Source organism: Triturus cristatus, chromosome 1_2 (genome assembly GCF_964204655.1).
Source record: "Triturus cristatus chromosome 1_2, aTriCri1.1, whole genome shotgun sequence".
NCBI classification, from domain to species: Eukaryota; Metazoa; Chordata; class Amphibia; order Caudata; family Salamandridae; genus Triturus; species Triturus cristatus.
Genome location: NC_140580.1, coordinates 1,014,607,378 through 1,014,895,735, shown reverse-complemented (window position 1 = coordinate 1,014,895,735; position 288,358 = coordinate 1,014,607,378). Strand labels below are relative to the sequence as shown.

The window sequence follows — 288,358 nt, the reverse complement described above, 5'->3', positions numbered from 1 at the left end:
CAAAAAATACTGACGAGTCAAAAGTAAACGAAAATACAGTGCTTAAAGGTGAATGCGTGTTGTGTTAAGAGGTAGTGAAGGAGATGAGTGGAAGTGCATTCAGGAGAGATTAAAAAGAGGGTGCTGAAGAGGAAAGAGATGAGGTGTAATATGCAGATTGGTGAGATGTGGCGGGAAAATGAGTGGACATCATGTCTAACAGAGAGGGAATATAATGGGAGCGAGGACCACTAACCCTTCTAGAGGCCTCGAAATGTTTAATTCACAGCCTCAGTTTCAGATTTGAAACATTTTCAATATCAATTATTTACAATAAATCATTGTTTTTATCATTTAAACAGCTAACAATCATTGACAAAGCCAATAGTTCAGACTTGTTTTAGGTGTATGTAAGTTATTGTACTATGTATCTGAAACCTCTGAGAGTAACGACAACAGAGGTCGGCGACACACTGTGGAAATCACAGAATTTTGTTTGTGTTTAAGCCACGCCTAAAATTGCATATGCCACAACCCATTTATAGACCACCCCTACCCTCACTTTTTTCATTCCATTTAAGCCCCTGGTCATGTTATGATGCAAGATGGAACAGTATCTCGGAGAAGACACCACTCTACCTGATCAAAAATGGCCCAGTTTTCCCTCCCACATTTTCCAGGTGCGGGAACACTTTTTTAGACAAAATTTCTGGACAGAAAGTCCAGCTGGAAAATAAAACTGTTAAAATCACAAAAGCACTGGGCAGGTGCTATGGGCGCAAGTGCAGCCTATTACTGCACATATGAGCATGGATGTCTCCCCCTGCCTTGGTCATGCCTCCCCTGCAACAAACACTCCTCACCCCTGCCCACTTGACTCTTACACATAGCATTTTCCACCATATGGTGGCCCCTGACCTAAAGTTGTCTGACTCATTTTCAAGGCCTTACTCCTAGAAATTCAGAAATAAGCCAGGAGTAAGTTGTAGCGGCTCACAATAAGATATTTAGCAATCAGGTCCAAAGGGCTCCTCAGGGATTAAAAGCACTAATCTGAGATCGACATTTGCAATTAAAATAGTTACAATTTTAGCATTAGAGTTTTGCAATATTCTCTCTCATACATGGAGATTTAATGTTGTTCGGATAGAGCTGCCTGTCAGCCTCTATTTGCCAAGGTCAAAGCAGGGTAGCCAGCTTTCATGTTTTGTCATAGAGAACACTATTGTTAGTGGTACTATGACAAAAAGGGGTTGAGGACTTGACCAAAATACACACTGGCACCAAATACAGTGCCTCGTTGCATGGACTAGATTGTGGTTCGGGATATAGTGTGCACACAATGTGTCAAATGGAGGAGGTAACATCACTGCCAAAAGGAGAACGAAGAACTGCTGAGGGAGAGTAGCAGGAAATCAAGAGGGAGGAAAGAGTAAATGGGATCACTTGAAAGACAATAAATGAAATGAAATGAGCCCATCCCAGACGCCGCAGTCCACAACCTCAGACAGTAGATCGACGACTGCGCCAACACCCTCACCCCGCTCAAGAAACCCTCCAACAGCAACGCCAGCAAGAGAGCCACCAGGTTCACCAACGAACTCAAGACGCATGCCGGAAACTGGAGAAGATATGGCTCCACAAGCGCACACCGGACAACCACGAAGCCCACTAGGATGCCATCCGCAGACATCACCACCTCATCAGACTAGCCAAGAGATCCTCCTTCAAAGACCGCCTGGATAACAACGCACATGACAGCAAAGAGCTCTTCAGCATTGTAAAGGAACTCTCCAACCCCAGTGCCAGCATCAACGACATCCCGCCTTCATAAGAAATGTGCAACTCACTAGCCATCTACTTCCAACGCAAGATCACTGACATCCACGACAGCTTCAACACCACGACCGCCCCGACTACGCCAGACTCCACCCCCCCTGCAAACACCACCAGTACCAACCGCCTGACCTCCTGGACCAACGTCAACGACGACAAGACACACACGGTCATGAACTCCATCCACTCAGGATCCCCGTCCGACCCGTGCCCACACCACGTATTCAACAAAGCAGACGCAGCCATTGCACCCCAACTACAGAAGGTCATCAACATCTCCTTCGATACAGCGACATTCCCGGAGGACTGGAAGCACACCGAAATCAACGCCCTCCTCAAGAAGCCCAAGGCGGACCCCATGGACCTCAAGAAATTCCGGCCCATCTCCCTGCTCCCGTTCCTAGCAAAGGTCATCGAGAAAATCGTCAACATGCAACTGGCCCGCCACCTCGAAGACAACAACATCTTGGACCCGTCCCAGTCCGGATTCAGACGAAACCACTGCACCGAGACAGCCCTCATCGCTGCCACAGACGACATCAGGTGCCAACTAGACAAAGGCGAAACATCAGCCCTCATCCTCCTGAACTTTTCAGCCGCCTTCGACACGGTCTGCCACTGCACAGTAAAGAAAAGCCTCCAAGAAGCCGGAATCCAAGAGAAGGCCCTTGACTGGACCACGTCCTTCCTCTCCGGCAGAACCCAGAGCGTCCGCCTCCCACCCTTCCGATCCGAAGCCACCGACATCATCTGCGGCGTTCCCCAGGGCTCATCCCTCAGCCCGACGCTATTCAATGTCTACATGGCCCCCCTCGCACGAGTGGCCCGCCACCACGACCTCAACATCATCCCCTACACCGACAATACCCAGCTCATCCTCTCCCTCACCAAGGACCCACACACCGCCAAAACCAACCTCCACGAGGGGATGAAGGCTGTCGCCGACTGGATGAGGAGCAGCCGGCTGAAGCTGAACTCAGACAAGACGGAGGTCCTCATCCTCGGACCCACCCCCTCAGCCTGGGACGACTCGTGGTGGATGACCACACTGGGAACAAGCACCGACACCCACCGACCACGCACGCAACCTAGGATTCATCCTCGACTCCTCCCTCTCCATGTCCAAACAGGTCAACGCCATCTCCTCCTCCTGCTACAACACCCTCCGCATCCTCCGCAGGATCTACAAGTGGATCCCGACCGAATCAAGAAGAACGGTGACACAGGCCCTCGTCAGCAGCAGACTGGACTACGGCAACACACTCTACGCAGGAATCCCAGACAAACTCCTACGATGACTACAACGCATACAAAATGACTCCGCCCGTCTGAACGTGAACGTCCCCCGCCGCAGCCACATCACTCCCCACCTTAGAAACCTGCACTGGCTCCCAGTCGACAAGAGGATCATCTTCAAGCGTCTCACCCACGCACACAAAGCACTCCACAACGCCGGACCAGCCTACCTGAACAGCAGACTCAGCTTCTACACCCCCACCGCCTGCTCCGCTCTGCCAACCTCGCCCTCGCCGTGGTCCCCCACATCCAACGAACAACCTCCGGCAGCAGATCCTTTCCTACCTCGCCGCCAAGACCTGGAACACCCTCCCTACCCACCTACGGCAGACCCAAGACCTACTCGCCTTCAGAAGACTCCTCAAGACCTGGCTATTCGAGCAGTAGCGGCACTTCCCCCCCCCCTCGCCCTCCCCCCCAGCGCCTTGAGACCCTCACGGGTAAGTAGCGCGCTTTACAAATTCTCTGATTGATTGAATGAGCAAAGCAACAAGTGGACACATATATCATATCCTTGTAATAGCCATCACCAGCTCTCAGTAGCACTCTTGAAGATGCTTGCAGAATGCAGTGATCTTTCCACGTAAACATATCTCAGTCAATAAAGCAGCTGAGTGTCTCAGATCAGCTGCCCAGCCATCACCACAGTGGTTAAAAAATCTGCATCCAAATTACCACCATTCCCTCTTGACGCCTCCTCCCTAAATTCAACACTGGCTCCAGGGGATGGAGGCTTGGGGGTCCTGTTATGGCTCGGGGAGGGAGGCTGCACAACCCCTGTCCCCTAAATTTCAATATGGCCTGGTATGGGTCTCCTAGGCCAAATAAAGACTTGGGGAGAGGGCTGCATGCCTCCATCTCCTAAATAAAAAATGGCCCAGAGAAAGGAGTCCCAGGGGCACCATACAGGCTTGAGGAGGGGGACAGTGCATTTACCTCCCCAAATAAAGAAAGTGCACCCACCCGCCCGGGCCATGCACCACCCTGGAGGCTTATTGTGGAAAGGGCAGGATACCATCCTTTTATGTTTTTTATCTGGGATGTCAGTTCTGGGACCTCCGCACCAGTCCTAGGGATGCAGGGTATCTCTACCTTGCCCCTGATTTGTTTTTTCAAACCTTTTTGTAGGATAGGAAACTGAGTCCCTGAGTCCTAAAAAGGCCTTTCTTATTCTGCTCACTGCCTCGTATACAGCAGGACCTCGTGACTCCCCCTTCTGCGTGTCTCCAGGAACGGCACAGTCCAAGGCCGCAACTCTGCAGTCACAGCCCTCTCATCTTTTTGCTTGATCCGCACGAGTTAGAGAGCTTGGTTTCTCACCCAACCCAAGTTGCGTTCTAGGTTTAAGTACTAGGTTTAAGTGGTGGCTTCGGTGGGCGCATGAGGGCTGTGGAGGTAAGGGGGGAGGTTTTGATGTTTCTTGATGTTCTGCGACTATTGTTGCTGGTGTGTGGTGGGTTTGATGGTTGACTGGACCAGTTTGAATGAAAGATATATAATCACAAAAGACATGGGTATTTGCTTTAGGATCTGCACATCCACAACAATAGTTTGAAGTTCATCGATATGTATATCTTAAATTTCACATATAGAGGTGCTCAACGGTGTCAACAATACCCACCCATCAGGGTATCAACACATTAGGACAAACCCAAATGCTACATATATATACACAGTACACCTTAGCACACCCAAAAAGAGTAACTATAATCCTAAATTTATAAAAAGAACAACACATGCACAGTAAACAATAGTCAGTATTTCAAGTGTCCATAAACACAGTCGTATGACAAGAAACTCTCCAATCAGGTCCGGTTGCAGATTTTTTAATGATCAAGCAACAACGCAGAACAGCAGCAGCCAGACCTGATTGGAGAGTTTCTTGTCATACGAATGAAAGATATAGGCAGACCCTCAACAGCCTTTTAACTTTGGGTCATAAATGTTGTGGGCTGACTGAATTTTGCGATCTCTGGCTCAGTGTGGGCCACTGCTTACAGCTGCTAGTGGGGATGAGCGAAATGAGAGATTTGCATGCATGGATTTTTGAATCAACAAATACAATAATAAGGAAAACCTTCAAATCCCAGAATGCAACGTGTTGCTGTCCAGCAAGTCTTTATCAAATGTATAAGCCACATGCAGTGCATGTTCAAGTCCATTTTGGCTAACATGCCTGAATCCTCATAGGAAGCTAAGCCCTTTACTGCAGAATAGATTTTAGTTGTGATTTTCAAAAAGTGCTTTTCTCTTGCCCGTGCCTGTTTACATTTGCCTCCTTATTTTGCTGCAAACTTGGTATTTTTGAACTGTTGCTTTCTTCTACCCATGTTTATGTGACTTTACCTCTTGTCTATCTGCAAACTTGGTATTTTCAAACTGCTATTTTGTTCTATTCGGGACTCTATGCATTTCCCTCCTCGTTTTTCACAAAGACTGTGTTAAGATTCACCAACTATACTCCTCAGTGGCTAACCAGAGTGTGCTTAGCAGACTGCTTAATCTGCTCTGTGGTTTTAAACTGTGCTCAGAAAGTGTATGGCTCATTGTTTTTTTGCCTTGAAATGTGATTTCTTTGACTGCGTAAAAAGTAGCCTTTCAGTGGCATCAAAAATTTCCCATACCTGACAAGTAGAATCTGGAAGCTAGGAAGTGTGGATTGTGCCTGTCTGTATCCAAGGAGATTCCGAATAGAGGAGCACCTACCTGCCAAAGCAGTCTGGACTTCAGGTCACTTGCGTCTTATATATGTTTTCCATGGGTTGTTGCATCTGTTGCTGTGATTGGTTGCTAGGACTAGTACTTCTATAGGATTAAGGGCCTAGAGTTTGAGTTCTGATTGGCTGTTTGGGCTTGGGTTCTAATTGGCTCTCAGGGCTAAGGTTTCCTATTGGACTTACAGATTAGGAATTTGGCTTTGATTGGATGTTAGGGCTAGGGCTCGGATTGGTTAATAGGGCCAGGTCTCCCATTAGCTCCAGGGTTTAGGGTTAGGCTTCTGACTGGTTAGAGTTAGTGCTAGGGTTCCACTGGCCAATAGGGCAATTTTAAGCATAGGGCTCAGGGTGTTTCAACCTGGGCGTCAAGGCTAAGGGCAGAGGAGACAAGGGAAGCTGCATGTTTGGGCTGGGCAGAGAAGACAAGGGCAGTTGCCTGTTTGGCTTGGCAGAGAGGACAAGAGCAGTTGCCTGTTTGAGCCAGTTCGTTTCGGGCCTAGGGCAGAGATGATGCCCAATTTTCACTTACAAGCTACCACCGTAAGCCCTCCACATCCACCAACATCCAAACATATTATCTGCAAAGGAATTCTACTCATGGACCACAAACAAATCTCATACAGATTTCAATGTGTATTGAACCACTGCAGAACTGCTACGAAACCCAACAAAGCACACTACACACAATTCTATCCAAACTATAACACTACGGCACCTGCATTCTCACACAAAAAACAACTCTGTCCGATACCACTAACACATCCACACATCACCAAATCAACACAAAGCTATATTATACATAACTTTATTACAACTAGACACACACTCCCTGTTCAAACAAAACACCATCTATCCTCTACTTGCTCCTAACAGATCCACTTTTATTATGACAAAACCTATACTCTGCCTTCCATCACACCATCTACCAACACCCACCTCCTCTTTTTCGCAATTGCAACACAACCATGTAATCCTTTCATGCCACTCCACCACACACATTACCTGTTCCAGTGATCAAATCTAACACAAACACTCATAACTCTTGTCCATCCCCTCTTACACACCACATACTCTTCTCTAAAACACACCACAACCCCTGTACTTTTCAAATACCACTCACCAGCAGTACTGCACAAAGAAATCTTTCACAGAAAACCAATACATCATTATCTCCTCTCACTAATCCACAAAAGCAAAACACACAAATCTTAATATATTATATCCTTACCCATATGTTCCCTTGCTACGTAATCGTGTATCTATAGATTCATCATTTTAGTCCTATTATACAAGAAAAATAAATGCTCTATCGAAAGCTTTACGCTGTTCTACCATCACACTACACCTCTATAAATGTATCATCTATCTTCACTCTCTCTCATCCCAAACCCTTTCTACTACTATGATCTCCAAAATAAACCTTCCAAGACTCCTCCCTCCTATACACCTTCTTCTATCCCTCCATTACTCTGTTCAATCCAACTAACAGACTCACATGTCCTCTGTTCAAATTAACTCGTACCCCCTATACTAATGCTAATACTAGACACATAATTCTCTATACTAAACCACCACTAATCCTTTTGGGTTCAGCAGTTGCATGCTACTCGCTGAAAAGCGCTTCAACACCTCGTCAGGGTAGTAAGTGCTATATAAATACAATTACAATCTTTGTTGATGTGGTGGAAGCCAATGAGATCTTATCTTGAGATCTGCTTGTTCCGCAGATGATCTGTGGCGTGATATATACATACATTTTTAACATTAATTTGCTTTCTGGACAAGATTTAGTCTTCTGCAAAACTTGGTGTAATTCCGTTTAGCCGTTTTGGCTCAAACTTATGCACGATCACAGATCACAACTGCTTTCGCAGGAAGTTAAAGACATGGCTGTTCGACAACTAAACAAGCAAGCGTCATGAGACTTTCGAGTGAATTGTACGCTGAATAAATGTCCCTGATTTGATTTGATTTGATAGCTGTGACTAATTTTGCTATGGAACACTGCATGGGAAAATATGCGCTTTGGAACCCTCCCTCCTTTTTCTCTGCCCCCCCCTTGATGGATCTCCCCAAAACTTTCAATGAAGAAGCTGAGGTGATGATGAGATGTTTTTGGGAAAGTCTTGTGAATATTCGTCAAATGGCACGAAAGTCATTAGCAAACCAATCCATTTCCTATGGAAACATGGTCCTAACTATAACTACACAGCTGCAACTGCCACAGGTGTATATGTATGTATATATATATATATATATATATATATATATATATATATGTATAGCTTCCGGATTCAGCCAGGGTTTGCTACGGCACTTTTGCCTTGCACACAGTGTTCAGCAATTGCAGATGGCACCAGCACGAAGGAACTGTGAGTAAATGCAACCATTCTAGAGGAACAGTGACCGTGGTAAATGACATGATTTTTTTTTACTTTTTGCCACAAATGGTATTGAATCCTGTAAAGGCATGAAAAAAGCATTAAGTTATTGAGTGCACCAAACGTCACATAAACGAACAATTAATAACCTTGAGAGGACATGTTTTACATTTTGCACTACAAGGCATTATGGGCAATGTGGTCCTGTGAACCTGGTGAACTAATTACAGTGACTCATAAGCAAGGATGCATGTATAAACAAACATGAACTGACTAAACAGAGCATCAAACTATTTGAAATCAGCACTGTTTTCATCTTAAGTGTGAGAAAAACAATGTTAAACAGGACTTTTGCTTGCAATATCGTAGGTATTAGACCTTATCTGTTGTCTTTCTACACTGTTGTTGTAAGAACATTTAAAAAAACGAATGAGTAACCACCCCTTCATGAGCATATGATTAAGACTCGCCTAGAGTTGAAACGCGTGATGCTACTGCTGTGCCAAATTAAAGAACTTCAAACTGAGCACTGACTGGTGGGCCTGTTTCGTGTCACTGCAAGGTGATGGATGCGTTTGCGTTTGGATATTAAGGGAGTGACGTTCGCCACAGGCCCGACCCGACAGGATGGGCATCTCATTTCGTCACATACAATATATATATATGTATATATATATATATGTATATGTATACATATATATATGTATACATATATATAAATATGCATACATATTATCTACTGGCGGTCGCCAGTAGATAGTTATAGTTACAACCTAGTTTCCATAGGAAATCTCAAAATTCTATTTTGAAGAACTTTGGCGCCGGTTGATGAATCCTCGCGAAATTTTCAAAACTAATGGGACGCTCCGTTCAGCTCCTACCCTGAAAGTCTCGGGGTGATTCGTCAAGCGGGGGCCGAGAAAAAAGGGGGGTCCCAAAACGCGTTTTCCCCATGCATTTTTCCATAGGACCTTTAGACACAGCTACAGCCCGAACGGCTGAACAGAATTACTTGAAATTTGGCAGAGAGGTAGCCATAAGGTCAAGGAAGTGCCTTTTGCAGGTCTGGTGTAAATTTGTTCAGTATTTCCTGAAAAAATAGCATTTAAAAGCATATCAATAACTATACGCGCGCAGAATGCGCGCACCTTGCGCGCACCGTGCGAGCACCCTAACGTGCGCGAGCGTAATTCTGATTGGTGGTTACATGTTAGTCAACGTTCGAATCGGTCGAAATCAGGAAGTGTCGGCTGCCATTTTGTTTGTTTTCAGTGCGAGAGTGAAAAAGGAAGGTGGCGAACGTGAAAAGGGGGCAGGGTAGAGAGTTCCTGACCCCCTAGCCTTTGTCAGGGGGTCCCTGAAGGACCCCGAAGGCAGAAAAAAAAAATCGCGGGGGTGCGAGCACCATGCGCGCACGGTGAAAATAAATAAATACATAATTTTTAATACGTAGTTTATTGGAAAATAAATATATAAAAAAATAATAATACATAAATAAATTAGCATTTAAAAAAACGTACAAATTCACTGAAAAAACCATAGGTTTCAAACACGTTATAGTTAGGAATTAGCATTTAAAAAACCTTGCAAATTCACTTAAAAAACCATAGGTTTCACACATGTTATAGTTAGGTGGATATTTCACTCGTAAAAAACCAATGAAATTCCCCCGTTATAGTTAGTTCAGATAACTATAACTCGCGCGACCGCCCCTCTATCACAAGGATGATGTCATCAGTGATGTCATGAGTGATGCCACTGACCATGTCATGAGTGATGTAATATGTGACGTCATGAGCAGTGGATTGCGGGCGCACGAGTTATAGTTATCTGAACTAACTATAACGGGGGAATTTCATTGGTTTTTTACGAGTGAAATATCCACCTAACTATAACATGTGTGAAACCTATGGTTTTTTAAGTGAATATATATATATATATATATATATATATATATATATATATATATATATATATATATATATATATATATACAATGCTTGTACCTCGGTGCTGAAAACACCGAAAACCGCCTTTTCCCCGCCTCTGTCGATGGCGGTCCGTGGCGAGGAAGCGAACCTCAACAAATGCACCACAGCTGAATATCTTCGGGATACGAAAGTAACAGCAACCACGGACTCTTCAGGCTTTTCAAATGCACAGTTTTATTTAGCAAAAACAGCCCACTCTACGCGTTTCGGGACTTGCTCCCTTGTTCATGAGTGCAGTGGTTACAATAAAGTGTTGTTTAAATAAACAAACATGTGATCGTGTGAAGAATACAACGACATAGACAACAGACTTCATAATCAGGAGTTGCTTCACTCCATAAACAATACAAGTCGGCGAATCCCGCCATCTTTCAAATGGTGTTGATCTATAGGTCGGAAAGCTTATAGAATTGTACCAGTGTGTATTATTAAATGCATGATAAGGAACAAAACGTAACGCGTTTGTAATATCCAGTGAATCAAATAATTAGATGTTGTACACCAATCTATGAAAACATCTCTAACAGTTTTTAACGCAGTATCATTTTACTGCTTCATCACTGATTCATAAAATCATGATGGACAAATTTGCGTTTAACATTAAATTAATGGGTACGTTATACTGACGATATTTTCTGTGTATGGAAGGGGAAAGAGGGAGAGGCAAGCAAGTTTGTGGAGGTACTTAACATAAATGATTTTAATTTACGATTCACAAGTCAGTGGTCCAACAAAACCCTTGAATTCCTTGATCTGACACTCACAGTACAAAACAATAGGTTAGAAAGTTCACTGTTCAGGAAAACCACTGCAGGGAATAGCGTACTCCACGCAAAGAGTTGTCATCCGCATTCCCTCATTGACAGCATACCTCTTGGAGAACTTCTACTTGCCAAACGTAACTGCAGCACGCTGGAAAGTTATGAGAAGGAGGAAATCATGATGACACAAAGATTCCTTGAGAGAGGTTACTCAAGATCAGTAATCAACAAGGCCAGAGCAGAAGTAAGGGACAAAACTAGAGCCTCACTACTGGTAGAAAAAGACAACAGTGAAGAAGATTCGAAAATCAGATTCATCACCACTTTCAGCAGACAGGCGTGTGATGTAAGGAAAAGCCTTACCAAATTCTGGCCAGTGTTACACACTGATAAAGATCTCGTCAGTAATGTTGGGATACTGCCCCAGATTACTTTCAGAAAAGCTAAATCCCTGAAGGACACACTTTGTAAAGCAGTGGAACCAATTGAAATAAGGAATACAGGGGTTTTATCCATGCCGTAACTGTAAGGCGTGTAAAAATAGCACACACAAGAAAGAATGCAAACTCTCACCAGATTGCAAACCTTTTCAGATTACGAAACATACATCATGTAACACTGAATTTGCAGTGTATGCCTTATTCTGCCCGTGCAAAAAAGCATACATCGGCAGTACTATCCATAAGGCAAAGAAAAGGGTATTAGAGCATTTGCGCGCAATAAAAAATGGTGACAAGCAAAACCCCATGGCAAGACATTTTCAAAGTCACCATGGGCAAAACAACGCCCTGTTAAATTTCTGTGTGTTAGACTCGATACGACTCAATGAAAGAGGTGGCAACAGAGTACAAGATCTTAGACGCCTCGAGTCTAAATTAATTATACAGTATAGGACTCTAGTTCCTATTGGACACAATTGTGATGAGGAAATGGAAGTCCTTTGGGTTAAGAGAGTATACTGTTTTGGATATTGTGAGATACTGTCAGTGGCTGCGTATATCCCTATTAGAGGTTGAAAAAGTCTCTTAATTTGAGATTTAGAAGAATAAAAGAAGTAAGTTTGTTGTTTTCCATCCTGTCTTAGTCAAAGAACGATTTTTAATTAAGTATTTATTCAGTTATAAATTTGAGAAGTGTCTTGTTTTGTGGTATAGTGTATTATGTCTTTGTAATTAATGTGTGATTACGTTTATGTTTTTTGTCAGTTTATTACAGAGAACAGAAAAGTCATCATTTGAAAAATGCAAATAAGCCAAAGTATCTGTGGATTGATCCACGAAGGAAGGAAAGAGTAATACTGTTGAATGGTAGGACTGTTCCAGATTAAGGAGTGTGTTTTGAAGAGGTTTTGACCCACTTGGGTTTAATTTAATGTTAAACGCAAATGTGTCCATTATGATTTTATGAATCAGTGATGAAGCAGTAAAATGATACTATGTCATTGTATTCTTCCCACGATCACATGTTTGTTTATTTAAACAACACTTTATTGTAACCACTGCACTCGTGAACAAGGGAGCAAGTCCCGAAACGCGTAGAGTGGGCCGTTTTTGCAAAATAAACCTGTGCATTTGAAAAGCCTGAAGAGTCCGTGGTTGCTGTTACTTTCGTATCCCGAAGATATTCAGCTGTGGTGCATATATATATATATATAACCGCCCGAAACGCGTCAGATTTTGTGCATCTCTGTTAAATAAATAACATCTTGCCTTATTCCTGGGATTCGTGGTGTCTCTGTTCGCCGAGAAGGAGGTACAGCGTCATAGTGAGAGGGGGAGAGAGAGAGAGAGAGACTATACAGGACTGGACACTAGCCAAACAAAAAGTATCTCAACACTATATCATCCAATATCATAAACATAGCCTTCAACAAACACATCACACTTTTTCAGTGTTTTTTTTAATGTGTAACATAACTCAACACTGATGACATATAGTGCACAAAACGCCTACGTCAGCAGCAATTCCTTTATATGGCGAAGTAACAGTTTTGAGCATGGCAGAACTAATTGGATACATTATAGACATATACTTGTAAAACAAATCACTCTAACCATGCATAACACTGGGAGACAGAATATGTATGTTGGGTACTGGGTACTGTGCACATTTTTAGTTATTCAGAACTAATGCAGCAGAAAATATCATACTATCAGATTTGACTGCCTGCAAGATGTTGCAGTATATATCTCATGTTGTTCCACTCCAGGAGTGAGGTTCTCATCCAATCCTTTATGCATTTTGGCTTCAACTGGCACAGCCATTCACAACAAAGATGTTTTACAATGCTGTATGAATAGGGCATCTGAAGCACAGGAGTGCCAAGATGCATTAGCATTTCCATTCGCTTCACACCCTATCATCCTACAAAAGAGCGTTCCAATTGTGTGACATCTGTGAGCCAAATTGTAGTCTGTCTAGCCAGCAGCACAATAGTTCACTTCCATACAGCCTGCTTCTGAAGTGCTGCTCCTCTGTGGAGATAATCACTTCATAAATGCTGGCCTGCCGGAGCACCTTACACGTGGAACTCCAGAATGGCCACCTCCTGAAAACCATGCCATATCTGTTGGCCTGTCCCCAACATGGCTGCCTCTTAAAAGTGATGGCCCTACTGGGGTCAGGCCAAAGGCTAATGCATGAGGAATCATAAGAGATGGCAGTTTGGGGACAGGCTCTGGACTGGCAAAACCCCACCTCACACTTTTCCTTTGCCAGTGCCTCTGTGAGATGGCACTGATGCCTGACGAAGAAGCCTCCTGTGAATGGAACCGGTTGTGTTATCTGACCCTTTCACCAGGGTAGAATCAATGGCATCGGAGGTGGACTCAAGCCTCCATGCCTCCCCCTTACTACAGCTTATAGGGCAAGATCCTTGCCAAGAACTACCCAGCCTGTACCTCTGAGGTCTCAAGGTTCCCACTTCTGTCTGTGACTAGCCCATCAATCCAAGGTGCCTTCTTTCCATTCAGGTTCCTTTGCCTCTGTTCATACCATTAAAACGTAAAGTGCCACATACCAAAATGTAAAGAAAAGACCTGGATCAGATGAACTACTCAGTCAGCGAAGTAGGAGATGTGAGCGCGCACCTTCCTCTTTAGCCACCTCCCTCTGGCCATTTCCGTCACTGATCCCACCTTAGCACTATAGACCTAGACCCCATTCCATTAATTTGAGGAACAATTCATACTACTGTAGTGCACTCCATACATGTTTTCTGGAAAAATAACATTTAAATCAAAGGAGAAGTACAACGGCAGGAGCTTATTGTAGTTTAGAAAGGATGGTGGTGTCAGTCAGTATTCCATAGATTGAAGGGTCCTGGGTGGATTCTTTTTCTGTTCCAGTTAATGTTGGAAATTTCTGAGAGGGTGATGGCAGTACTAAGGGGGCACCATGGCTCCCAGCGTAAGCCTGAAAACCCAGATTAGCATGTTTAAGAAGGTTAAATCCAGCTCCACACTTCAAGTTGTCGTGACTAGAATGTGGCATGGTTGGGTCATGAGGCTTTCCAGCTGTTAAAGAACCCCCTTTCTGTGCAGTCCACTCTGAAAATGCATGAGTGGCAGAATAGCCAGGCTAGCCCTGCTAGGACCAGCAACATTTAGAACATGGAGAAAGAGTCAATTTTGATGCAAACAGTGAATGACATTTGAAGGACAATCTATGACTTTCTGACAATCTGGCTCAGACGCTTTGAAGTGAGTGAGATAACTTAATCTGGCAAAAGTGTGCTCAATAAGCTCATGTCCTCAGAAGCTGCTGGGGTAGCACACAAGCCTAAAGTACATTACCAGGGCACTGGAAGGGTCTCAGTGACCCAAGGCATACACACACCCTCCTGTGATAACAGTGTAAAAGTAGGCAGAAAACAACTCTTATTGACCCTTAAGGCTTCATCTCCTGCCTGTCTGAGCTACATCTCTTTCTCAGACGCCACTATGGGATTCATGCCCCTGATGCCCTGAATGCTCAGTTAACCTCAGTACTGTCATGAAAATCTGGGTACTTACCAGAAGTCTCTGTCCTGTTGGGAGCACCATGCATACACTAGGACTTACTCCAGACCTACACAAAACCAATGTGAATCACAAGTACCTAAGGTAAAAAGTGACTGGGACAACAGATACAAATAGCTGGTGCATGGCTTTTTTCACACCACATAGTTTTCGGTAAACACAACTTCGGAATTTTTAACTACAGAAAAAAATGTAACATCAGTGTTTTAGTTCCTACATATAAAGCTAAATTCTAATATCACTTTGTGGACAGCAAATTAATAGTTGGCTTACCAACATCTCCTTCTCAGCTGTTGTAAACAGAACATCACAGTGGTTACTTATGAGGCAAATAATGAAAATGCATGTCAGAAAAAACTCACCCTACTTCTAAGATTCTCGATAACAATAAACAAAGTGTCACAGTTTCATAGGCGATGGGTTGCTGCACTCACAACCAAGTAAAGTTTTCAAAATTAAATGTTTAGAAAATTCAGTCTTTGATAAGCTTGACTCTAACATAGAATGACTCCTTTCAGCAATGTTCTTTCCACAGGGTACATAGTGTCTGCAGGTAAATCCTTGCAAATAATCATTAAGGTTCAGAAAACAGTCCTGAGTGAATGTACACCCATCTACCAAACTCACAAGACCAGTAGTAGAGACCAAGATAACTGATATCCAAGCAAGTAAGAAGAACAACGTGCGGCTTCAAATTCTCCACAGGTTCTAAGACTTCAGTGATACGTTTGGAAGCGATTCTATTCTCTTCACTTCCTCCATTTGTACTGAAGATTCAAGATGGGCACCACCACGAAATTTCATGAGTTGAGATTTCAAAGTCCCATGATATTTTGTTGCACTTTCACTTTTACTTTAAGGCATTCTCACCACAGTGACCACCAACTTGTATGAGGCATTGCTGCAAACAGACTACTTCAATGGAAGTGTCTTAAAAGATTTGGCAGTTAGATTCTATTTCATTTTATTACAACCTGTGAGCCCACCTCTGTTTCCCTCTTCAATATTATCCAGCCTTATTCAAGATCATGACATGTACATCCTCAAATTATTCTTATCTCAATGTCATCTCCACCTTACCTCAATCTCTTGTCAACTTCATCTCAGCCTCACGTCATCATCACCTTAAATCTAAAATCAATCTTACCCCTGCCTCAACTGAACGTCTGCTCTATTCTCAATACATCTCCAACTTACTTAACTTAGCTCACCTTTACCTCAACTGCACTACACCTCAACCTCACTATAACTTTACCCCAATCTCATCTTTACTTTAAGTTCAGCTCTTTCAACTCAATCCTACCTCAACCTTACTTTATCCTCATCAAAGCCAAAGTCTTTAAATTTAGGATTAGCAAGTGCCATCCACGCCAAGCTGAAACATTACAAAAGCCTTTTACCACACGAGGCACAATATTACAGATTTTGATAAAATACCATCCAAGACAACCAGGAATGAATAAAAGCAACCCCTTACACATGTTTTGCTCTAGTTAGAGCTCTTTAGAGAGGTATAGCTTTGTACAGACACAAGGGAGCATCCAGTACAAGTTAAAATGCCCTCCCAGGCTTAGAGTGCTGCATAAATTATGCAAAAACAGAAGCAGGTAACTCTGGATTTTTATCATGGCGTGTATGGTACTCACTAATCCTGTGCTTAAAGACTTTGCTGTAAACACGGCAAAATGCTTTGTCACTCCCTGGCTTGGTATGGACACACTGTACTAATCCTATGCTTAAAAACGTTCCTAGAGAAACAGAAATTTGAGGTGAGCAGATTGATAGTTTCAGTGATGTTGTAGGGTGCTCCAGTTGCTCTCCACCTAAACTTGGAAACTATGCAGAGTTACCTGCTTCTTTTTTTATTTAGTTATAGACATACTTCAATATATAAATATATGTAAATATTGAAATATATTTGTAGATATTTATGTATATATAAAAAGACCAATCCTGCTCCAAACGAAGAGGCACGTACTCAAAGTGTGCAAAGATAAGACTTCTTTATTGTTGTTCAGGTCTCCCACGACCCACGCATAAAAAGAGACGCGTTTCGCCTGCGCAGCAGGCTTTGTCAATCTAATTAGCGCCATAGAATTTCTGAAATATATAGCCCTCCTCCCTCCATCAGGCATACAATGAACATAGAAAGTGGACTGTGTCATCAAAAATATAGCTAGTAAAACATACTGGTTTTGACATGCAAAGATGCAAAATGCAAATAATTTCATTGTCAAATATGAAAACTGCATACTGCGCAAATGAGCAAGTGATGTCGACTATTGGATTTGATCAAATTCCTGATGTATACATAGCAAATGTATAAATATGTCTCGTTGGCCTGAGGTTAAACAAGTCATATTGACATGCCGAGGTGCTTGTATGATAATTAAAGATATGGCGTAAATGCTCTTAAAACAGTCTGCCAATTAACTGCAGAAATAAAACTGCACTAATAAAAACTGCTTAGAATGCAGAAGTGCTGTAACATGACAATGCGTATTGATTCTCCCCTCATTTCCTCGTGACCAAACAGGGCAAAAACTACCCGGTTAGGTAAATGAAAATATTGCACTAAACGGAACTAAGATTCACTGTGTTTTCAACTGCATACACAAAACACGAACACCAGAAGTGAAAGCATACAGGGCTGGTAACAAATCCATGGAGTTCTGGTTGCTCATGCTGTGCATAATGATGGAAAAATACCGGCCTTTGGGTGGTGACTGCTCTTCTCAGCAGCACTACATAACCCATAATCCCCTTGGGCAGCTTTAGTGTCCGAGAAAAAATAATCGATACCATTCCGAAAGTGCAAATATTTCATGGACTGCCAGTGTCATTAACCGGATGAATGTTACACGGCGGACTGAAAACTCGAATTTCAAATAAATAGACTGGAAGTATCGCAAATGTCAATGTTAGTTAAGCAGCACGAGATGTGTCTTTGTCATCGGCATACATACGGGGTTGGAGGAGACCGATGAAAATAAATAAGATATGTCCAGCACACCTCACCGCTTATGCATCAGCAACTACAGTGCCCAGTCCCCAAAGGGCGTCAGTATTCTGGACAAGGCGCTTCTTGCTGCAGAGAACAGACAACCGTGCTGGCAGTCGGCAAGACCGCCCCGCTCTGCAATCCGAAATCTCCACAGCTGTCGTCCTTGTTCCTCTTCCCGGCGGGCTCTCTGGGGGCTCTACTACAGAGCATTACCATGCTCCTTATGTATATATATCAATGTATGTATATGAATATCTATATCAATGCAAATGAGTTTGTACATACATATAGAATATATGTATACAAATATATTATATATATATCTGTGTGTGTGTGTATATATACATATATATATATATATATATATATAAATTCACTGAAAAAACCATAGGTTTCACACATGTTATAGTTAGCAGGACATTTCACTCGTGAAAAACCAATGAAATTCCCCCGTTATAGTTAGTGCAGGCAACTATAACTCACGCGACCGCAATCCTCTGCTGATGACGTCAGATATTACATCACTGTATTTAGACACTTATTTACCCATGTCTTCTTCCATTAATTTTTAGCTATACATATATTACAAATATTTTTTTTTCAGAAAAACACATATGTCATCAGTGATGTAATATCTGAAACTTTTTTTTTTATGAATTTTTTGCCGTGCGCGTACGGTAAGCTGACGCAACGCGCTCCGTACGTCATAAGTACGGTGCGCTTACGTGATACGTATGTAACGTACGTACGCACGCGTACTTCTTCGGCAACGCGTACACGTATGCACGTTGCGCGGAACCAACGTCGCGGTTACGCGGGTGCGTGTAATGCGCATGCGGGAGTGCGTCATACGTACACGCTCCGTAAGCGCATGTGTACGTCACGTTTGCGCATGCGTACTTGTTTACGAGCGCGTAGCGTAAGCTTACGGAGCGCGTAGCATAAGCTTACGGAGCGTGCACGGTAGGTCATGTGATCCACAAAGAACACTTTTCATTGGTTTAAACTACTTTTAGTTCCAGAAACTTGCAACACCACACCCATTCCCCTCATTACTGCTTGAGATCCCCTAGGAGAAGGAGCTGAATTAACATTGAGATACAATGGCAGAACAGCAGTCCTCTTCTGATAGTGAGCCTAGCAGCACCATCATCATACAGAGAAGGAGGAAACAAAAGGATTCTTTTGTGTGGGAGTATTTTACTTTTCCAGAGGGGCAGAAAAAGGTCAATGCTCCATTGGTCACTTGCACACTTTGTGACCGTGTTTTATCTAGAGGAAATCCAAGGAAGAAGTATTCCTTTGGAAATCACTCTATGATGAGACACCTTAGGGATAAACATCCCAGGACCTTTGCTCGACATACTGGAGAAAACTCTTCAGTAAGTCACCAGAGCCCAACCTCAGAAGCTCAGCCGAGTACATCATCGGCAGCTCAGCTGAGCCCTTCCTCTGAGGTGGGAGCATCACCTTCTTCAGCTCCTCTGGACATTAACCCTCGATTTCGGAGGGTTTCAATGAGGTGTACAACGTGTTGTGGTCTTATTGTTTTTGGGAGACCAGTGTTTCCCTTATTAACAATAAGATAGACCAGCACGTTTGTAGACGTTCATAATATTCCCATTCTTTCTTTCCTCTATCCCTGTATTAACACAACGGCTCTTTTAAGAGCCAACCTTACCTCACAATTTTTTGTATTTTTTATTAACCTCTCCTTTGTGAAAAAAAATGTTTTCCGTGCGCGCACGGTACGCGTAATTGCGGAATTGTTACGCGAAGTTCGCGGAATTTTTCCGTTTACGCCGTACGCGTACGCTACGCGCATTCGGCGATTTTTCGAAAAAAAATTACAATTAATTTTTGCCCTTGGGGGTCCTTCTGGGGCCCCCTGACAAAGGCTGGAGGGTCAGGAACTGTCCACCCTGCCCCCTTTTCACGTTATCCACCTTTATTTTTCACCCCCGCAGAGTGCGAGAGACAAAATGGCGGCCGACACTTCCTGGTTTCGACCGATTCGAATGTTTACTAAGATCTAACAACCAATCAGAATCGTGCTCGCGCACGGCGGCGTGCGCGTATGGTAAGCTTACAGTAAGCTTACGGTACGCGCTCGGAGCGCGCCTATAGATATATATATTGATTTAAATGATATTTTCTCAGGAAATACTGAACAGATTTACACGAGACCTTCAAAAGGCACATCCCTGACCTGAGGGCTACCTCTCTGCCAAATTTCAAGTAATTCTGTTCAGCCGTTCGGGCTGTAGCTCGGACTAAAGGTCCTATGGAAAAATGCATGGGGAAAACGCGTTTTGGGACCCCCCTTTCTCTCAGCCCCCGCTTGACGAATCCCCCCGAGACTTTCAGGGAAGGAGCGGAGCGGAGCGCCCCACCTATTTTGAGAATTTCGCGAGGATTCGTCAATCGGTGCCAAAGTTATTCCAAATAGAATGTTGCGGATTTCCTATGGGAACACGGTCCTAACTATAACTATCTACTGGTGACCGCCAGTAGATAATATATATATATATATATATATATATATATATATATATATTACCTACTGGCGGTCGCCAGTAGGTAGTTATAGTTAGGACCCTGTTTCCATAGGAAATCCGCAACATTCTATTTTGAATAACTTTGGCGCCGGTTGACGAATCCTCGCGAATATTTCAAAATAGGTGGGGCGCTACGCTCCGCTCCTACCCTGAAAGTCTCGGGGGGATTCGTCAAGCGGGGGCTGAGATAAAAGGGGGGTCCCAAAACGCGTTTTTCCCATGCATTTTTCCATAGGACCTTTAGACACAGCTACAGCCCGAACGGCTGAACAGAATTACTAGAAATTTGGCAGAGAGGTAGTCCTCAGGTCAAGGAAGTGCCTTTTGTAGGTTTGGTGTAAATCTGTTCAGTAGATTCTGAGAAAATAGCCTTTAAATCAATATATATATCTGAGCCAGCTTACGGTGCGCTTACGGTGCGCTTACCGTACGCGTACGGTGGCGTGCGCGAGCGCGATTCTGATTGGCTCTTAGATCTTAGTAAACATTCGAATCGGTCGAAACCAGGAAGCGGCGGCCGCCATTTCGTGTGTTTCACTCAGAAAAAAAAGAGTGATATCTTGAAAAGGGGGCAAGGAGGAGAGTTACAGACACCCTAACATTTGTAAGGGGGTCAAAGAAGGACAGAAAAGTACAAAGAAAACATTTATTGATTTTAAAAAAAATCGCGGGGTACGCGTACGGTAAGCTCAACGTACGCGTACGGTAGAAAAAAAAGAAAAAAAAAGAAATTAAATGCAGATTTAAAAGTTTAGATATTAGGGGGCTCTAAAAAGAGCCGTTGTGTTTATGAAGTGATTTTTTAGTGGTACCTACAAGTAAGTACCGATGCAGAGTCTAAGGTTCAAGAGGAAGACTCTGTTCCCTTCATCATTGAAGTGCACACCATCTCCTCTATAAATGTCTTGCATGTCGTAACGCAAGTTGTTGTGGTAAATGGAACCCATACCATAGTCACGGAGGAAAGCAGAAACAGATTTGTTGACGTGCTTTCTTGCTTTGTCAATCTGCGGACAGAAATGATTGGACCAGTTCCATTTTTGCCTTTGGCATATGTTAGAAAACACAAAGGCAGTTTTAGGGAAAAGTGAAAACAGTTGTGCAAAGGTGTCCTTCATAAGCATTTCCAGACCTACCCCAGTCAAAGTGCCTAGGTCATTGCCACCACAGTGCACTATTATGAGGTCAGGGTGTTGGATTTGCATGAAGGATTTCACCAATGGCATCAATTGGTGCCACTTTAACCCTCTCTGACCAATCCATTTAATGTCTACATTTGGCAAAGCAAGGTCTCTCACCATATCTGTTTTCTCTGCATACTTTTCACTCCAGAAGACATAGCTGTGCCCTACAATCCACACTGTGAACATCTTCAAAGGAGAACTGGATGCACTCAGGAGGTGTAATTCAGTAGAATGGTAAAAAGAAATGAAAGACAGTTTGGAAATGGAGGCATACATATTTTTTTCATAAAAAAAAGAACTGATTGGCTGTTTCATACCATTCTAGAATAAAAACTAGGCTGTATGTGTAAATTAATAGAAGCATGTTTTGTATTGGTACAGAAAAATGTGTTACCAAAGAACAGTACTATGGATTTGCTGTTAGGTTTGAAAAGTCAAGCACTCTTGCTCTTTGGAAATGAAACATTGTTTGGTGAACTTCTGACCTAACTCCACACAGCAGTGTTCCATGAGCTGTTGCTATGGTAGCAGGCAGAAGTCAAGTTGGGGGAAGGGTACTAGGCAGAAGTCAAGTTGGGGGAAGGGTACTTTTGGAAAAGGGTTGGTTTTCAACCAATAGAAATGTGTGATTACATTTGAAAAAAAGGGGGAAGCACTGAGATTTGAAATTAACATGTATATGTGTGGAAAAAGAGAGGGAAAGTTTGCCATTATCTGGTTCTGCTGAGAGGAGAGAGGTGTAAAGAACAGAGATCCTGGCTCTGATAATCTGCTGTTTGAGTGCCAAATTTCTTTTACAGCTAACTAATTTTAAAGGTGAGTTTAGAGTTTGAGAGGGGATGTATATGGTAAATTAAGAAATGAATAATAGAAATGGAATTCCTTTTGTTGAAGTTGTGTTTATTATTTTCTGTTTTGGGAGAAATTTAAATGTGAGGAACATGTAAAATAATATGGACTATGTTTTCACGATAAATTAAGGTGTACTGGTAAAAATAAAGAATACTTTAAGGGTTTGAGGTTGGACTCAGTAATGCAAATACATACAGCATCAGTAAGGCTGGTTGCCCTTGCTGGAGTGTAGGCAGTCGCCCAGGTTACACATGGTGCTGGTCTGAAAAAGCAGTTTGGACATGTGCTTTTTTAAGAATCTGAAAAGTGGATTCATAATGTGTCAGTCTGTAAAAGTGTTTATCACTTGCCAAAAAAAAGAGTAGTAAGTGTGCTTTCAAATTGGCAAAGAAATTTCGTTTTGTGACTAATGTGAAAACATGACTCTGTGTGCAAATAGGAATTACAGGCAGAGATTTATTGCGTATTGCTCTGGTGATGTCACAGTTGCATTAGATGGAAAGGGGGAGCCATTTTTTGGTGCAGAAGCAGACTCTTAGCACACACCCAGCTGCTTACCCTGTGGAATCATGCACAGTATTCACAAGCGAGTGGGGTTTGAGGTTTCAGTCAGTAATGCAAATACATTCAGCATCACTAAGGCTGGTTGCCCTTGCTGGAGTGTAGTCAGTCACCCAGGTTACACATGGTGCTGGTCTGAAAAAGCAGTTTGGACATGTGCTTTTTTAAGAATCTGAAAAGTGGATTCAAAATGTGACAGACTGTAAAAGTGTTTATCACTTGCCAAAAAAAAGAGTAGTAAGTGTGCTTTCAAAATGGCAAAGAAATTTCGTTTTGTGACTATTGTGAAAACATGACTCTGTGTGCATATATGAATTACAGGCAGAGATTTATTGTGTATTGCTCTGGTGATTTCACAGTTGCATTAGATGGAAAGGGGGAGCCATTTTTTGGTGCAGAAGCAGACTCTTAGCACACACCCAGCTGCTTACCCTGTGGAATCATGCACAGTATTCACAAGCGAGTGGGGTTTGAGGTTTCAGTCAGTAATGCAAATACATTCATCATCACTAAGGCTGGTTGCCCTTGCTGGAGTGTAGTCAGTCACCCAGGTTACACATGGTGCTGGTCTGAAAAAGCAGTTTGGACATGTGCTTTTTTAAGAATCTGAAAAGTGGATTCAAAATGTGACAGACTGTAAAAGTGTTTATCACTTGCCAAAAAAAAGAGTAGTAAGTGTGCTTTCAAAATGGCAAAGAAATTTCGTTTTGTGACTAATGTGAAAACATGACTCTGTGTGCAAATAGGAATTACAGGCAGAGATTTATTGTGTATTGCTCTGGTGATTTCACAGTTGCATTAGATGGAAAGGGGGAGCCATTTTTTGGTGCAAAAGCAGACTCTTAGCACACACCCAGCTGCTTACCCTGTGGAATCATGCACAGTATTCACAAGTGAGTGGGGTTTGAGGTTTCAGTCAGTAATGCAAATATATTCAGCATCACTAAGGCTGGTTGCCCTTGCTGGAGTGTAGTCAGTCACCCAGGTTACACATGGTGCTGGTCTGAAAAAGCAGTTTGGACATGTGCTTTTTTAAGAATCTGAAAAGTGGATTCAAAATGTGACAGACTGTAAAAGTGTTTATCACTTGCCAAAAAAAAGAGTAGTAAGTGTGCTTTCAAATTGGCAAAGAAATTTCGTTTTGTGACTAATATGAAAACATGACTCTGTGTGCAAATAGGAATTACAGGCAGAGATTTATTGCGTATTGCTCTGGTGATTTTACATTTGCATTAGATGGAAAGGGGGAGCCATTTTTTGGTGCAGAAGCAGACTCTTAGCACACACCCAGCTGCTTACCCTGTGGAATCATGCACAGTATTCACAAGCGAGTGGGGTTTGAGGTTTCAGTCAGTAATGGAAATACATTCAGCATCACTGAGGCTGGTTGCCCTTGCTGGAGTGTAGTCAGTCACCCAGGTTACACATGGTGCTGGTCTGAAAAAGCTGTTTGGACATGTGCTTTTATCAGAATCTGAAAAGTGGATTCATAATGTGTCAGTCTGTAAAAGTACTTTTCACTTGCCTAAAAAGTAGTAGAAAGTATGCTTTGCAATTGGCAAAGAAATTTCGTTTTCTGCCTAATTTCAAAGCATGACTTTGTGTGCACACAGGAATTATTTTTAGAAATTTAATTTGTGAAGGTGTTATTGTGATTTTCATTTATAGGAAAGGGGTTTATAGTATTTTAAGATTTCTAAAGAACATAAAAAATGTAGTAATATATTTAAATAAAATAAAGGAATTTTTTTTTAGTTTTTTTCAGGTATTGCTGAAGAGCAGTGAACAAAATTTAAGATGCCTACAAAATCCAGAGTAAAGAAAGACCACAAAAAAAACCTATATTTGAAGACAACTGGAGGACCTAAGTTAGTTGGAGATGCTCATGTTGGGAAAAAGAAAAAATCTTCTGGTAAGCAAACAAAAGATTTTTTAAAGAACATATTCAAAAAAAGGAAAAATGTACAAAATGTCTGTACTGGAAAGAATGTTTTCAATAGAAAAGGAGAGGAAAAAATTGAGCATTTAGTTAATGCAAATATACCTTCTGCAACTAAAAAGATTAACTTAAACAGAAAAACAGCGTTTAAAGAGATACGTAGAAAAATGTTTCAGAGAAGAGTTATGTCCAATTTGATAAAGGATGTGAAGAAATATAAGCAAAAGGCTAAGTTTTATAAGAGAAAAAAAGAAATTGAAGCCATTGCAGCAAAGGCATTAGAATTAAAAAGGAAACTATTCATTTTAATTTTGAATAGGATGCGTACATTAGATAAAATGGTTAATGTACTGAAATCACAAAGCAAAAGGAAAAGAGTAGTGAACAGAACAAACTTTTGTAAAGTGTTTTTAGGAAAATGGATGCATAGTTCAAGTAGTGAACTTTTTTTTAATGAAGAGAGCTATTTTCAAAGTAATAGTTTGCTGCATGCAGTTGACACCAGAGGTCGTGCTTACGAAGTGAAAAATGGTTGCATAATGGAGAAGGAGATAATGGTTCCAAGAGATGAGGTACAAGTGATGGCGGATGAGGCTATGGGGAGACGTCCTAAAGCCCCAGTGTACACTTGGAATTGTAGTAGTATTTGCACTGTGCGTCAGGAATCTATTGATAAATTTCGTGAGTTTCTAAGAGAATATAGTAAAAAAAGTGTAAAACAGAAGATTAAGGTGCTTCAAAGTCTAGATCCATGCAGAGTGAGAGAGAATACTGGTTTGCAGGGTCATTCTCTGGCTTGTCTATCTAGAAAAGTGTGTATTAGTGTTTTCCATCATTTTAGAATGCTGGCTGTTCATCATACTGAAATGAGAAAGTTTGTGAGACGGTTGTATTTTGCTAAAAGTCCAGCAATAAAGTTAGATGGATTGAATAGGGCTCTGTTCCGTGGGTCAGTATCAGATGTAGAGAAGGTTGTTGATGAAATTCAGTTTTGTTACTTTGGTCCTGAACAAAACAGTGCAGAAAAGGACACAGTAAATGAGGAAGAAGTGGAAGAGAATGTACAACCATTTGTAAGTAAGACATTTAATGATCACATAACAAAATTTGAAAAAATCTCTAATGAAAGACCAAATATTACTTGTATTTGTTGCCGCAGAACTCATTATAGAAAACAAACCAGGTATGTTGATCTCTATAGAAAAAGTGAAAATGAAGATAATTATAAGTGGAAGGATTTTGCCACATATATATTTCTTGAAAATTGTTTTGAATTGGGTGAAGTTCAGCGTATTTGTAAATACTGTTATAATAAGTTAGAAGAAAATAGAATGCCGACCAGAGCTGTACATAATAATTTAGAATTGGATGCTATTCCTGCTGAACTTTCTGAATTAAATACATATGAGTCTATACTCATTCAATGTGTTCATCCGTTCCAGACCATAGTACGTATGGAGCCCAAAACTGGTAAATTACCTCCTTCAGATTTACTGAGAGGTTTAAAAGGTAGAGTGGTGTATTTGCCCTTGGATTTGAAAAAAAATATGGAAACTATTGATGCGGATACTTTGGAAACTGAACCATTAATTATTCTGGTTAATGGTGTACCTACAAAGAATAAGAAGATTTGGCAGGAGCTGGTAGATGTACAGAAAGTACAAAGAGCAAATTTGTATTTGAAAAGGAATAACAAATGGTATGAATCAATTTATATAGAAGAAGAAGAAGAAGAAGATTTACAAGAAGACACAGAAACACCAACTGGACAAATTGAAAAAGTGGACAAGTCAAAGGAAGAAGAAATTTATGAACATTTTAGCATACATCCTCTTCATTCAAAAGAAGTTATGGGAGACAATATTGATCTGTTTCAGATGAAGAAAGCAAAAGGAACTCCTGTGAGTGTATGGGAGGAGAGCTTGGAAGCTCGATGTTTTCCCCAGCTGTTTCCTAAAGGAAAAGGAGTACGATACGATGAACGTCCGGAACAGATTCCAGCTTCTGAGTATCGGACTACAAGACTATATGCTGAAGATCCCAGATTTCGACAAAGTATTCCTTATTTGTTCCATCTTTTATTTGAAAGTGACTTGTCTGCACTGTCTTATGCAGTAAATCACATTTTAAAAAGTGGAGTACATTTACAGAATGTGTCTGCTAAGGATTTTATGGAGAAAGTGCAGCACCGAGATGATCATTTGGAAACACAACTGATCAATCAGATGGCTTGTCAGCGTGGGACAAATGAATATTGGTACAGACGCCATGGTGAATTAAAATGCATGTTACGGAATTTAGGAACACCAACATGGTTCGTTACCCTAAGCTGTGCTGAGTACGCTTGGGATGATTTACTGGATTTTCTACGAGAGGCAAATTCAAACATTAAAAACATTGAATACAAGACAGCAGGAGAACTGTGCTCATTGGATCCGGTTAATGTTTGCAGATATTTCAATCATAGATTTGAGGCTATGATGTCGTTCATCTGCAATAAAAAAAATCCACCTCTAGGAGAAGTAGTGGATTTCTTTTGGAGAAAAGAGTACCAGGCAGAAGGTGCTCCTCATATTCATATGCTGTTGTGGATCAAGGATGCCCCAAAGTTTGGAACAGATGCTGATGAAGCAGTGTTATCTTACATTGAAGAATATGCAACATGTGCTATACCAAAAAACACAGAAGAGAAAAAGTTAAAGGAGCAAGTTTTACGTTTACAAAGTCATCGGTGTGGAAAATACTGTCGACGGAAATACAAGAGCAAAGATAAATACTACACTAAATGTCGATTTGGATTTCCTAGACCTGTTCTTTCAAATGGAAGAGTAAACAGTTTTATGTCATCTGTGAGACATACTATCACAAGAAAATCACCTAAGAATACCTACAACCTTAAAAGAAAAGAAGAATCAAAAAATATAAATGACTACAACCCAGTCATTTTATCCATGTGGAATGCTAACATGGATATACAGTATGTAGCTGACAATTCCATTGCTGTTGCTCGATATGTAACGTCTTACATTACGAAATCAGAAAAAACAGAATTGAAGGAAATGTGGTAAGAGATTTCTCACGAGAAGACTGTCAGTAAGAAGCTGTACAGTTTCAGTTTGAAGATGTTATCGCATCGAGAAATTGGATCCTACGAATGTTCAGATAGGTTATCTTCTGCAAGTCTCTACTCGAAATCAAGAAGAATAATTTGGGCAAGTTTAGGTCTTGCAGCAATGAGAAATCGGGTACTGAAATCTGTTGGAGAAATTGAATATTTGGCCGAGAATGACCCAGAAAGTACAGATATTTTGAAATCAAACATGTTGGACACATATTATCCCAAGAGAAGTCATCATCTGGAGAACATGTGTCTCTATGAAGTGCTGCAGAACTACATTTATTCACGGAAAGCCACAGAAGACATCAACAATGGAAAATATAAAGTCATTGGTGAGGAAGGATGTTTGGTGAAGCAAACAAAAGGAAGTTTGATAAATCACAGGAAGCTGAGTTGCGACACTACTGACAAAAAGGAATTTTACTACTTGGCTCTTTTACAGCTGTTTAAACCATGGCGTACAGAGGATGAACTACTGGGAGAATTTCAAAGCTATGAAGATTCTTTTAATGCTTGCAAAGACAGCATACAATGCAGTACATTCTCAACTTATCTGCAAATGTTAAATGAAGAAATTGAACAGGAAACTACAATTGCAGCAGAAATAGCTAGAGACAGTTCTCAGGACAGCCAAAGTTCAGGAACACTCAGTCAAGATCCCCTAGGACAACCAATTGTTGAAAATGAAGCATCAATAGCCATGAATGAAGTGGAAACGGCTATGAATCAAGCTCAAGAAGAATTTATAGACTTACAAAATTTGGAAAGACAACTGAACGAAGAGCAGCAACAAATTTATGAAGAGATCAGAAACAAAATTGATCACGGATTTTTACATGAAAAAAAAGAGTGCTCATGCACATCATTTCATCCAATCAGGATGTATGTAAGCGGACAAGCTGGAACTGGAAAAAGTTTCCTTATAAAAGTCATCAGAAGCTACCTACAGCAAAAAACGGATTCTACTTTGTCTTGTGTGGTTACTGCTCCAACTGGGTTAGCAGCATATAACATAAAAGGAATCACTTTACATCGTTTGCTAATGTTACCAGTGGAGCATGAGAACAAAATACAATACAACAAGCTAACTGGAGAAGCATGCTTGGAAGTTTCAAGAGTATTGAAGAAGATGCAAGTTCTCATTATTGATGAGGTGAGCATGGTATCAAACTTAATGCTTGCCTTTGTGCATTTAAGAATGCAGCAAATTCTGAAGACAGACTATGACGTGTTATTTGGAGGAAAACACGTCATAGTTTTTGGGGATCTTTTGCAACTTACTCCAGTTAAAGGACAACCAGTGTTTAATACTGTGACACATGAAGACACAAAGAAGTCATTGGGAAGCATCGGTAATGCAAATATTTGGTCCTTCTTTGAGTACAAGGAACTTACTACTAATATGAGGCAAGCAAACGATGAAGAATATGGAAGTATTCTGAAAGATATCAGAATTGGACTACTCACTGAAGCTGGCACGAAAGCATTACAGAGTCGGCTGCTACATAATTTATTTCCAAAGGAAGAAATAGTTGCAGAGAACATATACAAGAACATTGCAGAAAAGAAAAGTGTCATCTGCTTAATGCCAACTCTACGTGAATGCTCAATATTCAATGAGGAGCTTTTGAAATTGGAAAAGGAAGATATCAGGAAATTGGAAGCAGTGGACAAAATTGAGGATGGAAGAATTACTGTCACATTAACAGGCACACTGAAAAATAAATTGGATTCACTAGAGAAGAACATTTCCAAAACAGCTGGATTAGAAAAAAATCTATATGTTTGCATGAACTGTAGAGTATTTTTAAGGAGAAATTTGGATGTTGAAAAAGGTTTAGTTAATGGAGATATGGGAAGAGTTGTGGGTTTTATTAATTATCAGAAAAAAGATGGAATTGAATGTTTAAAAATAAAATTTGATCAGATAGAAGAAGTTAAAGACATTTGTCGTTGTTCAGTTCGTTTCATGCTTGTGAAAGACTTATATGTACGTAGGAAGCAGTTTCCGTTTTCTCTAGCATATGCTGTAACTATTCACAAGTCTCAAGGATTGACTGTAGATTGTGCATTTGTGAACATTGGTTCAACTGTGTTCAAAGAAGGTATGGCATATGTTGCTTTGTCACGAGTGAAAACATTATCAGGTTTATTCATGATAGACTTTGATGACTCAAAAGTTAGTGCTGATGCAAATTGTGTAAAGGAGTATAATAGATTAAGAAGAAGCTATGCTCCTCATTTAGGTCAGTATCCTGTGTTGGAGAAACGTGTAGTTTCTCGTAAAAGGAGAAATGAGAATATCTGTAATGAAGATGTAGAGAGGAGGAAAAAAAAGAGGAGTGATGTAATTGCAAGCAAAAAGAAAAAGGAAAATGAAGAACAGGTTGTAGGATGTCATTTTGAAAATAGCTCTGGTGTCAACTGCTACGCTAATGTAGTGCTGAATGTTGCATTTTATCTGGAAAGTGTGCAGAGCAGATAATAGTAAATCAGGGAAAAAGATTCTGTTCTGAGTTGAGTCTCCTTTTTCAAAAGCTGAGTAATGATAAAACTCAAATAGAAAGTGCTACTGAAATTAGAAAACTTTCAGATGTATGTTCAGGACGAACACAGTTTTCTCAAAATGTACAGCAAGACGCACAGGAATTCTTGATGTTTTTTCTTCAGGTACTGGAAGAAGAAGGGGTTCCCATTGAAAATTTATTTGGTCTCTCTTATAAATGGGAACATAGTTGTGAAAACTGTTATAATATATGTGGCTCTAATGTTGATTCTGAAAGGTTTATTTATTTAACATTGCCAGAAAGTAAAACAGTCACTTTTGCTAAATTAGTTAAAGATGCTAATCATAGCATGGAATGCAGTGAGTGTCAATCTGACATGTTTTCAACGTTAATTTTAAAGGAATACGGACAGTATGTAATTTTAATGATGCAACGCTGTAAAGCTGATGGTTCAAAATTAGATACTTTAATAAAGAAGTTTACAGGACAGCAATTATCAATTTCAGGAAAAACTTTTGTAACAGTTGCAATAATTTTCCTTGATGGACCTACTGTAACTTCTGGTCATTACACAGTTTATCTTAAATGTGAAAAAGGCTGGACACTGTGTAATGATTCCCAATTGATTTTTAAGCAACGTTTGCCTTTTGATTTAGCAAATTCCTATCTAATCTTCCTGAAACCTAAATTTTAGAGAGATTTGGCAACATCTGGACAAAACAATTTTACCATTTTATTGGATTACCATTGGAATTTTCAAAAAAAATTATTTTACAAATTACCATTTGGCCTAATGGAAAGGTAACCAATTGTAATGTGGACTTTTTCAATTTTTAATGAAACTTGGGAAAACCAAAAATTTAGAAAAAAATCGGTAACATCTGCATAATTTAAATTTTGGAATGTTATTGGATTGCCATTGGAAATGTATTCAAAAAAGATTTTTAAAATTACTATTTGGCCATGCGGAAAGGTAAACAATTCTATTGTGGACTTATTTAATTATTAATAAATCTTTCGGAAACCAAAATGTTACAGAGAATCGGTGAGATCTGTACAATTTAAACTTTAGATTTTTATTGGATTACCATTGGAAATTTAATCAAAAAAGAATTTTAAAATTACTATTTGGCCTAAAGGAAATGGAACCAGATGTATTGTGGAGTTATTTGATATATATTTTTGTGATTATACTTCTGAAACAAAAATATCAGACGGTATTTTAAAGAAATAAGTATTGATATTAGATGATATTTTTTAAGAATATTATGCATTTCTATAAAGTTATGTTTATGCAAAAAGAGATTGTGGGCTTTTTGAAAACAATCTTTGAGATTGTTAATTTTTTTTTTGCCCGCTGTTAAATGATGAATGCAATTGCTTTCACAATTTATAGTGAAATGCAATATATTCTGAAAACAGCAAAAAAAAGGCAAAATTTTTTTTTGAAAAATATGTAAATGTGTGTACTGTATTATAAAATGTTTTATTAAATATTAATACTTTTTTCTTTTTTTTCAGATTGAGATAGAAAATTTTCGAAAACTAGAACCATTTTTAAAGCAATTAAAAAAAAATGTAAATGAATAAATATTTTTTTGAGTGGGTATGGTAAGTCAAAAATATCATGGTCCCTTTTTTCCACTTCTCCACAATCACATTTTCAGTTTTTCATTGTAGTCTCTCAAGGACCTTGTAATGTGATAATTGATTTTTAGTGTTTTTTAAAAAAAAAATAATAATTACGCGTACCGTACGCGTACGGTAAAAAAAAAATCAAAAAAAAGTTTTAAAAACATATATAAAAAATAGATGAAAGGTAAGGTTGGCTCTTAAAAGAGCCGTTGTGTTCATGCAGGGACAGAGGAAAGAAAGAATGGGAATATTAGACGGTACGACAAATGTGCTGATCTATTTTATTGTTCACTAGGGAAATACTGGTCTCCCTATAACAAATTAGATCATGACAAGTGGCGCACCGTATTTCAACCCTCAGAAACCGAGGGTTAATTTCCTGAGGAGAAGAAAAAGGAGATGCTCCCACCACAGATGAAGGGCTCACCTGACCTGCAGAAGAAGGACTCGGCCCTGCAGATGATGGTCCAGGCTGAGCTGCTGTGGATGTGCTTGGTTGACTTACTGAAGGGTTACCTTCAGTATGTCGAGCATGTGTCCTTCTGTGTACATCCTTAAGGTGTCTCAACATGGTGTGATTCCCGAAGGAATACTTCTTGTTGGGATTCCCTCTTGAAAGTACACGCTTACACAGCTTACAAGTCACTAAGGGTGCATTTACCTTTTGCTGGCCCTCTGGAAAAGAAAAATACTCCCATATGAAAGAGGTCTTTTGTTTCCTCGTTCTCTGCCTCAAGGTAGTGCTGCTAGCCTCACTCTCAGAAGGGCTCTGCTGTTCTGCCATCGTATCACAAAGACAACCCAGCTCCTTCTCCTAAGGGATCACAAGCAGAAATGAGGGGAATGGGTGTGGTGTAGGAGAGTTCTAGAACTGAAAGTAGTTTCAACCAATCAAAAGTTGTGTTTCATGATCACATGACCCACCGTACGCTTACGGTGCGCTTACGGTACGCTTACGGCAAAAGTACGCATGCGCGTAAAAAAGACACGCGCACGCGCGCATGCGCAAAACAGGCACGCCCCTTCACTTCCGCGTAACGTGCGCGTGCAGCGTACGCGTTACGCGCTGTGCGCGCGTGACGTGCGTCTACGCAAATTGCGTAAATGAACGCAAACAGCATAGAAATCTAACGTAATTAAAGCAAGACGTGCGCTTACCGTACGCGCACGTTAAAAAAAAAAAAATTAAAAAAAAGGAAAAAAAAAAAAAATATGTAATACTAATACATTTTACCTGTTTATTTTAAAAAAATGGTAAAATAAAAACATATTGTAGAATTTTAAAAATTTAACCATAGTCTTTAAAAAAGGATAGAAAATTAAAAGAAAAATATGTAAAAAAAAAACGAAAAAAAAAAAAAATTAGCATTTAAAAAACCTTGCAAATTCACTGAAAAAACCATGGGTTTCACTCACGTTATAGTTAGGAATTAGCATTTAAAAAACCTTGCAAATTCACTGAAAAAACCATGGGTTTCACACACGTTATAGTTAGGAATTAGCATTTAAAAAACCTTAGAAATTCAATGAAAAAACCAAAGGTTTCACACATGTTATAGTTAGCTGGACATTTCACTCGTAAAAAACCATTGAAATTCCCCCGTTCTAGTTAATTCAGCTAACTATAACTCGCGCGCCCGCAATGCACTACTGATGACGTCACATATTACATCACTCATGACATGGTCACTGACATCACTCATGACATCACTGATGACATCTCAAATGACATCACTGATGACATCACTGATGACATCATCCTTGTGATAGAGTGGCAGACCTCCTCTTCCCCTAATATAACCATTGAAACACACATTCAAAAATAGAAACTAAAATGTTCAAAATAATGAACATATCAATATCAGTTACAACAACCTAATCAGTAATTCTAAGAACCACATACACATACAGTCATTCACCAACAGTCCTCTACAGTCACTCATACATGTACTCACTCATCATATGTATTCATACACCTATACATCCTGTTACACAACTCCACTCATTCATAGAGTTACTCACACACATAGTCACTCATGCTAATAAAGAATCAAACATCCATTTACTTGCATATACAGTTATACACACACCACCACACTTACTTCTACAGAAACTTACATATACTTACTCTTTTAAACAATAACTTATAGAAACACATACTTATTCATACAGGAACTCTTCCAATCTCTCACTCTCACATATACTCACTTATATACACCAATAGTCACATATACTAGTTTAAAACATATGTAGTTACTCATAAAGACACTATAGAGACAGTCATTCACTCACTAACACACCCATGCACACACTCATCCACCCATACAGTCCTGCACACATGCTGTATTCAACACATACAAACAGTGAGTCACTCATTCATGCACCTATGCACTAAGTAATACCCCCCACCGAACCATACAGAAACTCAGACACTCATACTGATAAAAAACCAACTAATAACCTATATAGACACTCATGTAGCTACTCACCAACCCATGCAGCCACTTATACACAAAGTAAGAAACTGATACAGATATTTTCATATTTAAAGATTACTCAGTAAGCCATGTATTCACTATGATACACTTAATCAGTCAGTTACACAAAAAAATATTCAAAAAAAAGCATCCATTTAGACACTTATATACCCATTTATTCTTCCATTGACCTTGAGATATACATAAATATAAAACATATTTAATTTTCAGAAAAACACACAATCACTGGATGATGTCATCAGTGATGTCATTTGAGATGTCATCAGTGATGTCATGAGTGATGTCAGTGACCATGTCATGAGTGATGTAATATGTGACGTCATCAGTAGTGCATTGCGGGCGCGCGAGTTATAGTTAGCTGAACTAACTATAACGGGGGAATTTCAATGGTTTTTTACGAGTGAAATGTCCAGCTAACTATAACATGTGTGAAACCTTTGGTTTTTTCATTGAATATATATATATATATATATATATATATATATATATACACATACATATATATATTCACTGAAAAAACCATAGGTTTCAGGGGCGTTATAGTTAGCTGGACATTTCCCTCGTACAAAACCCTAGAAATTCCCCTGTTATAGTTAGTTCAGCTAACTATAACTCGCGCCCCCGCAATGCACTGCTGATGACGTCACATATTACATCACTCATGACATGGTCAGTGACATCACTGATGACATCACTGATGACATCTCAAATGACATCACTGATGACATCACTGATGACGTCATCTGTGTGATAAATTAGTACACCTTCTCACACCCTAATATAACTTTTGATACACCAACTCAAAATTTCAGACGGCCATTTTGAAGACCATAGATACTCCAATACCAATAACTACATACCCACTCATTGACTCTTAGGTCTACATGCACCTCCACTCACTCACCTGTACAGTCACTCATACTTACAGTCACTCTGTACAAGACTATCATATGCATTTATACAGATATATAGACACTCACACACTGCCAATCATCCATTGAGGTACTGACACACCTAGTCAGTTGTGCAAATAATTAAACACAGTTCAATTGACTCACCTATACAGTTAAACACACTCAAGTTCACTTACTCATAAAAATACTAAAACATTTTGACACTCTTATTCAATTACTAGTACAAGCACACACTCATCCATACAGCCAGTCCCGTACACTCAGGCACCCATACAGATACTCAGACAACCAATCACTAACCCATAGAGACACTCATATTGCTATTCACAAAACCATGCAGCCGTTTATACACCAACAGATAGACAGATACAGACATTCACACAGTTTAGCCACTAGTCTGCAGTAAGATACATTTAATGACTCACTTATAGAGTCAGTTACACACCTAGAAAATCATCCATTCACACACTTGTACACCCACTCATTCTTCCACCGGCCTCTACCTATATATATTAAACATATTAAAACTGTTCAGAAACACATACTCAATGGATGACGTCATCAGTGATGTCATCAGTGATGTCATTTGAGATGTCATCAGCGATGTCATCAGTGATGTCACTGACCATGTCATGAGTGATGTAATATGTGACATCATAAGCAGTGCATTGCGGGGGCGCGAGTTATAGTTAGCTGAACTAACTATAACAGGGGAATTTCTAGGGTTTTGACCGAGGGAAATGTCCAGCTAACTATAACGTCCCTGAAACCTATGGTTTTTTCAGTGAATTTCTAAGGTTTGTTAAATGCCAATTCCTAACTATAACACCCCTGAAACCTTGGGTTTTTTCAGGGAATATATATATATATATGTATATATATATATATGTCCCAAATTTCCAAATACAGTAAAGTACGCTCTCAGGAAAAGAGGCACGGCAACCACATATACGGGTCCAAATATTTATTTACACTACACAGTTATGTGTATGCAAAGATATGCAAATGTTTCTCTGACAGTGGTTCCCAAATGCACACAGACTCACAGTGTGATTCTAGACAAGCACCACTATCCCTAGGAGTTTACCAAAACTCATTCACTACTCTGGAAGAGTTAATGGTACTGCACACAATCTACATATTTAAGTATACCACATCAGTGTCAAAGCATGACTCATTTAATCAACGCATAAGCAAAGTCTGTCTTCTAATGCTACTAAAACTTGACCACATGACAGGTTTTAAAACAGTTATCTGTCAGCAAATACACGATGTTACCAAATGCTTCTCTCATAGTGGTTCCCAAATGCACACAGACTCACAGAGTGATTCTAGACAACAACCACTATCCCTAGGAGTTTACCAAAACTCATTCACTACTGTGGTAGTGGTAAGGGAACTGCACACAATCTACATATTTCAGGACTGCACTTTTGTGTCAAAGCCTAACTAATTTAATCAACGCATAAGCAAAGACTGGCTTCTAATGCTACTAAAACTTGATAACATGACAAGTTTTAAAACAGTTTTCTGTCAGCAAATACACGATGTTACCAAACGCTTCTTTCACAGTGGTTCCCAAATGCACAAAGACTCACAGTGTGATTCTAGACAAGCACCAGTATCCCTAGGAGTTTACCAAAACTCATTCACTACAATGGAAGAGGTAAGGGAACTACACACAATCTACATATTTCACGACTACACTTTAATGTCAACGCCTGACTAATTTAATCAACACATAAGCAAAGACTGGCTTCTAATGCTACTAAAACTTGACAACATGACAGGTTTTAAAACAGTTTTCTGGCAGCAAATGCAAGATGTTACCAAACGCTTCTCTGACGGTGGTTCCCAAATGCACACAGACTCACAGTGTGATTCTAGACAAGCACCACTATCCCTAGGAGTTTACCAAAACTCATTCACTACAGAGGAAGAGGTAAGGGAACTGCACACAATCTACATATTTCACGACTGCACTTTAGTGTCAATGCCTGACTCATTTAATCAACACATAAGCAAAGACTGGCTTCTAATGCTACTAAGACTTGACAACATGACAAGTTTTAAAACAGTTTTCTGTCAGCAAATACACAATGTTACCAAACGCTTCTTTCACAGTGGTTCCCAAATGCACAAAGACTCACAGTGTGATTCTAGACAAGCACCAGTATCCCTAGGAGTTTACCAAAACTCATTCACTCCACTGGAAGTGGTAAGGGAACTGCACACAATTTACATATTTCACGGCTACACTTTACTGTCAATAGCTAACTCATTTAATGAAAGCATAAGCCATAACGGACAAACAACACTATCCCTTGCACTATACCAAAACACATTTCTTCATCTACAAGGAGTACTACATTTTACTGCAGAAACATAACTCATTTAACAAATTCATAAACAATAAGGGGTTTCTAAATCTACCAAAATATAAGAACTGCATAGTTATCTGTCTACAAACACATGAAGAAAAACACAAATCCTTATCACAAAATGGTTTCCACATGCACACACACTGTCAATAAGATTGTAGAGAAAAAAAATACTCCCTACACTTTAGCAGAAAAAATACATTAGTCTGATTAAAATAAAAATAGTCTACATACATCCCCTCACAATTAAATAACTCACCTTTCAAGATGTTTTGTAGATTAAGAAGTATATCAGTCACACACCAGATATCAGTCACACACCAGATTTTCTTATACAGAATCTCTGCACTGTCCACCTGTCAGCAGAACCAAAGAATGGCAAAGTTTCCCTCTCATTTTCCACACATATACATGTAAACATCAAATCACATTCCTTCCCACATAAACTCAAAAGCAAACACACATTTCTATTGGTTAAACATTTCAACCCTTTCCAAATGACATAAACTTCAACCCTTCCCCGAATCTGCCTTCTGCCCGTTACCATAGAAACAGGTCATGGAACACTGTACTGAGCACACGGGTCACATGTTCAGCACACACAATGTTGCTAATCAAAACAGCAAGTGTGCTTGACTTCTCAACATATCAGCTTATCATATATAATGTTCCTTTCACGCACTTTTTGTTAACCAATAAGAATCATGCGTTTAAAAAACAGAAATATGCACCCTACCTTTCAGTGTACAAGGTTGTCAAACAACCAATGATTTCTTGTCTTTTTTCAAAATTGCATCTTAGCCACCATTTTAGAAACATCTTACTTTCCAAACTGCCATTTGATTTACAGAGACCATCTGAGTGCATCCAGACCTCCTTACAAGATGCATACAGTGTGGATTGTGGGACACAGCTACATTTTCTGGAGCCAAAGGTATGCAGAAAACAAAGGCATTCACAAAGACCTAGGTTTGCCAAATGTAGACATTAAATGGATTGGACAGAGAGGGTTAAAGTGGCACCAATTGATGCCATTGGTGAAATCCTTCATGCAAATCCAACACCCTGACCTCATAATAGTGCACTGTGGTGGCAATGACCTAGGCACTTTGACTGGGGTAGGTCTGGAAATGCTTATGAAGGATACCTTTGCACAACTGATTTCACTTTTCCCTAAAACTGCCTTTGTGTATTCTAACATATGCCAAAGGCAGAAATGGAACTGGTCCGATCATTTTTGTCCACAGATTGAGAAAGCTAGGAAACATGTGAATAAATCTATTTCTGCTTTTCTCCGAGACTACAGAATGGGGTCCATTTACAATAACAATCTGCGCTTTCATATGCAAGAGATGTATAGGAGAGATGGAGTACACTTTACTGATGAAGGAAACAGAGTCTTCCTCAACAACTTTAGCCTCTGTATAGGTACTTACTTATAAGTACCAAAAACTCTCAATGAACACAACGGCTCTTTTTAGAGCCACTCAAGAACAAAACACTTAAGCTTAATCTTTATCTCCCAACAATTTCATTTTTTTTTTCCTTGGATCCGCGAACCCACCGCGAGAGAATCCGTGCATCCAACGCGATAGAATGTACGCGCATTACGCCGCTTTTTTTTTTTAAAGGGGGGCCACAGGGGGTCCTTCTGGGACCCCCTAAGCAGATCTAGAGGGTCAGAGTATTTCTGCCCCCTTTATATCTTTTACACACTTATTCCCCTTCCATCTTCAGCCTCGCTTCTACCGAGGCAGAAAATGGCCGCCCTGGTTTCGAATGTAGAGAGACGCTCGACAGCCAATTAGGATTCAGCGCGCGATCGGGAGGGTGCGCGCTCCGTTCGGGGAGGGTGCGCTTACGGTGCGGATAGGGTCCGCGGATCCTCCGCGGCCATAGATATCACTAACTTTTTTACCCTAATTTTCTCAGGAACTACTGAACAGATTCACACCAAATATGCAAAAGGCACGAGTCCAAACTGAGGACTACCTCTTTGCCAAATTTGGTGTCATTCCGTTCAGCGGTTCGGGCTGTAGCTGCGACAACAGATCCTATGGGAAATTGCATGGGGAAAATGCGTTTTGGGACCCCCCTATTTTCTCGGCCCCCGCTTCACGGATCACCGCAAAACTTTCAGGGTAGGAGCGGAGCGGAGCTGGCCAAAAGTTTGGAAAATTTCGCGAAGATTCGTCAATCGGCGCCAAAGATATTCCCAATAGAATGTTGCAGATTTCCTATGGAAAATAGGTCCTAACTATAACTATCTACTGGCGACCGCCAGTAGATAATATATATATATATACATACATATACATACACGTTTTGGCCACATGTGGTGTGTTGAACTGGAATGTGAGGACCGGGTGTGTGGCCGGTAAATGCAACCCCCTCACTGTGGAGGAAAGCTGAAGTGAACTTGTCAAGATATGTGGTGTTTGATGCTTTGGGATATGACAAATAAATGGAGTTTACCTAATGCAGCTTCCAGGAATGCAGCATAATTTCTTTCTCTTGGCATGCAATCCATCAGAGTTGTGGTCTTAACCCTAATGCTGGCACCATCAGTCAGAGCGTGCCGCCATTTAGACCATGTGCTTTGCGATATTCACGCCTCCCACTCGAACCCCTGGCGGCAGCGGCGCGCGTTTGGACGTGAGCTCCAAAATAATGTCAAAGTACACTCTTTCCTGGCTCTTGGAAAAGAAACATGCACTCCAATGTTGCTTGCACCACGACCACGAAAAGTTTATTCCATCAGTGATGTATGTTTTAGCAGAAAAACTTTCAAATGATTTTCGGTGATCAAGTGGCCTTAGTCACAATTGGGTAGCTGCCTCTCCCAGATTGGTTAAAATAGAGATTACATGTCATCTAAATAACAACATAAAAGAGGGGTGCATACACAGGAGGACCATTCAGTGCCTGTGGGCCTCCACGACACAGTTCATATAAATTCATTGCAAATATATAGGGAGACATTGGTTTGGCATGAACTGAAAGCACTTAGATATGATAAACCAGTGTAATCAATAAATGTATAGTGCATAGAAAAATAACTCATGTGTTTAACTAACACAATAATATCGTAAAACATAAATTGTATGTGAGTTCTCTCTTTGTCGCTTTCACAGAAATGTTTTTGTGCTAAAACCTACAACACTGATAGAATAAACTTGATGTGGTGCAAGCAACATTTATATATATACATGTATATGTATATGTACATATATATATAAAATATATTATCTACTGGCGGTCGCCAGTAGATAGTTATAGTTAGGACCGAGTTTCCATAGGAAATCTGAAAATTCTATTTTGAATAACTTTGGCGCCGATTGACGAATCCTCGCGAAATTTTCAAAACTAATGGGGCGCTCCGTTCAGCTACTACCCTGAAAGTCTCGGGGTGATTTGTCAAGCGGGGGCCGAGAAAAAAGGGGCGTCCCAAAACGCGTTTTCTCCATGCATTTTTCCATAGGACCTTTACTCGAAGGTACAGCCTGAACGGCTGAACAGAATTACTTGAAATTTGGCAGAGAGGTAGTCCTCAGGTCAGGGAAGTGCCTTTTGCAGGTCTGGTGTCAATCTGTTCAGTAGTTCCTGAGAAAATAGCATTTAAAAGCATATCAATATCTATAAGCGCGCACCGTGCGCGCACCGTGCGAGCACCCTAACGTGCGCGAGCGTAATTCTGATTGGTGGTTACATGTTAGTCAACGTTCGAATCGGTCGAAATCAGGAAGTGTCGGCCGCCATTTTGTTTGTTTTCAGTGCGAGAGTGAAAAAGGAAGGTGGCGAACGTGAAAAGGGGGCAGGGTAGAGAGTTCCTGACCCCCTAGCCTTTGTCAGGGGGTCCCTGAAGGACCCCGAAGGCAGAAAAAAAAAATTAATTTTTTTTTTTTTAAATCGCGGGGGTGCGCGCACGCTGAAAAACAAACAAAAAAAATGTTATTAAGTAGTTTATTGTAAAATAAATATATTAAAAAAATAATAATACATAAATAAATTAGCATTTAAAAAACCGTACAAATTCACTGAAAAAACCATAGGTTTCACACACGTTATAGTTAGGAATTAGCATTTAAAAAACCTTGCAAATTCACTTAAAAAAACCATAGGTTTCTCACATGTTATAGTTAGGTGGATATTTCACTCGTAAAAAACCAATGAAATTCCCCCGTTATAGTTAGTTCAGAGAACTATAACTCGCGCGACCGCCACTCTATCACAAGGATGATGTCATCAGTGATGTCATGAGTGATGCCACTGACCATGTCATGAGTGATGTAATATGTGACGTCATGAGCAGTGGATTGCGGGTGCACGAGTTATAGTTATCTGAACTAACTATAACGGGGGAATTTCATTGGTTTTTTACGAGTGATATATATATATATCCACAGAACCCCTCCGACAGGCAGAAGGAAGAGGCCACACGAGGAATCCAGGGAAAAGCTTTTATTGGAAAGCAGTTAAGGCATAATGCATTTCGACTCTGGTGCCTTCGTCAGATGCCGCTGCTAACGTGGAAACATAACCACGCCTTCGCATTTAAGTAGTCCTGCAGTCCTCCCAATGTTAGGAGCACACACCTCCCCAACCATGTGATCGTCCACCTGCTGCAACACGGTAGGTACTACAGCTCCCAGAATGCATCATAACTGGGCAAGCAGTACGGGGGGGAAAACTCGGTGAAAATTGGTTCCTTGTGGCACTGATGACATGCAGGGCAAGGCGCGTTGTGTCCGGTCACTGTACAGTCCTGAAGCCTCCCTGGGTCCCCGCATACGTTCCAACCTCTGAGGCGCAAGTCCGCCGGTCCGTGTGCTGATTACAGTGAGTCAACACTTCCAGTGTAGTCACGAGCTGCCACTGGCAGCGGTCCTTGCAATACTTGCACTTTGAAGGTGGGCTGGTGTTGTACCAATACCTTGGTCAAAGAAAACGAACTGCAGAAGCAGAAGCCAGTGTAACAACCAGCCAGCTTGTAGAACGGGGCCCCTTCATGCGCCTCTGGCTGACACACAAATATCCACAGAACCCCTCCGACAGGCAGAAGGAAGAGGCCACACGAGGAATCCAGGGAAAAGCTTTTATTGGACAGCAGTTAAGGCATAATGCATTTCGGCTATGGTGCCTTCGTCAGATGCCGCTGCTAACCTGGAAACATAACCACGCCTTCGCATTTAAGTAGTCCTGCAGTCCTCCCAATGTTAGGAGCACACACCTCCCCAACCATGTGATCGTCAACCTGCTGCAACACGGTAGGTACTACAGCTCCCAGAATGCATCATAACTGGGCAGGCAGTACGGGGGGAAACTCGGTGAAAATTGGTTCCTTGTGGCACTGATGACATGCAGGGCAAGGCGCGTTGTGTCCGGTCACTGTACAGTCCTGAAGCCTCCCTGGGTCCCTGCATACGTTCCAACCTCTGAGGCGCAAGTCTGCCGGTCCGTGTGCTGATTACAGTGAGTCAACATTTCCCGTGTAGTCACGAGCTGCCACTGGCAGCGGTCCTTGCAATGCTTGCACTTTGAAGGTGGGCTGGTGTTGTACCAATACCTTGGTCAAAGAAAACGAACTGCAGAAGCAGAAGCCAGTGTAACAACCAGCCAGCTTGTAGAATGGGGCCCCTTCATGCGCCTCTGGCTGACGCACAAATATCCACAGAACCCCTCTGACAGGCAGAAGGAAGAGGCCACACGAGGAATCCAGGGAAAAGCTTTTATTGGACAGCAGTTAAGGCATAATGCATTTTGGCTATGGTGCCTTCGTCAGATGCCGCTGCTAACCCGGAAACATAACCACGCCTTCGCATTTAAGTAGTCCTGCAGTCCTCCCAATGTTAGGAGCACACACCTCCCCAACCATGTGATCGTCCACCTGCTGCAACACGGTAGGTACTACAGCTCCCAGAATGTATATATATATATATATATATATATATATATATATATATTCACTGAAAAAACCATAGGTTTCAGGCACGTTATAGTTATGTTATGTTATGTTAGGAGCACTTCTAGAGCACGCGACTCACCCGGGGGCATCTCGGCGCTATACTTAGTAATTCACTGAGAAGGAAATAGGAAGAAAAGACACAGCCACTAGCACAGGGAGGTCAGGAACAGAAAGGTTTTCAATTTTTTCCTGAAGATTGTGAGAGAGGGACAATTACGAATGGAAATGGGAAGCAAGTTCCAATAACGTGGCGCAATATATGAGAAAGCCCTCGCCCCGGAACGGGTAAGGCGGATTCTGGGGGTCTTCAGGAGTTCCATGGCATTAGACCTTAAGTTGCGGGTGGAGATAATTTTTGTTAGTTTGTTTCCCAGATATTTGGGGCCTTTGCCGTTCAAGGCTTTGTACGTAAGGTAGCAGGTCTTAAAATGCGATCGTTTCGAAATCGGGAGCCAGTGGAGATATAAAAGTAGCGGGGCTGAAGGTGAACCTGCCGGGCGATCAAGGATCATACGGGCCGCGGTATTCTGAATGACCTGTAGCTTCTTTAACAGTGACGGGCCAAGTTCGGCCAACATAACGTTACCGTAATCGAGGCGACAGATCACCATTGCCTGTACTAAAGTTCGTCGGTGTTTAATGGGGAGGTAAGGGAGAATCTTCCGTAAAAGCCGCAGGCTAAAATAACTGGAGCTGGCGATTGTAGCTACATGATCTTTCATCGAGAGGGCCTGGTCAAGTGTAAACCCCAGGTTTTTCACTACTCGTTTGGGAGCTGGTGCAATACCCAGCTCTTGTGGCCACCAGTCCTTGGACCAAGAAAGAGAAGCTTTCCCCACTAACAAAATCTCTGTCTTACTTGGATTCAACTGGAGAAAATTCTCGGTCATCCAATTCGAGATGGTGATCATTCCGGCTGCAAAACGTAGGTGTTCTGACGTTGCATTTGAGTTGATTTTAAAGATAAGCTGGGTGTCGTCCGCGTATGAGATAATCTCAAACCCACATGATTCAGCTATTTTATCTAAAGGGGACATGTACAGATTAAATAAGGTGGGGCTGAGACATGATCCCTGGGGGACACCTTTGTCCAGACAACGTTTGTCTGACCGGAAGGGACCTAGCATGATTGTTTGGTTTCTATCTGCAAGGAAGTTTTGTAGCCACTTCAGAGCTTGGTCTTGTATGCCACAGGAGCGCAATCTCTCCGACAGCTTAGAATGGGCGATAGTATCAAATGCTGCGGAGAGATCCAGGAGAACCAGAATAGCTGATCCTCCAGCGTCCATTTCTAGCCTCAGTGAATCGGTAACTGCCAGAATTGCAGTTTCCGTACTGAAGCCTGGACGAAAACCTGATTGTGACGAGTCAAGGAGATCGTTTGATTCGAGGTAGTGACTCAGCTGTTTATTTATGGCTGATTCAAGTGATTTGCCCAACAAGGGTAATAATGATATGGGCCGATAGTTAGCGAATAGTTAGGAATGAAAATTTAAAAACCCTTAGAAGGAGGAGCCTAGCGCTTGACCAAGATGGCCGCGTGAGCTTTGAGCTCCCGAGACCCTCGTGCCCTCCGTCGACTATCCTGTCTCTAATCCTGTTTGCATGCATGGCATCGTGCAGATGACTAGTCAGGGAGGCGATTGATGCTACCCGCGGTCGGATCGCCCACCGGGAACCGGAGTTATGCATGGCGGAAGATTGAGGCCTATCTCCGAAGGATGCCAGGGGCTGGAGTTGGCAGGATGCCCGGCCTCTAATTGAACAACAGCGGCCAGGCGAGGTGTGAACTACCGGATGGAGGTCTGCATCCTTTCACTTTCACTTTCTCGTCCTTTGTTGGCCCTGCCCAGGGAGTGCCCTCGGCTGCCTTATTATTATTTGGACGCTCTGCACGCTACTCTGGTGGCCCATCGCAGGACTGCGCACTCCTGCCTCCTTTCGCTGAGAGAGGGTTGTCCTGATTGAACCGACCTGCTTGAGCCAACCATGTCGGGCAAAGCAGAGGTGGATCGGCCGAAGCCTAAGGCCACCAGGCGGGGAGCCTATACTCAGGCTAACAATATGGACCGCTACGCCCAGCAGAAGGGGTCACCGGGTGGACCGAGCCAGTCGCCGGATGCACAGAAGGCTGCCTCACCCTTGGCCCCGGAGCTCTCGCTCCAGGATGTCATGGGAGCGCTCGACGGTCTGCAGACTTCGATTGGGAGACAGTTTGATGCCCTGGCGCACAAAGTGGATGCCATCTTGGTGGACGTTAATCTGATCCGTGCGGATTTGGGCAAAACGAATGAACGAGTTAAAACCCTGGACCTCAAGACCACGGGCCTAGCCGCTGATGTCTCGGAACTACAGACCGAGGTCCGTAAGTTGCGGACCGAGAGTGATCTCGCCGCCCGTCGGCTGGAGGACTTTGAGAGCCGGGCCAGGCGCAACAACGTGCGCGTTATAGGGGTCCCGGAGTCCTCGGACGAGACTTCTGTAGACCTCTTAGTGGAGGACTTGGTGCTTAATCATCTGCAGCCTAAGGGTCTTGGAAAGTTTTTCGCAGTTGAGAGGGCACATAGGGTGCCGGGTGGTAGGCCCAAGGTGGGAGCCCCACCGAGGCCGATTGTCGCCCGGCTCTTTCATTTTCGTGATCGGGACGCTATCCTGCAAGCATCGAGGGTGACGGGCCCGGTCCCCTTCCAGAACGCTTCGGTGAATTTCTATCCTGACTTCACCCAGCAGAGGCAGAGGCAGGGCTTCCTGGGGGTGAAGAGGCGGCTTCGGGAGAGGGAACTGAAATATGCCATGCTCTTCCCTGCGAGACTACGTGTGGTGTACGAAGACCGAACATTCTTTTTTGAGTCGCCTGTCATGGCCGAGGAATGGCTGGACGCTCTGCCCCGACGACGGACGGGAGAGGACACTGCCGCAGATGGGGACAGTGGCCGGGATGAACAAGGTTGATGTCTTCGGAACCGGACTGACTCGTTTTGACTCCAGTTAATGACTTGAACAGAATGCAGTAAATACGGAGGGTTGTGGGAGGACGAGGGGAGCTCTTTCCTCCCTTAGGGTACTTTTTGTAGATTTTGGGTTCGGTAGGGCGACAGGCACACTGCAAGTTGGGGGGGCTTTGTAAGCTGCAGCAGGGGTGCAGGGTGGGGGGGATAGTTGGGATTTTGCGTTCGTTGGTGGGGGGTTTGTTTATGCAAGGCGTATTGACTATTTTCAGGGCTGTTCCATGGTGGCTCTTCGGGTGTGGGGTGGGCCTCCTTACGTTCGGGGATGGGGGGTAGGGGTTTAAGTGTTATTAGCTGGAATGTTAATGGTTTGGGGGATCGCATAAAGCGCGGGATTGTTTTGTAATTCTTGAAACGGTCATTACCGGATGTCGCCCTACTGCAGGAGACGCACCTTATAGGTAACATGTGCCATGCTCTTAATAGGAAGGGTTATAAATTCGTAGCACATTCGGGATTTTCCTCTGGGTCCAGGGGTGTGGGCATCCTAGTCAGAGCCTCGCTACCATTTGAGGTGGACTCCACCATTGTTGACGATAGGGGGAGGTTTGTGGCGGTGGCGGGGCGGTGGGAAGGAAGAACTTTGGTTTTAGTTTCGGTTTATGTCCCGCCGGCCTTGCAGGCCTCCACGTTTACAGATCTGGGTAGGGCTTTGCTGGATCTCCCGGGGGGTATGCTTGTGGTGGGGGGTGACTTCAATGCTGTCGGCTCTGGGCTGCTGGATAGATACCCGCCCAGAGACACGGGGGGGCTCAGAAGTGGCTTCCAGACTTTCTTGACACACTTGGCCTGATAGACTGCTGGAGGCTCCTGCACCCCACACAGAGCCAATACACCTTCCACTCCGGAGCGCATGGTAGCCTCTCTAGGATTGATTACCTGCTCACTCTGGCTGCGCACGCCTCAATGGTGTCCGAGGCCAGGCACATGGCGCGTGGTATATCGAACCATTCGCCAGTGTGGGTCAGGCTGGATGTTGGCCGTGAGGGAGGGGGAAGAGTGGCTCCTATTAACCCTTGGTACTTCCGAGACCCCAAGATGCGCAGCGCACTGGTGAAGACAGTTACAAAATTTTTCAAGGATAATCAGGGATCCGTGGACTCGGCAGTGTCGCTGTGGGAAGCGTTCAAGACCGTGCTGCGCGGGGAGGCTTTCTCCCTTGTAGTGGCGGCCAAGCGGCGGAGAGATGGCGAGGTCATGCAGGTTGAGGAGGAGATTGTGGCTTTGGAGGGAGCGCTAGAGGAGGAGGTTACAGAGGCCTCACTGCATGAGCTGAGCTTGAAGCAAACCGAGTATAAGGACCTGGTGACGAATGTCGCTAAGACCCTCAGTAGGGAACAGCAGGGCCGTTTGTATGATGTTGGTGACAAGGCCGGGAAACTCCTAGCTTGGCTGGACAAAAAAGAACGGGTTAATAGAGTAGTGCCGGAGTTGACGGGAGAGGGGGGAGAGGTGATTGTGGAACCTGAGAGGATTGTGCAGTGCTTCATGGACTATTTCCGTATGGTTTATACCTCAGTGTCGGATAGGCCGCCCGAGGACTCGCGTGACCTCTTGCGTGATATTGCTATGCCCTGTCTTTCCGATGTAGATAGGGACGATTTGGACGGAAACATAACGGTCGATGAGGTGGCGGGAGCTATCCGCGCGCTGAACTCGGGCAAGGCCTCGGGCCCGAACGGCTTGCCAATTGACCTGTATAAGCTGTTTCCGGATATGGTTGCCCCTCACCTGCGCGCCATGTTCGTGGAGGCGCGGGGGAGTGGGACACTCCCGTTGGATCAGCGACTGGCGACGATTGTTGTTATACATAAAGATGGTAAACCCCGAGATAAGTGTGCCTCATATAGGCCTATCTCCCTTCTTAACGCCGAGCCGAAGATTCTGGCTAAAGTCCTGGCGGCCAGATTGGTCAGGGTGATTGGAGACTTGGTCCACTCTGATCAATCCGGTTTTATTCCGCATCATAACACCGCGTTAAACCTTCGGCGCCTTCATGGCGTGATCGCCAGGGCGGGCACGCTGCGTGAACCAGCCGTTGTGGCGTCTCTCGATGCCACGATGGCCTTTGATACGGTGGAATGGACATATTTGTGGGCGGTGCTGGCCAAGTTCGGCTTTGGCCATGGCTTTGTGAGCTGGGTGAGGTTGCTGTATGAGGGACCCCTTGCGAGTGTGGTGGTAAATGGCCGGGCGTCGACTCCGTTTCAGCTTGGGAGGGGCACTCGGCAAGGTTGCCCCCTGTCGCCATTGTTGTTCGCCCTCGCCCTTGAGCCATTGGCGGCGTGGATACGCTGGAACCCGGATATACGGGGACTTAGATGGTCGCCCGAACACGAGGACCGCATTTCGCTATATGCTGATGACATCCTGTTGTATCTTGCCTCGCCCAAGAAATCACTGATAGTGGTCTGTGACGTTCTTACATCTTTCGGTAGGAATTCGGGTCTCGTCATCAACTGGAGTAAATCGTATTTATATGTTCTGAGTGGCGAGGTTCCACCGATCCCGCGAACTTGTTCAATCCAGATCGCTCAGCAGGGCTTCGTGTATTTGGGGATCTTTATCTCCACGGACTCCGCTTTGCGGTATGAGAGGAACCTGCTCCCTCCCTTGGCGCGACTGCGGCGGGATGTAGAGGGCTGGCGGAGGCTGCCGCTCTCCCTCGTTGGGCGCGCTGCCTTGTTCAAAATGATGTCTCTTCCCCGGTTCCTCTACGCATTGCAGAATACTTTAGATTGGGTACCGGCCAAATACTTTCGGGAGATCGAAAGCCTCCAACGAACGCTGTTGTGGGACGGGCGGCCTCGAATAGCAATTGCTAAGTTGACGCTGCCATGGTATGATGGGGGTATTGCGCTTCCAGACATCCGACGCTACTATTGGGCCACCCAGCTGAGCGCGATTAATCATGGTCTCTATGGCCCTGCCCTCAGCCCTGGTTATGCCATGGATAGGTGGTTGCTGCGTGGTGGTAACTATCACAGGGCGTTGTACTCGCGGTCTCTGGACTCGTCCCTCACGGGGCCTACTGGGGTGGCGATGCGTGTGTGGAAGATGGCAACTGACTCGCTGGGCTGGAAGGATAGGCTCACCCTCGCTACCCCGTTGTTTGAATCTGAAAGATTGGGCAGGCTTTGGCATACGAAAGGTTTTGACAAATGGGACCTGATCGGCATCTCCAGGGTTGGAGATGTGCTGATTAAGGGGAGGGTGAAGTCCTTTGAAGAGTTGCAGAAGGAGTATGAGCTGGGGCCTTCCGAGTTTTTCCGCTATGTTCAGGTGCGTCATGCCCTCCGGTCAGTCCTCGTGGAGGGTGAGAAGGTGCCTGAGTTTTCTCCTTTGGAGGACCGGATCCTTGATGGCCATATGCCTGAGAGCACGATCTCGCTCATCTACAAGAAATTGATAGACGTCCGGGCGGATGCGCTTCTGGGGCTGCGGGACCAGTGGACTAGGGATGGACTCGAGCTGGATGATGAGGATTGGCAGTCTGCTGTTTCCTCTCCCAAGGAGGTTGCGATCCCGTCGCGTCTGAGGTTGGTGCAGCTCAAAATACTGCATCGAGTGTATGTGACGGGGCCAAGGCTGGTTCATATGGGTTTCTCTGAGGAAGGCCTATGTAGGAGGGGATGCGGTATGGTGGGTACCTTCCTGCATATCATCTGGGAATGTGGTGTCATCGCGGAATTCTGGAGGAGAGTCCATGCAGTGATGGGGGAGGTTACGGGCATTGCTATGCAGCCGGAAGCGCGGTGTTGTCTCCTGAATGTCTGGGGACCCACTGATCACAATGCGGCGCAGACCCAATGGGTGACTCTGGGTAACATGGTCGCTAAGAGAGATATAGCGCGATTGTGGGGCTCCGTGGGGCCCCCCACATTGACCGCGTGGAAAGAAAATATGGATTGGAGTATGCTCAGGGAGAAGACAGTGTATTGCGCTAGAGGCCGCCCTCGGAAGTGGCACGCCATCTGGGGGAGGTGGAATCAATATAGGGGGGGAATATGTCTTGCCCCTGATTTGGATACCCCCGAGGAACAACTTTCTTCTTGATATTCTTTCCAGCTCAGTATATAAGATGTGATGATTAATTGACTGCTTGGGCCTCTGCTGTCCCCCTTCTTTCTCTTATCATAGAACTGTGACTGTTAGATGATTGGGGTCTGACCTCCCCTGGGGGGTTTCACCATGGGCACTCAGTGTTTTTTGCCTTGCTGGGGTTTGTTGTGTGTTTGTGTTTATTTAAAAATGGAATCTTTTCACTGCTCCTTTAATGCAATGTGGACGCTTCTTTGTCCTTCTCTGTCGAAGCTGCCGAACCTCCGGGTTGTCGGCTGAATAGCTGTGTCCAGACTCTTGACGAAATAAAGGTTTTTATAAAAAAAAATAAAAAAAAAAACCTTAGAAATTCACTGAAAAAAACCATAGGTTTCAGGGGCGTTATAGTTAGCTGGACTTTTCACTCGTACAAAACCATTGTAATTCCCCCGTTATAGTTAGTTCAGCTAACTATAACTTGCGCGCCCTCAATGCACTGCTGATGACGTCACATATTACGTCACTCATGACATGGTCAGTGACATCACTCATGACATCACTGATGACATCTCAAATGACATCACTGATGACATCATCCTTGTGATAGAGTGGCAGACCTCCTCTCCCCCTAATATAACCTTTGATACACACATTCAAAAACAGAAACTAAAATTTTCAAAACAATGGACATACCAATACCAGTTACAACAACCTATTCAGTAATTCTAAGATCCACATACACATCCACTCATTCACCAACAGTACTATACAGTCACTCATACATGTACTCACTCATCATATGTACTCATACACCTATACATCCTGTTACACAACGCCACTCATCCATAGAGTTACTCACACACATAGTCACTCATGCTAATAAAGAATCAAACATCCATTTACTTGCTTATACAGTTATACACACACCACCACACTTACTTCTACAGAAACTTACACATACTTAGTATTTTAAACAATCACTTATAGAAACACATACTTATTCATACAGGAACTCTTTCAATCTCTCACTCTCACATATACTCACTTATATACACCAATAGTCACATATACTAGTTTAAAATATATGTAGTTACTCATAAAGACACTATTGAGACAGTCATTCACTCACAACACACCCATGCACACACTCATCCACCCATACGGTCCTGCACACATGCTGTCTTCAACACATACAAACAGTGAGTCACTTATTCATGCACCTATGCACTACGTAATACCCCCCACCAAACCATACAGACACTCAGACACTCTAACTGATACTCAAAAAAACAACTAATAACCTATATAGACACTCATGTAGCTCCTCACCAACCCATGCAGCCACTTATACACAAAGTGAGAGACTGATAGAGATATTTACATATTTAAACATTACTCACTAAGCCATGTATTCACTAAGATACACTTAATCAGTCAGTTATACAATCAATTTTTCAAAAACAAATCATCCATTTAGACACTTATATACCCATTTATTCTTCCATCGACCTTGAGATATACATATATAAAACATATGTAATTTTCAGAAAAACACACATTCACTGGATGATGTCATCAGTGATGTCATCAGTGATGTCATTTGAGATGTCATCAGTGATGTCATGAGTGATGTCACTGACCATGTCATGAGTGATGTAATATGTGACGTCATCAGCAGTGCATTGCGGGCACGCGAGTTATAGTTAGCTGAACTAACTATAACGGGGGAATTTCAATGGTTTTGTACGAGTGAAAAGTCCAGCTAACTATAACGCCCCTGAAACCTATGGTTTTTTCAGTGAATATATATATATATGTGTGTGTGTGTGTGTGTGTATATATATTTTATGGATGTTATGCAACAATAATGTTTGCCATCCCACTGGGGAAACACGTAGTGCACTACCAGTACCATGGGGCCGTGCAAGCGGGTACGCCTACTGGGTCCCTAGGGTCGAATACATGTGCACTTAAGGGCAGTACATTATTGTTTGAACTGAGCCTTGTGATAAAGGGTGATAGCCCAAAACGCATCGGCTTTTGAGAGAGGCTGTCGACACCCTGTATGTTCACGCTGCAGCCTGAATTAAAATATACCAGCATTACCTACCTGTCGTGGGCTCCTTCATTGAGGGCAACTTCTTGGTTTTGGATTTATAATGGCTATGCTCAGCCGTGGAGGAAGCCCCGCTGTGGACAAAACAGATCATGGTGACGCCTAATGGTGAAAGTTAAATATGGGACAGGTGCTGTGAGGAGGGCTATAAAGTCACAGCAGAACATTTCACATTGTAGCAGTAACCCACTGTGGTATTTTATGGATTTTATGCAACAATAATGTTTCCCATCCCACTATATATATATATATATATATATATATATATATATCACAGAAAAAAACATAGGTTTCAGGCACGTCACTGCCCTCAATTTAGTATGATGTACCAGTCCACTCCTCCTGCCCTCCATTGCCCAATTCTATGCCCCATCATTGACCTCCTGCTTAAACTCTGTGCTTAGCTTGCTGCCCCTATTCTCCTTCCCCCTGCCCTCCGATGTCTTTGTGCATGCCCCTGCTCCATCCTTTTTGCCCACCATGTCCCATGGACCTGCTACTCCTATCTACTCTGAGTGTTCTGTTGAGCTGCCACTCCCCTCCCACCTGCCTACCATTGTCAGATGACTGTAACCTGTCCCTGCCACCTCCACCCTGCCTGTCCACATGCCATGCCCCTATCCTCTTCCTCCTGTCCTACATGGTCCATTGTACTGCCACACCCTTCTGCCCTCCCTGGTCTGTTGTGCTGCAACTGCTCCTCCTGCCTGCCCCGTGTGGTCTGTTGTGAGGCCCCTTCCCCTGAACTTTCTTGTCTGTGCACAGGTCCTGACCCTCCCTTCTATCCTCCATCGTCCTTTGTGCATGCCCCTGCACCCTCCTTCTTGCCCATCATAGCCATTGTGCTGCCACTAACCCTCCCACTTTCCATGCATGGTCTTCTGTGCTGCCATGGCCCCTCCCACCTTCCCTGTGTGGTCAGTTAGCTGCCCCTGACCCCCTCCCACCTTCCCTCCATGGTCTGTGTGTATGCCATCACAGTCTCACTGTTGCTCTTCATGGTGTGTCTTGCTTCTAGTGCCCATCCTGCCTGACCTCCATGGCTATCTTGCTGCTCCTGCCCTGCCCCCTTACCCCCAGCCCTCTGTTTACATGTGCAGACCCCTACTCCCTCCCTCCTGGCTTGTCTGTTCCATTGTAATGCCCCTGATCCATCCCTCCTGCCCTTTATGGTCTGTTATGCTGCAGCTTTCTCTCCTGTCTGTCCATTATGGTCAGCTAGCTACCATTGCCTCTTGCCCCTCTGTTCTCTGTTGTCCATGTGCATGGTCCTGTCCCCTCCCTCTTGCTTTCTATGGATTGTTGTGCTGAACTCCCGTCCCGCATGCCCTGTGTGGTGTATTGTGCTGCTGCAAACCCTGATGCCTGCCCTGCAGGGTCAGTTTGGTGCACCTCTCCATGTCCCTCCTGTCCTCTGTTATCCAAGTCCATGTCCCTACCCCATTTCCTTCCATGATCCAATGTACCATACTTGCGAACATTTTGAACTTGGTAAGAGGGAGATTTAGAAAAAAACTGGGGTATTGATTTTCCCCTTTGAGTTACATTGAAAAAGAGGAGATTGTAGACAGGAGACAGATCAAATAAAGCCCATTTGAGCTTAAAAACATTGGACGTTTCCTGGCTGAATCGGGTCTGTTGGCATGTATGGTTGTACTACCATTGCCTCTTCCTTCTGCCCACAATGGTCTATTACATTGCCACAGCATCTCTTGCAAGTCCTGTATTGTTGGTTTGTTGCCCCTGCCCCCCTTTCCACTGCCCTCCATAGTCTGTTGTGCTTCCACGGCCCTTCCTGCCTGCTCAGTGTGGTTAAATTATTGCCTTTGCACCCTCCTACCTGCCTTCAATTTTCAGAGTCCGTGCCCCTGGCCTCTGCCTCTCAACAGTATCCTAATGAACAACTAGATTGCTAACATTCTATATTTATTACAAAAGTGTGGAACGCCTGACATCATCTTGATGTAATCAAAACTGTAATACCTAGAGCATTTCCTTTAGAAATTACATATATGAGAGGGTCTTATTGGCATCAAAATTATGGTTAGTGCTCTAAAAGACTAAAATAAGGACATATTTTCTGAGTTTTCAAATAGCGACAAAGCACTTTTAAATTATTTGTTATCTTTATGTTTTTTTATCCAGTTGACCACTTGATTAAATGTTGCACTTAGGGGAGAGGATGTGGTGTTACTTCCAGAACTGCAGACTTTGCAACTGGGGAACCAGGTTGAAGTTTCTGCTTCAGCTCGACATTCTGTGATTCTGGTCAAATCACTTAGTCTCCCCATGTCTACAACCAAAATGAATTTGTTCTTGTGTGATGTAACCAATGCTCATGTAAAGCACTCCAATACCTGACAAGTCTGCACTATATAACACTGCAAAAACACAAAATAATAAGTGTTTTGCACACTTCTGTCATTGGGCTATATTTGGGCTACATCTGGGTGATTTTGGGCTACATTTGGGCTCTTTTGTCTCCGGTGGCCATCTTGGGAGATTTATTTGTTATGAAGTTTCCTAATTTCCTCATGTACTGCAGTCTCCTCAGTAGGAAATGCTTTCAGTTTTTTACTTTGATTCCATCATGAAGGTATTCAGATATGTCACACATTTGCCATAAATTCTGAATGTTAGCACTCTAGTTGCTCATTAGATCACTGTAGTAAAACTACTGTTCACCATGGAAGTCTGCTCCTGGTATTAAAAGTGCATGTTTCAGTCTGCATGTCAGAATATTTTAATGAAATAGAAGAGGATTTGAGAAGTCACTCAAAATGTGCCCTCATTTTCTTTCTTCAGCATTAATCATAATTTATATGGCAAAATGAACCCCCTCATTGTGTTCCTTTTTAAATTAAATGTTTTAAGTGTTACCAGTTTATTCCAATCAAGATGGCTTCAGGTGTGCCATACTTTTGTCATAATGAAGACAGTAAGCGCTCTAGTTGTTTTTAAGAACATTCTGGGACATTCTGTCATTGGGCTATACTTGGGCTACATCTGGATGATATTTGGGCTACATTTGGGCTCTTTTGTCTCTGGTGGCCATCTTGGGAGACTTATTTGTTATGAAGTTTCCTAATTTCCTCATTTACTGCAGTCTCCTCAGTAGGAAATACTTTCAGTTTTTTACTTTGATTCCATCAAGAAGGCATTTAGATGTGTCACACATTTGCCATAAATTCAGAATGTTAGCACTCTTTTTGCTCATTAGATCACTGTAGTAAAGCTACTGCTCACCAGGGAAAACTGCTGCTGGTATTGAAAGTGCATGTTTCAGTCTGCATGTCAGAATTTTTTAATGAAATAGAAGAGGATTTGAGAAGTCACTCAAAATGTGCCCTAATTTTTCTTTCTGCAGCACTAATCATACTTTTTATGGAAAAATGAACCCCCTCATTTTGTTCCTTTTTAAATTAAATGTTTTAAGAGTTACCACTTTAATCCAAGCAAGATGGCTTCAGGTGTGCCATACGTTTATCATAAGTAGGACTGTTAGCGCTCTCGTAGTTCTTTGGAACACTCTGGGAAGCTGCAGTAGAACACAAAGGAATCAACTGACAGTCTCTGCCCTTGTTGGATGTACATGTTTTACTGAGAATGACAGACTTCATTCTCACATGACTGAGAAAGATAATGTGAATTTACAGAAAATAAGCTCTCAGTTTAGCTTATAGATCACCTTCCAAACCTCTGTGGTAAAAGCATGAGAAAATATTTTTCTCTCAATCATGATATCCCAGCAGAAGGCTTTTTCACATGGTGAAATCACCTTAGAACATACCACAATTCCTAAAATGAGTATGGTACCATCAACAAATGATTTATAATGTAACTAAAGTCTTAAAACCTTCTATTAACTGCAATGCTTTTTAATGAGGTGCTATCATGTATATTGGTCCCAAGATGGCTGCCAACACTTCTTGGATGAAGTGCTGACAGCCAATCAGATCTCAGGATGAGATGTGTGGTTAGGCTCCGCCCACATATATATATGCTTTTAAATGCTATTTTCTCAGGCAATACTGAACAGATTTACACCAGACCTGCAAAAGGCACTTCCTTGACCTTATGGCTACCTCTCTGCCAAATTTCAAGTAATTCTGTTCAGCCGTTCGGGCTGTAGCTGTGTCTAAAGGTCCTATGGAAAAATGCATGGGGAAAACGCGTTTTGGGACCCCCTTTTTTTCTCGGCCCCTGCTTGACGAATCACCCCGAGACTTTCAGGGTAGGAGCTGAACGGAGCGCCCCATTAGTTTTGAAAATTTCGCGAGGATTCGTCAACCGGCGCCAAAGTTATTCAAAATAGAATTTTGAGATTTCCTATGGAAACTAGGTTGTAACTATAACTATCTACTGGCGACCGCCAGTAGATAATATATATATATATATATATATATATATTTTTTTTTTATATTTTTTTTGTTAACTATCCTGTGGCACGCCACTTTAAGGAGTTTCACAAGTCCAATCCGAACCTTTTGAGGTTCTTTTGCCTGGACCATATCCCAAAAGATGAGAGGGGTGGGGACAGAACTAAGAAACTTAGAAGACTCGAATCGAGATACATATTGGAGATGCAAACTAAAAGCCCCTCAGGTTTGAATAACGAGGAAGAGCTCTGGGTACACATTATATAAGTAATCAGAAAGCAGTAAACAATTACGGAATCGGTATCACCCTAATTTCTTCTCTGTGAAAGGTTTGGCAGGGAACTAAGGGGATGGAATAGGGGAGACATCAATTAACAGAGAGAGGTGCTTAGACTACAGTGGTTATAAATAAAGAATATGTAGTAGCCATGATAGTAACCTCTGTTTGCGTATGCCCATTCAGGGCTGAAATCCTAAGTGTATTTAAGATGTATTTCATGAATTACAATGAACATCTAATGTAAATATGTATCATAAACTATGTAAATACATCGAATTCTATATGATTTCATAACACGTTACAAGATGTCTGCCTTCAAAGAGATCTTGTAGAATGAGATTCCCTCCTCTATTTCTATGATATGCAAAAAGTGATCCCCTCTCTCGATGTCGATGAAACTTTATTGTTTTATTTAAAATGACGAAGAAATGTAAACCTTACCGACATTGACAAAGGCGTGTAGCCGAAACGCGTCTGTCGGGTGTTTTGTGTTCTGTTGCCGAATAAACCTTAAAGATATTCCCATGGAGTGCGCCTCATTCATGATCCGAGATAGGATCAACGACCAGGAATATGTATATATATATATATATATATATATATATATATATATATATATATATATATATATATATATATATATATATATATATATATATATATATATATATCACCTCAACAAAGAACCACCATGAGGACCAATACCGGAGACGCAGCATTTTAATCACAGGCACAGCAGCGCTTCAAATCCTCCATGTCCTTATGCGTTTCGTCATCAGTTGCCTTGATCGCAGGTGGAGACAATTACCTGCAAAATGCAAACGTGCATGCTTTTTATCTTAAAAGTCACATGACAGTCTCTTTAAAATACATTCCCCATGATGCATTATACTGTCTGATGTAAACTGATGCATGGAGTCTCAATAAAACCTCATGTCTTTTCTCAATTTTTGAAAATAATTCACAGTATATACATCAGATATCACAGGTGTATTGATGAATCAGTGGGTGTATGAGTGCCTGTATCGATGATTAAGTAGGCGCATGACTGACTGTATAAGTGACTGATTAGGTGTCTCAGTGAATGTATGGTTCACTGACTAGGTTGTCTAAATGTCTCTATCAGTCTGTCAGATGGTGTCTAAGTGGCTGTAAGGGTTGGTGAGTGGGTACACGAGTGGGTGTAAGGGTGATTGATTGGTTGTCTGACTAGCTGTATGGGTGTATGAGTGTCTGTGTTTGTGGGTGTGAGGGTGTGTGAGTGCCTGCATGAATGAGTGAGTGGGTGAGTCAGTGGGTGTATGGGTTAGTGAGTGTGTAAGAGAAGGGCTGTATAAGTGACTGAGTGTGTCTATGACTGTATTGGTGAGTGAATTGATGTGTCAGTGGAATATGGGTGAGTAAGTGGATATGTGAAAGGCAGTGTAGGTGAGTGTTGGAGTATATTAGTGACTTGACTGTATGTGTGAGTGAGAGAATGGGAAAGTGGCTGTATGGGTTACTGAGTGCATGTGTGTGGGGCTGTATGGGTGAGTGAGCATGTGTTAGTATCTGTATGAATAAGTGAGTGGGTATAGGTGAGTAAATGGGAGTGTGATTGATTCTATGCATGACTGACTAGGTGTGTGAGTAACTCCATGGATGAGTGGTGGTGTGTGAGTGTCTGTATATATGAGTGCATATGATAGTGTTGTATAAGTGAGTGAGTGTGTGTATAACTGTATAGGTGAGTAAATGGGTGTCTGATTGACTCTATAGGTGAGTGAGAAGGTGTGTGAGTAGATCTATGAGTGACTGACTGTGTGTGAGTTGCTGTATGGGTGTATATTTGGATATATCAGTGGATGTATTTGTGAGTGAGTTGGTGTATGAGTGGCTGTATGGGTGAGTGGATGTGTATAAGTACTGGTATGGGTGTGTCAATGGTTTTGAGAATGGTAGTGTGGAAGATGGAGTGGTTGTATGAAAGGTTATATTGGGGGTCAGTGGGTGCTGCAGAGATTCTGTGGATGATGTAATCAGTGATGTCATTTGAGATGTCACAGTGATATCATCAGTGATGTCACTGACCATGTCATGAGTAATGTCATATGAGAGATCATAAGCTGTGCATTGTGGGGGCGTGAGTTATAGTTAGCTCAGCTAACTATAATTGCTGAATTTATCTGGTTTTGTATGAGTGACATGTCAGCCATCTATAAAGTCTGTGTAACCTTTGTTTTTTTCAGTGAATTTCTAAGGCTTTTTTAAATTCTATTTCCTAACTATGATGGTCCAGTAACCTTTGTTTTTTTCAGGAAATTTCTAAGGCTTTTTAAATGCTTATTCCTAGCTCTAACATCCATGTAACCTTTGGTTTATTCAGTGAATTCTAAGGTTTTTTTAAATTCTATTTCTTAAATGTAACATCTATTTTTTTTTAAGTGAGCCGCTACGATTTTTGTATTTTCTTTCTATAATTGGATATTATATATTTATAATTAAATGTTATGCCACTCATTTTTGATCTGTTATGTGTTTATAAGAAAGTATATTAATAACTGGTTTTAATTGAAAGAATTTTTTGAGTCGGCACAACATTGTTGCACATACTGTGGAGAATCTGTGATCAGCAAATGTATTTCACATACTAAAAAATATATTTAAAGACATTTTTTAATTAAAGTTTAAGTCTAAATATTTAGTAAGATATTGTTTTAACTTTTCTTTCTGTGATCAATTTCGGAGAAAACCACCTTTACAAAAACAAATTATATTCATGACTGCCGATATCGTCGCAGCGACGTGGGTAGTTGCGAAGAGCACATGGTTTGTACAAAGTGTAAAACATTTATCAATATATTTAACAGTAGAAATGTATTAATGTACTTTTCAAACTCATATTTTTGTAGTGAGTTTCCAGAAAACTCGTCTTCAAAGACTATATTCCGTTTTTGCGGTGAATCCGGGTGTCACAATGACATCGGTACCAGCGATCACCGAGCAGACATCGCGAAAACGAAAAGCAAAACAGGAATTAAATAGCCACCACCACATTCACAAATGATAACTATATAATTTATTCTAACCATCACAGTAGATAAATCACTATCTAAATAACTCTATAAATATATTTATCAGCATCTTAAATATAATAAAATGTGTATTAATGATTCACTGATATATTTTTTTATATTTCCACCAATATTCGCAGTGTCACCGCGATAGTCATGATGTCCCCAGGACAGTACATGGGGGGCAAATAAATGAGAGGAAGGTTGCCCCTAGGTACTTGTAGGTCTAAGAGGAGGGGAAAACGGCAAATAAATAAGGGGAAACCTCTTATCTGACCTGTCTAATTCCTTTAGAAATTAATCTCTAATATATTACACAAACCCCCACTTGTGCACAGCTACTCAAAAAACAATTTTCATTTCTTTATATGTCATTTTATTTACTTTTTTTTATATATAAAAATAGAGACAAAATAATACATAGCATTATATTCACAAATGTCACATAGGTATCTGATTCACATGTACAACATACATTTAGTTTGCTCACAAATTAAACACCGTATTTATACAGAAACATGAAAAACAATTTTTTTAGAGACCCCAATAGGAATAAGAATTTAAGGAAAAACCATCACATACACATTCTCGCTTCTCATTCACTCCTGCATACTAACAGACATTCTCCACAAATCATTTTTCATTAAAAACCAACAACCCTTCTCTAAGGATCCTACTTCAGTAATACTGTAGGCAGAATTAGTCTCTGTCCATGAGATTTAAACATTTATAGATTTGCCCTATAGAATTCGAAGGTCATAAATTTATCAGATCAAATTCTTCTGAGGATCTCTTTGGAGTGAGGTTGTTGTTACTGGTCGGTCGACGTACGTTTCGGAGACTAGCTGTAAGTACCGTGTCTCCTTCTTCAGGACCAAAGTGTTCTTCCAGGACTCACAGAGATACTGTGTGGTAAAGGGTAGGGGTTCTCTCTGTAGAGAAAGAATTTTATGAGTATTAGGCTGCCACTAGGGGGATTAAATTGCATAGGGTTCTGTAACTAAGTAGTTGCTCTAGTTTAGTTAGAGTCAAACACAGCTGAAAAATAATAATTATAGAAAGCATCACTATAACGTTTCAAGCAGTTTTTTAAGTAAAAATAGGGAAGGGATAGTGCCCAAGTTATGAGTAACCCTTTAGTGCTTAAAAATGCAAGGAAAATCTTTTGTGACATAGAGAATTTAAGAAACACCATGAGCTGGGTAAAGAGGAAGGAAAGAAATCTAAAAAGAGGGCATTTAACGTGATATTCTCCTACATGTATCGGTCGAATTTGTTCTGTTCTTCCAACGCCTGTGCCAGGCTTTTACTGTTCAAAAGGGGACTGTAGTGTTCCCACGGTCTAAAAGATGCAAGAGTAGTAAAGTTATGCTATCTGGTATTGAACTCGAATTCACTGCAAGGTAATATAACACATGTTTATGGTTGTCTCACCCTTAACGGCTATGTTACGTCTGTCTAGGTACGTGGGGCTATTGCTTAGCATTCAAGAATACAGCTACAGCGATTAATTCCACCGCGTATAGTGGATTGTTACAGCTTCATCTAGGAGAGAGAAAAGTAAAGGTATATGTATCTCAAGCGTGCCAGCTCACCAGGTTCAGCTTCCGAGGGTTCGGGTATTCGATACTGCTTACCCAAAATTATTGCACTGCCTTAAAACTGGTGTGCTGTATGTCAGACCTGTTTCCGTGTATAGTTTGGCTCGTGGGTATCCATTATACGATCTAAAAAGTAAGTAAAGAAAGAACCCATAGTGTCGCTGACACAATCATTTCGGTCGTTCGGTGCACTAGAAACAAGGTAGTATCTATGAATATCACGGATACTCGGACTGAATGTGCGTCAGTTGCGGACTACTCGGTTTGTCGTACCAGATTATGGTACTGAAATGCCTACTAGGCATATGACTGGTTCTAAGTATGTTTGCTAGTGTTTATACTGAGAATAGCTGACATCATATGCTGGGCTAGGCTAGAAACCACATAAAAGGGTGGTAATAGTATATCACGCATGCGGGCAAATCATATACTTTGAGACAATAATGAAAATGCTACCGTCGTCTATTTATACACGCATGCCGCTTGACTCTAAGCTGATATTAATACTGTTCCTACTTCCAAGTCATATCCAAAGGGATTGATTATTGCCAAAAGAAGCAATTTAAAATATACAGTCACATCTTAGCAAAAACCGCATAAGCTGGTAACAGAGTATATACTGTCCAGAGAGCTTTAGGACATGACTCACGGCATTAAAATATTTGCTTTTTCTAGCTTCTAAGGATAAAAATGGGGGATCTAATCCTGTCCTTACCTCCCAACTGGCATCGCTTTTCGTGTGCTGCATCCCCGAGTTTGTAGAATCGTAATATGATGACATCCGTGTATTTATTTAGTGAGCCAAGCGGTCACGTGTCGACAACGTGAAATTAAAGTGGCGTGCACGTTCATTAATTGTAAGCCGCCCGAATATTTGCATCGGCGCCATCTTTGAGTGGTATTTGAAGTAATACGAGAGGGAGTTATATGTCATTTTGGCTAAGTAATTGCCAAATTTAATATGTTTTAAATGTTTATATATCAATAAGTGGTTTATCGTTTGATGACGCTGCGTGTACCGCCAAACACATACTCGTGTAGAGGCGTGTACCGCCAGACAACTACCCATGTGGAACATATTTTACTTTGTGCTAAAGCTGGATGGAGGGAGCTGCACAAGGAATTTTAAGTCTGAAAGAACGGGACAATCAATTGGTGCCCCGACATTATAGTGGAACTGCCTCTAATTTACAACATGATCATAACCAAGAGGTCATTTTCCGGGAGCTACTCTGAGCGCCATCTTGGACTGGTTTCAAAGAAATGCAGGGTAGATACTCACAAAGCAGTATGCCATTTTTCAAGAGCTAGTGTAAGAGCCAACTTGCAAAAAGTTTATGAAGATCTGAGTTAAAAGGGCAAGTCCTCACAGTGCGATGTGCTGATGTTACAATTGTTGTATTAATGGTGCCAAAAAACAAATTAGCAGACATATTTCAGAAATCTGAGTATTTTAGTCGGTATCTCAATTATTCAGTAACTAACCATATTATCTCTTCATTCAGACCTTTACGTACAGTGTCCAAATGAAAAGTCCAGAATGTTTCACGCTGTTTTCTGTGTTTTGCTGGGTCCTTTCCTGGTTTTGTCTTAACCTTTTCTATGATGGTCCATGTGATATCTGTTTCCTTATGGTTGTAATCCAGGTAGTGTTTGACCAAGGGGGCTTGTAGCTTTTTAGTTCTTATTGCTGATTTGTGTTCTGAGAGCCTCAACCGAAACTCTCTCGATGTTTCCCCTATATAGCCAAGCCCGCATGGGCATAGTATCAGGTAAATGACATTTGAGCTCCTACAGTTGGTCATTTGTTGTAAATTACCCGATTTTTCGCCATATGTCCAGGTTTGTGAAACTATGGCGTGTTCACATGCATGGCAATTGCCACAACGGTGGTTGCCTGCCGGTAAAGGTTTGCCGTCCATGGTGGTTTGTCTTGTCTTGTTATATGGTTGGAACCTGCTGTGGACCAATTTATCTTTGAGATTAGCATTCCTCCTAAAAGCTACTATGGGTTTGTGTATAGTGTTAGTATCTTCGTTGGTATTCAAGATTTTCCAGTTTTTGTCCAAGATCTGTTTGATTTTGTAGTTGATATTTGAATGATCTACCACGCATACTAGTTTGTCTATTTTCTCTTTGGGTTCATTGCTGATGAGGGCATCTCTGTTGTAATATTTCGCCCGCTTAAGTGACTGACGTATCAGTCTTCTCGGGTAGCCTCTAAGCAGCAGGCGTTCTTGAAGAGATTTAGCATGCAGCATGAATTCTGTGATGTTGGTACAGTTTCTCCTGATTCTAAGAAACTCTCCAAAAGGGATAGAATCTTTCTGACATGGTGGATGGTAGCTAGTGTGTTCAAGGATTGTATTTTTGGCTGTAGGTTTCCTGTATAGGCTAACTTCCAAGTGCCCTTGGTTGCCTATAATCCAAATATCAAGAAATTCAACTCTGTCTGCGGAAAATTTGCCAGTGAATTTCAAGTTGTGATCATTTAAATTTAGCCAAGATATGAAGTCCAAAAGGTCAGATTCTATGCCTGTCCAAATAAAAAAGATATCATCTATAAAGCGGTGCCACTGTGTAATATTTTCAAAAAAAGGTGCAATCTCATTGAAAATATGTTTGCGCTCAAATTCACCCATAAAGATATTGGCTACACTTGGGGCACAGGAAGCCCCCATACTGGTACCTTTAATTTGTTGGTAGAGATCTTGTCTAAACTCAAAATAATTGTGTTGTAACACAATTTTGAGACATTCCAGAATAAAGACATCGGGTCTGTCCCCAGGTGTCCTGGCCAAGAGGGCTGCCACCGCCTCTATAGCCAGGTCCTGGGGAATGTTGGTGTATAAAGACTCGATGTCTAAGGTGACAAGTAGTTGTGTCTTACAATTGAAAGGTTTGTGTTCCAGTGTGGCGATCATATGTCCTGTATCTTTAATATACGAAGTATACTGGGTGGTAAGGGGGCAAAGAAAGGTGTCTACGTATTTAGACAGTGGTTCCGTACAAGAGTTTATAGAGGAAATGATGGGTCTTAGTGGTGGGTCCAGGGTGTCTTTATGTGTTTTCGGGACTCCATAGATTGCTGGTGTCACAGTATTGGGTCTATTAAGATATGCTAATTCCTTCTGGCAAATATAACCATCTGCAAATGCTTTAGTTGTAACAGTATTTATCAGAGTCTTGAGTTGATCTAGAGACCTCATGCTGGATCGTATGTAGTGTTCCGGTTTTCCTAGCATGTTATTGATTTTATCAACATACTTTGTTGTGTCCAATACTACAATGCCTCCTGCTTTATCACACGGTTTTATTGTGATATTTGAGTTATTCTGCAGGTTCTTTAGAGCCTCCCTTTCGTTAGCAGTCAAATTAGGAATTGGTTTCGGAATGAATTTAGTTATCTTCTGCAGTTCTTTGATAACAGTTTTCTCGAAGATATTAACTTCAGGTCCTACCATGTCCAAGGTCGGTGTAAAGGTAGATGGCAATTTACAACCAGAATAATTAAGTTCTGGTTCCATTGTGGTGGTAGAGGCAAAAAACTTCGCTAGTCTTATCTTGCGAAAGAAAGAGAACATGTCATGATTGAGTCTGAACCGATTGAGGTGCGTACTAGGAACAAAGGAGAGTCCCCTGCTTAGAAGTTTGATTTCATCTTGGGACAATATATGTTCCGATAGGTTGAAGATAGGTATCTGTTCGTTGTTTTTAGGTAGTAATTCTATGATCTCCAGTACTGTTGATTTCTCGTGCGTAAGTACGGCTGTGGATGTTGAGGCTCCATCGGTTGATAAAAATTCCGATCTGGCCTCGAATATCTCATCCTGGCTCTCCCTCTGCCCCTGGATAAAAAAGGGGAGTTCGACTGGGACCTTGGGTACTGGTTGGGAAATCGTCCTCGTTGGTTCCTATCGTCATAATTGTATCCATCTCCTGATCCTTGTGTTTCAGGGTCTGAGTCAGATGAAGTTGTATCTGAGAAAGTTACTCTTTTACCTCGTCTTGCTGGTAGTGGGTTGTATTGGTCTTGTTCTAACGGTCCTTCTTGGTAATAATTACTGGCTAAATAGGGGTATATTTTTTCCTGCGAAAACCACCTGATATCTTTCTTGAGCTTGTCTGTTTTCTTCTTTATTAGGTATTCTTCAAACTCCTGTATTTCCTGATTTATATTCAGCAACTTAGCCTTAGCATCATCTAACGCTGTGCTTGTTTTTAGTTTGTTTTCTAAGTCAGTAATTTCCTGATTGAGAATTATAATCATTTCTCGTACCGTCTCCACAATAAGTAACATCCAATCTCTGGAACATCGATTAGCGATGTGAGACCAACGCTCCAGAAATTTGCGTACTTCTACAAAGAGTGCTGGTACATTTCTCACTCTAAGACCTGATGGTATCGTTCCTGCCTTGAGATATTCCAACATAAAAAAGGCATGGGACTCCATCCTTTTGGCCTTCTTTCTCAGATTCAGTAATTTGGTCCATTCACCATTACTGTTGTCAAAGGTATTTATATTTGTGCTACTACTACCTGATATTTGTCCGATCATGGTGGCAAAATCATCGTCAGAGAAACCAAACGTTTTTAGGCCCTCCATGTTGTTTCAATTATGAGAAGAGGAAAGGAGTGAGAAGAATTGAGAAAGTACTGCAGAGACAATTTTTTAATTAATTAACTAGAAAGATCTAGAAACGGGTAGTGATGCTCAGCTGCACGACAAAAAATATTTATAAGAAAAACCTACGGTGAAGACCGTAAGACGAACAAATGAGAGGAAGGTTGCCCCTAGGTACTTGTAGGTCTAAGAGGAGGGGAAAACGGCAAATAAATAAGGGGAAACCTCTTATCTGACCTGTCTAATTCCTTTAGAAATTAATCTCTAATATATTACACAAACCCCCACTTGTGCACAGCTACTCAAAAAACAATTTTCATTTCTTTATATGTCATTTTATTTACTTTTTTTTATATATAAAAATAGAGACAAAATAATACATAGCATTATATTCACAAATGTCACATAGGTATCTGATTCACATGTACAACATACATTTAGTTTGCTCACAAATTAAACACCGTATTTATACAGAAACATGAAAAACAATTTTTTTAGAGACCCCAATAGGAATAAGAATTTAAGGAAAAACCATCACATACACATTCTCGCTTCTCATTCACTCCTGCATACTAACAGACATTCTCCACAAATCATTTTTCATTAAAAACCAACAACCCTTCTCTAAGGATCCTACTTCAGTAATACTGTAGGCAGAATTAGTCTCTGTCCATGAGATTTAAACATTTATAGATTTGCCCTATAGAATTCGAAGGTCATAAATTTATCAGATCAAATTCTTCTGAGGATCTCTTTGGAGTGAGGTTGTTGTTACTGGTCGGTCGACGTACGTTTCGGAGATTAGCTGTAAGTACCGTGTCTCCTTCTTCAGGACCAAAGTGTTCTTCCAGGACTCACAGAGATACTGTGTGGTAAAGGGTAGGGGTTCTCTCTGTAGAGAAAGAATTTTATGAGTATTAGGCTGCCACTAGGGGGATTAAATTGCATAGGGTTCTGTAACTAAGTAGTTGCTCTAGTTTAGTTAGAGTCAAACACAGCTGAAAAATAATAATTATAGAAAGCATCACTATAACGTTTCAAGCAGTTTTTTAAGTAAAAATAGGGAAGGGATAGTGCCCAAGTTATGAGTAACCCTTTAGTGCTTAAAAATGCAAGGAAAATCTTTTGTGACATAGAGAATTTAAGAAACACCATGAGCTGGGTAAAGAGGAAGGAAAGAAATCTAAAAAGAGGGCATTTAACGTGATATTCTCCTACATGTATCGGTCGAATTTGTTCTGTTCTTCCAACGCCTGTGCCAGGCTTTTACTGTTCAAAAGGGGACTGTAGTGTTCCCACGGTCTAAAAGATGCAAGAGTAGTAAAGTTATGCTATCTGGTATTGAACTCGAATTCACTGCAAGGTAATATAACACATGTTTATGGTTGTCTCACCCTTAACGGCTATGTTACGTCTGTCTAGGTACGTGGGGCTATTGCTTAGCATTCAAGAATACAGCTACAGCGATTAATTCCACCGCGTATAGTGGATTGTTACAGCTTCATCTAGGAGAGAGAAAAGTAAAGGTATATGTATCTCAAGCGTGCCAGCTCACCAGGTTCAGCTTCCGAGGGTTCGGGTATTCGATACTGCTTACCCAAAATTATTGCACTGCCTTAAAACTGGTGTGCTGTATGTCAGACCTGTTTCCGTGTATAGTTTGGCTCGTGGGTATCCATTATACGATCTAAAAAGTAAGTAAAGAAAGAACCCATAGTGTCGCTGACACAATCATTTCGGTCGTTCGGTGCACTAGAAACAAGGTAGTATCTATGAATATCACGGATACTCGGACTGAATGTGCGTCAGTTGCGGACTACTCGGTTTGTCGTACCAGATTATGGTACTGAAATGCCTACTAGGCATATGACTGGTTCTAAGTATGTTTGCTAGTGTTTATACTGAGAATAGCTGACATCATATGCTGGGCTAGGCTAGAAACCACATAAAAGGGTGGTAATAGTATATCACGCATGCGGGCAAATCATATACTTTGAGACAATAATGAAAATGCTACCGTCGTCTATTTATACACGCATGCCGCTTGACTCTAAGCTGATATTAATACTGTTCCTACTTCCAAGTCATATCCAAAGGGATTGATTATTGCCAAAAGAAGCAATTTAAAATATACAGTCACATCTTAGCAAAAACCGCATAAGCTGGTAACAGAGTATATACTGTCCAGAGAGCTTTAGGACATGACTCACGGCATTAAAATATTTGCTTTTTCTAGCTTCTAAGGATAAAAATGGGGGATCTAATCCTGTCCTTACCTCCCAACTGGCATCGCTTTTCGTGTGCTGCATCCCCGAGTTTGTAGAATCGTAATATGATGACATCCGTGTATTTATTTAGTGAGCCAAGCGGTCACGTGTCGACAACGTGAAATTAAAGTGGCGTGCACGTTCATCAATTGTAAGCCGCCCGAATATTTGCATCGGCGCCATCTTTGAGTGGTATTTGAAGTAATACGAGAGGGAGTTATATGTCATTTTGGCTAAGTAATTGCCAAATTTAATATGTTTTAAATGTTTATATATCAATAAGTGGTTTACCGTTTGATGACGCTGCGTGTACCGCCAAACACATACTCGTGTAGAGGCGTGTACCGCCAGACAACTACCCATGTGGAACATATTTTACTTTGTGCTAAAGCTGGATGGAGGGAGCTGCACAAGGAATTTTAAGTCTGAAAGAACGGGACAATCAATTGGTGCCCCGACATTATAGTGGAACTGCCTCTAATTTACAACATGATCATAACCAAGAGGTCATTTTCCGGGAGCTACTCTGAGCGCCATCTTGGACTGGTTTCAAAGAAATGCAGGGTAGATACTCACAAAGCAGTATGCCATTTTTCAAGAGCTAGTGTAAGAGCCAACTTGCAAAAAGTTTATGAAGATCTGAGTTAAAAGGGCAAGTCCTCACAGTGCGATGTGCTGATGTTACAATTGTTGTATTAATGGTGCCAAAAAACAAATTAGCAGACATATTTCAGAAATCTGAGTATTTTAGTCGGTATCTCAATTATTCAGTAACTAACCATATTATCTCTTCATTCAGACCTTTACGTACAGTGTCCAAATGAAAAGTCCAGAATGTTTCACGCTGTTTTCTGTGTTTTGCTGGGTCCTTTCCTGGTTTTGTCTTAACCTTTTCTATGATGGTCCATGTGATATCTGTTTCCTTATGGTTGTAATCCAGGTAGTGTTTGACCAAGGGGGCTTGTAGCTTTTTAGTTCTTATTGCTGATTTGTGTTCTGAGAGCCTCAACCGAAACTCTCTCGATGTTTCCCCTATATAGCCAAGCCCGCATGGGCATAGTATCAGGTAAATGACATTTGAGCTCCTACAGTTGGTCATTTGTTGTAAATTACCCGATTTTTCGCCATATGTCCAGGTTTGTGAAACTATGGCGTGTTCACATGCATGGCAATTGCCACAACGGTGGTTGCCTGCCGGTAAAGGTTTGCCGTCCATGGTGGTTTGTCTTGTCTTGTTATATGGTTGGAACCTGCTGTGGACCAATTTATCTTTGAGATTAGCATTCCTCCTAAAAGCTACTATGGGTTTGTGTATAGTGTTAGTATCTTCGTTGGTATTCAAGATTTTCCAGTTTTTGTCCAAGATCTGTTTGATTTTGTAGTTGATATTTGAATGATCTACCACGCATACTAGTTTGTCTATTTTCTCTTTGGGTTCATTGCTGATGAGGGCATCTCTGTTGTAATATTTCGCCCGCTTAAGTGACTGACGTATCAGTCTTCTCGGGTAGCCTCTAAGCAGCAGGCGTTCTTGAAGAGATTTAGCATGCAGCATGAATTCTGTGATGTTGGTACAGTTTCTCCTGATTCTAAGAAACTCTCCAAAAGGGATAGAATCTTTCTGACATGGTGGATGGTAGCTAGTGTGTTCAAGGATTGTATTTTTGGCTGTAGGTTTCCTGTATAGGCTAACTTCCAAGTGCCCTTGGTTGCCTATAATCCAAATATCAAGAAATTCAACTCTGTCTGCGGAAAATTTGCCAGTGAATTTCACATGGGGGGCTGCATTGGCGGTCAGGCCCTCATTGCGAAAATCGTGTGCAATGAAAAAAATCAATTTTGGACACATAACTGGTGTCACTACACACCCATTTCTCAAACATGGGGTCTGAGTATCTCCACCCTGACACCTGAGGTTAGCGTACACACAAATGTTCTGCCCCGGGAACCATTCACAAATGATAAAATGCCGGCGCAACTTTCTGCTCAGGTTGCGTCCAGCCAATCACAGCATTCCCAATGGCATTCAAATCTGCGAATAATTGTGAAACCACTGTAAAATATCTGCGGCTAGAGATATATCTATAATTTTCAGCTTACATTGCTCAAAAACTACTGGACAGATTTGCACCAAATAACAAAAAGCACAATCTGTGCAACAACATCTACCTTTCTGCCAAACTTAGTGCAATTCCATCCAGCGGTTCAGGCTGTAGGTTCGACAACGCGTTCCTATGGGAATTAACATTACAACTGCACCCTTTTTTCACACACCCATTTCTCGGTCCTCTCTACATTGTTCAGCCCCAAACTTTCCATGACACACAACACCTACTTTGACACTTTGTTGGGAAAATGTAATGAAGATTGGTCAAAAAATGCTTTTCTATGGAAACTAGGTCTTAACTATAACTACCCACTGTAGACCGCCAGTAGGTAATTATAGTTAGGACCTAGTTTCCATAGGAAAAGCGTGTGTATATATATATATATATATATATATATATATATATATATATATATATCTACAAGCTCCAAGATACCCAACATACAAGGAGCACTCGAACGGCAACATGCACATGAAGAGCCTTTATGATATACAATCCGCCGGCACAAAAATGACTTTAAGCAGTTCAATTTGCCATGGATGCCTAACGAGTTTTGAAGTGTCCTCACTTCTCTTCAGAGGCTTTGGCAATTGAAGGCATTCGCAATTTGCAAGTACCAAATAGTTACTCGCAAATTGCGAATGCAATTTCAAGGGTGATAGGGGGCCAAAAGGGCACCCTGATGCACTCCAAAATAGGTAAGTGTGCACATGCGGCGCACATGCATGCCCTAAGGGCATGTGTCTGCGCCACATGGCGCTTGGAAAAATCAAAAAAGTAAATTTTTCTAAGGATTTGCAATTCACCACCAACTTAAAGTTGGTGGTAAATTGCAATTCCTTAATGCAAGCTGGAATTTTTTTATGCTTCCTGCATTGCATTTAGAGAATTGCAAAACTCCAAACAACTATAATTGCTTATTCAGTACCCTAGACCTGCATTTTTTCCTGCCTCCCTTTACCTCTACACATCCCTGAGTTCAAAAGGGTCCCTTGCCTCCCCTACCCAGAAAATAGCATGAGTGCTAGGCAATATTAGTCAATTTCTCAATTTTATACAAAATCAACACGTCAGTCATATTACTGATTGTGAACTACCAATAGTAAATAGTTCTGTAGGGTTGACTAGGTTTCTTTTTTTATAGATGACAAGATGTACAGACTTCCAAATTTAAGAAGCACTGCCTGAAAACGAGCTCGTCTTGGTAGAACTTTTTATGTAGTTCAGAATTGTATGCCCTCATTTAAAGTACCGATGGACTACGGACACAGTGACAATGTGACATTGTACCCAGAATTTTCAATATCACATCATGATACATTTCTTTCTAATTGTCTCTTATGGAATGGGAAATTTTCATAGGATTTTGGGTTTCTGCACTGATTGCGTTTGTGATTGCCACATTCTGGATTGTTTTTGGGACATATTCCACCAAGTTTACATTATGAAAATGTCCTTGGAAAGCTCTGAGATAACCTTACTAGTTCATGTGGAATCACTACACCTCTCAGAATCCTGGTTCGGCTAGTACCATTTGTTACTTGCTAAATTGGGAATTCCGAGAACTCGTCTTGAAGGCTATAGTGAACATTTATCTATTCCCACAGAGATGGTACGTTTGTGTGCCAGGTATACATTGGTGTACCTATAAAATGCAGGAGGTCTAGCAAATGGCTCATGCCTCAAAGTGCAGCTAATTTAATGAGACCAGGTCAGTATTAAAGTGATCACGTTTCTTGGTTTTGGAGATGGGCCTGGCAGTAAAGTGTAGAACTGATTTGATGGGTGAACGTGGGTTCTTGGGATGTTCAGTAAGTAAAAGTGTTACCATATTAAATTCTTGTGATATCCATAGCATGAACTAAGTTGTACAGATAAGATAAAATGCTTGATGTTTTATATGACTGTGAGTTGATAGTTTCCACTTTTCTCTAAGGACTTAATTTGACACGTTTTGAATCTAGTATGATGCCCTGGTATTTTGCTGGGATAATAGTTGGATGTTATGACAAAATTAAACTAATCACTACAATTAGTTAAAATTTCGCAACTTTGTTCAGAAAAGAGGGTGAAGCAATTATATTTTGGGGAGTTAAGCTTCAATTTCTTGGGAACGTATCCATTTGCAAATCAGAGATACAAGTGATAAGCGTTTGACGGCTCTGGGCCCAAATAGCAAAGGGATTTTCAGCCATAAACATACATTTGAAGGTGAAAATGGCTTGAGTTCTATCTGATCAGAATTCGCTAAAGAGTATCTAACAGGAATCGGTCACTGAACTCTACAACTGCATACAATTACATCGTGACTCCAAAGCAAAGAGCAAGAAGCGGGCGTAATCAAACGAGTATATATTTGTGAGTTTGTAAGTGGCCAAAACACTTCTGTTTGTGAACATTCACAGACTGCTTTCTGACCATTTCCACCACTGAATATAGTTTAAGATTTGTTCCTGAAAGACAGCGGGACTAAATATATCCAGGCTTCTAAGAGACAGGGAACGCTCCTAATCTTCATGGGGCTTCAGTAGCAGGAGTCGCTTTGCGGGGAAATATTCCCCTGTGGTAAAAATAAGAAACAATTGTGTAATTCCACATGGCGCTGGTTTTTCCCATTGTGTGATTGTACTGTGCACACAATTCGGGTTTGTGGGAATAAGAATGTCTGAATAGGTCATATGTTTGCTCACTATCAGGAGTGCTACTTGGGGAAAATAATATAGGCTGGACTGCATTCCGGAGTGATTTATAAAAAATACCGAAGCTCACAGTGTCATAGAAATCAAGCTGCACCTCAAAGAAGAGGCCCAAAAATGCTGAGCATGGGTTCCCCTAGAACAGGGTATGGACTGGCAATTCAGAATGAACTGTTCCCATTGGAGCAGATCCAACACGGATCTTTTCGGAGTGGCACCTTGTGCAAAAAGTACTGGAATTAGACCCAGTATAAATGCCAATGCCTTAAATTAATTAAAGTTAATTCTACGCTTTGGGTATTTTGTTTTGAATCTTTAAGTGCAGTAAACCAGCAGAAAGCAACAAGCAGAACCTCTTGTTCCAAAGAAGGACCATTAAAGATGGGAACATGTCTTCCTGCTTATATTTCATGGTGAGAGCAATACTAGAAATATTTTTTTCAAAACGTAGTGGGTAAGAAAGCCAAGAGGAGTCTGTGGAGAGTTTATCTCCAGGGAGCTTGTTTCATGGGTTACTTGTTCGGGGTGTGGCAATCCTTTGCTGTGATGCAGATGGGACTGATCAGGTCCTTATGTATGCGTGAAGACAGATCAATAAATTTGTATTCAAAATTTATAAACCAGTCAAGGCACTGTTATCTGGCAAGTGGCTGTTTTCCTCTCCCAGTACTGTTTCTACATTCATCAGAAAACCTTAAGTACAGCCTTGGATTCTGCAAGAATAACCCCTGGAGATTTGTAAACATTTTTGAACAAGAAATGCATATCTTTAAACCCCTAATTTCTGACTATAACAACTGTCAACCCAAGAAGGAGTTATTTTACTAGACTACTTGAAAGAGAAATTACAAATTTAATGCAGTAGAAAATCATTGCTACTCCTGTGTTTGAATGCCAGTTAATATAAGCTTCGAGGTTGGGCAAGGCTGTTGCAGCCTTTACTATTTTCACAGCAAATAAAACAAACATGTTCCAGTGAAGGGGGCGTGGGCCCATTTCACCTCTGTCATGCTGCAAATAATGTAGCCACCACTTGGTGGTGGATACCTGGTGTTGTGAGAGGTGCGGTGAGGTTGCACATGGAGATATAAGCGTGGCAAAAAGAGCAGAGAGGTATGAATGAAAGCATATAAAACTGGCATAGCCAAGACTTTCCTAATTTACCAGGAGGTGCCACATATTTTTAAACAATAGCCCCACCAAAGCCTGTGACTGTCCTGTGTGAAACGGGAAAAGTCACACAGGAAACTTAATGGTGAATGAGCGCAGCATGAGCCACTCTTCATCGAAGACACATTTATGTTAATCAATGGATGTACTGTGGACAAACATTAAGTCATGCAACAGTGACCATGTATGTGTGCGTGTGTCTGCTCTGGTATCCTGTCTTTGAGAGATTTGCAGATCACAGACTCAGGATGGTGAAGGCATAGTTCTATGGGGTGCTAGAAAATGTTGTGGCTATGAGACTATCTGTGACATTAAGAGGGATGTATGCGAACTGAGTGCATTCTCCCATTCATCACCTTAGGACATCCTGGATGTCTGGTGCAAGTGTGTGACTGATCATGTGACAGGATAGGCAAAGCATGAAGATTACCTGAGCAAATGCTCAGCACTCTGCAGGATGCAAAGCTGGGGAAAGCCTAGGTCTGGCAAGGGGCCTCCCAGGATGGGACAGGTAATCATGGAGACTCCAAGAGTAAGAGAGGTGGGGACTTGATCTATCCTGAATCAGAATTTCTTGAGCTCTTGGGGCAGACTTGAAATATAACATGACCCAAGGAACTCCGAAAGGAAAACCATAAACTGTCCAGATACCCAGAAGCCCACAACCCTCTGGGTGTGAGTGACACTGGGTCAGTCCACTATCATTTGTCCAAGTCTTCTGTCTTGCTGATCTGCCAATGATGAGCCTAGATTATTTTAGGTAGGTTGTCTTGGGCACCTAATCCCTGGTCATTTACCTTAAAGGACATGGAATCAGTGTGGAGGACCCATAGTTCTGCACTTCTTTTCTATTGACTTTTCAATCGTCCCTAGCAAGGGCCATATCCTTAGGGTAAGGGTGCTTCAAGGGCAAGGTGGCAGCCTAAGGAGCTAAGCGAAAGGAAACCTAGGTAGTTAGGCCATACCTGTTCCTATTCATGATGTGGATTATAGCCACTAGGACTGGATATGAGTACATATTATTTCCTGGAGGAATGTGTGTACTACCCTAGTCTGTAGTCAATGATCTTGTTGGGGCTAATACCACTATGAATGATTCTTTTTCCTTTTGCTCCCAAGAGTGATTGAAGATCTCTTCGATAAAAATTATTGCAGTTATTATGAGTTCTTCATGCATTTCGGTAGTCTTTGGCATATATATTTTAGCATCCATTTTCTGAATATATTGTTGAGGCTCATTGTTCTGTTTTGGGGATATAGTTGGGGAATCTTTGTGCCACGCCTGCTTACTTAAAAGTTCTTGGTCCACATCTGAAAGGCACAACAAGGACATTCTGTGAATCCTCCTCTCGAAGATGTGTATACCCTGTGGTACACATCCACTTGGGTGACCTGAGGTACCAAAGACTTCCCTAAAACCCTAAAACGGAGAATTAAACAAATTAAAATGATCCAGTAAAAGGCCCATCTTTATCAAGGAAACATCCATGTGATATACAGGAAGGTGGGTTGTTTCACAACAGCCCCTCCACTGTAAGTGCATCCGCGAATGCATCATTTGTGCATCTCTAAACTAAAAGGCATTATGCTTTTGTACATGAAATGTGCTGGACTGGTGAACTGAACATTTTGCTTTACAAATCACAGCTGTCCAGCTTGCAATTGCATTGCTTGTGGGTGGGTAAGACCAACTTTATATTATATTTTTTATTTAAGATGGAATCCAAATTCTTACCCAGAAGCAATGATCATTCCCATTGATGGCTTCACAGTCCACTGTGATATGCCTAAACTCCATGGACATCTTCACTAGCTTATCCAACCCTTGGTGGGGGTTGGGCTAAAGCAGCAAACAAATGATTGTATAACTACACAGACCCATGCTTTCCTCTAGTTTGTTTTCTGTTTCTATATCTAGCAGTGCATTATTTCTCTGAGATGAGTCACTGGGCAAGGGATTATCCAGAAAATTAAACTAGCTCCACTTTGAAATAAAGCTCTGATGGCACCAAGAAAGCAAAGCAAGTGAGCCAAGCTATCCCTACAAGAGCTCCCTTGTCTCTTCCATCCAAGCATCTAGCCATTCATTCATTCATCCTTCCACCTGTCCACTGATATCCACTATTTCATGTTTGCATTCCTCTATCCATTCATTTTTTCAGCCATCACTCATTATTTCCCATTCCATCCATCCACTCCACTATCCATTCATTCGCGCTCCCATCCAGCCATTCATCCATCCATTTTGCCATTCACACATCCACTCCACCATCTATCCATCCACTCTGCTATCCATTACATCCGTTTATCCACTATGCCATCCATCCATCTACCCTGCCATCCATCCTTCCATTCACTCTGCCACCCATCCATTCACTCATCCACCCACTCTGCCATCCATTCATTCATCCTTTCACATACTCATCCACCCATTCCAAAATCCCTTTACTCTTCCATCTTTTCACCTGCCCTTCCACTTGTCCATCCCTTTACTCTGCCTCCCTTTCACCTGTGCATTTACCTACCCATCCATTGCTGACTCTGCCATGATTTCATTTGTCCATCCACCTACCCGTTCACTCACTCATCCATCCATCCATTAGTCCCTTTGCTCTGCCATTCTTTCACATGTCCATCCACATATTAATTCACTCATTCAACCATGCAACAACCTCTTTACTCTGCCATCCATTCACCAATCCATCCACCCACCCGGCTATCCCTTTATCCTGCCATCTTTTCACCTCTCCATCTACCTATCCATCCATTCAGTCTGCAACCCTCCCGCCTATCCATCCATCCATCCCTTTACTCGATCATCCTGTCACCTGTCCATTCACCCATCCTTCCGTTTATTTCCTCTGCCGTCCTTTCCCCTAACCATCCAACCAATTATTCTTCCATACTTTCACCTGGCAATCGACCTATCCATTCACCCACTCATCCGTCATGCCTTTACTTTGCCATCCTTGAACCTGTCCATCCACCTATCCATTCACTCATCCTTTCACCCATGCAGCCAATTATCCATCCATCCTTTTTTCCTGCCTTTCGCCCTTAATTCGATTCAATATTGCCTCCTTCTCTATTTACCCATCTTTCGTTCTTGACCCTGTATTGCTTTATTGTGTTAATGATGAGAGCTTGTGTATGCTAAGTTGCAGACAGAAGAGGCCCAAGGAAACCTCACTGGAGCTCTTAAAATCGGGGACGGGGGTTGCTGGGTACTCACAACTACCCTGTTCATGGCCATACATTGAGGGTTATGTTATCGAATTACAGGATATTATGTGCACCAGCAATGTATAGGACACCGATTTCCTTGCAGAGTTCGAAAGTGACCAAGAAAGTTGGGCACGAAATTGCCGTCATGTGGAAGACTGAAATGTGACATTTCATGATAAATCTTTAATGTTTTCATAGGTCCTTGTTATTGCCCCTTCAACTTGCTTTACAAAGCAGAAAGATTAAGAACTGCAAGTTATCAGTAGCGGGGGTGGCCGTGCGGAAAGGGGGTTAACCACAGACCCACTGCATCCCCCAACCCTGTGCAATGCACAGCCGTTCACTCTGCCCTTCTCTGTCATCTTCTTTCTTTCCTTCCTTCTTCCCCCATGCCTCACACCGCTTCTGTCTTTTTATTTTATTTGTATCCATTTGGGAAAGTTGCAAATTCTGTCGGATTTGTGACAGCTACAACAGATCAGTGTCATCTTAAGGATTTTGGGGGGGGGGGGGGGGGTGCAAGGCAAGACATATTTTGGAGGCACCGGTTCAGAACAACTTTGAATTTTATTACTCATTTCCTGCTCTTTTAAGTCGGCCTGATGCCAAAAAATACTGAATATATGTTAACATTTTAAGACAGGCTCACACAAAAAAAGTTGAAACCTGTCTTGTCCGGGGCCCCAAAAATCCTTAAGATGACAGTGGGTAGAGAAAGACCAGAGTCGGAGGCAAAAGCAGGCAGAGATTGGAAACGAGAGTGTGATAGAGAACTAGGAGATAGTGAGACTGAGGTCAAATAGAGAGAAAGTTAACCTTCTCAAGGGTCCCCTTTGAAGGTGGGGCCCTGGGGCATTGCCCACTTTGCCCATGTCTTCAAAGGTCTCTAAAAACTGCCTTTAGGTGATTTCTAAAAAACTAAGGATTAAGAAAAAGTGCAAACTGCCACTATCCAGTAAAGATAGATTAAAAACAAAAACATAGACTGTGCTCCACTAAACAGATATTAAAAGATTAATTAAATCACACAGCATACAAACATACATTTTTACATTAGTCTTAAAGAACACCATCTGTAGCATTCATTCACACCAAATGCTTTCGGACTGTGGTAAAAAGAAATCAATTTCAAAGTGGCTACACATCCTTCATTCCTCATGCCCCATTACAAAGAGTGATTGCAAGCGGCCGGTTGCATGTAGGGAAATGTAATCAATGGCTAATGTCTAATAAAACGCAAAGAAAAAGCAGAGATTGAGAGCCCAGTGGTAAAATAAGTAAGACGAATGTGTGAAACATGGCAAAATTGCTACAACTAAATGTCTCTTCTGCGGTAGAATAATTAACAGTAATGAATACATTGCCAATGAAACTCTTCCCGCCGGACTTTGAGAAGGTTACTTTTCAGCTGGACTAGCCTGGTCCCTGTACCTGACCTGCACTGCATCACGGTCGGCCTGAACGTTTGACTTTCCCTTGGTCTAGTTCCGCCAGATGACCATGAGTGGTGCTTTGTGCTTTAGGAGTTACCCGTACTTAAATATCTTTTATTGAATATTTCCAATTCTACTAATTGAATTTTTTGTCGTTTTATTATTTTATTAATTAAGATTTACTCTAGTTGTCTCAACTGGTTTGGCTTTAATCTGGTGTTGTTTTTTTCACTTTATTACTGATTATGTTCTGCATAAATATTTTACACTTTGCCTCTAAGTTAAGCCTAACTGCTTTGTGCCAAGCTACTAAGAGAGTTAAGCACAGGTTAGTTCAGTGACTTTTGTCGTTCACTCTGACAAAGATTGTGATTGTTGCCTGAGTGGGACTTCCACCCCACGTAAACAATAACACAATTTCTTACACTGGATCTGTGTGGTATTCTCCATCCAGGTGGAAATAACAAGTAATCTCCAGTAATTTACTGGAAGATACCATCCAGAATTGTTACTTCAGTCCCCAGTCTCTCCTTGTGCAGTCAATGAGAAACTTGATGATGAATACATATTCAGGGCAGGAACTGGGGTACCAAGAGAGGAGGGAACCCGATAACTTGGATCTGGGAAATTAATCACATAGTATAACAAGCATTTCCAATTAAATAAGTCTCGCATTTGCCAGAGTTTAAGACATTGGCATTGTAAATGACAATGCCTTTTATTTATCTGTTTTGATAATTAACACATAAATAAAAGGTATTGTCATTTACAATGCCAATAGCTCAAACTCTTGTAAATGCGGGACCTATTGCATTTTAAAGAAGAGGCCGCCATTGTCCCGGGCTGCTTGGAAAGTGAAAGCACACATGGTGTGCTGAATGTTGCAGGAAAGCATGTGGTGCCTGCAGTAGGTAAACTTCATTAAAGAAAATAGTGCTTACAGACTAAATAAGACATAACGTGTAAAAACCAAAGTAAAGGGGCCAGTCCTCATGGGAAGTTACAAATGAACACAGCACAGTACTAAGGAGGGACTAACAAGCCTATTAATGAACCAGAAGCCAGCATTAATGAAGGACAATGAGACAAGCCAATAACAAATATGGGTGGAGAGTGGGAGGAGCTTCAAGTCCATACTCGAATACAGCTTGCCTGCAGTGCAGCGCATGCCTGCCCAAGCTAGACCTAAAAAGCGTGCAGGGAATAAAACATCTTTTCTATCCAGGAATGTTTCAGCTGATGAGGCAGGGATAGAGTAGGTCACACAGACACCCATGACCTGGGGACAGGGAAATACACTAACAATCAAAATGCTGTAAGAGCTGCATAGTACTAGCCAGCACATTGAAATAAGTCTCCTTTATGAAGGGCATAGGAGAAAAATACATTGGATGGCTGAATAAATATGAGGTAGATGTGGAGCTTCTAAATATCAGGATGACAGCTGTAGTCTCCACAGACATCAAGACCTTGAAAACTGTTTACACAACAATTGCAATCCTATAAACCAACATTCAATATTTGGAAAATGAGGTGAAGGCCTTGAAAATCCTTACACCATGGAAGCCCAAGGTTGGCAATGTGAATACCATAAGGCGGTACAACACTTTATCGACACTGAGGTCCTGGAAATAACCTTTTGGAACCAGAGGTACAAGTGAAGGGGCTGTCAAGAAGGACTACAAAGGCTCCTGAGGCAAGACTGGCACCTTGTTATTAATGCTGGGTTACCGAATAAAATGTAAACTGGTGACAAATGTGGTAGTGAACTGGAGTAAATTGTGCTTTAATGGAGTCAAAATCCACCACTTTTGAGACTGGCGAACCCTTCAGACTATAAAGAAAGAGTTGATATCTTTGGCTAAAGGTGTCCCTTAGGTACCAGTGACATTTGCAGGTGCGGGATCAGCCACAGTTTCTTAGTCACGGAAAAGGGACAGATGACAAGGGGAAGAAGGAAAACTAACTTGATTGTTCTCATTTCTTGCTTTAATAGTTAGCACATAGTGGTCACTATTTTGCCTGATGTGGTTTCGTTTTTGAGCCCTGAACCTCTCTACACCCTTTCCCCAAGTTATCCCTTTCCCCTTTTTGCACAAGCCTGTGGATTATGCCGAGTATTTTTTCCTACTTTATAGTTTGAAAACTTTCTTTTTCTGGGACGCGTTAGGAGTAATTATAGGTGATTGGTTTACTCTGGGTAGTATCACTTTATTATTTTTTTATTTTACCAATGCCAGCTCACCAGTTATTTAAAAATAGTGAAGCTAGGAGTGTAGTATATGAGGAGACTGTGGTATTGATACTCTAACAAGTTCTATTAAATATTGGCTCAAATTTCTAGTGTCTCTGATAGCAACAATAGCACTGTCACAAATAAAAAATGCTAAAAATCTAAAGAATAGTGTACATATCACAAAGTAATTCCTTGGAGACAACACGAGTAGTAGAAGCCGATGTGTTGCATCTTCACCTTCTGTGAGATGATGAGAGGGCATCTAGAGCCTTCACCATACTTAAATGACTTTGGGAACAAGGAGGTAAGCAGATAGCGTATTCTAAAAAGTACTGTTATACTATACTACACAATACAAGAGGAGCATGGGCTCTCGAACAATGGACCAGACCAACTTAGTTGTTTATGGATATGGCCGATCCCTTTTGGAAAGTAGCAATACCATTAAAGGCAAACATTTTGAGCGGTACATTAACAACACATTGTGCTACAATACACAGGATGCGTGAAGGTCACCAGGATTATAGGTTCTAAATATATGCGAATTCCCCAGCTGTCGCTGTCAAGCACTGCAATACACACAAACATGTGCACCTTCATGACCAGGTCCACCATGCGGGAATCTCTCACTATATCCGCAAATTCATAGGAAGGGATGAGAGCTAGGCCTTGTGGATATTTGTACACTATTAAATGACAGCAATATAAATATTTTCACGTATGCCAAAGGTGTGTCTGCTACCTGAAAAGGATGTCCTACATTCCACATTAAATGGAAGTGCATGTGCTGAATCTGACAATATGGGGGGGGGGTTCAGATTGATGTTAGAACTGTATGGGGTATGTAGATCGATGGAAATTAAAGTTCTGATGTAGTTGCAGAGAAGTGGAGGTAGATTTAGAGGAATCGTTAATAGTAGCACTGATATACAGTGCCAATAGTCAAATATTTCCAGGAACAGCAGGTTCAAATGAACAAGTTACTTACCTTCGGTAACGCTTTTTCTGGTGGATACAGTATCTGCCTGTGGATTCCTCACCTTGTGAATATCCCCTGCGCCAGCATTCCACGGAACTTTTCTTCCCCAGCATTCCACGTCGACGTGGGCGACGTCATAATACACCGGCTCCGCTCGCGACTCCGATCGACGTCATCGGAGCCATAAGAAGCCCACGTCGGCGTGATGACGTCAGTGCCACCCATTTTTTCCCCGTGCCTTCGAGGCGAACAGGTGGACTAACGACAGACTCAAAGTATACACAGTATACAATACACCAACACATATGCATAGCATACAAAGGAAAAGCAACAAGGAAAATAAACAAGCATTTCCTACAACTGCACAACAAAGCATAAAAGCATATCAACAAGACCTATTCCATGGTATACAAAGGTGGACAACGGGGAGGCGGGTGGGTCAGTGAGGAATCCACAGGCAGATACTGTATCCACCAGAAAAAGCGTTACCGAAGGTAAGTAACTTGTTCTTCTGATGGATACATCTGCCAGTGGATTCCTCACCTTGTGAATAGATTCCACAGCAGTCCCCACTCCCGGAGGAGGGTGTCCACCTTCCTATACCAGAAAGTCCTGTAACACAGAGCGCGCGAAGTGGCCCTCCCTCCTCATCTCAGAGTCCAAGCAATAATGCTTTGCGAAAGTATGGAGGGAGGCCCAAGTCGCGGCTTTACAAATATCTGCCACAGGAACACCCCGGGCCAAAGCAGATGTAGAGGCTTTAGCTCTAGTTGAATGCGCTCTAATGCCATCAGGAGGAGTCTTACCAGCCAGGGCGTAGCAGATCTTGATGGTCAGAATTATCCATCTTGACAGCGTGCGCTTGTGCACCGCCTTCCCCTTAGAACGACCAATGTAGCCAATAAAGAGCTGGTCATCAAGGCGAAAGTCCTTGGTTCTATCCAGATAAAAACTAACAGCCCTCTTCGGGTCCAAACGAAGGAGTCTTTCCTCCTCTTTGGAAGGGTGAGGAGGAGGGTAGAAAACAGGGAGAGTAATGGACTGCCCCAAATGAAACGGAGTGACTACCTTTGGCAGGAAAGCAGCCCTGGTCCTGAGAACCATCCTTTCAGCATGCAGAGTAAGGAACGGAGGTTTGGAACTAAGAGCTTGAAGCTCACTTACCCTCCTTGCCGATGTTATGGCCACAAGAAAAACCACCTTAAATGATAACAGCCTCAAAGGACAAGAATGAAGAGGCTCAAAAGGGGACCCCATTAGAAAGGTTAAAACAAGATTAAGGTCCCACTGAGGCATTACAAATGGGGCGGGAGGAAACATGTTTGTAAGGCCCTTGATGAACCTCAGAACAACCGGGGACTTGAAAAGTGAAGGTTGATCTGGAAGGCACAGAAAAGCCGATAAGGCCGAAAGATAGCCCTTGACCGTGGCCACAGCACAGCCCTGCTGAGCCAAGGAAAGAGCAAACTGGAGAACATCAGAAAGATGGGCTTTTAAAGGGTCAACGGACCTCTCTCCACACCATTTTACAAATTTAGACCACCTGTAGGAGTAAACGGACTTGGTGGAGTGTCGCCTGGCCGATAAAATAACGTCCACCACATCAGGTGGGAGAGAGAAGGAACTCAGGTTGCCCCGTTCAATCTCCAGGCATGAAGGTGTAAGCTCTGGAGGTGGGGGTGTAGAACCTGCCCCTCCGACTGCGAGAGGAGATCTGCCCTCAGAGGGAGACGGAGCGGAGGGCACGAGGAGAGGTGGAGAAGAACTGTGTACCACACCCTTCTTGGCCAATCCGGGGCGACCAATATGACTTGGGCCCGGTCTTGGCGAATCTTCCTCAGAACCCGAGGAATCAAGGGTATGGGAGGAAACGCGTAAAGGAGCTGCGAGCCCCAACTCAACTGAAACGCGTCCCCCAACGCCCCCTGCATCGGATACTGGAGACTGCAGAATGACGGGCAGTGCGCGTTCTCGAAAGTGGCAAACAGATCCACCCGAGGAGTCCCCCACGTCCGAAAGACGTGACGAACTACCTCCGGATGGAGCCTCCACTCGTGGTCGGCGGAGAACCGCCGACTGAGACTGTCCGCACGCACGTTCAGCACCCCGGCCAGATGATTTGCCATCAGACAAATCTGATGGTCCTGAACCCAGGACCATAGACGTAAGGCCTCTCTGCATAGACCAAGAGACCCCACTCCTCCCTGCTTGTTGACATACCACATCGCGGTAGTGTTGTCCGTCAGGACTTGAACAGACCGACCGCGAAGGGAAGGGAGGAAGGCCTTGAGTGCCAAACGAATCGCCCGCAATTCCAGAAGGTTGATGTGAAGCAACCTTTCCTCTGGAGACCACAGACCCTTGATCTCCAGGTCCCCCAGATGCGCACCCCACCCTAAGGTGGATGCATCCGTTATCACTGTGACCACCGATGGAGATAGATGGAAGGGCTTTCCCTACGACAGATTGCCCTCTACACTCCACCAAGACAGATCCGCTGCAGCTTCTCTGGAGATCTTGACTGACTCCCTGAGATCCCCGTTGTGCTGATACCACTGCTTGCGGAGGCACCACTGGAGCGCCCTCATGTGCCAGCGTGCATGGTTGACCAACAGAATGCAGGAAGCGAACAGACCGAGCAGACGAAGGACCATCAGAACTGGAACAACCGCTCCACTGTGGAAAAAAGGGACCATCTCCTGAATGTCGAGAATCCTTTGAGGAGGAGGGAATGCTCGACACACAGTAGTGTCCAGTACTGCCCCTATAAACAGGTTGCGTTGAGAGGGCACCAGGTGAGATTTGGGCACATTGATTGAAAAACCCAAGTCGAACAACAGCTGAGTTGTCACCTGCAGATGACGCTGCACCATCTCTGGGGACTCTGCCTTCAGAAGCCAGTCGTCCAGGTAGGGAAAAACCGGAATCCCCGATCTCCTGAGATGAGCAGCCACCACTGCCATCACCTTTGTGAAGACTCGAGGTGCGGTAGTAAGACCAAACGGGAGGACCGCAAACTGGTAATGTTGCGACCCAACCGTAAAACGGAGATACTTCCTGTGCGACTTCAGGATTGGGACATGGAAGTACGCGTCCTGCAAGGCGAGCGACACCATCCAGTCTCCTTGCTGCAACGCTTGAAGAACCTGCGCAAGGGTCAGCATCTTGAATTTCTCCTGCTTCAGGTAAAAATTCAAGATTCTGAGGTCCAGGATTGGACGCAATCTGCCGTCCTTTTTGGGAATCAGGAAATAACGGGAGTAGCATCCCTGACCCCTTTCCTGCTCTGGAACCACCTCTATCGCACCCTTTTGAAGCAAGGCTAGAACTTCTTTCTGCAAGAGAAGCAGATGGTCTTCCGAGCAATAACCTTGGCAAGGAGGGTAAGGGGGAGGAAACTCCCGAAAGGGAAGGGCGTACCCAGTCTCCACGAGGTTCAAAACCCAAAGGTCTGTTGTAACCGATTTCCAACCCCGTAGAAAGTGGGACACCCGACCCCCCACAGGCCTTACATGATCCAGGATGGGGGATCTAGGGCTGCTTCCCTGAGGCCTCATTGGGAGCAGAGGAGGAGGAAGAAGAGGGGTTGCGTCCAGAACCTCTCCGACCCCTTTGCCTCCCTCTATAGGACTTATAGAGGGGATTCTGCTGCTGCTGCTGCTGCTGGGGCTGCCAGTAAGAGCGAAAAGACGATCGCCCAAAGCCCCTAAATTTTCGAAAGGTCGAACCCTTTGCCGGTACTTGCAGGCCCAAAGATTTTGCAGTCAATCGGCTGTCCTTAAAACGCTGAAGGGCAGAGTCCGCTTTCTCCCCAAACAGCTTCTGACCATCAAATGGAAGATCGACCAGCGTAGCTTGAACATCCGCTGAGAAACCAGAGTTACGGAGCCAAGCCTGCCTTCTCACAGCAACAGAAGACCCCATAATCCTTGCCACGGAGTCCGCAGTATCCAACCCTGACTGGATAACTTGCCTGGCAGCCGCCTGAGTGTCCGCTACAACCTCCATGAAGGATGACTTATCCCCTTCAGGCAACTTAGGAGCCAAGGACTTAATGGAATCCATTAGAGCGTGCACGTAACGCCCCAGCAGGCACGTAGCATTAGTCGATTTTAACGCCATGCTTCCTGTCGAAAAGGTCTTTTTGGCAGCCTGATCAGCCTTTTTAGACTCCCTGTCAGCTGGAGACTGTGGAAAGGCACCGGAGGCATGCTTGGAGCATGAAGCCTGCACAACCAAACTGTCAGGGGACGGATGAGTGGATAAAAAGTCAGGATCCCCTGGTGCAACCTTGTACCTTCTTGCCACCTGCCTACACACTGCAGGAGAAGAAAGGGGCTTCTTCCATACCTCTAATACCAGCTCCAAATGGCCTCATTGAAAGGCAACAAGGGCTCCGATGTCGAAGTCGGAGAATGTAACACTTCTGTGAGCAGGTTGGATTTGTACTCTACAGAACGCAGCTGTAAATCCAGAAGCTCCGCTGCTTTCTTTATCACTACGTGATAGGGAGCCAACTCATGAGGTGGAGAAGACCTGGCAGATGTATGTTCCCACTCTGGGGTCGTATCCAGCCCACTGGCTTCCTCAATGCCCTCGAATTCGTCCGAAGAAGAATCAACCTCACCTTCTTCCACCTCTCGATATCTTCTTTCCTCCAACACCCTCTGGGCTTCCCTCCTCGACCGGATTCGGGGAACCGGCGACGTCGTACGCGGCGTCGCAGGTACCAGAGGAACCGGCGTCGACGGCGCCAGACACGGCGCAGATAGAGTCAGCCTCGACGTCGATGGAGTCTGCTTCGATGTAGTCGGCTTCGGCGTCGATGGAGCCAGTCTCGGCGTCGAAGGAGGCTCCGAAGCCTGTCGAACCTTCCGAGGTCGAATCGGATCCCCAGACGGCGCCGGAAACTGCCAAGAAGGCGCCATCGGCATAAAGGGCATAAAGGGGGCCTGAGCATACTGCTGTGGCACGACCATTGTAAAGGCCATCGGACCCACTGGACCAGCTGGTGCTCCGGATGGGTAGGCCGCCCTATTAAAAATGCCATACATAGCATTCAAGAAATTAGCCGAATCCGTACCTGGGGCCGGGAACTGAGGCAAAGGAACCTCTTGTGGGGCATCCGGCACCGGCTCCGCAATATCCTCCACTGGAGCCCCCGAATCTTCAGGTACTGGAACCGACTCTTCCTGCTCCTCATGCATAGAAGCATCCGACTCCACACGAACCGGAGTCGACGTCTTAGACGGAGCCGAAGACCTCGTCGGAGACTGATTCGGAGTCTGCTTCCTCGAAGGAGAACCTTCTGGAGACCTTGAAGGTGAAGAAGGAGACAAACCTTTGCTCTGACGTCGATGAGACGAAGCCGACCTCGACCTCGACTTCGATTTCTTGGACTTCGAGGATCGACGTCTAGAATGTTTACTTTTTTTATGGTGTTTCTTCGACCTCGACGACCTCGAAGTCGATGACTCTCTCTTCGATCTCTCCTTCTTCCTCCCTCTCTTTTCCTCACCAATCTTCTTCATGAAGAGCTTGGTCTTCCTCTCCTTGAGTGCCTTCGGGTTCATGCTTTTACAGCATCCGCACTCCTCCATATCATGTTCCGAGGAGAGGCACCATAAACAATTCTGGTGAGGATCCGTAATCGACATCAGGCCTCCACACTCCCTACAGGGCTTAAAGCCCGACTTCCTAGTCGAAGACATAGTCGAATAAACAGAGATACACGACCAAACTACAAAGTAGCACTGGAGAAAAACCGTTGCGCGTCGAAGGCGCGGAAAAAAAGGGAACTGACGTCATCACGCCGACGTGGGCTTCTTATGGCTCCGGTGACGTCGATCGGAGTCGCGAGCGGAGCCGGTGTATTATGACGTCGCCCACGTCGACGTGGAATGCTGGGGAAGAAAAGTTCCATGGAATGCTGGCGCAGGGGATATTCACAAGGTGAGGAATCCACTGGCAGATGTATCCATCAGAAAATCCATTACAAATATGTGCACAGAATATAAGTGGCTCTGGATCTTATGCACAAATTACATTTGATAAACTGTGATTTGTGCCCTGCATGTTCAGCTGCAGGGATGCTGCTGCTGCCATCAATATTACAATGCGGAAGTCATAGGATTGTGAAAAATTCAAGCGTCACACAAAGAATAAGTATAGCAAATCAGCCACGCCCATTCAACAGGAGGTGGTAAAAGTATGGCATGTAGCTATTGGTGCATTTTGGAGCATATTGTTGCAAATCTATTACTTCTATAGACAGCACATTCTCCATTTCAATGGCCACACAATTCGAACCGGCAAAACATTTTACTGATAAAATCATTGCCTACAGATAATAATGTGTGAACCTTCGATTTCAGCAAACATTTATCATTTTCATAATGAAAGGTATCTTGATTTGAGCCTATTAAAATCTTTGTTTTCATCACACTTCAGAATTACAAAAAATTAGCTTTATGAACTGCTGGTATATTCTGAAATATTTGTACATGTATTCAAATTTTGTTTTTTTTAGAAGAAAACTGATATCCATCAGAATTGTCAGATTCTACACATTACAAAATCTTCTAATTTTGTAGTTAGAGAAGGAAAAGTAAACCCGTCTCCATGTTAAAAGCATAAGTAGCAATCTGTCAGAAGACATAGCCTGACATTTGACCCCTATCTTTGAAGGCACCAAAATGTATAAACTCATCTTTATGCTTATTCACCTTCTAAACTCCAGCATGTTTATTTCGAGGGTGCTGCAGCAGCCCCAGCACCCCTTCTCCCAACATCTCTGGGTGGACTTGTGAAATGATAAATACATTCTGGTTGTTCGAGTATGGTCAGAGGACAAATTGGAATGTTACCCTTATACCCATTTATGTGGACGGTGCAACCCCAAACATGGAAATGTTTTTAAAAAATTATATTCTTGACACGTCTGGGAATAGTGCTGGCAAAAAGTTGGCGGAGGGATATGTTGAATTCGAATGCGTTGAAAAGCTATCAGCTAAAAGGAAAATATGTATGTCTAAGAGAGAATTCCTCCTTTTTCCCAGTTGCAACAAACAATCACAATCTCAAGCCTGCTTCTGCAAAATGACATTGAATGGAATATTACATGTTTTCACCCTTGAAACTTAGCTCTACTTCAGAGAACGCATTGTCAAATAAAACAAAAGACGTTGTGCCAGCTCTCCTGAATCCCTACATCCTGGGCACCACTTTGAGAACAACAGCTGAATCCTTAGTTCTCTTATTCATAGAAGGAGGACAATTCCTACTCTTTGGTCTCCCTGGCACCACCCTTGACAACAAAGCACTGAAGCACACACTCTGCTGTCCCTGTAGACTCCTTGATAAGAAAGTCAATTAATGAGCGGGCAATTTTCAAATTCTTCCCTTTATTTGCAACAAATTTCTGCACATGGCATGAATAGTTTCTGACACGTATTTTGTCCAAATGACTTTTTCAAGGCTGCAAAACCATAAATTACAATTTCAAATATATGTTATCGAGTCCATATGTGCATAATCCTAAATTCCATAACCAAACAACATAACAATGTGCCACCATAGAAACCAAGGAGGAAATGCAGAACCAAATCATGTTCCAAGAAAGGCTGAATGTGAAACAACAGTTTGCAAAAAAAGCAGACATGAAGCAGTGCAATGAAACACTCACATGTGAGTTATGATCACACATTAAGGCCAGAAACCCCTGTGTTGTTCATACAGACAAAAAAAGGAGAGATGTCTCAAAATGAAACTTTGGAAAACGTGATTAAAAGCATGCTATAAGTAATCCAGATTACCTAGAACAATGTCCAACTACCAAGATAGTGGACTAATATACAAGGAAAAATACGCCATGCTTAGCATGTCCTTCCAACAAGAAGCCGATTTGTGGTGGTTGCTGAGCAGCCGTATCAAACCTCAGAAATGTATTAACGGCCATCTCGGCCCAAATAAACACTGTGAACAAAAAAAGTAATCGCATGTCAAACTGTATAATCATCTACGGTCGAATGTAAACAGTTTTTTATATGGGGCCCGCCTGGTAGTTGCGGACCCTCTGCTATTGAAGTATGAATCATGGACAGTATTCCACTGGTAACCATAACATAGGTGTACCCAATTGGCCTGTGCCACCAAAATCACTGGTATGGATAGACATTGAATTATGTTTAAATTAAGTATCACTGATCACCTTCCTATCTCAGCACTGAGGTATATGGGGAAGGTCTGAATGATTGGCAATATGTCAAGTCTTTGCTTACCATCAGTTATGGGTTGCCAATCGAGTAAATCCGAATCTGACACTTTATTCAAAGCAGGACAAAAGAAAGTCATCTGAAACACAGAGCAAGAAGATGAATGCTGATCAGGCATAAACTTATTTTACAGTGCATAAAGTATCCTTAAAATACAATCTCAGACAGATTGTTGTCCTCAAATTCACCCCAAATCAGTAACTCCCTGAAGATGCTGAAAAGTAATCGTTAAATGGGAATTGTCAATACAACAAAGCCAAATCAGACGCTTTTCCACGCAGGACCATGATTGTATTGTATTGCATTGTAATTGCATTTATATAGCGCTTACTACCACTGAGGAGGCGTCAAAGCACGTTTTCGGCGAGTAGCACGCTACTCCGGAACCCAAGAAGGATTAGTGTTGAATTAGTATAGTGAAATATGCAAGTAATTTGAGTAGTGGATAGGTTAGTCAGTTATTTGGATTCAGAAGGATAGCGGAGGGATAGAAGAGGGACAGAGGTTTGCATATATATATATATATATAGCTTTTCTTACCCCTGATGCAGTGTTGAAGCACTTTTTCGGCGAGAAGCACGCTACTCTGGAACCCATAAAGGAGTAGTGGTGAATTAGTATAGTGACATATGAAAGTAATTTGAGTGGTGCATAGTAGTCAGTTATTTTGATTGAGAAGGATAGCGGAGGGATAGAAGAGGGAAAAAGGGTTGCATTTATATAGTGCTTGCTACCCCTAATGAGATGTTGAAGGGCTTTTTTCAGCAAGTAGCACACTACTCGGAACCCATAAAGGATTAGTGGTAAATTAGTTTAGTGACATATGAAATTTGATAAGTGGGCATATACTTCATGATAAGTCTGTTGCAATTCAATTAATGAAAAATTGGCATGGACGTGCCAGTTTTAAAAACACTGTGAAGTATTCTAAAAAACACTATGTTAGCCCTAAGGTTGCCCACTTACTTACCCAACCGAAGACGGCCAAAATGTTTGTGCAGCCATGACGGGTGAAGTACATATTGAAGTAAGCGTAACTAGAAATTGAGGAAGGACACTGTTTGTTCTCTACGAACCAGCACCATTTTGAAAGAAGGAAAGTGATTGTCAACCACAATAGTGAATGCAATACATATGTCTGGACCACTTGGGTAATGAGGATAAAAAGACAAGGTACCCACAGACTCATAGTTTTAATCAAATATTATCAAAAATTACATATCATAAAAAAATATTTTCTCCTTTTTAGTATCACATGTACATATTCAAAAATTATTGATACGAATAAACAAATACATAAAGATGGGAAAAATACCCATGAACATGATGAAGAACCATACATACTTCACAATGTACAAACACAGAAGAAAGGCGCATTTCTTCTGTGTTTGTACATTGTGACGTATTTTTTCTATTTGTGTATATTGTATGTCATTTTATATGTATGTCTTTTGAAGTCTAGTGTATAATTGCATTGTTTTTGGGTTCACTACTTGTTTGTTTGTTATTATGGGGACATGTACAGCTTATGTATGGTTCTCCATCATGTTCATGGGGCTCTTTCTCATTTAACGTACTATATTTATGAATTTGTTTATTCGTATCAATAATGTTTGAATATGGACATGTGATACTAAAAAGGAAAAAATATTTTTTATGATATATAATTTTTAATAATAAATTATTAAAACTATGAGTCTGTGGGGCATGTTATTCTGGATGATTACCGGAATTTGAAGTGTTAAGTGGGGGAAGTGTTTTTGTTGTGTATTATTGTGTTTTCCCCGGTTTCTTCCCTCTTAAAGTATTATTTTCAGGGACCCTCTCATGCGTTTCTTTGATAAAAAGACAAGGAACATCTCCGGGGCATCAGTACTTACGAAGCAATATCTGCTTAGTACAACTCCCTAAGGGGAAGTATTCCTCTGCATGGTACTGCACAGTTTCATTTTTTAAGAGCAGGCAGTGAGTGGTCCGTGGGACCACTGCCTGCTTTAAAAAATGTTTTGCTGCCAATCACAAAGAGAAAGGGGTTCCCTCGGGACCCCTTTCAATTTGCGCCTGGCTTAGCACCAAATTGAAATTGGTGGTAAATGAGATTATTTTGCGCCCGCATTTGCCGTCGCAAAACAATCTTGCATTCTCCTTCGACTCACCATTAGGAAGGGACGCCCTTGGCATGCCCCTTCCTAATAGCGACTCACAAAACCTCCTTTTGCGAGTCTGTAACAGGTTGGCGACTCGCAAAATAGTTTTGGTTCATACTTCAACTCTTTTTAGCGGTCGCAAACGGGCCGATTTATCATTTGCCACCGCTAAAAACAGTCATAAATCTGGCCTTTGCTTCTTTAGAACCGACCACATTTGTACCTTGGAGCTCCAGCTCTTGTTCACCACTCGGTTTCTCTAAAGCTATGTGTATACTTTATAAATATCTATATAAGAACATGTACTGCAATGAAAAATAGATATTGTTTTATTCATATATAGTTTGATTTTGTTGCATAAAAAATTCAATCTTATTTCCATAAAAAAACACTTTAAATTGTTAATAATTTATAATCTGACATTTAGTGCAAATAAAACGTAGCATAACGGACTTGGCACTCTAAAAATAGCAGATGTGCAAGAGGACACTCAAAGTTCCGAAAATGTTCAGCTATTTTGCATCTATTATTATGGTCTGCTTACTTGAAATGTAAAATACTACATAGTAAGGCACTTACATATAAATACACAATTTGCAATACTACGATGCATGTTTGTTTCCCATTGCAAAGTAAAGCGTCTCCAGGCTGTAATGAGCAAACGTCAGACTAACCCCAATGAAGCTTTCAAACCATTACTAAAATGAGCAGAATAAGAGAGGCACACTTATTACATTAGCTTTGCACGCCTAGATTTGTCTGCTAAACGCGTCATTGTATATATGTGTTAAAAAAATATTTTACTCTGGAAAGTAAACAAAAGTCGCTGATAATGAAATAGTGTCACTTTTTTACATAGATGAGAACAATCATTTGTTGATGGTGAGTTACGTGTTAAAGAGGGCCTGCTAAATGCGTACAGTTGCGTTTCTTCAGGGCCCTATGTATCTACTGCAGTTGAGTTTATTTTTTATGAAGGTTTAATAAATTGAAGAAACAGCTAAACAATGATGTCATAGAATGAAACACATAATTTAACCGTAATCATATAACATGCCACATTATTTCTTTGTTTGTTTAAGTCAACCCTGGTGCATACAATGGCCCTCCATTGCTGCATTGTTCCAGAGGGCCTGGTATGAAGCTGCCTCAGCCATGTATGTTTAGGTCAGTATTGTGATTGACAGAATGCAGCCATGTGACTGTATGAAACCATCTGTCACACACTGACCAATGAGAATTCTGCTCTACCAAAGTTTATAGCATCAATGTGCACACTGAGGCACTGGTGCTGCAGCATGAAAAAACTACAATAAACATTAAAATGTTCTTTTACCGCGATCTGCTACAGAGTGATGTCAAATAAGTCTCAAAACCCACCCAGACAAATAGGGATTATGTAATCCTTATTGTTCGTAATGGGGGATCGCTGTAACATTTCTAGATGTTTATATATCATTAGGAGATCACCTTTAGGAACATGGGGGCATATCATCAAGGGATGGTGACATAATTATTGCCGCTTTTGCTGCCGTTTTTGGCCGAAAAGCGGCGATAATTATATTGCATTATTTGCAAGGACACGCTAGCTCGTGTTTCCTTGTTTCAGCTCCCGTTTTGTTCACGCCTCGCTTTGCATCTCTAATGAGATGCAAAGGAGGCGTGCCTGACAAAACACCATGGGAAAATATCGCTACCCCAGCTTCCTGATATCATCGAGGGGTGGCGATATTTTGAATCCCGTTAACTATGCCTTAACGCAGGAATTTAACGTCTGTTAAATTCCTGACTAAGGCATAGCAAACATGGGAGGTGGATTATGGTGATACGACCACAGGGTCGTATCACCAAGGCTATCTCCGTTTTGGGTGCAACATCGCTGGTTTTTCAGCGCTGTTGGCCCATTTCCCTGGAATATTATCGCCCTGGAGTAACACGTTGTTAATAACGCGTTACCAGGGCGATAAATTCCTGCGATAGACATCGATAAATAAACAAGCACTAAGTGCGCTTTGCCTTTATTTATCGCCGTCCTAGTAAATATGCCCCATAGTTCACTTTCCACTAGAGAATGCTGTGAACATAGTCCTGCATTTCCATGTATGAAGTTAAGAATTTTGCATCTCCCAGGACAAAGTTAGTCAAACCAACCAGCACATGCCACTTGAGCCACAATATCATGTCTTATTGCTGAACTAGTGCTTCCTTCTTTAAGCACTTGACTTATTCATCTGCAGGGTTCACAGAGACTCACATTTTAATAATCCATGGCCAATGATTCAACAGGCAGCCAATGATTCATTTCAATGAGAGATGTCAAGCAGTATCTTTGTTCATTCCGGGTTACCTGATATCGCTGCCTATGATTTTGACTTTAGATCCCTTCAGAAGGAGGATGAGTGACTCTTGATGGTCCCGAGGCCAGTTTAACTGCACCTCCCCCCCCTTTGACTTGGCATGTATGCTGTGCTGGGAAACCACCCAGTAACACATCCAAGAAAATTGTGAAGGAAGATAGTGTGAGATCTCCCAAGGAGACTCACTCTGTAGTGAGCTGAGGTATTCAGATACAGGTGTCTAACAAGTCCTTCTGAAATGGTCTGTAACTTTATGGGTATCACTGTCTGTTTTGCTCGCCATATTTCCATGCCCAAAGTCTGAAATGTCCCCAGCCTTGGTCCCTTGAATAGGGAGTTCCAGATGCTTGACTCTGTTTCGTGCAACATCTTCATCAAATAAGTTGGCAAAAAGTAGGTTCTTACTAGGTATATTTTGGAGTAAGAACAAAGGGTGCTTTTACAAGTTCGAAAATGTGGCCGTCTATCCACCCTACGTGAGATCTGTAAGTCAGGACATAAAACATCATTGCAGAACTGTACTTGTAGACAACCTGGTTTGGAGAAGCCCAAGACTGTGCAAAAAACATTTCATGGCAGCATCTAGTAAGGTTGCAGAGGAGACAGGTAGACTTAGATTTTAAATTTGGTCTCCGAGCATAACCTCCCCTTTTTGCCTAGGAGCCACCCTGTGTTTGTTGAATGCATTGTGTATCGTGTCGCAGGACTAAATGCTTTCCAGTAAATTAAACAAAACCCATTCCTAGTGGCACATCACCCATTAATCTTGGTCTTTAGTCAATTCATGGGTGTAGATTCAAGCAATCTAAAGTAAACACTTAAAAAAGAGTTCTCCCTTTTATAGCTGAAGATTTGTTGCTCCTTCTGCGTCTGGGATTTCTTTAAGTATTTCTATACTTCAGGGCCTTTCTGCTTTCTGCCAGGCCATCTTTGTAGCATATCCTGCATGGGTCGCAGAAGTCCTGTTTGATCGAGGGAGTGTCTCAGTTCACCTGGGCTTGCTCCAGCACTGTTCCCCCTCCAGGGTCCTTGCCTCTATGAATTGGCAGAGGCAAGGTGCATTTCTCTTCTCAGCATGGCGTACCACAGAGACCGCTGGTAGCTGACCAGTGATAAGCAGCCTTACGTAACATGCACTGAAGATGACAAGCAGCTGGTGAGCCATAACCTGTAGATAAAAGTTGAAAACAGCTACAGATTACCAGCAGCAACACCAGAGGAAGCCCCCCACTTGTAACTCCCACTCACTCAAAAGGACTATTCTATGCAGTTATTCAAGTACACTTCACACATCTGTGAACACAGTCACCTGGAGCATTTTTAGACCTTATATATACAATTGTTAGGGTAGCCCTATTCACAGTGGCATACCTGGATGTTTTGCTACCCGTAGCGGCCACTGTGTTTGCCACCCCGCGGCACATGTAGGAGCAGGGGCGTTCTGGCGATTCCTGTGTTTTCCACCCCGCAATGGCTACAGGTAGGAGTGGGGGGAGGCTGCTGCTCCCAAAACTTGTACCACCCTCCCCCCCCCCTGCTACACCACTGCCAATTCAAACATTTATGTTTGGGCGGCCTCAATGGTTTCATTAGCAGTTCTTTGGAAGCCATCAATGTTGAGGGGTGGGGTGGCACTCAGTGGTTCTGTCAATGTGAGGCACTTCCTGAGTGGAATTCAGCCTCAGTGGTTCAGGGTTACCGGGGTGAGGCTCCACCATTGAGTTACTGTGGGGCAGCCCTTTGTGGTTCCGCCTAGGATGGGGCCCTCTATGGTTTAACCTCCGTGGGCGTCGTCTGTGCTCCAGGCTATGGAGGAAGACTCTGTGGTTCCTGCTATGGGGGCGGGGGGGCTGTGAGTGGTTGTGGATATGAGCAGCCCATCGTTCTTTGAATTGTGAGCAGTCCTCTGTGGAACAAGTCATCAGAATCCAGGTTGAGTGTACGTTTTTTTGGGGAGCGATTCAGGCTGCGAGGGGTTCTTGGAAGAACAGGTTTTAATAAGAGCAGAATAATGCTAAGGGTGTATGGGGCAGAGATGGTGCCACTGTGATGCAGGCAGTGCGAATGCCATCTATGACTCACGCTTTAAGAGGTCCTAAGTGAGTGAGGCTGTGGCGGGGGCAGTAGGTCAATCCGTGGAAAGTCTCTGATTCACCCACCTTGCAACAGTGACGGAATGAGCATCTCCAGGGAGACAGGCAGCCATGCAAGCTGTGAGGGGACTCAAGACGGGGGTTGGACACAGTTTAAGTTCTTTGCTCCCACCCCCTTTTCTGGAATTGTCTTTGATTGATCAGGCATACACATCCAGACACAAAAACTTACATCAGGTTCCCCCTCTTGAATAAGAGGGACTATCTCACTGCACATCAAGGGCTTTTTCTGGGAGCCCCGGTCAACAGAGAGAAGAGGCGACTCTTCGGTCTGGCCTCTGGCATCATCTCCTTCTTCCCTCTCGCTCCCATCCGCTCCTGCGTCTGGGTCTACGACCGTTTCCATGACAATACAAAGATGGTCCAGGCACCTGCGTAGAGCCGTCTGAAAGAGAGCAGCGCACACACATTATTGTTCTGCTCCTGTAGTTTCACAAGGATGTACACATCCCCCAGGTAAATCCAGTTGCATGGCGGATGCAAGGCCAGTGATGAGGCTCACATCTCTGAAAGTGGCCACTCTCAAGAAGCCAGCCAGAAATCTTGAAACATGCAGAGTCATTAGGCATAATGTGGGTTATATTCCTTCGGGTGTTTCTGAGGTACTTGAATTACATAAACCTTTCTTGGTGGTGGCTTTGGTCTGCTCTCAGCCTCGGTGACCCTTTCTGAAGGAGACCAGCGATGGGCATGAAATGCTCTCGTGATGAAAGTGCAAGTGATCTAAACCCAATCTTAGAAAGACGCCAAGGAGCATGGGACGTGACGACAAATTAACCCTCTGCATTTAAGTTGAAGGTTTGCTATTCTCTCAACGCTTGCCGAATATATGGATAGCTTTTGCCTATGGACTTTCAAACCACTCTAATTACGCAGAGTGAAACCATATTCTATTTTTAAAACCAAATGGTGTCGAAAAAGGACATTGCATGACGGAACCAATGCAAGCCACGTAACATACAGCAGGGGGCGAGTACAAGCATGTCATCAACCATCTGAACATGAGCAAATTGGGAGATGTTTGGGGAAAATGTTGAAATCTTGATTGTCACAGAATTGCACAGGATATGTTTGGGTGGGAACGCCTTAACAAATTAACAATAGTTTGGAATTATGACTCAACGATTCGGTTCAGCAAATTTGGTTTACCACTATGTGAACAGTTAGCTGTTTGAGGGAAGAGGAGTTATTTTCAACCTCTGGGTAACGCGCCACCTGCAGGCGAGATGAGGGAACAGGTTTCATTGTATTTAATTGAGCGCTGCACTTGCTTGAAGAAGTAAGCAGCGTCATTCCTAGTCTGGCATGTGACCGGCCCGACCTCCTGACCCAGGACTAAATCTGTCATATCAGCCTTTCATAGACATGTGGATGACAAGTGACTGTCTCTATGACAGTTTCTGTGTCATGTCAGAGGCGCCGGCCAGACAAGGAAGCTAATTTGTCCTCTGCGCCACCAGCCTCTCTGAGGCAACCGACTCTTGTAAAATGTCCCCAGTTCTCATTGAGGTAGGTCACCTATGGCCACTAATAAAAAATACATACAATCAGGGCTATAAGTGAAATGAAAAAACTAGGGGGTGACGGGGTCTCTCTAAGGGGCGTGGCCGATGTAATTAAGGGCGTGGCTTAAAAACACATAAACTGAAAATCTGTGCTCAGCATAGTGTCCGGGCAGACTGGTATTTTACTGCTTTTGTCATTGTATCCAGATATATAATACAGCAAGTAACATTACGCCTATAACAAGCCAGAACTATTGACTTTGTCAATGGTTGTTGTTAGACGGCGACCTCAGAGGAGCCCGGAAAGGGGTCCTGACTACCCTGAGACCCACCCTCAAAGTATCGTAGCCGGGCACTGGCGGGAGATTCCCCAGGGGGAGGACTCTCGCAACTAGGATCGTACTTCTGGCACCACACGACACAGAGGGACCACACTGGGTATTCTCAGAACAAGTTTTATCAAACAGGTATCACTGCAAATATGTACAAGGTGAGCACGGGCTCAAGAGTCTCGGAAAGGTAGGGGGTAGCGGGACTGGCTCTGGTAACGGTTCAAAGGAGGGACGTACCCGGCGCACAGCGCACAATCCTCGAGCTGGGGGGTAGGCTGGTTGTCGTGGGGTCCGGCGGGACCGGTGGAGTCTGTGGAAGCCGCGAGTCACTCAGCGGGCTCAGGTACAAGTTCGGAGGTCTTACGATCTTCAGGGAGCCGCGAGTCACTCAGCAGGGCTCAGGTACAAGTTCGGAGGTCTTACGATCTTCAGGGAGCCGCGAGTCACTAAGCAGGGCTCAGGTACAAGTTCGGAGGTCTTACGATCTTCAGGGAGCCGCGAGTCACTCAGCAGGGCTCAGGTACAAGTTCGGAGGTCTTACGATCTTCAGGGAGCCGCGAGTCACTCAGCAGGGCTCAGGTGAGTTCCAGTTCCAGGAGCCGCGACCACGTCAGCAGGCTCTCGTTGTTCCAGCGTCGAATCTGCCGGACAGCCCCAGAGCACCCCTTGTTATAGTTCGACCCCTCTTTGATGTCCGGAGTCTGTGCAGGCAGGGGTCTTGTCACCTGGGGGTCGCTTGTCGGGATTTCCTGCTATAGTCTTTTGATTCTTTCAGGGCCGGGTCGGGAGGAGTCCCAGACACCCAGCAGGCGTGGAGCCAGCCCTCAGGGAGGCCGGAGGGCCGATCGAAACCCATCGTCCCGGGGGAGTTCAGAGGTGCGATAGAAACTGCTCCTCCCTCTCTCATCCCCTGGAAGCGGGATGTCCTCCAGCCGGAGTGGCGCCTCTATGCCCGGGTCGCGCTGGGGCCGGGCGGCCATCTTGGTGCATGAAGTGGGCACGCGGGCCCGGGGTGGCCGAAAGGGGAGAGGCCAGGGACGGGGATGTCCGGGTCGGTGCGTGTGTCCTGGTGGGGAGGTTCGGCGGGGCCGGGGGCTTGGGCTGTATGTACCAGGTTTCGGTGGTGCGGGGGCACGGAGGGCCATTCTACGAGGCCGGGTCCAACACGCGTCCCCCCCAGCTGAAAGCCGGAGAGAACTGCCCATCAGCTTGGGGGGTTCTCTTCGCTGAGGCGGAAGAACCGGGAGAGGCCGTCAGCATTGGCGTGGTCCGTACCAGGGCGGTGTTCCACGGTGAAATCCATCCCCTGGAGGGAGATTGACCACCGCAGTAGCTTGGGGTTTTCTCCTCGCATCTGCATGAGCCAACGTAAGGGCCGATGGTCAGTCTGGACTCTGAAATGGGTGCCAAATAGGTAGGGTCGTAGCTTTTTGAGTGCCCAGACCACGGCAAAGGCTTCGCGCTCTATGGTGCTCCATCTTTGTTCTCGGGGCAACAGCCGCCGACTGAGGAAGGCGACGGGCTGGTCTAGGCCTTGGTCATTTACTTGGGACAGGACGGCCCCAATGCCATGCTCGGAGGCATCGGTTTGGACTATGAACTCCTTGGCGTAGTCGGGAGCCTGGAGGACGGGGGCAGTACACATGGCCCTTTTTAGGGCATTGAAAGCTTCCTGGCAGGCAGCCGTCCACTGCACTTTCTTTGGCTGTTTTTTTAGACGTGAGTTCTGTGAGAGGGCCGACAAGGCTGCCATACCCCCGAATGAATCTTCGGTAGTAGCCCGTGAGTCCCAGAAAGGCTCGGACCTCCGTCTGGGTGATGGGTGGTTCCCAGGCCAGGATGGCGTCGATCTTTGGCTGTAGCGGGGCGACCTGGCCACTCCCGACATGGTGCCCCAAGTAGACCACGGATCCTTGCCCGATCTGGCACTTGCTGGCTTTTACTGTGAGGCCTGCCTGGCGCAGGGCGATTAGCACCCTTCGGAGGTGCTGGAGGTGCTCACTCCACTCTGAACTGAAGACAGCGATGTCGTCCAGGTATGCCGCGCTGAACTGTTCTAGCCCGGCCAGGACTCTATTCACCAGTCGCTGGAAAGTGGCCGGGGCATTTTTCATCCCGAAGGGCATTACGCGGAAGCGGTAGTGCCCATCGGGGGTGGAGAAAGCGGACCGCTCTTTGGCCCCTTCGGTGAGCGCAATCTGCCAGTATCCGCAGGTGAGGTCGAATGTGCTGAGGAACCGGGCTGCCCCTAGTCGGTCAATGAGTTCGTCGGCTCGTGGAATGGGGTGGGCATCGGCTCGGGTAACGTCATTGAGCCCCCGGTAGTCCACGCAGAATCGGAGCTCGGGGGCGACACCGGGGGCCGCTGCCTTCGGGACCAGGACCACGGGGCTGGCCCAGGGACTGTCAGAGGGCTCGATCACCCCCAGGGTCAACATCTTCGAGACTTACGCTTGAATGCAGGACCGGACCCGGTCAGGAACCCGGTAGGCTCGGTGTCTCACCGGCGGGCTGTCCCCGGTGTCCACATCATGAACACACCAGTTGGTGACCCGGGGGGTCAGGGAGAAGAGGTCAGAAAATTGTCTTAGGAGCTGGCGGCAGTCCGCTTGTTGCTGGGCAGTGAGGGCTGGGGAGAGGTTCACTCCTTCCACGGAGCCATCCTGCTCCTTGATACACAGGAGGTCCGGGAGGGGATCCGACTCATCTTCGGCCCCGTCATCGGTGGCCAGCAGGAGGCTCAGTTCTGTCCGCTGGAAGTGAGGCTTGAGGCGGTTCACGTGCAGGACCCGGAGGGGACCCCGAGGCGACTGGACGTCCACCAAGTAGGTGACTTGGCTCTTCTTCTCGACCACTTTGTAGGGCCCAGTCCATCGGTCCTGGAGAGCGCCAGGCTTCACGGGGGCCATGACCCACACCTGCTGGCCCGGCTGGAACTCGACCAGAGTAGCATTCTGGTCGTACCAGCGCTTCATTTCTTCTTGACTCGCCTCCAGGTTGGCCTCGGCCAGTTCTCGGAACCTCCTGGTCTGGTTCCGGAGGGCCAGGACATATTGGAACACATCTCGGGGGGTAGTCTGGGGTGCTGCCTCCCACCCTTCCTTAACTAAACTGAGGGGACCTCGGACGGGGTGCCCATAGAGTAATTCAAACGGGCTGAACCCTAAGGACTTCTGGGGGACCTCCCGGTAAGCGAACAAGAGGCAGGGGAGCAGGACGTCCCACTTACGCCGGAGGGGCTCTTCTAGGCCAGCGATCATCCCTTTCAAAGTCCTATTAAACCTCTCTACTAGGCCGTTCCCTTGGGGATGGTACGGGGTGGTGAACTTATAGGACACCCCACATTGTTGCCACAGGGACGTCATATACCTGGATATAAAATTAGTGCCGCGATCGCTCACGACCTCGCGGGGGAAACCCACCCTGGAGAAGATCCCCATCAGGGCCCGGCCCACCACGGGGGCCGTAATGGTGCGTAGGGGAATAGCCTCTGGGTAGCGGGTGGCGTGGTCCACTAGGACCAAGATGAAACGGTGACCTTGGGAGGTGGGGGGGTCCAGTGGCCCCACGATGTCGATCCCGACTCGTTCGAAGGGGGTACTGACGACCGGGAAGGGTTGGAGGGGAGCCTTGCGCTTCCCCCCACTCTTCCCACTGGCTTGGCACGTGGGGCAGGACTTGCAGTGGGCCTCTACCGCTGCTTTCATCTTAGGCCAATAAAAATGGGTCACGAGACGGCTGTAGGTCTTGTCCTGACCCAGGTGACCGGCGAGGGGGACATCGTGGGCTAAGCCCAGGAGGAAATCCCGGAAGCGGAGAGGTACCACCAGTACCCGTCCGGATCCCAGCTCCACTGATTTCTGCTCACTATACAGGACGTTATTCTCCCAATAGATTCGGTGCGTTCCGGTCTGGTCACCTGCGGCTTGGCCCTCGGCCTGGCGCCGCAGCCCGACCAGGGAAGGACAGGTGGCTTGTTCCTGGCAAAATTCTTCTCGGGTGGGCCCGCCCTCGTGGCGCCAATGGGCCAACTCGGGTAGGTCCCCCAACTCGGGGACCGGGGCGGGGTCGGATGGTGCGGGTTCGTCGCCGGCGACGGACCCTTCCGATGGGGGAACGGGAGGACCCTCGGCGGGGACGGTGCTGGCTACTTCGACCGGGGTGCTCTCGATTTCTCTCCGGGGAGTGAGTCGGGCTGTCATAGATCGGGTGGTGGCACACACCCACTCGGGGAGTCCCATCATTCCTAGGTGGGCCTTGCGCTCTACGTGCTTCCAGGGAGAACTCTCCAGGTCGTTCCCTAAGAGGCAGTCGACCGGCTGGGAGGTTCTTACGGCCACCTTGAGTTTACCTATCACCCCTCCCCACTCAAATGGCACCAGGGCCACCTGACACATACTTTCCCTATTGTCTGAAGATATCACGGGGCAAAAGACATTGGGGAGGATCTGCTCCTCGGGAACTAGGTGCCTGAGGACACCGGTGATACTGGCCCCGGTGTCCCGCAGGGCCTCTACCTGGTGGCCATTGATCTTGACGAGCTGCCCATATTTCTGTGTGTTGGACGGTAGGAGGCTACCAGGGATCATTTCCTTATCTCCCAGGGATACTAGGGCCATCGCGGCTGGTTCCCACTTCTCGGCTTCCTCAACCTCCTCCCCTAGGGCCACGTTGGCTATCTGTCTCGCAGGGGTGACTTGGGTGGCCATGGGGCACTCTGGGTCATTGGCGTAGTGCCCGGGTTTCTGGCAGCGGAAACATGTGACGGTCACCCGGTGTCCCCGTCTCCCAGGGGGCCCTGTTACTGGTGGGGGGGGCGCCGGGAAAGGTGGAGGTGGTGTCTTCGGGGGGCTAGGCTGGGACTCCCTCGGCCCTCCCTGGTTCCCTCCCCCTCTCTGGCGGGGTGGTCCCTGACTGGTTCGGGGGTACTCTCCTACCATGCCCCGGGAGACCCGGGTGTTGGTCCAGCGGTCGGCCTCCACGGCCAGCTTCCGGGGATCTGTGAGTTTGCTATCCAGCAGATGTTGACGTAGCTCTACGAAGCAGTTCGCAGCCAGATGTTCCCATAACATGAGGTCAGTGAGTTCGGCAAGGGTGGTGACTTTGCTGCCCTTGACCCACCCATCGAAGGCCAGACTAAAAAAGTTTACATACTCCACCCAGGTGGTGCCCGGGATCTTCCTGCAGTCCCGGAACCGTTGGCGGTACATTTCTGGGGTGAGGCCATATCTTGTGAGGAGAGCCTCTTTCATGTGGCTGTAGGAGGTCTGCAGGGAGAGGGGTAGGTCGAGCAGGGTGTCCCTTCCTTCGCTCAGAAACCGTCCCCACAACCCCGCCCCCCAGTACTTCTGTGGAATCCGATGGGAGGTCATGGCGACCTCGTAGGCCCGAAACCATTGCTGAATGTCATCGTTTTTATAATATTCTTTGACCACATCCTTGGGGATGTGGACCTTCTGTCCCGCTGGGGGGGCCGTCTCTCGGTTCCCCGAGGGCCTCCCGTCCTCATTTCGGGCCTTGAGCTCGAGTTCCTTTAAGCTCCGTTCGTGCTCCAGTTGGAGCTTTCTTCCTTCGTGCTCCCGTTGGAGCTTCTTTTCTTCCAGTTCGCCTTGTACACGCATTTGCTCTACTGCTAGCTTCTTCTCCGCTAACTTCAATTCGCCCTCGATTTTGAGTTTGGCTAACTCGAGTTCATGACTGCGGCTTCTCTCTCTGTCCGCGAGCTCTTCCGGGGATAGGCCCCCGTCTGGTACGATGCCTCGCACCTGATTGCTACTGCTTTCACTTTGGGGGGGTTCGGCTTCGTTGGGGCGCTCCCCCGTGCCTTCCGGGCGGGAGGCCCCGGTCTCCACCCAAGTTTTCAGTGCTTTCTGCAAGTCTTCCTTAGTGTTGAGGCCAGTGGTAGCGATTTTAAGTTCTTTGCAAAATTGTTTTAGCTCTTTGTGTGTGTATTCTTCCAGATGCTCTACCTGGAACACTCTGTTGGCGTTGGTTTCTGCGGAGCTCGTGGCGCTTCCTTCTGCCATCTTTGTTGGTCGTGCGTCCGTCGTTTACTGTACGATCTCTAGGTGATGGGCCCGAATCCCGTCGCTTGCCACCAATGTTAGACGGCGACCTCAGAGGAGCCCGGAAAGGGGTCCTGACTACCCTGAGACCCACCCTCAAAGTATCGTAGCCGGGCACTGGCGGGAGATTCCCCAGGGGGAGGACTCTCGCAACTAGGATCGTACTTCTGGCACCACACGACACAGAGGGACCACACTGGGTATTCTCAGAACAAGTTTTATCAAACAGGTATCACTGCAAATATGTACAAGGTGAGCACGGGCTCAAGAGTCTCGGAAAGGTAGGGGGTAGCGGGACTGTCTCTGGTAACGGTTCAAAGGAGGGACGTACCCGGCGCACAGCGCACAATCCTCGAGCTGGGGGGTAGGCTGGTTGTCGTGGGGTCCGGCGGGACCGGTGGAGTCTGTGGAAGCCGCGAGTCACTCAGCGGGCTCAGGTACAAGTTCGGAGGTCTTACGATCTTCAGGGAGCCGCGAGTCACTCAGCAGGGCTCAGGTACAAGTTCGGAGGTCTTACGATCTTCAGGGAGCCGCGAGTCACTCAGCAGGGCTCAGGTACAAGTTCGGAGGTCTTACGATCTTCAGGGAGCCGCGAGTCACTCAGCAGGGCTCAGGTACAAGTTCGGAGGTCTTACGATCTTCAGGGAGCCGAGAGTCACTCAGAAGGGCTCAGGTGAGTTCCACTTCCAGGAGCCGCGACCACGTCAGCAGGCTCTCGTTGTTCCAGCGTCGAATCTGCCGGACAGCCCCAGAGCACCCCTTGTTATAGTTCGACCCCTCTTTGATGTCCGGAGTCTGTGCAGGCAGGGGTCTTGTCACCTGGGGGTCGCTTGTCGGGATTTCCTGCTATAGTCTTTTGATTCTTTCAGGGCCGGGTCGGGAGGAGTCCCAGACACCCAGCAGGCGTGGAGCCAGCCCTCAGGGAGGCCGGAGGGCCGATCGAAACCCATCGTCCCGGGGGAGTTCAGAGGTGCGATAGAAACTGCTCCTCCCTCTCTCATCCCCTGGAAGCGGGATGTCCTCCAGCCGGAGTGGCGCCTCTATGCCCGGGTCGCGCTGGGGCCGGGCGGCCATCTTGGTGCATGAAGTGGGCACGCGGGCCCGGGGTGGCCGAAAGGGGAGAGGCCAGGGACGGGGATGTCCGGGTCGGTGCGTGTGTCCTGGTGGGGAGGTTCGGCGGGGCCGGGGGCTTGGGCTGTATGTACCAGGTTTCGGTGGTGCGGGGGCACGGAGGGCCATTCTACGAGGCCGGGTCCAACAGTTGTCAATTGCCTATACATGAGCAACAACTATGCCTTCGTTTTATAGAACACTGAAAATGCTTCAGTTTTGAAATGATGAGAGCGAAAGAACTTTAATAGTCTCTTTGAAGTTACATCAAAGGCAGTGAAGGGTGGCACTGCTGCAGAGTTAAGATTTATTTTCACCCTGAGGGTGAGGGCAAAAATGGAGAGCTCGATAGGAACCTCTCTCAGCACCTGGTTTTTAAAACTGACGGTGCTGAGCACCGGCAGGACCCGGCCCACTCAAAACCCATAATAGGATACCATTTTCTCCAATGGCCCACTCCACGAGAGAGCCCTTAGACTAGATGCTCTTGTGGAAATTCTTGTTGACCACTTACAAAAATCCAGTTTATCCTAGTTGCACATTAGAACGTGCTAATGGTGTCAATTATCTTTTTAAAACAACTAACAAGAGTTCTCTTTCTTTTACAGTAGACGTGCGCAGACCAATAGAGAGCAATATCCCAAAAACCATATCCCACCTCTGATTTCCCTAGAAAACATTTTTGCAGCAGGAAAGCGAAGAAAAGGATGCTGCTTGCTTGTGTAAGGAGGTGTATCTATTCTGGAGAGACTGGCAGGGGGGAGGATGGCAGCTCAGCCCAGTCAACTGTCCCTTCACTGACAGATCCCCAACATTCTGACAGCATCATCACATTAACATTCCACTTGTGGTAGAATAGCATTGGATTAACATTAGCAGGATATAACAATGGGTGAACGAGGTGGTGCGACAGTTTGTACTTCAAAGTCCTGCCATTTCAGCAGACTGAAAGGCATATTAAGATGATAAATGACTCCTGTCTGAATAATCACTAATTGGTCCCGTGTCTTAATTTACACCTTCAGCCAGCCCGGGCTTTTTAGAAAACACTCTTCCTGACGCCTCACACTGTTCTTTCGGTATTGACTTGTACTGCAGCGTGCAGTATCGAGTAAATGCGTTGTAATTATCCTGAAAAGATACATTATCAAAACCACACTCATTGATTTGGGGAGAAAGCAAAACCCTTACAAAGAGAGAGGAAATTGTGTTCATTAATAGTCAAATCACAATTTTCTTAAAGCTAAGTTATTTTTAAACAAAATCAGACTGGGACAGGAGTTATGACTCACCGGGCAATTAGTTTAAATACAATATATCGCTAGTGGATTTTTCAATAGGAAAATATTTGTATTAACGGAAATGTATTTTTATATGCTTGCTTAAAAGACTACGTAAAAGGTTACGTAAATGTATTTCACGGCGAACTGAAGTGAGAGGCCTTTCATTTTGACAGCAGGGAGCAGAGTTGAGGAAGCTAAATACATCATCAGCCACGAGACGTCATCTCTCTGCCTTTCTGCTGAGTACAATGGTGAAGCCGAGACCTTATGGGACCGAATGCCCATGCCCCCTGTTAGTGGGGGTTGGTGGGGCGACTTATAACCCTGCGAAACATCTACGCTGTACCACCCCAAGGCGAAAGTATGTAGGAAATAGGAGAGACTCTCTAATGATTAAAAGTAACGGAGTTACTTGCTCCATTACCATGTACTTCACCTATTCCACGTCCTCTGAATAGATTATATGACAAAGTAAGAGAACAGAATCAAGTGAGAAGGAGAACCCACGAGGCGGCACGTGTTTTATGCAAACAAGTTAAACCCTCTCAGCCAAAGTGCTCATTGACTCATGATGACGCATAGAGAGCACAGCATCTGCAGAATCCATGCTGAGTGACCATAATAGTAGCTCAGAGGATATTCCTGAATTCCACAAACCTGCAGAAGGTCAATGTTGGAAAACCACACTCCCACTCTGAAAGGGTGGTGGTGGTCTACCGGACACACTGTGGTAGCTTGGCTCGAGTGGTCAGGAATCAGGCTCCGTGCTAAGCATACGACATACCCAAACAATAACCATGCGTGCATCCGTTCCAAAAACGACTCTACACCGTAAAAATTATGAAAATATCTTTCTTTATCTTCTTTTTCTCTTAGTTGCTGATTGGATAAAATAAATAACAATCACAATATACAAACTTTTTAGATAGTGCAGGTCAAATAAATACTGGCTTAATGATTCAATAAATAGGGGTGATCATAAATACTGAAGGCATAAATAAAAGTGCAATACATACAGGCAATTAAATATTCTGAGGCAATAAATACTGTAAACCAATAAATATTGTGCATCAATAAATACTGTGGACCAATAAATACAGTGAAGCAATAAATAGGTTAAATACAATAAATACAGTGCCCCTAATAAATACTTAAAAGCTGACAGTGACACTCATAGAATCAGATCACATTTGAATTCCTAAGGGCTGATTTGGCCCAGGCACAGCTTGTGGGGATGTGGAAGGCTTGAGGGTGTCTACTCCCTGGCTTGGACAAGGCTGAGGCCTAAACTGAGGTAGATCAAGGGGGGAATCCCAGAGACCTGGCTCTCTCACTCCACACAACCCCTCTAAATTAGTCTCAGCTCACCCCCTGGCACAGTCAGGTTGGTTCCAGCACCTCCCTAGCCCCTTAGAGCAGTCTCTCAGGTCTCCACAGGGCCTTAGGCGCCCTCTACTCCACTTACTGCCCTTTTTCTGATGCTCCGACGCCGCTGGAGTCGTGTCGACGCCGTGAGGCGGTTCCAGTTCGATGTCGGCGGCCTCGGCACAATGTCAGTTCTTTGACGACGCCGGTAGGCGGCTCCGGTCTCGATGTCAGCGGCCTCGGTTCGATCTCGACCTCCGATTCGATGGCGTCGGGCAGTCTTTACTCGATGTCGACCTCGGGCGGCTCTGGTCCGATGGCGACCTCGGATTCGATGACGTCGGCCGGCCTTGGCTCGATGTCGACTTCCGGCGGCTCCGGAGTGCGATCTCCACCCCCGACCTCCGGTGCTCCTCTCCTTAGGTTTCCGGCGACTCCGGAGTGCGACCTCCACTCCCGACCTCCGGCCCGATTCTCACAGGTTCCGGCGACTCCGGAGTGCGATCCTCACTCCCGACCTCCGGTACACCTCACCTCGGTCTCCGACGACTCCGGAGGGCGGACTTCACTCCTCCGATGACGCCGCTCACTCGACCTCGGGTGACTTCCTCCTCGACCTCTGGTACTCCTCACGACCTCTGACGGCGCCCTCTCTCGACCTCTGGCGGCTCCGGGCACGACGTCCGCTTTCCAGTCGGCGCCGCTTCTCCACCTCGGGCTCCGGGTCTCAGGCTACTCGACGTCGGACTCCAGGGAAACCAGTTTCCAGGTCAGGTACTTGCTTTCTTGACTTCTAAGGCCTGTTCCTGCTGTCCAGGTCCTTAGGATGGTTTTCCTTGCTTCTTCCCACACAGGGCTCCAGGCTGGGCTCAGTCAGTAGGGACTAGTATCACGGGTGGGTTTATGGACCCCACTCCAGGCACAAGTTTCCACCCCTGCTGCCTCACTCCTTCCTCCTTCAGGTTTCTGCTGCTCACTCTTCACCAGTCAGGTGCCAACTGCCAGCTCCAACTGCCAACTCTCTGTCTTAGCTTCCCAACATTCTAAACCGCCTCCAACTGTCACAGGGTTCTGGAATGTTCTGGAAGGTGCTAGCAGGTTCCAGTGGATGCTGGTGATGTCACAGGTGGCCACCATTTTGTGCTTCAGGACCTCAGACAGAAGTTTCAGGGGTAGGTAAAATGGCTCCCTGAATCTGCAGCAACACTAAAAAGTCTGGTGGTTCCCAAAAAGGAAAAATTCAAACAGGGTTTGAGGCAAAAGTGGGACAAAATAAATAATGATGAGGAGGGACCACCCAAAGGGCTGACAGGTCTAACACGCGTCCCCCCCAGCTGAAAGTGGGGAGAGCTACCCAACCCCTTGGGAGTTCTCATCACTAAGGCGGAAATACCTTGAGAGATCGTCTGCATTGGCGTGGTCCACTCCAGGCCGATGTTCCACCTGAAAGTCCATTCCCTGTAGGGCAATAGACCACCTCAACAACTTGGGATTCTCCCCCTTCATTTGCATCAGCCAACGAAGGGGTCTGTGGTCGGTCTGAACCAGGAAGTGCGAGCCAAACAAGTATGGCCGCAACTTCTTCAGAGCCCATACCACTGCAAAGGCTTCACGCTCTATTGCACTCCACTTCTGTTCCCTGGGAAGTAGTCTCCGGGATAGGAAGACCACGGGTTGATCCAGACCCTCTTCGTTGAGTTGCGATAACACTGCCCCAATGCCATGTTCTGATGCATCTGTCTGGACAATGAACTCCTTGGAAAAGTCTGGGGCCCTTAAGACCGGGGCCTCGCACATGGCTTTCTTCAATCTCTCAAAGGCTTGCTGACAAGCCTCCGTCCAGACTACCCGTCGAGGTTGTTTCTTGGACGTGAGCTCCGTGAGGGGGGCTACGATGGTTCCGTACCCCTTCACGAAGCGGCGGTAGTATCCCGTGAGACCCAAAAATGCTCAGACCTCAGTCTGTGTCTTGGGGGGTTCCCAGGCCATGATGGCCTCGATCTTCGCCTGGAGGGGTTGCACCGCTCCCCTACCCACCAAGTGTCCAAGGTACACTACCGACCCCTGCCCGATCTGGCACTTGCTGGCCTTGATCGTCAATCCAGCTTGACTCAGGGCCTGGAGAACAGCTTGCAGGTGACGCAAGTGATCCTCCCAGCTGTTACTGAAGACGGCTATGTCATCCAGATAAGCAGCAGAGAAACTCTCCATTCCGGTGAGGATCTGGTTTACCAGGCGCTGAAACGTGGCAGGTGCGTTCTTGAGCCCAAAGGGCATCACACAGAACTGGTAGTGGCCATTGGGCGTGGAGAAGGCTGACCTTTCCCTTGCTCCATCAGTCAAAGAGATCTGCCAGTACCCTGAAGTAAGGTCAAAGGTACTTAGATATTGGGCAGCTCCCAGCCGGTCAATCAATTCATCCGCCCTAGGGATCGGATGAGCATCAGTTTTGGTCACTGAATTCAGTCCCCGATAGTCCACACAGAACCTCAGTTCTGGTTGGGCACCCGGTGGTGCAGCTTTTGGTACTAACACCACCGGACTGGACCAGGGGCTGCTAGAAGGTTCGATCACTCCTAGCTCCAGCATCTTAGTGACTTCACTATGAATGCTGGCCTTCACCTTGTCTGACATCCGGTAGATCTTGGACTTCACAGGTGGGCTGTCTCCTGTGTCCACGTCATGGACGCACAGGTGAGTCCTACCCGGGACAAGGGAGAACAACGAAGAGTACTGCCCAAGGACCTGGCGACAGTCCTCCTGCTGTTCAGGAGTTAGAGATGGGGAGAGAATCACTCCCTCCACCGACCCATCCTTTTCTTGAGACGCAAACAAATCAGGGAGAGGCTCGCTTTCCACGTCCTCTCCTCCGTCAGTCACCATCATCAAGATGACTTCGGGCCTCTCGTGGTGGGGTTTGAGGCGGTTGGCATGCAGCACCCGCAGGGGCTGACGAGGGGTCTTCAGGTCCACCAAGTAGGTAGCCTTACCCTTCTTCTCCAACACCTCAAAGGGTCCTGACCAGCGATCCTGGAGGGCACTAAGCTCTCCTGGTTCGATCACCCACACCTTCTGGCCAGGCTCCAACTCCACCGGGTGAGCGTTGTGGTCATACCACGCCTTCATTACTGCTTGGCTGGCTTCCAAGTTGTCAGAAGCTTGCTTCCACAACTTAGCCATTTGGCTCCGGAAGGCCAGCATGTAGCTCACCACATCCTGGGGAAGCTTTCTGGGAGTTCTTTCCCATCCGTCTCTCACCAGGTTGAGAGGTCCACGTACAGGGTGCCCATACAGAAGCTCAAAGGGGCTGAAGCCCACTCCCTTCTGTGGCACTTCCCTGTAAGAAAAGAGTAAACAGGGTAGGAGGACGTCCCATTTCCTCCGCAGGCTTTCGGGCAGACTTCTGATCATGCCCTTCAAGGTTTTGTTAAAGCTCTCCACCAGACCATTGGTCTGGGGGTGGTAAGGAGTGGTGAACCGGTATGTCACTCCACACTCCTTCCACATCGCCCGCATGTACGCTGACATGAAGTTGGTCCCCCTGTCGGACACAACTTCCTTGGGAAAACCCACTCGGGTAAAGATTCCCATTAGGGCCCTAGCCACAACAGGTGCTGTTATGGTCCTCAGAGGTATTGCCTCTGGGTACCGTGTGGCATGATCCACCAGAACCAGGATAAACCTGTGACCAGCTGTAGTCGGCGGATCCAATGGACCCACAATGTCGATGCCCACCCTTTCAAAGGGGGTGCTAACGACAGGAAGTGGTTCCAGGGGAGCTTTCAGCTTCACCCCTGTTTTCCCACTGGCTTGGCAAGACACACATGTCCGGCAGTAGGTATCGGACGACACTTTCATCTGAGGCCAATAAAAGTGTGGGACAAGACGGGCGAAGGTCTTGTCTTGCCCCAGGTGTCCTGCCAATGGTATCTCGTGAGCCAACTCCAGAAGGAAGGCTCGATAACGTTGAGGGACTACCAAGGCTCGTGACGATCCGTGTAGGGGTGCCTTGGGATCACTGTAGAGGAGGCCATCCTCCCAGTAAACACTGTAGTTCCCTTCAACGTTCCCTGCTGCCTGGGCTTCGGCCTGTCGCCTCAGCCCCTCAAGGGTAGGGCACTCCCTCTGGCCCTGGCAGAATTCCTCCCTGGACGGGCCTCCCTCCACGTGCCACTCGGCCGGGATGGGTAGGTCCTCCAGGTTGGTAACGTCCCCCACCGCAGACTCCTGGTCCACCACCTCCAGTGGCCTATCCGTCCTACGGGGTGGGGACGCCGAGGCAGGCTTCTCCTGTCCTCGGTTCTTCCCTTGACTGGCAGCTGGCTGGGCCTTTGTTCCAGGCTCCAGCCGAAACGAACTCCCTCTTCGGGTAGTCGCGGACCTTGTGCTAACACAGGCCCAGTCAGGTGTACCCAGCATCTCGGTGTGAGTCCGGTATTCCACCTCCTTCCAAGCATTGTGCTCCATGTCATTCCCCAGCAGACAATCGACTGGCACGGCAGGGCTTACGGCAACTCGAAGTGAACCTGCAACCCCCCCCCATTCAAAGGGAACCTCGGCCACTGGATAGTGGCCTGTTCTGCCGTCAGCCATCGCGGCTGGGTGGAGTACATCGGGAATTACCTGCTCTGGAGACACCAGTTGGCTACGCACCATAGTCATACTGGCTCCTGTGTCTCTCAGAGCCTCCCCTCTTTGGCCGTTGATGGTGACCCACTGCCCATACTTTGCGGTATTTGCGGGCACCTGGATCTTAGGAACCATCTCCCGTTCTCCCAGGGACACTAAAGTGACACCCGCCCACTCCCTTCCCTTAGTTAAGGGCATCTCCTCCCCGAGCACTACACTAGCTACTCCGGGGGTCTTTCCTCCAGTGGGAGGGGGTGGTCGTTTCAAGCACTTCGGATCTCCTTTATAGTGTCCAACGCCACCGCACTCATAGCAATGGACAACCCTTGGCTGCTGACTCTGGCCAGGATTAGGGTTTCTGGGTGGGTTAGCCCTAGGGGTGAATCCCGTTCCCTTCCCTTGGAAGTTATCTTGGGGGCCTTTGGAGAACTCCTTTTTCTTTTCCCCCCCCTCTTTCTTCTGGGGGGCGCCCTGTCCGGCCTTTTGAGTATCCCCTCCAGTCCCCCTTGTGGACACCCGGGTACTAGCCCAAATGTCCGCCTCCTCAGCAAGCTTCCGGGGACTGGTCAGCTTGCTATCCACCAGGTGTTGCCGCAGTTCAGGGAAACATTTCTCGAGCAGGTGTTCCTTCAGTACTAGGTCAAACAACCCCTCGTAGTTCCTCACTTCACTGCCCTGAATCCAACCTTCCAGTGCCTTCTTTGCATAGTCCAGGAAGTCCACCCAATTCTGTGTGCCCAGTTTGTGACTACCCCTGAACTTCTGTCTGTACTTTTCGGGTGTTAGTCCAAACTTCCTTATGAGCGCCAGTTTCATGGTGGGGTAGTGGGTCTGCTCATCCTCTTCGAGGGCCAATAAAGCATCCCTACCAGCTGGAGGCATGTACTTGTACAATCCCCCTCCCCAGTACTTCTCTGGAACCCCATGGGCCCTCAACGAGACCTCATAGGCCGCTAGCCACTTGGCGATATCGTCGCCCACTCCATAGCTAGCTACTATGTCCTTTGGCAGGTATGGTTTAGGTTCCCTGGTGATCTCTTGGGTTTGGCTGCCACCATTAGGAACAGGTTGTGCCCCGATTCTCAGGATCTGAAGATCTATTTCTTTCAGTCGTAATTCATGGGCCATCCTCTGCTCCTCCTTCTCCTTCTCCAGCCTTGCTAAGTCCCATGTGAGCTGTCTTTTCTCCCTCCGGTCTGTTAACTCCACTTCAGACAAGCCACCGCTAGAGGCACTGCTGCCCTTCCTAGAAATGGTTCCGGGCCCCGCTGACAGGTTCCCCACCTCAGGTTGGTACATCTCAGCCCCCTCGGTGTCAGGCTCTCTATCCCTGTCCTCCTCCTCAGCCTTGCTTTCTCGGCGTGCCTCCCCCCAAGCCCTTAAGCTGGTTTGGAGTGCACCCTTCTTTGCTCCTGGGGGACAGTACACCCCCTCCCGCTGGCAAAACTCCCTGAGTTGGGCCACAGTGTACGTTTCTAGATTTTCTAGTACAAATTCCATCTCGCCCACTCAGGTTAGAGGACAGGTTTTGTGCAGTAACTATGCAGGGGGGTACCTTTAATAATACCTCCTCCCACCACCAGAGTAAATTTGGAAAAAACAAAAACCCACAATTAGGAAGGCCGCTTTGAGAAAACTCCCGGTGTAGGCCTATGGACTACCCACAGTTATTGTTGAGTATACGTAGGCACAGCTCTATCCCACCACTGAACACCAATTTATGTTGGAAAACCACACTCCCACTCTGAAAGGGTGGTGGTGGTCTACCGGACACACTGTGGTAGCTTGGCTCGAGTGGTCAGGAATCAGGCTCCGTGCTAAGCATACGACATACCCAAACAATAACCATGCGTGCATCCGTTCCAAAAACGACTCTACACCGTAAAAATTATGAAAATATCTTTCTTTATCTTCTTTTTCTCTTAGTTGCTGATTGGATAAAATAAATAACAATCACAATATACAAACTTTTTAGATAGTGCAGGTCAAATAAATACTGGCTTAATGATTCAATAAATAGGGGTGATCATAAATACTGAAGGCATAAATAAAAGTGCAATACATACAGGCAATTAAATATTCTGAGGCAATAAATACTGTAAACCAATAAATATTGTGCATCAATAAATACTGTGGACCAATAAATACAGTGAAGCAATAAATAGGTTAAATACAATAAATACAGTGCCCCTAATAAATACTTAAAAGCTGACAGTGACACTCATAGAATCAGATCACATTTGAATTCCTAAGGGCTGATTTGGCCCAGGCACAGCTTGTGGGGATGTGGAAGGCTTGAGGGTGTCTACTCCCTGGCTTGGACAAGGCTGAGGCCTAAACTGAGGTAGATCAAGGGGGGAATCCCAGAGACCTGGCTCTCTCACTCCACACAACCCCTCTAAATTAGTCTCCGCTCACCCCCTGGCACAGTCAGGTTGGTTCCAGCACCTCCCTAGCCCCTTAGAGCAGTCTCTCAGGTCTCCACAGGGCCTTAGGCGCCCTCTACTCCACTTACTGCCCTTTTTCTGATGCTCCGACGCCGCTGGAGTCGTGTCGACGCCGTGAGGCGGTTCCAGTTCGATGTCGGCGGCCTCGGCACAATGTCAGTTCTTTGACGACGCCGGTAGGCGGCTCCGGTCTCGATGTCAGCGGCCTCGGTTCGATCTCGACCTCCGATTCGATGGCGTCGGGCAGTCTTTACTCGATGTCGACCTCGGGCGGCTCCGGTCCGATGGCGACCTCGGATTCGATGACGTCGGCCGGCCTTGGCTCGATGTCGACTTCCGGCGGCTCCGGAGTGCGATCTCCACCCCCGACCTCCGGTGCTCCTCTCCTTAGGTTTCCGGCGACTCCGGAGTGCGACCTCCACTCCCGACCTCCGGCCCGATTCTCACAGGTTCCGGCGACTCCGGAGTGCGATCCTCACTCCCGACCTCCGGTACACCTCACCTCGGTCTCCGACGACTCCGGAGGGCGGACTTCACTCCTCCGATGACGCCGCTCACTCGACCTCGGGTGACTTCCTCCTCGACCTCTGGTACTCCTCACGACCTCTGACGGCGCCCTCTCTCGACCTCTGGCGGCTCCGGGCATGACGTCCGCTTTCCAGTCGGCGCCGCTTCTCCACCTCGGGCTCCGGGTCTCAGGCTACTCGACGTCGGACTCCAGGGAAACCAGTTTCCAGGTCAGGTACTTGCTTTCTTGACTTCTAAGGCCTGTTCCTGCTGTCCAGGTCCTTAGGATGGTTTTCCTTGCTTCTTCCCACACAGGGCTCCAGGCTGGGCTCAGTCAGTAGGGACTAGTATCACGGGTGGGTTTATGGACCCCACTCCAGGCACAAGTTTCCACCCCTGCTGCCTCACTCCTTCCTCCTTCAGGTTTCTGCTGCTCACTCTTCACCAGTCAGGTGCCAACTGCCAGCTCCAACTGCCAACTCTCTGTCTTAGTTTCCCAACATTCTAAACCGCCTCCAACTGTCACAGGGTTCTGGAATGTTCTGGAAGGTGCTAGCAGGTTCCAGTGGATGCTGGTGATGTCACAGGTGGCCACCATTTTGTGCTTCAGGCCCTCAGACAGAAGTTTCAGGGGTAGGTAAAATGGCTCCCTGAATCTGCAGCAACACTAAAAAGTCTGGTGGTTCCCAAAAAGGAAAAATTCAAACAGGGTTTGAGGCAAAAGTGGGACAAAATAAATAATGATGAGGAGGGACCACCCAAAGGGCTGACAGGTCTAACAGTCAACAACTGCAGCTGGGCTTTGGTCTACTATGCACAGGCATTCAATTGAAGGGGTGTCATTTGTAACAGGAGATGAAGGGGTGAGGTCTACCTTAGAGTGTGTGGTCTCAGATGCCTGCATGTCTGCATCTGTAACACCATCCATAGATGACAAAAATCCGGTCACTGGAATCCATATCACTGGTCCTACCCAGACGAAATTTAAGAGCTTGTCTAATATTAAAACATGGGAGCACCTTTAAAGCGAGGGGAGGGTGATAATGCAGAAAAAATACAAGGACAATAAGTTCATGATAAAAGTGAAATTCAGTCAACAAACTGAGGACAAAGGAAGGATGTCCTAAGTATCTTGTGCCTTGGAGTTCATTGGAATCAAAAACACTGTTTAAAAAAGAAGTGGGTTCATGTCACAGGACGCCATTGGTTCAAATATCTTGTGTATTAGGTGGGAGCGAACAACACTCAGGTCCCATCTGACTGCCATACTTCTAGCAGGAGAAAGCAGATGTAACTGCTACAGCCGCCAAATGAACAAAGGGGCATATTTACAAGCTGGCGATAAAAAATTATCGCCGCTTTTGCGGCCGTTTTCGAAATAATTTTATCGCCTAATTAGCATGGCCACGCTAACGCGTGAAACCTTGCTTTAGCGTCGGGATTCCTAACGCCCAGCTTTGCATCTCTAATGAGATGCAAAGTGGGCGTTCCTGACCAAACATGACAGGAGAAATGTCGCTAAGCGACATTTCTCCTATCATCAAGCCCCACGCTAAGAAGCATAGCGGCAGGAAAAGTAGCGATAACCCCTGTTATCGCTACTTTCCTTACGCCTGCTTCAGGACTGACTTAGCCATGATATCCTATGGAAGGTGGATATCATGGCTAAGTTTGTGAGCCCCTATCAGCAAGCTAACGCCACACTACGTGAGATTATCGCTGGGTTTCCAGCCGGTTGTTGCTGATATGCCGCAAAGCACTTCAACGCCATGAATACTGCCAGAGGCGTTATCTGATATCCGGATAAAGGCTTCTATCTATTCAGAGAGGTATGCGACGATGTCCCAAACAGTACAGGAAGGGTGGCGGAGATGGGGGCGGTAAAGAATGATGAGATAGGGGTGTTACTCAATGCGAACGGTATTCGTATTGTAAGCAGAAGTAGAAACTACAATTCCCATGGTGCACAGCGATCATATTGCACGCACTCAGCACAGACATCATCAGGGCCAAGGCAATACAGGGTGCCTATACAAGACAGTCCCACCCATAGCACATGGCAGCAGTGGTAGCCAGCTGCAATTAATACAGGTAGGGCGACAGGCACACTGGCGGGCACTAATAAAAACCAGCAGTGCCTTTAGGGCCAAGGCCAAAGCTCTAAATCGTGGTCCGTTTTAAACTGTGTTTATAATGGACCACAATTGAGAGCTCTGGAGTTGAGACCGAAGGCCCTGCGAGTTTCTCACAGTGCCTATCAGTGAATTAAAGCAACTTAATATATAAAACAAACATTACCTAAAGCAACATTCATAGTTTTCAGGCATTGGAAGAAAATCAGTGGGGAGGATAGTCCTAGAGGGTGATAGCCTCGAAAGTGTCCACAAATTTGAGTATCTTGGTGTGAGACTCAATGAGTCTCATAATTGGATGGCTTAGATTGATAAAAGCCCACTGACCCTTAAACATAGAGATGGATCCATAGTACGATTTGCCAAAGGGGCAGATGCGTATCCATGTTCTACTGCTCTAGAGATGTACGGGGCCCAGGCGTGTGGGGCAGCTCTATATGGGGCCCGATTGTGGGGCTGCTGTAACCTTGACCTGCTTGATAGAACCGAAAATGCCTTTATCAAATCCTTGCTGAGGCTAACGCAAAGCACCCCACTATGACTACTGGTGTTTTTCCTAAATCTCAGACAAATCTCAGAAGCAGCCTCTTTAAAACCAATATTATAGTGGATAAAGGCTCTGGACGGCAGAGGATCTGGCCCCGTACAAAGACCACCTCCAGGAGATAGCGGCCAATCGCACAGCTTCCATGATTCCCTGGGTCGCCCATGTAAAACCTCATTGACCGGGCTGGGGTTAACTGACTATTGGCAAAACCCCACCTCTCTACCTAAAGGTGCTAGATAAACAGATAAACAGACAAATCGTCCTATTGGAATGCTGTTGTTTGTAACAGAATATCGGCTGTACCCTCTGGTAGATTGACTGACTAATACTTGTCCCATATATGTGCGTAAAAATTCGAGGAATTTAAGGATTTTGTGACTGCCCCACGCACTAGAGCCCTGTTTTTCACGCACTAGAGCCCTGCTTTTCACGCACTAGAGCCCTGTTGATTAAGTTTAGGCCGGGGACCTTGCCAATTGCTTTGTTCACATCCTGAAGGAGCAAAAACAACGGTATTCAAACAACCTATGTCCTATGGGTTGACAATCTGTGGAAAACGAACAACATGTTATTTTTTTTTGCCATGCATAAGCTGCCCAGCATGCTCCCTGGATTGTGCCTCCCTGTCAGCTCCTCGTGATTGATAACCGTCAAAGAGCCCGGAGAATCTGCCAGTCAGAGAGCAGGTGGACCATTTTATATTCATTGCAATGTTCATATATAAGAGACAAGATTGGGTCAAACATCTCACCTCATGGGTGAACTCTAATGACATAATGTTTTAAGGATTTTGGAGACCTTTTATTACATGAACCTGCACTTTATGTTTACCCTCATTAGATAGCGCTTGAGCACCCCCGATCCAATGAGCGCTGCTAGATACCACTGTCGGCATAGCGGACGCTCTTAGAGATTATTTTTAGTTTTAGTTTTTCTCTGAGGTTTTTGCCCCTCAGGATGTTGTAACAGCACAGTTACTCTAAGGTGTCCTATTGAAAACAGATGCTTTGTGATTTTAACTTATCTTAAATTACTTGTTTAAGATGATTTGTGCATTTATCTTGGTTCAACGAATCAGAGTGGAGGTACTTTTCTGTGCTTTATTGCACGCAGATGTATCATGATTTTTACTCATTTTAATGTCTCTGCACTGCAATGACCTGCGTGTTTTTTATTCACAACGTAATGTTCATTTTACTGAGACGCTGCTATTGTGTACTTTTATGGTTCCTTGAACCGAAATAAAGTTGTTTCTGAACTTTGAACTTGAATCAAACAACGAGGGTAATGACCAGAAGTTGTCAATACCAGTACCTGAATCATTTGAAGCTTACATCTCTGAGTCTCTGAGACCGCTGAGCTAATCTGGGATGTCCATTATGGGCCACCCATGTCTCACTTGGGGCGGGGGCAGCAATAAGAGAGCCCAACACCGATGGAGCCCCCTGGTGGTGGATCTTGAATACAGAAGTGCTAAAGGAGAGTTTCCGTCCAAGGTTTGAGAGATGTGAATAGACCAAAGTTGGCATCTTTCAGAATCCTCTATTGGAAAGAGGAAGGCAGGACCGTATACTACTGTGTCCATGGAAGTAGGTTATCCACAGGTTTTACATCCCAGATGGGCCAATCAAGACAGTGTACCACTGAGGTGAAGTCATGGGTACCAAAACATCGCATTGGCTGTGCACCTTCCTGTATCACCTGTGTGCCACTAAAATAAAAATCAGAGCTGGACAGTTTTAATACCTTTACTCATTCTGTTTATTTTCTAGGTATGGCCCCTTATGCACTGTCCCGGTGAGCTCTCTTTTAAAAAGAACATCCTATATTGAGCAGGATTGGGACATGGCAGCTGAAGAGGAGTTAGAAACAAAATTAGCTTTTTGTCATAGGGACTTGAAAGAAGGACACACACAGGGGTCTAGTCTGTATCCACTGTTCAGTGCCGCTCATGGGAATTGAGAAAGGTCCTAATCCATCAAAATGCTATGAGAAAGAAAAGTTCAAGAGTTCTTACTATAATAAAATATACATGTGCCACTGCACCATCGTAGAAGGGTAAACCTGACTCCATCATGCAACACTTGACTGAGACCACTGCGCCCTGATGGACTGAACCCAGTGGTAAAATGAAGTCTCCAGTGCAATATTTGTTTTGGTTTCCAAATTAGCTTTAACCCCTTGCGTGCTCATGGCGGAACCATGGCCGTCATGAGCCACGGGCGGCGTGTGCTCATGACGGCGTGGTTCCGTCATAACTGCGGCCGTTGCGGCCGCTCCGCCCACGCGGCACTGATTCCCCGCCTGTGCGGGCGAACAATGCAAGTGGGCGGAGTCGTGATGGAACCACGCCGTCATGAGCACAGCTCGCCCGTGACTCATGACGGCGCCGCGCTCACCCCGCACCCCCCCAGCGCTGCAGCGGAATTCGCGCCGCAGCGAAGGGGTTAACTCATGGGAGAGAACATCCCATAACTATTGTTTGACATCCTGATCTGGCATGAACAAATTAGTGGATACTGTGGGACATGTCTTCAACCTATCATTTGTGGAAGTAGCTGATATAGGTTATAAGTAATGCAATCTGCCCTCTGTTTTTTTACTAGGACGTAGTAAGAGTAGTTGTGTGACTCTGGTTTAACCATCCCACCACCAGGCTCAGTGATGCTAATTTCCACACAAAACGAAAAGTTTCTTACCTGTCGGTGTAGTTTTGCAGCTTGAAGATCTTTCTGGATTCACTATGCTGTGCATTATTCCGCGATCTTATGGTTGGGTCCGGATTCGTAGTCTTTTCTTTGTTTTTTTTTTTTGTTGTTTTTTTTGTAGCCCAGGTGGGCGGCGACGACCACCATTTGGTGCACCTTCCGTGACGTCGTCGTGCTTCCTGCGGAAGTCCCACCTTTGGGGCGCCATCTTCGGGTTCTTTTTCCCCTCTTTTTTTTTTTTTTTACCCTAGGCGATTGTTTAATCCTGTTGTCCATTTTCTGAACGTTTCCCTTTCTTTGATCTTTTCCATTTCACCCCCTCTTCCTCCAGCCTCATCTTCCTGGCGGAGGTGGGTGGGTTCGCTAGTGAATCCAGAAAGATCTTCAAGCTGCAAAACTACACCGACAGGTAAGAAACTTTTCGTTTTGCAGCGTGAATCTTTCTGGATTCACTATGCTGTGCATAGACTTTGTAGCGGTTTTCCTAATTTTGTGGTGGCTGGGTGGAAGATGATCGTTAGTCGTTGAAAATGTGTTGTAGCACCTTCTGTCCGACCTGTGCTTCCTTATTCATCTGAATGTCCACGCAGTAGTGTTTTGTGAACGTGTGCACAGATGCCCAAGTTGCAGCCAGACAAATGTCTTGGATGGGCGTGTTTGCCAGGAAGGCAACGGTGGCCCCCTTCTTCCTTGTGGAGTGAGCCTGGGGCCCCTCCGCTAGCTCCTGTCCAGCCTGTTTGTGACAGAATTGAATAGTGAGGGCAATCCACCTAGCGATGGTGCCCTTGGTCACTGGTCTACCCATGAAGCTAGTAGCAAAGGACACAAACAGCTGCTTCGACTTCCTGAGTTCCTTGGTTCTTTCAATGTAGTGCATCACCGCTCTTCTGGCATCGAGGGTGTGCAGTGCCTTTTCTGCGTTTGTAGTCGGGTTTTGGAAGAAACTTGGTATCTGGATACTCTGATTCATGTGGAACGCCGACACTACCTTGGGCATGAAGTGTGGGTCCGTCCTCAGGACTACCCTGTCTTTGTGAATTTGAATGTAGGGTTCCTGTAGCGTTAGTGCCTGAAGCTCGCTCACCCTGCGTAGTGAGGTTATGGCCACTAGAAAGGCAGTTTTCATCGTCAACATTTGCAGAGTGGCCTTGTGAATGGGTTCAAACGGCGCCTTCATGAGCTCCGTCAGAACCACGTTTAAATTCCATGCCGGCGGCGGCAACCTTTTCGGGGGGGCCATTCTTTTGGCTCCCTCCATGAATCTCTTCACCACCTGCGAGGTGAAGAAACTCGTACCCTTCTCACCTCTGGTGTAGGCAACGATCGCTGCTAGGTGTACCCTTAGGGAGCTCGAGCAGAGGTTACTCTTTAGAAGGTGTGTGAGGTACCTCAGCACAGTTGAGTCTCTTGTCATTCTGTTTTGCAGGCCTTTTTTCCTGCACCACACCGTGAATCTTTTCCATTTTGCGCTGTAGCATTTTCTTGTAGTTGGTTTCCTTGCCTCCCGTAGCACTCGCATAGTGCTCTGAGGCAACCTTAGGTGCGCGAACTCTAGGTCTTCAGGAGCCATGCTGCCAGGTTGAGGGTCTCTGGCTCTGGGTGCAGGACCTCCCCGTTTCGCATTGAGAGCAGGTCTTTTCTCCTCTCGAACCTGTACGGATTGCCTTGCGCCATTTCTTGAATTTGTGAGAACCATGTCTGCCTCGCCCACTGCGGGGCCACTAGGATTAGAGTCATGTTGCTGGTCCTGCACTTGCTGAGCACTGTGTGCAACAGGGGTATCGGTGGAAAGGCGTAGGCAAATGTCCTCGACCAGCTTATCCATAGGGCATTCCCCTGGGATTGCTGATCTGGTTCCCTGGACGCGAAGCTTTGGCATTTTGCATTTTGGCGTGTTGCAAATAGGTCTATTGTGGGAGTTCCCCATCTCCGGAAAAGCTTCTTCGTTTCCTGGCCATTGAGCTCCCACTCGTGAGATGCAGAGGTCTGCCTGCTTAGCCAGTCTGCCTCCACATTGTCCTTCCCCGGTAGGTGAATTGCCAGTAGATCTATCCTGAGAGGTATGGCCCATCTCCAAATCTCCTGAGCCAGAGAGGAGAGAGGGAACGACTGTGTCCCCCCCTGCTTGTTGATGTAGAACATTGCCGTGGTGTTGTCCGTTTGAACCAACACCCTCTGGTTGTACAGGTGCCTCTGGAATGCCTTCAGGGCTAGTAGGATTGTCTTCAACTTGAGGTAATTGATATGGCGAACCGCATCTGCTGGAGCCCACAGACCCCTCACTCTGAGGTTGTCCATGTGTGCCCCCCATCCCTTTTGCGATGCGTCCGTGGTAATGGTCATTGTTGGGTTTGGTGGTGTCAGGCTTCTCCCTGCTGTCATGTTGTCTCTGTTCCACCAAGTTATCTCCTCCTGCACTGCGTGCGTAACAACCACTAGATCCTCCCAACTTCCGTTTGCTTGTGACCATTGCTGTTGTAGCCATTCCTGGAATGGTCTCATGTGCAAGCGTACATTCGGCACTAGCTGGATACACGACGCCATCATCCCCATCAATTTGCTCACCGCCCTCACTGTCAGAGCTCGCCCCTTCTGGTAGAGCCGCGTCTCCTTCAGTAGGGCATCTGTCCTCCTGTCGCTGGGCACCACGGTGCCGCATAGGGAGTTGATTTTTGCCCCCAGGAAAATCTTCACCTGCTCCGGTTCCATCGACGACTTCCCCCAGTGGATTGAGAACCCCAGGTTCGTGAGAGTGTCTGTTACGCGTTTTGCGCGCGCTGCGCACTTTTCGCGCGAGTTTGCCTTGACCAGTCAGTCGTCTAAGTAGGGGTAGACGTGTATCCCCTGTTTTCGTAGGTGGGCCGCGACCGCCGACAGGCATTTTGTAAAAACCCTTGGTGCTGATTTTAATCCGAATGCCAGGGTTGTGAACTGGTAGTGTTCCTGGTCGATGTTGAACCTTAGAAGTCCCTTGTGTCTTCTGTTTACTGGGATGTGCAGGTAGGCATCTTTGAGGTCCACAGTGACCATGAAGTCTCCGTGTCTTATTTGGGGCAGCACCTCCTGCAGCGAAGTCATCTTGAACCTTTGCGTTCTGACGAACTTGTTTAGGTATCGCAGGTCTAGGATGGGTCTGAGGCTCCCGTCTACCTTCGGGACCACGAAGTAGTTTGAGTAGACCCCCTTGTTGCGTTCTCTGAACGGCACTGGCTCTATGGCTTCCTTCACCCTGCTGACCCTGCTGGAACGTCTGGTGCGACGGGCCCTGCTGGTTTCCTCCCCTACCGTAGGGTCTCATTGAGGGGTTGCCTCGCCTCATTCCCCTGTGCTGTAGGGCCCCCATGGACCTCGCCGTTTCGTTATCTCTTTTTAGCTGGGTGAGCTTCTCGTCAACTGTTGCTCCGAACAGTGTCTCTCCGTTGAAGGGGGTGCTAAGGATGTTGTTCTGCACCTCCGGTTTGAATCCCGAGATTCTTAACCATGCATGCCTTCTCTCGGTGACCCCTATGGCCATGAGTCTTGCTGAGGTCTCTGCCCCGTCCAACGCCGTCTTTATGCAGGAGTTGGCGATGTTTTTGCCTTCATCAACTAGGTGTGAGGCTCTCTGGCGGTATTCTTCGGGGAGATGCTTTACTAACTCTCCCATCTCGTCCCAGTGCTGGTACTGGTGTCTATTGAGGAGAGCATTGGAATTCGCCATGCGCCAGTGCATAGCGGCGTTCCTCTCGACCTTTCTTCCTGTGAGGTCTATCCTCCTGCTCTCTTTATCAGGTGGTGGGCCCGAGGTTGCTGGTACGTTGGCCCTTCTCCTGGCCGTGAACGCTATGATGGAGTCTGCGGTCACGCTACCCTTGATGTAAGGGGGGTCGAGGGAAGAGTGCTTATACTTTTTCTCAGTCCTCGGAGTGATAGACCGGCAGGTCGCTGGTTCCTTGAAGGCTTCTCTCCCCTGATTCATCACGCTTTGAAGCATGGGGAGGAACTGGCTCCTTGTCTGGATGGGGAGCAGGGTCTCGACGAGAAAATCGGCTTTCGGCTTCTCTTCGTCGAGCTTGACGCCGAAGGCTGTCGCTGCGCTCCTGACCACCATATTGTACACCCCGATGTCGTCGGGTGGCGAAGGCCTCGAAGGGTACGTGTCCACGGACTCCTCCGGGTTCTCGGTGTCGAGATCCTGCCATTCAATCTCGTGGCTGGTCGATGGTGCCGAGCCGTAGACCGACTGTTGGTCTTCTTCCTCGGCTTCCTCTTCATAATAGGTCTCGTCTTCCTCTTCGAGATCCCTCATCAGTCCCTCGGTGTCGAATTCTTCCTCGACCTCGACGACGTCCGCCGATGAAATCGTTGGAATCTTGAATTCCTTCATCTTGGCGTCAAACTCCTTCTTCCTTTGAAGGATGTTCTCCATTTCGGCCTCGAGCCGCCTTTTCTTTTTCTCCATCTCGGAGATGCTTTCGGCGTCGACCGCGGATCTTTTCGTCGAAACTTGCGTCGACGTCGACCGTTCTTTCAGCGTCGATCGGGCCGCTCCCTGGGTTGTCTTCGACGACCCTTGCCTTTCGGCGTCTTTCGGCTCCAGGGAGTCCTTCTCTAAGGATCCGCTCGGCCTCTTGTCCATGGTTCCCCCTTTGGTCGTCGAAATTTTCGGCGCCGGGGCTCCCTTCGTGGACTTAGACTCGAGTCACCCTCGTGTTTTCGAGGTACTTTCTGTTTTTCGCTCGACGATTCTCTTACCTCGTCTTCTTTTTTCTTGTCGGTCTCTACGACCGTGAAGTTTTCGGCTGTCCTCGTCGTCCGAGGAGAGGCCCAGCTCGTAGAGCGACGGGGCCTTACCCTTGCCATCCATGCTGGCGTTGGCTCTTCTCTGCCGATCTCTCACTCTGAGCGTCTTCGGCGCGAAGGCTGAGCAGGCGTTGCAGTCCTTACTCTGGTGTTCGACCGGTAGGCAGAGGTTGCAGACCGGATGCTGGTCCTTCTGCGCGAATTTGTGGTGGCAGTTTGGGCAGAACTTGAATGGCGTCTTGTCCATTGCGCTCAGGGCCTCTGAGTGCGCATTCTCCCAGGTCGTCGAAGAAAAAAGGGCGCTGAACCTCCTTTCTTCACGCTGCTGATGAAATAACCTCCTTTCCTGTGAAACTCCGATGTATTTGTCGACGAAACTCGCTTTTCTTTCTTCTTTCTTCGGTTGTAACTCTGGGGCTTCTCGATGACGATCCAGACCCAACGGCGGAAAAAAGAATCTGAAGATGGCGCCCCAAAGGTGGGACTTCCGCAGGAAGCACGACGACGTCACGGAAGGTGCACCAAATGGTGGTCGTCGCCGCCCACCTGGGCTACAAAAAAAAACAACAAAAAAAAAACAAAGAAAAGACTACGAATCCGGACCCAACCACAAGATCGCGGAATAATGCACAGCATAGTGAATCCAGAAAGATTCACGCTGCAAAACTGTAGCTATGCAGCTAGGCTTCCGCTGTGACTGTACCAGAGGCTCTTCTTCAAATGGAGGCAAACATTTCTTGCTCGGTCCTTTACAGACCTTGTCCCGTGGTTGCATATATAGATAGGGTAATCTTGCACCCAGTAGTTGTTCCACAGGAAAGACATAAACAAATGATGATGTCACATGCTGCTTGTGCCACTTTGCACATGGCTTCAAGACAGAGTGCTGCAACAGAGGGTAGTGAAAGCTTAAAAAGGAATAGAAAAGAGAATAGCAGCAAGAAATTCAACAGTATGGATGCCCTGAGTATGGCAGAAACAAGTTAAAGTCAAGACACACTGACAAAAAGAGTTAATTGAGAAGGGTGCCTGGCAAGAGAAAGTAAAAAGGGTAAACACACACCCAAACACTGTAACGGGGAGAGGATGTAGCCTTACGGCTAGTGCGGTCGACCTTGAAGCTGGGGAACCGGGTGCGAGTCTCGGCAACGACGCTCAACATCCTGTGATTCTGGGCAAATCACTTAATCTCTCCATGCCTAACAAAAATGAATGTGTCCTTCTGTAATGAAACTGGTGCTCATATAAAGCGCTCTGATACCTGATGTCTCGGATCTAGTTTGCGCTATATAAAAACTCTAAATTAAAAAACGACAGCACACAGCTCTTATTTGACTTTTTTGACAATCATTTTTGCTTCGAGAACAAGGTGGTCAGGGACAGGGAAAGATAAGAATCTAAGGGCCAGATGTATGACCAGCAAAATTGCGCCTCGCAAATTGCGACTCATTTGTGAGTAGCAATTTGCCATGTACAACAGTGTGTTTAACATTGTTTGCGATTCCCAATGGGGTCGGAAATTGTGAGGCTCTAATTTGCGAGCCCATTGGGAATGACAGGCCCTCCTAGTTATGGTGGCCTGCTGGGCTCAGCAGACCACCATGTCTGGGACTGCTTTTAAATAAAGCAGTTTTTTTTTTTTAATGCAGCCCGTTCTCCTTCAAAGAAAAAGGGATGCATTTAAAAAAAAAAAAGAAACGAAACGTTTTCGTTACATTTTTTAAGGGCAGTTAGTGGTCCCTGGGACCACTGTCTGCCCTTAAAAAATATTTTTTTATTGCGACTGCATTACCACCCTCTTGAAGAGGGTGGTAATTCGGAAGTGTTTTGCAACCGCAATTGCAGTCGCAAAACATTGGTACATACCTTTGCGGTCGCTATTAGGAAGGGAACGCCCCTTCCTAATAGCGAGTCGCAAAATCTATTTAGCGAGTCGCAAATAAATTGCGACTCGCTAAATAGGCTTTGTACATGGCCCATGAGGTTTTTGCATGCGCGAACAGGTCGCAAACCCATTTGCGCATGCAAAAACTGGTCGTACATCTGGCCCTAAGGGTGCTAAAGAGCACGCCTAGCAAGATGGCACAGAGTAAACAAGCATTGGCATAGCCAATAGGTCTCGCCTTTGGGACCTTATAAGTGTTTAGCCATGCAACAGTTGCATAACTAAATACTTATACGGTCCCAAAAGCGAGACCGATTGGCTATGCCAAGCAGCAGTGCGGCCGCGAAAGTGATCGCGATCAAACATTAAAGCGGCCGCGAAAGTGAAAGTAATCGCGGTAAAAGCGGCGCGCGCGCCCGCGCACATGCACTGTAGCTCTAGGCTGGCCTGGTAGCACTTTTTGGAGCCCTCTCAATAAGTCTCGCCAGACCAGCGCATGCGCTGGGTCAGGCGAGACCTAAAAACACATAGACACAGTATTTCACAATTTGAAACAAGAACAACTCAATTGAGAGTTTCTTACTGGAACTGCAGTGCTATATTCCACAGCCTCCCCATGACTTTACTTGGCAAGCTAGCACAGCATGAGTGTTTTCATCAGTTTGGCAGTGTGAGGTGCATTGACCTGTGGCCTGCTGCTTGTTCAGATACTACCTAATTAGCAGCTGTTATGAGGCATCACACGTTGACTCGCTTCCCAGAACACAAGCTGCCTCGCGGCAACAGCAGGTGCCGCGTTGGATGTGCACACTCCCACCAGGAATCATGGGTTTCATCTCCTCTCAGCACAATCTCCTCCTGGAGATAGGCAGGCTCCCCGCACTAGCACAAAACCAGCAGCGAAGCTGACGATTCACACCTCATTGATCCTTACAATGTTTTAATTGGTTAGAATTGGGGTCGTGTCATGTTCCGTGCACCCAGAAATCCCTTGGGGCGCGTCTGGGAAGACGCCGCAGAGCCAAGCTTACCGTTCGCTCTCGCTTCATGTCGTCGAGGCGCTGGGATAAGGTCCGGAGGCAACTCCCGGGATCGAAGTGAACAAACCACAGCTGAGAGGGAGAATGGTAAAGGATCATAAAATGCCAGACTGCCTTCCATCCGTCACATCTCTGACGTGGTGTGCATGCTCTCGTCTCTCGTAAAGGGCAGGGACTGTACAACCATTGCAGTCAGTGGCCAGAAGATGCATTGATAATCTCACAGTGCTGAGGGTGGAACCCTTGGTGAAAGACACGCACAAAACTTGGGGTACATGATGGCCTGGAGGGTACAGAAGGGGAAGGGTATACTACCAGTAGAGCAACTCGTAAACATTGTGATACAAAAATATTGCAATGAAAATATCAACTATAAAAATATTGTTTAGCTGTGCGCAAATAGGTAAGTATATTTATTATATTAACTACATATATGGACCTGGATGAGATATATATATATATATATATATATATATATATATATATATATATATATATATATATTTCCAAAAGTTTCCCCCAGAGATGAGGCCGCACTCCTCCACAGGTCAGTGACATCACTTTTATTATTAACAGGCTGATTCCCACTCCGTAATGGTGCCCCCCTGGCCTTACGCGTTTCAAGGACACAATCCTCTTCCTCAGAGGCCAGAACAGGAGCAAGCCACATTTACGTGCGTCTGCACTGTCCCATGTTAAGTCATTAAATGCTTTTAATTAGCCTCCGTTGTGCTGCTCTCACATTGCTTCCTGGGACCTGCAGTCCATCAATGCACTTTTAACTCCCTCCAGTGGGTTTGGTGCTCGAGTTATTTTAAAGGGGCCACTTCCTAGCTCTCCATTATATATATATATATATATGTATATATGTATATATGTATATATATGTATATATATATATATATATATATATATATATATATATATATATATATATATATATCTATATATCTTGAAGGTGCATAGATGTGGAGTTAAGAATAGCAAATCTATACTTACTTGTGTACGCTTACTTCATGACATTTTGGCTCTGAAGTTATTGCCTGCAGTGTGATATTTTTCAAGCTGAGATTGTGACACACAGCCAAATGGGGGTGTCTTCATAAATGATAACTGAGGCAGTATTGAGAGAAGGGACTTTACGGATTGTTGCACTGGCCTTGACGAACGCCAACTGGGCTCTGTGGTTACCAGATGGCAGGAACGCTTATTGCCTTTCTAACGAGGCTGCTTTGTGGGAGCATTTAATGATGGCGCTAATGCAGTGAAGAGTTCCAAACTTGACTGGGGGGAAATAATTGACCTTGGTAAAAGATACAACATGTAGGAATAGCATCACTGGAGTAAATTCTAAGCAGATTAGCCCACTGAATCACAGGCAGGAAAAGTCACTCCCACTGTCCTAAAGGTAGGAAGAAGTATGCAATTCTACAGACACTGGGAGGGGGAGATAGACATGAGAGGGAATAACACCTTCTGTGTTGTGTGTACTGTTGAGGTCAATGCCTTTGGTGCAGGAACTTTTGGGAATAATTTTGTGCTTTTAACTGACAATATTAAGTTCATGGGCCATTTCCCTATGCTGTGTCATGCGAGGTGATGAAACGTGAATTGTTGTCTTGTGGCATTAGCGAGTGTTTGGTTTGTTCCACAGTACTATAAACAAGAATGTACTAGTATGCATCATTTCATTTCATGACCTGCAGCATCTCACGTTTTTCTTCATTGTGTGTGTGTGTGTGTACACTTTGTCTACTCCTGGTAATTGTAGTTTTTCTTTCACCATTGTGAACATCGCCAATGTAGGACTCAAGTAGCTAGTCCCTGCTCCAACCCACGAAGCAGAATACACAGTCGACCACGTCCTCTCCGCCAGCGGAAGCATCACCTACAGCCACACCACCAAACTCCCCTGGACTGACCACCACTGCTTGCACTTTGCCCTCACCAAACTCACTGTGCATTAAACGCCCTCACTGCCCCCCCCCTTAGCTGGAACAAGGTCACCGACGAACCATTTACTGCCTCCCTCAGTACTACCGCACCTCCGACAGCTGCTGACGCCAATACCACAGCACACAACCACCACAGATGGATCTCCAACTGCTCCGACACCCTGACTCCCCTCAAGAAGCACCCAGCCAGCAACACTCCAAGAAAGCCAGATGGTTTACTCCCGCCCTCCACTAGTCCCGATGCACCTGCAAATGACTAGAGAAGAAATGGAGGGAAAAAAAACACCCAGAAACCCACTCAACCTTCAAAGCTGCAAACACCACACACCACCTCCTCCTCAAAAACACCCTCCAGGACAGAATAAATGCCAATGCACACAACAGGAAAGAACTCTTCGCCATCGTCAAGGAGTTTGCCAGGCCCAACAGCGAGTCCACAGATGTCCCACCCTCCCAAGACCTTTGCAGCAGACTCAGCGCCTTCTTTCACCATTAGATCAGGCAGATCTATGACAGCTTCGACACTTAAGACCCTCCGACCAAGCACGACACGACCGCACCCAACCACACCGCACCCCAACAGATCCTGCTCAACTGGACCCTGCTCACCACAGACAACACTCTCAAGACCATGAAGAGCATCCACTTCGGAGTCCCCTCGGTCCCATGCCTGTGCCACATCTTCCATAAAGCAGCCACCACCATTGCCCCCGAACTCCGCCGCACCATCAACTGCTCCAGTGAGACTGCCATATTCCCTGACAACTGAAAACACGCCGAGATCAACCCTCTGTTAAAGAAACCACCCACCAATCCGACAGACCTCAAGAACGTCAGACCCATCTTCCTGCTTCCCTTCCCAGCCAAAAGTCATTGAGAAGGCCATCAATGCCTTATTCTCTGAGTTCATTGAAGCATAATAAGTCCTGGACATCTACCAATCCGGTTTCAGAATCAACCACAGCACCAAGACCACATTTCTCCCCGCCACAAAGATATCCGATCCCTCCTCGACTGGGGCAACACTGCAGTCCTCATCCTTCTGGACCTCTTGGCCACCTTCGACTCCATCTCCCATGGACCCTTAATCATCAGTCTCAACGACACTGGCATCCGCGACAAGGCCCTGGACTATATCCACTCCTTCCTCAACGGTCGACCACAGCGAGTCAGACTAGCTCCGTTCTTCTCCGAACCCACGGAGATCAGCTGCAGAGTACCCCAGGGCTCCTCTCTGAGCCCCACCTATACAACGGCCACATGGCCTCTCTCGCAACCATCGTCAGGAATTAAGCACTCAGCATTGTGTCCTATGCTAATGACACCCTACTGATCCTCTACCTCACCAACGAACTAAAAACCACCAGAAATAACTTCCACAGCTAGATGAAGGCCATTGCCACCTGGATAAAAAACAATTGCCTCAAACTCAACTTGGACAAGACTGAAGTCCTCATCCTGGGACCCACTCCCTCAGCACAGGATGACTCCTGGTGGCCCTCCACATTGGGAACCCGACCACCACCATGGACCATGCGCGAAACCTCAGCATCATACTGGACTCCTCTCTCACAATGAACCGTCAGATAAACGCCGTCTCCTGATCTTGCTTACACATGCTTCACCTGCTTCAAAAGACATTCAGATGGATCCCCACCGAATCCAGAAAAACAGTCACCCACAAACTAATGAGCAGCTGACTCGACTACGGCAACGCACTCTACGCCGGCATCACCCATAAACTCCTCAGGAAACTACAGAACATTCAAAATGCCACAACCAGACTGGCCCTCAACATCACCTGCTGCAGCGATACCACTGAACACCTCAGAGAACTCCACTGGCTCCCAGTCAAGAAAAGAATCACTTTCAAGCTCCTCACACATGCCTACAAAGACCTCCAGGACGCAGGACCAACATACCTGAAACACCACTTCGCATTGGACATACCCACCAGACACCTTCCCTCCGCCTAGCTGGCCCTGGTCACTGTCACTCGGATACACAAGACTAGAACCGGAAGAAGATCATTCTCCTACTTCGCCAGCAAGACATGGAACATGCTGCCTCTCTACCCCAGACAATCCTCATCGCTTACGCAATTCAGGAAGGATCTCAAGACCTGGCTCATCAACTGAACCCCTGCGCTCAGAGGGTACCCCCTCCCCCCCCCCAGAGCCTTGAGACCCTCACGGGTGAGTAGCTGCACTCTACAAACCCTGATTGATTGTGCATGTAAGATCACGTGTGGCACAATGTTTGGACAAAACCAGAACTGGATGAGCTATCCACATTTAACAGAGCTACACAACTAATGCAGCCAATGGCAGGCTTCTGCATAAGCTCTGAATGCCCATAGAGGAAGAGGCGAACAGTAATTGCCTGCATTGATTTAGGCCCCTGAAATCCGCAATTCGCAGTGTTATACTCTAGGATGATGTATGTGACCTCTTACACATTGGCGGCTCCATTTGATTTGGGAAATGTACCACTTTGTTGGTCATATTGCTCTCACCTTCTGTTCGGGGAAGGCTGGATGACCAGTGGCCATTTTCTCAAGCATTTGAATTCAGTGGCTCCTACAACCTTACCCAGACTGAAGTGGACAAAAGGATACTTTCAAGGTGTTTCTGTAGTTACGCATGCCATCGGTGACCCCAATGAGCACATGGTGTTTCAGGAAGCTGTCGTTGGCGGAAGCCAGCCTCACATCGGTGTTTACATTTATCTATTAACAAAACAAGAGAGCAGTGAGCAGCATATACATCATAGACAGCAAAAATGGGCATACTCAGGACAATAAATGTGACCACATGCAAACTGCCTGGGATCTTCTTTCATTAGTGTCTTCCTGACAGCTGTCATAATGGGATCTACGCCATAATGAAGAATTAGACAAATGGACCAGATTGAATTTTTGATGACTTGACATTCTGGCAAAATTATGTGTGTTTTGTATGACGGGAGACCCCTATTTTCTTGCCTTATCTGTCTCTCTCTCTTGTACTGGCTACCGGAACCTCCTCTGTTTAGATTCTTGCTAAAGCCCATACCATGGTACTACTTATCTCAGAAGCATGGGCCCATATCATGAACATGTTCTGAGTCTTCACACAGGCAGAGCAAGGAGATGTGTGCCTGTCTTTTCCAGGCTGCTTACCTTGCATCTACTAATTCCGCGACACTGCAGGTTGGAATAGGAGCTGGTGAATGCAAAGCTCAGACATGCAGAGCTCTGGTTGTTTCTGCTCCTTTGACATCAACAGCTACAGTGTTACCGTGAAGGTACATGTGCCGTGCGATTTCAGAGAAAATGGGCTACTACTCAGCATACATGCCAACATTTTGCAAATGGAAAGTGGGAGAATTTGAAAACAGAATTGGGGGAATGTATTTTCACAATTGGCATGCACTGAAGCAGAGGGAATTTTTAGTGACTGCTAAAATAAAGCCATTTTGTCTTAACCCCTTCGCCGTGGGGGTAATTCCCCCACGGCGCGGGAGGGGGCGCGCGGCGCCGCAGTGCTTGTGACGAGCCCAGCTCATCATGAGGCACAGTGGAGCTGTGCTCATGACAAGCTGAGCTCGTCACGACCCCGCCCACTGATTGATTCTCCCACACAGGCGGGGAATCAATCGCGCGTGGGCGCAGCGCAGCTGTTATGACGAGCCCAGCTCGTCATGAGCACAGCTCCACTGTGCCTCATGACGAGCTGGGCTCGTCATAAGCATGCAAGGGGTAAAAAAACCCAGATTCTCCTGTTTGAATTGTGTTTGTTGACATGTATCGCTACCAGCTTGTCTCTGTGGCAGTGAGCAAGTGCAGAACATGTTCAGAATATGGCTCCAGGAGCTGTACTATGAATACCTTCAGTGCCCATGTGCAAAGGCAGAAGGGTCCATGTATCCATTTTTGCTGAAAAGTCCTGACATCAACTCTACAATTCTATGACGTTTTCGGAAACACAATCTCTCCTTTCTTCAGTGGTGCTGTTTGCAGCTGATGCCCTACGTCACAGATTGTTAGAGGTATTTTGTTGCTGGATATTAAAAATTTTCAGTTCTCAAGGTTACTGAGAAAGTTGATGGCAGTTCCCGGTTTTATTGACATTTGGGAATTGGTTCTATTATTCTCCTATGTCATCACTGTTTTTTGTGATTTTAGTATTCAGCAAATAATTTGCCACCTCAACAAATGTTGCTTATTCCCTGCAGTCAATCAGGACACATTCTTCATTTGTCAATGTATTGGAAAAAGCCTTGCAGAAAGCATTTTTCTCTTTATGTAGCCCCACATCACTGGTCAAGGGAATGCTTGTAGTGGCATTTTTTTATCCCACCCCTCAACAATAATGTTTTGCAATCACTATGACAAAACAAGCATAGTAAAAGGCAAAAGACTAGCAGACAACACCAGACCTATTAGCTTTCCCATTGCTTGTTTTTGGATGTTCTTGATACGAGACAGAAAACTGTTCATTGCTGATTAGTTCAGAAGAGGAAGCCACCTTCCTTCATATCTCATTCTTGCAAATGAATAATTCCATAGTCTTTGGTTCACTGAGTCCCTCTTCAGACCCTCATGAAAAGTTACTTTGGAACAATGACTGAACCAACGGCACCAAAATAGATAAATGCAGAATATATATAATGCTTCGTCATGTAAAATTCCCTATTACTTACGGTAATTTTCATTACTCCTGGACCTGTTGTCCTCGTCCGACTCATAAACAAGTGAGATAATCCCTTCTCACCAATAGAAAAAAGAACGAAGGGATGGTGGACACCTACCCCACCGCCTCCTACCGGGAATACATAAGCATAATTACCCAGCATTCCCTCTGAACTAACCAAGCCTCAGATGGAGGCCGGCATGTCCGAGAGGGAGGGAAGTCATGAATGGGACGAGGACAGTGGGACCAGAAGTAATGAACATTACCGGTAATTAATAGGGCATTACCCCCAGGTCCCTCCTGTCCTCGTCCAATTCATAAACAAGTGAGAATACCCAAGCAACATACCATCATTCATCAACAACAAACCAACAGAACACAAAGAAGACAGCACTACCCAGTGATTTATTGGAACACAGAAGCAAAAAGTCAGGAACTCATAGCCTGTAGCACTCCCCACCCAAAAGCAGCTTCATCACGCAGCACGTTCTGGTCTGATAATGCTGTACAAAAGTATTAGAGGATGCCCAAGTAGCAGCCCTAGAGATCTCAGACAGGGAAACCCCTGAAACTCAGCTCAGGAGGCCACCATCCCACGAGTAGAATGTCCCTGCACACCAATCGAAAGATGGGAACCAGAAAGGAAGTAAGCCAACTCAATGACCTGCTTCAGCCAACGGCCAATGGAAGAAGAAGAAGCCTTCCCCCCACAAGAGGAAACCCCAAAAGACACAAACAGGGAGTTCGACTTCCGAAAAGGATGAGTCCGATCCAGATAGACATGCAAAGCACGACAAACATCCAACAACAACCAAGGAAGATCACCCCCAGACACTGTACCCATGCTCCAAACAGACAGAAGCACCTCCTAGGTATGATGGAATTGTGAAGGCACTTTCAGGACAAAAGAGGAATCAAAACGGAAGACCACCCCATCCTCAGAAAAAGACAGGAAGGGCTCCCGAGCCACCAGAGCCCCCAAATCAACAAGGGGCGTGGCCAAAGTCATCGCCACCAAAAAAACACCTTCAACATGATGCACTTGATGTCCACATCAGCCAAAGGTTCAAACTGAGCCACACCAAAGTACGCAACACCAGGGGAAGGTCCCACAAGGGGAACAAAGGCCGAACCAAAGGAGGGGACAACAAAAAACTCTGCAGCAACCTGGAGACCAAGCCATCCACATCCAACAAATTACCCCAAGGGGAACAAAATGCCTTAATCACAGCCCACTGAACCCGCAAGGTGGAAACGGACAAATGCTTCTCGAACCCCTCCCAGAGAAACTGCAGCATCCCCCTCAGGGAACACTCCAAGGGGGACAAATAAAGAGCATGACACAGTGCTGGAAAAGACCCCAATGGAGCCCATAGGACTTGAGGGTCGTAAGCTTCCAAGACTGCTGGAGAGCCAAAGCGAAATGTTCGGGGATACCCCAAGGCCACTACCCCTGCCTCTTAACCTCCACACCGACAACCATAGCTGCATGAGAGGCAACATCAGAGCCGACCGCATTGGACACAGAAAGCAGGGGAGCAACCACGGCCCCTGAACACCCAACAGTCTCAGAATGGAGAACCAAGACCGACTAGGCCAAAAGGGCACCACCACCACCTCCCGAGACTTCTGCACCAGGCAAGCAAGAAACCGGGGATCAGAGCAATGGGTAGGAAGGCATACAACAGGTGGGAGGGCCAAGGAACGGTCAGAGCATCCACCCTTCAAGCCCCCACCTGACGAACCCAGGAGCAAAACCGAGGAACCTGAGAATTGTACTGGGAAGCAAATAGGCAGAGGAAGGGAAGATCAAACCTCCTGCACTCTTGCTGATAGACCTCCGAGTCAGAGACAACTCCTGGGAAGGGGGAACAACGACTGAGGGCATCTGCTACCCCATTATCCAACAGCCAACAGAGACAACAGGTGCTCCTCCGCTCAACAAAACAAGGGAACCACCACAGCATTCAGAGACCGGGTCCTGATCCCCCACTGATGATTCAGGTAGGCCACCATCAACATGTTGTCAGACCGCACAACCACATTCTGCCCCAAAAACAGCCTCCGGAACCCCATGACAGCCCAGGACACAGCCATCAACTCCATCTGATTGGAAGAGCACCTCCCATTCTGGAGAGACCAACGCCCCTGCAGCAAGCTGGACTCCAATGTCGCCCCCCACCCAAAAGCACTGGCATCTGGCATCAGGACCAACAGATGAGAGGGCTGCAACGGAAGCCCCCTGGGAAGATTGGCCAACACAGTCCACCAGTGCAGAGCAGGGATGAGGGACGGAGACACAGGAACCAGACGTCAAAGACTCTGAGACAAAGGATCCCAACGGGTCAACAGATGCACCCACAGAGGCTGGAGATGAAAACCCTCCCAAGGCAGGGTAAACACAGCTGCAGCCATAAGCCCCAGAAGATGCAACCAGAGTCTATACGGAAAGGAGAACCTCCCCTCAAGAACGAACCTAAGAGCAAGGGAACCCAAGGTCACAGCCCGGGAGTCCAGCAAGAACACCGTGTTCAGATCAGTGTGAAAGTGGGCCCGATAAATGTCAAGTCCTGAGAAGCCACCAGTTGACACTTGGGAAGGTTCAGCAGAAACCCATGAACCTGTAAAGCCGAACACACCAACCCCTGATCGACCAGCAACTGATCCGGAGTTGGGGCATGGATCAACCAATCGTTGAGGTAAGGGTAGAATAGGACCCCCCAGAGATGCAAGGGAACCACCAACAGAGCCACCACCTTGGTGAACACCCTCGGGACTGAGCAAAGGCCAAGGGAAAGTACACAAAACTGATAATGAAGACCGTGAAGTCAAAACCGAAGGAACCGCAGACAGCTGGGATGAACAGGGACATGATAGTCAGCATCTTGTAGATCCAGGGTGCACAAGAAATGTCCTGGGAGAACCAACGGGATCACCCTCTAAAGAGTCTCCATCTTTAAGGGCAGATGAACAACAAACTTGTTCAGAGCCTTCAAGTTCAGCACCAGATGGAACCCCCATGTCAATTTGGGCACAAGAAAGATCAGGGAATAAAACCCCCTCCCCATCTCCAGAGGAGGCACCACCTTTCCTCACTAGCGATTCAATCCCCAGTGACAACTCAGTCCTCTTGGCCAAACAGGAGGGCCATAGAGTCAGAGGAACCCCAGAATCCGGAGGAGGCACCGCGAACTGAATGCGGTTCCGCTGGCGCAAAATGTCCAACACCCACACACCTGAAGAAGACAGCAGCCAGGCCGGAAAAAGGTGCTGAATCGTCAATCATATAGTCAGAACGAGGCTTAGCCTGGGGAGACTTCACCTTTCTGTCCTGACCCCAGCCAGAAGAAAACCTCCCATGAACCCTAGAAAACTGCCTTCAAAAGGGCTGACGAAAGGGGGATTTTGGTTTGGAAGACCTTGTAGCAGCGGAGGACTGCTTCAAAGAAGAGGAGTGCTTCTTCTCCTTAAAAGGTTTGTGCAACTTGCCCTCCAACTCTTCTATAAACATCATAGTCCCCTGGAAAGGCTAACGCAAGACAGAGGCCTTTTGAGTGGAGTCAGTCTTCCAATCCTTCAAAACCAGATTGCGGGGAGCCACCACACATGCACCCTTAGAAAGAGCCAAAGCCCTCACCACATCAAAGGACACTTCCGAAAGAAACTCCACTTGTCACTCGATATGCTCCAAAAGTCCCGAACAGTCTGACGTTTAATCCAGGGACTGATAGATCGGACATCGGAAATGAGGGACTGAGCAACATAAGTCCCATAAATCCCAGCACACAGAGTCAGATGGGAACCTAAGTAAACTTTCCTGAGGGAAGCATCAACTTTCTTATCTACAGGGTCCCTGATGACAGCATCCTCAGCCAATGAGGTCCGGCCCACCAAAACTAGCAAAAAAGGAATCTATGCGAATAGAGTCAGGCCAGTCCTTTGATATGTACTGGAGAGGATACAGTTTGGCCTTGAAAGGAGAAAGCATAATCCAGGCAGGGTCTTTCCACTCCTGCTTCAACACCTCATAGATGTAGGGGTGGACAGGTACATCAACAGCTGATGCACTCTGAAACTGGCGCAGCAAGGAACCGTCAGATGTGCTGAGAGCCTCCTCATCAGGAAAACCTATGTTTGACTTGACATCCTTGAACAACTCAGGCAACATGCCCTTATCAATATACTTGCTTTTGTGCTCCTTCTCCATCCAATTTGCCTCAGAACTCGAAGAATAATAAGTCAGAACTGGTACAGAGCCCTTGGGCTGGGCCCCACGCCCATCTCCAGCAAAGTTTCTTTTATCAGTCTCTTGATCTTAGCATCATCCCCCTCCCTGCGGGACTTGGACCGCACCAGAGAAGGATAAGAAGAAGATGAGCCAGAAGAGGGAGAGGAAGAGAGCTCCACATGCCTCCGTTTTCTAGAGTGTTTGCCCATCCTGACAAATACCAGCACTCGGGAGATGCACAGCTGAGCAAATGAAAACCAGAAACAAGGGCACACCGCAATCCAAGGAACAGCCCCAAGGAAAAGCAGAGCACAGAAAACAGCAAAAACCGCAATGCGGTACTCACTCATCCGCTGCCAGATAAATGACTGCAAACACCTTTGGGCAGCCTACCAGCATTGTCACGGCTGACTTCCTGGACAGCCATAATGCCGGAAGTCAGGCAACTCGACCTAGAAGTGCCCCGCACTCCCTGGGTCCATCTCACATCCGCAAACTTCCCAGGAAACGCTGTGCCTCCCAACGTGCCCAGCAAATCATGAGGTACGGCCTGGAAAAATGGAAAATTCCTGCAAGAGACCAGCGGCCCAAAAAGTAACCACACACGTCTCCCTAAAATCCCGGCAGGGAGAGAGACACGTCTGCCAGCAAAACCCATGCCGCACGCCAACGGAGATGTGATCCCGTCAGAAGCCCCAGCTCCTGACTCGTCCCAGACAGAAAAAAAACCCAGATGGAATGCTGGGTAAGTATGCTTATGTACTCCCAGTGGGAAAGGGTGGGGTAGGGGTCCAGCATTCCTTTGTTCTTTTTTTTCTGTTGGTGAGATAGTATTATCTCACTTGTTTATGAATGGAGCGAGGACAGGAGGGACCTGGGGGTAATGTTAGACAGCTTTGCCTTCAGCTTAGACAGTGGCTCCTGCTTCAATAAGTTTTTGAAGATTCAAACCCATTGCAATAGTGGCATGTGGAAGAAGTTATTCGAGCCATGTATGGATACTATCCCCTGGATACACACCTGTCTCGGTTTTGGAGATCAGTACAACTAACAGCTGCTCTCCCAGCCAGAGCAACATTTTAAAGTAATCATAATTTTTGGGAAATCAGCTGATATTCTGACAGTGCAGAAATGTATTACTGCTGTATGGAACTAGAATCCAGCATCAAATATTATTCATACAGCTTTGCTTCTTTACATTCTATGCTGTAATGGAGCCTGGGCTGCAGCAGTGAGTGGAGTAACAGCCAGAAGTGTCCTTAGCAAGGTGGGGGAGATCCTCAACAGTAAACATACAGTTATTCTAGCAAATGTAATACAGCATTTGAGTCCCAAATGATAACCAGTCCTTTTAAACAAGATCACCCGTGACACAATGAACAGTTTGCAACTAAAATGAGAAACCACCACTGTCATCTTGATCGCAACCAACTAGGACTACAGTTTCTACAACAGACTATTTAAGGTTCCTGCAGGGGGTGGTAATTAGGAATAAGGAACAATGTGTGATCAGACATAATAAGGATAAGGAAAGAAAACCAGTCGGGCATTGGTTCTAGATGTGGGACTCGTAAAAAAACAGATTGAACACCAGACCCCCGAGAAGGCAGAGTGGGGCCTTCTATGTGCCAGCCCATAAAAAAGAGGACAAACTATTAAAAGCATCCCCCTATTTCTGCCATAGACTGCAACCTAGCTGGAGGTGCTTTACATTTAAAAACATTCAGTTGTTTCACATACAAAAGCCACAATTTATTGCAGTCTGAAGTACATGAAAAATATTTTGCAAACAATTCTCTGAGTTATTTATCTGTTTATTTAGAGACGGCGCGGCTTATTTGGAGCGACGGCTAAAACTGACAGGTTTTGTATTTATTTGCCTTCTTTTCAATTTCATGCTTTTTAATTCTTACAACCCTTCGCGTTTAATTTCCAAATCGTTCTCCCGGCCTAATTACTTCAATTCCATGTAACTTTTACTGTGAATTCTCCAAAGAGCAGAGTTGCAACGAGAGATACAGCGACTTGTAATGAAACAAAGCCGTTGATTCTCAGCAGGTTGATGTCACGGAGGAAGGTGATCTGAGAGTCGCTCTTAAGGGAGATGAGTTTCCAAAGGAACACAGATTATGGTGCAGCAAGGAAAACAATATACCCATGTCAGCTTTAAAACATATTTTAACGCATTAAATACACACGTGCAGAAGTTAATGTCGGTGGGTGGAGGGATAGGCCACCCGTGGTGTCCGGAAACAGGAGCCCTGAGAAGGGCGACCAGCATTAGCAACCATTGCAGAAAGATGTAAGGGCAAGGCCACCTATGAATTTAAGGACAACTGGAAAATATTGTTGTAGTATCAAGGAGAATGTGGAGAAATAGGATTGGAGCAAATAATACAGTAAAGAGTGAGTTTAAAAAGGAGATACATAATTAAATAAAATATTTATTTTAGGAGGGCAACAAGGTCATAGGTTGTTCAAATGTGAGAGAAATGCAGTATTTTGACAGAGACAGGGTGAGTTGCAGGAGGATTGATAGTGTTAAAAGTGGGGACATTTCTGATTTCACAAGTATTGCACAGTTGGTTAAGACAAATGTAGGAATGTGGGACTGGGCATACGTGTCAGAAATAGCTCACCAGGGCAAAAAAGGCAATTTGACTCCTGCATATTCAAAAGAGCAGAATACTCAAGGCTAGATTACTAAAATTCCCTCGCTTCGGTCCTTACCAAGAAATGCCAACACAATATTTTAGTAAGGAATCACGATCCCAAAGTCACTCAGGTCACAAAGCGTCCATATTACATGAACCACACTTCCTTCAGGTGAAAATCAGAATAACATTGAAAGTTCAAGGAGCCTTTTGAAAAATTGGTCCTTCTTGAAGAGTTAGGTAATCATTCCCTAAAACAGCCCTCCACTCAACGACTATATCAGGATATCTCAGGATACACTCCTTTCCATCAGAAAGGACAGGGACGGACTGGGAGCTAAAAGCAGCCCATGCAAAAAATGTACAAACCAGTCCCTAGTCCCTTTGTCCTCTCTCAAATGAATAGGACACGTTACAAAGCAAACTTTTACAACGCATGCCTTTACAACGTGGTTTTTACATCGCAACATCCATTACAACGCATGCCATCACAACGCATTTTTAGAAACTACACTTACAACGCATACCATTACAACGCATAGTACTTTTAGGGCAACAGTAATGTAAGTGTTGAATAGTGTAGGGGTAAAAATTACTAGTCCAACTCCAGTGAGTGCACCAGTAGGGTAAGTGTTGGATAGTGTAGGGGTAAAAATTACTATTCCCACTCCAGTGAGTACAACAGTAGGGTAAGTGTTGGATAGTGTAGGGGTAAAAATTACTATTCCCACTCCAGTGAGTGCAAGAGTGGGGTAAGTGCTGGATAGTGTAGGGGTAAAAATTACTATTTCCCATTACTTACCTTATAATGCGTTGTAATGGCATGCATTGTAGTGGCATGTGTTGTAATGGCATGCGTGGTAATGGCACGCGTTGTAATGGCTGCGTTGTAATGGCGTGCACTGTAACGGATGTTGCGTTGTAATGACTGTGTTGTAAAGGTGATGCGTTGTAATGACTGTGCTGTAATGTTTTTTTCCCCTCTCAAATCTCTCCCTCTCCTTTCGTCTTTCTTCTTGCTCTTTCCTAAAACTCTATGTGTGCCTACTGTGAAGGAGCTGATACAAAATTAGCTAACGTCCCATCAGTGGTAACCTGCTTCAAAAAAACAGCCCTCAAAGCTTCCTTTCCACTGAGAAAATGCCCGACGGAAAACATGGGCAATCCAGCGGTGGGAGCTGCCAAGTTAAGCAACAGGTCTGTGTGCCACAAGTTATACCATCATCATCCACATTAAATGTATTCAGCATTTCTCTGAGCAGTCTCTTGTTGGCAAAAAATAGTATATAAATCAATAGATGATTGTGATGAAGGTAGAGTGCCGAAACGCATTGTCAAGCTGAAAAGTGATGATCAGTTGACTCAATGGTGATGGAATAAATATTTTGTTTACTGGCTATATAAATAAAAATAAAATATAAATCACTTGGCCTTTAACAGCGTTACCCTAGAGTTTCCCAAGATCAGACGTGTAATTTGTTCAGTCTTGAGTATGTTAAATCTCCTAATAAACTCTCCAACTAGTAGAAAAGAGGGGCTATTTTTTTTTTCTGGTAAACAACGCACCACAAATAGTCATGACATAAAACCTACCTCCAGAGGACAATGTTGAAGTAGCGATGGAGGAAATCTTAGGAAAATGACTGAGGTACAATGAGGAATGCATCTCAATTTTCTTGGGATTTGATCTATGAGTGATAATAATGACAATTGTCTCTGGTCATGTGGTTTTGGAACCACATATTAAATGTACTCACCTGTACAAAGGCTATGCATGGCAGGAGAGGCACATCTTGCGTGGGGTAAAAAGGGTGATGTTTTGCTTACAGATTAGAGCAGCTATGTTACTTCTGATGAATTGAAACCCAGACTGGAAAAGTTCCAAATCTCAGGAAACATCCCGATAAACATTACTTGCCCATTCCCCATTCACCAAGCATTGGCATAGCCAATAGGTCTCGCCTTTGGGACCTTATGAGTGCTTAGCCATGCAACAGTTAATGTTGTTGCACCAGGGATATTGTGCTACATAACTAAATACTTATAAGGTCCCAAAGGTGAGACCTGTTGGCTATGCCAATGCTTGCTTTTGGTAGCCACTAAATTGCATGAGGAACAGGCATTATGCATTCTCTTGGTTGGAGCCAGTAACAGAGGTGGTACAGTGTTTTGGACCCTTTGTACTTTGGGTGGTTAAAAACTGGGGTGGGGGGCTACTGGGTACATGCTACCTGTTGTAATCTACCCAAAACATCACAAGTGTGAGAAAAACCTCTAGTTTCTGAAGTTATAATTTCACAAAGAGCACAATTATAACGTCAACAGCACATTTACTTTACTGGAGGAATGCCGAGTCGCAGATCTTGCATTTTTTCTCTAAATCCACACTTAGTGCCCTTATTGAAAGGCCCGCAACGTTCTGTGGTACTAGGCTCGGGCCAGCAGGCGTCGCTAAAGTTACTGAGCAGAGGCGCGCAGTAAGTACATTACGAATGCGGGTCTGCGACCAGACTTCACTGCTGGACATTAATCATTTCTGTTCAGCTACAGACTGACTTCAGCTGAAAGCCAGGACAGAAGTGCTTAGAGTACACAATGTTTCACATTTTCCAAATTAAAATTCGAAACTGCTTCGAAATCTGAAATTCCCGTGCTTTTAAAAACGTAGCCCCACGTCTCAAGGTTAGGCTCTTTTTCACAGCTCTTTGTCCCGTGAGTTCCATTTGTAAACGCTGCCTTTTCAAAGACAACAAGCGTGCGCACCTCGCGCTAAAAGTGAGAGTGTTGAGGAGAGTGCGCCTGACAGCACACAAAGCGTTTCCCTTGCGGGTGCGAGCCAGGGGCACCATGTATTTGTAAGTTAATTACAAACACATGGTGTCAAGCTCGCTCCCGCAAGGGAATCGCCACACGTGCACGCGTTGCCATTGAAGGCAATGGAAAGCGTGCACGTTTTTGGCTGAACAGCCGAAGCGATTGCTAAAGGTCTTTTGCCTAAGCAGCGCATGCGCGCTGTGTAGGCGAGACCTAAAAAGGAGGCTAGGTTATTACTATCCTTAGGCAGGTAACGGCTGATGTTGTAAAGAGTTTTATAAGGAAATATTGTAAATATTATTTGACAGCATAGCGTTGCCTGCAAAAAGTATTGTTACAACAGTGGAGTTTAGCTCCACCCAGAGGAGTATTTCTCCTTCACTTCCTGCTGTTGGATGTTTGATGTATCATCTCACCTCCCATGAAGTGTTTACATAATAGTGCATGAGAACTATTTCACATCTCATAAATTCTCTGAATCATCATAAGTTAAATAATTTTTCTCAAAGATGCATTGGACACAGAAAGCAAATATTTTTTCTCCACCATAAACGCCAGACCAATTGGCTTTGTCAATGCTTTTTTGAATATTGAGGGGAGCATGCAACGAGTAGTAGTGGATAAATCGTGAAACTTCATCTATACTAACCACTTATCGAAATGTTTCTGAAACTGTATCAAATCTTTAGTACTTCATAAACATTTCAAAGTTCCAAAAAATGGGAGAAGACCTAAACAAGTGAGTTTTTGTGTGAGAAATTTAAAGCAGCACTTTCTCAGGTGTGGAAGAAATTCCTACCAAAAAGCGTTTAGTTGGAAAATAAGTGTAATTGTATTCTTCTCTCAGTTCTTCTTGCTACCCACCCCGCCCCCCTTCCCTGCCACAATTTGTTTCTGGACGGATGGTATGAGCTAATTATATTTCCCGTGCAAAGGAGCGAAAATCCAAAAATGGGCTTTTGTTAAATAGCTTGGCAAGTCCTAAAGTACACCTGTCTTGGCTCTAGACATTTTATATTTAAGAAACAGATCCTACGCTACTTTAATTTCCTATCTTTAAACATATGAGAAGCTCATCAGGATGACTTAGGAGTAGGGCTTCTGGTTTTATGGCATTTTTAAGATATTTATATCTGTATTTATCAAAATTATTAAAACTGTTTAAGCCTCAATGGCAAAGATGTCTCTGTATTTTTAATACCCTTATTTCTATCTGTGCACTGTTGGACTGGCAGTCCTGACATTACTGACAGCACTTGGAATCAATAACAAAACAACTTAATTTCCCTTTCTATTAACATATAAAGATACATTAATGGTTTTATGTCTGTATTTATCTGTAAAAATCCGAAAAAATAAAAAAATGGGAACCTTGCTTAGGAAGTCCAAATCTGATCATGCGCTATAAAAAGATATTTGTGACGTGCTTAGCTCATTAGCATTTGTTACTGTCTTCAATTACCAGTATCCATTGTGTTTTATGTTTTTTTTCTAATGCTGCATTCATTCTTTTACATTTACATCAGAAAGTAAATACTATAAAGGGGCTTCTAAATGCACAATGTGAAGTTTTCTCCAAATGCAAAAAGATGGGTAAAAATGTTGTCTTGCATTTACAGGACAATTTATGTCAAGAATATGAATGAAATTTAGCACAGCATATTTGGACCTACACAGTCTGTAGTAGGATGAAGGTGGAGCATACACACTCCTGTCTGAAATATAATATACCCGTAGTCAGAAACCTCCTTTAACTACTGATTTTATATAGTAATTAGGGCGCGCAGAACCTTACCTTGCTGCATCCATGTGCTCAACATGAAATAAAAACCTGAAAATATATTCTATTGTTATGAGAAAATATGGTTAATTGGTTGAAGAGACGCTTGCATAGACTGTCTGGGAAATACCTGCAAGTTGTATAATGTTTGAGGGATCTATTTCACTGGGCGAGTCCACGTCAGACAGCTGAGCAGCGGTGCACCAATTACGCAGAGCAGCAGGCACTTAGTCCAATGCTGAGAATCAGTCAATCAGGATTTATAAAGTGCGGCTGCTTCACCCATGAGGGTCTCGAGGTGCTGTGGCATCAAGCTTCTGGATCATGCTGGACTCAAAAGGATCAGTGGTATAATATTAGGTATATCGGCGCCACTTAGGAAAAATAACACATTTATCGGTTATGAACAGTATTGGAATACGGTGCTGTAAGGTGAGTAGAACCACCAACCTCCCCCAAAATCATGGCCAAGGCCAGCACAACAGATAAACGTAATCCTCAGCACACGTCTGCAAGGTAAAAACAAGTAACGCATAACAGTGTGTACAAATTGTAAACACAGAGTTCATAATCCTTTTTCCTTTATTCTTTTTCTTCCGTTATTTCATAGAGATCTTTGTCAGCCAACACGTGTTTTGTCGCAAACACTGGGAATTCGTCCAGTGACTTTCTTAAGGCTCCAATATCTCCGGTAGGAATTTCTCACGTGGTGATAATTCCATCCTACATTCGACCTGTCTCTCGGTCTTATGTATTCTCTGTTCAGCTCTTGAGAGTGTGTGTTTATCATAACCCCTTCTCCGGAAGCGGGTCATCTTTCCTTTCTTGCATTCCTCAAATTCTGGATCATGACTGCAACTAAGTCTTACCCAAATTGAATGGCCCTACAGTTGAGCAGGATGTGCTCTGGAGGCATGTAACACTGCATTACAAGCAGTCTTTTTCGAAACAGTCTACTGGGAATCTTATTCTCCCTAATATACAGCTCTACATCAAGGAATTGATGATTGCGTGATGATCTGGAGAGGCACCTCAAATAAACTTTTGTTTTTTTTGATTACCTTAACAGCAGTGAATACAACATCAAATTTACTTTTGAATTCAGTACAAGTAAGATTACTTTCCTTGATGTAGAGCTATATATTAGGGAGAATCTATTACACAGGTAAAATTGAGGCGGCAAAAAACTCATCAAGAGAACTTTTTAAGACCGTTACCGTCCAAGTTACAACAGGTGAATCAATTTGCCCCTGATCAAGCTCTCTGTGATAAAATGGCCAACTTCTTCCAGTCGAAAGTTCAGACCATTTATGACGAACTGACTGGGAGGAGCCCTGCCCCCACTATCTCTTTTTCACAATCTATGAATGACTTTTCCTCCTCTACTAAGCATGGCCAGTTGATCAGTTTCTCACTTTTAACAATGGACACAGTCAACGACCTGCTGCTAACCACAAAATCAGGGTCCACGACGGATCCCTGTCCCCCTGACATAATACATTTGGCCTCAGGTAAGATTAGTACTCTACTGACCCCACTTCTGAACAATGTCATTAGGACAGGAACCTTCCCAGCTTCCTCGAAGAAAGCCTGCATTAGACCCATCCTAAAAAAACCTTCTCTTGATCCTTCTAAAGTAAAGAACTACCGTCCGATTTCCTGTCTACCCCAAGCGTCCAAAATTCTGGAGAAAGCCATTAACCAAGACTTACCTGGTTATCTTGAAACCAATACTCACTTAGATTTTACTCAACATGACTTTCGAGCACGCCATTCCACAGAGTCAGCACTAATCATGGCCACTGATGAAATTTGTTTGCTGATTGATGCCGGAGGTAGATCTGTCCTAATCCTACTTGACCTATCAGCTGCGTTTGATAATGTGAATCATAAAGTACTTATGCAACGGCTGAAAGTAATAGGAGATAAAGAGGCCACTCTTACCCTTCTCATCTCGTTTCTGACTGCGAGAGAACAGAGTGTGTGCTGGGACAACTACAAATCCAAGAGGTTTTCCCTCCCCTTTGGAGTCCCCAAAGGCTCAGCATTGTCACCAACCTTATTCAATATATATGTGAAGCCTCTGGCCAAAATAATCAGGGACCACGGCTTTTGGCTGGTATCATATGCTTGCTGACAACACACAGATTGTTATTTCCATTTCCTCAAGTGTAGATACCGTGATTCTACAGTTGTCTTGAGCACCTAATGGAATGGAGGCATAAGAATTACCTCAAATTAAACACGGGCAAAACAGAAGCCATGGAGATTGGAAATGGACCTCCTATTGAATCAATCTTGGTGGCCAGCGTTGGCAGGGGAGTGCCCGGACCCAGTGGCAAAAGTGAGGAACTTGGGATTTCTGTGTGATGTCCTGCATTTCATTCTTTCAGACCTCTGGAAAATGGTTGTAGTCATCTTAATTCTCTCTCGAATTGACTACTGTAACTCACTTTATTTAGGAATTGACAAACGTCAACTTCTAAATCTGCAATCACCACAAAGTGCTGCAGCACACATTCTGTTCAACATTCCTAATTTCCACATTTCTAGCAGCATCAGGAAGTTCCATTGGCTTCCAGGCAGGCAACGCATCGAGTTTAAGGTGCTATGCCCGGTGCATAAAGCACTCTATGGTGGAGGGTCTTTGGGCCTTCAGAAACTCTGTGGTACACCCCGTCTGAATCTTAGATCGGCTAGTGAAGCATTGGTTCGGGTTCCTAAAATCAATAAGGCAAGTTGGGGAGGCAGATGCCCCGCATATTGAGTCTCGAAGCTGTGGATTGAGCTACCCACCCATATTATGCTTCAATCCACCAGACCCCTGTTTAGGAAAATTGTCAAAACCTGGCTACTCCCTACACAGGAATCATTTAGCACCTCCTGGTCTCTCTCGCGTTGTTTGCAAACCCTAGATCCAAGACGGCCCGGCATTCGTGCGCTCTATACATTTGTTACTTACTTACTTATCAAATTATTGGTGGAACCAAGGTCATGTGCTCAGCTTCTCCAAAGTCAGATGATTCCTTATACAGTGAAAAAGCCTGCAGTGTAAATGGCAACGCAATAGTAATAGTTCAGTTCTAGAAATGAAAGGAAAGCATCTGATGTTGCTGCCTGAACTGTACTAGTTCTGTTCCAGTGAGGAAAGTTGGCACTTGTAATTGCTGATGCCAATGTGGTTTTGTGGTTGTGCTTTCTTTTTGGTGGTGGGGGAGTGGGTGTTCTCAGGGGAGTTATCGGTGGGTTTTTGAGGGCACCTGGAGTACACGGGCAGATGCCGGCTGCAGCGTTTTTAGTCTGTCTTGAGCGCACATTGGACCTCTCTATTCCTGGCAGGCAGATGTGCTTTGTTGAGTCAGACATTTGTGTGCATGTTCTCAAACGCCTCGGGGACATGGGTAGGGCTACTTTCCTGGAGCACAGCAGCAGCTTCCTCAAGAATGCACGTGCTTAGTGGAGAAGTTAATTTTCTACTCTAATGAGTGCACTCCATTAAGATTAATCCAAGATGGCCGCCTACATTGTTTCTATCATGCATGCTTCCCAATCCAAGATGTCACCTTAACTTTCCTGTCTTCTGTCTCCTGTTCTTACACGGTAAATGACAACCTTCACAGTTTCACAATGGAGTTTAAGTATTTGCTGATGGGCTCATCACCCCCTTGCCGTTATTTGTTGTTGCTTGCATTTTCCAACAATATAACATTGATCCTTTATAATTGTGATTCCATTCATCACTGTGGTTTATTTGGTGCTGTTGATTGTAGTAGGAAATATTGAATATCAGGTAAGATGGGACAGAATATCACTACCACAATATCAAGGGACAAAGTATCGAAAGGTAAGCCCACAGTGAGAGGCAAGGGTTTACTATTTTTCACATCTACGTATGCTAAAGATATATTTCACCAAGGTACATATTTGTGGAGTTACTTATAGAAAATGTATAGAAACGTACCTTTTGATATTGATTATGTGTCCCTCAATATTGTGGTAATAATATTCTGTCCCATCGATATTTGGGATTCGACATTCCCAGCTATCACCGTGCTGTTCAAATCGAGTTCTTTTCAGTCTTACCTCTAGCTTCCCCTACCTCCATCATTGTGGTGATGTTTTCTACCACCTGGCTTTCTCCTTCAGTCAATGTGGTTCTTCCCTGCAGACAGATGCAGTATTTCATGGGAAGGACACAGTGACTATCATAAGGTTATACCCTATACTCAGAAAAGTCAAACCTTATTCTGATCAGTTCATGTTTTATCCTTCACTCAACATGTGGAACCGGCTCTGTGGAAGTGTGTGAGGAGGGAGGCAAACCTTGCTGCGGCCCAGCTGATTCCGCCCTGCATATGTGAGGAAAGGTTGCACTGCTCATGTGTGTTATGTTCCTTTTTGTTTGAGGAGGATGTAAGCCCTTCCAAACAGGGCCGGACTGGGAAACTAAAGCAGCCCTGGCAATTTTATAGGACCAGCTCCGAGAAGCAGGGGGGGTGCAAGTGTGATGCACTGCTCCTTTTGGCACTGGGGGCCGGTATTGCAGCACAAGCTTTGGGGCTGATTAGCATGCCGCCATAGCCCCTGGAAATGGGACCGCCCGCTATGCATGCGGCGGTCCCGCATGTGCAATTTGGATGCGCCCGCCACACAGGTGGGCGCATCCCGCATTTCTAACATTGTGGCGGGCGGTGCTGCCAGCAGCACCCGCCGCAAGGTTAGAAATGCAAGTTGTGCGACCGCAAAGATCCCGTCCACCATCATAATATAGCAGGCGGGAAATAGCCACGAAATCATGTTGAACCTGCTACTGGCAGCCTGCCGGTGGCGGATTCACTGTGATCGTAATCAGCCCCATAGTTATGAATTGGGTCATTTCTCTTTAAAATGCAGTTCAGACACTGCTTTTCTATTGCGATATATAGGACAAAATTAATATTTGAGCTTCCAAATGAAAGATTTCAAAGATGTAACCTTTTGACTGTCTCTCATCTCAATTTTACACTATACCACATCCTTATAGCCGAGCCCTCTGTTTTGGCAACAAAGCCTGCACTGCCTTTAGCTTTCAAATCAGCCCAGCCATATAAGGACTTTTTTGGCATTATAACTAACCCTGGACGTAGTGGGCGTAGTGGGGCTACGTGGAGCAGCACGTAGTGTGCCCAAATCTATCCACCCACGCACATTTCTTGCGAGAAATGCGCATGCACGGGTGTCCGCACATGCGCATTTGTGAAAAGAAGTTATCGGCAACGAGGAAGAGGGAGCCCCGGGACGCCGCGCTGCAGGTAAGGCATTATATTTAATTTTTCTATTATAGTTTACATTATTTTAAAAGGAGGGCGGGCGGGAGGCGGGTGGCGGGCGGCAGGCAGCTCTGCTTCGCCCTGGCGTGTGCGTAGCGCTGCCTGCTACGCCTACTTCGAAAACTGCGAAGCAGCAGTGATACGTACATTCCGTGGGCGAAGCGGAGTACTACGCCCGGGGTTAATTATAACATGCCGCAAACAGGAGAACTGGTACAACTTTACAAATCTCATGAATTACCAGCAATCATTTCTTCCGGTAGAAAGTCTGGTTGACCAGTTACAAATGTTTTCTACTGGATCCTGTTAGTGATACATCTAGTTCTTTATTTGTAAAAGAATATGTGATGAGAAAAGTTTTGCTCAGAAGCATGCAGCAGCACTATCTAATGTTGGGATGCCGAATGCCAAGCCTGGAGGTGTTGATTCTATCTCATGCCTCTTACACCTAACATCAGACACTCCTTGCCCCTTTATCTCAGTATTTCAGGTTCTTTTTCATCCCTACTGTCCATATTTGTCATTTTTTTCAGTCTTTCACGTCCTCCTTCTGTCCAATTTTTGTTTTTCTTCTCTCTCTTGCCCTTAGTCGAATTCTAAAGAGGAAAAATTGGTGCCAGTCCCCAAAAAGGAGTGCCGGTGGCCCACACTGGCAAACCCCGTCTTAAATTAAGCACTGGGTGCATCAATTTTTTTTTTATAAATGCCTTAAACTGTTATCATGAAAATTCCAGCTGATTCCATTTTATCATGAAACTGGTTATTAGAGCCTAGTGTTGAGTACTGGATTAGTTTGTTATAAATATTTTAAACAGCAAAGCTCAGTGGCGGCTGGATGGGAACGGGGGTGGCGGCGCAGTGGGGGGGACAAAACAATTAAAAAAAACTAACACACCTTTTGCTCCCTTCTGACAACACTGTCTCTCCTCAGCTTCTGGAAACAGAAAGCACCCAGGTTCCCTCCCCTAAGCCAATCACAATGCTGCAATGCAGCGTTGTGATTTGTCTGAGCCCCATGGTTCGGCGCTCAGACAGGGAATTGGAGGCTGGGCATGTTCCCTATCAGGCTGTGTAATGCAGCCTGGTGGAGAACATGCCAAATGCACATGACTGTTTGGCCGGCCCAAGACGGCGGGCCAAGCAATCATGTGCACTTGGAGTGTGCAAACTACTCCTCCTCCTGTGCCACCAGCCCGCCACCTTACCTCAGCCCGTAGCGAAAAGTAAAATGATACTAACAAAATATTATCATTGCATTTTTCCTTTATCCTGCTCTAGCAGTGGGGCGACGCTCCTCCTGCCTGAACGTAGGAGCCACCACTGGCAAAATGCCTCCTGTCCTTGCTGCTGGAGTCACATGATTCAAAGTCTAAAAACTGTTACAGCTCAAATGGATCTCACAGAAATCATTAGCTAGTGCCTACTGCACGGGTAATCCCACTTAGGTGAATTTGTAATTTCAGTAGTTAGCATAGATGGGGCCCCCTGCAGAATGTGAAGAGCTACCCTCTAGACTCCCATATCTCACAGATATTCATTGGCCTTGGGCTCAATGGGGTACCCTTGATGGGTTGCAGCTCCCCAGAGAGGTTGGGGCCCCCCCTGCGCCACATCGGCTGCAGTGGCTTGTGTTACGCCTCTGTTGACAACAGCAAAACCTTTCCCTGGAAAGAGTAGGCATCGTTTCTCAAAATTGAAGCAGCATGGGTTTATTTTTGTATCCAATGAAGAGCAATCAATCTCTCCACGTCTGCCTTTTGATTAGTTTAGTAAACATATTGATAAAGCGCTTTCTTGCGAGACCGGTATTGGTGCGTGGCACAGTAAAAAAGCCTTTGAGATTGCTGTCTCTTTGTCATAGAACCATACGGTTAGAAACAAAGCAGGAATGATGAATCCTACAGCTCAAGCCCTTGCTTTATCCCTGATAACGGATGGATCCTCCATCCATCATCAGGGATAGGCAAGAGAAGATGAGCCAGGGAGAGAGAGAATTGTTAGAAACAAAGGTACGGGGAAAAGTCAATAGATATAACAAAAGGCATGCATCATTAGAGGCAGGATAGAGCAGGGTGAGATAGGGAAATAGAGAGAGCATTCTTAGAAGGCATGAAAGGGGTTAGAACTATTGTAAAAGCAGTAGTCAGTTCGACATTAGGGTAAGATAGAACAGAACGAGCCAGGGAGAGAAGTTGAAGATAAAGAATCAGCACAGAAGAACAGGTGGGAGGAGAAACATACTTATTTATGTATACAATAATGTATGTATTTATTTATTTATTTCTGTATATATTTATTCATCTGCCACAGAAATCGTCTCACAGCTTCCCAATAATCCTCGTGCAAGAGACGAACACGAACCCAATATTCAGTGCAAATTTTTATTCAGTCCAACATACACGCACCATATTTATTCATCTATGTATTTATTTAGCAGTATATGTATTTACGTAATATAAATGTAGATATTTATTTATATAGTTTTTATCAATTTATTTTTTTGTATAACAATGTATTTATTTATTTTTTACGTATTGGTTTTTACATAGCACAAACTTGACACACTAATGTAAGAGAACTTTATAGATAGGCCAACTGTACTATTGAATCAATGCAATCGGAATCCCACCCTTCTACTAATGACAGCGAATACCTTTTCCCTCAGCCAGGGGTATCTTCTTCATCTAAGCTTGACAACATCGACAAACATGGCACAGAAACTCTGAAAACCTATATTTCACCCTTTTTGTTACCCGTCGGGCGAAGCCTTCAGTACTCCAAAGCTATGGAGAACAGGGCTTTAAAGCAGGCTGAGTCCTGCGAGTCTCAGACCAAGTGCTAATTAAAAAACAACATTGAAGGTGGTCCCTATTGGGCCTTACATTAATGTCCTCAACTTTACAAGCAAAAGCATTGATCGATTTCTGAAAAATAAATGTACGAAACGTTAAGATAATCCATGTCAATTATTTACTTCCTGTTTATATTTCACCTTTGCTTGATTCAGTTATTTCCAGGGTGCTGCGTTTCTGTAAAAAAAAAAAAATCTGTGTGGTATATTGCACTTATATAGTGCATTCTTTGAACTGAGTTGCCTCCAGATGTTTATTACCAGGGGTGGCTTCCCCGCTATGGCGGAGGAGTGTCATCCTACTGCTTTTAAGCAGTACACTGCAAAGTAAAGGAACCATAAAATGATAATACCTTCAAGTTATTATCTTTTCATGTTTGTGCTCCTCTGCGAGCGGGCGGGCGGGTAGGGCTGCTCTGCTCTCGGAGCTCTCTGAGAAGGGCAGGGGAGGAGTGGTTTACCTACTCCTAAGTGTGAAATGACTGTTTGGTCGGCGCTCTCGGGCCGCCCAAACCAGTCTTGCGCCCTTTTCCTGTTCTTCATGCAGGCTGCATTACAGCCTGCATGGAGAACAAGCCCAGGCTCCCATTCCCTGCTTCAGCGTCAAACCAGGACGCTTAAAACCAAATAAAATGCTGCATTGCAACGTTGAGATTGGTCAGGGGAGCCTGGGTGCTTACCAATCACTGTGATTGGTAAGTGGGGCCTGGCTGTGCTTCCTGTGCCTCAATCTGACGAGGAGAGCAGGAACAGAGATGCAGGACCCGGGGCAGCAAGGTGTTTCTTTTATTATATATATTTTTTTTTATTGCACACCGTTCCCTCCTCCTTGTGTCTCATCATGCGCGCTTGCAGCTGCCCCGCCACCGGCGAACCATGACGATTGAGAGCTCTGGAATTGCAATTGAGAGAACGGGAGGTGAGGCTGAAAGAAGTGTGAGATTCTCGCAGTGCTTGTCAGTAGGTCGGAAAGGTGTTCACAATATGTGGTCATCCAAACCTTGGCCTCTCTATTGAGTGCACAGAGCAATGGTCATGTATTCCCATGGCAATTGTGATTTTGTGCAAATGAGTGGGAGTGAGGTACACAGATATCAAAATATTGGAGGCGAAAGTAAAAGATAACACAGAGCTTACAAGACTGGGTGCGTTGGGCGGGTAGTGAAGGAGAAGTGAGGAAGTCCATTAAGATAAGAAGAGGGTGCTGGAGAGGGAAGAGATTAGATGTGAGATATACATATGGAGAAGATGTGGAGACACTCTGAAGACCCTCTGAAGACCACTACTCCTCCCACAGACCTCAGTTATGTTTATTTCGCAGTCTCACAATTTCATAATTAAAACATTTTCAATCATAATTATTTACAAAATCATTGTTGTTACTCATTTGTCTTTAACAGCTAACAGCCACTGACAAAGTCAATAGTCCTGGCTGGTTTTAAGTGCATGTCAAGTGTGTTATATAGATGGATGACACAACAGAAAGTTCAGAGAGGCACCAAAATACTGATCGAGTGGCACACTATGGAGAGCGCAGATATTTAGTTTACATGTTTAAGCTACACACAGACACAAAAATAGCCATGTCCCGTTTAGAGCGCCCCCCCCACCTTTTTCATCCCACTGAGAGCCCTGATGGAGACCTCTTTTAACGAAAGAGCTTCGTGTTCGCTCAAGGGCTGCAGAGCAGTGATTTATAGACACAATTTATAATATCCATCATTTAATGGAGCTCGACACAAAGCAAGAGTTGGTACTTAATCAAAGTATGTATAATTGACAGCTTTATTAGAGTGACAAACGCTTCTCTCAACCTGAGACCGACCTTAGATGTGTGTGCTTACAGAGCCTCTCATACTGCAGGCCTAGAGGGGCCTTTTGCAGCGAAGCATCATTTGCTTCCAACTCCCCTGTGAGCAGTCCAGCCCGCATTAGCAAAGCTCACAATGCACAGCACTCAAAGTCTGCACTGCTCGCCCCCTGGGCAGTCCAGCTCGCCGCTGGATGTTCATAGCCACTTTTGGGCTTGCAAGGCTACCTCTTCAGCCCCCCCTCTTTCTTAGGCTTCAGATAAAGAAACCTGCAGTACTATTCATTTTGGGTTCGGGAATTCCTAAGTGCGTGCCCTTGTGAAAGAGGCCTGTGATCCAGACGTCTTTCCTTCCCCTGACACTTAGGTATTAGAACAGGACAACATGTAGCTATTTGTAGCTTCTCCTCCTTTTAAATGTTGTACATATCCCTATTTATCCCCTCCTCACGACTTCAGCTGTGTATTTTTGAACTATTCCTCTATATATGTTCACACCCACTATCATCCACTATCATGGCTAGATTGGACTACTGCAACGCGTTGCTCTCAGGCTCCAACAAATCAAAAGGCTCCAACGTGCCCAGAACGCTGCAGCCCGCACTCTGTTCCCACTCCCTCAGCATTGTCACATCTCCGACCTCCTCTGCCGACTACACTGGCTGCCTATGGAACAGAGGATTCACTTCAAAGCTCTCTGCATCATCCATAAGATCTTTTCGGGCCTTTGACATGGGATCTTGAGCACTATGTGCTCTTCTTATGTACCTACCCGTGCCTTGCGCTCAGCGGATCTGCATCTGGTCCAAGCGCCTCGGGTACATAGGGCCAGAGCGGGCATCCGCTCATTCAAGGCATTGGCGCCTGCCCTTTGGAATTCTCTACCTCATTCTATTTGAGTATCTTGGATCTCTCCAATCTCCAAACTGCCTTTGCTTCCCACTACACTAGACAGTCAGCGCTGGGACGCCCCGTTGCTGGGGCAGTCATGCGCTTTATAAATATTTTAACCTAACATCCACTGTTCACTCCATCCCCCTATGTCTACTTGACATGTCAATGTTTTAATTTGACCTATAGGTCTATAACATAATGCTTCTATGTAAAGCTCTCTGTCCATCTGAGGCCTTATACCCTCTTTGCAAACACCATAAAGAAATACAGAAATAAAATAAAATAAATACAATAATATCTTGTACAACTGGTAATTGTGAAGCACAGCTATCACTAGTATGACCACTTAGTGCTTAGTGCTGTTAAAGTGCATATACTTGCACGCATCTTGGCTTAACAAGTCACCAATTTTATGTGACCTAGGTTCCTGAAAAACCACCCCCAAGGAGAAGTCATGGCTTGAGTGCGTGACTTATCATGTAGGAGATGCTGATTATGCTGCTGCACGTGGGAATACATACGGTGATGTAGATCAGCCTATTGTAAGATGGAAAGTGTTGTAGGAGGGGGACACCTAGTTCAATCAGGTTCCTAAGGCTGCTGTTGAGAGTGACATGCTGCCAACTGGGTCATGTTTTTTAGTTGCATTCTTTAACCTTCTAGATCAAGGATGGGATTCTGCATACAGAATTTGGGGGATTGTTTGTGAAAGCATCAGTAATATATTGATCAGAGCTAAAGACATTAGAAAGCAATGTTGATTGTTCCATACGGTGCTGGTGTACCCCTATGTCTTCTGGTTAATAGGTGGTCTGGTCACTGAAAGTTTGCTTATCCAGGTGGATAGACTGGCTCATTTGGAGGAGTTTGAGTCTGTGTGACCTCCGTCATGATGACATCAACTGACCCCAGTGAACTGCGCAACCTACGACCCATTTCCCTACTCCCATACCGAGCAAAGGTGATAGAGAAAACAATCATCCAGCAACTAACTAATTAACAAACTGGGCCTCCACAATCTTCTCAACCACTCCCAAACTGGTTTTCATAGGAATCACAGTACGGAGACAGCACTTATCGGTGCCACAGATGAGACCCGCACCTGTCTAGACTGAGGAGAAACCATCGTCCTCATACTGCTGGACCTCTTGGCAGCATTAAACACCATGTCCCACTCCAGCCTCATGAAAAGACTGCATTCTACAGACATCCGAGGCCCAGCCCTCAAATGGACATGCTCCTTCCTCACAAGGAAAACACAGTGAGTCAGACTTCCCCCCAATGCCCAAGGATCTGATCTGCAAAGTTCCTCAAGGATCATCCTATAGCCCCACTGTGTTCAAGATTTACATGACACCATTCGCTGATGTCATCAAATCTCACAGCATCTTCATCATCTCCTACGCCGATGACACCCAGCTCATCCTCTCTATGTCAAACAAGTCCCCCATGGCCAGATCCAACTTCACATAATGCATGATCCACGTAGCAGAACGGATGAAAATCAACTGCCTGAAACTCAACATGGATAAGACAGAAGTACTGATCTTCAAGAACAAGTACTCACCTGGGGACTCCACCTGATGGCCATAAGAGCTCTGCCCAACTCCGTCACCCACCAATCACACATGTTACCTCAGTATCATATTAGACAACAAACTCAGCTTGGCTGGTGAATGCAGATAGCTCCTCCTTTCACATGCATCCACAAAAAATCACCAGCAGACTTGACTAAAGCAACACACTCTATGCCGGAATCCCAACACAGTGGCCACAATATTCTAGGGAAAAGTTTGGGAAAGTGAGCTGGGGGTCAACGGAAATGTTTTCAATGGTGCAATTACTTCCTCTTCAACGGAAGCCAATAGATCAGCATGGTCCTTCCACAAAACATACACTGTGGTGTCCCTCATCATTTGCCACTATCACGATTAGTCTTTAAAATCTACATGAGTCCATTGGCACAGGTTATCGTCTTTGTCAGCATTCAATTCAAAATGTACACAGATCATGTTCAATTTCACATCAAATAAGCAATAATTCATACAAACAAGATAACATAAGAATATGCTTCAAATATATTTATCACAGGATGAAGAAGATCCTCCTTCAACTGGTTGGCATAAGGACCAAAGCCCTCATAACTGGAGATCACCAGGAGAAAGTCTACCATTAAAGAGGCCTGAGGAACTAGGAACTGTCCCATATTGAGTCAAAAGTGTTAAAAAAATATTGTTTAGTTTAATTGAAAATTTTCAGTTGCACAGAAAATGTCAACACTACTTACCAGCTTACAATGTTGAGAAGATTCTACCTCACCTTGATTTAAAACAATGCAATACATTTGCCATGATACTAGTGTTGTTTAGCACATATTGCAAAGCAACCAGGGGTGCACCCCCCAAAATACAGATTAAAGACTTGAAAGGATACACAATCATGCAGGTAGGCTTCGCTAAACCTGAAAAAATTGATCCACATCCCCTGGCACTTAAAGTGCTTCATTTGTTAATGGTAACACCGAAAAAAGATCAAACGTTTGTGCTAGGGACTCAAAATTAGCCCTATAATTGTACAAACATTTAGACCATTTAGCCAACACAACGTACCCTACCAAAATATTAGAGCAAAACAAATCTGATCATATAATCGTGTTCAATTGGAAAACTGAAGAAAACAAAATAATTTGTGTCTAAAGGCCCAGCTCTGGAACCTAAGTCTGAAAGACCAACTGAGCAAGGAAATCTCAAAACTAAACTCTTCAAAAAGCATACTGACAACACTCACAATTTGGATCTGGGACTTTAACTTTGTAAATCAAATTCAGCTTTGTAGTAGCTTTTTCTAGCTTTAAAAACAACTTTTCTTCAATGCAAATGGGGAATTAAACACCCTGAGTGTTTACCTAAACTGTGAAAACAATTAAATAAATTGATTAAATGTCCAAAGATTCTGAAAAGGGTCTAATGAAAAAATAAATTAAAGAGGAAATACACCCCTAAAGGAAAAATATTTCTCAGGTACTATTTCCCTAAACATTTGCTAAAGAACTATATGTATCAACAGCAGTTAAAAACAAAGGGGGTGATTAGGATGGCGTGCGGACTTAAGTCCGCCCACCATCCCCTCGGTGTTGGGACTGGCAGACATGCAGCGGCCCCGCACCACGAATTAGGATGTGACCGCCACCTTGGCAGTCGCATTCCGCAGTTTAACATTGAGGCGGCAAATTGCCATGTTGTGCATTTCCATGCACAACGTGGCAGGCACCGCGTGGTGCCTGCCACCTTGGGCATGGAAATGGAGGGTGGAACCATGGGTACCCCCAAGTGCACCTCCCACCCCCCCAGGGGGCCCGCAATGAGCCCCCATAGAAAATCCCTGCCAGCCTTTCCGGGCCGGCGGTGGCGATCCGCCCACCATCGTAATCAGCCCCAAAGTATCCAGTGTTCATGACCTATCATTTTAGAAAATGCGTGGCGTGTCGTTCTTTACTTCACTTCTTTCTTTCTGCCCACTCCAAGTAGCTTTGTTAATCATATTTTATGAATGAGAAGCTACAAAGTGGAAAAACCAAAACATGTACAAATTTCAGGCCTCAAACAGTAGAGCTAGACAAATCCTACATGTTTATGTAGCAATACTATTGCTCAATTGCAAACAGCTGATAGGTTTAGAAAGCATACCCATAACATCAATCTTACTTGTTGAGACCTCAGAACAATAGTAATAATTTCATACAAATCATTATCAATAAAAGTAGTGAAATGCCTCAGCACAAGCCATGGAATAATGCTGAAAGCAGTGGGTGTCCTCTTTACAGAGGAATTAAAATCAGTAGAAGCCTCACAAATTCTTTCACTCAAACATCACCTTGAAATACAAATCATTTTGAATAAACAAACTAGTCCTCCATTCAAAATATGGTTATTTGCATGAAAAATAAACAGTTTTTATACTAAACACCGATTTTAATTTTTAGTAAATCCATGTTTGATCAGCAAAGATCAGTTTGTAATTGTCACCAAAAATCTGTATGTACTATTGTCAGGTATGGACAGATTTTGGTTTTCAACCATTTTTTGGCATCATCAAATGCCAGAGATATTAATCATGCAGCATGAATTTTCACCACTATTATCCCAGTCACAAACAGAATTGTATCCACATTGACTGCAACAAGTCAAGGATGGGCTCTGTTGTGCAAGCACCAAAACGCACAGCCAATTTTATGGCGAGAATGCCCTGAAATGCCAAGGATAGGCAGCATTGTTCTAGCAACAGCAAGAATGCTGGAAAGAATACCCACAATATGTCATGGATGGGCCACCGTAATGCTAGAGGTAGCCAAAATGCCATTAAGAATGACCGCACTATGCCAGAGAGGTACTATTATTATTCCAGGGTTAACCAAAATGATGTCACCAATGTCCAAAACAGGCAAACAAATATCCACTAATATGTAAGCGATAGCCAAAATATTGCTAAGAATGCCCACACTATGTCTGCAGTGGGCTGCAATTATGCCAGGGAAACACACAACTGACCTCCTGGAAAGCATGACCAACATCAGCCTTAAGCAACTTGTCCCCAACCCTATCCACATCCCAGGACACATGATCGTTTACGTCGAGCAACAGAGTCATGTACAACCAGTCTCACAGCTCACCTGGACCGACCACTACAGTGTCCACTTCACCATCTCAGGACCTAAAAACACTGGCATCGTGTCCTCCAGCTCCATCCGCAGAAACTGGAAAAAGATATCAGAAGACCAGTGGAACAACGCTCTGAACTTCATCCTCCCAGACACAACATCCAATCCAGAACAGGCTGCGAAGAACTTCTCCCACCAATGGATCACAGAACGAGCCAACACAATCGCCCCGGCCAAGCCATCCAAAGGACCTGCCAGAAGAGCAAGCTGGTGCACTGTGGAGCTGAAATCCACCAAATGCAACAGCTGGCAACTAGAAAGAAAGTGGCGCACCAGCAAAAAGACAGGAGACCACAACACCTTCAAGATAGGACTGAACCAGTATCATTGCCTCCTGAAAGAAAAAAACAAGACTGCCCTAGCAGACTGCATAGAAGCCAGCACAAACTGCAGCAAGTGTCTCTTTGCCATTGTGAAGGATTTTTCCAGCCCCACAGCCGCTGACAATGACATCGCCTCCTCCCAAGAACTGTGTGACACCCTGGCGTGTTCTGCCTTGACATGATCTCAGTCATCTACAAAAACCTCAAACCAAAACCCTATGCCTCCGACAGCATCAGGATCAGTGCTTATAAGTGCCAGGGCTCTCTTTTTAAAACAAAATTCTATTGGCATTTTTCCATCATACATTCATTATCACATTGCTTAATCACATTGATCGACGCCAATGGGTGGCGCGTACTGTAGTTATAGCTTAACAACGAACTTAACAATTAAAAACAGGTCAGCTTCTCTTACATAATTACCCAGGAGCATCAAAACATTACCACAGTTACAGTATGGTCCTGCCCTTACCTTAGTACATTTACAGCCTACTCGTGCATTTACCACACCATAAATCCCTTTGAATGCTCACACGCTCATGACATGTGTGGGCAGTAGTATGGAACTAGGTGTGGGCTTCTGCTGCTTCAGGGTTGGGTGCACTCATTTCTTTAGGTTGATTAATGCGTAACAATTCTAATACTGGACCCCAGATGTCTTTGGGCCTCGAGGCTGCTGGCATTAATTCCCAGAATGTTGAGAGTTGGGTCAGGCAAAAGATGATATCTTGTAACCAAGTCTTGACCGATGGAGCGTTAGGTTTCCCCAGTGCATGGCCACTCTGCGTTTTGCCAATAACAGTAGCATGGCATGCAGTTTCCAGGTATTCTCTGGAGTGTCCTTCCCGTATCCTAATCATTCCTAACAACGGTATGGGTGCAGCTGGTATCCCCAGAACATCCCCAATCGTTGTGAATATGGCTTCCTAGTATGTACCTATAGGAGGGCAATTCCAAGCAAGGTGTTGAAATGTTGCAGGTGTAGCCTCCAGCAACTAGTATCAGGCCTAAGTCCCATGCGATGTAGTTAGGTGGAGGTTCTGTAAAATCTATGCAGGAACTTTAAATGGATCAGTCTTAACTTGTAGTCAGGAGACAGCATCCGTAATTGGCCACAGCAAAACCTCCACTGCTCCTCAGAAAGTGGAGGATTCATTTTGGTGTTCCAATCGAGTAATGCTTAGGGTTTTGTCACCCGAAAAATGTTTTGCATGGTACTGTATAATTGTGTGATGAGCCTCTGCATCAAAGGGCCGGTCACTATATGTTCGAGGGCATGCATTGTGGGCGGTGGACTGTGAAAAGAGGTGTGTACCTGTTGACATGATGCCCATATGCGATAATATAAGAACAGCTCTGAGAAATTAGGCGCAACACCTTCCTGCTTGTCCTCGGGATAGAGATCAGCAAATCTGTTCATTCCTAATTGTCACGCCAGATCAACATTCCCTTTGTGTTCTAGTGAGGGTACGTGTGGGTTGTATGCCAACGGCACAGATGCGGTATATAGCACCTCCAGTTTGGCTTTATTCCTCAGGCCCTCCCAGCCCCATTGCAATTTCTCTACTGTGTCAATTTAATTTCGGGGACATTTATATAGTTGGTATAGTGCCACTTGGAGGGGGGTCGGCGCAGCCTTGTCCGCCTCTACTACAGCATGTGGCTGGAATGGGTTAGGATTGACCATGTGGTGTAAAAACTGGGCTTGTGCAGAGTATGCATAAAGCGGGCTATCTTTAGCACCCAGCCCACCTTGTATCAAAGGGAAAGTCAGGAGTTCCCACGATATGCAGGCTTGTTTCCCCACCCATACCAAAGATACTATCAAGGAGCGCATTGTTTTAAAAAAGGCTTGTGTGGGTGGGAGATTTATGAACAGATACAGAAATGTGGGTAGTATAATCATTTATGCTATTGCGATTCGTTCCGCCAGGGATAGCGGCAACCTAGCCCAGGTCTCCACTTTGCCCTCCAGTCATGTCACGGCCCTCCCATAGTTCATATATAACAGTTCGTGTAAATTACGGCTCAGCCAGATTCCCAAGTAATGTACTGGGCCGTCTGCCCATTTAAGGGGGTGTTTCAGAAAACAGGGAAAGGTATCTTCAGTTAGTGGGAACAGGACAGATTTTTCCCAGTTGATCTGTATACCAGACAGCCCCCCAAAATTGAGAATCTCCTACAGAACCGGGTGCAAGTTGCCCACAGGGTTATTCATGTACAAAGTTATATCATCCGCGTATAGCGATATGATGAGCCCCAGTCTTCCTAATATAGTGAACAAATAGTGCCACTCTAACGAATCAAAGGCCTTGGTGAGAAGCGCCACCAGGGCATGTGAGTGGGGATCTAAATAATGCAGCACGGCAAAGAAAGTACGTAGCTTGCGTGCTGTTGACCTATAAAGCCAGATTGGTCTGGTCTAACGATCAGGGGCTGCATTCTATTTGCCAGTAATTTAGCATAATTTTTGTGTCAATGTTTATCAATGAGAGGGGGCGCTATGAATCCCTCTCATTTGGTGGTTTCCCTGGCTTAAGTAGTGATAATATGATTGTTTCCCGCATTGTTGGGGGAAGTATCCCTGTCTCTTGTGCTTCCCTATAAAGTGTCAAGAGTTGAGGCGCAAGCAGATCTGCAAAACTTTTATAAAAGGCAGCCGTCAGCCCGTCTGAGCCCGGAGCTTTATCAGAGGACAGACTATTTATTACTTGTATGATATCTTCTGTAGTGAAGGGTTCATCTAAATCAGCCCTGTGCGCCCTGCCTAGCCACAGCAGTTCAATGGAATCAAGATAGGACTGGAGATCTGCAGGTATTGTGCAGGACGAGGAAGTGTACAAAGTGGCGTAGAATTTTGTGAATTGGCCAAGTATTTACTGAGGGCCCCTGACCAGTTTACGATTGTCATCTAGGATCTGTGGAATGAACATAGCATTATTAGGTGTTCGTAAAATATTAGCTAAAGTCTTGCGTGGCCATACAGTCTAGCTTGGACAAATTTACCCATGAATTTCACCTCCCTCTGTGCCTCCTCTTCGTATTCTGAGACTTTGTCCATCATTGCTCCCAGCAAGTTTGAATCATCAGTGCTGTAATATTGCAGTTCTAAATCTCTGATGTTGGTTTCTAATTTTTCGAGGGATTGCCTAATAGATTTCAGTACCCCAGCCTGTCTGGGTATAGATTTCCCACGAATCACAGCCTTGAAGGCTTCCTACAGAGTGGCCTCGGTTTGCACAGAGCCTGTGTTAGTGGAGAAGTATTCTTCTATGTCACCTCTGATTTCCTCCCGGAACACTGTGTGGGTGAGGGCATATGTGGGGAGACTCCAACTAGTTATTCTCTGTGGCCCCTCTGGTATTGACAACTGTAGTCAGACAGGAGCGTGGCCCGACAGAGTACTGGGCAGGTGTTTGGCATCCATTGTCCAGGCAGCTATATCTTGGGACACAAGCCAATAATCTAATCATGACCAGGTATTGTGGTGCGCTGTAATGCAAGTACCTTCAGACGTATCTGATCCCGTTGTCGCAAGATGTCCATCAAGTTGCCCTTTCCCTCTGATTTGATAGTGTTGAGTGATGTGCAATTTACGGGAACTTCCCTTCCTGTCCATGACATCATCCATCAGGCCATTGAAGTCTCCTCCCCATATAATATTGTGATATCACACCATGCTAACTTTTGCCCAGATTGTGTGGGAAAAAATCCGACATATAAACGTTCAGCCCCATATATCGCCGCCAAGATTACATTTACTGTTCCCTGCCTGCCGCCCAGTACTATATATCTCTGCCGTCCAGATCGATATGTGAGACAGTTGTCGACCAAGCCACCCCCCCCCCCCATCTGATTAGTATAGACACCCCTCTGGCAAAGTTGGAGTATATGGAGGAATTGATGGAACCCCAGCATTTGTTGTTTGGCTTAGCGTGAGAGGTGCTATTCAAATGTGTTTCCTGAATGAAACAAATGTCAATATTGTGCCTAGCTACATAGGAATGTATAAGTCTGGTCTATTCAGCCCACTAATGTTCCAAGTGAGAAGATTGTAGGATGTCATGTCAAGGTGGCATTAGTGCCAGGATGGTCCAGTAGCATGCTTTGTTTCAATGGACAACTACGGTCTAGATGTGTACTTGTGTGTGCTGTCCGTAAATACATTTGTGAACACAGCCACAGACAGTGGCGGCTGGTGACATTTGAAAGTGGTAGGGTGGAAAATTATCGCGGTACTGCACTGAGGCGAGCGAGCGTAGTGAGTGAGCTCAAACAACCTACCAGGGGTTCGAGGGGGGTTTTCCCCTGAGAAAATAGTGAAAAAATAGTGAATAAATGGAGCATTTTCAGGCAAATTTGAGGAAGCAGGAAGGTTAATAATGCAATACACCCAGCAATGCCCCAGCCTTGTCCTTATGACCCCTATTATCTTCCCATCTCTCTCCTTTGCTTCTCTGCACCTCTCTCAAGGACCTGAGAGCAGCAGCACTTTAATCAGGTCCTCTGGAATTATGCAACAGGAAGTACCAAATTATGCAGCAGGGTTGACTACATTTTACAGTGTAATGCAGGGTAGTATTATTTCATTATTATGTCATTTTTTGCACATATTAACACTATGCGAAGGGCCTTCCACTGTGCAGCCACATATTACTGCATTTTTAGTAACATTTGATCCTTTTTCTGATGGTTTTTGTTAAAATCTTCAACTTAGGCTGTAGATGATGGATTATATAGCTAAGGTATCAAATCCATAATTATGCCTAAAATGCAGCAGCATCTATTACATCCTGTGGCGCTGGCTACAACACTGGTACCCCAAAGTGGTGTGGGACTGCGTGACTGCCGTGTTGTGAGATACTGATGTGTGTGATATTAGTGTGAGTGTGTTTGTGTTAGGAGGGCTGGTGTCTGTGTTTCCGATTATGTGTCTTGCTTGTGTCTGTGTCACAATCTGTGTGATTCAATCAGGGTCACTGGAATTGTGTGTCATAGGAGGACCACTGTATGCAGAAGTGTTGACTAAATTAAGCAGCAAGAAATGACAAATTATGTCTCATAATGCAGCACATTCTGTTGTAGTATTATTTTGACATTTTAATACACATTTGACCATGCATTCATACAAATTCTGATCAGTATCCCTCCATCCCTTCCCTTTGTTGCATCCAAATCCAACTCTAAAAGGAAACAGCTTCCCAGCTCCCTCCGTGCTGTCCTAAACTATATCCCATATCCGCAACTACCTTCTGCCGCTGCAACTAACTATGTAATTCAAGCAATTTGAGTGTACCCTTAAAAATGCCATGTACTTAAACTGTCCTCTAAGCACAGGCTTCTTCTGCGTCACATCGACAGCTGCACGTCTCACCTAGCATCCATTCTTTGAAAACCAAGGTGCAAACACATCTTCATAAATCGCATTAAGTATAACACTGAAAATCCTGAAGCAATAGAATTGCACCAGCTAAATTGTTTTTAGCCCTAGACAACAACAGAATACTTCCAAAACCATCCTCTTGCTTCAGTCCCACGCACAGTCAACAATCTAATTATCTTGCTCCTATTGGTGTTTTTAGCACTCAAACTAAAACCTCTAGCTCTGTCCTCCCTCCTTGCATGTAAATGTAAAACGCAGCGCTTACCTGAGCGGTCAGGCTGAGAGGCGAGCAGCGCTGTTTTTCAATGTTGTCACCATGCTTTATATCGCTTTCCAAGCCCACATGTTGCTGATGACAGGGCTCCTCCTAGACACTCTGCTGCACTCTGAGACAGTTAGTTCCTGTTTGCCCCTTCATGAATACGGCCCGCACAGCTGGATGCAGGCATCGCACTTTATAGCCCTCTCCAATTACAGATGTTGCAGATGACAGGGCTCCTCCTGGGCTCCCCTCTGCATTCTGGAACAGGTTGTCCCTGTTTGCCCTTTCATGTAAATGGCTCGTGCAGCGGGATGTAGTCACCGCAATCTAAAGTGCACCCAAAGCACAGGTATTGCTGATGACAGGGCTACTCTCGGAGGACCGCTTTAAGCAGCTTGTTTAACTAAATTATGTGGCAAGAAAAGCCAGATTATATAGTATAATGTGGCACATTATATGGCAATAACATTTCAGAATTTTGATATTTTAACATACATTAACGATGCCAGAGCAAATGTTTAACTCATCCAGAAGGATTCTTTTTGGAACCTAATCAATGCCATCTAAATTCGCTTCTCAGCTACTCTCCAAATAGGCCAAGCAGCTTTCAGCTCGATAAACAAAGGGCAACGTGCAATCGAGCCAGCGTGTAAAAACAGTGCCAATGGGCTGCATGCACCTCTTTAAGCCTTGTTTGGGTCCTTTTAAGTATGTAGGAATTTGTAAAGTTATGTCTATTTTTAGGATATCTTTACATAGTCGATGCATGTACCATTTCACAATAACCAGATAGATAGATAGACTGCTTAGTCCAACTAACAAATACAATTTCATTTCTTGATTTTTGCTGAGAAGAATGCTAGTATCTGTGCTTCACTTGTAAGGATAAAAGAAGGGAACTCAAAAGAGAGAGTTTAATTCACCAGGACTTCCAAGGGCCTTCCTCTTTCATGGGATGTCGACTGTTAAAACAGTAATGCGCTTGTCCAAAACCTGTAAAACAGCGAGGCCACACAGGGGTTGTGTGAATCTTATTACCTCGGACTTCTGCTGATGAATACATTAGAATAATGAAGTGCTCGCCGAGAGCAGATCACCTCACCCAGCACGGTTTGCAAATGTTTCTGCTGAAAAGTACTTCAGCCCCTTTTCAGTGTGAACAAGCAGGATTATAAAGACAAATCGTGAATAATGTGAGCGGTCAACGCATACTCTAAAGGTGCAAACGAAAGAATCACGCTCTGTATATCGTCCGCTAACTACGGTGCACCGTCATTAGTACCAGTTTAAAACTTAAATACAGCAATTGTAATGTCACCGCCAATTCGCGAAACCATGAGGTTTATTTTTAATTAACTTGTGATCCGTTTGAAGTGCAAACAACATTTCTTTAGATTAGATGTTCTAATTATGCAGTTGGTAGTGGATTATATGGCAAGCACTGTAAATATTTATGCAGGAAATTCCGTAGCCATAGAATTGAATAAATTCAGTGGCGCTTACCTAGCCCAATTGATCAACACTAGCGCATCATTGAAATCCTGTCCTCTGCTGACCTCTCATTCTTCCATCCATTCAAAAAGCCGCTCTCATAAATTTGACATTAAGACACCACTGAGTCTCTTACTTGTCTGCATTGCTGCATGGTATTAGAGACCAGCCGTAGCCGGCAGCAGGCTCACGGGAGGGAGGGGGGAGCTTACCAATCAGACCGGGGGTCCCCGCTGGTGTCCGCCCAGCTGCTGCTGCAGGTTCAGCCGGTTCCCATCACCCATGCGTGGTAGCAGTGAACACGAGGTGTGTCTGCCTCGACAAGGAGGCTCAGTCTGACGTCGCGCTCGCTCCTGGCTGGCTGGCAATTACCTATGTCTCAGCCAATCCAGACGCTGCTCCAGCAGCAGTGCCAGGATCGGCTTGAGCAGTAGTGCGCATGTTCTGTTTAGGGCTTAAAAATGTTTGCAACCAGCCCAAACATGCGCACTAGGCTGCTCATTAGAAGAGCGACATGGAACAACCCTCGCTCTTCTAATGAGCAGCCTTGTGTGCATGTTCGGGCTGGTCGCAAACATTTTTAAGCCCTAAACAGAAAATGCGCACTCTTGCTGTGCGCTCTGCCGACCACCTGATAGATATTATCGTCGATGCACATGCACTTGCACTGAACTCCTGCTGCCCTGCCCCCTTCTGAGCCGACTGCCCCCGGCGGCCTGAAATTGTAATTTGCAAATCAATGTGAGTGAGAGAGTGACGGCAACGGCACGCACACTTGTTACTCAGTCAACGCCACTCGTGCCTCAAATTAATTAGTGGGGCAACGCCCAAGCGCCCTAATGGACGCACCACCCCTGGTCACAGGGTGTATCTCTGAGTCAATTAGGACTTGATGCTTATTGTTATCAACTAACCTAGCAATTCACTGGCCTGACTAAGTAAGTTAACAATCCCTTCGCTTCCCCCGCTCACACCAACCCCCCAACTAGGTTGTGCACAAAAAAACTGCGTACAACCCTGCGGAATGGCGGGGAGGCAGCTAGTGTGTATGAGAGCAAAAAAACATAAGTGCTGCATTAGAGACATTTCCAGCATACAGTTGCCAACTGCTGCTATTGGAAAATGGAGCAGCTATTTTCTACCAGCAACAGTCAACAATCAGCAACAGTTTGCAAATTCTTAACAATACCTGGCAGTGCATTGCACTGCAGTTCATTCATTGTCACTGAGTCGAGTATCTGGGGGGGCAGTGGCCATCTTGGCTGCTCGTTTCTGGCCACTGATATGTGTGGCAAATTTCATGGTCGATTTAGCATCCGTGAAGTGGTGTACTGATCCATCAAAGGTTACCATCAATTTGGCCGGATAAAGCAATGCGTATGGTATTTCTGCTTGCATCAGGATCCGTTTCTTCAGCACAAATTCACGTCTTGCTGCCTGAACCGCAAGAATAAAGTCCGGATATAAAGAGATGTTATTTCCCTTGTGATTAATGCTGCCTCACTCTCTAGCTAGGAGCAGGATGATATCCCTATTGCGATAGTTTAGTAAGCTTGCTAAAATTGGTCTCGCGTAGCTCCGACTGGACATCTGGGGCTCAGAGTACGATGAGCTCTCTCGACTAGCTCTCTTGACTATGGACATCGTGGAGAGCTCCGGGCTGAATAGATCGCGCAGCAGCTCTTACATGTAGGTTTCCATCTTACAAATTGCTGTTATTTCCGGAATGCCTGTTATTCGGAGATTGTTTCTGCGCGACTGGGCTTCTAAATAGTCGTTTTTGGCCCTGATGATGTAGAGAACCTTGTCTATTCGAAGCGTTTGCTCCTTAGTTTCCATTTGGAATTCGTGTACTTCAGTGGAGCAGCTATCCAGCTGATCTAATCGAGTCTTGTGGGTGTCCAATTGCTTCTTGACCTGGTCTAGCTGGGAGGTGAGTATATCTAACTTGTTATCAATAGTTTTTAGGCTGGATTTCATACCTAGTAACAAGGAATGGAGATCCTCACTGCTCCCCTTCGCTCCTTCGCGTGTGCTCAACTCTGAATCAGTGTCTACCTCATTGTCCATTTGTCTGGTGAGCCTTTTGTTTTCGAAGGAGAGCTTCGACTGCTTTGCATAGTGTTTCCCCACGACGCCTCGAATGCCAGGAGTGGGCCCAGTAGCGCAAAAAGGACAGTTTGTGCGCCTCAAAAATAAATTTTATGGAACCTGGTTTCCCAGATTTGTAGCAGCTCATGCCCCTATCCCCACATCTGTCTGTATTATTTTGAAATTTCTAGTGGTGCACCGTGTCCCTCCCCGTAGGGGGCCAGAGAGTGCTGCCCACACAACCCCAGCCATTGTGGTGGGCCCAGGCACTCCACTCCAGTGTGGCCTTATCGATTGTTTTGTGCACTCAGCCTGGGGATGCGCGAAGGCATCGGAGATCTGCCCGGCTCCAACCCGGCATGCAGTGTCTTCCCAACTTGGGGTTGCAACAGAACAGTCCGGACCACAGCACCCAGCTGCAAGTATTCCTGTCCCTCACTTCCCAGGTAGATATGTGCAGTCGTATTTTTAACCTGCCGGCACCCACGATCCAAACCTCTCACAGAATCGACGAAGGGGCCTCCATCGGGAGCAGTTCAGCTGCAGCGATTATTTCCCGTGTCTTGTGGGGGAATGGTTGGGCAATCAGGCCTGGTGGCCTCACGTCAGCACCTTCCCTAAGAGCAACCCAGGGCCCTTAGCAATGTCAGCACAGTCACTCTACCCCTGCTCCAACTGCACCTCTTGCTCTTGCACAGGACCCCACAGCTCAATAAGGCCCTCAGTGCCGCGGAACTGGTGATCTCTCCTCGCTGGCCTCCTCCATCAAAGCCAGTGACTGCTGGGCCCCACACAGGCCGCCACCCATAGATCACGCGGACACCCAACAGCACCGACGTGCTGATCGAAGGTCCAAGGGCGCATCGGTCCGCGACTCACCTCGGGCAGTCAGGGGCCTCACCTCGACTCCTTCGCTCTTGTCTCGGGCCTCATCAGAATCCGCCCAGCAATTGGATGTCAGCATCGGGGGGTCTCTACGCGCTAATGGTGCGGCTTTGAGATCTGGCTGCGATCCCCGTCGCAGCCCCAGGGAAAGGTCGCTGTCAGCTACAGGCAACTCCCTCAGATAAACTGTGTGTTTTCTCCCGCACAGCTCCGCTTGCACCCTATGACAGCACCAGGTACAGCGCATGGGCGGGCAAGTTACCATGGCCGCACAGCAGGGCCCAGACCGCTGCTCCGATTCTCAGCTGTTATTATCGAATTCTCTGGGTCCTGCGCAGCGTTCTGTGCCTCCGCTGGTTCCTGCCTAAGCTGCACAAAATTCCCGCTCCTGCCAGGTGTTTATAAACTCTCTAAGAGGTAGGATTATTTAGGATTATTCTGCGCCGGGCGGAGCCCTCTCAATGAGTGGTCATCGTGCTGCTCGGCAAGCCATGCCCCCCCCCCCCAAGTGCCAGGGCTCTCCTCATGACACATTGCCCATTCCATGCTGCCAATGATAGTAACATCACAACTATTAACCATCATACTCCTACAAATGTGACAATTCTGACTATTTCAGGGCCCCAAAGCTAAAGGAATGGCTTGGGCTGCAGGCAATAGTCAATTTTTATGTATATTGTAATAATAATAAACTGTTGTTGTTGTCATCTTGGATGGCAAGCTATCTGTGAAGAAACAGGTTAACCAAGTCTCATCGGCCGCTTCCACACCCACGCATGCGCCGCAAGATCTTCAGGTGGCTCCCAATCAACACCAGAAGGACCGCCATGCAGGCCATCATCACCAGCAGGCTGTACTATGGGAACATAATCTACGTAAGAATCGCTGTATGCCTCATGAAGGGACTACAGACAATTGAAAACTCCGCTGCAAGACTCATCCTCGACCTTCCCAGATTGAGCCACATCACACCGCTCCTCAATAAGCTACACTGGCTCCTGATCCAGAAGAGATGCCAGTTCAAAATGATGACCCATGCGTACAAAGCCCTGCACAAAGAAGGACCCGCATACATCAACAAATGCATGACCTTTCACCAACCATTCAGACCCCAATGATCCACCTCTTTATTTCTTGCAGACATCCCCCGGATCCGCCGAAGCAACAATAGTGGACGATCCGTCTCACAACTGACAGCCAAAGCATGGAACAACCTTCCCCCCCACCTCAGGAGTGCCTCATCGCTCCAGCAATTCAGGAAAGAACTCAACACCTGGCTGTTCGAATGAACAGATCATCACGATGCAGCTAGCAACTCCAGCGTCTTGAGACCCTCACGGGTGATTTACCACACTTTATAAAACCTGATTGATTTATTGAAAAACAGGATGCTGCCAAAAGTGGTAATACTATGTCAAGGATATGCCACTAATACGCCAAAGAACACAATAATGCTACAACAAATATCCACAATATATGAAGGCTGGGACACTGCTAGGCAAGTGATAATCAGACTCAAAAAACTAATTTCCAATACACCTGGAGAGAGCATGTTATAATTCCCTCATTTCCCAGAAGTTAAGCTGTGATCAGATTGCTTCGATGTGGGCCAGCTAAAAGGATTTTGCGAGGTGGGAATCCTGAACAGCAGGATTGGGTTTGCAAATTGAAAGCAGAGAAAAAACATTTTTCCTACTCGTCCTTTCAGAGGACTGATTGATTATGAAATGACCTGTAAATTCACAAATAGAAAGAACTATCAACCTATCATTTTAAATTATTTTTCTGAGCCAAAGTATTCGACCTGTTTTGTGGACTTCACTGTACAGAAAAAAACGTAATTTTGCAGACTCAGTGTTTGTTATTTATTTAATAACTAAGGAACTACTAAAAGTATGTAAACCAAACACAAAATACTATCTATTGTAATGGAAACTAGATCTTAGGTTGAGATAGATTTAAATCTGTGCTTTATCAGAGAGAGAAAATGATATTTGGTTTTTTTATGCATCCATCCAAAAGTGATTCCCACTAATAAATTGTAATATAGGCCAAAAGATATTAAAGAAAACAAAAACTATATTTCCTATGTACTTAATGTCTCAGACACATCTCAACTTACACACACGTTGACGTTGACATGATTTGTACAGTGTAGTCTCCATCACTATGGCTCTATTGCACTGTTAGCAATCAAGGGGGGTGCCTATCACTGGCTTTTGACAATGCCCATTACAGACAAGAGCCTGAGTCATCGTATGATGTACCAAAAAATTTGCATTTGGATTACCAATTATACATTCATGCAAGCGAATGGCCATTCAACAGTGCTCGTGGATCCCAAGCAACCTTAATGTACATTTGATCCAACAAACGCATATGTGGACTATCAAACGACGACTGCAGCTCAAAATGTACACTCAAACGGAATCTAGGAATCGTAAACTAACTGCAAAATATACATTTTTGTACATACATCGATGCACTTCTAGATGCATGTGGAAAGAGTGCATATTGCAGCTGAAAAGCTCTGTCCTGCTTGCCATAGAGCAAGCTTCTCAGTCACAGTCATTCACATTAAAAAAGAAATTCGCGTATTTCTGGGAGTTAAGGTTATGGAGTTAAGGTTATCAGGTATGAAGAATACAGCATGTATAGTGCTAATTTTGAGGTGTGTGGCAACAGGACATCTGTTTGAAACCACAACAGCCCCATTCACCCACCTCTACATACTGCCATCCGTTTTTGAGGGGGAAAGGGATCTTAGAGACAACACCTCGCCTCCAGAAATGCCAACAAATGTCTGATCTCTAACGACATGTCAATCCAGCAAAAGTTACAACTGCATCGTCTCCATTCAAGACCACCCTGCAAACCCCAGTACATGAGGGAGATTTTGATTGCTGGTACTCGACAAGCGCACCACTTACGGATAGTGTTTCCAGCGCCCTCAAGTAAATTTGCTTTTCTTTCATTCTACATGAAATTACATTCTATTGTTGTTAATTGCACATTGTTGGACATCCATGTGAGTTACCAATAGAAACCAGAGAGGTCATCACCCACATTATGGAGCCAACATATGCCACAAATATGAATCCTACATGTGTGTGTGTGCTGTCTGAGGGACCTGACAACCACTTGAATATCCCGAGCACACCCTTACCACAGGTCTATAAAGGTTCACCCAGAAGGACTATGGAAGCTGAAACCTCAAAGTATTCTTATGGTTAGGGTACATAGAAATGGTATACGCAGTGACATTCCACTTCCATACAGAGCAATATTGCATGTCTTACTTTTACTTCCCATTGTCCCTCCCCCTGTTCCTTTCCTTTCATGCTGAGAACTCACCTCCCTCTGTTGATGGTCTAAAATCAGGATAGTGACCGTCGTGATAGCAGCAGCACCAAGGCTCACCAGGATGATGCTCCACCATTGCTGTCCGACGGCGAACATCCTCACTATGGAGTAAATATTCGCCCACAAGCACATGTAGAAGATCTGCAAGGAGACAGTAACAGCCAGGAGTCAATAAATACATCAGTTAAATCGAACAGGAACCTACTAACAGGAAGATCCTCCCAGACTGAGGAACCTACTAACGGAAAGATCCTCCGGCTTCGTCAGTCGTATCACGCATTGCATCATCTGACACTAAATATGAACGTACAGAATCTCTTTTCTGTAGAGGCGGGCGAAGATCAGTCATAGAAGAGATGAAGAGAATAGCTGGGTGTATATCCACATTATACAAACGCACCTGAGAAGCTGTTGTGGTATATCAGGTGTGTTTGACAAGACAAAAGTTAACATTCACATAAGGAAGTTACACAAACTAAGCACAAAACCTGCTTGAGACGAAGACTGCATGACACTGAAGGAAGACAGCATGACTCATTATAAACCTTAGCCTTGACTAAACTGCTAAAACTGCGCCCCAAGAGTAGCACACTACCCATACCTATGGCGCTTCTGTACCTGGATGGAGTAGTAAGTGCTATATAAAAGCTTATACCATCGCAACATTTAGGGGGTCAGCAGTGCATTTAGTTCAGTACCTAAGGCAGAACTTAGGCATATGTAGGTGAAAGACAGTCAGATCTGTATGTCACAGAGAGCAGACATGCCTACCTTATACCACACAATCACAAAGAGCTGAGGTCCGCATGGGGACAGTCCAAAAAGGGGGGTGCGTTACAAGGAAATTCTGTAAGGATGAGATGCTTGGCCTGCCAGGGGCGTGGCTTCAGAGGGGGTGTTTGGGGTGTTACACCCCCCAATAAATGTATTTTCTGATAAACGGTTGGGTACAGGTGCTTTCAGTCGGGAATGGGGAGGTGTCTGTCGAATTTCACCAGACAAAACCGCACCCACACTCTCTGGTTTGAAAGTCCTGAAAAAGGTTGGCTATTTTTCAAAACATTGTGTTTTCTCTCACTTCGGACTACTGTCAGTCAGTCCGTATTCCTCTCCCTTTACATGTCCCTTGGGTCCCTCTCATGCATCCTGCCTGTCGTATAATGTATGTTTACATTATATGCCAGCGTGATTGTTGTAAAATCTGAAGCTCAGCCCCTCCCCCCCCCCCCTCAAATCTTACCGACCAAGCTACGCCCCCTGTGGCAAGCACTGTGGCAAACGTGTGGTAACCTGAAAGTGGCTAATTCCACTCTTCGTGAGACTTGTGATGGTTTAATAGGACAGTGCTGGCCATTCTCGGCAGGACTACAATGCCTTTAGTGGGACCGTACAGGCTCTTCCCTAGCAGATTGCACTTTTTAATGCTATGTAATCTTCATGTTATTTAAATAGCACGTTTCACCATTAATAAGACACTGTAGCGCTTTCTTCACCATTTGCTCTTTCGCTAGTGAATGCTGTTTGTTGGTGTTTGTTTAGCAGAGTTTGGTCTCTGTTAGTTCTGGAAGAGGTCTGTGTGAGTTAGTGTGGAAGTAAAAAAAAGTGCAGTCGAGGTGTGGTGTCTTATGTGTACAAGTGGGTGTGCTGTCCTTTTACACAGAATTGGGTGGTCGGTTGCCCATTGTTGAGCCACACCGCAGTGGTGTCTCCACATACATCGTCCGGGTCCGTGTTTTATGATGTGTTGTTGTGCGTGTGAGGGTGTGAACACATGAGACAGTTTCTATCTGTGATTTGACTGGGTGTATGCAGGTGTGGGCCGTGCCAGTGGATTCGGCAATTCTTTGTTGCCATTTGTTTTTCTGTGGTGCCGTGTCTTGCGCACGACAGCGAAAGGGGTCAGTCTGGTGTGTGCTTTCTGAGACAGCCCCAGAAATCCGCAAGAAGCCTGGTATTCGTCTAATGAGACACTACTGGCATGTATCTGCAGTCTTGTTATAAATGCAAATGACCCGATTCAGGATTTCTTTGCAGACCTGTTGTTCTTTTGTGCAAGCACGCCTTAGCAGATGTGCAAACAGTTTTACTAGTGCAGTAGCGGCACTGCCAAGCATTCACGCCCAAACCTTTCAATGGGTCAGCACTGGCACATCCCAGGAATGCCAGCAGTGTTAGGGTGGCACTGGCCCTTCTAAGGGGCCCTAGTTCACTGCATTGGCATTCCTCTACAGACCTGCTTTACCGTGAATTGCAGAGGACCAGCATGTCTCTACAGACCTTCTATCTGTAATGGGACAGGAGGGTCTTTCTCAACAGACGAGCATTACTTATTCCAAGTACCAGCAATTGTCAGTAGACTTGCTGGAGTCATCTGGGTCGTGCTTGAACTTCTCTACAGATGTCATTCTTTGAAGGAAGGAAGCAGGTACTCTAGAAAACGTGAGCATCTTCCCTGGGTTTTGTTTTTCGATTTAACAAGCCTCCAAGCCCAGTCATGCAAGCAAATGGTAGAAGTGACAAGTTTGCGGCACAATAGGTAAGAAAATAAAATGAAAGAAAACAAACACATAAACTGCCAAGAAATGACCAAAATAATAGATGGAAGCCCAAACTTTAACACTCCATTACAGACATTTTTCAGACTATCAGCCAAACAAACGCTCTAACTGGCTAAGGAAGGAAAACCAAACATAAATAATTAAATTGACACTGTCCATGAAAGACATTAGCTAAAGCACACTGGCATTGTCCACGTCAAGCTAACAGATGTAAACACATCATTCAACAAACCGACAGACAGAAACTACTCAAACAAACCCCCATAGAGGAAACACCAGCACATTAGGTTTTTATCAAACCAGCAGTCCTTCACCAAATATTAACTCTGTGAATCACTGGTCAATTACCATATTAATGAGCAGATTGCCATACGCATCATTAGTTTACTATTACTTTCATAATATCCATTCATTCTCCTAACCATTGGCTTTTAGCCAAGCTATCTGTTAAGACGCTCAGAAATTCATTTCGGTAGTTTGAAAAACATCCCTGAAATGTTATGTTATGTTATGTTATATGGCTCTTATAGAGCGCTTATCACCACTGGTCTCTAAGCGCTAAACAGGCGCCCCACAAACATCATGCCCCTCCCGACCATCCCCTAATACCCAGTTAGGCCGAAGATGTTACCGTGCCAAACAAGAATGTCTTCAGTTTTTTTCTGAAGGAAAGAAGGTTGAATTCTTCCTTCAGACTCGGCGGAAGGGCATTCCAGAGTTGAGGAATGAGTACTGAGAAGGCCCTACCTCCTTTGGTTTTTAAATTGAATCTAGGTTGAGCCAAATTTGGGACAGAGCCAGAGCGCAGTGACCTACCGGGAACATACTTCCTTAATCGCTGTTTAATATATTCCGGGGCATTACCAAATAGTGCTTTATGAGCAATACAGAGGCCCTTGAAATGGACCCTAAGCTTCACAGGAAGCCAATGCAATTTGCGAAGGAGAGTGGATGCATGTGCACTTCTGGGGAGAGAAAAAACCAGTCTGGCAGCGTCGTTTTGCACGACTTGCAATTTCCTCATCAGCTTCTGTGACAGGCCCAGATACAGAATGTTGCCGTAATCTAGCCTCGAGATGACAGTAGCAGCGACAACAGTCTGTAGCGTGGAGGCAGAGAGAATGGCAGTAAGTTTACGCAGCTGCCGCATCACGGCCGTGCAGGAGCCTACCACTGCCGACACCTGGGGGGCCATAGAGAGAGCCGCATCGATCTTTAGGCCAAGACTCTTCACTACCGTCCCCGGGCTTGGAGTTTTGCCGAGTTCTGGAGGCCAATACAGATCATCCCAGGGATTGGCCATGTTGGTCACCACCAGAACCTCCGTTTTGTCTGCATTGACTTTAAGGAAGTTATTAGTCATCCAGTTGACCGTGAATCTCAGAAGATCTCTGACTGCTTCCTGGGCCTCTGATGTGTCACCCAGCCGGACCAGTAACTGTGTGTCGTCTGCGTAGTTAAAGACCTCACAGTTCTTACACGTGAGTTGCTCAATCAGGGGCTGCAGATAGATATTGAACAGTAGGGGGGAGAGTGCGGATCCTTGAGGGACCCCCCAGGTCACATCACTACTCCCTGATAGCTGATCCCCAATTTGAACCCTCTGAGTACGACCCGACAGGAAGGACTCCAGCCACTTGTATGCCTGGCCAGCAATCCCCAACTTCGCGATACGGCTCAGCAAGATGGAATGGCTGACCGTATCGAAAGCTGCCGAGAGATCTAAGAGAATCAGAGCGCAAGGTTGTTTATTGTCGGCTCTTACTCTTAACTCGTCGTTAAATCATAGTAAGACACATTTCACACTTATTGTAAAACTCAGTCAACTGTCATCCTACCAACAATTATTGCATAATAAATTTCACAAATATATTTAAAACAAAACACAATTTTAAAAAGCAACAAAAAAAGCTACATCGGTACATGTTTCTCTGAATTGTTGTAGCTTGCACAAGGTACCGATCTAAAGCAAAACGTGATATTTTAATTTTCCAGCATTAACCTATGTGAAAAGCACAGGACTGCCCGGTTTTATACAAGCCATAGTAATTAATAGTTTAATGAATTTTCTCTAATGAGCACAGTAAAACTGAAAAAATAGTGCCTTTTAGTCATTTATTGTTGGTTCCCCCATATTTAGAAGTCCATTGGCTCTCCTTCCCCTCCCTAGACTTGTCCACATGTGCAATCAATTAAAAGCCACTGAAGCACAAGGAGTGATGCTCACCACGGCCAAAGCTAAGCCAAAGCCTCTGGAGCTGAAGAACAGGTACCTCTTGACGTCCGGCTGGAGGACGGTGTTCTGGATTAAGGTCCGGCACTGCTCTAGCGAGACCTGTAGAGGCGGAAGAGAGAGATAGGTGATGGATGCCTGCATTATATGTTAATAGCTGTACACCCAATAGAAGCAGGAGTGAAGTTACAGTCAATATTTTAAATCTTTAGGGAACCCCTGAAGAAGGGCTATGAAGAGCCCGAAATGCATTGGCTAAAATTAAGAACTTCTGGATGTTTAATGGATTCATCATGCGCTAGAAAAAGGCCCGGATCGGCATATCTGCGCACGAGAAACTATTGAATACATTAAGGTCGCATATGTGAAAAGTTGAAAAACGGAAAGAAACATTGAATGAATACTCATTGGATTACATGCAGAGGCGTAGCTAGAGCTTGTGGCGCCCGGGGCTATCCCTCAGATTGCCGCCCCTGGAGAGGCGGGGGGGGGGGGTGCTGGGGAAAAAGGAGGGCGAGCACTTGAAAGAGGTCCGAGAGACACATAGTATTGCCGCTAATAGTTACCTCGATCAAGCAAATCACATGCACATACATGACGCGGTCCAAGGCTACACAGTTGAATAGACCAGTGACTGGCAGTACAAAAGAGAATACACAGACTGCATGATCCATCTGGGGACTCAGAAAAACCGCATGTGCCATCCTTCAGAGAGCTGCGTAAACAATTACCTGGTAATCCCCTCAGCACAATGCAAACATGCACATACATGACACTGTTCAGGGATCCATCATCTACAGCTGACAGTGGAGAAGTGTGGCTCAATGGTTAGAGCGGCAGACCCTGATGCAGAGGTCTGGCCTGGACCAGGGTTCAATTCCCGCCTCGGCGGCTCTTGGGCTCAATTTCCCCGGACCCGATAATTCTCGCCTTGGTGCCTATTCTGATCATGGGTCCCACCCACTCTGCAACTCTGGGCAATAGCTTGCTTAATCTCCACAACGGCCCCCACAGCGCAAATGATGCCTGGCTTTCACCTTGGGGTGCCCAGGAGTGGACATCTCATAGGAAAAACCAGGAAGGGTTCCACAGCGGTATGAGTACAAGCGCCAAGGATGCCTCCGGGTAGCTGCGCGCTATACAAATACATCACATTTACATTAAATGACCATACATCATGGTCCCTCCATTAAAGCAGTGGGGACCTGCACAAACGTGATGTGGTCTGGGGACCCAAAACCAATGTAACAGTGTCAAGCCTGTGATTCTTTGTCTTTCAAAAACAGCAAATTAATTATTCACAGGGAATGACTCACTGTGTGCCCTTAGAACTAAACGCAGCACAAAGGGGTCAGTCAGCTCCACCTTGCCAACACAGACCAGATACAAAGCCCACTCTGGTGGCCCAAAGGCAACAACCAGGTGTCGCGCCCTGTCATTACTTTAAGCACTAGCAACCAACTCCAGGGAATGAAAAAACGTGTGCTCCTGGGACCCAAAAACAGCTTTTAATAGTGCATCTCTCCTTCATAGCAGCCTCAGAACACACATGGTGCACAACCTGCCCGGGGGCCCAAAGCTAAAAAACAGGGAGGGGCGACGCATTATCATCACAATCCTCAAACACAGCTGTAGGAGCCATGGGAGCATGTTCAACTCTATCCAAGACCCGGGACAAACTGCTCCAGCGCTGCGGCACTCCTTGAATATTCAGAAGAAACCAGAAACATTACATTTTTCTGCGATTTTGTTTTCACATTACTTTCATGGTAACCAACAGTGTTAAAAGTCTACAAGAACAGTAAAATAATAATAATGTGTCAAGTAAAGAACTGCAAGGCTTGCACACGTCCCAGCTTGTCATTCTTTCAAACACCTTGACTTCTATGACCAAAAGAAATTGTCAGAGCCACTGGTCGACTAACCCCTCGCCTTGGATAAAAATACACTCCAAAATCCAAAAGCTTGTGTGAATTAATTTTGCATTAACTACTGCTCAGGATGATGTATAGATAGCCATTTGGTTCCTACTCAGGGTTTTAGCCTGTCTGTTACATTAGTAGATGAGCAAGTAAAAGTCTAGGTAAGTTTCTATTTGTGAATCGCCAGGACTCGGACTGAAACAACCATGCAGCCACTGAAAGACACCAACCAGGGCACAATTCCGGGGTGCACAGCGTCCACCCATTATTTTCACAGGGTGAACGCTGTCCACCCTGCCAAGAAGTTGGCCCCACAGAAATATGCTGAACTTGTCCAGGTGTAATTTTCAGACTCCTAGACAAGTTCAGCAGCACCTGCACATTGTCTGCTTTTCATTCCCAGCAGCAACGTGCAGGCAGCAAGGTTTTTTTTTCATATTTATCTCCAGCTGGAACAACGATAAAGGGCAAGTTAAGGGGCCTTTAGGCCTCCTTTTGATCGAGTGGCCTGGAACTTCACATTTAAATGTAAATACAACGGAGGGAAACAAAAGCACACAGCTGGTTATCTCTTCACAGGTACTTAAGAGAGGCATGCTTTTGACTTTGTTAGGCCCCTTTATGTAAGTGCATGAACTGTAAGTATCTCAGATGTGTTGGTCGGTCCCAGTATTTACACACAATTTAAATAGCACTATTTTACTTTCTTTTATAATGCTACACATCCCTATGCAGTGTCAGAGCGATTTACATAACATACAGATTGAAAAAAAATCATGCAAGCGTGTAAATCAGTGTACAAGATGTGTTGCATGAGTCAGTGAGGGTTAAAAGTTGTAGCAGTCACATATCCTAAATAGCTCACTGTGCTATATTAAAAGGTTTACTATGTATGAACTGCAAGTAACAAAAGGATCGGTGTTCAAAGCAGTAACCTTACCCAACTACATAAAAAAAAATCTGTCATCTGCATATTACATGATGTGCTTTGCAGGTATATTAACCTTCTATACTACTATTCTAGCCTACAACAAGTCAGGACTATTGGCTTTGTCAATGGTTATTAGTTGCATAAGATAACTAAGCTGCAACTATGGCTTGTTACATATAATATTGAAAAAGCTTCCACTTAAAGCCCTGGTGATAATACCACAATGTTGCTGCGCTTGCAATTCAAAAAGAGAGCAGCAGGGCACAATGGGGCTTCAAGACACTGTGAGACATTCGGATCATCGGATTATCATGAAAAACGCTCATTTTCCAGTTCACAATGGCCTAGGGTGGGCCAGGGCAATCCTTGGGTGGGCCTGGCCCACCCTCTAGAACCGGGCCTGGTCGTAGGTATCAAAAAAATAAAAATGAATCAGTTTTATTTACATTATTCATCACTTGGGCAGTAATTGCAGCGATGATCCGAAAGCAGCAATGATACAAACTAGAGCATCCCTATTTCTGGAATAAGTGAAAGAAGTGTGCTCTGCTTCAGATCTCTGGGGAGCATGTAAATATCTGAAGGGCGGCAACATGTAGGCATCCACAGCACAACTCCCTCTGGGTACAAGAGACTGTGGCTGCCTGTACCCCACCTCCCATGCCAGATTTCTCACAACTCGATATCTGTCTGAAAACACAAAATGGCTCGTTCTGAAGCTATGACAAGATTTCTCTTGGGGCTACTTTATCCAAAGCATCACTGGGAATAAAAGAAAATAAATAAATATATATATATTTAAAAATCTAGTTGTCCTCCAGGTTTACGACCAAAACTTAGAAAACAGCTGTTGTGCGAATAGCCAGTGAAGACTTTTGTATTGGTGATCACACTGTTCACATGCTTTGTGGAAGTCCTGATAACAGCCCACTATGCAGAGAGAAGCAGCACCCATCTAAGGGAGGCAGAAGCAAAGGTAGAGGGGGAAAGGCCTTGTGATGACGTAGTAAGAGTGCGTCCTCTATTGAGATGGCAAGAGAGACCCCCAGTAGTTTGCAAACTACCAGTCTGTTTTTTTTCTTTCGCTCTATGCATGGGGAAAAAACTGAAAAATATGCCAGCAACGGTTATCAAAGAAGGGAGTGCTGGCAATATGGTTGTAGGTATGGTGTTACTTCTTGTATCACATAGCTGAATGCAATGACAAACAGCAAAATACAAGTCAGGCGGCACACTATGCTAAGGGTAAGTGTTTTAAAGCCACGTCCTTAATTAAATCGGCCACCCCCCTTTGTGAGACACCCCCCCCCCTAGTTTTTTCATCACACTTAAAGCCCTGTAAGAAAACTCTTCTCTTACCTCACTCGTGACTCGTTCCACTTCCAGGGTCTCTATGGCAGGCAGGGGCGAGGTTGGTTCGAACTTCTTTAGCCGCCAGACCTGTCTCCAGCGCCATCACATCACCCAGATATCAGCAGACTGCCCCCAGGCCAGAATGAGCGCGAGAGCGCGTAGCGTGAAGCGCGTGACGCATCACTGCTACGCCGTTCTCATCGCGAGGGCAGGGCTGGCCAAACTAAATTCATGTTTTTTTTTTACGTTGCCCAGGGCCGTCATTGGTAGCGCTCGCGCTACAAGAGTGATTGACGGCCCTGGAGGCTGGTAAGTGCTAAGTGCGCTCAGCGCACACTTTCAAACTGGGTCGCGCCCGCACGCGCGGGACTGGTGATCGGTTGCGGCCGCGGCATCCATTATAATTTATTTGGGGACACAGTGAGTGTACCAAAATAAATTATAAAGGCCGCCACGGCCGCAACAGGCGACCAGTGCCGCGCGGCCACCCCCAAAATTGTGCCGCCTGGGGCGGACCGCCCCCCTCGCCCCCCCCTAGCTACGCCAGTGATTACATGGAATGAAAATAAAATCGTTGAAAAGTGGATCAAGTTGTTGTTGTGGTGAATAATCACGCAAAAAGCTGTGCAACTGGCGGTGGAGTGTAACTTCACTCCAGCTTCTATTGTGTTTACATATACGTGGCACTCGGGCAGGCCGTGGCTCCGGTTTGCACGGTAAAGGGAAACATTCGAGGAAAATTAGATAACGAACAAATTGTGAAAACAGGTGTGCACTTGGTGAACTCTTTTTGAATTTACTAGATAGCTGTACACCGCCACAGAGGGTGCGATCGGCATGTTGCCAAACTACCCTTCCTACAGGACAATCAATCTTGATTACTGTAACAGCACCTACCCCAAACTACCAAAAATTACTTGCCAGCCTCCAAATTTAAAACCAGTCAGACAAATTTGATTTTGAATAAGCAGTTGGAAGCAGGAGGACATCAAACCTGCCCTTAAAGCATCCCCATAAGTCTTCTGTCTAAACCAGGATTAAATGCAAGGTCCTGTGCTCCATCTATTCAGCGTGGTGGGGTAAAGATCTGGTCCTTTCACTCAAGGTCACCCTATCGAACCAACCAGATATCCTTTCAGACGATGATCACAGAGAAGATCACTGCCCATACAAAGACTAAGACCATGGATCTCCTTTAGCCCTAATCTGAGATCTCAACCCCAGGACCTGGAACCTTTTCTTAAAACAAACTACTCTGGCTTGCCTTACCCTCTACTCAGCACAGAACAGGGTGACGTGATAAAAAAAATCAGCATACTTAATTACCTGTAACTGAAAGGTGAGACACGGCACTTTATAAAACTGCTTAATAAATAAACACATAATGTCAATGAAATGGCATGATCACACATAGGTTAGGGAAAGTATAAAGGATTGGCAGACTTAGAAGGAGGTATAATTGCCCGCTTGATATAAATAGAATTAGAAACCACAAGAAATGGGAAACTATGAGCATCCATTGAAACAATTGGAGCAGTAAACATCCAAAGCAGTGCCTTGAAGTGACACCAGTGTACAATTAGAGGCACAGTCCATTGTGGCAGATAGTTCAACAATCATATAAGACGTAGGGGACCATGGCGATCTGAAAACGGGCACATCCACAGTAAAATAAGGGACTTTTAGTGTAAAGCACTGAGCTATTGTGCCTGTTTCAAGTCGCTGAGTCACACCTGTCAGTCTGAACCTGGTATCAGAAACCTCAAACCCTAATTTTGTCTCTGCTCTCATGCATAGATGCCCAGGCTCACAACGGCCTTTCCTGAGGCTGTGAACTTAAGTCCAGAAAAACAAAGAAGAGATGATTTTCAGAAGGGGACAGAAATGCCACATTAAAAGTACATAGCTCTTTCTCGGACACTGATGGAGACCGGTTGGTCTCCAGGTTATACCGACTCTGCATTGCCATGAAGTCATACACTGCTGCTCATGTCTGTGAGGCTTGGGGTGTGGACCTGGGCTCCCCGCTCACAGACAAAATGTGGCCCTACTGTTGTTCACAAACCCACCCTATTTCGGTCAATCACAGACATAAATTTCTACATTTTAAATTTCTACACCTAGCATACATCTCCTCCTCTGACATTGCAAAATTCAACCCTACACAATCTGACCAGTGTCCCAAATGTTCAGCCCGAATGCAGATTTTGAACACTTAACATGGACCTGCCCACAGATATGCCTTTATTGAAATCTAGTTTTTCCCACATCTCAGCCATGACAGGAGTAGCAGTTACACCAGAACCCTCTTAGCACTTCTAGGCAACACTAGCGATATTCCTATGTTCGCTCGCCGACTCGTGTCATTGGCACTTCTGCTTGCCAAGTGCATTGGGGTGGCGGCGGGTTCCTACCGCCGCTTCCTAGCTCTAGAGTATGACATATTGCGACAGTGTCAGCGGGGATTACGCGAAGCTACAGCCACTCACATCTGGGACTAAGATTTCTGCCCGCACCGCCTGGACTACCTCCTCATCCTGAAACCTACACTCCAGATTGATCATCACCTCCATCCCAACCATCCCACCGACCCCTCTCTCTCGCTTTGCATCATTTGGGGTTGCCTGCGATATGCAACTTTTCCTACATCTACATGTATGTAGTATATAAAATGATGCTGTCATGCCTCTTATCACATCACGTTTATGATGGTTCACTTGCATCTTGCTACATCTTCATTGTACCTCTGTATGTTGTGCTTACTTGCTGTTATGTTGTTATTGACATGGCTTTTCATGTATAAAAACCAATAAATACATTTAAAAAAACTATAGCCAGGATATAAGTAGTTAAATCTATGTATTAAGAGATTTGTGCATTCTAAATATTAAGAGCTGTTTTCCTTAGTGAAGTCCTTGAAACAGGTATTCTGTGAAAAAAAAGTTCACAGCTCTAGACCGTCTTTGAAGAATAAACTGCACTAGTAATGTCTTCTGTTTGCTCAGGAGAATTTACAACACTGGTCTAATTTAACCTCTGTTCTTTACCATCTTGACCTTGGAACTAGTTGTGTGCCATCAGTGGATATTTTCAAAAGAAGGTCCAAGTGCCAGATAGCATCAGTTCAAGGACACATGTTGTGCTCTGCTCTACTCCATAGACATCAACTGGATGGGTGAGCAGAAATGGCCTATTTTACCTTCTGTACATGGTATGGGGGTGGTGGGGATAGATAAGGTGATAGGCATGAAAAAGCCTGTATGAGAGATTCTGGGCTGTTCTGTGAGGCAACTAAGCACAAAGGGTTGGCAAGCTATAACAAACGGAGCCAAGAGCCATACAAGATTGGAGATGATCAGCTGGGCATTATCGTCCACTACTTTGTGTTGCATTACACCCAGTAGAGCTAACGGGGGACATGTAATGCAGCAACATTTTTGTTCAGGTTGCGGTCAGCCGGCCAGCCAGTCAGGATGTGAGCACCCTCGTGGCTCAGAGGAGCCTCTCGCTCCGATAGGAGCGAGGCAGTCAATGGGGGAAAAAAGTCTCCGCCGCCAATTGGATTTCACTATTTGTATAAAGTTCTGTGTCCGTGGAACTCCCATGAACTTCCTCGAACTAACCTTCCAGATAGCTATACATTTATTGAAACATTGCAAATGTTGCAGTGATATTATCAATGATGTCATAGAAGGTGTCATGAGTGATGTAATATGTGGGGTAATTAGCAGTGCATGGCGAAGGCACGAGTTATAGTTACCATAGGGCACTAGTTATAGTTACTTGAGATAACTATAACTGGTGAATGTCAGTAGTTTTTAGAGCTTAAACATTACGTTGTTTCTGAACAATTCACTTAACTCTAACGTTACTTTAACCTTTGTTTTTTCAGTGAATTCCTAGGGTTTTCTTAAAGTAAAGTATTAATTTCCATATATAAATCCAACTTCCCACCATGCACGGCCTTCAGCCTTATTATGCAATGAAAACCCCATCCCCCAGGCCCACTACTTAAAAGGATCAATTATCGGCCCGGAGACCCCATCCCCCGTGGCCCGCATTAAAGTCGATACACCAAAATGCCTGGGGTAGCGCAAGTGACATCATATGTTTTGACCCAATGACATCACAGGAAGTGATGTCATTTGACTTTAGACACGCTGTCTCCCTCCCCTCAGCTGTTTGTGATCTGTATAACTTTTCTATTATCTGTCAAGTCTTTCTCAGCTGTTGTTGACTCTTGTTCACCCCTCCTGTCTATCTTAACTGTGTCTTTCTCACTAATCTCCTTATAATACATGTGTTCTCCTCTCTCACTGATCTTCTTTCTCACCTGTTCTGTATCTCTTTCCACTCTATTTCACCTGTCTATCTCCTCTCCTACTCCCTGTTAGAACTGGGGTTCTCTAGTTGGCAGAGGTAGGTACCTTTGACCAAATAGGGACACTTGCTTCTAGGGTAAGGAGGTACACTCCTAAAATAACCCCTGCTCACCCCCTTGGTAGCTTGGCACAAGCAGACAGACTTATCTCAGAGGCAGTGTGTAAGGCATTTGTGAACACATACAGTAATACAGTGAAAACACTACAAATGGACACCACACCAGTTTAGAACAATAAGGAATCTTTACTAGATTTAACACAAGACCAAACGACAAAAATCCACAATACTGTAATCAAAAATAGTCTCTAAAATGGTAGGAAATAGCTTAGTTCAATGTAGATGGTAAATTCAACACTTTACTCTCAAAATACCTCGGATGCGTCGCGCAATACAACCAAAAGGGTCGCAGGGAAGGTGATGCGTCGGTTCCTTGCTACGGGGGAGGTGATGCGTCGGTTCCTTACTGCAGCGCACGGGAGGTGATGCGCCGGTTCCTTACCGGAGAGGAGGTAGTGCGTTGGTTTCTTACTGTGATCCGGTGCGATGCGACAAGATGGCGCTTCGATGCGATGCGACAATCCGATGTGATGCGAGAAAATGGAGTCTTGATGCGCTGCGACAACGTTGGAAATGATGCGTGCATGCCCTATGGCCGTGCGGCGAACTCTGTAACTTCTGAGCCAAGACAGGCTCTGCGACACGCTTCTCCAGTGATGCACTGGCGACCTCTCCGGCGGCGACAAGCTTCTCTGATGCTGCGATGCGCTTTGTCGATGATGCGACGGCGAACAGCTGCAGCGGTGGCACACTTCTTCGGCGATGCGACGGCAACTGCTGTGGCAGCGACACGCTTCTTCTCATTGCATCACGCTTCCAGCTCCCAGCTACTCGCAGTCTTCTCAGAGGGCCCAAACAACAGTAGGCACCTCTCTGCAGGCAGAAATCCACAGCAAGGGAATTCAGGGGAGCTGGTGGTGAAGTCTTGTATCCCTGAGACTTCAGGCAGGAGGCAAGCTCAGTTCAAGCCCTTGGAGATTCCTCTTCAAGATTGCAAAAGTACACAAAAATGTCCTTTTCTCCCTTCCTTGGCAAATAAAGTAACCACTGCAGGCCAACCCCAACAGCACAGCACAGGGGCAGTCTCCTCCTTCAGCTTCCTTGGTTCTTCTCCTTGGCAAAGGGGTCATCTTGATTCCCAGAAGTGATCTAAAGTCTTGGGGTCTGGGTCCCCATATTTATACTACTAAATCCTTTGTCCTCTGAAGGCAGAGGGGCCTGTACCTAGTCCAAACCACTTCTGTGCAGTCCTGGCGCACTTTGTTTACAGGACTCCTTCTTTCCTTTGACAGTGTGGGCCAGGGACATTAGGTGCACCACAGGAGGTGGAGCCAGCATTGTGGAAGGCAGGCACAGCCCTATTCAGACCCAGGTGCTGACTCCTCCCACCACTCTACATGCAGATAGGTCTATTCAGCCCTGTGCTGACTCACCCTGTCTCCTGGAATCCCCCAGCCCCTGTCACTCACAAAACCAGACACACAATACACAAGCTAGCAGAGGCAGGCTGGATGGTTAGGTAAGAAAATACCTACTTTCTGAATGTTAAAACCAACTTTACTAAAAGATGTATTTTATCATTTTGAGTTCAGGCATACTAAACTCGAATTCCTACCTAGTTCCCTGAGTCAGTTAGGATTATACAATGTTATAATCAAACTGCCCATTTTGGCCTATGGTAACAGGTAGCCTTGCAATAGTGAAAAACGAAATTGGCTGTAATTCACTATCAGGACATGTCACACATATCAGGGCATGTCCTACCTTTTACATTCAATGCACCCTGCCCTTGGGCCTACCTTAGGGGTGACTAATATGTAGAAAAGGGGAGGTTTAGGGACTGGCAAGTGGGTGTATTTGCCAAGTCGACATGGCAGTCACAGACTGCACACAGGCTCTGCAATGGCAGGCCTGAGACACACTTTACAAGCTGCTTCTGTGGGTGGCACGACCAGTGCTGCAATCCCACCTGCAACATTTGATTTACATGCCCTGGGAACACATGGTGCACTGTACTAGAGTCTGACAAGTAAATCAAATAAACCAATCATGGTGTCACTAATCCAATACAACACTTTACAATAAGGAGCACTTGCACTGTGGCACTGAATAGCAGTGGCACAGTGCCAAAAGCATCTAGACCAACAAAACATATAGGAAAAATACAGGAGGCAACAGCAAAAAATGGAAGGGAGACCCATGCCAATGGTGCCAGGTCTAACACTCTCTTATCTGCCTTTTTTCATGTGTCTATGTCGCAGTATCATTGGTGTCTCTTTCATCCCTCTTTGTCTCTCTTAAACATACATCCTCCTGTGTTTGTCTTTTGATCTCTCACCCTCCTCTCTGTAGTGTCTTCTTCCTTTTGTTACTTTACACTTATTTCGCCTCAAAGCTTTTTAGCCTTTACCTCCTTTCTATTTTTCTCTCTCCTTCTCTCCCCTGTATTTCTTTCTTACACTCTCCACAAGCTCAAGGGCAGAGGGAGGCACAGAGACCAGTCACACCACTTGGAACAATACATTATTCTTTTTCAAGTTAGCTAAGGTCATCACAGGTCAGGGGTCGCAGTGACAGTGCTGGGGTGTCACAGGAGGTGACCCCTAAATGACGTCCATGCCTGGTGCCCACCCTGGACACCCATCATACACTCATTGGTGGTTGTGGGGTCAGCCACAAGGCCCTCACAGCCAGCTCCCTGCATTCAGCGTGAGATAGCCTTGCTCCCGCTCACAGGGAGCAGCAACGTATGCAGCTCGCTCAGGGTGGGAGCAATATTTTGATCTGTTTGATCTGTTTCCCTGCCCACATCAGTGCGGGCAAGGAAACAGATTAAAAGTCTGCAGCATTTTCAAAGCTTCCTTCGGCTGGGATAGACTTTATGTTTGCTCCCACATGGCAGGAGTTTTGAAAATGCTCCCACCAGAAGGGAGCATACACAGGTTTCCTTGCACCCTCCAGTGTGGGCAGGGACATTGCTGTGTCCCGGGGCTGGGCTTCCCGGGACACAGCATGTGAGATAGCCCCAAGGGTTGGAGTCCCGGGCTATTAATGCATTAATGGCTCAAGGAGGAAGGCCCCTCTTCCCATAAAAAATACAGCGGTCCCTGGGGGATGGGGCCCACAGGGCAGAATATGTCTGGGGTGGGAGCAGGACACCCCGCCCATAAAAAAATACTTCAGATCGAAGTGGATGGGGGGCCTCCTCGGCCCAAAGTGGCTTGGGGAATGGGGCCGTGCAGTATGGGTTCCTTGGGCCAAAACAGGCCTGGCCAGAGGGGCCACATGCCCCCACCCTAAAAACTACTTTGGGAACCAGGGAATGGGGTCCCCAGGGCCAAAATCGACCTGATGAGGGGGGCCACACGCGCCCCATTCCCCAAAAAATTACAAGTGTTATACCCCTGGGCTAAATCTAAAAAGAATTCCATGGATCGCCTGCGAATTTGTGGCAAAATTTTAATAAAAAATGTTTTTGGCCCTGGTGGGGTCCCTCTGGGACCACAACACCAGGTCTAGGGGTTCAGGGCATTCCTACCCTGCCCCTTTGTGTCTTTTTTAAACCTTTTTTTCGGACTCTGGACCGCCTAAGATGGCTGCCACCACTTCCTTTTTGAGATGGTGGCAGCCAATCAGAGCTCACCTTGAAATCTGTCAGCTCTGCGGATCCTCTGCGGCGTGAAATATAAAAAGATGTAAACCTTAATTTTGCCAAAACTACTGAATAGAATTACACCAGAACACAAAAATCACGCTTTCTGGGCCAAGATGTAGCTTTCTGTCAAATTTGGTGTTCCTATGGAAAAATGTATGGGGAAAACATGTTTTGGGAAGCCCCCTTTTTCGCAGCCCCCAATTGACGGATCACCCCAAAACTTTCCATGCGCAAATTAGTCAAAAAGTGGAGATTCGTCAAACAAGGACAAAGTTATTAGCAACAAAAATAATGCATTTTCTATGGAATTATGATCCTCACTATAAGTACCCAGTCGCCTCTGCTTCTTTTACAAACCTCCGGGGTGGGCCAATGGGATGACACAATAATTATTTTTAATGGGCAGAGGGGTGCATGGCCCAAAGTATTTTATAAGGGGAAGTGCCCAGGCTGTGTTTGGACCCAGGAACCCCAATCCCCAGGGCCCAGAGTTTTTTTATGGGGAGGTGGGCGTATGGCCCGCCTCCCCAAGCATCCCAGAGCTTCTAATCATCTTAAAAGTGAGGGGGCCATGCTTTCCCCCTCCCTTAGCTATTAATGGCCTGGGGGACCCCATCCCCCGGGGCTGGCTCACTTGCTATGTCCTGAGGTGCCCTGCGACACAGCAGTTTTCCTGCCTGTGCAGGCATGGAAACTAGTGTTTGCTCCTGCTTGGGGGGAGCATTTTCAAAACTCCCACCACGTGGGACCAAACACAAAGTCTGCTCCAAGCTGGAATAAGCTTTGCAAATGCTACCGCCATCTGGGAGCAGACTTGAGATCAGTTTCACTGCCCGCACTGAGATCAAGCCATTGCTCCTGCCCAGAGGGACCAGCATGGATAGCTGCTCCCTGCGGATGGGAGCAATGCTGACTTGCGTGGAGGTGGCTGGGATTGCAGGTGGCATGGGACTCCCCCGCAACTCCCAATGAGTGTATGGTAGGAGCCCTTGGTGGGCACCAGGGCACCAACCTTTACTTAATGTGGGCCCTAGAGGGAGTGAGCCCCAAGGGGCAGAAAACGCTTGGGGAGGGAGCAGCGCAGCCACCCTCCATTTTATTTTAAGTTATGGCCCTGAGTGATCTTGTCCCCAGGACCTTATAAGGCTCCTTTGAATTCATATAATCAGCCCTGGGGAATAAGGTCCCCAGTGCCATAATAGGCTCGTAGGGGGCACATGGCCACCTCCCCTTTAAAATAAGAAAAGGCTCTGGGGGATGTGGTCCCCAGGGCCTAAAGAAGGTCAGTGAGGGATGTCACGAGGCCCCTCTCCCCTTCATCAAAAATGTGCATTTGGATGGGCTCCTTAGTGCCAAAAAATGTTCATGGAGGGGGGCAAGTAACCCCTTATCCTTTAAAATATGGGGTCCCCTGGGCCCAAAAAGGCTCGGAAGAGGGGCTGCATGCCTAGTTCACTATTTAATTGTGTTTGGCCCCAGGGGATGTGGTCACTGGGGCCCAAAGGCCAATTCTACACCGTGTTGCAAAGGATCAACCCCCCCGCTGTGGACAGTGAAAGGCCTTGTGCAGTGTGGAGCTGTTTGCATGTGGGGGGGTTGGCCGTGTACAGCCTTACACATACTAATAAATTAGAACTTTACATTAAATAAACATAGAAATTCACACAAAAAAAAACATTAAAGTAGTGCTATAGTTAGGTGAAATGTTCAGTAACAACACCACATTTTAAACTCTAAAAACCACTGAAATTCATTAGTTATAGTTATCGCAAGTAACTATGACTCGTGCCCTAAGGTGACTATAACTCGCACCCTCGCCATGCACTGCTAATTACCGCACATATTACATCACTATTGACATCTTCTATGACATCATTAACAATATCACTGCAACATTTGCAATAAATTTGTGATGAGAAACTTTGAATGGCGGAGTGCGAATAATGAAAGAACGAAAGATAAATAGAAACCAAGAAAGAAGCAATGAAAGAAAGAAAAAAAGGCAAAGCAAGAAAGAAGAATTGAAAGGAAAAAAGGGAAGTACAAAAGTAGAAAAGGAAAGAAAAATTAATGATTAAAGTAAAGCAAGAAAGAAATAATAAAAGAAAAAAGGAAAGAAGGAATAAAAGAAAAAGCACAAAAATGAACGAAAAAAAGAAATAAGAAGTAATGAAAGAAAAACAGAAAACAAGAAAGAAGAAATGAAAGAGAAGAAAGCAAGAAACCAAGAAAGAAGGAAATATGTAATTAAAGAAAAATGTAAGTAGGAAGGAAGGAATAAAAGTAAAAATAAAGAAGGAATGAATGAATGAAAGAATAAAGAAAAAGAAAGAAAAAGGGATGAAAGAAAAAAGGCTAAATGAAGGAATGAAAGAAATAAGGAAGTACTCAGGAGTGAAAGAATGAAAAAAGGAAATAAGACATAAAAAAAAGAGAGCAAGACAGAAGGGAGGAAGGAATGAAAGGAAAAATGACAGCAAGAAACAAGGAATGAAAGAAAAAATGAAAAAAGATACTGAAAGAAAATAGAGACTGAAAGAAAAAATGAAAGTGAGAAAGAAGTTAAGAATGAAAAAAAGGAAAAGGTATTGAAAGAAAAAGGAAAAGCAAGAAAGAAGGAATGAAAGATAAAAGGAAAGCAGATAATAAGGAAAGAAGGAATAAAAAGGAAAGAAGGAATAAAAAAGGAAAGCAAGAAAGAGAGAAAAAGGAATGAAAAACAGGAAAGCAAGAAAGGAATGAAGGAATGAAAAAAGAAAGAAAAGGGGATAAAAGAAAAAATGAAAAGAAGAAGGAAGGTATGAAAATTGAACGAAATGGGGAAGCAAGAAAGAAGGCAAGCGAGAATGAAAGATGAAAGAAAGAATAAAAGAAAGAAAGATGAATGAAAGAAGAAAGAATAGAATGAATGACCGAAAGAAAGAAGGAAATAAAGAAAGAGGAATGGGAGGCTGAAAGAAAGAAAGCATAATAGAAGGAAGGAAAGAACGAAACACATAAAGGGAGAAAGAGCCATGCACGCCCTCATCTGGGATTTTTTCTGTCCCCTTTTGTTTGTTATGGCTTTTTATTGCGTCGTTTCCTTTTCCTTCTTGAAATACTGCAGACAAATCTCTCCGGCATGCAGCAAACACTGACCTTGAGGGACAGCATTCTTTAGGAAAGGGCAGGGAGAGTTGTAGCAGCCAATTTAAAACAAGCGTTTACAATGCAATAGGTCTTGCATTCGTGAAAGTTAGAGGTATTGCAGTTGAAAATGATATTTTTTTTTACATAGTGGAGTAGATGTATGTTGTTTTGTATTTGTAGAGGTGCTGTATAGTGATGCATGGAGTACCGTAAGTATAGAAACATTGCTATTGGAACTGACTGCTCTGAGCTCACAAACGACATCATGAACTGAGAGCTGTATTATCACAAGCAACAACACTCAAATGGCAAAACTATTATAATCTTAAGGTTTAAGTGGACAAAAGGACCACTGGGAAAGCTGGCAGCCTCTAAGTGCAAAAAGACCACAACAACAAAGCATGGTTGACGAAATGAAAAGTGTTGGAAAGCAGCACAGGGTGTGGGGAGTTTCAGACAATGCATTCAGCATTGCGTGTTCGCCACACAGGGGAATAGGGTAAATAAAGCAGATGGAGTGAAGCGCTCAACAGGCTCGTGTGCTTTTAATTTTATCGTTGGCTTTCTCCCTCTTGATGGATTTTTAGTCATCCATAAGCTAAAATATATGAACGGTAACTTTTTTCTGAGTACCTTACACACATTGTGTGGTGGGCAGTCACAACTATTGTTTAAAGGTGTTTAAAAGAAGAATTGAAAGGCAGCATTGTTTGAGGTGGAATAAAGGTAAATAAACAAACGTTCGCATACAAGGTCCACTTTGTTTGAGATAAGAAAATGTGCTTCCCATACTGCTTTTTCTGAATTCATATGTTTTTTACAAGTCCACATTAACTGATTTGCACCACAGTCATAGGAAGTTGTGGCACAGCTGGGACTTGAATGGGGTTCTCAAGCTTTAGAGGCCACAGCTCTTGCCCACCACACAATGTGTGTAAGGTACTCAGAAAAAAGTTACCGTTCATATATTTTAGCTTATGGACTAAAAATCCATCAAGAGGGCAACATTTACATTTAGCTTTACATTTACCATTATTCCACCTCTGACAATGCTGCTTTTCATTTATTAAGTAAGAAAGCTTTAAACAATATTTGTGCCTGCCCTTAAAAAATATGAAACTGAAAAGTTTCATTTTTCTTTTTTAAACACATCCCGTTTTCCTTTAAGGAAAACAGTCTGCATTAAAAAAAAAAACTGCTTTATTAAAAAAGCAGTTGCAGAAATGGTGGTCTGCTGACCCCAGCAGGCCACCATCCCTGTGAGTGTTAGCCAGTCCTAATGGGGTCGAAATTGCGCCTGCCTCGTTAATATTAACGAGGCATGCAATTTGCGACCCCACTAGTAATCGTAAACAGTGTCTGAGAGTTTGTGAGTTGGAAATGCAGCGCAATTTGCGAGTCGCAAACTGGTGGGTCGTACATCTGGCCCTATGTCCCCAGAGTCCTCTAACGGCTGTCGCAACATTTTCTAAGATGCAACATAGCCAATCCCACAGGAGCAAGATAGCCCAAGTCACTGAGGCCAATCAGTGGGCTCTCTTTTTTTTTTATTGGGTTACATGGACCAAGATCTGGCTACCAGCCAAATTTGGTGTAATTCCATTCAACAGCTATTTGTGGTAGCGCTGCCTAAAAATGTCTATGGAAAATGAATTGGGATTTTGCATATTGGCCTCCATTTGACAGATCACCCCCAAACTTTCCAGAAAGGAGCTGAGGTGGATGAACTTTTTTGGGGAAAGTTACATGAAGATTTGTCAAATCCCACCAAGTTATTAGTGAACCAAAAAAACGCTCCTTTGGAAACACAGACCTAACTGTAACTACCAAATGGAGACTGCCACTGGGTCATTCATATACAGTTATGAACATATATATGGACACACATTATGTTGGAGGGGGGCCGATATGAACTTTCTCTCCTCGCTCCGTACCTGATACTGGCATTGTGACAGCCCGGGAGTGACTCCAAGTGCCAGAAAGAACCATCGTATGGCGGCCATAGGTATTATTATCTGCAGCTGGGGCTACTTAAAGCACTCTACATCTCAGCTGCGTGGGGCGCACATTAAGTCGGAGGGGGGCCGCTTTGATCTTTCTGTCCTGAAAGCAATTGACTGACTAATCGATCCAGCTGTGCCCATTTCGGTGGAAGAGTGTACTGTTTCTGAATTGAGTCTCGAGAAAGCGTACTTGGGGTGGGGGTGTGATGAAAGGCCAGGGTTACTCCCTGAGAGCCCTTTTGATAATTCAAAGGGCTGCACTTCCGCTTCAGTATTACAATCTTCTCCAGTCCCACATCTAAGGGATGATTCTGATTCCCGATCAAGTTTCTCTATAATCTCATGGAATTTGGCTGGTTTTAAACTCAAACTAGTAGACTCTGAATGGTTATCTTACATTAGTAATTATGATGTCTGTCTGTTCCAGGAGACTTGAGCTACAACCAGGGTGTGTATTCATGTTTTTTTCACATATAGGGTAGAAGCTCAAACCCAGGGAAACATGGCCAAGCTAGTGGAGGATTGTTCATACTGATAACGAATGATTGCCATTGTATCCATACAGCCCTGATGATCATTTCCCCTGAAATAATGGGGGTTTTGCTTACATTTCCCACAGGATTGAATCTGGTATTAATAAATGTATATCTTAGGTCAGTCTCCGCTGGCAATGAGTCCCCTGTTCTAACTCTCTTAGATGAGTTAATTGAAACTAATCAACGGTACGCTAAGATAATAGTGGCAGGTGACTTTAACACATTCTTTGAACCGTCACCTACATCAGGGATCTCAAAGGAACTGAGGATGAGCAGTTGAATATTCCCCAGCTAGATGGGAAACTATAGCGTAATTTCTCCCACTCTTCTCTTCAACTGACATCTATAATTGTGGGCCGGGGTAATAGGGGCTTGAAATGGCCAGACCCCTTCAGATTCCCTTAGCGTGCCCACTTTTAAGCGAGGTTTCTATGTAAGCGTTATCGATTATGTTTTTTTAGATGTCAGGCTATGGCTATTAGAGGACGTGAAAGTTGACACTTGCTTTGATAGTGATTACAGCTCTCTGCTTTTATCCCTCTCGGGAAAAGAGCTGGGGAGGGCCAATAATGTTAGTTGTACATTGTACTGAAATGTCTGTTAGTTAACAACCATAGGAGAGTTACTCGGCCATATGTGACGTCCAACCAAAAATTATATGCAGGGATATATGGCCTGTTTGTGACTTTTCTATCCACTTTCGACAGTGTTCCCAGCACTGCCATTCCAATTATTGATATTCACAAATTGGTTTTACCCGGGCTGCAAGATATTTTTTTACAAGAAAACTAATCATATACAGTCTCTTCCAGTGAAGGAGGTCAAATGGTTTAATGTAAAACAGCTCAAACAAGATTAAGAGCAGCTGTCAAAAGCTGTGTACGGGTAGAGATAAAAGAGGCCGCGGGGAACTACAAATCCAGCCTTGCAAATGCCAAGAAACGCTGGGATGAGGAAATTTGGCAAGAACTACTTCTTGCTGTTAATCAGAAGGACAACAGATCTTTTGGGTGAATATTTTCACACGGCAGCAGCGATAACATTAGAATGTATCACCACCACATTCAAATAAAGGGTTGGATCACCCATTTTTCTAAGTTGTATGACTCTGGGAACCCTGTTTTGGATGGCGATCCTTTGCCAAGTACCAGGTTGATAATCTGAAACAGAGACAGGAGTGGCAGAGGCCGAGGCAATAGACTCAGTACAATTCACTCTAGAGTACACCGCTAATGCTATTTGTCTCCTTAAGTCAGAAAAGGCACCTGGCCCGAATAAAATTCCTGGTGACTTGTTTAAACCAGAATCCCAAATTTGGACAAGTTATGTCAACCTTTTATCCAAAGCCATATCAGCTGCGGGTGTGAGTTCTGATTCTTGGAGAGGAGCAGAGAAAATCCCTATCTACTCTTTGACCATCTACAAAAATAAAATTGCTAGGCCTTGAAAAACTATTATCATGGGTTGACGAAAAACATGACCTGTCTATGCTTCTAGCCAGTTTCTGACCAAAGATCAGTACTTCTAACCAGGTCTTTGGGATGACTCTCCTTTACTGAAAATATGTACTGTTATTCAGTGGCGGGCGGTAAGTTTTGCAGGGATGGGGGCGGACGGGATACACTCTCACGCACACACACACATACACATAACAGTTAAAGCAAAGTATTCACATGCACACAAACACATTAATTCACGACACTCTTCACCAAACATTCATACATACACGCACGCACACAAACACATTCATTCACAACACTCTTCACCAAACATTCATAAATAGACGCACGCACACAAACACATTCATTCACAACACTCTTCACCAAACATTCATACATACACGCACGCACACAATCACATTCATTCACAACACTCTTCACCAAACATTCATAAATACACGCACGGACCAAACAGTTTAAAACAAAAAGTTACCTGCAGCCAGCTCTGCCTCGTAGGTTCCAGAAGGCTTGGGACTGCTGCCTTCCCTCATTGGCTGACCTTAGGTCAGCCAATGAGGGAAGGCAGCAGTCCCAACATCATCACAGAGTGGGATGGGGGTCAGTGAGACTGCTGATTCCACCCCACTCTGTGATGAAGTGACACTAATTTACACTCGACCCTGGGCGCTTCAAGGCTTAAAACTGAAGCGCCCAGGTGCGAGGCAATCAGTGACGCCACCCCTAATCAATTAGGGGAGGGCCTCAGGGATGTTTGCTAAGCTGAGGATGTCATGCTCACAGTAGCTGTGAATTCCTCAGCCCAGCAAAGTTCAGTTCAGGCAGCCAAGAGCCTGCACTAAATGTACATGTCTGGCTCCTGGCTGCTTGAACTGAAAGTGAACAGTGTCTGTCAGACTGACCTTTGTGCAGCCTGACAGACACTGTTCACGAGGGGCAACAGGTGGAGGGGTGTGGCCCTCAGCCCCAGTGAACTGGCCGCTCCTGCTGTTATTGAAACAAAAATTGTACGGGCTTTTGTGGAACTTAGGGCTGCATTTGATCTTGTTCCCAAGGGGAATCTGTGGAGAGTTCTGCTCAAGATGGGTGCTCCAGAGAACTTAGTCAAACTCATAGCCAAGCTGCACGTGGAGAAATATTGCCAGGTCCATTGGGGCCACTGCTTAATTTGTAAAATATAAAGTGCCATGGCTCTAACCAGAAGGCCACTGCAGCTTGTACCACCCATCACCCTTGTCATTACTGTCAAAACAACTACTAGCCATCTCTCTTGCTTGTAAATGTGACAGTTCAGAATTTTTTCAGGTCCCCAAAGCTCAAGGAATGGCTGGGGAGGCAGGTATTAGCAATTTTGATGTATATTGTAGTTCTAAACTACCGTTGTTCTGCTCATTTCTAAATTAGATGAGCAGCTCTGAGCACCGGAAACCAATTAAGTGCTGGTGCTAAGTACCGGAAAGCACCGGCTCAAATTAAGCACTGAGTTGCGGCAGCAAGGGGGAACTGACGGATCGGATCCCTATTCTGTGAGGTGTACATCAAGAGTGTGTCCTTGCTCCCACCTAGTTTACCCTGTAAATAAATTATGTGGTGCAGATACTCTTGTGCTGTCAGAATGACTTGCCTGTCTTAAACAATAAAAAGATACATATCTTTCTATTTGCAGACGATTTCCTCCTTATCTCCAAGACTCCCATGGGACTACAGGTTCTAATAATAACTTCCTGGGATTCTGTAAATCTAGAGGCCTTGAACTGAACCCAAATAAGACTAAGTACATGTTGTTTGGGCCTGGGGTTGTCAAAAACAGTGCAGTGAGAACTGGAAATGAATCCCTAGAAAGCTTTCACAGTATTGATTAGCTAGGTGATAGGATATCAGATAAAAGTGGGAACCCCAACTTAATAAAATCTCACACCTTATCCAGCACAGATCTAAAGCTATTCTCCGTCTGCACAAGAAAACATGTCCTCGTTCGGTATCTCATTGCATTGGAAGTGTGCCATGCGCAAACCCAGAGTGCTGCACTCTTTGGAGCTGAGGTCTGGGGGTTTGTAGACACCCCGCAAATGGCCACTGAAGAACTTAACTTAACCATCAATCGAATTTATAATTTGATATAATTAACCTCTTCAGTGCCCCGCCCTTTCCCCGCCCTGTGCCGGGCCTTTCATTAGCGGGCGGGGTTCATGACGAGATAGTCTCGTCATGGGCACAGCGCAACCGCGCTCCATGACGAGACTATCTCGTCATGGGCACTGAAGGGGTTAAAACCTTTTGCTTAGTGAGTCTGTCTTTGGGCAACTCCAGAGCTAAAGGAATACAGGGATTCCCTTAGAGAACTAGCGAACATGAACAATGCAAGGCAGGTCCCCTGGTTGAAATTTGTATTTAATTTGTTTTTAGAAGCTTGGCCTTCAAAGGTTATGGGATAAACCTAGCACTATTCCTAAAGCTAATGCTAGCGATTTAAAATCATATTATTGGTCATGTGTGGGACCAATGGGCATTTAACCAGACAGATTTTTTAAATTTAAGATCACCCCATCCTCCAAGCCATTTCTGGACATTATCACACCACCAATAGCCAAAACTCTATAAGTCTATATGTGCATTTCAGATTCGGCAGCATACCATTGAAATTCTTCACAAGTCAGTGGAAAACAAACTCAGGCTGTAACCTGTGCCCTGCTTGTGGATTGGCTCCTAGCGACCACATCTTGTTCTTTTATCCGGAATATCTTGGACCTCGTCTCAAATTGATACGCCCAGTATGTCTGAATCTTGGAGTGACTCGCTACCATATTGCGCATAGAATCTTGGAAAGAGACACCTCAATCGTAATGGTGTTTTCTGTTAGCTGTTATTTGGCAAATGTATGCTTCAAACATGAATATATTCTGTCTGCCATATCCATCTGACCACTGGGATTGTACATTATGATATCTATGCACTGTTAGGGCAGAGAGCTGGAACTTTGTTCACAATCTGTATTTCGCACGTTTGTGCCTTCTGGTACTGCACTGTTGGACTGTATTGGTCAATGTATTTTATGATACTGAACTTCTGGGAACTACCAATTTTGGAATGCTTTAGTGAATATCTACTACAAGTTTACATGATTCATTCCATCATTTTGAATAAGAAATGTTATTCTGGTATTGTTTTTAATATATTGTTAATGTGTATGTATATATTTTTTATGACTTTAACTAAAGCAAGGCTAGCATTTTGCATCTTGCAGTCTTTGCACTCCTGAACGTCATACTGTTGTTATCTAAAAGTGTTTGTATTTTAAAAAGATTGGCACATTAGCAACTATGGCTTGAGATTAAGGGTGGGCGGAGCTGGCATAGTGCCTCTATGCATAGCTCCACGGGGTTTGAAAAAACCTCTGTGGAGCTACACATCACTCCGCTCCCTTCCCGCTTACTACCCCCTCCCAAATGCTTTAAAATGATGGCACTTACCTGTATTTCTGCCGGCTCCCCTGCCTTGCTGCTCTCCTTCCTGCTCGTCGCCGCCTGGCGTCCTTCTCTTCATTGAAAAAAACACTACGTTGTACATCTTGCACGTGTGCATGCTTTAATGTGGTTTTCTGATATCTGAAAAAAGTATTTCTTTACTTGATATATATATATGTATATATATATCCAAAACAAAAGGTTGCCCCTGTAAGTCCGGCCGCCCCGGAGTTTTATCATCTAGACAGGAGAGCTGTAGAAGGTAAGTAATTGTTATTTCATGGCTCAACGCATTTCGAGCGACTAGCTCTTGTTCACGAGCACACAACCAAACATCTCCCAGTGAGTATGGACACCTGCTTTTCTTATAAAAGTCCCGCCCCAATGGGCGAATCTTTATTTAAATGCTGTATGCATTGTAGTTTTTGCAAGTCCCAACTTACATATTAAAGCCCCAGTGGGTGGCACCGTCATCGTGATATCAATAAAGTTATTTGTAAATCCCCAGTGGGTACCTGAAAGTCAACTTGGCTTAGCCTGCCGTCATATTTCGACATCTCCGCTAGAAACACTCCGCTCCCTTCATGACAGTGTCGGGCCCTTCCGACACCGATGATCCGCCTCCATGCGGCGGGCCAGACTTGCGGCCGGACAAAGCCGCTATAATCCAAAACAAAAGGTTGCCCCTGTAAGTCCGGCCGCCCCGGAGTGTTGTCATCTAGACAGGAAAGCTGCAGCAGGTAAGTCGTTGCTATTTCATGGCAATTTCTTGGCTCAGCGCACTTCGAGCAACTAACTCTTGTTCACGAGCCCACAACCAAACAGCTCCCAGTAAGTATGGACACCTGCTTTTCTTATAAAAGTCCCGCCCTAATGGGCGTATATTTATTTAAATGCTTTGTAGTTTTTGCAGTCCCAACTTACATATTAAAGCTCCAGTGGGTGGCACCGTCGTCGTGATATCAATAAAGTTATTTGTAAATCCCCAGTGGGTACCTGAAAGTCAACTTTTCTTAGCCTGCCGTCATATTTTGACATCTCCGCTAGAAACACTTCGCTCCTTTCATGACAGTGTCGGACCTTTCCGACACCGAGGATCTGCTTCCATGCGGTGGGCCAGACTTGCGGCTGGACAAAGCCGCTATAATCCAAAACAAAAGGTTGCCCCTGTAAGTCCGGCCGCCCCGGAGTGTTATCCAGGGCACAAGTCCTAAAAAAAGAAGTGGGGGGACGCTGTCACCGGAAGTGACGTCACAACAGGAATCGCATGAAAAGTAGTGGGGGGCCGCTGTCACCGGAAGTGACGTCACAACAGGAATCTCATGAGTATTCATATGCCTTCAGATGACGGGGCATTTCACAGCACTGCTACCCCTGGTCTGTTCCTCGATGTCCTTTGCAACCCCCCCTCCCCCCCACTCCCCCGAGGGGGTGCCCCAGTTGCACAACGAAGTGCTCAAAAGTGCACAAGATACAGAAGGACACACATTCCAAGCGTTAACCGCCAACGCCTGCTCGCTCCGCCTCCCAATCACTCCAGCCTGCACACACCACCGGTGCCTCTTAAAGTCTCCAATTACAAATATTAGGATATCTTTGGTAATTTACGGGAAACTTCCCTCCGACCCGGGCTCTCTGCTCACACAATGCTGTCCAGCTTTTGGGCAGGGGGGGACGGCGTCCACCCGGAAAAACCTGGTAAAATAAGTGGGGGGACGCCGTCCACCCGCGTGGTACCCCGACTCGAGCCCTGGTGTTATCATCTAGACAGGAAAGCTGCAGCAGGTAAGTCGTTGTTATTTCATGGCAATTTCTTGTCTCAACGCGTTTCGAGCGACTAGCTCTTGTTCACAAGCCCACAACCAAACATCTCCCAGTAAGTATGAAAACCTGCTTTTCTTATAAAAGCCCCGCCCCAATTGGCGTATCTTTTTTTAAATGCTGTATGCATTGTGGATTTTGCAGTCCCAATTTACATATTAAAGCCCCAGTGGGTGGCACCATCGTCGTGATATCAATAAAGTTATTTGTAAATCCACAGTGGGGACCTGAAAGTAAACTTGGCTTAGCCTGCCGTCATATTTCGACATCTCCGCTAGAAACACTCTGCTCCTTTAATGACAGTGTTGGACCCTTCCGACACCGAGGATCCGCTTCCATGCGGCGGGCCAGACTTGCGGCCGGACAAAGCCGCTATAACCCAAAACAAAAGGTTGCCCCTGTAAGTCCGGCCGCCCCGGAGTGTTGTCATCTAGACAGGAGAGCTGCAGCAGGTAAGTCGTTGTTATTTCATGGCAATTTCTTGGCTCAACGCGTTTCGAGCGACTAACTCTTGTTCACGAGCCCACAACCAAACAGCTCCCAGTAAGGATGGACACGTGCTTTTCTTATAAAAATCCCGCCCCAATGAGTGTATCTTTATTTAAATGCTGTAGGCATTGTGGTTTTTGCAGTCCCAACTTGGGGTCAAACTCTGCCTGGGGAGGGGAATTGCATGCACCTCTCCCCCTAATCACAATGCCAGGCTCTGGGGGATGGGGTGTCCGAGCCTGAAATTGGCTCAGGAGGTGGCCACGTGCCCCCCTGAAAATAAAGCCAGGCCCCAGGAGATGGGATGACCAGGGCCTAAATGGAGGTGGGCCATGCACCCCCTCCCCTTTTAAAAAAACAATACCTTGGGAGTAGGGCCCCCAGTACCAGATCCTGAGGCCAAACCCCCTACTGAGCTCAGCCTTTGGCTGTGCGCAGAGTGTGTTGGCTGCACGTGGGGATTAAATGTAGGGCCTGGCCACAGGAGGTTAGATTTGCGTATCGTAATTACATTTTACATTACATTAAAAACACTAGAAATTCACTGATAAAAATGAAGGTTAAAGTAACATTACTGTCAGTGACAACATTAACATTTGAAGAAAAAAACACAGATCTTCACCAGTTATAATTAGCAGCACTAACTATAACTTGTGCCCCCGCCATGCACTGCTTATGACCTCACATATGAAATCACCCATGAAATGTTCTATGACATCATTAATGACATCAGTGATGACATCTCAAATGACATCACTGATGACATCATCTAAACTTCTTTTATACACATTGACCTATGAAGAGGTAGACCATTAGAGCTATGAAAGTATATGCAAAATTGCTCAGAATAATATGAAGTGTCTTTACTGCTATCATGCTATCTTCTCATAGGTAAAGCAAGCTTGTGTTATTTGCAACATTGACCCTACATCAAACACTTCATGGGTAGCAGAATTCATGTTGACTGTGAACCACCAATGAAAGGGTAACCTATCCTGCACACGGTGTTCAACCTGTATACAACTGTTCAGGGAAAACTGAGTCCCTCACGATATTCAAGCTCCGTTACATAACTAATGCTCTACTATGGACACTCTTTCCCTATATCATACCCCTGACACTAACTGAACCTACATTGAGAAATAAAGTAGACATAAGTAGAAAAGTGGGTACTGTTAACACTGTTTACACTATAAAGAGCATTTACACTGTACCACACTATTTGCAGACAGTGAAACTCTCAGGAGAAATACGCCATGAGTATTAAAGAGTATCTACTAAGCACAGATGTCATGAGTGATGTCATCAGTGATATCACTGACCATGTCATGAGTGATGTAGTATGTGAGGTCATAAGCAGTGCATTGCGGGGGTGCAAGTTATCATTAGCTCAGCTAACTATAACTGCTGAATTTCTCTGGTTTTGTACCAGTGAAATGTCAGCCTAACTATAGCGTGCGTGTAACCTTTGTTTTTTCCAGTGAATTTCTACGTGTTTTTAAATTCCATTTCCAAACTATAATGCCCCTGTAATCTTTGTTTTTTTTCAGTGAATTTCTAATGTTTTTTAATGGCTAATTCATAACTGTAATGTCCCTTTAACCTTTATATTTTTTTAGGGAATTTCTAAGGTTTTTTAAATTCTATTTCTTAATTGTAACGTCCATTTTTTTAAAGTGAGCCTCTAAGATTTTTGCATTTACTTTCTATAATTGGATATTGTATATTATATACCACTCATTTTTTGGTTTGGTTCGTGTTTATCAGAAAGTACATTATTAACTGGTTTTATATTTAACAATTGTTTGAGTTGGCACAACATTGTCGCATTTACTGTGGAGAATCTGTAATCAGTGAAATTTGAGTCTAAATATTTAGACCTTTAAAAATAATAATTATATTTGCGACTACCGACGTCATTGTGGTGCCGTCGGTAGTTGCAAAGAATGCGTGGTTTGTACAAAGTGTAAAACATATATATAGACACATTCTACAGTTTATTTAACAGTAGAGCTTTATTAGTGTACACTTCAAACTCATATTTTTATAGTTAATTTCCAGAATACTCATCTTCAAAGACTATTTTCTGTTTTCACGGTGACACTGGGCGCCACAATAATATCGGTTGCCTTGGTCACCGTGAATATGTTGCAAAATGACAAAACAAATGCAGACATTCAATAGACACCACCACAAACAAAACTTATAATTGCAAAATGGATTATAACCAACACACTAAAAACATTGCTATCTAAATGACTGTATAATAGCATGTGCACTCTCATAATATCTCTATAACACAGTGCATAACTTTTTCACTCTAATCTATGACTGCATGCATCACTGTATCACTAAGACTCTCATTCTTTGTATAAGTATTTGAGAGGATCTGTGAGACAGTGCATCAGTCTATCAATACTCTGTAATGAAATGTGTGACTTCCTCAGTACATCTATCAGTGGTTGCATTGGTATCACAATGGGTCTGTGATTGGTTGTATAAGTCTCTCATTCAATCTGTGTGTAGGTGCATGAGTGCCTTTGTGCATTTTTAAGTAAGTATATGACTGTCTGACTGGATCTGTGAGTGGATACATGAGTGTCTAAGTGGGTGTCTGAGTGGGTGAGTGAGTGAGTGAGTGAGTGAGTGAGTGAGTGAGTGAGTGAGTGAGTGGGTGCATGGGTCTCTGAGTGCGACTGTGAGTGGGGGCATGAGTCTCTGAGTGTATAACTGACTGGGTGCATAAGTGTCTGAGTGGGTCTATGAGTGGCTGTCCTACTGACTTTATGGGTGTGTGAGTGTCTGAGTGGGTCTGTGCGTGGATATATGAATGTCTAAGTGGATCTGTCAGTGGGTGTGTGAGTGTCTGAATGCGTCTGTGAGTAAGAGTTTAGGTCTCTGAGTGGGTGAATGAATGGGTTCATGCATGAGTGTCTGAGTAGGTCTGTGACTGGGAGGGCAAGTGTCTGCGTGGGTCTGTGAGTGGGTGCATGAGCCATGACTGGATGAGTGAGTGGGTGTGTGTATATCTGAGTGAGTTTGTGAGTGGGTGTGTGAGTTTCTGAGTGTATGAGTGACTAACTGAGTCCATATGTCTCAGAGAGGGTCTGTGACTGCTTGTGGGAGTGATTGTATGGGTGTGAGTGAGTTTACGAGTGTCTCAGTGGATTAATGAGTGTGTGTATGAGTGCCTCAGTGAGTCTGTAAGTACATACATGAGTGTGTGAGTGGGTCTGTAAGTGGGTGCATGAGTCTTTGAGTGGGTCTGTACATGGGGACCGGACTCTCCGAGTGAGTCTGTAAGTGGGTGCATGAGTATCTGAGGGGGTCAAAAAATGCTTTTCCTATGAAAACTAGGTCCTAACTATACCTACCTACTGGCAACCGCTTCTTGACATGATCTGGATCTGTCTAAACAGTAACATGTTTATGTTCAATGGGAAATTATACAGACAGAAACCTGGGACTGGGATGGTCACCTGCTTTGGCCTCAGTTTCACTAATCGTTTCATGGGGTGGTCGGAGGAGCAGGTGTCCAACCTCACCAGACACAGCTGAAGACATGGAACGAGCCATTCTGTGGCTCAATCATGGAATTAAACAAAAAAAAGAGGTTCCTGTAGACACTCAATGATTGATATTACAAATTATTATCAGCGCAATCGCAGTAAAGGGGAGGTACACAGATGTCAGAGAAAGGAATTACTTTTAACAGAGAGTATGTAGAGAAACAAGGTATTTTTATATATTAAATTCACATTTGTAGTCAAATTTCCAGTGCGAAGTTTCCCAAGTGAAAAGTGAAACCTATCAGTATGGAATGTGACTTTTTGTGACATAAAAGCAAGGTTTCAATATTTGTATAGAAACGACCATTCAATGGATACACAATTTACATTAGGAATGTTTCTCACGGGTGACCTTGACAGGGTGTTATGATACCTTTTTCAGACACTGCCCTCTGAACAGGTATTACAACCATACCTTTGGAAATTGTTGATTGCCAGCCCCTTCCCCTCCCCCTCCATAGGGTAAGTTATATACGCCCTCTTTGTTGCCACTTAGTACTCTCTGGTGATAAACATTTCTAATGTATATAATCCTTCTACCCTTTACCTGTACAGTGCCCGGACGGGCCCTATGTGAGTATCCCTTGCTACCCTTCACTACCACAGGTGCTCACCACACCATTGTCAGTCATCCACAGGCATGACACTGATTTTCGTTCAGCTTCCAACTAGATTCTGTCCTTCTCTTACGTTGCTGCCCACTGACGCATTGATTATCAAATTGCAGGTGTCTCTACATTGATAGGTCCTGATGAGACCCCGCATTGCTAGTTGGGTCGAAACGCCGTAGACAACTTGAAGCGAACCAATTCTCAGCCCATATGATTACGCTAGGAGGCTGTCAAGATTGATTGTGTATCCATTGAATGGTTGTTTCTGTACAAATATTGAAACCTTGCTTTTATGTCACAAAAAGTCACATTCCATACTGATAGGTTTCATTTTACACTTGGGGCACTTCGCACTGGAAATGTTACTACAAATGTGAATTTAATATATAAAAATACCTGTTTCTCTACATACTCTGTGTTACATGTCATTTCTTTCTCTGACATCTGTGTACCTCCCCTTTCCTGCGATTGCGATGATAATAATTTGTAAAATCAATCATTGAGTGTCCACAGGAACCTCTGTTTTTTGTCTAATTGTAAGTTCCCTGGTTCCGTGTGAGTAGGGTGTCCCTTGTTTCCTTATACACGATCAATCATGGAATGGCACTGAAAGATCTGCCAGGGAATTTGTGGCCAAACTCAGGAAAAAATACAGAGTTACAACTTTGATTTTTCTTGCACTCTAAGAATAATAAGGTAGAGTTCCTGGGTGCTTTGGTTGAGATCAAAGCAGGGATGCTCACAACTTCTCTTCACAGGAAACAAGAGGCATGTAATATCATACTACATGCCCTCAGAAGTCACCCTGAAACCATGAAGTGGAACATCCCTTTAGGTGAACTACTCAGGGCTCAGAGAAACTGTAGTAGAGAGGAAAGTTACTTGAGGGGAAAGAAGATTATGATGAACAGATTTAGTGAGAGAGGATACCCTGAGTGGTCACTGAAGAAAGCGAAGATTTGGATAAGAAGTATCTCAAGGGATACTTTCCTTTTCCAGAACTCTCAGAGTACGGATACAAATAACAATATGGTCATGAGTTTGATTACTCATTTCAATACTAAAACCAAGGAAGTTGCCAAAAATGTTTTTGAACAAATTGGAGTATAGTTAGAAATGATCCCCACCATTGGTCATACAGTGAACCCAGTATTACATACAGAATAGCGACAAGTTTGAGAGACCTGTTGGTCAGAAGTGATTTCACTGTGAATACTTGTTCTGATCATACCATGAAGGGATTCCATTGATGCCGAAATTGCAAAGCATGCAGATACAGCACCATGAAGAAGAGATTCATTGTACCTTATGGTAGGGCACTAAAATTATTATTCAGTTCCTTACATGTAATGCCCCTTACGTAATTTATATCATAGAATGTCCTTACAGTCAAAGATATGTGGGAAGAACGATACACTCTGTTAGGAAAAGGATTTTAGAGCACAAACAAGTCATAGATAAAGGAGATGGCCACTACACCGTGGCTAGAAAAGTTGAAAAGAAACATTAAAAGGACAGGAGCAAAATATCATTCTTTTCCATTTAACATACTCCTTATAATATTTGAGGGAAGGGATAGGGAACTGAAGCTGAGACAGAAAGAATTGTGCTATATAATTGACCTGGAACCGAAATGCCTGGTGGGTGGAACATCAAGGAGGAATTGAAGGTTCATTTAGTTGATAGCTAATTATCCCGGTTGGTTTTGCTAGGCCTTACTATCTTTGTTTATTCCTTTCATGATTGTGTTTTTAACTTTCCAATTGCTGTATAGCTCTCTTTTTTACTCTTACTGGAGGAAAGGAAGTGAAGCTCTACTGTGGTGTGATATTGTCCATCTGGACAGGAAACCCACCTTACACTTTTCCTCTTCATGCTTGGTTTACTGTCACAAACACCAGTTGTCAGATAAGATAGTTTGAGTTTTTATGCTATTTGTTTGGTTTTTTGTTGTTTTCTAAGATCGAGTGCAGCCGAATGGATAACATTATGAACTCTCTACTATGTATATGATAAAGAAAGGTGGTTCAAATATGCATTATATAAGGGTGGTGTTGGGTTACTCTGGTCTCCAGAGGAATACACTGCTACTTGGGCAGCATTGAGACACACACCTGTGAAGAATACCTTCCCTGATTAGGCCTCTGTAAGACAGAACCGTGTACTGCACGGCCTCCTACTGTAAATGAGAGTATGGATTTGGACATTGAATATAGTGTGTTCTTTTTGCTCTTTTCAGCTACTTGGGCAGCATGATGATGCCCCTTTTTGCAGAAATCTCTCACAGGATAGGTTGTCTTTTGATTACAACTGGTAAACACATGGATGGCTACCGCTGATCAAAGCATGAATTAACATGTTGAACCTTTTATGTTTATCTAACAATATGCGGTGATACTTTGACAGATGATTAGATTTATGTTATGACAATGTATATATTAGTTTGCTGTATTCATGTATTATGTTTATTTCTTTCATAAGTGTACTGAAAAGGGCCACTCAAAGATGACGCCCATCATGTCTTGCATTATATGTTCACTATGTCCTTCTTCTGTGTTCATATTTCTGAGTATGAGAGAGGTAGGATTGGCACTGCTGGTCATGTGATCAAGGCCGTTTGGCTGAAAGGCGTCAACAGAGTTTCATTGCAATAAAATGGTGTTGCGCTCTATTTTCGCTTCGCAGAACGGTTGAATATTTTTCTGGACTCTGATCATTTCAACTGAGCGTCGTTTCTTCAGTTGCTATAAAGCCTCTTGAGTGGACTGGGGGGGGGGGTTCTGAAGGAGCCTGTTAGAACACTTCAGGGCTGTACTGGCAGTAGCGGGCACCCAGGCATTTTCTGCTGGGCCAGATGGGTCGGGGTGGTTTTTGACCCATGTGGGCCAGTATTGTTACTGGAGGACAGTTTTGCAGCAGTGCAATATCAGCCCCCCTGTAACAAAAGTAACAAAAGTGGCAGCAGTAATTGACATTAGCACCCCTCTTCACACCCCCTCCTCCGGGCCGATCGAATTGCTAGGGCTGGTGTCTGTTCCCAGTCTGATCGGTTATATATATAAAAAATAAATAAATGAAAATAAAAAAACAGGGATCCAGTCTATCCAGTGGCCAGACATTTTGATGAAATACATAATGCGAACCCCAAAGACTTGAAATATTACCTGATTGACTCTGTCCCTCCACGGAAAACAGGTGGGGACAGAGAAAAAGCTCTCAGATGGTTAGAAACGTGGTACATCCTCAACCTTGATTCCAAATTTCCGAAAAGTTTGAATGCGACTGAGAAATTACACACATGCTTGTAGATACATAAGAATCGTCGTCTGCAAAACCCTCTTATTTTAATTCACCTGGGAAGAATAGTTTTTTACACTCATTTTACACTATTATATTTTATTAGCACTTTTAAGCTTTGCACTAGCACTAGTTACTTTGCCATTGGTTTTCATGTGAATTATTTATATCAAACTGTACTGTATCTTGTATATTTATTGATTGTACAGTCATGACTATACAAAACTGTTAAATTATGCAATATGCATTTTGGTATTCATACCTGGACATATAAAACTGTTGAATTGCACTAAGGCACTTTGGTATTTATACCTGGACGTTCAAATCTAACAATTGGAGGGTAATCCATAATCAATACTCTCCTTGTCAGTACTGTACAGATTTTATGGTCGTTTTCAATAACATTGGTAAAAAAGTTTTTAACATGATAGTATATATACTTTATATTTCATGTTTTAAATTAACTTGCCGCCAGGTTTTGAATGTATACCATGAAGTCTGTTTTCCATTTCCATGTTTTTAACCTTATTGCACCTTGCACTTTAAGATAATGACTAAAAAAATGTGAAAAAATTGTATAAAAGGTAAACCTCCTCCCGGCTAGCGCGATATGTGATCAAGACCAATGCAGGGTCGAAACACGTAATGGCTGCCGAGGCTTGATGGGCTGTCAATAAAGATTTGATTCCAGCATTCATTTGCGGTCCGTGCTCCATTTTTCACCAACAACTGAATTTTAAATGGAGGGTTGCTGATACAATTACAATACAATTCATATATATATATTTCAAAAACCGCCATCCACGAGGGAAGACAGAGACACGGAGCCAACGCCATCAACATCCACCGCGAGTGACATTGAATCTGAGATCTCCACGGAAGAAACCAACAGCCTTGAGACGACAACACGGCAAGTGAATTTTTTGGAGGAATATCGTCACCTGCGCCGGAGCAGACGGACGACAAAGGAGACTCCGGCGAAGACTGCATCAGGATGGAGGGGACGAGGACGGGGAAGGGGACGAGGAAACGAAGGAATAGAAGAAAGAGAATCCACCAACGATGGGAGGAGAGGCAGAGGAAGGGGCGGCGTAGGAAGCTACAGAACCCGCTCCAGAAGGATGCGATAATGGATATGACAATGGTAAACAAAACTGTCATTAATCTGTCCAATAGGGTTATGACCGACTTGGAAAAAAGGACTCTATGTTTGGGTCTGTCCTTTTGCCCTTCCAGATCTTTTAACTTCACTGAGACCAGGATAGATTTGTTCAAATTTACTAGGAAATTGAAGTTTAAAAAATGGCATGCGCTCAAAAGGTTGGGCAATACCATTGGGACCAAATCTTCCATTCCAAGACGCCACAATGAGATTACCACAGGTGATATGGATGCCCTGAATAATCTCATTGAATTAGAACGTGAAACAACAAGTGTCACTGACACTAACATCCATAATTCCATCAATGCTGACGATAACAGTATTCCTACCACCAGTACTCAGACCCTTATAGAATATGGGGTCACTATGGATGACAGTGCCTTGTCGGGTTTCAAACCGAAATCCACGTTTCTCCCTTCCCTTCCACACGACAACATCGACACGTTCCATGACTGTGTTGCCAAGGCTTTATGTACTTACAGAACTAGAAAAAACAATACCAAACACAACAATCTATCTTTTGGTCAAAGACAAGCTCTCCATGATCTTGCCAATGACTCTAGTGTGGTAGTACGCCCTGCTGACAAGGGTGGCAACGTTGTCATCCTCAGCAGAGACAAGTATGTAGCGGAAGCTCTTAGACAGCTGGATGATTCCAACAGTTATGTCTCTGTTTCCATGGAAACATATAACCGCAGCATCATCGAGTTATGGGACAAACTTCTTGTATGGAAAGACAAAGGGATTCTAGAATGGGAGGAGTACAGATACCTCAAAAACGATCATCCTGTGCTCCCAGTACTATACCTTTTGCCCAAGTTACATAAGAATCCTACTGACCCCCCGGGGCGCCCCATCGTGTCATCGAGAGGTAGTGTTACGGAACATGTCTCCAAATACGTGGACCACTTCCTTAGGGAGTTTGTCATGGCATTACCCAGTTACGTGAGGGATACAAAAGATTTTTTGACTAAGATCCAAGACATCCAGTGGGATGAGAAATTCTTTCTCATCACACTTGATGTGCAATCCCTCTATACAATCATTGATCACAAACAAGGACTGATGGCCTGTGAGCATTTCCTTAATGCAAGACCTCTTAGACTTAGGGAACATAGCAGGATGCTGTTGGGGATGATAGAGTTCTGTCTCTCTAACAACATTTTTCTATTTGACGGTACACTCTACAGGCAAACGGCAGGTACGGCGATGGGATCTTGCTTTGCCCCTAGCTTTGCCAACTTATTTATGGGTCACTGGGAGGAGACCATACTGGCCAAACAGGAGCTTGCCCATCATTTTGCGCATGTCATCAGATGGATGCACTATATTGATGACCTTTTCATTGTCTGGGAGGGTGATGAAGATGAAGCCTTGGTTTTTATCCAATGCCTCAATCAAAATTCCAGCAACATTGTTCTCACAGGACAGGTGAGTAGTACAAGGGCAGAATACCTGGATGTCAAAATTGATATCATTAACAACCAACTGTGTACCACTCTCTTCAGGAAAGCCACTGCTGGCAATAGCATTTTACATGCTTTGAGCAGTCACCCAGAGACCCTTAAATGGAGCATCCCCTTTGGTGAGCTTATGAGGGCAAAAAGAAATTGTAATTCTGAAGAAGCTTATCTTCAAGTGAGTGAGGAGATGTTTGAACGCTTCAGGAACAGAGGCTATCCCAATTGGGTACTCAATAGAGCTAGAGAGAGGGCCAGCGGGATCTCTAGAACTTCTACGTTGGAAAATGAACCCACTCAGACATCTAAGGAGAGTGACGATGTCACGCGTATCATCATGACCTACAACACCAATTCTGATAACATCAAACACATACTGACCAAACACTGGAATGTTCTCACTACTGACAATGTCATTGGTAACAGTATTCCCAAGCGACCAAGTATCACGTACAGGAAGGGGAAGAACATTAGGGACATGTTGGTACGCAGTGATGTGACAAAGTACCCTGACAAACACACACATGGACTTCAGGGATTTTTTCCCTGTGGCCATTGTAAAGCGTGTAAACAGAGCACATTCCTCAAAACGACCACATACAATGGAGTTGATAAGGAGATAGAGCAATTTCTAACATGCAGCACTACATTTGCCATTTATGTGATTGTTTGTCCTTGCAACAAGTGGTATATAGGAAGCACTACCCTCCAAGCCAAAAAACGGGTACTTGAGCATAGTAGAGCCATAACACACAGAGACGAAAAATATCCTGTCGCACGCCACTACAGGGACCACCATTTCTCTGATTCCACCCTACTTAGATACTTCATCTTGGAACAAGTCCTCAGTAATCCAAGGGGAGGAGATAGGGTACTGAGGCTGAGACAAAGGGAATCCAAATACATTGTTGATTTTCAAAGCAAGGACCCTGGCGGTCTCAACCAGGACGAAGAATTAGCCGTACACCTCAGAGAGTGACAATTGGTACACTGTCGCCAGCCTATCTGCATTTGATATGTGTGATGTACTATTAGTTACATTATGTTTTGTCTGTGTAACCAGTATACATTTCTTCCCTTCCTCCCTTCTTCCAATTTTAGAACATGTACTAGAACTGTTAAGATGCAGATTCTTTTGCATCTGTTTTTAACCATGCTTTTTCCTTTGATTTTGTTCATTTCTTTCTAGGAGGAGAGGCAGGGGCCCCAACACTGACACTCACTCTGCACGGGCAGTTTTCTCCCTCTCTCCCCCTTCACTTCACCGAGGTCATCTCCAGTTCTGGATATTTGGGCGTGTGAAAGACTTGGTCCTTCTCCTGGTCAATACGGTTAGCCCCACTTGGGGAACACATACTAAAAAAAAAACCCCTTTTTGCTGATTGTTGTCCATCAATATACCTGTTGACATATGATATCCCGCACATATGGGTTAGATCTCTGCCTCTGACTACCGTTCAATTGTAGTTACATGGGGTGGTTTGTACAAACATGTCATAGGCACTTGCCAGGTATCTTAACATTATGCCTCATACCAGCCAGTACTTACTTTTCACAAGATTTTGTGGTCAATTTGATTGCCATGGCTTATTTGGACAACATGTATATGAAAACATTCATGTTCGAGATGGTTATTTAACCACTCCAAGATGGCTGCTGCATTGGGCTGGTTTTCTGCTACCATGATTTTTTGGTCCATTGTTTGTATTCACAGCCCTCTAACTTTATTTAGTTTGTTTTCACTGTAGCACTGTTATTCACGTGAGCAAGGCTTGTTAGTCGAAACGCGTTGTGAATAAACACCCGTTTGTTCTGCCATCTGTGTTGAACTATTCTGTTCCTGAGAGCGCACGACATCTGAACATTTGGAACATTTAATTTCCGGCGTGCTCCGCCGGCGTGTGCGCCAGCTCTCTCGGGTCCCAGCAATCGGAAGGAGCGTTGTTTTGGAGGTTATATATATATATATATATATATATATATATATATTACCTACTGGCGGTCGCCAGTAGGTAGTTATAGTTAGGACCCTGTTTCCATAGGAAATCCGCAACATTCTATTTTGAATAACTTTGGCGCCGGTCGACGAATCCTCGCGAATTTCTCAAAATAAGTGGGGCGCTACGCTCCGCTCCTACCCTGAAAGTCTCGGGGGGATTCGTCAAGCGGGGGCTGAGATAAAAGGGGGGTCCCAAAACGCGTTTTTCCCATGCATTTTTCCATAGGACCTTTAGACAGGGCTACAGCCCGAACGGCTGAACAGAATTACTAGAAATTGGGCAGAGAGGTAGTCCTGAGGTCAAGGAAGTGCCTTTTGTAGGTTTGGTGTAAATCTGTTCAGTAGATTCTGAGAAAATAGCCTTTAAATCAATATATATATCTGAGCCAGGTTACGGTACGCTTACCGTAAGCTTACCGTACGCGTACGGTGGCGTGCGCGAGCGCGATTCTGATTGGCTGTTACATCTAAGTAAACATTCGAATCGGTCGAAACCAGGAAGCGGCGGCCGCCATTTTCTCTCTCGCACTCTGAGGGGGGGGGGCTGTAAACAAAGGCAAAAAACATATAAAGGGGCTGTTTAGACAGCGCCCATGCACATAGCCATGTTAGTTGAGTCCTCAAAGATCCCCCAAGGCCAAAAACGGTAAATTTTTATTTTTTGAAAATTTCGCCGATTACGCTTACCGTACGCGTACGGTGCGCTTACGCTAAAAAATTTTTTTTAAAAAACACTCTCTGTGCATGGCATATTATTGTCATCACTTACAAATTAAATTTAACAGATTACCTATCACAAGGAAGCGCATAATATGTCCTCCATGTGCGCACGGTGCGTAACGTGGGCACGCGGTGCGCGTAGCGCACTGCGTGCCCACCTTGCGTGTACGGCACTAACTGCGTAAAGTGGGCGCGCGGTGCGCGAAGCGCACCGCGTGCTCACTGTGCGCGCACGGTGCGCGAAGCGCACCGTGCGCGCACGGAACGAACTGCGTTAAGTGGGCGTGCACACCACGAATGGCGTAAAGTAACTTAGCATTTAAAAAAACGTACAAATTCACTGAAAAAACCATAGGTTTCACACACGTTATAGTTAGGAATTAGCATTTAAAAAACCTTGCTAATTCAATGAAAAAACCATAGGTTTCACACATGTTATAGTTAGCTGGAAATTTTACTGATAAAAAACCAATGAAATTCCCCCGTTATAGTTACTGTAGGCAACTATAACTCACGCGACCGCAATCCTCTGCTGATGACATATGTGTCTTTATGAAAAAAAAATATTTGTAATATATGTATAGCTAAAATTTAATGGAAGAAGACATGGGCAAATAAGTGTCTAAATACAGTATTAGCATCAGCAGAGGATTGCGGTCGCGTGAGTTATAGTTGCCTACAGTAACTATAACGGGGGAATTTCATTGGTTTTTTATCAGTAAAATTTCCAGCTAACTATAACATGTGTGAAACCTATGGTTTTTTCATTGAATATATATATATCCAATGTTCTTTGGCTATAGTCTGGTTTCTGATATTTTTCTATGATATTTTTGAAGCACCTTATTTTTTCAAAAACATTCTAGGACTACACCATTCAGCCTCCCGTCCACACACAGAGCTCATGCAATCTCATCTGATGCTTTCAGAAGGCCTCTCCATTCACAATCAGAGTCCAAGGTGATAATAATTCAGAGGCACACCTCTGTACACCTGAAAAAAACTTGTTATTAATTAGCTGCTAATCAAAACTTCTGTGTTCCTCTCTCCCTTTTTCACATTCTGTTCAAGTTAATATATTTTTACTTTAATGATGTCTTATAGCAGTCAGCCTATAGCAAAATGGCGGAGTTCCTGTTTGAGGTCCAAATTCAGTCCTCAGCATCTCAACAATTCTTTTTCCTCAAAATCACTTCTCATTTTGTAGTCATGTTTATGCATTTGGGATTATAATATATGCCATGTGAGAAAAGCGTAAAATGTATTTTAAAATCGATCCAGAAACAAATACCTTTTTGCTGTACAATGCTAATATGAGGTAGGTCCAATTCTCAGTGACGGTCACTTTATAAGAATGTATAAAGCAGCATGTGTACATGCCTTTGGTTTTCATGTGTAAGCACATGAAATCCAATGTGGTTGGCTGTGCCACGCTTGTTTCCTATTATTGGAAAAAGAAAATTTTCCTGGAATAATAGACTATCCACAAAGGATTGTGCCAAATTTGCCTAAGAAAGTATTACTGTCAAACATTTATTGGCAAAAGGCTGTGAGACATCAAGGCAAAGACAGAGTCTGAAGCACACAGGCTCACTGGGAGAGCCTTCATGTTACCTGAACACCGAATGCCTGCAGTTTCTTCACACAGACGTCCATCTCAGAAGGAGTGCCAGAGGAGCAGGTGAGTACCGACAGCACGAGGCCATTGTAGCGTTCTGCAAATGATAAAACAGCAGGCACGTTAACATGGATTCCGCAGCCACATTACATTTATATTCAATACCTGGGTCTGACATCAAGGTTACATCATCCACATTAACTGCACCGATTATTAACCACTAGTGAAAATGTTTGGGAGATGCACAGACCATCTACCTTGGACATGGTTAAAAAATGGAGCGAAAGAAGAAAAAATGCTTTCTTCTGACACTGGAAAAAAATTAAGGGCGTCTGCCCCAATGGAAACAGTTCACCAATCATTGAGAACGTAGTGAAAAACTTCCTGAACAGACATTGAATGTGTGTGGTCAAGTAAGGCTACCTCCGTCATATCTAGGGACAAGTGACCTCTTAAGAAGCCAGCTCTTTTTCCTTCACCCTCTCCATTTTTCTTCTCTCGATTTTGCCCCCACCCTCTCCTTTATCATTACTTTCGCTCTCTTTTTCTATCTGCCTCTTTTCCTTCTGTCTCCTGCTTGGCTTTTTAATCTCTCTCACACACACATTTGTTTTATCTCACTGCCTCTCTACATCTCTTCCCCCTTTTGCTCACCTTCTCCCTTATAATCTCTTTTTATCTGACTCTATCTTGCTTTTTCTTTTTCTCTCTCTTGTTCTGCCTCTCTGTCTCACTCTCTCTATCTGGTTGTCATTGCGTTAAATAGGGCCAGACTAAGATCAAAATTGGACCTGTCACCAAAATAAAAGTGGCCTCCATTAGCGATCCAGTTAGCTGAAAAAGTGGCCCACATTTGCAAATGAGGCAAGTATTGAACTTGTAAACACTGTATGGCTATTGTGCAAGGCGTCGGAGACTACATGTATTTGTGTTTGCTGCAGGCAGTGCTTAAGGTAATATCAGGGAAATTAACAGTAAAACCGGTCCACCTGGACATAAAACAGGCCCCCAAACTGCAAACAACTCAGTCCACATACTGACCTGTCAGACCAGCCCATCGGGCACTGCCTGATTGCCATTTGGGTCAGTCCGACCCTGGTGGTAAAACCATTTCTGATTCACAGTCCAACCTAAGGATCTGAAATTATTTTCAGTACCATCTGGCATCTAAACTTGAAAGAGGTCCAGCATGAGGTAACGCTGAGGAGTGGCCTCTGACAAGCAGAGGTTATGAGAGGAAGAACAGAAGAATGCCAAATGGGTTCCTGCCGCCTCTTCTGAATGGGGTGCATGCAACTTGGAAGTGGAGAATTCTGATACTTGCATCACTCCTGGGAGTCATGACATCCAAAGGAAATGTTGAAGGAGAACTTTCTGTGCAAGATCTCACGAAGGATGACCCTATCGCCTGCCCCCGACTGAATACTAAACATGCGGCAGTATACTATTCAATTCCCATGTAGGATGTCAAGAACAAATAGACACTCGTCTCACCCTGGAAACCACATTTGTGAGTCTTTGAAAGCTGAGTGCACAAGTCTCTGAACATTTAGTCCATACAATCCGTTTTTTATTCCCAAATTAGAAGTTATTCAGTTTAGGGTCAGCACTTAAGGGCATTATCAATCCTTCTAGTAAGATTCTCTTTCATTTTTCTTTTTTGCTTAAGCAAATCCAGAAGTCGTGTCAACCCCTTCTATCTCCTCAATTCCACTATTAGGACCCCCCCCTTCACAGACCCTTAAAGCTGAAACCTAAACACTCACCTACTATCCTACCTTTTATACGTAATGACCCATTCCAACCATATAATGGTCAAAAATTGAAGTTCACAAAAACACACATTTTCTACCCATACAAGGTTCCTGGGTCCCGCGGCACTCCTTAGCAATACTGTTCCTCCTAAATGACCCAGTTGAAATGCACTTGAGTAGTCAGGACTCCTCGTGTATGCAATATATGAATGATTCAGCAAACATTACTCTCCCTGGTGGCCACTCCTTCCATACCCTTCTCTCACCCACCTCTCTCAAGACCTGTGTCCGCAACTGATCACAGAGGTGTCTACGATTTTCAGTTATGAACCAAAAAATGGTTTCCCATGATATCTCACCTCCAAAGGAAATCTATAGATTGTATAGAGGTGAAGACCAAACACACCTGTGTATGAATCCTCTTTTACTGGACTAGTAAAGCCCTTCACAAGCAGCTTCTCCCATGCCATGGAAAGGAACCGCATAAAACGCCAAAAAGGTATTGTTTGTTTGTTGAACTTAAAGCTCATCTAATGGCATCGCTACGGTTGGTGATATCGTGGGAGCTTGTATGAGGTCTTGAAAATAAGGAGAGTATGGAATATCATATTAAAACCGAGGATGAATATTCATGGAATTGCTTTCTTATAAAATACAAAATATTGTCCAGAAATAGATAAGGCCGGTTGCTATTATATACTGATCTTTCCAAAGTCCAAGTAATGAATGAGAAAGCAATCCATTGTGATGTGCTTTGGTTTGTGAGAGAACAAACATTGCTTGCATACATTTGTATGAGCACAAGCTTCTTAGCTCATCAAGATGTTAATTTTGAGCAACCTATATAGATCTCTACTTTTTGGCCACTTTCAGTGGTGCATAATTTAAGTCTTACCCATGCCATTTGACTACACATATCAAATTAGTGATTGGTAAGTAAGTAAGTAAATGCTTTATTGTATAGTTAATAGAAACCATTACAAAATATAAATACGACGGTATGCTAAAACACAAAGGATTTACACTACTGTGAAAATGATAAAAGCTAAAAAAAAAAAAAAAATAGTGATTGCAATCCCTTCCCTTGATGCATACTCAATTAATTGCCACTACATAAGGTCCTCCAGAAAAACATTCCATACTTATCTCATCAGTGCTTATATAGAAAGAGTAACCACCATGTGCGAGCCATTCTGATTCTGCACTCAAGGACTTTTCAGGTCTCAACATCTAGTCAAAGGCAGAATAACCAGCATTCGCAAAGTCAATAGGTCTTACCTATTCAAGAGCTACTGACTTTGCCAATGTGTTTTAGCCATGTTCTACACCAGTGTGGCTGCTGTTCAGCATGGCTAAACGTTAGTGGCGCAAAGGAAAGTGGTGTGGAGTATTGTAGAGTGGAATGGCGAAAAGTGTCATAGAGAGCAGTGGCGTAGACTAAAGTGGTGCAGAGTAGAGTGTAGTAATGTAGGGTGCATTGGCTTAGAGTACAGTGCAGTGACAGAGTGGAGTGGCGTGGAGTAAAGAGGCGTAAAGTGCAGTGGCATAGACTAGATTGTTTCAGAGTAGAGTGAAGTGGTGTAGAGTGCAGTGGTGCACAGTAGCTTAAAGGGACAGTGAACTGGCACTGAGTGAAGGGGCATAGAGTGGAGTGCTACAGAGTAGAGTGTATTGGCAGAGAATGTATTGGCATGGAGTGCAGTGTTGCAGAGTGGCGTAGAGTGGGGTGGCATACAGTTGATTTGTGGCCTAGAAAGGAGATGTGTAGAGTAGAGTGGTGTAGAGTGAATTTGCCTAGAGTAGAATGGTGTAGAGGTGTAGAGTGCAGTGGCACAGTGAAGAAGTGGCATGGTGTAAAGTAGAGTGGTGCAGAGTAGAGTGCAGTGGCGTTGGGTGGTGCAGAGTAGAGTGGAGTGGCGTAGAGTGGAATATACATGGTGTGATAGTACACTGACATTACAGACAACACATTTTCAATTGAAATGACCATTACATTTGCACAGACATACTGTTTTACCAATAAAACTATACAGGGCGCAAACAATAATGTGTGGAAATGGCATCACCTAGTTTATTGATTTTTTTGATCATATTAAAGTATTTGTTTCCAGCACACTTCAGAATTAACATAAAATTAGCTTTATTTGTGCTTTGCTAATTCTAATATATTCTGAAATACTTTCACAGTTCCTTTACTTAAACAATTTTGATAAAGCAATCTCAAATTGGCAATTGATGTCCAGTAATATACACGCCCCCCTGCAAAATCAAACCAGTCATACTCGGTGGCATGAGGCATCCAAATGGTTTTCAGCTGAGTTAAAAATCACTAATTAAAAATGCACCAGACTGAAGGGTAATGGCAAAGAACATACTCACTAAAAACTAAGGAGCTATTTATTCAAATAATAATAATAATAATAAAATAGGTTTATAAAGCACTCGATTGCCGTCTTGGCGCTGAGGAGTGTAAAAAAGAGGCTGATCTATTAGTCGTACTACTTATTAGTGAGGGAACAGCCAAGTTTTTAGTAATTTCCTAAAAAGCTGTCTGTTTGGCTGCAACCTCATGGTGATAGGCATTGTGTTCCACAAGGAGGTTGCACAGTGGGATAGACTCCTACCTCACTCCCTTTGCAGCTAAGAAACAACCCCAACCCGACCACTTTTCGTAAACAGCTAAAAACCCTGCTGTTTAATGCCTAGCTAGTAACCTCAAGAGGGCCCCATCTGTTCCAGCGCCTGGACGCCTCAGGGCAACTGTAGCGCTTTATAAGTCAAATTTTCATTTCATTTCATTACCTCCCCATCGCACTCTACGGACTTTAGAGATTTGTACAAGACCTGCATTAGTGGATCTTAAATTTCTCGCGGGGGAGTACCAGGCAAACAATTTTTGTATGTCTCCAGCTCCACCTCCGTAGAGTGCCTAATGGGTGAAACAGAGGGCCTTAAATTCCACTTGCTGCCGAATGGGAATCCCATGCAATGCTCTTATACCGGCAGAGGTGGGATGACCTTTGGGGATATTTAATAGCAGTCGAGCCACTGCATTTTGTAATGACTGCAGTTTAGTCAGTTGAGCCTTGTCAATTCCCAAATAGAGTGCATTACAGTGATCTATTTTGAAAAAACTAGAGCTACCAGCACAGTTTTTGTAAGTTCCTTGGGAATAAAAGGGAAAATCGTACGCAAGGTCTTTAATAAGAAAAAGCATGAGGACGTTAGGTGATTTATCTGGACCACAAATTTTAATTGGTTATCAAACACCACTCCTAAATTCCTAGCCTTAAGGGTCGGACATGGACATTCACTCGCCTCAGAGGGCCACCATGATGGATTCCACAGGGTAGAGCCCCTGCCAAACTCTATTACCTCCGTTTCTCAGTGTTGATTTCAAAGAAATTTTGGCTCATCCAGCGCATGATTTCAGGCAAACAGATATGGAAGCTGATGGCAGTCGCCTAAGGCTGTTTAGATATTGATACAATTAGCATACGAGACCAAAGTAAAGCCAAAATCTCTGACAATACTGGGGTGACATATATGTTAAATAGCTTCGGAGATAAGGCCGATCCCTGCAGCACCCCGCACGGGAGGTGGAAAGTCTCAGATTGTAAATGATCCCAGTGAATAGTCTGCTCCCTATCTGCTAGAAAGGAGGAGAGAAGGGCCAGGGCCATCCCCCCCAACCCCCACAGCCTTCAACCGCTGCACTAACACCGGTGTTGAATGCTGCAGACAGGTCTAGAAGGATAAGGACGGCCCTACCCCCCCCCCCCCCCACATCCACCTGTCTGCCTGTCTGCGAATCTCCTCAGTCGCCATTATCAGAGCCGATTCTGTAGAATGGCATGATGGGAAGCCATGCTGACTAGCATCTAATATGTTATTAGAATCCAAATAGTCAGTTAACTTCCTGTTAACCGATTTTTCTAGAATTTTAGCGGCTATTGGCAGGCAGGAGATCGGGCGATAGTTTTTTACCTCAGTTGGATCCAGGGCAGGCTTTCTGAGGATCAGCCTGATACAGGCTGTTTTCCAAATACAGGGAAAACTGCCTGACTCAACTACTTTATTAAGGAGGGGTGTTAAAGGGGAACTAATCATTTCTGAGACTAGATGTACAATGACAGGGGGACAGGGATCATTAACCGATCCTGACTTTGTGGTTAGAAGTAGATTATTCACCTTCTCGTGCGTAAAGGTTGTGAAGCTTGTTAGTTGACTCAGCATGGCAGGCTCCTCCGTAGGCTGCCTATTAGGTTTAACTGCAGACTGAGCTTTCTGAAAAAGGTCATCATAGATAAGTTGCACCTTAGATCGAAAAAAGTTGGCCAACTTATTACAGGATTGGTCAGGCCTAAATGGATTAGCCTGCTGTAACTTCGAGAGGGCAAAGACTGACTTAAAAAGCTCCTTAGAGGAGTTTTTAGCCTCCCCCATTTTTGTAGAAAAGTAGACCCTTTTTGCTTTGATAATAGCCTCCTTATATTGTTCCAAGGCTAGGTTATAAGCAATTTTGTGCTCCTTGTTGTAATCGCTTCTCCAAATTAATTAGGCTTTTCTACATTTAGATTTAATGCTTTTAAGATCTGGTCCATACCAAGGCGATGTCGGCAGTAACCTTCTTATTTTGATAGTTCTTTGTGGAGCTACATGGTTTACCGCCACTCTAAGCCAATTGTCAAATTGGGAGGCCGCTTCATTATTATCTCTGACGAATGTAGGTGGACGTTTGTCAAGGGCCAATTCCAAATCGTCTCTCTGAATTTTGTGCCAGGATTGAATTTTTATATGAGATGACCTATTTAAAATAGGCCGAATTGGCTGCGTTAGTTTAAGTTGGAAATGTACTGCCTTATGGTCGGTCCAGGGTAAAGAGAAGGTGCTAACCAGGGTAATATCTGGATTGTTGGTGAATATGCCATCAAGCGTGTGGCCAGCCGAGTGTGAAGGTCCTGACACAATTTGGGTTAGGCCATGCATAGCCAGGTTATCCAGTAGACTATTTGTATCTAGATTATTATTTAGCTATAGGTGGAAATTAAAATCTCCAAGAACTGTAAACATAGGAGATCCTAAGCAGGATTTGAGAAAGGTCAACAGAGCCTGGCTGAAAACTGCTCTGGGTCCGGGCGGACGATATAAGAGTAACCCGTGGAAGGTGGAAATGTTATTTATTTTAATAGTAAATGTCATAGCCTCCGCCGGGAGCTGGAGAGTTGATTCTACTCAGACCTTTAAGTGGGAGCGTTATATTATTGCGATTTCGCCACCTCGATTCTCTACCCTGTCTTGGCCTGACTCAGAGTAACCAGCCGGAAGTGCAATGTTCCAGTCGGGGTCAGATGCCTGATTTGTCCAAGTCTCAGTTACAAATACTAAATCAGGTTTTGAGATCTGTAGCATACATTCGACCTGATACTTATGCTTTACTAATGACCTGGTGTTAAGCAGTATACACTGCAAGGACTGTTCCTGGCTGGGCCTGGTGGGCGATCTCGGACACCCAAAGCTGGCTGGTAAGTTATTATCACCATTAGAACATCCTAATGGAGTACAAAGCTCATTCTCAGGTCCCCCGGCCGCCACTATCTGTGGTGCAGCAGGAGCAGCCTTGTTGATGCTCAAATCGGTCCTGAACCTAAAGTCACAACCCTTGCATTTATACTCGCCACCCATGCCCAGGTAACAGTAGACATCAGGAGTACTACACTCACCTCTCCTAAACTCCAACAGTTCATTTTTTGAGTAGGATTGCGGAGCAAAACGGGTAGGGGTTCTGGCACTGGGCGCGCTCCGGGCGCCGACAGGCTTGCCTTTGGTGTGCCGGCAGCACGCCCGCTGCGCGGTGGCGCCAGCGTGACTCTTATAGGCAGGGAGTACAAACGTGTAGAACGCTAACCCCATGTGCAGCGGACCGGCTCTAACTGACGAGCACCGCAGGGGCTGGTAAGAGGTAAAAGCCTCAACTTCAGTTAAGAATTTATTAAAATTATAAAATAAAGTGCCAAGTGCAATGAGCTAACAAGGTAAACTGAGCGCGATCAGTAGCGCTAGTAAAGCATCTCGTAAAGCACGGCCATCTATAAAAAAGCAATTTTAGAGGCCAAAAAAATATTTTTCACTAATAAAATCAAACTTAGACAATAAAGTAAAATATATCTTTAATATATTGATTGATCTATACAACCCCGACCGAATAACATCTCTTCTCATTCCTTCACAGAAACCGTGCGATGATTTTAATTTCTTCTTTCTAGTCATAATTAAGAAAATACAAGAATCCATTGTCCCCAGCCTACAGGATATGCAAAACATACAAAGAAAACAGTATTTCGTAGGGGTATTTCGACTTCCCCTACATTAATAAGGAACGATTTGAAGAATTATTAAACAAAGTAAAATCAGGTTCCCTTAAAGATGTATGCCCCCCCTTATCCAAAAACATATTATTACCTCCTTTCCAGAAAGTACTCTTTCCCTATTGAGCCTATCCCTTATGCAAGGAGATGTCCCCCTAGCCTGCAAAGAAGCAGTGATCATCCCACTTCAAAAAGAACTTGGTGAGAGCCCTCAGCAGTTCGACAATTACAAGCCCATCTCTCTCCTCCTTTTTCCCGCAAATAATTCTTGAAGCGCATGTAGCTAAACATCTTTGTTCCTTCCAAGAAGGGACCAGTTTTCTTTATCCCCACCTGGCAGGTTTTAGGCCCTCTCACTTCACCGAATCAATCATCTTTTCTGTGGTGGACGACCTAAAAGGCAGGGCTGATGAGGGATGCACACAGGCACTGGTTCTATTGGATCTGTCAGCAGCATTGGATAACGTTGACCACGGGATCTTAGTGAATCGAATTGCTGCTGCAAGTCTCAGGGGAACTGCTGTAAACTGGAGGAAATCCTTTATAAAAGATCGAACCCAATCAGTATGCCTCTCACCTTATAGCTCTGCTATAGTCAGTACGAACTGTGGCGTACCTCAGGGGTCCTTCCTGTCCCCCCATCTTTTCAACCTCTAGGTTCGCCTCCTGAAATATACCTTACGACAAATGAAGGTAAAAATCTATAATTACTCAGATATAATGCAGTTGATTTTTTTTTTTTTTTTTTTTTTTTGAAACCGTTTATTGCAATCTCAAATATATACAGGTATGGGCCTACAACCTTCCGGCCGGCCGCTAAAGTGACGATAGCAAATGACATACATACAATGAGGCACTTGGCTTTGCATAGACACTAAGGCAGGAGGTATCAACAACGTGGGCCATATGACTCTGAGCCCACAATACGGTTTCATTTTATACAACACAACAACATAAAAAACACACACCCGCAAGGCAACCCACGATCGAAAGTGGCAGCACGTGCTCCTCAAATGGGGGACCCCAAACCATCCACAAAAAACCCCGAGAGGGGAAGGGGAACAGGTCCGGGACTGGGAGAACACTGTGCCCGGGACTGAGGGAGGGGGTAAACTAGGGGGACGGAGCTGGTGAAGCGGGAGGCAACAACGGCGGCTCGCAGATACCCCCGCGGTAGGCATTCCAGGGGCCCCATATCTTCACCCATGCCCCAGGCTTACCCCGCGCCACATACACCACCTTTTCTCGGAACATGCACCAATCCATGTGTTCTTTCCAGGCCGACACCGCCGGGGGCCTCTGGGATCCCCACAGCTGCGCAACGTCCCGTTTAGCCACCATATATCCCAGAGTCACCCATCGCGTCTGCGGAACCGAGTAATCGGTCGGTTCCCACACATTCAGCAAACATCTCCTCGCTTCAGGCAACAGCACGACATGCGTAACCGCTCGCAGGACCTCATGCACACCACGCCAGAATCGCTCCACCCTCGGACATTCCCACAGAATGTGCAAAAAAGTCGCTGAAGCACCACACCCACGCTTACACAATCCGTCCTCGGCATAGCCCATACGCAGAAGCCTTGGCCCCGTCATGTACACCCGGTGGAGTATCTTAAGCTGGACGAAGCGAAGGCGAGCCGGGATGGCCACCTCCTTCGGAGAGGCCACCGCGGAAATCCAGTCCTCGTCGTCCAACTCCAGCCCATCGGCAACCCAGGCCTCGCGGAGGCCAGTCAGTAAGCCCGAGCGATCATTTATCAATTTCTTGTAAATGAGGGAGATCGTGCTGTCCGGAACATGGCCATCTAGCACTCGATCCTCCAGGGGGGAGGACTCCGGGATGGAGGCCACGTCTGGGAAGACGGAGCCCAGTGCGTGACGGACCTGCAGGTACCGAAAGTATTCACTGCCCCGCAGCTGAAACTCCGCCTGCAGCGTCTCGAATGTTTTGAATCCTCCCCTCGTCCAGAGATCCCCCACTGTACTGATGCCTATCGTGTCCCACTGCTCAAAGCCCTTCGAGGTCCACAGAGAGCCCAACCTCTCAGACGCATACAGCGGTGACGCCCGGGTCAAACGGTCCTTCCAGCCCATAGCTGCATTAGCCGCGTGCCATACTCGCACCATGACACGCGTGGGTCCCGTCAAGCGGGAATCGGGCACGCTAGCGTAGAGCGCTCGATTGTAGTCGCCACCGGGCAGGAGCATCTTGTCCATTTCAAATGCCGGGTTTAGGGCGGGCCCATAGAGGCCATGATTAATTGCAGCTAACTGGGAGGCCCAGTAATACCGTTTAATATCCGGGAGGGCAATCCCTCCGTCGTACCACGGGAGCGTCAACTTTGCCAGGGCTATACGCGGCCTCCCGTCCCAGAACAGGCGGCGCTGTAAACCTTCCACTTCACGGAAGTAGCGCGCTGGGACCAAGTCCATAGTGTTCTGGAGGGCGTACAGGAAGCGCGGCAGTGACATCATCTTGAACAACGCCGCCCGGCCGAGCGGCGAAAGCGGCAAGCGCCGCCAGCGCGCGACATCCTCCTTCAAGCGCTGGAGGGGGGGAAGCAAATTTCGCTCGTAGCGGGCCACCGGGTCCAGCGTAATGTAGACACCCAAGTATCGAAATCCCTGCGAGGCAATCTGGATCGGACAGCCCCGCGGGAGGACAGGAGCCTCCCCGGAAAGCACATAGACACAGGATTTGGCCCAGTTGATGACAAGGCCTGAATTGCGGCCAAAAGAGCGCAGAACATCGACCAGGACAATCAGTGATTTGCGCGGGGAGGCTAAGTACAAAAGGATGTCGTCTGCATAGAGGGACACGCGGTCCTCATACTCGGGGGTCCAACGGAGCCCACGGATAGAAGGGTGCCACCGCAGCCACTCCGCCAGGGGTTCCAAGGCCAGTGCGAACAGGAGCGGCGACAGGGGGCAACCCTGTCGCGTGCCCCGTCCCAGCACGAATGGGGCCGAGACTCGACCATTCACCACCACCTGCGCAAGTGGGTCCGAGTACAACAATTTGACCCAGCTGATGAATCCCGGCCCAAAGCCAAATTTCGCCAGCATCGCCCAGATGTACGGCCACTCGAGTGTGTCGAACGCCATAGTGGCGTCCAAAGACGCCAAGATGGCCGGCTCCCGCACGAACGGAACACGCGCTAGCACGCCGTGCAGGCGTCGCAGATTAAGAGCCGTATTGCGATGGGGAATAAAGCCGGACTGGTCTTGGTGGACCAGGTCGCCCACCACGCCGACGAGCCGGTTGGCGAGCACCTTGGCGAGGATTTTAGGCTCCGCATTCAAGAGCGAGATAGGCCGATAGGATGTGACCCGGTCTCGTGGTCTCCCCTCCTTGTGGATGACCACGATGGTAGCCAGACGCTGGTCCGGCGGGAGGGAGCCCCGCGAGTGGGCCGCAAGGAACATTGCGCGAAGGTGGGGTGCCAGTACATCCGGTCGCAGCTTGTATAACTCGATAGGAATGCCGTTCGGGCCCATGGCCTTGCCAATGCAGTTGATTTTTACAATTGATGAGACATCGGACTCCAAGGAGTTCTTCTAGAATACCATGCTGTTAATTGGAGACTGTATGAATAGCAACCAGTTAAAACTTAATTCTAACAAAAGAAAGATTGTTATCACCAATAATAAATTAAACTATTTGGCTCCTGCTTACTGGCCAACATAGTTAGGTCCCCAACCTAATCCTTAGATTTCGGTAAAACGTCTTGGCATTTAAATTGATGTGGTCCTATCCATGAAAACGCAGATAAGCACGGTTACATCTTCTAGTTTTCTACAACTCAGGAAGCTAAGAAAAATTAGAAGATTCTTCACTAGAGAAGCTAGCACTCAAATCATCATTTCCCTGATTCTGTCCAGAATCGATTATGCCAATGCCCTTTACTTGGGTCTTCCTATTAACCAAAACCACAGATTTCATATGGTACAAAATCAAGAGGCTAGAATTATATTTCAACAACCAAGACAGTCCCACAGGAAGCTCCCAGTGGTGCAGCGCTCCATGTTTAAAACTGGATAAATTTTTTTCAAAGCGATCCACAGCAAAGGTCCTAATTAGTTATCTACAAGGATCCACAGATATTCCATGAAACGCAATCTCAGATCTGCGCAAATGAACTTACTGGTGGTCCCGAGCTCTAGACGCAAAAGGATGGGAGGGTCACGGTTCTCCATGCTAGGACCTCAACTCTGGAACTCTATGTCCATCGCAATCAGACAAGCAGCAAACTACATACGTTTTAGAAAATGCTGTAAACATGGCTCTTTACTCAAGCCTATAGCTAGGTGCGGATTCAGATAATAGTGTTTAACTAACTCAGCGCCAAAAGACCTTTGGTGTATGCGCGCTATATAAATCTCCCTTAACATAACATTCAAATATTGTGTTCTAGAAGAAAAACATTTCCTCTACTCACAGTATTCAGCAAGATTGTCACATAAATCCTCTCACTTTGAAGTCAGAGAAACAAAAGTACACACCAAGCTCCCTCAGAAGAAATGAGCAAAACCAGACGTGTATTTGCTTTACTGTGAGGAGTTGCTAGAGACCATAGGCAGATTTGTAAATGATGCTGCTGGTTATCCTTGTGGGTGGGATAGACTGATTTACATATGTGTCTTTTTATCTTTCTGAAGTATAATAGAGAGAATAAAATAGTAGTGTCCTATTCCGACGAGCATTAAATAATACTCCTGAAATGTAAGAGGTATATCTTCAGGCTCTGTGCACCTCATCTTGCCTATGTTTTAAAAGGAACAGAATATCTACTATTTCTATGGCATTTCCAAGACTTGGCTTAATTTGTGCAGCCTTTGTGTCTATTCTATTTTGATGCCGAGATCTTTCGCACTGATCCTTTATTCTTTCCTCCTACTGCCTGGACCTTCTCTGTTCTTCACTCCCTATCCCTAGTACAGTTATGACCTTCTCTCTGATTTTACTTACCTCAATGTTGCCTCTACTTTGAGCTTGCACCGATCATACCGAAACTCTATTGATACACCGCCATGTATCTCCAACCCCCCAAAATAATTCTATGCTGATGTCTCTTGTTCAAGTGCAGACTTATACTGGTGAATGGTATCAGAGTAGTTTGAGGCATTATACATTCTTACCATATTGTATTTATATATATTCATACTGACCCTGCCTTTTATTTGTATTGTTTCTACTATAAGGTGCTCTAATACCATTGAGTCATAATTGTGCTAGTCGTATAATAGAATATCGAGGACAACATATGGTGGGGCCAAAACACTGTGGCAAATATATTGAGGACTAAAATATAGAGAAGTTAAGAATATATAAGTAGATTTATTATCCTTAACTCTTCATCTATGTACCTTAAAGCTATATATATTGTCATGATGCAGATATGTGTAGTTAAGTATTATAAAGCTATATCTATCTTCACAATACTTTGGTCCTCGATATTTTCGCCATAATAGTTTGGCACGACTAAAATCTGTTGTCAATAATCTAGTAGAATTCTGTTTGGGCAATGTTAAACTGCCTACATAATGAAATATTGAAAAATAAATAAGCTCTTAGATTCCTGCCATGATTTTTTGCACTCAAATTGCATAAGGCAGTGGTCTCTACAAGATACTTTGGATGAGCTTCAAGATACACCATCTAACATCCACAAAAAGTAAATATGTCTAATAATTATTCTCCATTTTACTAGCCTGGAGTTACTAATATCTTTACAGTTAAAATGTGAATTAAAATGTATTCCTACCAAATAATCTTCCTTCAAATACCTTCGATGACCATTCAAATGTGAGCTTGTAAACTAGATTCCAAACCAAATCACCCATCCTACTGACATCATTCTACCAATAAGTCTCCTGATGAAGAAAGAGAAGCTAGTCAGGTTTTGGGCATTTGTGATAACAAATAAGACTGTTACAGTTGTTAATCCCATTGATTCAGAATTTGTGACGTTACAACGCGATCAAAATGATCGCGGAATGTTACATCGCAGCTTTTACAATGTGTTGGAGGGCGCTGGACTTAGTCTAGTATGATTTACTATTCCTACACCAGTCTACGTACAGTAGGGAAGGTGTTGGAATAGTAAATCATACTATTTCTAAGGTTAGAGCGCCATCTAGCGCAAGTCGTTGTAACGACTTGCGTTGTATTGCCCGCGATGTAAAGGCATTGCGATGCAATGCCCGCGTGGTAATGGATGTTTCCCATTGATTCAGAGGTGACTATACAGGTAATCAATAGCCATTAAATTGTTAATTATATGACATAGAATACACTCTGTCTTTTGTACTTCAAGCTTAAACTCAATATCCTAGAGCAGGGATACTCATAGTGCAGCCCAAAGGCGGCATGCGGCCATCCTGACCTTTAATTGCGGTGAAATGTATGTTACAGTTATTAATTCAATTCGAGATGCAACATGTTCTGTCAATAGCTACATAAATTCTGAACAACAACAAAGAAAGTGATAGTGCTGCCCACAGAACTGATTGCTTTGGACGTTAGAGATCATATGTACACCTCTGTAAAATGTATTCCGCAAATTTAATGGCTGCAAACATTTGCGCAATTTTGTTTGGGAGCTTTGAGTAGAAAATGCCTTGTGAAAGAAACAAATATCATATGTGATTCATTTTTAACTCAAGCTAGACCCTTGGTGGTATATGATGGGATTTTCAATGTGTGGTATACTATTTCATTAAAGTTTAACGCGTGATGCCGTAAAGTGTAATCTTGCAAAATTTGATGCAATATTACGCAATTTTCTCGTAATTTCTCAATACATTTTGCACAGGCCTCTATATTTTTATATAATTTATTTTTACCTCATGTGCATAATCATCCGTGATCAAATATTATTGACTGGACCTTTTTCGTACTTTCCGGTGAATGAATTATTATCGTTTACAATATTGTAACACATATTGCTGGGTAAATTAATATATTAACTTATATGCCTTGCTCGCTTGAGCTCTCATTCACACGGCATGGTCCCTAAACAGATGTCACTGAGGATACAAGGAGTGAAAGGTATAGGACAGCAGGGGTGGCTCAAAGGTGTTTTCTATTCAACTGACTTGAATGTCAAAAACCAGTGTATTATAAAGAAAGTCTTGGGTGTGCTTCTGATTTTATTCGATGACTTTAATCTAGAAACCCCTGTTTGGAGGTCTGTCATGCAGACTGTATTTGTTTAATTCCCGCCTTTTTTCATTATTTTAAGATGCTTAAAATCTAAGAAGCTGAAAATACCTTAACTCTTTTGAGATGTTTGGTACTAATTTTGTGAGAGTGTTTTAGTAAAGTTACCGCTCAAGTTACACAGCATTGAGCCCGAAGATATATTCCCCCAGTCCACAGTCCTTAAAGGCTCAAGCTTGGAGCCTTTGTTTTCCCTATGAACTAACATACAACCTCAACCAATAATTGGACATCTTAAAGCCTAGGTTGCTGCATTTTTAAAAAGAACATCTCCAGTTTTCACGAATAGTGCCCAGGACTGGTTGTCCTCAACCCAACGATTAGTAAACAGGAAAACACTAGAGAGGTATGAACATAGAAAGTCTTCTGTATCCTACAACTGTAAAATAGTCCAATTCATCACATAAGAATGCTCTCCCAGCATCAGTTGTTGCTAAACTGACTTTTATTGAACTATTTGATCCATGAATATAGGACAAACAGAACATCCAAATGGTTTCACCCCTTAACAAAATAGCTTAATCAGGGCTACTGATATTTAAACAAATTGAAAGCTTACACTCAAAAGTGTCATGGGGTAAGGTACCCATATAACTACATATGTGTCTGCATCCAAATTTGTAATGTGGCCCTGTGTTTTTGAGCTACCATAAACCATTTAAGGTCAGGATTTGTACAGCAGAGCTATTTCTCAAGTTTTCAACACCTATGGGTTCGCAAGCAACATTGCAAAGCAAATCCAGCCCTGGTCTTGCAATATTGCTACACCTCATACCTTAAGTTTTTGTATAACCATAAGGATATGCATATATCTTGTGAACTCTTTGTGAATGCTCTCTGATTGGATGCACAATCTGTGGCACACACTCTGTAACCAGTCTCACTTTTCTAAAAACCACTTCTGCAGCATTTAATTTGATAAAGGCAATTTAAGGAGGGTTGTATATGAGATAAATTACCCCCTGACGTATATTATAAGGATACTGCATGTCACCAAAATGTTCCATGACCATATAGAGAAATGGGGCCAAAGGCCGAGTTACTTTGGTTGGTTATGGAACTCTGAGGTGACTTGCAATATCCTTATCATGTACGGCAGGGGTTACTTTGTTCCATTTAATACATGGTCACACCATAACTTTTACCACAAGCCACTTAAATCCTTGCGGCGTAGTTCTTTGATATGAAAGAGAGAGCTTGTTTTAAAACATAAAACCAAAATCAAATCTTTAGCGCATTAAAAAAGCTGTCATATATTTGTTGCAAAAGATAATAGAATCAGTTTAATGTATCCATTTTTTTAAAAGGTGCAGTATTTCTGAATATGTAGAAACACGTTGACAGATTATAACTTTTCTATAATTATGTGAGGATTGCCAAAAAAAAAACATGTTGCCATAACTATATCCTTTCTACTTGTCACTACTAGGCTTGGGCGGTGAACTTCGCTCCGTTCACCGAGTTTGCAGAGTTTTCTGCACTCCGCACGCCGTGGAGCTCGCAGAGTACAGAAAACTCGGGATTTTTTCCCGCTCGTGATCGCGAACAGTAAGTTTACGACCGCGAGCAGTAAGTTTGTGAGTGCGAGCTGATGCTTGGGTAGAATTTCTACCCGAGCAGCAGGAATACCAGCACAAACTGCAGTTCGTACTGCACTCCGGCACTCACAGAACTTCGCAGAGTTTGTTTGTAATTTCGCAGAGTTCTGCGTAGAAAAACTCCGCGAACTATGCCCAGGACTGCACAGAAAAATAAAGAAATAGAAGCCACAGTGTGTGCCTGCTTTAAACAGCTGCTTTCATTATGCTGTTAATGTGGCCTGCCTTTCACTTTAGCTGCTGGCTCTGTCAGAACTCAACTCTAATAAATTATAATAGTTGAATTCTGACATGAAGTTGTTATAATTTGCAACTGGGTGGTACAAGTTGCCAATTATAAAGAAAACAAAGACAGGATTTTATGGTGGGATTGCAGAATACCATGTACTATAAAACTATGATCTTGGAAAACATTCTAAAATTATTCCCACAAGAGCTCATGGTTACACATCCAAGCAAAAAAATATATATTAGAGTTAGCACAGTTGAATTCACTCAGCCGTTTATTTCTGTAATCTGTTTCATGCCATAACCTTTTTTTAACTCAGAGGAATCAGCTGTGAATAAGTTGTAGTTGGATGGAATATGATTGCTTACAATAAATGTATAATATTAGGAACTTTCCCCAGTTAGAATACAAACCAAACATTAAGGGACTGATTACTAGTTTGCCGGATGGGTTACTTCATCACAAACGTGATAGATATCCCATCCGTCATATGAGTTCCCGTATATCCAAAGGAATATAATGGAACTCGTAATACGGCGGACGGGATATCCACCACGTTAGTGATGGAGTAATCTGTCCGCAAAACTCGTAATCAAGCCCTCAGTGGAGCTCACAGAGGCTCTCTAAAAAGGATACCTGAACGACTCAATGTAGTCTCTACAAAGCTCTCAAAAAATCTCCTTGTCTGATTGCAGAAATCACAACATTCTGCAGCAGAAATGTCTAAAACAGACTTCTGGAATAGCTTGTGAGCTACCAGTAGCTTTCCAGCTACCTGAAAGTAGCTCTCCTGGTGGCAGCCCAGTGAACCAGATAAGAAGGTTTTGCTTATTTGAATTAACATATGCATACCAAATTTGAAAAGGGTGTGCTTGAAATGAAAATATGTGTATTTTCAGAATTCATAAGCTGATGTGTGGAGGAAAACAGCTGAATTTCAGACATTTTTTAAGCTGATATTTGAAAGATAAAAACCAAACACAGTTGGAGAGACTATTACTAATGGTATTACTTTGGAGCCAGGGGCATTGCAGCTATGGCTTTTATGTATTACCCATGACGAGCCATTCCACATTGAAGAAGCATTTTTTACATTACTGCTGGCAACAGTGCCTGAAGCATGGAAGTGATGACTGCTAGTTATCTAGCACATGGTGACTATTTATGCAATCTTGTCTGATGTAGCTACTACTACATCTCTAATAATATTAGCAGCTTGGAAGGATTTTCATTGAACATGAGAAGCTCTTATCACAGAACAGTTTTGGAGATTCCTGGTCTAAACCATAAGAAATTCACCATGGAAATGAGCCATGAAAGCCATGGCTTCCAGTGGATTCAAGATCAAATTCAGAATATTTTACACCATTCATAATAACTACTGAGAAAAAGGGACCTGAATTATTCAAAACTCGGGCCCCACAGTACACCCCAGCCAGCAACCTCTGGAATGGGCAACCTGCATCTGAGCCATCCATAGTCAGTGGTCAAAGTAAAAAATTGTTATGGGGGCAGGGTGAGTGAGCTTGAGGGTGTGATCAAAGGTGTGGCTAAAAAACAAAATATACAATAACTGTTTTCAGTCTATCACCTTCAGGTAAGTACATTTACAGTAATGCACATCTTAAATGAAAATGAGATGCAAGTTATGTTAATCAGTGGTAAATGCACTAGTGTACATTATGAAACCTCTGTTAGTTAATACACTACACCAGAGAGACACATAATTGAATACAGGAAAGCGACTTGTGTATGTTTAGTGTTACAGGGTCCTAAGTCTGTGAACGTGTAAATAATTATCTTAAACTTGCATGACACGCCATATAAGATAGGCTGCTACAAAATGCCCAAAAGAGATTTGGATAAAAAGTGTTTCCAAAATATACCCAGATTGTATGTGGAGCAACTTCTTTTATAAATAGCTTTTAAAAGTACATACTTCACAGTTGAAAGAGTAGCTCCCTTACAATACCTCTCAAGAAGAATAAATGTGTGTCATGAGGAAGCAGTTTTTTAACTGTCTTTTAAAAACGCTGACTTCACAACTCAGCTGGTAACTTCCTTGCAATACCGCTATAAAGTATAAATCTGTGTTATCAGGAAGCTTAAAGTGATTCTATCAATTAAAGCCAATACCGCTTCCAAACATCCTTTACAGTTGCAGATTGACCAACTACTCACATCTACATATCTTTCAGGCAAGCAGGCACCCTGGCAAGAAGGCTTGTTTAGCTGTCTGCCCCTAGCCTCGGTTTCACAGCACAGAAGACTCCCTGCCTTACACTTCAGCTGGAGCATTTCACTTGTCGGAATTAACCGTTCCGGGACAGTTGTCTTTTCACAAGAAAGTCGGGGAACTGTTTTACTTGAATCAAAAAAGTATGAGCAAGTTGTGCTCCTCATATCCCGCCCACTTCGACCACTGTCCACAGTCCTTCAAGTTACAGAACTCTTTGAGTGAGCAAGCCTTGGACTGTGGGGCGTCACGAGTGCCTGTATAGGAGCAGAACCAACCACCCCTGGTTCAGGAAACTCTTGAACACCGAGCTCTTTAAACAGCTGTTCGCCTAAACATGCAGTGACAACAGCACTGGCAGGGAAAGGCTAAATAGAGGAGCCTCGGTTTGTATTTGGTTGCAAGCTTCCTACCCTTGTCCTTTTCTGTGGCTTTAGTGGTGCAACGCATGATGATAGTGGCCCACAGTACTCCTGGATGGATAAGTATGTTTCGGGCCTCATTCCGTTGTTTAGGCTTAGTAAATGTAATTTCAAGTACATTAACAAAAACAAAACAAAATAGTACAATCAAAAGTAAGAAATAAAAGTAACATAGTATGAGCTCAAGTCATGGGAAAACCTGGGATAGGCTCTTGTATGATCACTCATTTGTGGCTTATTTTGTTTGAATATTTTTTAAAGTTCGTGAGCACCAAGAGTCACTTGCTTGATAAGTGCCTCAATACTTGATTTTCTATTGCTGTCTAACTTGTTTTCCCTTTGTTTCTCTGGCAAATACATTGAAACCAAGGTAGCGAATTTAGAAAGATTCAATTTGATTGTGTGTATCCTGTGTTCATCTTTTGTTCTTTCAGTGGAATGCAAATGTATGTATCCCTCTGTACCCACATCACTCTTGGTTTTAATAACTCTTGATACAGTTCTTTTTAGGTCTCGGCTGGCGTGGACTGCGCACATGCGCATTCTCGCTGGCGAGATTTAATGTTTTTGGGTATTTTCTGTAAAGGGCTTTAAGCCCCGCCCCTCTTGCCCATTGGCCGGCGTCACCGTTTATGCTAAACGATGGCCAGCCATTGGGAAAGAGCTCTTTGTGACGTTCACTTTTGGCTTTTTGAGATGTCCCACTTGGACTGGCTTGTCTGTCTTCAGTGCGTCGCAAAAGGTTTCTTATCTTTATGGGGCCATGTGTTTCAAACACATGGCCCTATAAAGACAAGCTCCGGCGCGATCCTCTTTCGCTTTCACAGCGCTTGTTTGTGCTTTTCCATGCTGAAATCTGTACGTGCATACATCCCAACCAACCCAGCGTTTCTTTATGTCTGGAGGAAAATAAAAGTCCTCGGGGATCCAGCGAGGTTGTTAGCAGCCACCAAGGCGTTTCCTTTCAGAATGGTAAAAGCCAACCACTGAAGCATGCAAGTAGGTGTGTTCGTCTGAAAACAAAGGGTTTACAAATAAAAAGATTTACAATGAATTTGAGAGGCGGTCCGTCTTCAGTTCTGTTGCAGAAAGCATATTAGTTAGATCAAAGAATTTGTTGCAGTTTTCAGGTTTGGTATAATTGGGAGTTTTTTAAAGTGCTATGTCTTCGAATATGATGAAAAAGTGTTTTACGGTCATGAGTCAGGGCATTTATGGCAAAATTATTCTGGATCGATTCCTTCAAAAGGTACCGCAGCCACATCCGAAATCAGGACGTGCACGGGTTTGCCACAACAAGCCATACAGATTTTATACAAGGAAGCTTTGTTTCGTCAGAGGTAATATGTTTGCTCCGTTCATTTTCAAAGCATTACAGCCGTTTTCTGTTTTACCAGGTGCTTAGAACTGTATGTTTTGAACATACAAATCGAAGGATCGCCTATCTTTATAGCGTTCCAAGCCTCATTATGATGTTTGCATTGTCTTACTTGACTGTAATGTAATTTCTACATACTTTTTTTTTACAATTGATGTTTTTGTCATATGTCCGAAATCTAACCCATGTGTGTTTCTTTGAGGTGACTGCGTATCTCTGTGTTACTTGATTTAGAGAACAAATGTGTAGAGTGTTGTGGCGTGCAGTAAAGGACAGACTTAAGCTCACCACCTATCGATCGCTCCTATGTTTCACAAATCATGTATTCGTACAGTGATGCAAATGTACTTGCTGTAACGCAAAATGTACCAATTTTTGAAAACTGAAAATAAAACATGATGTTTCATGTTCTAGCAAGGGAAGAAGCTTTGAAACGAAGAAGCTTGCATTAGAAAAACCTGCATGCAACACAACCTGCTTGTTCTTAATGGGGTGAACATTTTGGACAGAAAGCTACCAGGATGGGGGAAGGGCGAAGGGTCGTGGGAATTGTCTCGTTCTCCTGCCTAGCTGAATTTGATACTCCTCTTAACAGAAAGTGAAACAACAGTCTATGCGTCAGCGAACGGACGGACGTATAGGCGATTTTCATTTGGGTACAGTGGGTAATGATCACTGCATTGGTTGCTATACAGACAGGGCAATTTTTATTAGGGGGGGAATGCAAAATCAATACATGCTTCCAAATTTAATTGATCTGATTATCGCGAGACGCCGGTGTTGTCCAGGTAAATAAACTCTACCAAAAGGTTAGTTCTGTATGGAAGCATGTATATATATTGTGTATAGGGTGGTTAATTTAATTTTAAGCAGTTCCACATTAGCTCTTAGCATGTATTGATTGATTTGTGGATTTCTAGATTGCATGTAGAGTCTTACGAATGCTTGGGATACCTGGTTGCACATTTTACAGAATTGCCTCAGATGCACATGCTAGTGTTTGCTGAATAAGAACGCTAGTTACTGTCTACCTTTTCTGTTATGTTTCTAGGCAGGGGAATTACCTTTTAGTTCTGTCCCATGACATTTTCCTCCATGGATACCAACCCCTCTGAGGGAGGCCCTAGCCCGGGTGATAAAATGTTGTTTTCAAGTGGGCATGCCTGATTTACTTCATGCGGCAACTTCATCACATTTTTAACTTGCTCATCACAATTTAAAGGTAGCAGTCTAGTGAGTACCTATTTTTAATGATATTACACCTTAGAGAAAGCCACAGAGCAAAACAAATGCAATGCATTCTCATAACGTTTCTAACAAGCCTTTGCCTAGCCTTTGGCACCATCCACTTAACTACAAAGGACCTCGGAAATCAAACCCTTTCTGATTGCAATGGCTTTTTTCCAATGTCACATTTTTGTAACACGCATATTTGGTGATTTATTTTTGGTGCACTTTATCATGTTGAATTTAGCCGTTTTCAATTAATTCTTCTCCGTACCTCCCTGGTGCAGGAGCGCATTCTTCCCGGCCTGCATTCTAGATCATCATTTATAATGTACCCAGTGTGTTGACTCTACTTCCGAGTACCCTAGCAAGTGCTGTAAATGATTCTTGTTAGCTGCTCACCAGCAGACTACTCTGCCCTCCTGAAGATGAGTTGTGTCCAATATCGTACATAGGTGACTCCCATGCCAGAGCACATCTCGAACGCTTGGCGTCAGCTGATTATTTCGAAGACATAATAAAGTTATTTAAATTTAAAAAAAGTAAATTTTGAATGAGCATCTGGACTAGCAGGGCCACTTGAAGCTATGCCGATGACGTCACTGGTCAGGCTAGGCTTGCTTTCAATGTATCTGTCCAAAGTTTAAGAACTATTTATTGTACATTTCATAGGCTTCATATAAAATGCTTCGAAAATGCACATTTGCTTGAAAATTTCTTTTATTCAAATCATTAAAGGAAATCTACATTCCTTTCTACAAAAAAGACCAGATGCCTATCTGTTGCCCCTTCCTCCGATTTCACAATATTCAATCATCCACTTCCTATTCTGTCCCCTCTTTTTTCATCTTTCTATAGAGCCTGGTACCCGCTCCACCTTTTCTCTTCTCACCCCCTACACAGCACTTTCACCCTTGTTTATTCCTGTGATGGCCATGCCCCTTATTTCTTGTTTTCTTTCTATCCCCCACTCTTTACATGTTCCACTCCGGTTTATTTTACACACACCCATCTCTCTGTCTCATTCTACACTTTGTCACCAGTTGTGTTTTCCAACTGGTTCGAGCCTCGTGTAATTCGATGTAAATCCCTTGAAGCACTCAGTGGACGTTTGAGAGCCATGGCTCATTGAGTCCACTGTACAGCGCCTGGTTAATGCAAGTGCTTTCTCTGGATAAAAGCGCCAAGAAGCTGAAGGAAGCACTGCCTTGTCTGCCTGTGTCCTGTGGTATTGTTTTTTTGTTAATCATTGTGTATTATGGTAGCTCGTTTTCTCTACTACTCTCTACTACTCTCTATTCACTACTACTCTCTCTCAACTACTCTCTACTACTCTCTACTACTCACTATCTACTACTCACTCACTATTCTCTACTACTCACTCTCTACTACTCACTCACTACTCTCTACTACTCACTCTCTTACTCACTCTATTACTCACTCTCTACTACTCACTCTATACTACTCACTCTCTACTACTCACTACTACTCACTCTCTACTACTCTCCCCTACTCTCTACTACTCACTCTCTACTACTCACTCTCTACTACTCTCTCTCTACAACTCACTCTACTACTCACTCTCCTATTCTCTACTACTCTCTATACTACACACTCTACTACGCTCTCCACTACTCTCTACTCACTACTACTCTCTCTCTACTACTCACTCTCTACTACTTTCTACTACTCACTCTCTACTCACTCTCTACTACTATCTACTACTGACTCTCTAGTAGTCACTCTACTACTCACTCTCTACTACTCACTCTCTACTACGCTCTACTACTGACTCTCTACTACTGACTCTCTATTACTCACTCTCTACTACTAACTACTACTCACTCTCTACCACTCTCTCCTACTCGCTATCTACTACTCTCTCCTACTCACTCTCTACTACTCTCCACTACTCACTGTCTACTACTCACTCTCTACTACTCTCTCCTACTCTCTCTCTACTACTCTCTACTACTGACTCTCTACTACTGACTCTCTACTACTGACTCTACTACTCACTCTTTAGTACTCACTCTCTACTACTCTCTACTACTCACTACTGCTCACTCTCTACTACTCTCTCCTACTGTCTACTACTCACTCTCTACTACTCTCTCTCTACAACTCACTCTACTACTCACTCTCCTATTCTCTACTACTCTCTATACTACTCTTTACTACACACTCTACTATGCTCTCTACTACTCTCTACTCACCACTACTCTCTCTCTCTACTACTCACTCTCTACTACTCTCTACTACTCACTCTCTACTACTCACTCTCTACTACTCACGCTACTACTCGATCTCTACTACTCTCTCTCTACTACTCTCTACCACTCACTCTCTACTACTCTCCTACTCACTCTCCTATTCTATACTACTCTCTCTACTACTCTCGACTCTCTACTACTCACTCTCTACTACTCACTCTCTACTACTCTATTATTCTACTACTGACTCTCTACTACTCACTCTCTACTACTCACTACTACTCACTCTCCTATTCTCTACTACTCTCTCTCTACTACTCTCTGCTACACTCTTTGCTACACTCTCTACTACGCTCTCTGCTACTCTCTTCTACTCTATACTCTACTACTCTCAACTCTCTACTACGCACTCTCTACTACTCACTCTCTACTACTCTGTACGACTCACTCACTACTACTCACGCTCTACTACTCACTCTCTACTACTCACTCTCTACTACTCACTCCCTACTCTCTACCTCTCTACACTTCTCTCTCAACCTCTACCCCTCTACACCTCTACACCTCCCTATCTCTACCTCTCTCTACCCGCACACATAGGCACATATATATATATATCTATATATATATAAATGTATATATATGCATATGCATTTATATATAAAGTACTCCGCAGATGAGCAGCAGCTAAATCTTCGCCACTTAACAGTATACACGGACACAGACCAAGCAAGTTACTGCTGATTATTTTATTTCGTGTAGTTTTGCCGCCATAACGTTTCGGCTCCTCCGAGCCTTGATCACATGACAACGTGAACCAATGAAACCACAGTTTATAAAGTGACAGTGCAAAATAGAAACCGATCATGTGACTTGTTTGTTGAAAGAAATGGAAGACATACTATGATACAAGTCCATAGAAACTGTTGTAACGGTCGTGCAACAGAATATAAAATTTATAAATACCCTGTGTGGTAACACAATACTTCCAATGGCTTTAGAGATGTGCAACAATTAGCAGTAAATGTGCAAACGCGCTTAAGTGCCAAGAGATGCTGTAAACATTGTTTCATATTAGAATAGTGAGGATATATGGATGAATCCAGCTAGTAATTTAATACCTCATCTACAAAATATTATTGCGTAAGCAAAACATATTCCATATAATGGTAAATCCTTGACTAAAAAAATCAATGTGCAACCGACCAATTTAAAGAAACATTTCATCATCTAACGGTGCGTTTCACATCACTGTGGACAATATATACATGATAATTCTGTCATACTGCTATATATGCCAAATAGCTGCCATTATATTAGAATAGTGTAATTGCTGTATAACCAGATGCACAATCGAATCAACTGTGGTCAATCATGCGATGAATCCCTTATTTGTTAATCACTACCGTCTTTCCACCTGACCCAGGAATAAAACTATAAATATTTGTCAATCGGTTGAATTGTGCAAATGTGCGAACGATAAAAAGTGCTAAACCATATCCATTAAAATAAATCCGCTGTGAATTTTAAAAAACTTAATTGATACCTGTTGCCCTAGTTCGGGGAGATTTGTCTTGCCTTCGTATAGACTGAGCCCAGTCACAATTCTCTAATAGCAATGTGGGGTACTTGTATGGATATCTGGTTATATAACCCAAAACTTATCTCAGTTGTCACCTATATACTTGTGGACATATTTACATCTCAGCACACTGTTTGGTCCTTGACATATTAAAGACATGAAAAAATGGCAAATGGGGAGAAAACTAATCACCACCCCCAGCCTGTTTCCAGCTTTTGCTTTCTCAGATTATAAGGCTGTAACAACAGCTAGATTTCAAATTGGGGGGGAGAGAAACTAAGGTTGGCTACCATGAATCTTATGGAGAGTGAGATGGCTATTTTGATCACCCTCTTTACATTAGAAAAACCTAAAACAATAAATAATTATCAAAAAGGTAAAACCACTCACGGGTCTGACCAGCTAACATAAAAACGTATTATGCTTATAATCATGTATCAACCAAAGTTTAGGGTAGACAAGTATGTAAGTCCTCAGTAATATTCCACCCCCCCCCCCCCCCCATGGATGTTTGGTATCGAGCTGTAGGATATATCTTGTTTCGAGTTTGCAGAGCTTGGATTCTCTATCGCCTCCTCACCTACTAGCGACTACCGCATCGATGACATAACATTTCAGGCCCTTATTGTCGCTACGGTGGAATGCTTTGCCCACTGTTGTGGGTACTGACTGTTTGGTCGGCCCTGGGGCCGACCAAACAATCAATACCCATAACAGTGGGCAAAGCCACTCCCCCCCCTGCCCACGAGCAGGACCGCCCACTTTCTCTTTTTCTCTACGTGAGAAAATGCTCAGGTGGGGCGCGCTACGATGTGGTTCACCAATCACAACGCTGCAGCGTTGTGATTGGTGAGGGGAGGAAGGGAGGCTGCCTTCCATGATCGTGAGGAAAGCTGCAGCCGGAATTGAAAATGCAGGACTGGACGGCGGGAAGCGGAGGTGGCGCAGGACGGTAAGTTTAAAGTTATTTTTTTTAAATTAAACCCCTCCCGCCTCCCCCCCATCCCCTCCGCGACAACCCCATTTCCACCCCCCACCGCCTGTCGTGTCATGCCGTCCGCCGTGTGTCACTGCAATTAAAAGTGTCATTATGACACTTCTAATTGCAAACAGTGAGTAATTCCAAACCTAGCAGTCAATGGGCTGCTGTAATACAATTGTGACTAACAGCAAAGAGCTCCGGTGCTGGAAATGGAAACGCTTCACTTTGAGAACTCACATATATCCGGTGTGGGGGATACACGGGGTGCACTGATCATGGGTAGAATCGTTAAGAGCAGTGTGTAACCCACTGTTCATACCATGTTCCAAAGAAACTGACAACGATGAAATGCTCCAGTAAAGCTGTTTTGGATTACTATCTCTGTGATAAGCAGGCAGCATTTTAATTTAGTTTAGATGGTTAAGTCGCCAGTAGTAAAAATCAATGTTTGAATAGAGAATATCTGTGGTTAATTAAGATAAAATAGCACAGGTGATTTCACGTTAGCTTCCTACGGCTTCGCCGGATGTGACGTCGAAAGACTGTCAAGGTCCTCTCACAGGATGAATGCACCTCTATCCAAACTCATCCGAGGCCCACAGAGGTCAGGAATAGAATGGACGAGGCCCAAAACAAGAACAAAATGTAAATCGAATAAGATCTATAAAAGTGGAGCATATAGGAATGCATGAGACCTCGTGTATCCTTCAGACAAAATGTTGCAGAAGGTAAGTAACTTGTTTTAATGATTAATCGCCCTTGCAGACTTCTTAAGCTAACTTCTCCAGCAGCAAACCACAAGAGGTTAGTTGTGAATCCACCAAAACTCTCTGGAAGACCGAAGGACAACTCTACCAAAGGGAGACTTCCTTTTTACCACGTGCGCCATACAATAATGACTGGGGAAGGAGTGCACGGAGGACCAGGTGGCAGCATGACAGATTGTTTCTATAGGAGCCCCTGTCAACAAAGCATAGGTGGCCAGCACGTCACTCGTAGAATCCACCCCCAAGCTTTCTAGTGCTGCTTTGACTGAGATTCTCACAAGCGAAACCTGAAGGAATTCTCCTTCTGTTATGAGGCCGGCCAGACAATAAACAAGCATTTACAATGCAATGGTCTCGGCAATATTATAGGTAGAGCTATTGGTATTGCTCATTTTTTTTTTTTTTTTTTTGTATCCCTAAATAAATAATTTGTCATTTCTATTGGCATTAGCTTTTTTTTTGCATATGTGATACCTATTGGGCAGTTCCAAAATGTGCTCTTTCTGCACATTTTTAGTTCAAGGGAGTGTCCATACTAATTTGAGAGTGATTAAGCTATTGACATTGTAAATAACAATGCCGTTTCTTTAAATGTTTTAAAAACAAAAACATAAACAAAAAAAATGTCATGAGCAATGCCAATAGCTCTAACTTTAACAATGCCGAGACCGTTGCATTGTAAATGCTTGTTTGTCTTTACCAAGGAAAACTTAAACCCTACTTTTTATCTTTCATCTTCTCTTTTCCTTGTTTATTTGTTTTCCTGGGCTCTTTCCTACCTTTAAGTCAATTTTTTAAGACTCTTTTTATTGAAATTTTTTAGATTTCTTTTTTTTATAGAAATGTTGGTTTTCGCATGTTATGGTAGAGAACTCAAATGCCGAGGTAATACAACAGTGGCTGAATAAGCAAGCTCCAAACAAGCATTGCAAAGCAAATAGGTCCCACCTTTCAAGTGAAACTTTCAAGCTATTGGCCTTGCTAATGCTTGTTTGCAAAGCAATTTGAAAAAAAAAAAATACTTAAACTGGAACCAAAGCAAACCTATCTTCAAGCAATAAGGAATGTAACACTGAATTCAATATTTTCAAGCATTACGAAAAGCAATTTTTGTTTTTCAAAATGTGTGCAGAAAACTCTGATTAGGATCTAAAAAGTCATTGCACGTGAACCAGCATAAAGACAGCACAGAGGAATGTTTGTAGGTACTTAAAGAACATAACAGCTGTCTGATGAAGTGTCAAACTGTTTGCCATTAATTAGTTCCCTGATGCGAGACGTGCAAGGATGCAAGTCAAGGAACCAAAAAGAGATTTAAAAAAATGTTATGCCCCAGATTTAAAAAAATGTTATGCCCCAGAACTGGAACAAACACAAAAAGACAAAGGAAGTAGGCAAATGAGATTGACAAAAAAAGCAAACAAAAAGCTGTACAAAAACAAAATCCTACCAGTTTGAGTACAATCGCGGCCTCTTTTTATTCTCCTACTGACCACCCCCCCCATTCTCCATTTAACTTGCCAAAATCACTGACTCTGCTTTTTCTGTTGCTCGCCCCAAACATCTCTTCTCACCAACATACCACACCCCCACCTGGTGTTTCTGCTCTTTCTTTGATGCTGAATCCAATTTTCTCACACCAGGTAATGGACAACTGCACCCCAGCGGAGGCGCATAAACAACATCGTACCTCAGCACACGGACCTATACACACAGTGCTTTGTGAAGACCTGGAACACACGCGGACACATTTTCCTCTTTCTATTGACAAACAGAAGTCACATTTAAACCTACAATCTTCCCTAAGCAAACACAACTACACCCTTGCCAGAGCGGCTGGAGCGGAAGAGCTTGGAGAGCCGGCGGAACCCAGGAGGGAAAACTGTTTCAACATACACAGAGCACGTCTGGTCGGGTTGTTGAAGTTGTGTGGTTCTGTAATAATGACCAACTCTAGGGGGATACACTCACCGTCAGAAACAACACTACGCAGGGTGGGTGTGGCATCAAAAGCACTACAATGTATGGAGCCTGTGATTTGATGTAGGTCGATACATTTCTCCTGTTTAAACTGCATTTTTAGAACATTTATAAAGTTTTTTGGGTTGTTGTTTTTTTTTTTAACTGCACTATGACCAGATAGCGCCTTAAAGGCATTCCAATGGCAGAAAGGCGGTATCAGATGTTGAGAACATAGCCGGTTATAAATAGAAACTCTGTATTGCATAAACGCGATGGGTGCCTGTGGCGGGAGGAGTCTAGAGTTCCTACAAACATTACATTGGCGGTGGTTCTGGGGCTCACTGCAGGCTCGAAACCAGTTCTGCTGCAATGTGAGGAGCGGTTTGGGAATGTGCCTTCGGTGGGGGATGGGAGAGCAGGAAACTGCAGCTACAGGACTCGGCCGGTAATTGGAGGGAACACCTCCTGGCAGAGAAGAGACGGAGCAGGGAACCACGGCTTCTGGACAGCGCTAGAACCCAAAAAGAACACACATTCGGGGATGAACTGCCTGCCATTCCTCCTCCCCCCCCCCCCTATCATGCGACATTTGAAATACGTCCACCTGCCGCCGACAAACATTTCACTCAGCCAACGACTGCAATATAAGGGCTATTTTAATGAACAAAGCGTCTTCTTTCTGGTTGGCCTGCTTCTAGGCGATCCGTTTCTTTTCGCAGACAATGAAACTTAATTTTCTTTAATCCCAAATGTCCTAACAGACCACAATGTGTGATCCTGGGCACATCACTTTAGCGCTTAGTTTCTGGAGATGCCGATAGGGGCGGGGGGCAGGCAGCGGGGAATGGGATGGAGAGCTCGAGACAGGACATCCCCAAAACTCAGCAATTTTTAAGAAATTCATCTTTGGCAAAGACAATAGCTTTGGCTTTTGCACAGAACAGTACCGGCGGCGCTGGCAACAACGTCATCTCACTGAAGGCAGTCCTAAAAAAATGGCGGACGGAAGCTTCGAAACTTTTTCGGATTCGGGGGCGTGTTCCTGCTGTTCGAGAAAGGGCGTGGCTAAAAAGTGGAAAGAACAGCAAGGAACACGCCCCCGAATCTGAAAAAGATGGAGCCTATTTGGAGGGACGGCTCTCTGCTCCAATGGCTGGCCTCCGTTTAGGAAGCCAGCCAATGGAGGAGAAGCTAAAAGAGAGGCGGGCTAAATAGCCACTCTAGAAAACATTAAATCTCCGACTTCCGGTTCTGCCTTCGGCAGACCGGTAGTCCTCAACCTAAAAACAGTGCTGTGGTAAAAAAACGCTACAGTGAAATACTAAAAATGTAAGCTGTGTTTACCGGAGGCGGGGGGCACACAGAAGCTTGAAATGGTTAACATCCTAATGTAACATTATTCAGAGGTTTGCTCCTACAAAAGACACATGGGCATCATTACATTATAGCAGTAAAGTTTTGAAGCATTAAACTGTAATTCATTAAAATTACAGTTTAATGCTTCAAAACTTTACTGCTATAATTCCTTGAAAAGTCAAGTCCTAAAGTTATACTTTTAAACTGTGTCTGCCTTTTGTTGTATGTGCTCTGTAAGAAGGTATTTAATAATTCTCAAAGCTTTCGGAGAGTGATAAATCTTTTTGGGAAAATGTCTCTCCTTCAAAGCACTATTACAGCACCGTACTTGACGTCTGCCTTTTATTTCAAGGACTAGGGCATTGGAAGAGCCATACGTATTTTCTAAAGTATTACTTATGAGAGCATTAAGAGTGTGATCTTTTACAGAGCCAATATTCAATTCTGTATGGATACAAGCATCTGTGCGCTAAAAGATAACATAATTAAATTAAAATATCACTTACCAGCCATGTTTTCTTTATTCCTCACATGGTATATAAATGGGACCCTTTGCTTTCCGAGGCCCTTTCCTCACAGCCTAACTAAGGTCTCTCCCATTCCCTCTCTATCTTCCTCTCTTTCTCTCTCTGTGCCTTAGTCTCTCCAGCTCGTCATCAATGTGTCCCTTGTTCCCCCACTACCCGTTCCTTTCCCACCCTCCCTTTTGCAAATGCCTCCTGTGCTCCCTTTCCCTCATGACACGTTTTCTTTTTATGAAATATTTTTTTGAAGGTCTGATAGCTGCAATTTTTTACTAGGTCACTCCTTTTTCTTTTAGTGCGCTTCCACACTTATTTAAAAAAAAATGTTGAACCACTCCAAATTTGGCATCTGCCATCTTGGAAAAGTAAAAAGAAAGATAGCAAAAATAGCCGAAGCATCATAACGCAGTGTGCGCATGGATGTTGGTGACGCATGTGCACATATATAGCTTATATAAGCTTTTTTGTTTTTGGTGATGCTGTTCCATATCAGCAAACATGCATTTTTTTTGTTTTTGCCAAATGCGGAACAGAGTCACCAATAAACACAGGCAAAGCAAAGGGGCAGGTAATGACATTTAAAGGGGAGAACATTGCTTTGCCAATACTCGCTGTACCATGTGAGTCTCTATGAATGGAAGTATTTTGACTTGGACAAAAAGTGGAATGCCATCCAAAATTGTAGGGATATAATAGATAAGAACGTGCAACTAAGGCGATGTTCACGTGGATAAACTGAATTCCGCCAGTCTGTTCCTGCATCAGTGATGTTAGAGGGTGGAGAGTCATGTGATGTGACAAGAACATTGTGCTGTCCAAGCGTGATGGGTCATGGAACAGAACATTGTGGTGTCAGGGTTATAGGAAACAAGACAGATATTGTGATGTTAGAGGGTTATGGCACTCTGGTTTAGATGGTGCACTGTGGCTCACTTTCTCAATCTTGTTTAGGAATGAGCATTGTTTTTATTCTGCAATTATGATTTAGCTAAATCTTTAATTTTCGAAGTGCAGTGTGTGCGTGTGGTGTTTGCGCGTGTGTGTGTGTAAGAGAGTGTGGAGAGAGAAAAATATTTTTTCAGTGATATGTATGCTCCATCACGGTAGGGGTTCTGGTGACTGCTTTTTGTATTCATTATACTGCATGTTTATTTCACGTGCTATTAGCTTTAATAACGTATGTGTCTTTCGCAGAATAATGTTTATTGAAAACAGTATGTGAAACACTGGACAGTGCGGTTTGTTTCCAATTAGTAACAATACCAACATGTTGCGTTATGTCACAAGGTGGAGTTTTTCTGAATACTTTGAGACGCCCATCTGTAGAAGATGGAGTATTTCTGGCAGGCCTTTGTCACCGAGCACTTGAAATGTTGTTCTTATGGAGGCAGTAAAACCACGGAAGACAGGATGCCTGGTCTGACAGCGTCATTGTGCAGGTCAGGCACAGCACTTTGTTCAGCCACTCATTGGTATTAACATTGGCGAGGTGAAAGTGGTCATTTGCAAATAAGTCAAGAGGGGTTTCTGTGACCTCAAATTTGCTTGAAAATGCACCATTTGTCCACTCTTTTTTTCAAATTTACAATTCCCCCTCAGGCTGATCGAGCTCGCTCGCTACCCTCGCACGCAACGGTGCAGTATGAATCATTTTACGCCTCACCAGTTTCAAATGTCACCAGCCACCACTGAAGTTTTGCATTTAAAGAAACCACTGTTGGTCTGTAGCCACGTAGTTTTTTCAATAATTTCCGGGCTAGTATTGACCAGTCGATCCCTCATAGAAGGGGCCCTACTATAAGTGATGGAGGCTCTCTGGGGCGGGGTAGAACCAATAACAGGATCACTTAGAATTGTAGGCCAATTGCGATTGATAATTTTAGACAATTCTGTGTGTTGTCTATTGTATCCTGTGATGATTCTAAATGGGCTAATTTCCATAGGTGACTGATCATGCATTGCTGTGTTTGAAGTTGTTTCTAAATGAACTGTGGGTTTGTAAGTATCGAGGAGTTCCTGTCTGCTGACTTTCATAGATTTGGCTAGAGCGCTATTTATGACTCGTTCATTATAACCCCTTTCAAGAAACCTGCTCTTGCTAGCTTGTTGGGCTGATTTTAGATCTTGTTCGCTACTGCACACTCTCCTTAGACGGAGCATCTCTCCGTAAGGGATACTGGTTATCAAATGTGCAGGGTGCGCTCTGCCCACATGTAAGATGGTATTACCTGCAGTGATCTTTCTGAACAATCTTGTTTCAATCTTGTTGTTACTAATGAACACCTCAGTATCCAAAAAGGTAACACTAGACTGACTCATAGTCACAGTGAACTTAAGATTGACTTCATTTTCGTTAATCATGGTAATAAAATCCTCCGCCTTTTCCTTGCCACCTCTCCAAACTACAAATAAATCGTCAATGTAACGATACCAAGCAATCACATTAGTACTGAAAATAGCCCCATATTTGACTTTGAGAACCAGTTCCTCACAAGCACCCATATGTAAGCAGCCGTAGCTTGGAGAGAAACTGGCCCCCATTGCCACGCCCTGCAGCTGGCGGTAGAGAAGATTGTTGTACATTAATATTTTATTACGTAGGCAGAATGCAAGCATTTGCAGCAAACATTATATTGTTATTCTCTCTACCTCTCTCTATCCGCACACACACACACACACACATATATATATATATATATATATATATATATATATATATATATATATATATATATATATTCACTTAAAAAAACCATAGGTTTCACACAAGTTATAGTTAGCTGTACATTTCACTCGCAAAAAACCAATGAAATTCCACGTTATAGTTAGATCAGGTAACTATAACTTGCGCGCCCACAATAAACTGCTGATGACGTCACATATTACATCACTTATGACATGGTCAGTGACATCACTCATGACATTAATGATGACATCTGAAATTACACATTGTGCATTGCGGTCGCGCAAGTTATAGTTACCTGATCTAACTATAACGTGGAATTTCATTGGTTTTTTACGAGTGAAATGTACAGCTAACTATAACTTGTGTGAAACCTATGGTTTTTTAAGTGAATTTGCAAGGTTTTTTAAATGCTAATTCCTAACTATAACGTGTGTGAAACCTATGGTTTTTTCAGTGAATTTGTACGGTTTTTTAAATGCTAAGTTATGTATTTATTTTTAATTTTTGAGCGGAAGGTGCGCTTCGCGCACCGTGCGCGCGCTGTGGGCACTCTGTGCGCTTCGCGCACCGAGCGCCCACGTTGCGCATTTCGTACCGTGCACACCTCGCCATTTTTTACAAAATATCAATTGTTTTTTTCTCCCTTGGGGGTCCTTAGATTTATATATTAAATGTGATTGTGAATTCTTTTTTTTTTTTTTTTTTTTTTTTACCGTACGCGTACGGTAAGCTTACCGTACGCGCACTCCGCGATTTTTTTTTTAAATTATTAAATTTATTTGTCATACTATTTGGTCCTTCGTGAACCCCCTGACGAACGCTAGGGGGTCTGCAACTCTCTTCGTTGTCCCCTTTTCATGTTATCAACCTTTGTTTTTCAGTGCGAGAGACAGAAAATGGCAGCCGATACTTTCTGATTTCGACCGATTCGAATGTTTACAGTCATGTAACCACCAATCAGAATTGAGCTCGCGCACGGCACCGTACGCGTACGGTAAGCTTACCGTAAGCGCACGGAGCGCGCCTATAGATATATATATTGATTTAAATGCTATTTTCTCAGGACCTACTGAACAGATTTACACCAGACCTGCAAAAGGCACATCCCTGACCTGAGGACTACCTCTCTGCCCAATTTCAAGTAATTCTGTTCAGCCGTTCGGGCTGTAGCTCGGACTAAAGGTCCTATGGGAAAATGCATGGGGAAAACGCGTTTTGGGACCCCCCCTTTTTTCTCAGCCCCCGCTTGACGAATCCCCCCGAGACTTTCAGGGTAGGAGCGGAGCATAGCGCCCCATTAGTTTTGAAAAATTCGCGAGGATTCGTCAACCGGCGCCAAAGTTATTCCAAATAGAATGTTGCGGATTTCCTATGGAAACACGGTCCTAACTATAACTATCTACTGGCGACTGCCAGTAGATAATATATATATATATATACATATATATATTACCTACTGGCGGTCGCCAGTAGGTAGTTATAGTTAGGACCACGTTTCCATAGGAAATCCGCAACATTCTATTTTGAATAACTTTGGCGCCGGTCCACGAATCCTCGCAAAATTTTCAAAATAGGTGGGGCGCTACGCTCCGCTCCTACCCTGAAAGTCTCGTGGTGATTCGGCAAGCGGGGGCCGAGAAAAAAGGGGGGTCCCAAAACGCGTTTTCCCCATGCATTTTTCCATAGGACCTTTAGACACAGCTACAGCCCGAACGGCTGAACAGAATTATTTGAAATTTGGCAGAGAGGTAGCCTTAAGGTCCATGAAGTGCCTTTTGCAGGTCTGGTGTAAATCTGTTCAGTATTTCCTGAGAAAATAGTATTTAAATCAATATATATATCTGTAAGCGCGCAGCGTGCGCGCTGGCTGCGCGCACCTTGCCGTGCGCGAGCGCAATTCTGATTGGTTGTTAGATCTTAGTAAACATTCGAATCGGTGGAAATCAGGAAGCGGCGGCCGCCATTTTGTCTATCGCATAAAGAGGGGGTGATAAACAAAGGGGGAGAACTTGAAAAGGGGGCAGAGTGGGGAGAAATTGACCCAGTAGGCATTGTAAGGGGGTCACAGTAGGACCTTGTAGGGCAAAAAAAAAGATTTATATTTTGTTAAAAAATATCGCCGAGTGCGCGCACCCAGCGCGCACCCGAAAAAAAACTTTATTAAAAAAATCAAAAAAAAATTGCATTTAAGTGTTTAGATATAAGGTGGCTCTAAAAAGAGCCCTTGTGTTTATTGTTTGTTTTTTGGTACCTACAAGTAAGTACCGATGCAGAGTCTAAAGTTCAAGAGGAAGACTCTGTTGCCTTCATCAGTGAAGTGTACACCATCTCCTCTATAAATGTCTTGCATGTTGTAACGCAAGTTGTTGTGGTATATAGAACCCATACCATAGTCTCTGAGGAAAGCAGAAATAGATTTTTTGACGTGCTTCCTTGCTTTGTCAATCTGCGGACAAAATTGGTTGGACCAGTTCCACTTTTGCCTTTGGCATATGTTAGAATATACGAAGGCAGTTTGTGGAAAAAGCGTCATCAATTGCACAAAGGTGTCCTTAATAAGCATTTCCAGACCTACCCCAGTTAAAGTGCCTAGGTCATTTCCACCACAGTGCACAATAATAAGGTTAGGCTGTGGGAGATGTAGAAAGGTTTTCACCAAAGGCATTAATTGGTGCCACTTTAACCCTCTCTGACCAATCCATTTAATGTCTACATTTGGCAAAGCAAGGTCTCTCACCATACCTCTTTTTTCTGCAAATTTTTCACTCCAGAAGACATAGCTGTGTCCTACAATCCACACTGTGAACATCTTCAAAGGAGATCTGGATGCACTCAGGAGGTGTCTTTCAGTAGAAAGGCAAAAAGAAATGAAAGACAGTTGAAAAATGGGGGCACACATACTTTTTTTATAAAAAGAACTCATTGGCTGTTTCAAACCATTCTACACTAAAAACTAGGCTGTATGTTTAAATTTTAAAAAGCATGTATTGCATTGGTTCAGAAAAAAGTGTGAAAAAAGAACATTAGTTTGGATTTGCTGTTAGGTTTGAAAAGTCAAGCACTCTTGCTCTTTGGAAATGAAACATTGTCTGTTGAACTTCTGACCTCTCTGCTCACACCTGTGTTCTATGACCTGTTGCTATGGTAGCAGGCAGAAGTTAAGTTGGGGGAAGGGTACATTTGGAAAGGGGTTGAAGTTTTCATCCAATAGAAATGTGTGATTTCATTTGAAAAAATGTGGGAAGTACTGAGATTGAAAATTAACATGTATATGTGTGAAAAAAGAGAGGGAAACTGTGCCATTAACTGGTTCTGCTGAGAGGAGAGAGGTGTGGAGCTCAGTGATTCTGGTCTGATAAACTGCTGTGTGACTGCTACATTTCTTTCACAACTAACTAATTTTAAAGGTGAGTTATGAGTTTGAGAGGGGGTGTTTGTGGTTAATTTTGATATATAAAAAAAATTATGATTATTTGTTTACAGTTGTGATTTACATTTTCAGTTTTGCAAGATATTTAACTGTTTTGAATATGTAAAATATTATGGAGTATGTTTGCAACATAAGATAATGTGTACTGGTAACAATGAGGAATACTGTTTTGTGACTACCATCAAACCATGAGTCTGTGTGCAGAGAAGAATTGTGGGCAGAGATTTAATTTGTGTTGCTGTTGAAAAGTAAGACTTGCAGTTAAAAGAAAAGGACAGCTTCTTTTTAATTGTGATGGTTAGCATTTAGCAGAAATCACTTTGAAAAAAAAGAGAGGAAAATGGCAGCACATTTGAAACAAGCATTTGCAATGCAACGGTCTCGGCATTGGTAAAGTTAGAGCTATTGGCATTGCTCATGACAATGCCGTTTCTTTAAATGTTTTAAAAACAAAAACATAAACAAAACTAATGTCATGAGCAATGCCAATAGCTCTAACTTTACCAATGCCGAGACCATTGCATTGGATAGGTAAAATAAAATAAAAGCACTTACCGTGTGCTCCCCGCATTGCCTATTATGTTGCAAGGATGGGGTACGGTTGCTAATGATGAAGCATGCCACAAATGCATGGGTGAGGTTTTCTTACACAGAAACACGTGTTTCTGTTGCTAGTCAGGCACATGGTCTCCGCTGGTAATTGACGCCTTCTTTGCACTCTCTTAGAGACGCACCTCCTCTCTTGGCTGTTTGTGTATCATCACCAGTTGGCGTCCGGGAGCTTGGCAATCTGTTTACTAAAAAGCCCTTTGACATGGTCATTTTTGTTGGAATCCTTGGTGTAACGGATACTATAAAGGTGGCCAGAATCCATCTGTCAGTGTTTACTATGCCAAAGCAACGTTTGTGAGTGGCAACCCTAATGTGGATTTTGAGGGGATCACACTCCGTGCCAGTTATTAGATGCTTCTTTCCATCGGGAGACTCAACATGGATTACGGTCTACATTCATACCAGGAAGAGGCAGTAATTCCACATATGCAAAATGTGTCCAACGCCTGTACAGAGTGGACTATTGTGGCACTGTGGACAGAGGCGCAACTAGAGCCTAATTTCGGGGGGGGGGGGCTAACCAAAAATTTCGGGGGGGGCTGAATCTTTAAGCAGTAGGCAGAGTGGCGCTGATTTCGGGGGTGGGGGGGGGCTGAATCTAGGCAGAGTGGAGCTGCAGGGGCTCTTAGAAGGGGTGAAACAGCGAGGCCTCATTAACATGCAAATGGTCTTTTTAAAGACCTGTGAAGTGCTCGGCGCGGCTTCGTATCTGCCCGGGAAGCGGTCTCATCCCGGGCTGCCACACACGAGGGGGGGGGGGGGGGTCTGCATCAAAGGCAAACACTGGCGCGCACGATGGCCCTTTAATTGTTTATGTTTTGAGATCCACAAAGGGACGGGAGCTGGAAAGGTTGCATCACACAATGACATTATTTATAGTGTGGAGATTTCGAAACTACTTTCGATGAGACTTCTTGTGTTTGTGTTTAAAGTTTCAAAGGGGGATAATGTGAGTTTTACAGATGTTCTCATTATTTTTACTAACTTCATGCTTGGCCTAAAAATACCAGCCAACCCCTTGGTGTGGACCCCGCCCCAGGAGATTAGCTTGCTCCTCCAGGCAGCTGGCAGTACAAAACGAGGCCTCAAACTGCTTTGATGCAAATGTGACCCTAATCTAGCTTTGTTGAGGCGCTGGTTAATCTGCCGCAGTTTTAGGTGACATTATAAGTACTGCAGACTGAGCACTGTCTGCATATGTTGTTGCTTCTGTGTCCTGGGCTGTGTTTAACCTGGTACGTCGAGCAGAGACCTTGCTACAACACATGGACAGTTTTCTTTCCAGTGCAACAATACAGTTCTCCAACCCCGTTATATACAGGGTGGGTTACACTTCGTACTTCCGGTGGACAGCTGTTTGCTATGGTGTCGATGTGATTTCAAGGCAAACTAGCACAGCTGGATAGATTGTATTCCTATTCATAAAAAACAATTTCTGGGCATTCCAGAATCAGATTTTATCATGTGCTTTTTTACCCACTCACTTCTGCCTCACGTACACGGGCCTGCATACTCTTTCCATCCGGACTGTAATGCCTCATAGTAGAATTATGCAGCAAACCAGAGAGCAACACAAGCATTTGCAATGCAATAGATCTCGCATTTATACGAGTTTGAGCTATTGGCATTGTAAATGACAGTGCCTATTGGCATTGTCATTTACAATGCCAATAGTTTTAACTCGTGTAGCTGCGTGACCAATTGCATTGCAAATGCTTGTTATTTTTGTTTTGTGGTATGTTGTGCTGTGTTCAGCGGTGCTCTGTAATTACTGTCGAGACGACAGTAAATTCTGCTACGTTTCCAGCCATAAACAGCAGATTACATTTCCAGTGACAACCATGTACCAGAGCCAGGTGGTAAAATACCGCCCCTCAGTTCTTTAACAATTAAGACTCCAATCCGATCAAAGCAGTGGAAGAGACTTGTCTTAAATTAATACTTCAAGGGCTCACTTTATGTGAGACAGCCCTCTGTGTGTTCCTTGACTGACCTTCATTTATGAGATCTGGGCAGGTGATGCTAATTCTTTCCACTGAGAGCCGCGTGTTCTTAACAAATGTTAATCACTCATTTTGCTTCACTTAAGGCAGGGCCACTGGAATTATTCAGCAGAAGAGAGCCAAATTATGTGGCAGAGTAGATTAAATTACGGGAGCAAGAAAAGGTAAATTATGTGGCAGAATGTGGCACATTACTTGATTAGTTTCTCATTTTTAAACTTGGTAACACTGTGTGGGAATTGGCAGAACCTCATTGGTACCAGTTTCAAACCCAAATATAGCAATAAGCAACAGAAAGGTGACCAGTCAACCTTTGCCAAGGCCCTTTCACTGAGCGGCAACATGTGTCGCTGCATTTTTTGCATTTTTAGTAACTTTTGAACCATTTGAGCTAGAAACAAAATATTATTTTGTTGAAATCAGCAGATTGTGCGGCTGAAGGTGGATTATGACGAACAAAGCGGTACAAAAGGGGGTGGTGATGGACGGAGCATCAGAACCAATCAAACACTCACACCCAGTCAACAGATCTGGGTTTGATCCATCACCGTTCTTTAGCCCACTCTGCCACCCCAGTTCAGACATGGCCATATGCAAATCAGTCTGACCCTGTGCCTCATGGGAACAGTCCAGCCCGAACTGCCAAGCCATGCCTTCCCTGGACCGGAAACAAGCTTCCTAGGACCGGTTTCTGGCATTTCAGCCGTCTTCAGCCAGGCTTGCTTGAATCCAGTGGCAAAGTGAGCAAGGGACTCACGTCTGAGCATACCCTGCCAACTTATGGCGAACAAAGCGGTACAAAAGGGGGTGGTGATGGACGGAGCATCAGAACCAATCAAACACTCACACCCAGTCAACAGATCTGGGTTTGATCCATCACCGTTCTTTAGCCCACTCTGCCACCCCAGTTCAGACATGGCCATATGCAAATCAGTCTGACCCTGTGCCTCATGGGAACAGTCCAGCCCGAACTGCCAAGCCATGCCTTCCCTGGACCGGAAACAAGCTTCCTAGGACCGGTTTCTGGCATTTCAGCCGTCTTCAGCCAGGCTTGCTTGAATCCAGTGGCAAAGTGAGCAAGGGACTCACGTCTGAGCATACCCTGCCAACTTATGGCGAACAAAGCGGTACAAAAGGGGGTGGTGATGGACGGAGCATCAGAACCAATCAAACACTCACACCCAGTCAACAGATCTGGGTTTGATCCATCACCGTTCTTTAGCCCACTCTGCCACCCCAGTTCAGACATGGCCATATGCAAATCAGTCTAACCCTGTGCCTCATGGGAACAGTCCAGCCCGAACTGCCAAGCCATGCCTTCCCTGGACCGGAAACAAGCTTCCTAGGACCGGTTTCTGGCATTTCAGCCGTCTTCAGCCAGGCTTGCTTGAATCCAGTGGCAAAGTGAGCAAGGGACTCACGTCTGAGCATACCCTGCCAACTTATGGCAAACAAAGCGGTACAAAAGGGGGTGGTGATGGACGGAGCATCAGAACCAATCAAACACTCACACCCAGTCAACAGATCTGGGTTTGATCCATCACCGTTCTTTAGCCCACTCTGCCACCCCAGTTCAGACATGGCCATATGCAAATCAGTCTGACCCTGTGCCTCATGGGAACAGTCCAGCCCGAACTGCCAAGCCATGCCTTCCCTGGATCGGAAACAAGCTTCCTAGGACCGGTTTCTGGCATTTCAGCCGTCTTCAGCCAGGCTTGCTTGAATCCAGTGGCAAAGTGAGCAAGGGACTCACGTCTGAGCATACCCTGCCAACTTATGGCGAACAAAGCGGTACAAAAGGGGGTGGTGATGGACGGAGCATCAGAACCAATCAAACACTCACACCCAGTCAACAGATCTGGGTTTGATCCATCACCGTTCTTTAGCCCACTCTGCCACCCCAGTTCAGACATAGCCATATGCAAATCAGTCTGACCCTGTGCCTCATGGGAACAGTCCAGCCCGAACTGCCAAGCCATGCCTTCCCTGGACCGGAAACAAGCTTCCTAGGACCGGTTTCTGGCATTTCAGCCGTCTTCAGCCAGGCTTGCTTGAATCCAGTGGCAAAGTGAGCAAGGGACTCACGTCTGAGCATACCCTGCCAACTTATGGCGAACAAAGCGGTACAAAAGGGGGTGGTGATGGACGGAGCATCAGAACCAATCAAACACTCACACCCAGTCAACAGATCTGGGTTTGATCCATCACCGTTCTTTAGCCCACTCTGCCACCCCAGTTCAGACATGGCCATATGCAAATCAGTCTGACCCTGTGCCTCATGGGAACAGTCCAGCCCGAACTGCCAAGCCATGCCTTCCCTGGACCGGAAACAAGCTTCCTAGGACCGGTTTCTGGCATTTCAGCCGTCTTCAGCCAGGCTTGCTTGAATCCAGTGGCAAAGTGAGCAAGGGACTCACGTCTGAGCATACCCTGCCAACTTATGGCGAACAAAGCGGTACAAAAGGGGGTGGTGATGGACGGAGCATCAGAACCAATCAAACACTCACACCCAGTCAACAGATCTGGGTTTGATCCATCACCGTTCTTTAGCCCACTCTGCCACCCCAGTTCAGACATGGCCATATGCAAATCAGTCTGACCCTGTGCCTCATGGGAACAGTCCAGCCCGAACTGCCAAGCCATGCCTTCCCTGGACCGGAAACAAGCTTCCTAGGACCGGTTTCTGGCATTTCAGCCGTCTTCAGCCAGGCGGTGGATTATGAGGCAAATGCGACAAATGTATAACTATGCGAAAATGACCGCATTTGAAACACCGCATAATTCCAGTGGCCCTGACTTAATATGGGTAGCACGCTATAATCTTCTTTTGTGATTTTATATTTATAATAACTCTATTATAGATATGAATATCATTTTTACCAACATTATTTGCACTTTATATACATATGTTGTTCCTTAACAGTGTTTCTACTACAGTACATTAAATTGTAATTCCATATTTTGAATTATAAAAAAAGTCCCGTGTCCTGATTGGATTTGTGTCTGTGAGGTAGCCGGTGCTCCTGCCTGGGATCTGAGATAGTCTCTGTGACATCTTTAAAATGTCAATAACGTGCTATGTTGAGGTCTCGGAAATCACTCCTATGTGGAGGGATCTGGTGCGTGGGGGCGGGGTTAGCCAGTTTTAGCATTCCTAAATAGCGCCAACATACAAATAGCTGATAAACATACCAAGTAGCTGGGCGGGTGGAACGCCCATCTCTGAAATCTGCGTGACCTGCATGTGTCACGTTTCGTGTCCTGACTCCTGACAAGGTAAACCTGGCCTTTCATCCTTCGGGGGTCGATGCCTTGAGTAGCGTTATATTAACTAGTAGTTACACCGGCTATAGAAAGGTCAGAAACAGGCAGCTGCGTTAAGCACTATATTCGGGGTACGTTAATACGTTTTCTCTGTTCTGTGAACCGGCGAGAGCAGTGTGGCCTCTCTAGGGTGCAGAGTGGGGAAAGGGAGGGGTTTTAACCTGATCTGCCCTCCAGGGTTTCCCAGGCCCTTGGGACACCAGAGGCCCCGCTCGCTCACATGTTAACTTTGAAAAGGGATCTGTTCTAATCTGTGTAAATCGCATCGGCGGTAATCCCCCTGTGGGAGAGCCACTGACAGCAGGGGCCTTAGCAGGTTACCTAACCTCACACTGGAGCACGCTGGACCGACGCTGGCGGCAGGAAACTGACGAAAGCGCCGAAGCTCCTCGAGGCGCTATGGAAGATTCCGAAAATAATTCGTAAATATGAGGTTTCACGTTTACGGCCCTGCCTGGGTGCAGACCTACACGTTTTAGGAACTCACAATGCTTTCCAAGCGCACTACCAGAAATACTTGTAAATTCCATACTGGGTTGCATGTGAAGGGCTCTCCATGTGTGTAATTGTACACCAAGTATGTTATGCATGGTACAGACAGGGTCACTGGAATTACGCAGCAGAATACGAGCAAATTATGCTGCAGGGTTGACTAATTTATAGAGTAAGAAAAGGCAAATTATGCACTGTAATACGGCACATTTTGTGATTATTCCTTTCTTATTTTATCATTTCCACACAAGTTAACGCAGTCTGGGAGAGGTTTCGCCGCATTAGAACCAGGTTAACAACGAAATCCAGCAATAAACAACAGAAGGGGGGTGAAGTGAATTCTTGAAGTAGATTAGAGGTACCATCTTAATCCATCCGTCAAATGTACTTATTAATAGTACAAAAAGGAGGAGACGGACTAAATCTCAGTTTAAATATTAAGTTGGATTACTGCCTAAATCAACATCCCTTGGGCTGCCGTACTAATGAAGTGTTTGACGTCTCCAAGTAACAAGAGCGCACTGAAGCTGACGAGGAGGGAGTGGGAGGGGGGAGTGGGGGCGGGCGCAGTGGTGCGGGCCGGGCCGCAGTTGTAAAAGGCAGGGAGAGGGTGAGATTGAGGAAGGGAAAGATAGGGATCAAAGGGAAAAAAAAGGGGGTGGCAAATGGTGTGCACTTTGATGTCCTCAGTGGCCACGCGGCTCACTGAGGACATCAAAGCAAGTGATCAGGCAGTGCTTTTCAGGCTGCCAAATGGTGCGCGCGCCCGGGGCACATGCACTGTATTTGGAGGCCTGAAAAGCACTGTTTGCACTTCCAAAACTCGCTTACTATAAGTCTCGCCAGAGCAGCGCTAAAGCGCTGTCTCAGCCGAGACCTAAAAAGCATGCACACATGCACTGTTACATACATCCCTGCAGTCTTCATGCAGTTCTGGAAGTCTCTTTGCTCATCTGTCAAGCACCAGACAATCCACAGTGTTCAGAAACACACTCTTGGCACACACGCAGCAGCTTCTCCAACACTCTCATGTGTAGTACACAGCTCTGTGTGCTGTTTCAGATAGCACTGTGTAATGCAAACACATTCAACGTCACCAAGGCCTCATTTAAATTGATCTTGTTTAATCACTCACTCTGTAACATATGGACATGGTCTTAAGGAGCTGTTAGGAAATGTGCTGTTTTCTGCTTCTGTAAATAATAAGGGAAATGTATCAGGCTGTAACAGTAATTTGGTACTATTCAGGGACACTGTTTTGTTCCAAAAAACATAGCATGAGTCTGTGTGCGCACAGAAATTGTGGGCAGAGATTTAATTTGTGAAGATGTTGTTCAGTAAGAAATGCAGTCCCATGAAAGGGGCAGCCTGTGTTATGTGCCTAAAATGATGGCATGACTCTGTGTGCACACAGGAATTGTGGGCAGAGATTTAATTTGTGAAGATGTTGTTCAGTAAGAAATGCAGTCCCATGGAAGGGGCAGCCTGTTGTGTTTACACAAATTATCCCTTAGCACACATGCACTGTTACATACATCCCTGCAGTCTTCATGCAGTTCTGGAAGTCTCTTTGCTCATCTGTCAAGCACCAGACAATCCACAGTGTTCAGAAACACACTCTTGGCACACACGCAGCAGCTTCTCCAACACTCTCATGTGTAGTACACAGCTCTGTGTGCTGTTTCAGATAGCACTGTGTAATGCAAACACATTCAACGTCACCAAGGCCTCATTTAAATTGATCTTGTTTATTCACTCACTCTGTAACATATGGACATGGTCTTAAGGAGCTGTTAGGAAATGTGCTGTTTTCTGCTTCTGTAAATAATAAGGGAAATGTATCAGGCTGTAACAGTAATTTGGTACTATTCAGGGACACTGTTTTGTTCAAAAAAACATAGCATGAGTCTGTGTGCGCACAGGAATTGTGGGCAGAGATTTAATTTGTGAAGTTGTTGTTCTGAAAGAAATGCAGCCCATGAAAGGGGCAGCCTGTGTTATGTGCTCAAAATGATGGCATGACTCTGTGTGGTTCCATTTCTTCACCTCTTTTTGTATATTAATTTAAAAAAAAAAAAATTTTAAAAACCTTGGGTGCGCGCAGGGTGCGCGCACCTCAAAACAATTTCAAATAAAAAATCTCAAAAAAAATTTGGGGGGTTTAGTTTATAAGTGGCTCTTAAAAGAGCCCTAGCGTTAATGGAGGGAAACAGGAAGAGAAAAACGCAAAAAAAGAAAAAACATCTATGGCCTAGTGCACGGATGCGCATCAAATTTTCTCTGAAGGAGATCAAGACTGGTCTCCCACACAGAAATAAGAGAACCGCAATCAGTGCACCGTGTAGACAACCTCGCCAAACAAGGTGGACCAACAAGAGGTGTAGAAACAGGTGAAGGCACCATCGCAGCTGAAGTGCTCCCCTGAGCTGCCGAAGATGTGCTCGGCTGAGCTGCTGCTGATGTCGTCGGCTGAGCAGGTGGAGGGTTTTCTCCAGAAGCTCGACGAAAAGTTACTGGATGCATTTTGTTAACATGTCTCAACATAGTGTGAATGCTAAAAGAATATTTCTTGTTAGGATTCCCACGAGATAAGACTTTATTACAAAGTACACATGTAACTTTCGGTGCATTTACCTTTTTCAGACCTTCTGGAAAAGTGAAAAACTGCCATATAAAGCTGTCTTTCTGCTTCCTGTTCCTCTGCCTCTCAAGAGTGTCCTGGTCACTGTCTGAAGTTGGTTGCTGTTCAGCCATTGTCTCTCAACAACAGAACAGCTCCTTCTCCAAAGGAATCAGAACTAATAATGAGGGGAGTAGGTGTGGTTTGGGAAGAATCTGGAACTGAAAGTACTTCAAACCAATCAAAAGTGATGATTCTTGATCACATGACTTGCCATGAGGGGATTGGGTGTGGTGTTGAAACAATTAGAAACTGAAAGTAATGATAACCAATAAGAAATATTGTTTTATTATGCATAAACCCGAGGTGCGCGCACTGCGCAAGCTCCGAGCGCGCACCTCGTGATTACGTATTCGCGTACGCGTAAGAGCGCATGTGCATACGTCATATGCGCGTACCTAGCGCGCATACGTTGAACACGCGTATACGCGACCGTTATTGCGCGTAATTTTAGCGTATGTGGAAGTAAACCGCGTAGAGCGCGTAGGACGCATGCACGCATGCGTACGTACGTACGCACACATACGTACTGGGTGCGCGCTCCCAGCGCGCACTATGACGTATATTTGTGTACGTAAATAACGTACGACGGAATTCATAAAAAACTTACGAAATAGTACTAGGAGCGCGCTCAGAGCGCGCACCCCAAGAATTTATATTAAAAAAAAGTGGACAAAAAATAATTTAAAAAATTAATAATAAAAAAACAATTTATCCTAATTGAAATTTTTTTTTAAATAAAAAAAAAAAAGATACAGATAATATATAAATGAATATATAGGAATTTTATTTTTATTAAAAAATAAATATCATTAATTAAATAATACAAAAATTAGCATATAAAAAACCGTACAAATTCACTGAAAAAACCAAAGGTTTCAAAAACGTTATAGTTAGGAATTAGCATTTAAAAAACCTTGCAAATTCACTGAAAAAACCAAAGGTTTCAAAAACGTTATAGTTAGGAATTAGCATTTAAAAAACCTTGCAAATTCAATGAAAAAACCATAGGTTTCACACATGTTATAGTTAGCTGGACATTTCACTCGTGAAAAACCAATGAAATTCCCCCGTTATAGTTAGTTCAGCTAACTATAACTCGCGCACCCGCAATCCACTGCTGATGACGTCACATATTACATCACTCATGACATGGTCAGTGACATCACTCATGACATCACTGATGACATCTCAAATGACATCACTGATGACATCATCCTTGTGATTGAGTAGCAGACCTCCTCTCACCCTAATATAACCTTTGATACACACATTCAAAATTAGAAACTACAATGTTCAAAATAATGGACATACCAATACCAGTTACAACAACCAATTCAATAATTCAAAGATCCACATACAAATCCACTCATTCACCAACAGTCCTATACAGTCACTCATACATGTACTCACTCATCATATGTACTCATACACCTATACAGCCTGTTACATAATGTCACTCATCCATAGAGTTACTCACACACATAGTCACTCATGCTAATAAAGATTAAAACATATAATTATATGCATATACAGTTATACACACACCACCACACTTACTTATACGGAAACTTACACATACTTAGTCTTTTAAACAGTCACTTATAGAAAAACATACTTATTCATACAGGAACTCTTTCAATCTCTTACTCTCACATATACTCAATTAACAAGCATTTACAATGCAATGGTCTCGGCAATATTATAGGTAGAGCTATTGGTATTGCTCATTATTTTTTTTATCATTTTTGTATCCCTAAATAAATGGCATTGTCATTTCTATTGGCATTAGCTTTTTTTTTGCATATGTGATACCTATTGCATTAGCAGAGAGAGAGTGAGGTAGTGAGATAGAGAGAGAGAGTGAGGTATTGAAATAGAGAGTGAGGTAGTGAGATAGAGAGTGAGGTAGTGAGATAGAGAGTGAGGTAGTGAGATAGAGAGTGAGGTAGTGAGGGAGAGGGATGTTGTGAGGTAGTGATATATAAGCATAGAGTGATGTTGTGATGTAGTGAGAGAGAGAGAGAGGTAGTGAAAGAGAGAGTGAAAGTGAGTTAGTGAGATAGAAAGAGTGAGGTAGTGAGATAGAGAGTGATTGAGGTAGTGAGTGAGAGAGTGAAGTTGTGAGCTAGAGAGTGAGGTAGTGATGTTTTGAGAGAGAGAAGTTGTGAGATAGGGAGGTAGTGAGATAGAGTGGAGTAGTGAGGTAGAGAGAGTTATGTAGTGAGAGAGAGTGAGGTAGTGAAACAGTGATATAGTGAGGGAGAGGGATGTTGTGAGGTAGTGAGATATAGGAAACATTACAACACCCTAAAGACCAAGAGATGTAAACATTAGGAAGACGTTAAGGGATGTGGCGTTATGGCCAGCGCCGTCGAATTTGAATCTGAGGAACCGGATTCGAATCTCGGCGTCTGCTCAACCACTTGTGATTCGAGACAAATTACTTAATCTCCTCGTGGCTACAAAAACGAATAAACCATGTGTAATGGAACTGGTGAACAGTAATGCCCTCCAATAGCTCCGGTCGACGTAGCGCTACATAAAACTGCAAAAAATTTACAAAATTCTGGCGAAAGGGCAACAGACCCCCAAACACTAGACTTTTTCACCTGGATTTAAAAAAAAGTTTTACTGCCTGCAGCACACACCTCAACACATTTTAACTCAATTTCAAATGTGATTTCTAAGCCTTTTTATCTCAGAAGTATGTAAAACTCTGTGATGGCGAATTAGAATTTTCGAAAACATTATGAAATCTGAAATATAATATGACGTGTGCCCACAAACTTTTTAAATTCGATTACACTGACGGTGGGCTTCCGAATAGTAAATTGCTAGGATATTGGGGACTGCTTGGGTGCCAAGGACTGTTTCTGCTGTTTTTTGGGGCGGGGTGAGTATTGGTGCTATATTCACTAACTCATATTTATTATGAAGGCAGTAAATACACCCGGCTGTGAATATTAACCATTGATGGGGTGGCAGGCTGAAATTCATGTTGTCGGGTGTGATTTATATTTGCATAATGGCTTGTTCACATTGTGCATGGTGTTACTGTGCTGCTTCCCATCCCCAGAAACGCACACACCTGCAGTGGCGTGATGCAGGGTCCTTGCCTAGTTCCAACCAAGGCTTCAGGAGTGGATGGGAGGGTGGCCTCACACAAGGGAGGCGCAGGCTCGCCTGGGAGAGAGGGGTTAATGCCCCGCCCGTGCCCTCAGTGAGACGCTGTGCTGACGGCGCGGGCTCTGAAGTCCAGGGCGCTCCCAGCTGTAAAAGGGAGTCTGCAGGGGGGGCGCAGAGCTGAGGGCGCTCCTGGAGCAGAGAGCCAGTTCTGTAGTGGTCTTCCGTGGGGCTGTGGTGTGCCTCCATCCCTCGATCTGACCGGTTCCTTGTTTGTGCGAAGGCACCTTCGGGCCGTGTCCCTGCACTGCATGCGGTGTGAGTGCACAGCTGTACATGAACCTCCAGTGTAAAGGGGGTTCTTTCCACCCAGACCTGCGGCTCTAACAGCCCCCACCAATAAACACTCAATACGGCTTTTGATCAATGCTTTAGTTAAGGTGTTGATTTCCTTCCTGTTTTCAGTTATTTGGCTAGCTTTGTGCTCTTTCAATCATATGTGCAGCGCTCTGATACCCTCGAGTCTTGTTCTCGCCATATAAAACACCCTGAATGAATTAATGAATAAAAAATGTAAGGGCAAAGCTTGAGACCGTGTGTGGTCAGTGCTTCAAAGTATGTACAGGTGGTGGAGTATTCCGGGGAGCCCCTGAACCCTGACCTTAAATAGTTTCAAAGTACATGCTAACAAGTCTCTGGAGCGCTAAGAAACGTTCACTATAGCGCCAATATTCTTTCAGCGCTAGTAACCTGGTTTTCCTTCGGTTTGTTTTCAGAACCAGCTTCTTGCAAAGGGGTTGATGGTGTTGGAGGAAAAAGTGAAGCTGTATGAAGGTGAGTGAGGCTGTGGTCAGTGTGGGGTCCCGCCCCCTTGCTGAGGTCGCCCCGGGTTCCCGTCTTGCCCCGGAGCCTCCCGTCCTCCCAGTGACTCACCGCCCAGCACGAGGAGGGCCGCGCGCTGCTTGTACACAGATAGGCGCCCCGTGCTTTGCTAGTGTTCAGTGTTTTGTGGCCGTGTGAAAAGAGCTGTGTTTTTTCCGGAGTGACCCGAGGCATGTGGCGTGCGCCTTGAAACGAGTTGTTTTTTCCAGCACTAACTCGAGGCATGTGGCGCGCGCCTGACGAGAACCGAGGGGGAGGCAGCAGTGCTCGGGCGGGGGTTTCCATTCGCTTCTCTTTCTCGGGTTTTCTTGTCCTCTGTACTTTCTGAAAACTGCGCGTGTGCACCAATGACCACGATCCCCTTACTCCCCTGCAAGCTAATTGGAGGAAGGACAATGGTGTGGTCCAATTCAGCGCGGGCATCAGCCAATGAGATGTAAACGTCACACTGGCCCAGGAGTAAGAACAGTTTATATTGTGGTAAAACTAGGTGTAAAAACTACGGATGGGATTCAGTTTAATAATCCAAGTTTATGGCGGCTGCATCATTTCACTTTGCCCTGCTTACACACGCGTTGTACCACCCTTCACTGCCCCGGGTCACAGGCCATGTTTTGGCATCAGGGGACAAGCTTTGCGTCAGGGCCGGCAATCCGCTCACCCCCACAATAAAGAGCTAGGAATTACCTGACATTTCAGCCTTCCCTGATCTGGTGTTCCACTTCGGCCGAAAGTCTACCCCTGTAGGAGACAAACGCCTGCAACGCCCTCGGAGCTTCTGGTGAGTCCTAAAAAATGGCGGATGGAAGCTTCGAAACTTTTTCAGATTCGAGGGCGTGTTCCTGCTGTTCTAAAGGGGCGTGGCTAAAAAGTGGAAAGAACTGCAAGGAACACGCCCCCGAATCTGAAAAAGACGGAGCCTATTTGGAGGGACGGCTCTCTCCTCCAATGGCGGGCCTCCGTTTAGGAAGCCAGCCAATGGAGGAGAGGCAAAAAGAGAGGCGGGCTAAGGAGCCACTCTAGGAAACATTAAATCTCGACTTCCGGTTCTGCCTTCGGCAGACCGGTAGTCCTCGACCTAAAAACACCAATAATCACATATACTACTATAAAACATATGTAGTTACTCATAGAGACACTATTGACACAGTCATTCACTCACTAACACACCCATACACACACTCATCCACCCATACAGTCCTGCACACATGCTGTCTTCAACACATACAAACAGTGAGTCACTCATTCATGCACCTATGCACTACGTAATACCCCCCACCGAACCATGCAGACACTCAGACTGATACTCAAAAAAACAACTAATAACCTATATAGACACCCATGTAGCTACTCACCAACTCATGCAGCCACCTATACACAAAGTGAGAGACTGATACAGATATTTACAGACTTAAACATTACTCACAAAGCCATGTATTCACTATGATACACTGAATCAGTCACATAATCAATTTTTCATAAAAAAATCATCCATTTAGACATTTATATACCCATTTATTCTTCCATCGACCTTGAGATATACATATATAAAACATATTTAATTTGAAGAAAAACACACATACACTAGATGATGTCATCACTGATGTCATCAGTGATGTCATTTGAGATGTCATCAGTGATGTCATGAGTGATGTCACTGACCATGTCATGAGTGATGTAATATGTGACGTCATCAGCAGTGGATTGCGGGTGCGCGAGTTATAGTTAGCTGAACTAACTATAACGGGGGAATTTCATTGGTTTTTCACGAGTGAAATGTCCAACTAACTATAACATGTGTGAAACCTATGGTTTTTTCATTGAATTTATATATATATATATATGCGCTAAACTCCAATCACTGCAAGGCTTCCAGCGTTGAACAATAATGGAGGACGGACCACAGGTACGTGCAGGTTCAGTTTATTGTTGTTTCCCCTTGCACCCTCGCACTCGCCTGACGCGTTTCGATCCTCTAGGGATCTTGATCACATGACGCGCTGAACAGTGCTTGATAGGTTTAAATAAGCTGTTACATTTTTTCGTTTTTTTGTGTTTTTAAAGTGACAAGCGCAAAAACATATATTGAGTGTCAGCAACCATGAACATAGAAGACATACCAAATTCGTCACAACGTACACAGAAGAAACAAAGAGGTTAAAACCAATAAATGTTTCAATAAACACATTAAAATAGTTTTCCTATGCTTCTAAAATATAATACATTGGACAATTTGAATAGCTGCCATTGTTTGTGCAAATATGCAAATGATGGAAAACAAACACGTAGAGAAATTTCTAAAATTATTAAAATTTCTCCATATCAGAATTGCAATTTTTCAATTTTTCACAAGTCCAGGTTTAAATACCAGGACGTATCTTGAACTTGACCCACTTACATACGGTCAGTTGTGCTTATTGGCATGCATCCATCTGGTATTCGTTATATATATATATATATATATATATATATATATATATATATAAATGTATATATATGCATACGCATTTATATATGTATGTATATATACATACATTCATACATATATAAACATATATACATCTGCATATCTATATAAATGCATGCATACATATATGCATACATATGCATGTTATGTACATGAAAGTTTGAAAAACACTAATAAAACCAAGGGTAAAAAGCCACCTAATTACAAACAGAATTGGTTTAACTTTTACAAAGCCGAGACCTGTTGCATTTTTAATGCTTGTTGTTGATTGCTTCTATGCAATAAACTACATAAAATAGAGGTGTGCTGAGGCTCTCTGGGTAATTTGTCATGCCTTTATAAATCTATGCAAATAAATAAATACAATTGGGCCAGGTTGGCTATTCTGTGAGACTAAGACCAGGGAGCTTATTTACAAGCCCCTTGCACCACCTGTACGTCAATTTTCCCATGTTACAAATGACACAAAAGTGGCGCAAAGGGCTTGACAAGGCTGCGACAGGCCAGGCCTGCCCATAAAGATAGGTGGCATCGCTGGAGCAGTCCAGCACCGTGGGTGCTGGTTGCTGTTTTTTATTACAGCCGATGTTGCTTTGACACGTCTGGCATGAAGAGCCGGCACCACTCCCCAGAACCCTGACTAAAGACTGGTTTTAAAACCATGGTCTCAGCTCTTTCCTGAACCTTGGTGGTTTGGTAGGTCTCAAGGCTGGTACAGGATGGACCAAAGCTGCATGGTTGTGTCTGTACATTCTCCTATGTGCCTCTTCAAACTCCCCTCCTGTTGCTGGTTATCTTAATTTCTTCATCGCACAGTGCCGAGGGCCTGAATCTGAAAGTGATGGGGCCGCCCATTACTAAACTGTGCTCGGGACGATGGGGTGGTCATGCCTTCTCGGGGAATAAGTTGGGGTGACTTTTTCTGAATATTCAGTGATCTATAGATCTGATTCTTGGGTAGGCCTGCATAGGACAGGTGGCATTACTCTAGGAGGACATGTGATGTCTACTTGATTGAATGGAGCTGGAAAGACATCTTCATGAGCAGACCACTCAGGTTGAACCTCAGAGTATTCTCAATATACCTTGTGGACACTCACCTTTCACCCAGCGGATGGGCTCCTTATGGTCAGGCCCACTGCTGAAGGAGACGGAACAGGAGAACAAGTCTTCCTTGCAGACTTCAGGATTACTGGCCACACTGCCGGTCTCAGCAGACTCGGGCATCTTCCTTGAGGTTGTTTGGCGTGGGGCAGAAGTGCACAGATATGTCCCCTGCTGTCACCGTGGGCACACCAACGCAGATTGGACTCACATCACTGTCTCATCCGCCTTCACAAGGGCTTAGTACCAATAACTAGAGTCTTGGAGCTATCGCGGTGCCTTCACTGTAATTTAGCAACATAAACCACCCAAAGAGATATCACACCCACACCCAACCATGAAACACAAGCACACAGGAGAAGTGTACACTGATCCTCCACCGAGAAACACGAGCACACAGGAGACGTGTACACTAATCTCCCACCGAGAAACACGAGCACACAGGAGACGTGTACACTGATCTCCCACCAAGAAACACGAGCACACAGGAGACGTGTACACTGATCTCCCACCAAGAAACACTAGCACACAGGAGAAGTGTACACTGATCTCTCACCAAAAAACACGAGCACACAGAAGACGTGTACACTAATCTCCCACCAAGAAACAGGAGCACACAGGAGACGTGCACACTGATCTCCCACCAAGAAACACTAGCACACAAGAGAAGTGTACACTGATCCTCCACCAAGAAACACGAGCACACAGAAGACGTGTACACTAATCTCCCACCAAGAAACAGGAGCACAGAGGAGAAGTGTACACTGATCTCTCACCAAAAAACACTAGCACACAAGAGAAGTGTATACTGATCCTCCACCAAGAAACACGAGCACACAGAAGACGTGTACACTAATCTCCCCCCAAGAAACAGGAGCACATATGAGAAGTGTAAACTGATCTCTCACCAAAAAACACTAGCACACAGGAGAAGTGTATACTGATCTCCCACCAAGAAACACTAGCACACAGGAGAAGTGTATACTGATCTCCCACCGAGAAACACGAGCACACAGGAGACGTGTACACTAATCTCCCACCAAGAAACAAGAGCACACAGGAGAAGTGTACACTAATCTCCCACCGAGAAACACGAGCACACAGGAGAAGTGTACACTGATCTCTCACCAAAAAACACTAGCACACAGGAGAAGTGTATACTGATCTCCCACCAAGAAACACTAGCACACAGGCGACGTGTACAATGATCCTCCACCAAGAAACACGAGCACACAGGAGACGTGTACACTAATCTCCCACCGAGAAACACGAGCACACAGGAGACGTGTACACTAATCTCCCACCACGAAACACGAGCACACAGGAGACGTGTACACTGATCTCTCACCAAAAAACACTTGCTCACACACAGAAGAAGTGTATACTGATCTCCCACCAAGAAACACTAGCACACAAGAGAAGTGTACACTAATCTCCCACAAAGAAACCTTAGCACAGAGGAGACGCGTACACTGATCTCACTCCATACCAGACATACAAAGCGTTCTTAATAAAAATTCACAGTGACACACTAGAACATACAAGCTCACCCTGCCCCCCGCTGTCACGTCTCACCAGCACTTGCGCGCAACCCTAACACGCTATGTTTGAGGCACTAACACACGACTCCTATATTTTTCCTGGATCACTAAAACAGAACAATAAGAGCTTTGAAGTAACCGAAAGTGATCAGAAAGCGCTATACAAAACACCTTAATAAACGCGTGGATACGTAAAAATCACACCCGTATCTCACTATTATCACATTCACAACATACACAATTAGACACTGGGCGTCACTGTGACCCACTAGCACACATAACTCACAAGTGCATCATGCCTGGGTCATAGTGTCATAAACGCGCACATTCGTACAGATCATACAATTGAGCTACAAGCAAGCGGTATTAAAACAGCACACTGTAATACACACCGACGTCCCGACCCAGCGTACACACAATTCCTCTCTCAAGCACGGGCAACAGGCAGCAACATAGACGGGGCACTGCCTCGCCGGAGACCCGCGCGCACAATGCCAACAGCGCTTAATGCAGTCACAGGGAGCAGATCTGGTCTTGACAGCCCCACCTCCCGTGTGCTATGGCGGGGAGGAGCGGCCGCCACATCCTATTGCATTTGAATTGGAATGCCCTGGGGAAGCCCTTTCCCCTCAGGTCGGAGGGTGGGGAGGGGTGGCCCACAGCGCAGAGGAGCGGGCGCTCTTCACACCCTTTTGCTAAGCTTTTTTCGGATTCTCCGCCCCTCGCTCCATGGCACTCAGATGAGAACGGTGCCTCCGCATAAACCCTCCCCTCCCCGCTCTATCTATGTGGGGCCGCACTTCCACGTCCAGCTCTGCACACAAGCTGTAACTATAATAACAAAATAATGTAGGATTGTATCACTTCCGACGTTCCTCGTGCATTCGGCAAAAAAGGATCACGAGGCAAAACGATCACATGGTCTAGCAAGACCAGGGTGGTGCAAGCGTCACTTCATTAGAGAAAACGCAACACAAGTCTGGGCATGACACACATGTTGCAACACCAAGAGGGAGACTTTTGTTTGCTTTTTGACTAACTTGTATCTGTAATGGAGAGATAGTCAGGATGCGCCTAAGGTGAAATGACTGTGCACACAACAGACATGCGCAATACACCAAAACACTGCACGTATACACTCCATGTTCACGCGCGAGGCACGCAGACAAAGTGCATCTAGGCACGCACATGTACAGAGATACACAACCATGCTCACTGAAGACAAACACTTATTGCAATTCCATGGCACAAGTCCAAAAAAGAGGGGGGCTAACTAAGTTAGCATGCAAGTCACAGCACGACGTGTGACATCACTGCACTCGACTGTGATATCAAAGGAAGTGACATCACATTATCTGTAAAATAATTTTAAAAATTGGCATTTAAATGGTTAGTCGTGTAAATACTCACATAACAAATACAGCTGACATTCTTGCAGTACAAGCTCTTATATTTAAGGACTGAACAAAGTTAAAAGCTCGCTTCCAAACCGGAGTGCGTGCTAAGTGATAACACGCTCTTTGCCTTTGTTTCCCCTCCACTGCGCTAGCTCCAGGGTGTCAGACTGCAAATAGCTCTGAGACAAGATTGTACTCCCACAAAAGGAGAACTGATGGCCTTCAAATTAGCCTTTTGTCTTGGGCTCAGCAGGGGGGGAGAGCCCCCACTGCCCCCTGCATGTTGTTGCCCCGAGGAAGGCAGTCAAGAGCGCAAGCGATGCTGGATATGCCCAGGGGACAACTTCAGTTTACTGCACTAGAGCGCAACATCTTAGGGGATAGACGCCGTCTACCTGCGTGTAGTCTCTATCCTCTCTCACCCTCCCACACACACACTTTCGACATGTCCAACCCCGCCTAGGCATGTCCAAACTATGCAGCCTCTCCTGTCAGACTGCTTCGGTTCACCTTAGGCCTTTCACCGCTTCCACTCTCCACTCACGCTTTCTGCGTCTTCACTTCCTTACGCCGACTTCCACGTCGTCCAATAGGAATGCCCGCCGAGGCTTCTTCTCACTGTGTAGTTCTCTCCCTTCTCATTATTGTCCACATCTCGCATTTGCCTTGTTTCTATCGAAATAAATAAATAAATAACTCCACGATTCCCCTCGAGGCCTCTGATTTTAGTGGCTGGTCTTCTTCCCTCTCCCCTTTCATTCTCTATTAGTTTGTGTCTCGTGGTTTCTCTCCGGCAGAATAATCCATTTAATCCATTCCGGGGTCGCTCTCTACCCTAACCCTTTCCTCGTGACTTTATTTTTCTGGCCGCCAACCCTCGCATCTTCTCTCCTGCCCAGTAACGTAGCAAGAGTCGAATGGGCCCGAATAAAAACAGGGGGAGTGGCGCCTAATCCCTAAACCGCACAATAAAAGTATTCCATAATTGGGATCATATGCAATTGGCCCCTCACACCTCGGACCCCCGTGCTCCGGTGCCACTGCTCTTCATGAACTGTAGCAAGGCTCCCGTGCTTGCCCGCACCCCTTCGCATTTCTTTTCCTCACAATATCGTTCTACTTGGTTTTCTGTCCTCTTCCCTTGCGTATCTCTTCGTCTTTAAACTGCTTCTGATTTCTGCTAATGTGAAAACAAACCTGTTGGGCCCCAGAGAAAGCTGCTGTTTAGGTTTTGGTCGCCGGGGCCCTGTTCCGAGCCTTGGTTGCACACTCGGCCCGTCAAGGCTTGTCTTAATTGAATCAGCGCGTCGTGTGTGTTGGGGGTGGTCAGTGGGCGGTGTAGGTGGGAGATAGTGGGCCCTTTCAGGTTTATCTTAATTGAATACCTGTACGGTGTGGGTCCTGTGTGTCTGTGTTTATGTGTGCGAGAAGGGATGTTCAGACAGGGGTGGTGAGTCTGTAAGTGTGTGTGAGGGGATTTACACTGAGATAGCCTCACAACACTTGAAGGGATATAGTACCCATAGTACCCACAGGTCCTAAGCACTGATATATATATATATATGTTTAAATTAACTTTTATTAGCATTCAAATAGTACATGCATTTCTCTTGACAGAGCATCTTACAATACATCTTCTTAGACAGTCTCAGATAGTGAACCATTACATTATTAACACTGGAAGCAAAACAACCCATCCGTAACATTGCGTAAATAGCCTTTCAACAATATTGGACAAAGAGGCATACCTGTCAACAGAATATCTAGCAACTAGTTGCATTAGGAGGTTCCTACGGTCTGCAATGAAAGTAATAATTTTATCAGAGTTTCTCTGCAATAGATCTACAGCTATGGGGCTTGTCTGGCGTCATACTTGTACACTTACTAGGGCTGTCTGTACTTGGAGTAACTGTTTCTTTTGTGGACATATAACTTTAGTAGAGCCCCCAAAAGTTTTTGGGGCGACTCCGAGGTGAAAGTAATTCACTGTAGAGTTCGGTCTGCGTTTTGCAGTATAGCATGTCTGTGGACCAACTCGCCACTGTGCGAGTCGGGCCATGGGCCCAGGAGATCGCTACTCTGCGCCTAGCTAATAACAGCCCCATATCAACTAAGCGTCTCACTGTTTTTGGCAAGTTGTTGGAGTACCGCAACAACGCTAAAGAGGGTCTGGGGTTAATGTCATATCTGTAATTTCCCCTAGGGCTTTGAATATCAGTTCCCAGTACTGAGCAATCCCTGGGCACAACCAGGCTAAATGACAAAAACCTGCTGAGTTCTCCCTACAACGTTCACACTCAGCAGTTTCTTGCAGTCCATACTTAGGCAGTCTTTCCGGGGTGTAATAGACCCTATTTAATAATTTAAAATGAATTAATTGGTGGTGCCCATTTAAGGAGATACGCTTTGTATTCTCACAGCAGTACCTCCACGTATCTTCATCCAGGATCTCGCCCAAGTCAGTCTGCCATTCCAGTCTGGCTTTAGTGTACTGATTTTTCCGGTAGTCCTGCATTATTTTGTATATACTAGAAACTATCTTCACTGTTGTGTCTGACTTTATTATGTATGTAAGGGCGCTCACGTCCGGCAGTTCAGCTAAGTCGTTTCCTAATATGTCTTTTAGTGCCTGTCTCATCCTATGATAGTAAAATCTTGTGAGCAGTGTGCCCTGTTGTTCCCCCGCTTCTACGTCTGCCCACTCTGTTACTTTACCTTCCAGGAACATATCTCCTATTGTCCTAATGTGTACAGATTCTAAGGCACAAGTCACTCCCCTTTCTCCACATATGGAAGCCAGTGGCACCATTCTATGGGTGTTAGTGGGGAGTATAGAATGGCTCCCACTTGCAGTTTAAGTAAGTGTTGCCAGGCGTGTGCGACTGCATTTACAGAGTCCAATATACCAGTTCTACAGTTAGGAGGTTTGAATAGTAGGGCTGGCATTGGGAGGGGAGCTACCACCATATTCTCGATCTGTATATGGAGAGTCCAGGAATCTCGTGTATCAAGTAGTGGGCTCACACGCCCGCTTTGCGCCGCCCTGTAATACATGTACAAGTTTGGGGCACCCAGACCACCCATATTATACAGAAGTGTAAGTACGTCCCAGCGAACCCTGGCGTGCTTTCCAGCCCAAGCTAAATTAACTAATAGCAATGTGATTGGTTTAAAAAAGGATTTTGGAGGGACCATTGGGATATTTAGGAATAAAAATAAAAATCTAGGGAGAATGATCATCTTCATGATGTACACCCGCCCCGCAAGTGATAGGAGCAGTCGATTCCATCGAGCAATCTTCTCTTCTAGCTTACTGATTGCTCTCCCATAATTTTCTTTAAAAACCACTTCCGAGTCCGTATGTATCTTCACGCTCAAGTATCGCACTGGCTTGGTTGTCCATTACAGGGGGTATTCGGGTTCAAAGGGTAGCGCAGTTGGGGTAAGCAGGAATATAATAGATTTGGGCCAATTAACCTTGAGCCCTGAAAAATCTCCATATTTGACTACCTCTCGGAGTACTGGTGACAGGTATTCCTCTAGGTTTCTTATATATAGCCTTGTGTCGTCTGCATATGTGGATATGATTAAGCTATAACCCGGGAAGTGTATTCCCCTCTGACTATGGTACTCGCGAAGGGCACAAGTAAGTGGTTCCGAAACCAAGGCATATAGTAACTGCGATAGCGGGCATCTCTGGCGTGTGCTCTAGATATCTTAATGGGGGAGGTGACCATGTCACCAAGTCTGATTCTGGTAGTGGGCGAGTTGTATAACACGTCTATCATCTGTAAAAACACATCGCCTAATCCCATCCGTATCAGCACTTGTTTCATAAACGCCCATTCCAGTGAATCAAAGGGTTATTCCATGTGTAAAAAAAAACGTTACCGCTTTTGTTTCCTGTCTAGTGTGCTGTATGGCCCCGAACACTGTTCTCAGATTATATGTCAGGTTTCGTCCTGGGACAAAGCCAGCTTGTTCTGGTGCCACCAGCTGCGGTATCAAAGGGGCCAATCGATTTGCAAGTACTTTGGCATATATTTTGGTATCTACATTTAGGAGTGAGAGCGAACGGTACGATAAGGAGTCAGCTGGAGTTTTTTCAGGTTTCAGTATCGTCACTATTAGTGCTTCCCTCATCGAGGGGGGCATCTGCCCGTCCACACCCATCTCTTCAAATAGAGTTATTAAGTGTGGTATAAATTGATCTTTAAATTCTTTATAAAATGAGACAGCCAGTCCATCTATACCTGGAGCACTCCCTGCTCTCATGCTTGCTAACACTGCTTTTACTTCCTCCGTATCTAGCAGCCTCATTAAGTATTCTCTGTACTCATCCGTCAACCATGGTAGCTTAAAATCCTCCAGGTAGTCTAGGATTTCTGTTTCGCCTGCTGCTACCTTTGTACTGTATAGTGTGGAGAAATATTGTCTACATCTGTTGGCTATCTCAGTCAGATCTGTGAGTGTCTCTCCCTCCTCTGAATGAATTTCTGCCACTCCCAACCTCTCTCATCTATTCTTTAATAGGGAGGCAAGTACGGTACCCGGGCTTTCTCCCTCGCCATAAATGCGGGCCATAGCATATTTACCCAAATGTTTAACTTCTGCAGTGTCATGGTATTCCTCCTCAGAGCCGCTGTCTACTCCCGTAGTGAGATCTCGTTCTAGTCCCCTCAGTCGGTCTTCCAAGTCAGCTAGTCTCTTTCTGAGCACTCGAAGGACCCCTGAATGCTTGGCCATAGCAATCCCTCGTATGTACACCTTGAATGTGTCCCATGCTGTTGAAAATGTGTCTACCGAGCCAATGTTTATATCAAAGAAACTATCTATAGCATTAGCTATCTCTGTTTTAAAGACTGTGTCCAGTAGTGAGTATGGTGGAAACCTCCAGGTGAATGGGAGTATTCTCTTTAGTGGGCACTCCATACTCAGCATTATCAGGGAGTGGTCTGAATAAGTACAAGGGTGAATCTCAGATGCACAAATCTGAGTGTATAATTCACTTGAGGAAAGCCAATAATCGATTCTAGTGTGTAGATCATGATATGCTGAGTAGTGGGTGTATCCCCCTTGTACGGGCGAGTGCACTCTTCACACATCACACAAATCTAACTGCTCTGTCGCATCTAGTATAACCCTGGAAGCTGCTGAGGGACGCCTCCTGATCGGTCAAGTGTTGGGTCCATCACACAGTTAAAATCTCCTTCCCAAAGCTGAGGAAGAGCCTCATACCTACTCAACTTCTCCAGCAGGTCTGAATAGAACCTTGGATTATCATAGTTTGGTCTATATATATTCACTATAACTAGGTCCAACCCCTTCCCATAGCACCTAGAGATGACCAATCTGCCCTCCGGGTCTGTGTCCAGTGCTTTCAATGTAAACCCCAATTTCGGGCTCACCCACGTTATCACTCCTCTTGCATGTGTAGTGAATCCTGCAGTATGTATAATACTCTGTAAGGACCTATTTGTCAACATTTTGCTATTAGTGGGCAGATGTGACTCCTGAAGAAGAGCAATATCTATCTCATGTCAATTGAGATAAGCAAAGACATTTTGCAATTTCCTATGATCGTTGAGGCCACGGACATTACGTGTTAACATTTTCACTCTACAGGCCTGAGACTGCTCTATAATTAGTAAGTTTCATCAATCTAGCACAGTGCACTATAAACATATTGGCCCTATGCTCTCCATTGGTGTCCGATGTGGTTTGTATGTATGTTTCAAGCCAACTTACATGAAAATTTGCCAATAACTGAAAACTCTGGCACCCTCCCACATTGTGCTCTCCCCAACTTTGCACAGTTGATTCCTTCCCCACCTTTCGCTTCTGTTTCATCTGGATACCATGTAACTGTTTCCAACAACAAACTATTCTGGCATACCTCCATGTTGTGTTTCACACGCGTGGGCCGATGTTGCCAGCTCACCCTATACTAATCCCCTGCAGGTTAGTCGTCTGCTATGTGCCATCTAGCTAAAGGTATACATCTGGCTGACATCTCTAAGGTTCATGCCTGAAATACTCTCGCTCTGCGGCAACTGGCTCATTGTGCCTCTAGTCTAATTTCAGTATTTTCTAGTGTACTTTCCTTATGCACATTGAAGACCTGTGCGCTCTACTCTGACATATCTCTGACCCCATTTAGATATGCAGCTTGGGAGTCATGTGATCAGTCATCTCTCAAAAAGTCAGAGCTTTAGTTGCAAATATGCGTGGTGTCCTGGTTAGTCTTGTTCGTCAAGGCTTCCTCCGTGCGCTCCTTCGTAAGCGTCCGGTTCCTTCCGTCTCTGAGCATTCTTTGACCATTCCTTGAGGGCCTTTTGCAAAAGTTTGGGGTCTGTGAAGATCCTTGACTTTCCTTGCCTATTCACTCTTTGGCGCACTGGGTACAACATTGCGTAGTCCAAATTCTGTTCCTGCAACTGTCTCTTCAAGGGGGCGAATTGCTTCCTCGCTTCTTCCACCCGCAGCGTGAAGTCGGGAAAGCGGGAGATTGTGGAACCTTTGTGCTGTAGACTTTGTTTCTCTCTGGCAACCCTCAGCGCCGCATCTCGGTCCCTATAGTTCAACAGTTTAGCTATTATGGGTTGTGGTGCAGCACCCGGCGGGGGTCTCGGGCCTAGTGATCGATTGGCGCGCGCCACTACAAACATAGGGGAGAAAGTCTCCCGGCCTAGCAGTGATACCAATAGTTCTTCCACATAAATTTCCATGTTTCCCATATTGGTGGATTCCGGAAGGCCTGTAATTCGGATGTTGCACCTCCGCGAGCAGGCCTCCAAGTCTTCTGTCTTATCCTGTAGTGCACTTGGCAGCTTCCCCATCTGTCTTTGTTCAGTATCCATTTCTGTCTGAGCTTCTTCCACTTCCGTCACTCGCCTCTCCGTCATGTCAAGCCGCTCAGCCTGTTTATGTAAACACTCAGTCATACAATCCATTCGGTATGCTAAAGAGTCTATTTTACTATCGATAGTGGCCAGGCTCTTCTGCACAGCTGCTAGGATTTGACGTATATCTTCTTCTGCTGGCTCCTCCATTGCTGTTTGCGAGGCGGTCTCTTGTTCTGAGTCTCTCAACCTCGGTTTTCTCTGCTCGAAGTGGATTTTAGGCTGCGTTTTGTCCACCTTGCCCATTGCAGCTCCTTAGTTTCGCGCTTGAAGCTGTGTCCGTCTGCTGCAGTTGTGTGTACACGGCCCACACGTACTGCTGGGGCAGTGACTTTTGCTTTCGCACCTCCTGTACTTGCCACTCAGTCCCAGTTGGCGCCTGGTGTCTTTACAGATAACAACTTCATGTAAGGGGGCCTTTGCCACAAGCCCTGTTACGCTGTAGGTTTCACCCCACCAGACAAGGGGCAGTACCGTTCCCCAGCACTCCTATCATGTAGTGCTCAGCCAATCGTGTCTTATGCGCTCTCCTTACCCCCCTTTTGTTTCATCACTGTGCAAAAGAATATGTGCCTTCCCATGTAACTGCCACCAGGGAGGGAAGGGCTGTCTTCCTCACAGCTCCCCTTTCAGCTTGCTTCGTGTTTCTTGCGCTTCCCCTGTTTATTTCACTAAGTCCACTGAAAGCTGGTTGCTAGCGTGATTTTCAGGCTTATAGGACGTGCTGCAGCCCCCCCGGCCGTCCGCAGCACACCGCTGGCTTGCTCGTGCAAATGGCCGCCTTCCATAAGGAGCGCCACTGGCCGCCGGCCTCGCTTCCTCCCGAAAGCGTATGCATACATCAGGCCCGTTGTATAATCTGCCATGCCTCACTCTCGCTGCTATGCGGTAGCTGCGACAGTCGAGATCGACTCTCGCCACCTCAACTGCAGCTCCCAGCCGTCTCTCTACATCGCCACTAGGCCAAAGGGGTGGTCCACGGCTCTGTCAGGCCAGGCCGTACGTCTTGTGGCTTCCTGGGCTGCGCACTGTACACTGCCAGCCGCTCAGGGGTTGGGAAGCAGTGTGCTCCTCTCGCGCGGTACGCTGCTCTGCCCGTGTGTCGTCTCTCACGGGCAGGCGCCCTCGGGTTCGCCAGTGCCTGATCACACACCTCTGTTAATACTGCCCGCCCTGGGGCATCGGCGGCATCTGTAGGTCTGGGGTTGGGCCCCCCCCCGCAGCCTCAATACTAGTTTGTTTGCCCAGCCACAGGGGCCAGTAATCGGATCACTTGGCAGGGCTTCCGTATCGCTTCCTCAGGGCCGCTTTCTGTTGCGTTACAGTCAGCTCAGATATCGGATTTCTGGCAGATATTTAGATGGCTGATCGGAGCTCGCGCTCTTTGCAGCCATTTGGAG

At 44.6% G+C, this 288,358-nt stretch overlaps 1 protein-coding gene across 1 annotated transcript; it reads right to left on the bottom strand.

Moving 5' to 3' along the window:
- Positions 1 to 94,045: 94,045 nt before the first annotated feature.
- TMEM268 (transmembrane protein 268) lies at positions 94,046 to 278,247 on the bottom strand. The gene is made up of 8 exons (XM_085611907.1): positions 277,115 to 278,247; positions 222,486 to 222,586; positions 182,848 to 182,955; positions 178,054 to 178,203; positions 135,152 to 135,262; positions 130,571 to 130,651; positions 98,415 to 98,627; positions 94,046 to 97,257 (listed from the first exon to the last, which is right to left on the bottom strand). The coding sequence occupies exons 1-8, from the start codon at positions 277,239 to 277,241 to the stop codon at positions 97,078 to 97,080; spliced, it is 1,071 nt and encodes a 356-aa protein (XP_085468033.1). The 5' UTR covers positions 277,242 to 278,247; the 3' UTR covers positions 94,046 to 97,077.
- Positions 278,248 to 288,358: the final 10,111 nt, after the last annotated feature.

Excerpts from the sequence above, each read along its gene's own strand:
- TMEM268 (XM_085611907.1), bottom strand. The coding sequence starts at position 277,241 with ATGCCCGAGTCTGCTGAGACCGGCAGTGTGGCCAGTAATCCTGAAGTC. Across the intron at positions 182,956-222,485 it reads TGCAGGCATTCGGTGTTCAG|GTCTCGCTAGAGCAGTGCCG; the intron begins GTAACATGAAGG and ends CCGCCTCTACAG. Across the intron at positions 178,204-182,847 it reads TTGGCTTAGCTTTGGCCGTG|ATCTTCTACATGTGCTTGTG; the intron begins GTGAGCATCACT and ends GTCTCCTTGCAG.